Raw genomic sequence first — 288,358 nt, forward strand, 5'->3', positions numbered from 1 at the left:
GTAGAAGTGATGAGAGATAACATAGTACCTTAAGAACAACAATCATTAATTATATGGCTTATGTTTACATCATATTTTAAATGACAAGTTTAACAAACAATTGTTCAAGGAGGGAATCTCTAATTACATTCTCTGGGACTTAGTCTTTAGAACTTAATCAAAATTAGGCTAATGGTTTGTATGTCAGAGAAACATCAGTTTATGAAATAAAACATTATAATTATAGAGTCATAGGTTTTTTTGTCTGTATAGTTATGTTTGTGTTTCCATTACCATGTCCATTTCTTTGGGTATGCAGTTATTGAGTCCTTGCTCTTGTACACTTTGGATTTAATAACCGCATATTAAGGATACCATGCGCCTTTTGTTCCTTAGGTCTTGACTTGTCTCACTCAGCATGATTTGCTCTAGATTCATCCACTTCCCTGCGAATGCCATTATTTTATCTTGTCTGTTGGCTATGTAGAATTCCATGGTGTATATACACCACATTTTCTGTATCCATTCATCTGCAGTAGGGCATCTGGATTGTTTCCATCGCCTGGCTATTGTGAATAGTGCAGAGATGAACATAGCTGAGCAAGTGTCTTTATAATATCCTGGGTCATGCTGTTCAGGATAGATGACCAGAAGTGGTATGGCGGGATCACAGGGAAGGTCTATTTTCAGTTCTTTAAGGAACCTCCACACTGCTTTCCAGAGTGGCTGAACTAGTTTACAATCCCACCAGCAGTGCAGTAGGGTTCCTTTTTCTCCACAACCCCGCCAGCTGTATTTCTTTTTAAAAACAGATTTCTTGAGTTTTAGTTTCTTACTGCTTAAGTTGAAATTCTATTTCTATTAATTTTATTTCTATTGTGGGCCATTTTTCAAAAACTAGCCCCACTCTTTGTTTTCTTAGTAACAGAAAGAAAGTTACATGATTCAATAGATGTATGTTGTTCAGGAATACCAGGTAAATTCAGGATGTAATTCTTTTTTTCCATATATTTTTACTGTAATAATAGAAGGGTTACATTATATTCACCAGATAGGAAGGTGCATTACTTCACAAACATTGATACCCTTTCTCATGTCTTGGTCCCCATTTCCCTTCCCCAACCCCCGCCCCTCATCTTGTTTTTCCCCCTTCCCTATCCTATTTCAAATAAACAAATAAGCATATATACAACATACCAGATAACAAGGCAAAATACTGTAACAATATGAGATAACTAAGGGACAGCAAAAGAGATGAGAAATAACATAGTACATTAAGGACAAGAATCACTCATTAGATGACTTTTGTTTCTATATCCTGGAGGTCCTTTCATTTAGCTCATATGTATCTAGGTTTTGCACTATTGTAAATCTCTGTTAGGAGAGCCCAAGGTTTCTTGCTGATTATGACAAATGAGCCTTTGTTCCTTTGAATCTGGCTTACTTCACTTAATATGATTTTTTCTAAGTCTTTCCATTTCCTTACAAATGGGGCGATGTCCTTCTTTCTGACATCAGCATAGAATTCCATTGTATATAAATACCATATCTTGTAGATCCATAATTCTTGATGATTATTTGACAAAGGTAAGTGTGAGAGTCCTGGAAGCAGCTGGCACAATAGAGCCACTGCTCCACTTCTATTAGAGATAAAAGTCTCATGGGGACCGGGAGTTTGGCCTAGGTGGTAGCATGCTTGCTAGCATGCACAAAGCCCTGGGTTTGATTCCCGTAACCACATGCATAGACAAAGCCAGAATTGGTGCTGTGGCACAAGTGGCAGAGTACTAGCCTTGAGCAAAAAGTGTGCAATGACATACTGAAGCCCTGAGTTCAAGCCCCAGGATTGGCAAAAAAAAAAATTGTCTCATGGACTTTCCTGCCATGGCTGGTTTAGAGCTGTGATCCTCAGATCTCAGCCTACTGAGTAGGTAGGATTACAGACATGAGTCACCAATACCTGGCTTGCCACTTCACTTTTGTTGTATAGGTCTCCATTCTTTAAATTTCCTCCTCGTTGAAAGAAAATAATATATTTTACATGACAAGTGGTAATTATAACAGGAGTAGTATTTTAAATCACATGTAATAGATAAAAGATAAAATGATATGTATACTAAATTTTATGGAAGGAAATAGGTTAATTAATCTGAAAATTATATTTGATAGATTATGGATAGGTCATCAGTTTGTCCTAATTTATGGTCTTTATGCTGAAAATGTTTTAAAGTATTACTTTAAAATGATTTTATTTCCCATGTAAGTACTCTGGTTACTTGTGACCACCAATATTTGTGTATTTCTTCAATGTCATATGTGGGTCTGGAGTCTTAATAACATTTTGAACCCCTTGCAAAGTAAGTGGTTTTCAGTAACTGTTTGCTAAATTGAATCTCTTCTATTGTAGCCATGTCTTATAGCTGCTAGTAAATATTGAGTACTATCAGAAGTATTTCCAAATCTAGAATAAATCTTAAAATAGTTATGATTGAGAAAGAAAACTTTGCTATGAAGAAGACTTAAACTAGAAGTGTGGTTGATCACGAAGGCCAGAGTGATGGTTCTCCAAATTTCAGATTTCCAAAAGAAAGTTGAGTTTTCCATATAACCTTATGTATACACAAAAGTCTGGTCACACTAAGCCATTTTTATCAAAAAAATCTTCAAAAGTTCCTAGATGCCAGTTAAAAGTCAATCTAGGGCTAAGAGTTTGGCCTCGTGGTTGAGTGCTTGCCTAGCATGCACGAAGACGCAGGTTCAATTCCTCGGTACCACATACATAGAAAAAAACATCCATAAGTGGTGCTGCGGCTCAAGTGGTAGTGCTCTAGCCTTGAGAAAGTCCAAGGACAGTGCTCAGGCCTGAGCTCAAGCCCAGGACTGGCAAAAAAAACCAAAAACAAAAACAAAAAAAAGTCAGTCTAAGTCAATCTTATAATCAGCCCAGATGCCTCTCAATAGATGAATGGATAAAGAAAATGAACACCATGGAATTGTACTCCTTCATTAGAAAGAACAATATTGTACCATTTGTAAAGACATGGAGAGACCTGGGAATAATTATCATATGTGAAATAAATCAGGCTTGGAGAAGCAAAGATTGCATATTTCCTCTCAGATATGGAAGATAGAATTAGCTTATGCGCTAGTAAGTAAACACATAAGATGGTGCTCAAGTATATACAAATATATTGACTAAAATATGATAGATTCAAGGGAGAATTCAAGTAATATAACCTCATAGAAAAGCAAAGTCAAAGTTCACTGAAATGAATACCAAGAAACAGGTATTTTTAAAGTGATAGGGTGGTGCCAAGAGGGGAGGGGAAGACAAATGAAGAGAAGAATGAAGAATACAGTCAAGAATTAAATGTATATACTACAAAATTAAAAACAGTGAGGAAACATGGAGAGGAGGAAAGAGAATAGATGAAGGCGAATGTTGAAAGGGGTTGACATTGAACAAGATGCACTGTATTCTCAAACTGCCTTGTTAAATAGTAACTCCTTTCTAAAACTACTTAAAGATAGTATAATAATAAAAATCAGCCTTGTAAGCAGGCCTTTCATTTCTTTTTAAAAAGTCAATGGCAGGTTAATATTTTTTTCTGTGTACAAGTATACACGCAAATTCTCTTAAACATATGACATACCTTCAAATAATTCTAATCCAGGAAAATTTTCATATGTCAATCAGTCAAACTAATATTCTCAATTCTTGAGGTAGAAGAAAAAAGAAAAGGTATAAGTGAGGCAGAAAAATTAAGATGGGAACGTATCTGTTTACTACAGAAATGCCCTCTAAGTTAGATCAATACCAGTGAGAAATAAATAACAAAGCTATCACACAGAATTCCTTCCCTGTTAGCATACCCACAAAAAAGTAGGTCTCATCAAGATTCATTATTCATAGATTTCCTGTTTGTAAATCACTGTGTGACTAAAATATTTTGTAACTCACAAATCACTTTTCATCGTCATTTTTAATATATGTGGAACAGTTAAATATTTGAGTTTCTCAAGGCCCATGTTGAAGGTCAAGTTCTGCCTTCTTATTTCTGTTTTCATACTGTAAATAGATATTTAAGAAGCACAGAGGTTCTTGTGGTCTATTTACTACCAGTGGTGTGTGTGTGTGTGTGTGTGCGCACACACGTGTTTAATAATTTAGTGGTTTTGGGGCTGGGAGTTTGGCCTAGTGGTAGAGTGCTTGCCTAGCATGTACAAAGACCCAGGTTTGATTCCTCAGTACCATATACATATAAAAAGCAGGAAATGGTTCTATGGCTCAAGTGGTACAGCTCTAGCCTTAACAAAGCCCAAGGGCAGTGCTCAGGCCCTGAGGTCAAGCCCCAGGACTGGCAAAAAAAAAAAATAATTTTGTAGCTTTCCTTGGAAAAATGCCCTCCATGTGTACTGAACTGCTGCTTATTATTCCAAAGGTCAAGAAGTTCATCTTCATACATGAAGTTGAAGGAATTTATAAATATGCTAATCTTTGTTGAGATATGAGCTATATTGCTGTTAGTCACAAGTTTAGTGTTAAAGAATAAAGACACATATTAAATAAGATATCTTTAAATTTAAAAAACCACAAAGTTTTGCATTTAATGCTTAATGAAAAAATGATCAAAGGTTTATAAGAACCTAACCAGGAGCCAATGGTTTACTGTCAATAAAATTAGATCTATTGAAGTGGTGATTTTACAACAAAAGTTCCATGAACAGCATCATGGGGCTTAGACTCTGGGCCTGGGCGCTTCAGTTCAAGACTATTGCCCTACCCCTTGAGACACAGCCCCACTCCTGGTTTTCTAGTGGTTAATTGGAAATAAGAGTCTCAATGGTCTCTAATGCTCTGGCTGGCTTTGAACCTCGATCCTTAGATCTCAGCCACCTGAGTAGCTAGGATTACAGGCATGAGCTCCACGCCCGGCCTACCATTTCTTTTCTTGAAAAAATTTATGGTAAAGTTGATGTACAGAGGGGTTACAGTTACATAAGTAAGGTACTGAGTACATTTTGTTGCATGGGGCTTGAACTCTGGGTCTGAGCCCTAGCCCTGAACTCTTCAGTTCAAGGCTAGTACTCTACCACTTTAAGCTACAATGCCACTTCCAGTTTTCTGGTGGTTAATTGAAGAGTCTCACAGACTTTGGTACTTGGCCTTTGAATCCATGATCCTCAGATCTCAGCCTCCTAAATAACTAGGACTACAGGTGTGAGCTACCAGCACCCAGCAGTACATTTCTTTTTGAACAGTGTCACTCCTCCCACTCTCCCTCTCCTCCAGACTCCCCTCCTCCCCAAGTTGTAAACATTTCCAGCATAGTGTCTATTATGTAAACACGCTCTGCCATAATAATTCCGTAACACCATGTGTGATGTTGTTGGATTATGCCTAGTCAGGACAGTGAACAGTGAATGGGTCACTCTGCTAAGTCCTAAAACATAGAAACTCAGAGTCAAGCATACTTGTTAATTCCTAAATGGTGAACAGATCAGCAGAGTTTAGGTTAACTCATATCACATGTGGCATTGGACTTGTGATCTGAAGATTTATTATTAGGAAACAATAGTGAAAAATATGCCTGATCATTTTGATGCAAGACTCAATGTTAAAATATATTCTGAGGATACATGGTGAAAAGAGTTAGTATTAGACAACTGAGAAGTAGTCACAGTTTTGATCTTAGCTCACTAGATATGATCTCAAAGCTACCTGCCTGCATTATGATTTGAATCACCATTCCCATTAGAGACAGATAAAGCTTGAAGAATAGAGGCAAATTACCTTCAAAATGGAAGGCACAGCAATGTTTACACACCTGTATTGCATTGCTAGTTTTTGTTTTTTCAAACTGTTTTGGAAGATCAGTACTCAGCCCCACTAAGTAGTTTATTAAACACTTTAAATATATAAATAAACAATGAGGTTTTTCTTTGTATTTTTATTGAGAAGCTGATGAGCAGGGGATTTACAGTTTCATAGCTAAGATAATGAGTACATTTGTTTTTGTTCATTGTTACCTTCTTTCACATTTTCTCCCGCTTACCTCTCCCTATTCCTCTCTCTCCCAAGTCATATCCAACACAGAGTCAAGTGAAAATCAATGTTGCATTGCTTCATCCTTTGTCCTGCTGTTTCTGTGATTCCCTTTCCCTTCCACGTGTCTAATAATCTTATATACAAGACACAAGGTACAGAAAGTTAAGAGAAATGGAAAACAAAGATAAAAGAACCACATACAGGACATAATAAGAACCTCCCATTTCCATATGTTGGAGTTCATGTTGTATACACTTCATTATATATGGTACTATGCACTAAGCATTTGGGTTATGGAATTGTTAAGAATATTTTGGGCATATTCTAGTCATATTCCAAATGAAGAAAATGATGTAGTCTACTTTTCTTAGGGTCCGGCTTACTTAGCTTAATAAATTTTTTTCTAAGTCATTCTATTTCCTAATGAACAGGGTAATGTCATTGCATACAACTCCATTGTGTATATATACCACTTCTTGATACCTTCATTTACTGAGGGACGTCTGGGTTGGTCCCATATCTTAGCTATGGTAAATAATGCTACAATGAACATGGTTGTAATAGTGGCTTTAGTACGGGCTTGTTTGTGGTCATTTGGGTGAATGCACAGGAGTGGGATTGCTGGATCATAGGGATGCTCTATGTTTTTAGTCTTTGAAGGAACCTCCATACTGCTTTTCAGTGGCTGGACAAGCTACATTCCCACAAACACTGTAGTAATGTTCACCTTTGGTCACATCTTTGACAGCAACTGCTGTTATTAGATGTTTCGATAATGGCATACTCTCTGATGTAAGGTGAATCTCAAGATTGTTTCCATATGCATGTCTTTCTTTTTATTGTTGAGGTAATGTATAGAGGGATTACAGTTACCTTAATCAGATAGTTGGCACATTAGCTATGGGGCTTGTACTCTGGGCCTGGGTGCTGTCCCTAAGCTCTTCAGATCAGGGCTACCACCCTACTCTTTGAGCCACAGCACTCCTTCCAGTTTTTCTGGTTGTTAATTGGAGATAAGAATCTCTCGGACTTTAGTGCCCGGGCTGGCTTTGAACCGTGATCCTTGGATCTCAGCCTCCTGAGTTGCTAGGATTATGGGCATGAGCCACCACAGCCAGCTGAGAAGTCTCCCCTAAAGACTGTAGCCCACTTTCAATGGGGTGGCTGTTTCCTTGACAATATGTTTTGGAGGAATTTAATTTTTTTTTTTGCCAGTCCTGGGCTTAAGCTCAGGGCCTGAGCACTGTCCTTGGACTTTCTCAAGGCTAACACTTGAGCCTCAGCACCACTTCCAGCTTTTTTTGTATGTATGTGGTACCAAGGAATCGAACCCATGTCTTCGTGCATGCTAGGCAAGCACTTTAACCACTAGACCAAACTCCCGGCTCTGGAGGAATTTAATTTTTTGAGCCGTAGAAATATTTTAGGTATGAGACCCTTGTCTGTTGTATGGCTAGTGAAGATCTTCTCCCAGTCAGCATGCTTTCTGTTTATCTTGCTGTTTATGTCCTCTGCCATACAGAAGCTCTGCAGTTTAATGCAGTCCCATTTTTCCAACCTTTCTTTGATTTGTTGTGTTTCCAGGTCCTTATTAAGAAAGTTTCGACCTAGTGATAATCAATTGTGGAAAAAAATTTTAAAAAAGAAAGTTTTGACTTGTACCAAGGAGCCTGTGTTTCTCCTGTAACATTTTCAGGTATCTGCTTTACCTCAAGGTCTTTGATCCATTTAGAGTAAAGCAGTTTTTACTACCATGATAAAACTCAAGGTACACAAAATAAACATCTTGAAATATGAATTTTTCATTGATCAAATCACCTACCAAAGTCTTTTGTCAGAATAGACTACAAATTAATTTCAGAAATCACTTTTTTTTGGGTGCCAGTCCTGGGGCTTAAACTGAGGGCCTGAGCACTGTCCTTGCGCATTTTCCTCAAAGCTAGCAATCTGCCACTTGAGCCACAGCACCACTTCTGGCTTTTTCTATGTGTGTGGTACCGAGGAATTGAACCCGGGTCTTTGTGCATGCTAGGCAAGCACTCTACCACTAGGCCAAACTCCCAGCCCAGGAAATGTGTCATAATTAATAGCCATTCTGAGTCAAAAATTTTGTTATGCTGTACTTTGAGTCTATATTCTAGGTCTGGAATATATGTTTACATGTCACCAACAAATCTGGAGAACATGGTTTCTGCAATTCAAATGACTTGAAAAGCTTCCTTACAGATGTCATTGCCTAATAAAATGTCAAGCAAGAAATGTTTACTGTCATACATTTTAATATTTTTGAACTTCAGTAAACACATTTCTGACAACCATCAATATGAATAAGTATTTGTAAGAAACTAAATCTCAGACATGAGATTTGTGTAACAGTCTCCTTGGTTTGTTCCCTTTAAACCAAAAAAAAAATCATGTTTTTTTCCTAGTTATTTTTTGTGTTCTTCCTTTGTAGATGATTTGGCTGAGTAATTTTATAGCACTAATGTTATTAAAGCTTACATTCATGACCTCATTGTGACACAAAGTCCATAAATGCACATGAGGAATGCAAGCAATCAACTGATGATCTGGCCTTCTAAATTCATTTAACTCTTCATTATGGAAAGTATGACAGTTGTGTGGAAAAATATGGGGGCAGAACACCATCTCAGGAAAATAAATTTTTTGAAAATACATCATTTGAAAGATTGTGACAGGGTAATAATTGATTGAGAAAAATTCACTAACATAATGAAGTAACCTACTTAAACCCTACAAATAAGTCATTAAAAACAAGACCTCTAACAACTGGAGTATTGTGGCTTTTGACTTGATTCACACATGATGTATAGTTTGGAGAAAATGAGACATAATGTAAAACAAAGAACTTGCATTTAGAAACATAGATAAAACATTCTCAAACAGATTTCATCTCATCTATTCAAGAATACTGTGATATTATGGTGACTACAGTTGCATGTACTGAAGCCTGTCCACTCTAAAATAGGTTCTCCTGAAATCCACAGCCAATGTAGAAACATGAAATATAAAGCTCTTACCTATGAGTAAATAAATTTTCAGAAGGCTTTAAAATATGAGTTGTTAGGACAGAATTTATCATAAATGTCTCTTATTCCATTTGCATAAATGTCAGATAAACCACAGATTTGCTCTGTATTTCTTCATTCCATATAACTCACAGATTTCTGTACAAGATATTGATGCACTGAAAAAACACTACAAAAATACTTGTAAGCAGTGGTTACATGGATTTAACTATATGCAATTTACCAAATATTTTTGCAAAATTTAAGTCTTCAGTGATCAAATATAAAATTCTTTTGAATCTCTTATTGAACATATTTTATTAATTTTCTATTCAGAAGATATATAATTATAACATTACAAAACTATATAGTTAACATTTTAATATTAGTGGGCACAATCATGAAAATTGCAAAGAGTGAGAGAGAGAGAGAGAGAGAGAGAGAGAGAGAGAGAGAGAGAGAGAGAGAGAGAGAACCATTAAACTTACAGATTGGAATTCTGTAACTCCAAGTTACATATTATACAGAAGGGGAAATTACAATGAGATTGAAAATTAGACCATTCTGTAAGGATTCCGAAGAAACAATTCTTAAACATTACTTGCTATCTTTTATTATTTGGAACTTTGTTTTATTTAAATGTGTCCTCCATGCTATAATGCGACTCTTTAAATTCAAACACAAAGCATTTTAATGCTTTCTGATGTATGTGATCAGTTGGATCATTGGGTTTTCATTAGGATGAAAACAATACTATCCTGTTCTTAAAATCCCAGGGAAAAGTACACCAAAAGTGTTTGATTCATGTACAGTGAAAGGAGGTAGGTATACATTTGATCAACATATTTTTGCTTAGTTTATAAACAATATGTCATGTCCCAAAATACTAATGTCATTTGTAAATATACTATGATTTTACAGCAGTGTGTGTGTGTGTGTGTGTGTGTGTGTGTGTGTGTGTGTGTGTGTCCTACTAAATTTGGTTACATGCTTTTTCTTCAGAACTACATGATCTCAAACTTCCTCCTCACTAGACAGGGATGAAATGCTCACTTTTCCATTGGAAGTCTACACTTTTAGTTGCAAACTTGCCACTATTGAATGCTAGGAAGGTCAAAAATGTGTGGTAGCACTTAATTTTCATTAAAGCACACATTTCTTACAATTTATCTTAATGATGCATAGGTACAATTTAAATATTAAAGCCTACACAATAATGTGAGCTTTGGTGTTAGAAAACCATAGTGAGTGTTTACTTTCTCTTTTGTAGACTAATTTTAAATCTTTTTTTTTTTTTTTTTTTTTTTTTTTTGCTGTCAGACCTGGAGTTTAAAGTCAGGTCCTCAGCATTGTCTTTGGGCTTTCTCAAAGCCAGAGCTCTTCCACTTGAGACACAGCACCATTTCTGGCTTTTTCTGTGCATGTGATACTCAGGAATCAAACCTGCATCTTCATGCATGCTAGGCAAGCGTTCTACCACTAGGCCAAACCTCAAGATTAATTTTAATTCTAAGACCTAGGTTTCAGTTCACCTACTTCTCTATTAAATCTGAAATAAGCTAGATACCTTAAATCACTTTCTAGCAGTTTGTAATTTTCACAACTTAATTCTAGACCCAGAACCATGAAATATGATGAAAATTAGCTAAGAAGAGAGATGAGATAGAGAGCACACTCGACATATGAGACTACTTTTGTTTATAGGAATTTAACATAGACAGTGGTACTGATTTGTTTGTCATTACTCACTGTGCCCACAAAACAAAGTTAAACTGACTGCTCAACTTTTCAGTAATGATAAGAAAAGCTTAAGCTTGCTTTCTTAGAACAATGTTTTGCTTTTGTTCTTATAAAAAAAAATACCTACTGGGCCCAGTGCATGGCCTAGTGTTAAAGTGCATGCCTAGGACGCACAAAGCCCTGGGTTCAATTTCTCGGTACCACATACACAGAAAAAAGCCTGAATTAGTGCTGTGGTTGTAGTGGTAGAGTGTTAGCTCTGAGAAAACCCCAGGATAGTGCCTAGGCTCTGAGTTTAAGCACCAGGACTGACAAAAATATATACCTAAAAAAGCTCTGCCCAATAAACTTAATTCTGTCCCAGTCCACATTCTCCCACACTGGATGGCATCAGATATCTTTTCTATTTTTATGTGTTTCAATGCATTTCAGAAAAGAAGGTTCCCCAAGTCTCTGAATCTTACCCAGGACAGAATTCCCTCAACAATTGCATAGGCCTGACACTCGCAAAGTGTCTAAGAACCATATTGTCACCTGTTGTGCTTGGCTTAAAGAAATCTCTACTGTTTCCATCACTGACGGTAGACATTTCTTCCCAATGCATTTTGGAAGCAGATTATCTTTTTACAGTTCCTAGAAAGCTGCCAACACCTGTCCTGGGGCTTGAACTCTGGGTCTAAGCCCTGTCCTTGGGCTCATTTTGCTCAACACTAGTGCTCTACCACTTGAGTCACAGCTCCGTTTTTGGCTTTTTCCTCGGATAAATTAGAGATAATGGCATTTCCTGCTGGGCCTAACTTCGAACTGGGATCCTTAGAATCTCAGCCTCATGAATAACTAACAGACAAAGTGGATTCAAGATCAGATATATATTTTCTTAAACCAAACAGTGCCTAGGAATCTGGATAGTATCACATGGAGTACTAGAGTAGAATTCAAGTTCAGCCTAGGTTATACACCAACACATAGACTCCTGATATTCCTGTATGTCTCACCTGGAAAGGAAAAGTTGGAACTCCTTTTTCCTTAGCCAACACATTGCCTAAAGTATATTTTCGAGCAGAAAACAAAGACTTCTACATCCTGTGGTGATGTCTCACAACTGAAGTGAATTATGGAGTCACGCTTACTTGATAACCAATTTTAAATGGATGTGCTTCTCAGGCAAACAGACTGTTGATATAATAGAATGTGCTTTGCACTGCCTGTATTTCTGTTAAGAAGGATTTCATTCCAGGGACAGAGTAATAGCCATGAAATATGACCTTGCAATGACAATTTTTAATGTGTGGTCTCAGCAACTGAAACAATGCATGGCACCCCCTCCCTTCATTGTCTTGAATAATGGAGTATTTACGTTGTGCTGGTATGTGTCTAAATGTTGAGGTTGTCTGTAGGTTAAAGCTGATTCTTAAGGAGGCCAGCTATAATTCTGTTTAATTCTAGTGTCAGTGGAAATGAGGAAGGTTTCCTTCAAGTTATCTAAGTACCCAGAATATTTCTCAGTTTTCAAAAAACCTAAATAATCAGTGGTTTTAACACCCCCTTGAACACTTTGAGATACAAATAAATATTTTAGTTTTTCTTTTTACTTCTCCTTTTACTTCTTCTTTTGCTCCTATGAGAAGGTTATTGTCCATATTGATTCTTAATTACATAGTTTGGCATCCTGCATTGAAATTACTAGTATTTGCTTTAAAGTGACATCATTTAATTCCTGCTAATTTTAAAAGACTCACTAAGCCTCTTTTGGTCTTCTCTTTCAACGCTCTCTTGTTTGATATTTATTGTAAATCTTCTGTTTCTTTCCTCTGACAAACATGGAACTACTCTTTGCAATGTTATCCTTTGGACTGAGGTGGGAGAGATGAGGGAGGATGGCGAAAGGAGTGACATTAATCAGGATTCATTATACAGACATGCTGATGTGTTGAGTTAAACCGCTCTTCTTGTTGAGTTGAAACTCCTTTTTACAACTACTTAAGGATAATAAAATAAATAATACAGGCTGGCAAACAGAAGTTAGGGAAGCACAGTGCATTGCAGAGAAGTAGAGATTATCATTGTCTTGCTGTGGTTGAAGTAAGGGCAAGGTTCTGGTCTTTCATTTCACTATTGTCTGTTTCACTGGTTGACAAAGACAGACTCTTCTCCTGGGTTACAGCAAATTATGACCATATGAATAGTGAACAAGAATTGCTTAATAGCCATTTTCCTCTTTGTTATGACTTCTATCTGTGAACTTCAGTTTCAAACTGTGTGATTTATTAGCATTCCCCACAGAGATGATTGCCATGTTCATCTCCTAAACTAAAGAAACTTGTGCTTCTGCAATAATATCAAATTTGAGAGATGGTACCTGGAAATAGGTTCTCATAAGCAAAGCATATAAATAACTCATCTAGAGACAGAAGAGGCATGGGAAGAATGTGATTCTCTCTATTTACCTTTAAAAGTATGACAGTACCTTTATCTTCTACCTATCTCTAAACATAGAATATTTATAGGAGACTCAAACCAATACAAATAGATACTTTACAAGATTTCTATTTCTCATTGGGGTACAAAGAACTTTTCTGCAGCAGAGATTTTGAAAGTTACATACCAGGTGAGGCTTGGTGACACATGTCTATAATACTAGTTACTTGGGAGGCAAAGACATCTGGATATTGCTGGCTCATGACTGTAAGCCTACCTACTCAGGAGGCTGAGATGCAAGGCTGGAAGCAAGCTTGGCAGAAAAAGTGCACTAGTCTCTTAGTTCCAATTACCAAACTAAAAGATACAGGTGGACCTGTGTTTCAGGTGGTAAAGAATTAGCCTTGAGAGAAAAAGCGAAGGTATAATACGCAGGTCCTGAGCTCTAGAACCAGTACGGGCACCAGAACAACAAGATTGGGAGTTCAAAGCCAAAGCTTTGAGGAAATTTTATTTTTGTCTGAAAAACAAAATACAAATAAAAGAGCTGGAGCCAGAGTGTCAAGTGGTAGAAGGCTTGCCTAGCAAGTATGAAAGTTGAATAGAAGTCAACTCAGTTTCTCTTTTTAGTATAATGAACATTCCTAAGTACCAATATTATCTCAAGAGAACAAGCCCTTTAATCTGTAGCAAGCTCTTTAACAAAGTCCTGTAATTTAAGTCTAAGTCTGTTCCCTGCTCTAAGTGCTCCCAGTAAGCCTGATATGGGGGCAAGATCATAGATAACACAGCTGTCTAGATAAAAAGCACCAGCTTATGGCTTATCTACATAGTTTTCCTCCGTTGTTTTTTTTTTTATTAAAGTGCCTGTGCATTATAGTACACTGGTGATATTTTTCAAGTCACTACATAATGAATTACTTAGCACTTTTTCATTTGAAATTGCTTTTTGAAAAGTTATGAAAGTTCCAGTATATGCATGTTCATATAAATACATATATAGGAACCTGAACTGTTCTTGTAACATTATTTAAAATGTTAAATCCTAGCCTCTATTTTGCACCAATAAGGACAAACAGGAACATTAAAAGTTGATGGAAGGTACCACTGACTTTTTTGACTTGGGGCATAGAAAGAGAATTTTGTCTATAGAATTTGTTACTATGAGTCCCTAAAATACCAAAGTAAAGAAATCTATAGGTGGAAATAATTGTATGAATGTTCTTAAATGTATATTTTTGCTATTAGAGATTACTTGTGATACCCTAAGTTATATGGATGGTATTCTACAGTACACATAGCAGTACATTTAGGTAATGAATAATTTCCTCTATATTAGAAATGAACTGTACTTCATTTCCAGCTTGAGGGGAGGGGAAAAACTGGGAGAAAAATGAGGGAAAGGATAACATTCTTCAAGAATGTACACCCTATCTGAGATAAACTGTAACCCCTCTTTACATCACTTTTACGATTAAAAATAATTTCTTAACAAGTCCAATGTGAGAAGTCATAAGCAGTAGTAAGCATTGGGCTGTTATGTTCCTATCACCAGAACTCAAATTCCATAAGCAGTCATGCAATGTGTATTCACATGCTAAGTCCTGGCTAGGTCTTCCCACTTCAACTGCCTTGTGATCCATCATTGTGGCTTTATTTGTTGCAAAGGTAAGTTGGGCTTTTATAAATTTCAAGGACACCATTTTTATTTTAATATTTATGGCCACTGAAATTCATGATTTAAGATATGTATGACAAGAATTTTTCCCATAGAATCATTCAAAACCAAATAAAACCCTCTTAAATATTCCTGATGAAATCTTTCTTTTCTATCCAGAGAAACAAAAATTAATTCAGTTGGACACTTCAATGTTTGAAAAGATACTGAAATTTAGAATACACAAGGGACCCCATCTAGCAGAGCTAACTGGCTCTGAATTATCAGCATTCTTTTGGAACCTCTTCTGTCTTATTGCAATTAGATGCTTTAACATAATTACATAAATAAATTGTGATAGTAAGGAAATCAGAATTGCACACAAAGCCTAGATCAGCTCAACTTGCTTTTTTCTTCTTTCTTTTTTTTGGTCAGTTGTGGGGCCTGAATTCTGGGCCTGGCCTCTATCCTTTTGCTCTTCAGCTCAAGGCTACTGCTCTACCACTTGAGCTTTCACTTCCAGCTTTCTGGTGGTTAACTAGAGATATGAGTCTCTGGGATTTTTGTGCCCAAGCTGGCTTTGAACTTTGATCATCAGATCTCAGCCTCCTGAAATAGCTAGGATTATAAGAGTGAGCTACTGGCACCTGGCTCAACTTTCTTTTTTGCTAGTACATTTTGTTCTGTGTTTCTGATGAAAATTCTTTTTTAATCTAGAATGTATTGCCAAGATGTACTACTTATTAAATATGCTTTTAAAGCTCAGTCTGTAAAAGCATTGCACATTTCCCATCCTTTTTTTCCAAGTCATCTTTGAAAGAATAATTCAAAGGAAATGAAGAAATATTTACAAGTACATATGCTTATGATCATTAAGTGTTGGATGGTTGAGCATGCATGATGGATGAATCACAGCAAATAAATGACAGTAGCATCTACCATATTATGTGTAATGTGCAAATGTTTAACAAAGGCAAGATTGGTGAAACTGCTGAGCTCAGTAATGTGTTATATTTAATAACTATTGTTATATGTCTACTAAATAACATGATTAAACTGTATGGATGCCTTTGTTCTTTTAAGGTGGTAATGTAGACTTTTCAGGTGAGTTAAGAATGTACCAGCCAGGGACCACAGAGGGAAATGATCAAACTACATGGTGTGAACATTCACTTAAAAACCCCGTAATTCATCAGAATACCAAACTGTAAAACAGCAATGTTCTTAAATCTACACTTAAATGGAAATAACTAGCAATATACACCTACTTTCATCTCAACTGAAGCAGTAAGTCCCTTTTCAGGAATACAGCCACATTTTCAAAATCACCATCATCAACTACTGTGGAACAAAAGAATGAGGTCGTATATTTCAGAATCTGCTGCATTAAGTGATCCTTTCAGATTTCATGTGCAAATTAAACAAGGCCATTTTAGAGGCTACACACTAAGACAAGGTTTTTCTGTGAAAATTAGGTCAAAATGCTTAAAAGATGAGTTATTAGCATATGTGCTCCTTTGTAAATTACAATAGTGCCATTTCATTTCTATCAATAATAGTAGATTAAGTAAACTGGAGATCGAAAGGACCTCTTAAACCATTATATCTAAAGTTTGCGACAAAGGCAGATTTCCCTAGACCAAAGACAGAGACAGAAATATATATAAAAGCTTCAGTTAGCATACAGTCTGGAAACATCAAATAGAGGTATTATATCAGTAGTGAGGAAAATTAGATATTGTCACAAAGTACCCGTATCAATAACAAATCCTGTTTTATATTTTCAAATATCAGATACAGTTTCCAGCAACTTTTCCAAATTTAAACTACTCTGTTGATACACAATGTAGAAAACAATCTAAGTTTCAATGCATTTTTAATTTTATTCAATCTTGCATTTGTTCAAGCAAAAACAATTTAAGGAGGACCACAGCTATCAGCTTTCGATTATGTCCAGCTTCTCACTAGGGTGCCCTTGAATCTGCCATAAAAATCAATAGTGTGCATCTAATCGTGTTCTTTTAATTTGAGTATTGAAAAGGGGATCATCTCCTCTAATATTCTTCAGGGCCTCTGGTTTCCAGATTAAACACGAAATATGACCTGTCATTTTGACATGTTCTCTGCATTTTCATTTTAAATTATCATAAATAAGAAAAATAAACACAGCCTTGCTAATCTTTGGCATACACAGCTGTTTGATTCAGCTTAGTTTCCAAGTCTTAGACATTGCACACTTTCCTTCTTTTCAGTCCTCCGGCTTCACCTCCAAGTTTTTCAGCTGAAAGATTCTTTATTGTATTCAAATTTGGTGCCATAGGAATTGTTCTGGTTACTCAATCTGTGAAGAGTCTTGGAAATTGAACTGGGTCCACAGCAGAAAACACCAACTGTTTTCCTGGAAAGAGAAAGGAGGAGAAGGAAAATCAGGTAGAGAATTAAGAAGTGACATGATGTGTGCTTTACAAGCAAGAATGCAAGATATTATCTTGTGTACTGGAAACTATTTTCCAGTGATTTCTATCATCAATGACCACCAGAAAAATGTATCTCATTTATCTTGTGCTTTTCATACTGGAATTCAAGCCATTTCAGAAAAGGTAAATATGGGTACGAATTTGCTCATGATCAAAGATTGAGCAGTGTGTCTTAGGATTGTTTTCATTTCATGTTATTTGTCAAACTAAACGGTATATTAAGAAAAATAATCCAAATAATCCATAGGTGTCATCAGCTAAAAACATTTTAGTTTGCTGACATTTTTAAATTTATTTTTTGGTGCTGGTATAGAAGCTTGAACTGGGACTCACACTAGGCTTTTTTTCACACAAGGTTGTTGTTTTACCACTTGAGTCACACTTCTATTCCCAGCATTTTTGCTGGTTCATGGGGATAAGTGTTTTACAGACTTGCATGCACAGACTGGTTTTGAATCATGATTCTCAGCCTGAGTAGCTGCAATTATAGCACTGGTTTGCTAATTCTTTCTTAATTAGCCACTTGACACAGACTTTGATCTAATGTTTCCAAGTGAATACAATGAAAGAAGGAATATTACCAATTTTTGAGAAGATAATTTTAAGTGGTTAATTTATATCCATATGGAATACAACATATGAATAGGGGTATATTCTTTGTTATGAAAGCACAACAATAAATGTAACAAATATCACGTTATAACAGATGCTTCACTTCCTAATATAAAATTTCAGTAATTAAGTAATACACATCTCTAAAAAACAATAAATAGGGAAGGAAGAGTATGGCAGGTTGATCTTCCTCCGAAGTGTCTTGATTTGTATTTGTTTCTTGCTGGGATATCAATGTGATTAACATTTCTATCACATCTTGAACAAATAGAGTAGTTCCTGATTACCGTAGAGGAATACTTAAATGCATACTAAAACTTTATTCCATTAAAATTTTTTACCTTGAAAAATTATATGAAGAACTAGGAAAAGTACAAAAAGATGGAAGTGGTTTGGCTCAAGAGGCAGAGCACCAGTCACGAGTGAAAAAGCCAAACAACAGCACAAGGCCTAGAGTTTACATTCCAGTACTGATACACAAAAAATTCAAAATATTGAAAAAAGGACTACTGAGGTTTCTTGTGGCAGTGTACAGTCTAGCATGTGTGAGGTGTGAGGCCCTTGGTTTGAGCTGTGATATTGCAAGGACAACAGCAACAAAAGCAACAAATGTTTTCAGACACTGAGCATAGAGAAAAGATCTCTGAGAAAAAAAGACAACACAAGCAAGCAAAGTCTAGCACTTGTCTCTTCTCACTTCCAAACAGGCAGTCTACCGGCTGTACCAGTGACAGAATGGCAAGCACTCATTCGATTGACTACACAAAGAATAGAGTTCATGGAAAGCAAAGAAATGGAAAGCTGTGGAGGAGCAGAGCATGGAAGGGAAAAGACAAACTCAACAAGAGAATCTAGTGTCTGACAGAGAAGAATCCTCAATGAGTAATCTGCCCATATGTGAGAGGAGGCTGAGTATGAAATTAGCTGCAGAAATGTCCAGGGATCCACCGTCCAAACAATTCTTTGAGCTGATGCAAGGCTCTGAGCAAGTCAGTAACTGAGGTAATCACAGTTGCAGAGCAGTAGACAGGGTTCGCAGAAAAGCATCACCTTATTTGCCAAGGTTGTTCAGAAAATTGGCTTTACATTGCAGGCTAGTCCATATCTGTACTACTGAATCTTAACGTAGCTTTGAAAACAAAATAATAAATGACCTTCCTGAGCAAGTCCAATAAAAGTGAAAAGAATAAGTCAAATCTAGCATCTAAAATGAGTAGCATCAGATAATAATAGGAAGGATTGGGTGTATGTAGCTGCAACCATTCCTAACAACACACACACACACACACACACACACACACACACACACACACACACTTCAAAAGAAAAGCAAACATGAACTATAATAAAAATTCTTACAGGCTGGTTAAGTTCCTTTAAAAATTGATCGGGGGGGGGTAAACGGGAGAGGGAAATGGGGACCATGTCATGAGAAAGGGTATCAATGTTTGTGAAGTAATGTACCTTCCATCTGGTGAATATAATGTAACCCTTCTATTAATTACAATAAAAAAAATCTTTAAAAAAGAAAAAAAAATTGATCCATGGAAGCTGTAACTAGAGTGTCTCAGAATGTGGTTTTCTTTTATTGGAGACCTGACTTTAAAGATGTGATGAATTCATGAGATCATCCCTGTGGACCTCAGCAAAATCTTACTGGCATGTGTATAAGCCAATGAGACACTAGGATTGTACATGGAGATGTTATAGGAAGGCAGAGAGACAGCTATATGCAAGACAAAAAGAGTCCCTAGGGAAATTAAGATTAATGACACTTTGAACTTGAACTTTTAGCTTCCAGAATGTGGAGAAAGTTTCTTTTATTTAATATACCACAGTTGTAATTTTTAAAAAATAACTTTTGTAGAGCAATGTAAAGAGAAAGATCATTCAATAGAAATAAGCCTATAAAAATAAAACATATAATTATCACATATTGATAATACTTACATTTCTTATGTTCAAAGAAAGGATTCATGGAGTAGAAGAGTGATGGAGGATGAGTTTAAAGTCCCAAATAAAAATTTTAGAAATAAAATCTAATTTTTGTAATAATAAATACTGAGTAAATGAATAGAATAAAAAGCATAGAAGAAATACTACACACAAAAGTGAAGTGAATACACTTAAAAACTGAGCTTTATAATCAATACAAACTGTATTCTACAAAGAGAAAGCAGAGCAGAAGTGAAGAGTATCTTGTAAGACAATAGCAGCTTGTGGAACATAAATGTAATGGTGGCCCAGCACGAGGGGGTGGAGAGAGGAATTATCAAAAGCATCTCCAGATTTGATACCAACAAATTCACAAGTGAATTTTACAAGTGAAATCCCAAGTCACAAAACCAGTATGAAGAAAACCAAGTCAACTGATAATGAAATGCTGAAAATGAATCCTGAAGAGAAAAAATTTTCAAGTAATGAAAACGAAGAAACTCACCGAATACTATACAAAGAGGGTATGTTCATAGGTTTTTGTCATAAATGGTGCATGTCAGGCAACACCGAGATGCCACTGCCAAAATGTTTAGAAGATAAACCAAAATATTTGATGTGCTATACCAAGCAGTTAGTGTGCAAAAAAGAAATGTGTTCGAAATGGAAATGGAAGAAAAACTTCTCAGAATAAGACAATTCAAATAAATATATTTCTTGCAAAATAGCTGCACTGACAAAAATCTCCTCCCCCCAAAAAAGGTAACTGAAATCAAGTGGAAATTCAAATGTACACAGAGAAATAAAAAGCCCCAAAGTCATAAATCTGTGACTAAATATAAGGTAGTTTTTCTGCCCTAATTTCTAGTCTTCTCTTTAACACAAGACTTCCTTTTCAAGCAAAAATGTCAAAACAGGGTTTACAGTCTATGTAGAGATCAGATGAATGCAACAATGGCTGAATGGAAATACAGAAAGAGGTATGGAATGATTTCAAGTGGCTCTCAATAAACTAATGATGTGCATACATTGTATATGTACAATAGCATTGCTTCAATTTTAGCTCAATCAGAATTAACTTAAGGCCTTCTGACAAAAAAAAAGTTGGATCCCAGAAGGTTTTAGAAAGAGCTATAATAGTCAATGTACACAGGTGAAAATGAATATAGATTGAAAGAGGCTTTGAATTGGCATTTGAAGAGATAACAGAGAATGAGGAAGGGGTGACATTGAACAAGAATCATTGTACTCACAAACTCACCTGATGAATCATAACTTCTTTGTGCAACTATTTAAGGATAATAAAAAAGCTATCGGGGCTGAGGTCTGAGTATTGCAGTTCAAAGCCAGCCTGGTCAATAAATTCCATGAGACTCTTACCTACAATTAATTACTATAAAATGAGATGTGGGGATGTAGCTCAAGGAGTAGGGCGGGTAGCCTTGAGCTGAAGAGCTCAGAGACAATGCCCAGGCCCAGAGTTCAAGCCCCATGCACGTCAAAAAAAAAAAAGCTATTGGGAAAAAAGTCATACTTTTCTAAGAAGTTCGCAATTGATATTAGGGGGCAGAAAGCTGTGGAAATCCGTGATGTAGGGCAGATAACAAAAGAAAAAAAACAAATATCCAAGGGTGGCTACCATGTCAATATGGTAGAAAAGTACCATTATAAAAATTTCAATTAATTCATTTACCAATAATACATCAGACAAATGCTTAATATCCAGTATCTGCAGAGAACTCAAGAACCCAATCCCCTCCAAACCCAACAAACCATTCACTAAATAGAACTAAAAAGAGACTTATCAAAAGAAGAGGTTAAAATGGCAGAAAAACATGTGAAAATGCTAATCATCCATGGTTATAAAGGAAATGCAAATAAAAACAACCCTAAGATGTCACTTTACACCAATTAGAATGACAAATATTCTGAACTCAGGCAATGACAGATGCTGGCCGGGTTGTGGAGAAAGAGGAACCCTGCTACACTGTTGGTGGGAATGTAAACTAGTTCAGCCAGTCTGGAAAGCAGTGTGGAGATTTCTTAAAGAACTGAAAATTTACCTTCTCTACGATCCTGCCATACCACTCCTGGGCATCTACCCTGAACAACATAACCCAGGATATGATAAGGACACCTGCTCAGCTATGTTCATCTCTGCACTATTCACAATAGCCAAGTGCTAGAAACAACCCAGAGGCCCTACTGCAGATGAATGGATACAAAAAAATGTGGCATTGTATACACACACACACACACACACACACACACACACACACTGGAATTCTATATAGCCAACAGACAAGATAAAATAATGGTATTTGTGGGGAAGTAGATGAAATTAGAGCAAATCATGTTGAGGAGATAAGTCAAGACCAAAGGAACAAAAGGCACATGGTATCCTTAATATGTGGATATTAGATCCAAACAGTACAAGAGCCAATGACTCAATATTTGGGTAACCAAGTTTATAGATATGGTATTGGAGATATAAAGATAACTACATATACATAAAAATTTATGACTCTATAGACATAATGTTTTATTTCTTAAATTAATATGTTTCTATGACATACAAACCCTCAGTCTAATTTTAATTATGTTCTAAAATCTATGTGCCAGTGATTATATAGATTCCTTTCTTGAATTCTTGTTTGTTAAACATGACATCTGAAATATGATGAAAAACTCAATATTAATAAATTCTTTCATAAAAAAGAAAATTTCAATTAATTCAATAAAATCTGAATAGAAAGATAAATTTAGAATGAGCAAATACTTAAAACCAACATTAAGCCACTGTTTAAATCTAATGTTATTTTATATTAAATTAAATGTATAGTTTAAACACTATAATGTAAAGGTTCAATGCACATAAAGCAAAAATGGACAAAAAGGCAAAAATACAAATCCAGAATTAGAGTTGACAATATCAATATTCCTGTCTTAGTAATTGCTAAAAATGGACAGAAAATCAGTAACTGCATTCAAAACTTGAAAAAAACATTACCTACCAATTAGAACTAATTGACATTTACAAAACGTTCTATCCAACAGTGAAGAAAGAAACAAATTGTTTCTGAGAATTCACACAGATAGAGCAGCAAAATATGCCTGGGCAACAAAATATGTCTCAAGAAATCAACATGAGTATATTTTTATGTTAAATCTCCATTAACCTACAAAGAACTTAAAAAATAACTGAAAAATCACCACACATTTGGAAAATGAGCACTACACATTTTTTTTTTTGTGGTTTATGGGGCTTGAACTACTCATCCTGGGCACTATCCCTGAGCTCTTCAGCTCAAGGCTACCCCCTTCCCTCAATCCAAGCCCCACTTCCCGTTTTCTAGAGGTTAATTTGAGATTAGAGTCTCAGATCCTTTTGTGCCCACTGGCTTTGAACCTTGATCCTCAGATCTCAGCCTCCAGAGTAGCTAGGATTACAGTTGTGAGCTACTATGCTGGTGAGCAGTACACTTCTAAATAACAGAAAAGTCAAAGATAAACACCCAATGTAAAGTTTAAAGCATTTTAAAATAGATGAAAATAGAAATAAGTCTTACTGATTATAATTCTAGCTACTTAATCTGAAGGATCATGGTTCAAGGCTAGCCCCAACAACAAAAGCTAACAATAAATAAAACCCTCTCAGCCTAATGTGGCATGTGTGCCTGCAGGCCCAAGTAAGGAACTAGTAGGAGGATTAAACTGAGACTGATTTGGAGCAAAAATATGAGCCCCTATCCAAAAATAACTAAGGTGAAGAAAAGAGCTGGAGGTGTGGCTCCCTCAAGAGGTAGGGTATTGGGTACTGAGTTCAAAATCCATATCATAAACAAACAAATTTCTTCCCCACAGTGAAAAGAAGTTGGGGAAGTAAGAAAGATGATGGTGGGGTGTATGTAATGAGAATAAATTATATATCATGAAAATAGCAATGGTAATTCTAGTTTTTTAATACAGGTTACAAATCTATATTGCTACCCTTTGCCAGCACTTCTTGTTTTCTTAATTACAGTCATTCTGCCTGGGGATAGATGTAATGTAGATTAATGTAATGTGGAATTACATTTCCCTTATGGCTGAAGATGCCAAACAATTTTTCATGTATTTGTTTCTATATGTACTTTTTTGAAGAGTGTTCAGTTCACTTGTCCAGTTTTTGACTGGATTACACGTTCATTGGTGTTTATTTTTTTAAGACTCTTCGTAGATTCAGGGTATTCATCTGTTGAATGAACAGCTGGCATGTACTTTTTCTTGTTCTTCAAACTGTACTCTTACATTGTTGACTGCCTACATTAGTGTGAAAAAGCATTTTAGTTTGATGCAATATCATTTGTCAATTCTTGATATCACTCATTGAGTGCTATTTTACAACTTATTATGTATTTAGTGGTTGTGTGTATATATGATTTTGTGTGTGGATGCTGGTACTGGAGCTTGAACTTAGGGCCTGCTTTACAGCAGCTCCTCTTTTGGTAATTAGAGACATGAGTCTCACACATTTTCCTGTTGTGTTTGGCTCTGAACTAAGATCCTCAGAGTTTAGCTTCCTGACTAGCTACAATTATAGGCCTGAACCACCAGTTCCTAGATATGCAGATATATTGAAATATTTCCACTATGCTTTCCTATAACAGTTTTAGAGTTTCAAGTCTTATATTAGGCTGTTGTACATATTTTGAGTTGAATATATATACCTATAGGTCTATATCTATATAGATAAAGTGATCTGATTTCATTCTCCCAGCAACATTTGTAAACACAATTTGCCCAATATATATCCTTGTTCCTTCGTTGAGACCCAAGGGGTTGTGAATGCTTGGGATTTTGCTGGGGCCTCCACTGTTTTATTTGCCTAGTTTTCTTATCCTGTGGTAATACCATGCTCTTTTTGTTGACATGGCTCTATAGTATTATTGAAATTGGGCTTTGGGATACATCCATCATTGCTTAGGATATTTTGGCTAAGCATGGTCTTCTGTGTTTCTACACATATTTCAGGATTATTTATTCCAAGTCTATGAAGAATGTCATTGGTATTTTGATGGTGATGCCATTCTGAGAATCATATTTTGTAATATAGCCATTTAAACAAAATTAAGTGCTAGGTCCTCAATGGGGAAGGGATTTTCATCTTCTATTCTTCTTCAATTTCTTTTTTCAGTGTTTTAATCATTTTCAAGGTAGATGTGTTTTACATTTTGACTTATGCTTTATTCCTTAGACATTTTGTTCTTTTGTGAGGCTATTCTAACTGGGATTGTTTTCCTAATTTCTTTCTCAGAAGGTAAATTATTAATGCATGAAAACTTCTTTACTTGTACATTGTTTTTAATTCAGCTACTTTGTTGAATTTGCTTATCAGATCTAAAAGTCATGTTGGAGTATATGGGTTTGTTCATATATAAAGGGTTGTCATCTGCAGATAATGGCAATTTTACTTCTCCACTGTCTTAGGTCTATTTCACTTCATTGCTCTGCTGTATTAACTAAAATTTCAAGTACTATATTAAATGAGTAGTGAACATGGATAGCATCTTATTCCTGATGTTAGAGGAACTGCTTTGACAATGTAAAAATACAATTTAATATAACTTGGATATAGATTTGTGATATACAGATTTTATTAGGTTTTGATATAATCTTTCAATTTCTAGTTTCCTGAGGACTTTTATGAAAAGATGCTGAGTTTGCGTATGCTAGTTGGAGCGCTAGAATCAAACCAACTTGATTATGGTGTACGTATGATCTTTTAGTATGTGATTTAATTTGGTTTGTAAAATTTTTATTGAGAATTTTTATTTTATGTTGCTATTTTCATTTGTTTCTAAGTTTTAAAACAAATTCGCATCCCAAATTTCTTCAAAAGCCCACTGATTCTTGAAAAGTGTACTCTTCAGTGTCCATGTATTTTAATATTCTTGTAGTTTCTCTTATTGACTTCTAATTTTGTTCCACTATGATATGATAAAATGCCAGAAAGTATTTCAACTTTTGGTATTTGTTATAACTTACTTTGTGACCTAAAATATCTTATAGAGAAAGTTCCATAATCTGCAAAAAAATGAGCATGTAGGGGCCGGGAGTTGGCCTAGTGGTTAAATTGCTTGCCTAGCATGCATGAAGACCCGGGTTCGATTCCTCGGTACCACATACACAGGGAAAAAAAAGCCGGAAGTGGTGCTAAGGCTCAAGTGGTAGAGCTCTAGCCTTGAGAAAGTCCAAGGACAGTGCTCAGGCCCTGAGGTAAAGCCCAGGACTGGCAAAAAAAAAAAAAAAAAAGATCATGTATTCTGCAGTTGCTGGAAAGACTATTCTGTAAATACCTTAAATCCCTTTGATTAACAATGTGCATATATACTTAATCTCTTAGTATCTTCATTATGTGTTGCTTCCCTTACCAGCATGCAGTGATTGTCTTTATCTTTTTCATTTTAGTTTAATGTGTGCTTAGTGAGATAGGAGTATAGATATTCCTGCTTGTTTGTATATGTCACTTTCTTGGAATATATTTGCACTGTTTTAAAAACAATATGGTAAAGCAAAAAACAAATATTTGGTTTCAAATATTCCATCCAAAATGAATCATTTATTCTCCTTTTGCAAACGGTACTCATGCAACAAATTATTTTTTCTTTTTCATTGCCACTCTTGGGGCTTGAACTCAGGGCCTGACCACTGTCCTTGGGCTTTCTCAAGGCCAGTGCGCTGTCACTTAAGCCATAGCACCATTTCCAGCTATTTCTGTGTATGTGGTATCGAGGAATCAAACCCAAGGCTTTGTGCATGCTAGGCAAGCACTCTTCCATTAGGCCTCTTGCTCCCGTCCATGAAGTATTTCTTATTTTAAACAGTAGGAGAGGTAGAAGCTTTGTTCAACCAGACTGAGATCAGGCTCTTAGTTATACTCCAGCATTGCTTAAAAGAAAATGAATTAAGTATTTAAAGAAAACCATGTATGAGGGTCTTGGGCATAGGGTGATTTGGAAAATCACTTGAGAGGCTAAGATCTGTCCTCAGCAGTGGAAAGAACAAAAGAAGGGATAACAAAACAGAAATTTACTGATTATTGAAGACTGTTTTTTCCTGTCCAGAGAAAAGAAACACAATCAGAACAATTCATTTTCTGTTTTCATTTAAAACAGAGGCAAGGCAGATCAGAAAGATGAAGTATGGAAAGCAGCTGCCAGGAATTTAGAGTCATAGTCTTAATGCACAGCTTGATTCAAAGTATAAAAGCACTATTCTCTTTGTATTTATATTTACATTCCTCATAAGCTATAGTATTTAATAAACAGAGAGAAATGAAAAAGGTAAAAATGAAAAGCAGTTCTCTTTCTCTGACCTTGTCTGATTGCCCAAATAATTAATATACTCTGAGAACTGAGCAAAGATATGCTGGCATGCCGGGGACAAACACAAACAATAGCAAACAGAATTAGGTTAGACACAATAAATATTTTTCTGACATTATTAAATACTAAGCACTTTACAAAGAAATAGAATAGTTTTGTATGTTTTGGGAGAATGAGTTATCAAACGTTTTACTGTAGTATAGTTAACAATGTGCTGCACTGTACATATCAGATGTGGGAGTTTCTTTGAATACTAATGCTGCATCCTTCCGGGAGACATGTTCAGATATAAATCTGGGCTCATCTTTGGGCTCTGACACATTAGCAAAAGGTTTTAATGTCTTGATCTGTTGGGACTGAGTTTCATTTGTAAAATAATGATGATGACTGAATAATTTCAATTTCATAGTTATATATAAAAATCACACATTATGTTCTGTTTCTAAAAGCCACAGAAGGAAAAAAAAATTCTCAAGTACAAATGGAAAGTAAGTGTACTCAGCTTTTAAAATTCTGTATCTGAGACCAGTACTGATAGCTCAAGCAGGAGGGTGAGATGTGAGAATCACAGTTCAAAGACAGACCAGAGAAGATAGACTGTGAGATTCTTATCTCCAACTAATCACCAAAGCAACCACAAGTATGACTCAAATAGTAGAGTGCCAGCATCAAACAAAAAAACTCAAGGACAATGCAAAGGCCCCAAGTTCAAGCCCCAGTACTGGCACAAAAAAAGAAAAAAATATATATGATACTTTCTGATCTAACAATTTCAGACCCTAGTCTATTGTAAAATTTTCATATGAGAATATATGTACAGATGGAACTATGGTAAGAAATATAGTAAGAAACTCTTGACATGATAACAAATTAGAGGTGATCTAAATACCCTAACTCATAGTTGGGGTGGCAATAAACAAATTATCCATATTCTATAATATTATGAGGTAAAGTTACATGGATATTATCTATGCTGGGGATATGAATCACTAAATAGTGATTTGGTACCTGATATACGGTATATATGTTAATTTGTTTTTTGAAATAGGGAAGGGTAAAACAAGATGATTGAGAGGGGGTGTGGGGAAACTGGAATAAAAACATGGAAAGGGGTATTAATGTTCAAGAAGTAATATACCTACTACCTGATAAATGCAACTGTAACCCCTTGTAATCACCTCAACAATAAAATACAATATAAATAAATAAATAGTGATTTGGAAAATAGTTTTTTTTTACTGTAGATTCATTCAATAACATTCAAAACCCAAGATTTAAATGAACACATATATGGAGATTTATATTTGCTCACACATATACTTCTTAAGAATTGATAACAAGCTGGGTGGTGGTAGCTCATGCCTATAATTCTAGCTATTCAGGTGGCTGAGATTGGAGGACTGCCGTTCAAAGCCAGCCTGGAAAGTAAAGTCTGTAAGACTATTATCTTCATTTAATCACCTAAAAACAAGAAGTGGAACTCAAACTGCTAGCATGCCAGACATGAGCACACAGGCTCCCTGACAGCTCCCTGTCCCTGAGTTCACCAACATCAGACAAATAGAATTGATTTTAAAAAGAGTCACCAGGTATTACCTTTGTACTTAGGAGTGTCTAACCTAACTTAAATGTGTATCAACATAGTATATTAAGTAGATGATTGCTAGCTTAATAATAATCCTTTCCTGAAAAATTAAAATTTTGCCCAATGTAGAGTATTTAAAATTTTAATCTGTGTTCCTCTCATCCCTTTGCTTATCTCTTCTGTATATGTGTTTCTTTACTAATTTAGAAGCAAGAAGCTACCCAAAATATATCTCGAGTGACACCTTTCACTTCTAAGTGTGCTTTATAAAATATCCTTTAAAGATAATTATTTTCAGGTCCCTGCCCCAGATCAAATACACACAACTTAAAGAGTTGTACACAGTGTCAAAAGTAGATGGTGCACATTTACTCTACTTTAATCAACTTTGTTTGAAGCAAAAGAAAAAAACTATAAAACATAGAAAGTCATTCTAACACACGAACTTCAAAATTAATGAGAATTCTTATGAGCCCAAAAAATCCAATTATTCCAATTTAATTTGCTGTAAATGATCCTCTACTGTGTTGGGGTTTGTTTTCTGAATTGAAATAAGAAACTTAACAAGGTTTTCAGCAAAAGCTTATGATAATAATAAAAGAATGCTCATAAAGGCCTGTGAATGCCAACAGAGAGAAATGGTTCTATGGCTCATAGCAAGTGCCAGGCAAGTTTGGAATATCATCAAATTAAGGTGGTTTAAATTGGAAGAAGATGGGAAAACAATATAGCCAAACTCAAGTTGACTATTTTTTCTCGTGTTCTCTCTAGAGCCCTAAACACTACCAACAATGTAAAAAGCATACTAATTTTGATAGAATTTATTGGACAGATAAAGTAAAAATACAAGCTCAATGGGAAAAAAAATTGTGTGCAATGTCCAAGTGTGAATGGAGAGCTTTGTATTTAGCATTACAACTAATGAGGTTACTATCAAGAGGCTATGGTACTCATCTTCCAATGACTATGTCTAAATGAACTACTGTATTGTAAAATGTTAACATTTGGAATGTTAAAAATTACATCTACTTTGTCTTTATTAGCTTTTGAAGAGACATGATGGGTCTAACCTTTAGATAGAAATTTTAAAAAGTGTGAGTGTGCCAGGCACGGTGGCTCATGCCTGTAATCTTAGCTACTCAGGAGGCTGAGATGATCTATGGATAGAGGTTCAACACTGGCAAGAAAATCTGTGAAACTCTTCAAAGCGTCCTCAAATCAGAGCTGTGACTCAAGAGGTAGAGTGCTAGCCTTGAGCAAAAAGCTCAGGGACATTGTCTAGTCTCTGAGTTCAAGTCCCAGAACCAGCAAAAATAAAAGAAAGAAGAAAGGGAAGAAAGAAAGACAGAGAGAGTGAGAGAAAAGGAGGAAGGAAGGAAGGAAGGAAGGAAGGAAGGAAGGAAGGAAGGAAGGAAGGAAGGAAGGAAGGAAGGAGAAAGAAAAAGAGAAGGAAGGAAGGAGAAAGAAAAAGAGAAGGAAGGAAGGAAAGAAAAAGAAAGAAAGAAAGAAAGAAAGAAAGAAAGAAGGAAAGAAAGAAAGAAGGAAAGAAAGAAAGAAGAAAAAGATAAAGAGGAAATAAAGAGAGGGAGGGAGAGAGGAAGGGAGGCAGGTACACAAAAACTTTTATGGATTTCTGCTCTGCCCCGTGGTGCTTTCAAAGGAGGCAAATAGTCAGGATAGTTTGTGACTCAAAATAAATGTTCTCCTTTCATACTGATTCCTTCAGAAAAAGTGTTTCTGGTTTCCAAGAAGAAAATTATATTTAGAACTAGTTCCAGTTCTGACCCAAATGCCAGTGGCTCATACCTACAATCCTAGCTACTCAGGGGCCTGAGGTTTGAGGACAGTGGTTCAAAGCCAGCTCAGACAGGAAAGTCCATAAGACTCTTACACACACACACACACACACACACACACACACACACACACACACACACACACACACACACACATACAGAGTGAACTGTGGCTCAAGTTGTAGAGTGCTAGCCTTGAGCAGTAAAGCTTAGGAACACAGGAGCAACACCCAGGCCCTAAAGCCAGCATAAGATAAAAAAGGAAAAAAGACAAATACGTCTCATCAGTTACTTCATATTACAATGAAAAGCTTTGAACCACAAAACAAAGCAATTCACTCTGATAAATAAAAAAGCTAAGACATTAAATATTTCAATACATTAACTCTTAGGCCTATTGGCCAAGTATCTTGTTTGCCAAAATTATAATGGAAAACTTTTCCCATGATCTCTTGATATGTTCTGTGAGAATAAATGTACATGTTAAAATGAATCTCAAATGGCAGTGCAGGGAGTTAAGTATAGTTCATACATATTTGGCTTATTTCTGAACATTTTTTTTCTTTTATGCCAGCACAGGGCTTGAACCTCGGCTAATCCTCAGCTAAGATTAAAGGCAGGGACCACCTGTGCTGTCTCTAAGCTAAATGTTGACAATTTGATATGACATCTATGTAGGATGGTATCTGCTTTGCTTCATCCTGTGCAGCAATGAGATGAATTAGGGATTTGTACTCAGATTGTCAGTTCATCTTCAAACATTTCCTATGATGAAACTGAGTTATTTTAATTTGTTCCCTAGCCACCTGTCAAAAATTCTGAGTAATGATTACTTACCCTCTGTTACATTTCGCTACCTCATCAAGCAAAATCTCCCATCTAGGACGCCCAACCGAAAGTCTTGAATTTAGTGCATGGTATTTTTCGCCAATTATCTTCTGCCAAAAAAAAAGCATTACAACTCATGTAAGTCACAGATTAAGATAAATAGTTTAATTCTCTAACATCAATTCTATCTGTGCTGTGATATAAAGAGTCTAAGTACCAATCTAAAACCTGTTAAGTACAGTCATTTTGAAGTATCATTTCTTTCTCCTTTCCTTTTAAAACCCATTATCTTCTTGAATGCCATTTTTACAAATGGCTGATTTTCCTAGACATCAGTTCTTTGCTTTACTTTTTCAAAATGAAGATATAAGACAAAGAATATATCCTACCTCCTCACTCTCAAAACATCTCAAAACATCAATAAGGTATAAGAATTGTCATATTTGCCTCGTGTGAAGAAATTACTACAAATTATCATGGCAAATTTTGAGAAATAATCTTAGACAAAAGGGTTTAAATCTTGACCCTATCAACAAATGAATGTTAATTAACTAGTTTTTGCAAAACATACATCAAACAACACTGAAGAGTCAGAATGAAGTAAAGTATCTGAGTTTCACAAAGGCAGTCCTAGAAATAAGTATCATTTTCTGCTATACCTTACAATGACACTAGGTTAAAAATGACATTGATATACTTCATGAAAGTGGTGAGATTATTCATTTTTTTCCAATACTGGGACATAGATGCCTTAGCTTTTTCACTAAAGGTTAGAACTCTACTACTTGAACCATTGCTCTGTTTCTGGCTTTGGCTGGTACTTGAAGACGAGAGGTTCATTGACTTTCTAATCAGGGCTGGATTAGAACAGCCATTTTCCAATTGTAGCCTCTCAAGTAGCTAAGATTACAAGCATGAGCCATCACCGCCCCATCAAGTTGGCAAGAAAGCTGAGTGAAACAGTTTTGAGGTGATTGACAAACATTCATATTGTGCATTCATATTGTGCATGTGAGAAACATGTCTGATATAATTAACTCTGTAATAAAACCCTGGAGAGTATGCACACCCAGACTCATCAACCCTTGCAACCCTGTTGTCTCTAAACACTTGTTCCTTTATCTGCAAACTGCGGATCCTAATATTGTCTACTTCTCAAATCTGTTGCAATGACATAAGATAAATATGACATTCTTAGCTTGGTGCCCAGCATAGCAAATACACAATGCATGAGCTGGCAGATACCTTTGGAATGAACTAATCTTGATAATATAAAACTTTATCTTCTTTCTCCACAAAAACAACAACCAGATAAAAACAGCAAGGGCAAAGCCTTCTCAAAGAACGGACACACTGCTGGTTCACATGCCTTGATGTCTATAGATAACAAAATGGAAGCAAATACTGGAGTGGAAAGATAAATCAAAAGGTCTACTAGAGCCTGCAGTGAGGAGGACAATTGAAAGGCATACTATGGTTAACTTCAAGGACAAGCCATGTGTTCTTTGGAAATTTTCCAAAGGAGGCCTTCCTCTTGAAATCTTCTGTTCAAACCACCTGCAGAAATTGTCCTCCAGCACAGCTCCTACAGTAAATCTTCTATTATCAAGAGGATTGTTTAATTAACAATAACATCCAACCCCATACCTGTATCCCATCTGTTTGACTGAGGTACAGCTGGATATTGATGTAATCAGGTCTATTTTCCTGCCAAAACTGAAAGGGCATAAAGATTAAATACTGAAATTCTTTCGAAATGCTCAAATTTTCTTATTCTAACATATGACTCCATAATTCAGACAACAACATGGCTTATCACAGATGAAATATCAACAGACAGATAGCTAGGTGAATAAGTAGACAGATTCCAGCATTCATAACATGACTTGTGCTTCAGGCAAAATGTAGGTCTGGTAGTGGTGGGGAAGGAAACAATTCTTTCCTCAAAGATACAAAATCGACCATAGTAAACATTACATGAATAGTCTCCTATGTCAACCCCAAATAATTCTTATTTTGTTTCATGAATTCACTTGTCACAAATATAACTTTCATTTTAGAATGGCAGGCTAAGAAACACAAGGTTTAGACATGTTAGGAAATAAAAGACAATTAAAAATGGACACTTTTTCCTTGTTTCTCTTTTCTACCTACTCAACACTGATTTTGTTTGTATAACAATATCTATGGTAAAACATATATTTAACTGGAAAAATTGTCTAGGAAAAATGTGGAATCACTTTCCATTTCAGGCTCAAACCACCACTCATCTTAATGCAGCTGTTCTAGACACAATATATATATATATATATATATATATATATATATATATATATATATATTGTGTGTGTGTGTCTGTGTCTGTGTCTGTGTCTGTGTGTATGTCTGTGTGTATGTATATATACATATATAAGCATGAGAAAAGATGTGACCTTTTGTATCTGCCTTATTTTACTCTACATATTATCTCGAAAGCTCACTCATGCATGTATCACAACTTCCTGTGTGTGTGTGTGTGTGTGTGTGTGTGTGTGTGTGTGTGATTGGTTCGTTGGTTCTGGGCATTTAGCTCAAGGCCTTAAGATCTCTGGTCAGGTGCTTTACCATTTGAACCATATCTCTAGTCCTGGAAGTTCCTTTTCAAAGCTAAATAATTCCACTGCATGCATATGCCATATTTTGTATCTTCATTGATTACTTGGTCAAATACTTGAGTTTTAGGTTCCTCTACTTTCGTTCTTTCCTACAGGATGCTTCTTTAGTCTGGGTGCACATTTCATTCGCATCTCTATTCCCAAACAGTATGTTCAGTGGGCATTCCTCAACACAACCCAAAATGAAAGACACCCTTTACTGATAAGTCCGCTTTCCCTCTACTTTCCCTTTCTTTGCCCTGACTGAAATCTCAGAAATACATATCCTACCAATTAATTGGAATCTACTTGGCTCATAAATCACATCAGCTCAAACATTTAGTTTTCTTGTGTTACCTGATATATCTCCAGCTCCTGAAACAGTTCTTGATTCATGATAGGGAGTCACTAAATACTTACTAAATGAGAAAATGACTGAATGAATGAATGTCCAAAAAGACACATTTAAAGATGGCTAGTGCAGCACTCTTTGTAATAAGAACATAACATTTACTACAGGGAATTAATCAATTCCATGCCATAGAATTTTCTACGGCACTCAAAAGAATGAAATAACTTGGTTTGCTAATGCAAAGACAATAATCAAGATGCGGCAGTAAGTTTTAAAAAGACAATTAGGAAAAAAAGTAATAGTATTATTTCTCATTTTAATAAATGAATGAATGAAATATTAAAAGTAAGGTTCATGAATGACTTCTTTTCTCCTTCTCCCCTCCTCTCTCTGGACCTGTGGCTTGAACTCAGAGTCGTGCATTGTCACATGGCATTCTGCACTCATGGTTGGTGCTCTACCAACTGGGTGTCCAGTTCCAACTTTTGCTGGTTATAGAAATAAGAGTCTTAATTTTTCTGCTTGGCCAGTTTCTAACCTCATTCCTCACATCTCAGCCTATGAGTAGCTAGTATTAAAAGGCCTGAGACATTAATGCCCAGCCTTTTATCTCTTAGTATAAGTTAGAATTCTGAGTCTTTGAGATTCTTCATTTTAAATTAGAAAGTACAATACTGTTTTGAAATATTACAGGTGGAGATGAGGGATAAGTGATGTGAGAACAAAGGTTAAAAGATATTTTGGGGACATCTGCTGACATTCCTTTCCAATGCAACTTACTCCACCACCAGCCATACGTCAATGTTGAACATCTTATATTAAAACATAGAAATGAAACAAGATGAGGGGCAGGGGTGGTGGGAGGGAAATGGGCATCAAGACATGAGAAAGGGTATCAATGTTTGTGAAGTAATGCACCTTCTATTTGGTGAATGTAATGTAATCCTTCTATTAATTACATTAAAAAATATAAAAAACATAGAAATGTGTATTTCTGTGTTAAAATTATGTCATGAGAAAGTATATACAAAGGAATATTTATATCTGAAAAAGGGTTTTCAAGGCATAATCAAATGTTACCTCTTCTTTCAAATTGAAGGCGTTTTATTTATTCTCTAGAAAGCAGTTATTAGTTTTACAATACAAAAGAAAACTAAATTTTAAATGAAGATTGTGCAACTAAAAAAAATACTATTGTTACCTTGTTATGCAAAGTACAGATTAAGTCTGCAAACCAGGAGAAGGACTTGATGTCTCTGCATACCCAAATGAAGTACAGTCTTCTAAGCTTGTATGATTTCCAGTCATCCCTTTAAATTTAAATACCATGATAGTTATGATTACAAAAAAACCCCAAAACAGAATAATTTGTTACTCAAGTTTTGTTAGTAAGTAGCCAACAGAAATAGCCTTTCACATGCTAACAACCCATGTAGCACTTATTACTGTCAAATGAACGTCACAGGAGCCAGACTAATTCCAAGACATAAAGACATAATGCTTTCCAAGTGTTCACATGTTGTAGATCTTATATGCACGTTACCTGCTTTTATTGGATGGTCACAAACTGATCTTTTAGGTCAAAATAACATTGTTCCTTGAACCACAGAAAAACAAATTGTCTGTTTTCAGTGAATTCTATCATTGCACTGGGCTTCAAAGGTCATTTGGTCTTGCCCTTGCCTCTAGGCAAAAGGAGCCAAAACCACCCCCAGAATCTTGGCTGTTTGTCCCTTTCTTAATCATTAAGGAAAGGAATTTCACAATCATATACTATGTAATGCATTCCAGCCACACTTAATTCCAAGTCTGGGTTCCTATTTATAACTATGAAGTAGTCTGAGGTTAAGAAAATGTTCCTCCTTTTCATATTAGGTAACCAAATAGCATGTTATGTGCTGTCAGAAACCATTGCTTTTTGGCTTAAAATATGGCTATTCTTTCTTGTAAGAATTGCCTGAAATTACATCTAGTATTTAAACACAAAAATAAAGTAAGACTCAAAATAATTTTTTGCTCGTTATTTAAGCCTTGATATGCAGCCCAAGTTGGCCTCAAACTCATGATCCTCCTACCTCAGCCTAAGTACTTTTCTGTTCTGGTATCTTATAAAATATTTTGTATACATTGTGTCTGCATTAACAGTGCATGGAAGAAAATGGAGAGTTATTTCTTTCTTGCTGTCACTCTCCTTTTGTTTTGAAGGTGACGAAGAGAAAATACTGAATCAATTTTTCCCTTTGGGCAATCTCCCTTTAGATTTGGGGTAAATTTGTTAGTAGATTTTTCTGTTTTGTTGTAAATGTAATAATAAACGAAGGAATGATGCATCATTTGTCATATTTTCATAAAATCTTTCCCTGATCATACTTCTGCAGTAACTCCAGCATTTTGTGTTCCATTAATCTGTCTCCTTTTCTTAAGTTTCTATATTTTTCTAAAAGTCATCCTTTTCATGAATTTCTTATGGATTTATTTCTAACCAGCCCTACTTGAATATAAGCTTTTAAGGGAAGAGACTAAGTTTTCTTGTGCTGCTTTATTCCCAATATCTGTAAGATTAAGTAACTCAGAACCCTGAGAAACATTTGCTGATTACTGTTAAAGAAGTAGGAATAGAAAGGATGGTTATGAGTGACTTTTTATGTTATCTTTAAATAATTATACAAAAGATTTTCAATTTAATGTGTCACTTTATGAAGGCAATACAACTTGATCAATGCCACCATTCCTATTATTCTCCCATCTCTCCCAATCCCATTTCCCACTTTCAAGTTATCTGATTCCTTTACACACCACACACACACAGAGAGCTATATCTATATAATATTATGACTGTATTTGCATACCATTCTTCTATCCATTCATCTCCTCCCCTTACACTTCCCTCCTTTTCCCCATGAGAATACCAGCTTGCTGCTATTCATTTTGTTAAAATGTAAGTTAGTTGCTCAAAGGAATTACACCATTGGAATCCTTTCCTGTATGTCTGGTAGTTTAGTCAATCCATTTGCATATCTGTGTACAATAACTTTTCATGGAAGCCAAGGATAGAAGGCACGACTATCACATTGACTTATCTTAACAAGGAGCACACTAAAAGCCACAGACTCTTTGTTGAGAATCACTGTATTAGTCCCTTCTTTAATTAGTAAATAGAATGTATTCCTAGAACCATGAGGAGATAGTGTAAGGAAATACTTCATGCTAACAGGACAAATATCTAAAATACTGGCAGTTCTCTGTTCATAGATAGAATGAATCAAAAGACATACATGAGAGTGTTGAGTATTGATGCAAACGGAGTCACTCCAATACCTCCAGCCACACAGAAGCTGACCTCGTAGTTCAGTGATTCCTCGAAGGGACTACCAAAGGGACCATCAATGTACAGCCTGTAGGAGGGCAGAGAAAGTTTGAAAATGAAAATAATTATAATTTCCATAACAGGCACCAAGCATGCTGAATCCAGTTTCTAGGCATTAGGGCCTCATTTTATTGTTTCTGATAATGATAAAGTATAATGGATCAAAAATAGTTTTATGTACAATTGATATTAAAGTGAGTAGACCTACTATAAGCATGAAGAACACAGTAATTACAAATAGTGCCATGCTGAATAAGTAAGGACAACCGGTAATGACATAGAACATTATTTGAACATATATGGATATAGTGTGTATGTATGAGGGAAAATTCTAAATGTCCACTTAATATCCACATTCCATTGCTTAGTAACAGACCATTAATTTTATTCAGGGAAGCAAAATGTCCAGTGGAAAACACTACATTTCTCAGATTCCATTCATCTGTTTGGGCTCCGTGGCAATGTTTTGTCTGCTGTGGTATAATTGGAACTGCAAATGGAACAATTGGGAAGGTTCCCTTCAGGAAACTCCTCAGAAAGTTGCATCTCTCTTTCCTTTTCTTCCTTCCTCTAGCCACCTCATTCCAGGCATTTTTATATGCAAGAGAAACAAACACTATGTGTATATGACATAGCCATTTTATAGCTCATTCGATTCTAAAAGATCTTTACGAAAATTAGTAACTATTCAAAAAGGTACATTAGTAAAACAAGCCTTAAGGTGTGCACATTGTTTATGGCTATAAATCATGGTAACAGTAGGCCAGCCAAGGCTGTACATCTCTGCTTAAGAATCCAATGAGAACTACGTAATGTAACATTTGCAGATACTAATAATTAAATGTAGACCATTGAATTAGTAATTAAAAACATATTCAATGAGAGCTAAGTGTATATTAAATGAATTATCAAACAAACATTTTTGTTTAATTAGTTCCATTTAAGTAGTTATTACAGCAGGACTTAGATTTTTATGTCTAGTCGATGTACAATGTATCTTTAAATATTAATACAGGAACACATGAAACCTCATTAAAATGCTATATCTAATGAAAATGACAATTGTTATATCTGAAAGAAAGATAATTAAATTTGATAAGAAGAATGTAGCGTTCTTAACATAGCACAAATTCAGGAAATGCTGATAGATCACATAATTACAATATGAACAATTCTTATTACATATATTTAATTCATATTTTATAACATTAATAAATGTATCCTTCATACTATTTTTGAATCAAAAATAAAAATTATATCTCATCAACGCTAAGGAAATTTTTGTGTTCATGAACACATTAAATGAAGGACAAAGGAATTCATACAATGCACTGACCATTACAAATATACAAATTTCTTTACAAATTTCAGTGATAAAACTGATATACTATTTGTCCAATGAAGAGTCATGAAAAACATTTCTTTCTTGTCATCATTCCAATCAACACACCCACCCCGTGTGCCACATGGCTTTTTTTTTTTTTTGGTCTTTTGAAATCTCTTTGAATAAGAATACTAGAACATGGAGTTCTACCCATTTACTACAAGTGAGATCACAGACAGGTCATTTGTCTTCTCTAAAACTGATTTCCTTCATCATAGAAAAAAGAATCAACAAAACGCAATGGCACAAATAATGCCTGCTAAGATGACAGAAGGCCACATAAACATCAGGGAATGTTTTGTTAATGACCTCATATCTACAGTGCACCAAGACGACTTTGAAAGGCCCAGTATGAACACAACAGGCTCAAGGTGTCTTTGGAAACAGACATGAGATATTGACTTGATGGGTTTTGGAAAGTCTGATGCTTTGTATTTGAAATGTTTTATACATATAATACTTTATGATATTATTATTATTAATTTTATTTTATGTTTTTACTGGCCACAGGGCTAAACTCAGGAGCTGGGTGCTGTCCCTCAGCCTCTGTACAAAAGGCTAGTGTTCTACCACTTGAGCCATAGCACCACTTCTGGTTTTCTGGTGGTTCATTGGAGACAAGAGTCTCACTGACTTTTATGCCCTTTCTGGCTTTGAACAGTAATCCTCAGGTCTCAGTCTCCTGAGTAGTTAGGATTACAGGTGTGAGCCACCTGTGTCTGGCTGTATCGTGATATTTTGATACATGTTCACAATTGTGTAATGTTTAAATCACATTCATCACATTTATTTCCTCAAATATTCACATTTCATTATGGTGAATGAATCCTTCATTCTAGCTTTTGAAATATACAACACAAAATTGTTATCTGTGGTCAATCAACCCTGGAACATTTTTGCTCTTATCTTATTGTAACTTGGTGCCTACTGGTCAATTTCCCTATCTCATTATTTCTTACTACTGTTCTCAAGTGGTAAATGCTATTTTATTCTTTTTTCACAAGGTAAAGCAAGACTGAAGTTTTCTTTTCTTGGAAAAGGAATTAAGAAAAAATATTAGTAACTGATGAGTTGGAAAAATTTAGGTTTTTTGAGAAAGGATATAAAGAGAAAGAAAAATGGCAAATTATTTTGTGCTGATTTTACTAGATTAATATGAAAATAGGAAATACATTTCCTATTTGAGAAAGTACTTTGTGTGATACATGATGTTTACTTGTCCCATATATATTTAATAATACAGAAATTGGCTGGGTGTCAATGGCTCATGCCTATATTTCTAGCTACTCAGGAGGCTGAAATCTGAGGATCACGGTTCATAGCCAGCCCTGGCATGGAAGCCCATGAGACTCACATCTCCAATTAACCATCAGAAAACTGGAAGTGGCTCTGTGGTAGAGCAGTAGCCTTGAGTTGCAGAGCTCAGGGACAGCACCCAGGCCCAGAGTTCAAGTCCCATGAATGACATCATCGACATTATCATTATCATCATCATCATCATCATCATCACAATAATAATAATACAGAAATTAAACATATATTTTTCTCTCTTTTCTTCATTCCGTCCCTCCCTCCTTCCTCTCCCCTTCCTTTCTTCCTTCCTTCTTTCAGTCTTTCAAGTACATACTTAAAATGAGAGCAAAAGCCATATAATGAGTGACTGTTGTTTTTAAGGTACTATGTTATCTCTCATCTCTTTTGCCATCCCTTGGTTATCTCATATTGTTACAATATTTCACCTTGTTATCTGATAAATTTTATATATGCTTAATTGGTTATTTGAAATTGGAGAGGGAAGGGGGGAAATCAAGATAAGCGGGGGGAGGGTGGGAGGGAAATGTGGACCATGTCATGAGAAAGGGTATCAATGTTTGTGAAGTTATTCACCTTCTATCTGGTGAATATAATGTAACCCTTCTATTAATCACAGTAAAAAATTATATAACATGAGATAAGTCAGATACTGTAACAATGTGAGATTAACCAAAGGGCAACAAAAGAGAAATAACACAGTACATTCAGAACAAAACTCATACAAGATAAAGCCCTTGTTCCCATATCCTGGAGATCCTTTTACTTAGCCTCATTCTATATGATCTTATGTATCTAGGTTTGGAGCTATTATAATCCTCTTGAGCAGAATCTTAACAATGTTTATTGTACCTAAGTTTGGTAAAAGTGTTTGATTTTATCAGTCTGATTTCCAGTGGTGCCTGAAGATTCTCCTGGTTCCATAGTAAATCTAATTATCTTTCTTCTTTGCACAAACCTGTTACCGTTCTCCATCGTCACTACAGGAAAGTAAGTGTGTGTGTGTGTGTGTGTGTGTGTGTGTGTGTGTGTGTGTGTGTTTGGGTTCTGCTGTTTGAACTGAGTGCCTGGGCCCTATTTCTGAGCTTTCGTCCTCAAGGCTAACACCCTGTCATTTGAGCCACATCTTTACTTCCAGTGTTTTGGTGATTGATTGGAGATAAGAGTCTCTTGGACTTTCTTTCCTGGGCTGCTGTCAAACTGAGATCTAACTTAGCCTCCCAAATAGCTAGGGTTACATGTGTGAGCCACTGGCACTCAGGTTCAAGTCCAAGCTTTGTAAGTGGCACACAGTTTAGTGTGCACTCCATATGGTTTCAGACACTTGCATGTGATGCATCAAGATTTTCACAGTTCCAAAGTCCATCATGCTTTTGTCTTTGCCTCAGAAACCACTTCATCTGGTCAGTTTTACTTTATGAGAAAACCCAGGTTTATGCACAAAAGATTATACACAAATTCTATCTCATTGACTCTGCCATATGGTATGTAGCATGATGATATAATTCATCCAATAAACTAATTATAGGCATTCTCTACTTGATCCTATGTCCCTCAAAGTCATTTACTGTGATTTCTTCATTTTCTTATTCTCAGTAATTATGACTGCTTCTGATGTATAGTAATAAATCAATAAATATTTGATGAATGGATGGGTGGAATGATTAATGACTGAATGCGATGAAGTATAATTTTGGGGCAAAATATATCTGAATTTGAGATGTAGCTATAGCACACTACTTTGGGAAAAACATTTACTGTATGAAGGTATAATATCTGTCATGCAGAGAGTATTCAATTTGTGCTATTATTGTCTTCATATTATGAATAAAAATAGTTTGCATAATATACACTAAAAAAGAATGGGAGGAAAGTTAACACAGATTGTGATGAAGACTGACATCAGAAGAAGTAATGCAGGAAAAGATGACTGAAGCATTTTATATGCATTTATGAAAACATTCTCAACATTCACAACAATGAAACGTGCACAGAATACTTTGAATAAGTATGGAAAATGAGGAGAGCTATGGAAGGAAAAGTTTGATTTGAATACATTGTTTATACTTATGAGTGTGTCATAAGCTATCATCTCATCTGTAATTCATATATGTTACTAAAGAACCACTTTAAAATTTGCATACTCTGAAGACAGAGTAGAGGTTTCTGGAAGAGAAACTCAAAATTTGGTTAGGCAAGGAACAAGAAGATGAAGTAAAGAAGAGATAAACTGTGGAAAGGTCATCTTTGGCCTTGCCATTAAGGATATTATCCAATTTCACCACTTGCAGGCATTTTTAAGAATCCGATGGGAGTGAGATTGGGTTGGGACACTGTTTTATGGTCCAAACAAGGTTGTTCTTTGGCAGTAAACCAATCCAAATAATAGTTCTGAATCTTGTCATAAATAGTATTTCTCTCTGTTTAGAAACAGTTCTGAGATTAGGCAGCTTGGAGAACTTGATCTTTATGCGATCAAAAAAATATGTTATTCTTTTCAGGGTTTTATAGGTATATGGATTAAATCTTGTAGAACTATCAGATCTTTTTGGCTGGCTTAATCACTGATAAAGTTGAATATATTTCATAAATAATATTATCTTAAATGATCTTCATAATTTTGCATATCAAAGTGCCATTTATAAAGAGTAAATATAAGTCTAAATATTATTTAAATGGATTATAATCCTAAACCCTTCAGATTTAATGACAATAATCCAAATAAAAAATAAGCAATAAAACTTAGTACATTATCTCCATTTTTTCTCCCAATCAATAAAGCAGCAACATGCCTTTTGTATTAAGTATATATTCCTTGTTAAAATATTTTCCATTCATCTGGCACTTCCTGAAAACTGTTATACACTTACACATGTTTCTGAAAATGTATGCAATTACATCTTGTCCCTCCCTGGCTTTGGTCATTGGGTGAAATATTAATTGATAAATATAAGTCTATAATTAATGAACATCATTAATTTATAAATATATCTATAAAAATGAACATTGTTTTAGATATGAGGCTTTGGTCCATTTTGTGGTTAGTGAAAATCTTCTCCAACTCTGTAGGCTTTCCAGTTAATTTGCTAGCTATGTCCTTTCCCATACAGAAGCTCTGTAGTTTAATGCAGTCCCACTTATCCAGACTGTCTATGATTTGTTGTGTTTCTTAGTACTTATTAAGAGAGTTTTGACTTGTGCTAAGGAGACCTAGTGTATCTCCTATTCTTTCTTGTAAAGTTTTCAGTGTATTTGCTTTTACCTCGAGGTCTTTGATCCATTTGGTCTTAATCCTGGTTCAGGGTGACAAAGAAGAATCCAACTTTAGTTTTCTGCAGGTGCTTAACCAGTTCTGCCAGCACCAGTTGTTGAAGAGGCTGTCTTTCTTCTATTCTATTTTTTTGGCTCCCTTATCAAAGATTAGGTGGTCATAGGTCTGTGGGTCAACAGCTCAAAAAATTGAATCACTTCAAAACTAATCTCCAAAGAAACAACCATCCCATTAAAAGATGGACCAAAGACTTAAAGAGAGTCTTCTCTTTAGAAGTAAGAATGGCCTATAGACACATGAAGAAATGCTCAACATCTCTGGCCATAAAAGAAATGCAAATCAAAATATCTCTAAGATTCCACCTCAGTCCAGTTAGAATGGCCATGATCAAGAAATCTAATAAAAATAGATGCTGTAGGGGATGTGGCCAGCAGGTGGGAGTGCAAACTTGTTCAACCACTATGGAAAGCAGTATGGCAGTTCCTCAAAAGACTAAACATAGAGCTCCCCTATGATCCAGCAATTCCACTACTTGGTATTTACCCAGTAGTCCAAAAACAAGGACATACTAAATCCACTAGCACAATGATGTTCATTGCAGCACTATTTATCATAGCAAAGATATGGAACCAACCCAGATGCCCCTCAGTTGATGTGTGGATCAACAAGATGTGGTATTTCTGCACAATGAAATTCTATGCACAAAAATTGTATTCCTCAAATATATGTGCTGAAACTCTAATGTGACAGAATTTTAAAATAGTGTCATTGCAAGGCTATGAATGTAGAGGTCTTATGGCAGGATTGTTTTTTTCTGCTAGGAAAAGAGAGGAGAGAGCTGGCTTCCTTTGTCTTTCTTAACCATGTGAAGTCACAATGATAAGGCAATCAACTGTCCTCCAAGAAGTATCTGTTCTGTCAATATCTTCATCTTAGATTTCTAATTTCCACAACTATAAGGGGAAAAAAATCCAGACTATCAATTTATAATACCAGCTCAAACAGGACCATGACATTATCAGAAAGTAATCTAAGGACAAGAACACATGTAAGATTGTAGAGCTAAGTATTTTTTTCGAGACTTCCATTCTGACTTAGGTGAGATAGAATATTAGTGTAGCTTTGACTTGCATTTACTTTATGGCTATGAATATTGCACATATGTTTATTAGCCATTTGCATTTCTTCTTTTGTGAAGTCTCAATTCAATTCATTTGACTATTAATTGGATTGTCTAACCTTTAGATGTTTATTTTATGTGCGTGCTTAACTGTATATGCTGCATAATCGTCTTTTCATCTGTTGGATAGCTAATAAAATTTTAGAAAAGGAAGCCATATACACTGAAGGAGGGAATAATAAACTAGCACAACATGATGGAATCCCTTAAAACTAGAAACAGATGTGCCTTTTTATACCACTATACCACTCTTGCACATATATTTGGAAAGTAAAAGAACATACTAGGAAGATAATATTCATGCCATATATATTACACCTGAATCCACAATAGTCAAAGTGTGGAATCAGAAGAGCCCAACTAACTAAACAAACTATGGGACATGGACACCATAGAACCATAAGGAAAATGAAACTAGTTCCTTTTTAATAAAAATAGATGGAGGAGAGGATTCTGGGAAGATGGCAGAGGTTCACGGTAAGCCTAACTGAGCTCTCCTTAAGATCCCAGTTTTAGCACTCTAGTGGAGAGTTTATAGCTAAAGTATGATACCAAGTAAGCTGTAGTAGCACAGAGATCTCAGTCAGAGAGGAAAAAATCAGGCAGCTTCCTTAAGAAGACAGTTTTGAGGCCGGGAGTTTGGCCTAGTGGTTAAAGTGCTTGCCTAGCATGAAGACCCAGGTTCGATTCCTCAGTACCACATACATAGAAAAAAGCCGGAAGTGGTGCTGAGGCTCAAGTGGTGGAGCTCTAACCTTGAGAAAGTCCAAGGACAGTGCTCAGGCCCTGAGCTCAAGCCCAGGGCTGGCAAAAAAAAAAAAAAAAAAAAAGAAGACAGTTTTGAGTCCACATCAGCAGCAGTGGTGGTGGCAGTGGCAGAGATCAAAATAGCAGCTGTGTCAAGACAAAGGCACCAGAGCCTGAGTGCTCAGAACCTCACTGACCTATAGCACAGACCGGGTGACTACAAGTGGAAACCTTCATCCTGCCAGATACACACAGATGCAGATACCCTAGGGGAAGTGTGAGAACCTCACTAAAGATATTCTCACTGCTGCTTGCACAGCAGCATTGGGAAGGTAGCCCCTCATCCACCAGCCTACAGAAGTGCCATCTTGGCTACTGGCAAAGACCCTGCCAGACCAAATAGCAAATCACTGGAAACTGACAAGTGCTGTCTGCAGCATCTCTCTAAGTGAAAACTATCTGGATCTGACCAGTGTCAGCTTAGTCAGGCAATGGGTTCCCTGCCCTGGAGGAAGCAATTAGAGGCGGTTCCACCCCAAGGCTTTCTGCTGAGCTGACAAAAACAACAGGGCCCCAGGCTGGATCAAAGTTCTGAAGCTGGATAGAATACAATCCAGACAGAATAAAATCCATCCACATTCAAGCTACCAAAAGCAGCCAACTTTCTCCTGTAGGACACATAAAGTTCATGGCCCTGTCAGTAAATTAACCTGGGTGGGCAGTCACAAAGACCCCAAGTCTGTAAGGCAGAACTTTTTCTGCCCACTGAAGCAAACTGATTAGAAAAACCAACTAAGCCAAAGGAAAATGAATCATCACAGGTGGTAAGAGACTTCATAAAGAGACTACCCCAAATTCAGTGGAGACACAAATTTTTCCCTCCAAAATGAATAATATTGTTTTTCATTTATTTACCCTTTCTCTCACTTTAGGTCATAGTAATCTTCATTCTATTTCTTTCTTTCCCTATATTACTCTTCTCTTATTTCCCCATCTTGCATTTCATAATACATTTCTAACTCTGGTTCTTTGCTCCTTTTTTGAATTCCATACTTCGTGAATCTACAGTTGATTGTTGTTGACCCAACTGTATATGTATTTGTTGAATTATACTGCAGGTCTAGAGTGATTTAAATCTCATAGGAAATGGATTTTTTTATCATAAGACTGTGATCGGTGGTGGTATTGGATTTGTTTGTAAGTACACAAAAGGAGAGAAAGAGTGAAAATACTAGTCCAGGATTGTGATCTACTATAGTCATATAGTGTGCAGCTATAGAGCATTGGGTTGGTTGTTATCTTAAAATTGTAATCTTGTGTGGTATTAGTCTTGCTTCAAATTCCAAATGTGCAGAACAAGAAACTCAAGAAAAATGGCAAGTCAGGGAACTGCATCTCCCACTCAAAATAAACAGGAAACAGAAAAGTCAATGGAGAACCTAGGGAAGAGTCCTCTAAATACTCTACAAATGCTACTGATAAACATGATCAATGAAAATTTTGAAAAGCGTGAAGGATATAGGTGAATATGAAAGTGAATGTGATGAAGCTACTAAAAGAATAATGGAGGAGTTTATAGAATTCGCAAACTGCAAGCTGAACGAGAGTAAAGCCTCTGAGCTAAAGAACTTCAAAGGGAGTACTCAATTGAAATCAAGGGGATAAAAAAGTCCATACAAGATCTAAAACAAGAGATGCAAGCCATCAAAAATGATCAACTAGAAGGCAGAGGAATGAACAAGAAAGTAGAAAGAATTGATAACAGGTTAGATGATGCAGAAGATAGAATATCTGGAGTTGAAGACAGTCAGAATTTATAGAGAAATACTAGAAAATGATTCAAACCAAGTCCAGGAAATATGACAGATCGCTTCAGAAGCTCCCAGATACAATTAGGAAGCCTAATTTAAGGCTAATTGGTATTGAGGAGGGCCTGGAGAAGGTGGTTAATGGAATTGGAAATATACTCCAGGAAATCATCTCAGAGAACTTTCCAAATGTCCAGAAGGACAGGCCCATCCAGATACAAGAAGCTTTTAGAACCCCAAACAGGCCTGACCAGAACAGAACATCCCACTGCCATATTATAAACTGTACAAAATGAATAAAGACCAAGGAAAGGATCCTTAAAGCTGCCAGGGGGAAGAGAGAAATCAACTACAAAGGAAAACCAATCAGAATAACACAGATTTCCCAGCAAGGACCTTGCAAGTAAGAAGAGTTTGGAATGATGTATGCCATGCCCTAATGACAATAAAAATACCAACCATGAATACTGTACCCAGCTAAGCTGTCATTCATAGCTGAAGGAAAAATAAAAATTTCCACAGCAAGGAAAAATTGGAACACTATATGTCAATCAATCCAGCACTACAGAAAATTCTCAGAGATGTTCTACACATTGAAAATCATCACAAACAAGATACCGACAGAGAAATGACACCTAAAAAGTATACCAGGTAATGACAACAAGAACTGAAAAATCAAAGCCCTAATGAAATAGAAATATGGTCAGAACTAAGAAACATTTGTCAATCCTAACCCTCAACATTAATGGACGTAACTCTCCAGTGAAAAAACATAGACTGACTAATTGAATCAAAAAGCAATACCCAGCTTTCTGCTGTCCTCAAGAGACAAGAATCACATGATTTCTCAATATAATCATAATAGATAATTACAGAGCTATAGTAATCAAAACAGCTTGGTACTGACAAGGCCTCAGGACCTATGGAATAGAACTGAAGACCAAGAAATCAACCCACAGACCTCTGGCCACCTAATCTTTGATAAGAAAGTCAAAAACATAACAGGGAAGAAAGAAATCTCTTTCACAAATGATGCTGGCAGAATTGGTTAAGTACTTGTAGAGAACTAAAGTTGGATCCTTCTATGTCACCCTGCACCAGAATTAATTCCAAATGGATCAAAGACCTTGAGGCAAAGGCAAATACACTGAAAACGTTACAAGAAGTAATAGGAGATACAATACGTTTCCTTGGCACAGATCAAAACTTTCTTAATAAAGACCCAGAAACACAACAAATTAAAGTAAGTTTGGACAAATGGGGCTGCATTAAACTGCAGAGCTTCAGTATGGCAAAGGACATCGAAATAGCCCATCAAGTGGGAGAAGACCTTCACAAACCATAGAACAGACAAGGGCCTCATATCTAAAATATATCTACAGCTCAAAAAAATTGAATCTCTCAAAAATGAATCCTCAAAGAAACAACCATCCCATTAAAAGGTGGGCCAAAGACTTAAAGAGATCATCTTCTCTGAGAGAAAATACAACTTTCCTATAGACACATGAAGAAATGCTCAACATTTCTAACTGTACAAGAAATGCAAATCAAAACAACTTTGAGATTCTACCTCAGTCCAGTTAGAATGGCCATTATCAAGAAATCTAATAGCAACAGATGCTCGTGGGGATGTGACCAGGAGGGATCTTTACTGTACTGTTGGTGAGAATGTAAACTCGTTCAACCACTACAGAAAGCAAAAGACTAAACATAGAGTTCCCCTATGACCCAGCAATCCTACTCCTTGGCATTTACCAAAAAGTCCAGAAATAAGAACATACTAAAGGTACTAGCACAATGATGTTCATATGTTTGTTATTTACGATAACAAATATATGGAACTAACCCATACTCCCCTCAGTAGATGATTGGATCAAGAAGATGTGGTATTTATACACAATGGAATTCTATGCTGCCATCAAAAAGAATGGCATGGCCCATTCATAAGGAAATGAATAGACTTGGAAAAAATCATGTGAAATAATGTAAGCCAGATCCAAAGGAACATAGGCTCCATGGTTTTCCTCATTTGTAATAATTAGTACACATCTGGGACTCTCCTAGCAGAGGATTACAATAGCTCAAATCCTAGGTACATAAGGTCAGACAGGAAGAGACTAAATGAAATAAACTCTAGATAAGGAAACAAGAGCTTTATCTTTGTGATCATTGTTTTTAATGTACTATGTTATTTCTCTTCTCTTTTTTCCCCTTATGATTAATCTCTTGTGATTATTGTATCTGACTTTGTTACCTGGTATATTGTATATACATTTATTTGTCTATTTGAAAGCGGGATGGGAAGGGCAAAAAGAAGATGATTAGAAAGGGGTGTGAGGAGGGACTGGGGACAAAAACATGAGAAGGGATATCAATATGTGAGAAGTAATGTACCTACTATCTGATGAATATAACTGTAACCCCTCTATACATTATCCCAACAATAAAAAATTAAATTAAAATGAAAACAGATGTAACTGGAGATCATCGTGTTGAGCAAAGTAAGCCATGCTTGAAAAGCAATCCTGCATGTTCTCATTCTTTCTGGGATACTGACTTAGATGATGATGATGATGATGATGATGATGATGATGACGACGACGTTTATGATCATGACAATATTAGTGGTAATGAGTCAGGAGTTCAAACATGTGATTGGCTAAGAAGGGACCTATAAGACAGGGAAGAGAGAAAGTAAAAGATACTGAGGAGCAAACAAGATGGAAGAAGGTACAAGAGTGTGTATATGAGTGCATGAAAGACAAAGAGAGTACATGTGGGTATGTGCATCACAAAAACATAAGAGGGGTTGGGAGTTTGGCCTAGTGGTAGAGTGCTAGCATGCACAAAGACTCAGGTTTGATTCCTTGGTACCACACATGTAGAAAAAGCTGGAAGTGATGCTATGGCTCAAGTTGCACAGCTCTCGCCTTGAGAAAGACTGAGGACAGTGCTCATGTCCTGAGTTCCAGCGCCGGGACTGTCAACAACAACAAAAATAAACCGATCAAATACTTCAAGGAAAAAAGGAAAGGAGGATATGGAAGCATGAGAAATGCAGTAACATTTTGAATTGTACTGTGGTCATTTATGGAAATAGCTCATTTATAATAACTGTATACTAAGTCAAAACACAAAATCAAAGACAATATAATACAGAAACCAAGGAAAATAGTGACAAACAGATAAAGATGTCCAGTGAACACTGAGTCAAATAGAAAGGGAAGTAGCTCCATCAGCCTGTTCTCACACTAGTCACAACACAGTCCCTTCAGATAAATCAACAATTCCCAAACACACAGCCAAAGAGCAAGACAGACATGCAAGGCCATCCAGACACATGGCCATCCCTGTGTACATTAGGAGGCCCTAGAAAATAGTTGCTAATGACTAAACTTGAACTTATATCTGAAAAGCTAAAAAAAGAAACTTCTGTCATCAGTAGTAGTGTTATCAAAGGTAAGTGTTAAGGGAAAGTAAAGTTCTATGAATACTTAAGTAACCAGTAAAGCAATCAAATAACAAGTCATTTAGCCCAGTGATTAGTTTGGGTTAAATATTTGTAAACCAAATGCAAATTCTTTATCCAGGTGACCTTCCTCTTTGAATAGAAGGTTTTTCTTTAGTTCACTGCATACTAGTTAAGAAAGAGAATGAGACACTCACAAGGGGTGCTCCGAGACTCCACAGGAAGATCAAGATCCCAGAATCCAGTAGCCTTTAGGGAAGAGGATATGTAAGATATGACATCCGCTCACCCTCCAGACAATGAAGGCATATCACTTCAACCATGCTCAGTTACATTTATGGCAACTAAGAGAAGAAAAGCACTGTTCCCTGTGTGAAAGATGTCAGCGATTTCACTTCCTCAGGTATCAATGGTAAAGAGTAATAAACAGAAATGTTGAAGAAATATACCTAGCATGTTATTTTGACCATCTGTTTCTAAAGTATGGATACATGCTTGCATTTCAAGGGCAGAAAATAAAAAAACATATGAGAAATCATGCACATCATATGTCCCTCCTGACACAACATTATATAAGAAGCACTACAAAGAGACACATGCAGAGGCTTATCTTCTACGCTGGCTCTATGGTGCCAGCATAGCTGGGTTGCAGTTAGTAGCAGGTACCATCTGTGAACAACCCAATATGCTGAATTGTAGAAAATGCCCTAGTTGGGTAGATTAATACACATTCTGAAGAAGATTACATTTTTGTCTTTGCCTCCAACTCTCTCTTCTAGTACTCTGCCCCTTCTGCATCTCAAGACACAATAAACTCCTTTTACTTACTTGGGGTAATTTCTAGATTGAATGAAGGGCAGAATCTCAGAATCTTGACTGGGTGGAGGCAGTAGTAAATCACGCAATCGTTCTGTCAAAAGAAAAATAAATACCAAAATATGAAAGAGTAAAAGTCATGAAAATCATTCCAAAACAATTGATGATCTATTTTTTCTTATGACTCTGCCCATTGTTTGTATTTCCCATCATTGTGTTTCCTTAAGGGCTACATATATTTTATGATTAAAAATAGTAGTTTCTCCCTGGATTTGATTCCTTGGTTACATATACAGTAAAAGCTGGAAGTGGTGCTGTGGCACAAGTGGTAGAGCACAAGCCTTGAGAAAACCCAAGGATAGTGCTCGGGCCCTGAGTTCAATCCCTAGAACTAGAGGGAAAAAAAGTTTATTGTTATTATAAAGGTATTGTACAGAGAGGTTACAGTTACATAAATTAAGTAAAGAGAATTTTTTCTTTTGGGCAATGTCACCCTTCCTCACTATCTTCCAATTTTCCCTCCCATCCACATAGATGTATAGCTCATTTTTAATACAGTATCCAGTGAGTCACACTGCTGTATTTATTCACCTTTTATACCTCCTTTTCTGCATCTCCTTATCCCATCCAGATAGATAAACAAACAAGACAAAAAAAGAGAACAACGGCAAAGAAAAAGATATAATTTCTAACAATAGCAAATAGTATTTAGGACTGACTGATAAAATCATATAACTGAAAGATTAGAAATAATACTTATTTCCAACAAATCAATACAAAGATGCACAATCTCATTATTGACCATCAACAGTGGGAAGTAAAGCCACACAACATGAGTGTGATCAGGGGTGGATAAGCATAGGGCATATCTGTCGTCTCAGCTACTTGGGAGAAGACAACAGCATCTCTCAAGGTCAGCCCTGACTAAAAAGGGCTTGTCCCCCCTCCAGCCTCTTAGCTGAGTGTGCCAGGAAGCATTGTTAAGAATTACAACCAGAGACAAGCTCGGGGCACAAAATTTGAAACCCTCAATGAAAGTTCATGAAAAGCTGAAAAGGGTACGGACAGGACTCAATAATCAAGCAGCAGCCTTGAAAGACAAAATTCTGAATACAAATCCCAATAAGGGTACTATTAATAATTCCAATTTTAATTTTTTAAAGAAATCATTTACAAATCTACCTAAACTATGAAGATATAAATTCATATTCTTTCATTTGAAATACCTTTTAACCTAAGTATGATAAGTGCATCAATACTAAGTGAATATGAATGAAAGCTATTGTGTATTAAATTTGTCAAAAAAGTTGACATATACAAAAAATGCACAGTATTTTATATTGATGAATTGTAAAATGCAAACAATCTGTTTTATTCCATAAAGGCACATGGGTCATTTTATTCCTTAGGAAAATAAAGATAAATGATCAAATTATCTATAATCCAACTAGTTAGAAAATTATGGTTTATCCAGTAGTTGTTCTTTAATATTATACCTTAGTGATTTAAACATTTGATTTTCCCTCTGTTAAAAAATCAAGGGCTCATGCCTGTAGTCATAGTTACTCAGGAGGCTGAGATCTGAGCATCATGATTCCAAGCCAACCCAAGCACGAAAGTCCAGGAGACTTTTATCTCCAATTAACCACCAGAACACAGGAAGTGGTGCTGTGCTTAACTGATAGAAATCTAGGCTTGAGCTGAGGAGCTCAGGGACAGCACCCAGGCCCACAGTTCAAACCTCATGATGGAGACATGGACACACATACACACACACACACACACACACACACACACACACACACACAATTAAAATTGAAGTGTTAATTTTCTTGGAGCAAAATTAAATCATGTGTGTTGCTTTGGCAATAAGCCCAAATTATTTCTTCAGGAAACAGCACCACTATCCAATCCTAGAGCTCAGACTCATGGGGTTTAGGAGAGCCATTTCCTTAAAGCCACTGAGAAGAACCAGAGGATTTTCAACATAGTGATACAATGATGAGCAGACTAATGACATAGTAATGTCTGAACAAGATTTTCTGCCAGTGGGGGATATGGCTTAATTAGTAAAGCTTTTGTATACCTTCATTCACTCCTCCTTCCTTTTACCTAATCAACAGAGATATTCAAAGGCTACAAAATAGATGTCTTACTACTCACAAACTTAGTAATCTGGGTGCTCTTTCCAATTCTATCTGAAAATTACCAGTACATTTACTCTGATCCAATTTCATTTCCCTCTTTAAGGAAAATAGCCTTCTTCCACCAAGCGCAAAATAAGGATTTGCAAAGCATCAAAAATGTGCAAATATATTCTATTGTCATAAGAAACTACAGTCTTCGTCATACATTGCAAAAAAAGGGGGGAAATAATTTAAGGACAAAATAATTTAAGAGGAAAAGAGCAATGCCAATTAATACTGTTTTTTATAACCTAAAATTCTTTGCATATAAAATCATGATTACAGGCACTTGATTAGTTTCCTTCTAGTATCCTATAAAAAAATAGCTTTCTGGAAGGATTCTGTCAGACAGGTTTTACAAAGTTACTGTTTTCCTGCAGGAAAGTTCTTATTTCTACTCATTGTTTTGTGTTCTGGTCTTGGGGCTTGAACTCAAAGACTAGGCACTGTCTCTGGGCTTTTTGTGCTGAAGACTAAGTGCTAAGTGCTCTGCTACTGAAACTACAACTCTACTTCCATACAGGTTTTTTTGTTGTTTTTTTTTTGGTGGCCAATTGGAAATCAGAATCTCAGGGACTTTTTTCTCTGAGCTGGCTTCAAACTGTGTTTTCAAGTTCCTGGAAATCTAGGGTTACAGGCACAAGCCAACACACAGACACACATAACTCTGATCCTCCTTATTTTATCTGCCTCTCTGTTGACTCCATTCAGAAAATAACTATTTCCTGGAAAGACTCAGAAAAGATCATATTAAGTGAAGTAAGCCAGACTCAAAGGAACTTAGGATCAATGGTTTCTCTCATTTGTCATAATCAGTAGAAACCTTGGGCTCTGCTAGCAGAGATTTACAATAGAGCAAAACCTTGATACAAAAGGCCATATAGTATGACACTAAATGAAAGGATCTCTAGGATATAGAAATATAAGCCATATAATGAATGATTGTTGTTCTTAAGGTATTATGTTATCTCTCATCTCTTTTGCTGTCCCTTGGTTATCTCATATTGTTACAGTATCTCACTTTGTTACCTGATATATCAAATATATTTGTATTTGGCTTTTTGAAATTGGATAGGGAACGGGGGAAAACAAGATGAGGGATGGGGGTAGGGGGGAGGGAAATGGGGACCAAGACATGTGAAAGGCTATCAATGTATGGCAAATATCATGTAACCCTTCTAGTAATTACAATAAAAATATATGAAAAAAATAAAAATTCAACCTTAATAGTACAGAAAAGAAAAAAAAAGAAAATAACTATTTCCTTAAATACGCTGAGTAGTAAACTATCATGGACAAAGAAAAAGAATCAGGTCAAACATCACTCAAGTGTATAGCATTACCACTAAGAACAACGAGATTTTGTTTCCTTTTTCTTCAATTTTGTTGTTGCTGTTGTTGGTTATGGGGCTTGAACTCTGGGCCTGGGCACCGTCCCTGAGCTCTTTAGCTCAAGGCTAGCACTCTATCACTTTGAGCCACAGCACCACTTCCTCCTTTATGTTAATAGATAAAAATATACTTCTCTGTCTTTTAATGCTCATATTGCACTACTCAATTTACTTGTCTTTTTTCTTTACTTTTTCTTTTCAAAACAAAATCCTTCAAAGCATTAAAAAGCTTCACAAAAGATTCAACATACATTTTATAATAAATGGAAAGCCAGGTACTACTGGCTCACTCTGTAATCCTAGTTACTCAGAAGGGTAAAATCTGGATCATGGTTCAAAGCCATCTCGAGCAAGAAAGCTCCTGAGACTCTTCTCAAATTAACTACCAAAAATTTGGGAAGCAGAGCTATAACTCGAGTGATAAAGAACTAGCCTTGAGCACAAAAGCTTAGGGACAATGCCCAGGCCCTGAGTTCAAGGCTCAAGACTGGCAGCAAATATAGTAAAGTAAATAATAAATAAATAAATATAAATAAGTGGAATAATCTGAGCATAGTGAAATACAAGAGAAATTTCAACACTTGGGAGGCTGAAGCAGGGAAATAAAAAAAATAGATATGCTTTGGCTATGTGGTGAGTCTATCTCTAAATAAACAAACAATGCTTATAAGATAAAAATAACTGAAATAATGTAACCTGAAATATTAGAAGTTCTGCTGCAGTGAAATAGACTCTAGTCCTATAAAATAAAATGAAATTGTAATACAAGTGCATCATTGGCATTACATTTATTTTGCAATCAAAACTCGGTTAGATTATTAGAAAGAGTTGTATAAGGGCTGGGAATTTGGCCTAGTGGTAGAGTGTTTGCCTAGCATGCACAAAGACCCAGGTTTGATTCCTCAGTAACACATACATAAAAAAGAAAGCCAGAGTGATACTGTGGTTCAAGTGGTAGAGCCTTGAGAAAGCCCAGGCCCTGAGTTCAAGCCCCACAATTGGCATTAAAAAAAGCATATTATCCCAGTGAATGTAATTAGAGATTCCCTCCTTGAACAATTGTTTGTTAAACTTGTCATTTAAAATATGATGTAAACTTAAGCCATATAATTAATGATTGTTGTTCTTAAGGTACTATGTTATCTCTCATCACTTCTACTGTCCCTTGGTTATTTAATATTGTTACACTATCTCACTTTGTTACCTGATATATCGGATATATTTGTATTTGGTTATCTGAAATTGGATAGGGAACAGGGGAAAACAAGATGAGGGGTGGAAGAGGGGGGAAGGGAAATGGGGACCAAGACATGTGAAAGGGTATCAATGTATGGGAATTAATGCACCATTTATCTGGCAAATATCATGTAACCCTTCTACTAATTACAATAAAAATATATTTAAAAAGCATCTTAATGTGAAGATACTACAATGAAAAATTGCCCTAACTCATAGTAGGAACACATGAAAGTTGATAAAAAGAAAATAGACCATCCATTATGCCTATCCATATTCCTATTGCTACAATATGCACAAGTAATCCACACACAGCTTTTATTTATTAATTTTACCTTGTAATGGAAGTTCCCTGAAACAGGAATAAATTGAAGACCTTGCACAATGATTGGCAAGAATTTGGGGATGGTGGGAAGATGGAATGTCAGAGATAGAAAGAATTAATCTTGTCTTATTTAGTTTTTTGTTTGTGTGTTTTGTGTTTGGTCTTGCCTGGAGCTTGAACTCTGGGCCTGGGCAATGTCTTTGAGCTCAAGGCTGGTGTTCTACCACTTTGACCCACAACACCACTTCCAGTTTTCTTGTGGTTAATTAGAGATAAGAGTTTCACAGACTTTTATGCCAGGCTATCTTTGAGCCATAATCCTCAGATCTCAGCCTCCTGAGTAGCTAGGATTACAGGTGTGAGCCACCAGCTCCCAGTTTGTATTTAGTCTTCTTAATGGTCAGTTATTACTAAATTCCATATCCTTAACTGTAATTTTTGTGACAAGGATGTTATATTTTCACAATGCAGACCATTTTCACATATAGTGGACCATTCACTTCTACCAACCATACAGCTAAGGATATTACAACATCTGAAACTTCTAGATTTCCTCACCCTGCTATAAGCTACCTATCTGCTGTCCCCACCAATGTATTCAGTAAACTAAACATAGCAATCTTATGACTTTCTTTTGTTCTGTGACTATAAAAGTTCAAAGTTCATAAAAGCCCTTCCACAGAGGAATAGGTCATTCAGAGTAACTTGGTTATAATTGCTCCAGCTTAATATGGCTTAGAGTCAATTATCTTTGTTCTCTTTGGAACAACAGCTGGGTTTTGCATTAACAACCTAAATAAAGAAGAGAAAATTCTTGTACAATGAATTAAAGAAGATCCTAATCTCACTGGAAAGCCTGAGACTTTAGCCTTCTTCCATTAGCCTTCTCACGTGACAGTGAGCCAGATGGGTTTGGTAATCTTTGACCCTGAGACTCAAAAAATGTATCCTTAGGGAAAAAGTCACATTTATTTGAATCATGTATTTGGGGACTGGGGAAATAAGCATGGGAAAGATTCAGAATTGACAGGGTAATAGGTGACAATGAAATAATCCAAAACTCAATTTTCCATAAGCCACTATTGGGAAAGTATAATAATGCTTTGCTTTCTCAAAAAAATAACATCACTTTAGAGACAATGTCAAATTTTCTGCAAATGGTATTTCTTTCTATGCAGAGTTGGCCTGGAGGCCTAGAGAAAGGGTAAAAGGTTTTCCAGTTATCACCTAAATCTGCTTTTCTCAAGATAGCTTTCATTAAAGGGCTCTGAATCCTTTTGTTCTATGAATTTGGATAAAGTGAATATTTTTACTAATATTTTCCCCATTTGAAATCAAAATCTCTATTAGAAGAAAATTAGTATTCTAAAGTAAAATTGGTCTTTTAGGGAAAGTGGAAAGTTTATCACATTTCATTAATTTTGTTCTATCACTTAAGAAAGCCTTCATCATAATCAAGTACAGCTCTTATTACTCACAAACTATGAATAAAATAATTTTTTCCAGACTGTTCTGCTTATGAAACAGCAAAAGACATGGAATGCTATACAATCAATTACAAAAATAATTTAAAATATAAGGAAAACAAACCAGACATAAGAAAACAAATGTTCTGATGTCATTCTTTCTGATGGCAGCATAAAATTTCATTGTATATAAATACTACATCTTGTTGAACCAATCATCAACTGAGGGGCATCTGGGTTGGTTCCATATCTTTGCTCCATTTGTAAGGAAATGGAAAGACTTAGAAAAAAAATCATATTAAGTGAAGTAAGCCAGACTCAAAGGAACACAGGCTCAATAGTTTCCCTCATTTGTCATAATTAGCACAAACCTTAGACTCTCCTAGCAGAGGTTTACAATAGGGAAAAACCTAGAAACATAAGGCCATATAGGATGAGACTAAATGAACGTACCTCCAAGATGTAGAAACAAGAGCCATATAAGGGGTGACTATTGTTCCTTTTTTCATGTATTTTTATTGTAATTAATAAAAGGGTTACATTATATTCACCAGATAGAAGGTGCATTAATTCACATACATTAATACCCTTTCTCATGTCTTAGTCCCCTTTTCCCGCCTCCCCATGCCCACCCCTCATCTTGTTTTCTCCCCTTCCCTATCCAATTTCAAATAACCAAATACAAATATATCCAATATATCAGATAACAAAGTGAGATACTGTAACAATATAAGATAACCACTGTTGGTGGGAGTGCAAACTCATTCAACCACTATGGAAAGCATTATGGCAGTTCCTCAAAAGACTAAACATAGAGCTCCCCTATGACCCAGCAAATCCATTTCTAGGCATTTACCCTATTGTCCAGGAACAAGGACATACTAAATCCACTAGCACAATGACGTTCATTGCAGCACTATTTACCATAGCAAAGATATGGAACCAACCCAGATGTCCCTCGGTTGATGAGTGGATCAACAAGATGTGTTATTTGTACACAATGGAATTCTACGCTGTTGTCACAAAGAATGACATCGCCCCATTTTTAGGAAATGGAAAGACTTAGTAAAAATCATATTAAGTGACGTAAACCAGACTCAAAGGAACATAGGCTGAATGGTTTCCCTCAGCTGTCATAATCAGTAGAAACCTTGGGCTCTCATAGCAGAGATTTGCAATAGAGCAAAACCTAGATACATAAGGCCATATAGTATGACACTAAATGAAAGGACCTCTAGGGTATAGAAACAAAAGCCATATAATGAGTGATTGTTGTCCTTAAGGTACTATGTTATCTCTCATCTCTTTTGCTGTCCCTTGGTGACTATTGTTCTTAATGTACTATGTTATTTCTCATCTCTTTTGTTGTCTATTGGTTATCTCCTATTGTTACAGTATCTTACCTTTTATCTGGTATATTGTATATATGTTAATTTGTTTATTTGAAATAGGATAGGAAAGGGGGAAACAAGATGAGGGGCGGGGTGAGGGGAGGGAAATGGGAACAAAAACATGAGAACAGGTATCAATGTTTTTGAAGTAATGCACCTTCTATTTGGTGAATATAATGTAACCCTTCTATTAATTACAATAAAAGAGGGAAAAAAGAAAACAAATATTGCATGTTTTCTCTCCTATGAGGAATCTACATTTAAGGGAGAGACAGACAGGAAGAAAAAAAAAAAACAACAGATACAGGGCAGATGAAGTGACCAGAAAGAGGGAAGGAGGTAAAGGGATAATTATGATCAAAGTGTATTAAATACACGTATGAAGAGGAGTGCAGCCTAGTGGAAGAGTACTCACCTAGCATTCAAGAAGCCCTGGGTTCAATTCCTCAGTACCACATACTCAGAAAAAGCCAGAAGTGGTGCTGTGGCTCAAGTGGCAGAGCACTAAACCTTGAGCAAAAAGTATCCAAGGACAGTGTCCCAACCCTGAGTTCAAGCCCCAGGACTGGTAATAAAAAAATGTACATGGATGAAAATTCTATAATTAAACCCACAATCTACAATTAATGTGCACTAATTTAAAAAAGAGGGCTCAGCAGCAAAGCTAATGCAATGTCCTGTTTGATCACCAGTACCAAAAGACAAAAAAAATACAATTTAACAAAAACAAACAAACAAACAAAAAACAGAAAAAAAAGAAGGCAAAGAGGAAGTGGAAGATGGAAAAGAAAAACATAATTAGAAAATTACTTAAACAATGAAAGAAGTATACTACTCTAAGGAATCAAAAATAATGGTTGGTCAATTGTTTATGTTTTGTGTTTTCCTTAGGATAAGAAAAATGCCCATTAGTAGAAGAAAAACCAATTATTTGAAACAATTTGAATTACAGGGCAAACAGCATCCAGAACAACTAAAATATATAGAATATCTATTTCCTTTTCTCAAAGGTTTTTTTTTAACTTATTTGTTATCATACTAGGTAAGCATTAAATGACAATAGTAGCAACTATTCAAACTATTTCCTTCACGTTACACTATTTGCTATTTACACTATTCCAGGCTTTCAAGATATACTATTTTAGATAGATCAACAAATCTAGTGGCAGAGCAAGAATTTTTTTAAATTAAATTGTATTGAATATTCTGTGATAGAACTCAAAAGGAAACAGTTTACATTTCAAAAGGAAAAAGAATCAGCTGCAATGTTTTGATTTTGCACAAATTTAAAGACTAACATAAAGGTACTACATTAAAAAAAAAATACCCACAGCTCTCTGGCCCTCACTCCCAAGATGACGAAAAAGAGGAGGCACAATGGTGGGGCCAAAAAGGGCCGCGGGCATGTGCAGCCTGTTCGCTGTACATACTGCGCCCGATGCGTGCCCAAGGACTAGGCCATTGAGAAGCTCATCACTCGGAGCATGGTAGAGGCCGCGGCGGGACATTTCCGAAGCGAGTGTCTTCGACGCTTATGTGCTTGCTCTCCAAGCTCTACACAAAGCTCCATTACTGTGTACGTTGCGCCATTCACAGCAAGGTGGTCAGGAACCGATCTGGAGAAGCCCGTAAAGACAGAAGACCCCCACCCGATTTAGACCTGCTGGAGCTGCTCCACGACCTCCAGCAAAACCCATGTAAGGAGCTGGATACTAAAGGCCTGAAGAAGAGCTGTCTTTGGGGGGAAAATAAATACAATGGAAATTATACTTAAAAAAAAAAAAGATACCCACAATCATCTTGAAAGGGAAAAACACTCATTTTTTACATGAGAGTATGGAACAGGATGATTGTACAACCTGAAGGATAACGAAAGTCCTGCACTTGTGGTAAATCCTTCCACAACATTCTCCTGGGACATTCTCTTGAAACATGTCTATTATCATTCCCACTTTAGGAACTAGAAAATTATCCATAGTCAAGAATATATTACCCTGAATATACCCTGAAGATTATCATAAGCTGAGAGGTGATGGTAAAAACAAATACCCTCAATTTAACATATTGAATATTGAGGAAACTAAAATCAGCTAATAATAGACATCTCTATCACAGTCCTGGGGTCACATGGCTAGCCAGAGGCAATGAGATTACTATGCCAAGCAAAGCAAAAACAAGACAAAGCCTTGGGTCATGTTTCTACCCACTGCTTCATACTCCCTTATTCCATAGAGAGAAAGCACTCTGCTCCTTTATCTCACCTCTCTACTTTCTTTCTTAAATTTGATGCAGAAAGAGAATAGTAGAGCTAGAACACACACACACACACACACACACACACACACACAACCCTGCAAGCCACAACACTTGATAATTTGAACTCCACAAGGTTTGAAAGATACAGAATTACACAAAGAAAGATTACTTAATGTCCCTATGTATTTTCAAGAGAAGTATTATGATAAAAGGTCTATTCCACTGTCACTCATTCGTCTGCTTCTTAGTTGTTAAATATACCACCAAAAAGAAACTCAAAGCAGCTTTTCAAAACCCTACAAACAGACTTTGTTGGTCTCTGAATACATCGATGAATCAAAATGTCTATAACTGGCTTTCTTACAAAACAAATTCTTTTATTGTGATACAGGCTAAGCTATAACAGAAATTGACAGAAATGGGGAGGAAAAGAGGTTCAGGAAAAATAAAAGCAAGTAAGAGGGCGTTTTGGGATAAACACATTATTGTTACTAAGCTTTTCCCAACATAATTCACCCTTGAAGGAAACCGCTATACTTTCATTTTGTCACAGCAAATGTATTTCCTAAACTGTGTTGACTTTTAACAGAAGAAATATCTCAAAGTGAGCAAGGCTCAGCTTGATACTAAGCCAGCTCTTGCTTTCTGCACAAACCCTGAAACTCCCCTACGTGCATATTTAAGAAAGGATTGGGTCATTTTATATAACACCCAAAGAAAATGAACTTCTAACCTAAAATACTGGGCAAAGAAAATAAATGCCAAGTGATATATAGTCCCTTGAAACCCATCAAGACCCATGCTGACATCCTGAACACACTGTGCTATGGAAGTGTGAACCAGAGTAGGGCAATAGGCAAAGAATGAATCTACTCCCTTTGCTAGACTGTTTCACTGGACAAAACTTGACTCCTCTGATTTCATTTTGCCTATCTTTTCCTGGTGCCAGGACCACTTGTCCTTTATGAAATCAAACCCTGCCGAAGATTTAAGCACCAACTCAGATCCTGGTTCCTTAAGAAAGGTCTTCAGAGATTGTTCCACACTGTAAGGGTCTTTGTTTTCAAGGAACTCTTGCTAAGGGTTAATAGGGATCTCCATGTTTAGCCTTTGTAGACTATAAAGTGAAGTCCAATTTCTTCGGCTTAATATTTGAATTTTTTCCAATCTCTTATGTATCACTGAAGTCTTATCTATTAATACTTCCTGCTATGAATTCTGTATTGAGCCACATTAACATAGTATTGTTTCCCCATAAACATCATGCTTTTACCTTTATCATTACATTTTTCTTTTCTTAAGATCCTCTGTTTACATCATTCCTCTGTCCATGAAGTTGCTGGAGTTAAGATCTGATATATTCAAAGCACGTTATTTTCTGATGAACATTTTTCCTACTGGCTGATTTTATCAAGACTAGAATGATATGGAATTTAAAAAAAAATAGCTCCCTTTTTTCTCTACATACAATAAAAAATGCCCAAGGAATTTATTTAGTTCTTTCTTTTTTTGCCAGTCCTGGGCTTGAGTTCATGGTCTGAACACTGTCCTTGAACTTTCTCAAGGGTAGAGCTCTACCACTTGAGTTTCAGCATCACTTCAGGCTTTTTTCTATGTACATGGTACCGAGGAATCAAACCCAAGTCTTCGTGCATGCTAGGGAAGCACTCTACCACTAGGTAAAACTCCTGGCCCTTTAGTTTTTTCTTTTTACCCTCTTTATGTCTGTCTGTCTTTCTTTATTTCTTTTTTCCTTTCTTTCTTTCTTCCTTCCTTCCTTCTTTCTCTCCTTCCTTCCTTCCTTCCTTCTTTGTTTCATCCTTCCTTCCTTTCTTTCTTGCAAGTTCTGGGGCTTGAACTTAGAGCCTGAGCACTGTCCTTGGATGTTCTCAAGGCTAGAGTTCTACCACTTGACCCACAGAACCAATTCTGTCTTTTTCTGCATATGTGGTATGAAAAAATCAAAGCCAGGTCTTCATGCATGCTAGGCAAGCACTCTACCACTAGGCCAAACTCACAGCCCTGTCCAAGGAATTTCCTTTCATGACTTTCATCATGAAGACCTTGTAGAGTTCCTGTACACACATTTTATACACACAAGAGTTTCTGAGAGAGTTTTTCCCCTAGTTTCCATGGAATTCCTGTTCCAGTAAGTCAGCCCACTCCTGGCCTACCAGCTATGGCCGAGTGGAGGTAGCCATGTACTCTGTGACCAAATCTTCTAACTAATCTAGAGTTTTCAGTTTTGTCAGCTATTTACTTGTTGTTAAGATGGGAGAAAAGATTTTTCAGGTCTATCTGAAAGTCTATTAAGAACAAACAACTAGCTAGTGAATCCACAGAAGATAATTTCCTTCCATTGATTTTAATAAAGTTAACGACTTAGGCATGTTCATTTAGATGACAGTTCAAATCTCACCTGGATTTTCATGCTTGCTCTAACTTTGCTTGAAATATTATAATCTGTTTGGAAAAGAATTATACTTCTTTAGCTTTCTTCATAGATCAGTAGGAAGGTACATTAAGAAAATTAGAGTAGGGAGCTGGTACTCCACATCTGTAATCCTAGTTCATCAGGAGGCTAAGATCTAAGATTAGGGTTTGAAGTCAGTCCAGGTAGTTAAGCCCAAGAAACTTATTGCCAATTAACTAAAATCTTGGGAGGTTAGAAATGGAGTTGTGGCTCAAATAGTAAAGCCCCAACCTTGGGCAAAAATGCTAATGGTTTGCCCTCCCAACCTGAGTTCAAGCCCTAGTACTGCACACATGTGCAAAAATAATACTTAAATGATGTTTCATGATGATAATGATGATGTTTCATGATGATAATGATGATAATGATAATGATGATGATAACACAAATCCTAGCCTTTTTTCCTTCTTTAAAATTATTTACATAACTTACCCAAGACTGAGAGTTTAAAGTGAAATATGCTTTCTTGGTTATTTGATACATTACTATCATGGTTTTTATATTCAGTAAGAAATTATATTGCCAAGAAAGTTCCTCATAATTCTTACTTTTCTTCATATTCTGTAGAATAACAAATTTAAAATAGTAGATAACAGAGAATATAATTTTCTCTGAGGAAAAGAACAATGGAAATAGAAAATTAAATCCAGAACAATCCATGTAAACACATTATTTCACTGTAATACTCCAGAAACAGCTGGTTTTAAATCTAGCATTTTATTGAATTAAAAATATATATTTTCCCTTGTTTGTAAGTTTAAAAATAGCAACTAGAGTAAAACTTACTGAGTAATAAATTCCTATCATTTACACAGTAGTCTTTACATGTCTGTAGCATTATAAATGAGCTGTCATCTACTAAAAAATGTTAGTACCAATTTCATGTTCTGAAATAAGGAAACAACAGAAAAGCAATTCTTCCTCTCTGAAGAACAGATGGCCATTTAAATTATGATACATATACGGGTAGTTTCTCATTTCTTGGATAGAAAAATTTCTTGGATTTGTAAGGCTATGAGATATAGACATTAAGCCCATGTATTTTCATTGAATCAACTCCAACATTCTGATAGCAAATGAGCTTTTCTTATTTCATTAAATTAGCTACTCAGTGTCTTCTATAATTTTCTCATAGATTCATGAGAAGCTAGAATTCATGTTTCATGATACAAATCAGTTACTTCACAAAATGGTACTTTAATCTGCATCCGATTGATGGAAATATACACATAGGTGGCTGAATCTGTATTTTTTTCACTTATTTCTACTCCTAATCACAGGTCAGGTAAGTATAAATTCATTCACTTGCAGAATTCTGGGGAGATTCAGAAATAAGAATTCAGAAATAGGCTTATTTACTATAAATCTCTTTTTGTAGGCTCACTCTCTCTTCTTACTGCTATTTAAATTATTTAGGAATTGACAGTGATTTGTAACATCCCTGAATCTCTTTCATCTTTCCATTAACAAGAACTTTATAAGGTTAGTAGCAATTCCTAGAAACTGTTCTATCCTTTTCTATTTCATTGGAGACCAGAGATAATCCTTTCCTCAGACCTCAAGAGATAAACCCCTTGCTTTCAGTGATCGAGGAAGTAGTAGTGGTAGTGGTAGTGGTGGTGATTGTGTGTGTGTGTGTGTGTGTGTGGTAGGTAACCTAATCTTCTCTTTTCCATTCTATAGAATATTGACAGGATGATCTTCATAATGTACAAATTTGACTTTTACTCCAAATTAATATTGTTCAATATTTTACTAATATCTTTAGAAGAAAGACTGCATTAATAGTTTGATATGGCCTTATCTCTAGATACTAACACTGCCTGGCTTCCCGACAACATACTATTTGCCTGACATTCTATACATAATTCTTCACTAACTGAGTAGACTAAGCCATTTTTTCTCAGCAGAACAAGCTACTATTCTAGTAGAGTTTTATTTATATCTAGCACTTAGTTTAACCCAGCAAATCTCCCAGAACCTCATACTCTCTCCCAAAACTTCATCCTCTGTTTTGATGGGTAGTTATTGCATTTGTTGATATCCAAATTCACTTCTGTTGCTCTGGGAATTTTCATGAAGCCTAGGAAAGTCTCATCTCCCTTCTTTCCTACCTCTCTTTCCCATTCTTCTTTTCCACAATAAATATTTGAATTTACTAGAAGCTTTACCAGTCCTCTAAGTCTTATGATGGGCAAAAGGCCACATGGTTCTCTAATATCGCTGTGTTTAAGATTTATTGTAGAACACTAGATACAGTAACGATCAACCATTAATTATATAGTGGTGAGCCAGGAGTAACTTACACAAAACACCACTTACATTGAGTGTATTAAAGCCTTCCCAGAGGAGCTGACCTGCAATCTGTGATCTAATAGATTAAATGTACATGTGAGTAGAATGGGCAGAAGTAATGTGATTGCTTCTCTGTGGACATATGCAGAGTGTGAGGAAATGAGAAAAATGAAAAAAAAATCATAGAGCAGTATTGTTGTTGGATGTATGAGAAATTAAGTGGGGGGTGGGTGCCTAATGAAATGTAGTAATGGCCAGAGAATAGAGAGGCCCTTTCTTGGTCATGGTGAAAATTTTTGTCTTTATCCTAAAGAAGCAGTGGAAAACTATTAAAGTACTAAACTATTAAAGAATCAATGCGATTTGATTCATAGTTTGGAGATTCCATTGTTATACTATGGAGAATGGATTTTTTTAATTGTCTAGGTAACGTTTTGAGGGATTATAATTACATTCCTCAAGTAGTGGGTACAGTACTTCTTGAACATTGATACCCCTTCTCATGTTTTTCTCCAACTTTCCCTCCCTCCACCCCTTCTGATCTTCTTGTTTTTCCCCTTCCCTAAGTCAAATAGGCAAATAAACTATACATAATATATATCAGACAACAAAGTCAGATATGAGGAATGGATTTGAGGTGACAGCTATAGTAGATTTAATCAGAAGTGGAGCAATACTAACAAAAATCTAGTTCCCTGGCCGCGAGTGTGGCTTAGTAGTAGAGTGTGTGTCTAGCATGCATGAAGACCTGTGTTCAAGTCCTTGGTACCACTTACATAGAAAAAGCCAGAAGTGGTGCTATGGCTCAAGTGGTAGAGCTCTAGCCATGAGAAATCCCAAGTACAGTGCTCAGGTTCTGAGTTCAAGGCCTAGGACTGTAAAAAAAAAAATCTAGTCCCCTCCTATGCACTTGCTAATGTGGAATACGGACCATAGCTGGAAAATATAATGTTGATTCTGAATTTTCTCACTTTAAGTTTAGAAGCACATACCTGAGAAGGTCACCAGACACAATTAAATAGGACTACCATGCTTCATTCATCAAATTACTATTTAAATGATAGCTTTCACCTTCTCCTCAAACTTTGAACTCATATCCTTGTACTCATATCAATGATTACCTTGCAATTTATTTCAGTGTGAACCAGGAGGAGCCATAATAAATATCTTATATCTCTCAATCCAAATGCATCAACCAATCTGCAACTGATTTCTATAAATACATAAAAGCATCTTCTCTTTTCCAATTCTTCCAGAATTCATTAGGAGGCATTTGTGGACTTTGGGGGAAGTTTTGAAGATTTATAAAAGTGATTTTTATGTTCACAATGACAACAATAATTTGCTAAAATTGAGAGAATAAGGATTAAGAACAATAATCATCCAGTCATGTTATGCAATAAACACTTGTCTGAAGTCCTATACATTTTACATGATTTACTGAATATATTTGTAAATGAATAATTTATGACTACAAAAATGTAATTTTTTATATTGTTTTAGTATGTTAATAGAATTTTCAAGAATACAGCTACTTTTTAAGCTGAAGGAAGATTATACCTTATTTTATCACAACTAAAACAAAAGATATATATCATTATAGAGAATCACATGGTAAGTCCTGTGAATTTTGTCCCCACAAAATTTATATACTGAAACTGTAATCTCCAGTGGGCCTACTTTTAGAGACAAGTCGTTCCTGAATATAGTTAACTTTACGTGAACTTACAGCAGTAGGGACCCAATATGAAAGGAAGAAAAGAGAGGAAGCAGCGTTTGCGCCCTCCCCCCCCCTCTCTCTCCCATCTATCTTCTTATGTTTTTAATTATTATAGTTATTGAAATACTTGCACTAAAGAATGGTATATATTGACTATTCCAAGATGGAATTTATAATGTCTGCAAATGTAATTCTCTCTTTTAAATTAAACTTTAAGGGGGCATAAGAAATATGAAAAAAATAAGGTGTAAGTTCTCACAAAGGATGATTTGTTTTGGCTTTTGAGACAAGGTTTAACCATGGAACCCAGGTGACCTCAAAACCATTTCTCCCGTTCCATCCCGTGAATGCTGGAAGGCAGGCATGAACGTCCCCCATGGCTTCTATTGGGACTGAGAATTACTCTGTGTGTGACTCAGTCTAGCTCCAAGACTACACCTGTTGATAACAATTACTCATAATTTCCCAGGACAGACCCTTAGCTCAAACCTCTCACCAATGACAAGGCCCTCACATTTTTTCATTGTCATTAAATAATTCCTTTACTGTTTTGCTTTATAACAAATGGAAGGCTTGGCAAAGCTGTATTGAGCAACTCTGTGGGTAATATTTCTCTGCTAACTTTATGTATCAATATCATATTTTCTTGTAAGAGTCACACTTTTTGCTATTTTTCTATGATAACATATTTTTCAATGATAACACCATAACAGGTGACCTTACTATAGTACTTTCTTTTGGTTATTTTTCTGTGTTATGGTGATTGCTAAACCAAAAGCCACACTCATGAAATAAATGCTGTATGTGTTCTATCTGCCCTACAAACTTCCCTTTCATTAACACTGTGTTCTGCTTCTTCCTGGTAGTCCTATTCCCTAAGCAAAAATATTGAAATTAGACTAATTAATAACCTTACCATGGCCTCTAAGTGTTGAAGTGAAGGAAAGAATCCAAGCAAAGCCTGGATGACTGCACAAATCTTCTTTACAGCAAACTTTGCTGAGTATATTTTCACTATGTTGGTTCTCCCTAGCCATGAGCATGGGATGTCTTGCTTGTGTTTTTCAAATTCAGTCTTAATTTCGTTATTCATTTCCAAAATCATTTCCTTGATTTGAGTCATATTTCATGGCTCTTCAGGCGTCATTTCTTGGGATGGTGACATCTCTCTCGTCCCTTCGCTCTTGTTTCCTTTTGGGCTTTGTGTGGGACTTTGATTATTTATGTATGTCGTAATTCGTCTTTGTGCTCTCGTAGGCATTGAGAACTGTTGTGGTAGATTCGCTACTGTGGTCAGTACTGTGGCGGTCTTTACTTGGATTGGGACCGGTGGTTCTGGGAATCTCTGTATACCTGTGTTCTAGGCCCAATTGATTCCGCTGCTGATCAGATCAGAGTTTGCAGTTTTTTGCAGGTGTTCGGCTTGTTCCCAGAGGCTGTGTGCTGCTACAAGACTAGCCCTCAGCCCAACCAGTGGCCTCACAGTGGGCCGTGGGATGGATCTGCATGCTTCAGTCTCAGCGCGCTGGGCAGATGGTTGGTTTTCCTGTGCTGCTTCCAGGGGCGGGCCCCGGGTCCTGGCCAAGGGTCTGGAGTTTGGGAGTTTCCAGGGGCTCTCTGCTAGACCAGCTGGTGTCTTCTCTGTTCCCAGGAGCGGGGCCCAGCTGAGGATGTGGGCTTCAAGGGTGGAGCCACGCCTTTCTGATTCTCAGAAGGTGAGCTTGGCCCTTTAGTTTCCTGCTGTGTTTCCGCAGATTTGGACGAGAGTCTGTGACTGTGTAGGACCCCTTAGTGCTGTCTTCCTGGAGAGTCCCAGCAAGAGGATGCCCAGCTCAAGATTTGAGTGGGACAGATGCTGGCTCCTAGACTCCCGCACACCCCACCCGCTGTTGGAAGGCAGGGTCTCAGCGCCCCCCAGTTTCCAGATCCAGTGGCCTGGGAGAGAAACCTGTTGGGCGGGTGAGCTGGGACACCTCTGCCCCCTTTGGTGGGGTGTTGGGTCTTAGCGCCCGACTGCCTGTCTGTCTCAGGTCAATGGCCTGGGAGAGGATCCTAATGGGCAGGTGGTAGCAGGGACACCTCTGCTCCCTTTGGTGGGGTGCTGGGTTTTAGAGCCCACCTGCCTGTCAGTTTCCAGTCAGAGGCCTGGGGGAGGAGGCTGTTGGGAGAGTGGGGGCTGGGACACCTCCGCCTCCCTTGGTGGGGTGCTGGATATTAGCGCCCATCCACCTGTCTGTCTCCAGTCAATGGCCTGGGGGAGGGGGCTGTTGAGAGAAGGGACAGGATTCTAAATTCCTTGCCCCCCTGCACTTGCCAGTCTTTCTCAGGTGGGGTGGAGGGGTCTGAGTTAAGTTCTATAGCTCGCCACCAGCTCTGCTTTCCTGATGGGTTTGGGGACCCCACTGGGCTAAATGCTGGGCTCCTCTGCATTTGGCTGTGAGCTGTTTCATGGTGTTGGAGAATCATTAACTCCCCTCTGATCTCAGCCGCCACCTGTCCTCAGTGTCTGGGTTCTGCTGCTTGCTGGTCTGGTCGGTGCTGGTTCCTGCGTTTGGCTTCTGTCACTTGCTGGCAGGGTCTATGCTGGTTTCGGCGGCGGTTGGGGCTGCCTGGCTTGGAGCCTTCAGCCCCGGCTTTCCTGGCTTGGAGCCAGCAGCAAGGGGTGGGGGAGGGGTCCTCGTGTTTGGAATACTTTGAGAAAGTTTGATGTAAGCTGTATCTGGATTTATTTTCCGGTTTGAGTCCTTCTATGTTGCTTCTTGAGTTTGTTGTTGTGATTTTCTTAAGGTAGTTGGCTCGTGGGATACCCTGGTTCTCTCTTTTTGTGGGAGAGAGCTAGGCAGTGTCCCTATTGTCTTGGCACCATCTTCCTCCCTCTCAAATCAACTTATTTAAGAAACATTTTTGGGAGTCTGAAGCTTCCACAGATACTGAATCTTCTGATAGGACTAGACAAATTCAGTTTGACATCTTACAGGAAGAATGCACCATTCCACATGCCCTTAAACAATGTAGGATCCATAAGAAATATTAAAATATCAACAATACCCAAAATTCAGATAAAGTCCATTCCAGCCAGTGGAGGAAAAAAAATATATAGATGGATGTGGTACAGAGAAGAGAATCAAAATGAAAAGTGATGCCTAAAGATGTGAGTAAATCACTCCATCCTTGTGACAAAGGTGCTTTTCATCGATCAACAAAGCAAACATCTGTTTGTTTTTAAATGAAAAGATTGCACTGACTTATGGTAAAAATGCTATGGATGCTGTGGCATGACCACAAAATATGTAGCATATTACATAAACTTGGTCAACATGATTTGTGAGAGCTCACTTCAGTCTTCAGAGATGTTCTAGTTGTGGCTTAATGGTACCACACAGCGCCAAAAGCTACAGCGAAATCTTTCGAGAAAGATTCATTGATGCGAAGTAGTGGAATTGCTGGGACATAGGGGAGCTCTATGTTTAGCCTTTTGAGGAACTGCCATACTGCTTTCCATAGTGGTTGAACGAGTTTCACTCCCACCAGCAGTGTAGTAGTGATCCCTCCTGGCCACATCCCCTCCAGCATTTGTTGTTATTAGTTTTCTTGATCCTGGCCATTCTAACTGGAGTGAGGTGGAATCTTAGAGTTGTTTTGATTTGCATTTCTTTTATTACTAGAGATGTTGAGCATTTCTTCATGTGTCTATAGGCCATTTTTGTTTCTTCTTCAGAGAAGACTCTCTTTAAGTCTTTAGCCCATCTTTTAATAGGATGTTTGTTACTTTGGAGATTAGTTTGGGATTGATTCAATTTTTTGAGCTGTTAATATATTTTAGATATGAGGCCTTTGTCTGTTGTATGGTTGGTGAACATCTTCTCCCACTCTGTAGGCTTCCTAATTAGTTTACTAGCTATGTCCTTTGCCATACAAAAGCTCTGCAGTTTAATGCAGTCCCACTTATCCAGCCTTTCTTTGATTTGTTGTGATTCTTGGTCATTATTAAGAAAGGAAAAACTACCATTTTGATCAAATGCAATCACCAACATCAAGGTCACCACCTCCAATCAGCAAAAAGAAGAAAGAAAGAAAAAGAAAGAAAGAAAGAAAGAAAGAAAGAAAGAAAGAAAGGAAGGAAGGAAAGAAAAAAGAAAAGAAAAGAAAAGAAAAGAAAAGAGAAAAAGATTACTACTTGCTGGGGCTTAGATTACTTTTGTGTTTTTAAGAATAAGGCATTATTAACTTTTTTACCTGTCAATAGTTGTATGGAGGAGTTTTATTTCAATATAATAATGTCGTAGTACAACAGTTAGGTATCTTTAAGTTAAACTATGTATGTTTTGTCAAATGCAATGCTAGTGCACATTTAATTACAGTGTAAACAAACCTGTATACGTATACTGAGAAACCCAAATTTATGAGACTTTATTACAGTATATGCATTATAACAACTGCATAGAACCAAACCTTCTATGATTCAAAGGTGAGCTTCTTTATACAAATGCATATGTAATTAACCTTTGGAAATCTGAGACATCTCAAATTTAAGATGCATAAGCTGAATCTTGACTTTCCACTCATGTCCTTACAACACGCTGAGTTATTTCCCATAGCAATAAGTGGCAGCAGTGTCCACTTAATCAAAGCTACAACCTACACTTTCTTAACTCCATGGAATATAAGATATGCATCCACAGGATTTACCACAAATATCTATGAAATCCATCTACTTCTCACCTCTCTAATTTATAGTCAATATTATTCTAAACCAAGCTAGCATTTTCTCTCATCTGTCAATACAGAGGAGAGATGACCTTTTCAAATCTAATCACTAAAGCTATACAGATTATGTTGACTAGTCGATCTCCTATAATACCAATGCATACAATATTCTGTAAAGCTATTCCTTTCAAGTTGTTTCTCTGAGTTCTTTACTTCAAGCAAGTAACAATGGACAATATGAAAACGTTATACCGAATGAAGAGCTGGCATGTGATACATTCATAGCACCTTCCTCTGTTGGGTATCTCTTGATTTTTGTATGATTCAATGGAAAAAGCTGGCAATAATTATATGTATTATGCATCTTTGAAATAAGATGCTAGAGTACTAAAATTAGTGAAAGGATAGCATTATTCAGCTATTACCCTAATTAATAACATCTGATTAATTCTCAATAGAATGAGAACTAAGCCAATAAGCAAGATTTTTAAAGTTAAAAATTGTGAAGATAGATAATATTAATTTAATTCCAGTAGAAATGTACTTGAGTAATCTACTTCATCTTCTCATTTTAGGCAAAATATATCTCATATTTAAGGAGTTTTAAGAGTGTCCTAAACTGAATGGGTATCTTGTACATATAAGAGATGCAACCAGAGAACTTTGAAAATAAAAATATGCATAATAATCCTGGCACAGTGGCTCATGCCTGTAATCTTAGCTACTCAGGAGACTGAGGTCTGAGGATCATGGTTCAAAGCCAGCCCAGGAACTAAAGTCCGTGAGACTCTTGTCTCCAGTTAACCATCAGAAAACTGGAAGTGGTACTGTGGCTTAAGGGGTAGAGCAGTAGCCTTGAGTTGACAGGGACAATGCCCAGGCCCACATTTCAAGCCCCATGACTGCCAAAATAAAATATTGTCCCTGTTATTATCATTAACATGCATAATATACTATAATATGCAGCATTTCTGGAGTGTTTGTCATGTGACAGGCACTGAGTTAAGTGATTGAAAATGATTTACTTATTTATTTTATTTATTTATTTTTATTGTTGGGGTAATGTATAGAGGTGTTACAGTTACATTAGTCAGATAATGGGTTCATTACTTTTTAAATGATTTCTTTATGAGTTTCTTAATTAAATTATTTTTATTTTGTTATTCTACTGTTATTTGTTTGCTTCTTTAGTAGTGCTAGGGATCAGACTCAGGGTCTTATTCAGGGTAGACAAGGGTTCTGCCTCAGAATTTAGTGTTTATGAGACAGTCTCACTGTTTTAGAACAACTGTTGAATTTGCTGTGCTAAGGCTGACTTCACAGTTTTTATCTTCCTACTTCTGTTTCATAAGTGTGGCAATTATAGGTTTGCACCACTATGACAGGAAAAAATTTTCCTTACCAGTGAGGTATTTCTTTGTTCCTGGTCCTAGACCTTGAATTTGCCCTGGGTGCTGTTCCTGAGCTTTTGGTTTTTGCTCAAGGCTAGTACTATATCACATGAACCACAGCTCCCCTTTTGGCTTTTTCTGCTGCTAAATTGGAGATCAAGAGGCATAGACTTTCTTGCCTAGGATGCCTTCAAATCCCAATCTTCAGATCTCAGCCTCCTGAGTAGCTAAGATTGCAGGCATAAGCCACAGGCACTCAGGTGAGGGAAATTTTTTAAATAACTGGAACAGTAACTGTGATGTAGAAATAGCTTATATTTAGCAAAAACAAACCTCTAATGCACAAACTCTAAATACTTCCTAGATATTTCTATACATGCTAATCCTAGTGTTGAGTTTCAACCAAGTGCTGCACAATAAAAACCAGTGATTCTTGATCTCAGGAGTTAAATGTTCCATTTTCCCTGTAATGATTATAATCCCTTATTTATTTATTTATTTATTTATTTATTTATTTATTTATTTATTTTTGTCCATAATAGGACATGAACTCTGGGCTAGGCATTGCTCCTGAGCTCTTCAGCTCAAGGCTACCACACTACACTTTGACCCACAGTACCACTTCCACTTTTCTGGTGGTTAATTGAATATAAGAGTCTCAAAGACTTTAGTAACTTTAGTGGGGTGACTTTGTACCTGATCCTCAGATCTCAGCCTCCTTAGTAGCTAGGATTAAAGGCATGAGCAACCTTGCCCAGCCCTGTAATCCCTTCTTTTAAATTAAGTTTTTTTTTTAAGCTAAAGTGACAGAATTATTTAGGAGTTGTCTGCATGAATTCTTGCCATTTTGTTTCCCAAGAAAATAAATATTTCAAGCCTACAATAAAGGGCAATTAATTGAAAGGCATCTGACTAGAACTTTATTCTGAAGAGCATGATCATGTTTCTCTCTCATTGACACAGTACATTAAAAGAGGAAGATAAAATTATCTTTATCATGTGTTCTTAACAGAGGTGATTAAAGTAAATGTTAAGATAATCATTCATGTTAATGAGCTATCAGTGATAGAAAATAACTGAAAAATATTGAAAATTACTACTAATAAAAATCATCATGAAGTTTCTACTAACCAATATGAATTAAATTATGTTTTTATTCTATTTTTCCTTGAGGTATAGACTTCTATCCTTGCCATTCACCAATAAACTTAATTCTTTCTTTGTTTTTTTTTAACTTAATTCTTTCTATGTCAGGAATTCCCATCATTTTTTGTTTCCTACAAATTGTCAAAACAATGAAACCTGTGCTATTGTAGTAATACCTATTTGCACACTATACCAGTATTTTTCTGAGTGGATTTCAGTGTTGTTTTTGGTTTTGTTTTCTTTTGTTTTCGTGTCAGTTCTGGGGCTTCATCTCAGGGTTTGTGCAATGGCCCTGAGCTTCTTTTGCTCAATTCTAGCTAACACTCTAGCACTTGAGACACAGCTCCATTTTTGGTTTGAGCTCAGGGCCTGAGCACTGTCTTTGGACTTTCTCAGGCTAGAGCTCTAGCACTTGAGCTTTAGCACCACTTCTGGCTTTTTTTTTCTATGTATGTGGTACCAAGGAATTGAATCCAGGTCTTCGTGCATGCTAGGCAAGCACTTTACCACCAGGCCAAACTCCCAGTTCCCCCCACCTTTTTTTTTTCTTTAATGGATATAAGAGTCTTACAAAGTTTCCTGCCTGGTCTGGGTTCAGGGTTCAGTCCTTAATCCTCAGGTCTCACTCTGCTAGGTAGCTATGATTTTAAGTGTAAGCCAAGAGAGCCCAGTTTACTATGCAGTCTTTTACAAATGCTACCTCATGGACATGAACTTTATATATATATATATATATATATATATATATATATATATATATATATATATCAGGCTACTTTTTGTAATACTAAATAGTTCATTGTTGCACAGAGATTTCTTTCATTAATTTAACTTCCAATTAAAATAATTTAACTTCTAATTTAACTTTAATCCTAGGTTGGATATTTTTCCCATTTTATTTGAATTTCTCATGGAAGGTGAGTCCATTTTAAACACATAAAATTTATACACACAGCTATAATTTTTAACCTTGTAATACAATACTCATCTACTTTTGTACTTCTCTTGTTATCCCTTGTTATCGAGCATCAGAATATATAGGTTATAACGATATTTTTAGAGGTATGTCGCATGAGCAACAAAGATTTCAATCCCACTTGCAAAACACAGTTATTTTGTTGACTTGTTTTATTTTAGTTGTTGGTTTGGGGTTGATTGATTTTGTCTTCATTTTACTGATAGAACGCTGATTGACCCAACCTTGCAAAATATATTACCATTGCTTTTATCCATTCTTAACAATGATGCAGATTTTAATTTTTTGCCCACATCAGTTTTCATTTTCCTCATTTCTAGGATCCCAAATGTTTACCTTGTATAGTCCTAGTGGACAATGAATCTCCATTTTCTGATTCCCTATATTTTATAAAGTAATATGTGTTTTGTTTTGAATTGTAAAATACCTTAATCTGTACTTTTTTTCTTTTTATACTTTCATTCTCTCATTTAAACAATATTGTAAACAGCAAACCCACATATCCACATGTCCTTAGCACTTTCTTATTAATCATTCTACTGGGTCAGAATTCTTAATACAAAGCATGTCTCAGAAAATGAAATATGTTTGGTGAATAAAGTGTTATCAATAGACTTGCTACTAAAATGACTATTTCCTAAAACTTCTGTGGAATTCTTACAGGCTTCGATATTCATAAACGGTCATGAGAGAACTGGAAGATGTGTGTGATCTCAATACATGTGTTGACTATATTCAAAGTCAAACTAACCATGAATTTTAAATATATGTTTTCTAAGAAATACATCTCAGCATTCTCACTCTTTCATTGTATCTGACAAGTAGGCAGAAACCTACAACATTTCAAACACAGTAAATAATACATTACTAGTAAGTATTTATAGATCTATAGCATCCTGTTTCCAAAAATGCACCTCACAAGAAAACTAAAAATCTCAAAATTTTAACAGCAGAGGGAAAAAAGCAGAAAAACAGCATGGAACACATACACAATTGTGTACATGTTAGGGCTAATACTACTTAACCCATTCAAGATATTCTGCATTATGTTCAAACCATGTATGTGAAAACTTTATATTCTACATACCTGTCCAGTCTCCTACAATTTTAAGATGGACCCCAAATGTTGCTTTGGTTTTAGTTGGACACTGAAAAAAATATTAGTATCAATTCTGATTAATAATTACATGATATCACATTAAGATTCAATTATAACATATAATTCTTAAGAATAAATAGATGGAATATAAAAACAAAATACAGATATATAGATCATTTATTACACAAAACAGTGATGACAACTAAGTAGAATTTTCAATCAGACAATCTATAGTTCTCTAAAAATTTATATAAATATATGTATGAAATGATAAAACACACATAAATTGCCTGTCAATTTTTTGCCAGTCCTGGGCTGAGCTCAGGGCCTGTCCTTGGACTTTCTCAAGGCTAGAGCTCTACCACTTGAGCCTCAGCACCACTTCTGGCTTTTTTCTATGTATGTGGTACCAAGGACTCAAACCTGGGTCTTTGTGCATGCTAGGCAAGCAAACCTGGGTCTTTGTGCATGCTAGGCAAGCAAACCTGGGTCTTTGTGCATGCTAGGCAAGCAAATTAGCTGCCCCATCTGTCAATTTTATTATTACATTATATTTATTATGTCAATTTTATTATTACATTATATTTAACTAAAAGTCTACATAAATCATGCTCTATGTAAAAATATTTTAGAGGAACCAATTCCTACACACAAAAAAAAAAGAAATGAAGACTGATGATTTGTGTGTCTTTTTCTCCCTGGGTATTATTATTTACTTGAAACCTTAACAAATTACAGTTAAAAAAGTATATCTCATTGTGACATATATTTTCCATGTCTAGTTAAGCTATATATCCCTTTTTCTCTTTATTGTCAGGCTAAATCTGAAGGAGACAGAGGAGAATGAGATTTAGTAGAGAAAGTAATGCAAAGTGTCTGTTGTTCCATATGAAGAATTCCTTTATCTATAATCAGTTTCAATAGTGGATATTCTATAATTTATTTTAGTATACCTAACCTTAACTGAAGGTAGACTAATGATATGATGCTAATATTTCTGCATAATATTTATACAAAATTCCTGTTCAGTAATTTTTTTTCCAATCCTAGAGCTTGAACTCAGGGTGTGGGCCCTGTCCCTGAAGTTTTCTGCTCAAGGTTACCTCTTGAACCACAGCTCAGCTTCCAGTTTTATTTTTCAAGAGAAAAATTGAACTGTGGCTCAAACGGTACAGAGCTATCCTTGAATAAAAGAGATCAGAGACACACTTCAGGCCCTGAGTTCAGGTTAGTACAGGCAGAAATAAAAAGAGTCACATGGGACTTTTCTGCCTGAGCTAGCTTTGAATCAAGATCCTCAGATCTCAGCCTTCTGAGTACCTAGGATTACAGACATAAGCCATCAGTACCCAGCCTTATTTTTCTTCTTAATCAGTTACAGAGATGCTTAGAAAGAATATTGACTTGCAGCCTATTGGAGATATTATTTACATATTACTTATTACATTACTCCATAAAATTCCAGTTCTGAAATCAGAGAAGGTCTGGATAAGTGGGACTGCATTAAACTGCAGAGCTTCTGTATGGCAAAGGACATAGCCACAAACTAACTAGAAAGCCTACAGAGCAGGAGAAGATCTTCATTAACCATACAACAGACAAAGGCCTCATATCTAAAATATGTAAACAGCTCAAAAAATTGAATCAATCCAAAACTAATCTCCAAAGAAACAACCATCCCATTAAAAGATGGGCCAAAGACTTAGAGTTTTCTCTGAAGAAGAAATATGAATGGCCTATAGACACATGAAGAAATGCTCAACATCTCTGGCCATAAAAGAAATGCAAATCAAAACAACTCTAAGATTCCACCTCACTCCAGTTAGAGTGGCCATGATCAATAAATCCAATAAAAACAGATGCTGGAGGAGATGTGTCCAGGAGGGATCACTACTACACTGTTGGTGGGGGTACAAACTCGTTCAACCACTATGGAAAGCAGTATGGCAGTTCCTCAAAAGACTAAACATAGAACTCCCCTATGACCCAGCAATTCTACTACTTGGCATTTATTCAATTATCCAGAAACAAGGACATACTAAATCCACTAGCACAATGATGTTCATTGCAGCACTATTTACCATAGCAAAGATATGGAACCAACCTAGATGCCCCTCAGTTGATGAGTGGATCAACAAGATATGGTACTTATACACAATGGAATTCTATGCTGCTGTCAGAAAGAATGACATCGCCCCATTTGTTAGGAAATGGAAAGACTTAGAAAAAATCATATTAAGTGAAGTAAGCCAGACTCAAAGGAACACAGGCTCAATGGTGTCCCTCAGTTGTCATAATCAGTAGAAACCTTGAGCTCTCCTAGCAGAGATTTACAATAGAACAAAACATAAGGCCATATAGGATGATGCTAAATGAAAGGACCTCCAGGATATAGAATCAAAAGCCATATAATGAGTGATTTTTGTCTTTAATGTACTATGTTATCTCTCATCTCTTTTGCTGTCTCTTGATTATCTCATACTGTTACAGTATTTTACCTTGTTATCTGATATATTTTATATATGCATATTTGGTTATTCGAAATCTGATAGGGAAGGGGGGAAAACAAGATGAGGGGCAGGGGTTGGAAGAGGGAAATGGGGACCAAGACATAAGAAAGGGTATCAATGTATATGAAGTAATGCACTCTCTATCTGGTGAATAAAATGTAACCCTTCTATTAATTACAATAAAAAATATATGGAAAAAAGCAGTCTGAATAAAAACTACCAACATCAAAAAAAAATCTGGGTTCTGAAAATCCAGTCTATAAATTACATTTTTTGTTTTTTAACGAAATACCACTTGCCAAGAACAGTACTATTTTATTTCCAAAAATTTTACAAGAATTATATAGACCTATCTTTTATAAGTAAGGAAACTGAGTAACTGAGACAAAAATATTAACTTACCACAGTCATAACACTAGCAAAAAGACAAAACAAATTGTGTACTGCAACTATTAAACTACATAGACCCTAACCAGAGCAGCTGTTGCCTTCATAAAAGAGGAACAGATAAGAAACCAAAAGAGTAGGAAGAAAAGAAAATGTATTGAAAATTACTGGACTCTATGTAGAGCTGTTTGATTTGTAGAGGATGGGAGTAGAGGTTAAGGCATAGATGAAAGAAAATAGCAGTGTTTATGAGGACCTTCTGTTTAGAGACTATAACATACACGTGATTTGGTTAATGTAGGAATACTCTAAGGAGAATCAACAAAAAGATTCCATGAAGCTGTGATAACAGCTCACCAAACAGGGTGGGAAAGTATATAGATAAACTGGCACGTGTGGCTCATGCCTATAATCCTAGCTACTCTGAATGTTAAGGCTTGGCTCATTTAAAGTCAGATATGGCAGAAAAATCTTTTAGACACTATTTCTAATTTACAAACAAAATGCTGGACTATATAGGTTTAGCTCAAGTGGTACAGAATGAGCTTCAAGGAAGAAAGCCGACCAAAAGTCTTAAATTCAAGCCCAGAATGCTCCCACCCCCAAAAAATAGCTAGGTAATAGTCATCTGCTTAATATCATAGAATCTTCCATACAAACTAAAAGTACATGAACTATATTGAGGGATGAAAATTGTTGTAACAGAATTTTTTAATCCACATTTCTGAGATTATTTATTATTGGAAAGAGTAGGAGATCTTAAAATAATTGAATTTTAATGATATACTAACTAGTATATATTACTATATAATTGTTTAAAATTATGATTTTATATTTATGTTGTTTACATTCTGGGTTTTAAAAACTCTGAGAGAATCTGAGCTTTTTCATTAGTAACTTTCCAAATAAGATGATGTCATCTGCGTAAACCACCACTGATTTCAGGACATGCTACTGAAGGCCAGCCAAGCTCCTATGTAAAAGAAGCTCCAGCTGTCAGGAAAAGCAAGAAGCACAACCAGGTTCCAAGAAATCATGTTCCAAATGCTGCCAAATGTTATGTTCTGTAACAGAAACTAGATAGTAGATAAGTCGGTGACCTGCACAAAGCGAGACACAGCTATTTAATCTCTTGCCAGACAATGCCCTTCTCAGTGAGATGCTGTACAGGTCTCTGTAAAATATCCTTGCTGTCTCAGCAGTCAATCAACATATAGCTTATTTTTTTCTGGGTTTTTGTTTTGTTTTTTCTTTCTAATAGAGGTGTAAAAAAGTTCTTTCAGTTAAAGTTCCTAACAAAGAAACACAACTGAGATTTTTTCTGTGATAAAATCTGCATATTTGTATTTCAACAATGTAGCTAAAACTTGATGTAAATTCCCCCCCCCTTTTTTTTTACCTTTTTTGGCTTAATGAATATCATTTATTCAGTATGAAATCTTTATATGTCCCACATGTTAAGAATAAATGTACATTAAACCTTAAAAAAAAACTAGATAGTAGGTTATGAAAAATATATGCAGAAGCCAGTAAGGCATCAGCATTGGAAACAAAAATGTTCCCTGTCTGCTGGAGTCTGAATTTGTCTTGACTTAATTTCATAACATATTCAATAACACTTCCAATACGTTTTCCAAATATTCACCTATATGCTCCTTGCTTGCAAAGCAGAAGTTGCAAAAGGTAATTTTACAGGTTTAACCTCACCCTTGGGTCTCATAGGAGATTGCAAACTTCACTCTTGAATTCTAACTGTATCAGTGTAGCGGCAATGACTGATTTGGTTTTGAAGGATAAACACACTATTGCTCTTTTCAACTTCTTAGAGATGAGGTTTTATAAGTGACTGATATGTCTAAAAACCAGGTAGCTTTTAAAATAGGCTGTAACACTGAATGTGCTGGTATCTTATGCCTATAATCCTGGCTACTCAGGAGGCTGACATCTGTGGATCATAGTTCAAAGTTAGCCCAGGCAGGATAGTCTGTAAAACTCTTATCTCCAATTAAATAACAGAAAAAGCTACAAGTGGCACAATAGCTCAAGAGTTAAATGCTAGCCTTAAACAAAGGAGCTCAGGGACAGCTCCCAGGCCTCAGAACAGGCAAAAAATGGGTATAACCTAATTTTTACTTGAGCAAGTCAAGTCATACTGCAAGAGGATCTTCATAGAAAAAAGATTCAGGATGACTTTGTCTAATGTATGTGAAAAATGAGTGATGATTTTAAGATTATAATATAATATATTTGAATGAATATTGAGATTCACTAATACTGTCAGTTACTTTAGTGGTTTTTAGTATTTTTTTTACTGATTCTTTTGAAGTTTCAGAAAACCTCTTAAAGGGAAAAGGTAAAAAGAAGTACTGATATCTGCAATTTCTTCTAGAGTATATAAAAAATGCATCAGAAAATATATCAGTTGAAAAAGTAACAGGAAACTATGTGTCATTAAGGTCACATAACACATATGTACAATAGGAAGAGGCTGGGTTGGGGACACCCTCTAATCAGCTAATATCTGTGGAAACAGACTGGGAGCAGCCGGATAAATGGCACCTTTCCAGGTCTAGGATGGCAGGAAGACACTGAGTTTCAGTGTCAGACATCCATCTTTTAAAATGATAGAAAATTCTGGAAGCAAAACACAGTGTAAGAAAAAATGGCACCATAAATTGGAGTGACCACTGTGTGGTACAGAGTATGCAAAGAAAAGAAAGAGGGAATCTCAGAAAACAGTTGGTATAGTTCAGTTGTGAACAAACAAACCCTTATTTAAAATAGAGGAGGAAGGATAAAAGGAATGAACAGAGGAGAGAGAGAGAAGAGAGATAACTTATTCAGTCAAATCACTAGGCAAAAGTGTCAGTAGAGGAAAAGGAAAGAGACCAAAGAATGAGAAACTCAGAAAGCAGAATTACGACTGGACTCAAGAACTAGCAAATGTAAGAGAAAGACAAAAAAGGCATCCAAATAGGGAAAGAAAAGTTAAACAATCCTAGAGACTCTGCCTCCAAGGTCCTAGAGCTGATTAATAACTTAGAAAAAAATCATATTAAGTGAAGTAAGCCAGACTCAAAGGAACATAGGCTCAATGGTTTCCCTCATTTGTCATTATCAGTAGAAACCTTGGGCTCTCCTAGCAGAGGTTTACAATAGAGCAAAACCTAGATACATAAGGCCATATAGGATGATGCTAAGTGACAGGACCTCCAGGATATAGAAACAAAAACCATATAATGAGTGATGGTTGTCCTTAAGGTACTATGTTATCTCTCATCTCTTTTGCTGTCCCTTGGTTATCTCATATTGTTACAGTATTTTACCTTGTTATCTGATATATTGTATATATTCACATTTGGTTATTTGAAATCTGATAGGGAAGGGGGGAAAACAGGGGTTTGGAGCAGCAGGGGTTGGAGGAGGGAAATGGGGACCAAGACATAAGAAAGGGTATCAATGTTTGTGAAGTAATGCACATTCCATTTGGTGAATATAATGTAACTAATGTAACACTTCTAATAATTAGAATAAAAAAGAATTACAAAAAAAGAATTAATCATCACAGAACCTTCAATTAGTTTCCAGGATAGTTGTTACTTAAAAAAAAATGAGTTCTCTTGTTTTCCTGTCTAGTCAAGTGATGTCTTACTTGTGATTCTGCTATGATGCTTCCATTATGATACAACAAGACCTAGACTGTGGTCGTGGAAGAGGTAGCACCATTCCTGCAACTGGGGGAGGGTTTGGGGGGGTGTTCATACCTATAATCCTATCTACTCAGAAGGCTGAGATCTAAGAAACAGGCCAAGGCAGACAAATTTTGAAAAAGACTCTTATTTCCTTATAAACCAGCAAAAAGCTGAAACAGGTGGTAGAGTACAGGGATGTGTGTAAAAAATCTAGGCATGTATATGAGGCCTGGACTTTGTCATTTTGGCCTCTAACATTGTAAGATAAATAAACTTCCTTCATTAGTACATTTAAAAAAAATTTTAATAGGGACTTTATTTTAGTCTAACATGATAAAATAGTCTGCAATGAGTGAAGAGGAAGAAACTCTCTTATTCCCCATACAGGAAGTAAAAAAAAGAACTCTCGTACAAATGAGTAATAACTTTACAATCATGTTACAAAATTATAAAAACGTGCTATATAATGTATGTTAATGCAATTAATGTGAAATTATGTCATAATATAAAGGTTTACAACAGAGAAAAAAGCTGTAAAATATTTTTTTGCTTTTTTTCTTTTAAATGAAGAGCCTTGTAATAATAAATGCGACTGAAAATTATGTTGTGGAAATTTTCAATATAAACATGCCTTATAAATCACAGTAAATGATCACAGAACATGATAGTCTTTAATCTCTATTTTTTTGGTTCTTTTAAATCTTTTTTTAACCTTTTGTCTCCAAGCTCTAGTTCTACATTTTCTACTCTCTGACAGATATTTCTATCTGAATTTCACTCTAAATTTAACTTATCTAAAATTGCTCTTATCTTAGTTCCAAAATTATCTTTTCCTTTTGATTTCCCTTTATCTGGAAATGGAACCTCCTTCCTTTTCAGAACAGAAATTCAGAAAAGATTTTAAAATATCACTTATTTCACTTGCTGCCAACATTCAATTTTCAAGTCACATGGAAAATCTTGCCCCCTCCAATACCTGATCAGATGAATCTCATAGATTAATATTTCATCACTTCTTATGGAAAACATTAAGTGTATTTGAATATGAAATAAAAATGTACTGGAGGCTAGCTAAGTCCCTAGCTGGTGAAGCTGTTGAGGTTATCAGACAAACTAACATCCTTGAGAGCTCAATTCAATGAAATATTACTAAGTAGGCTTAGTTAGAAAGCAGTTAACTGGAGATATGTATTTAAAGGGTATTTATTGCCCTTCGATCCACCTCTCAGCCATCTCTGCTTCTCACATCCTCTTTGCTTCAAAATGTCATTTAGCCATGTTGTTCTGATTCGCCAAGCTCTAGAAAAAATGGAGCCAACTATGGACTGAAATCTCTGGAAACTGAGCCCAAATGAATCCTTGCTACAGTAACTTGTTTTCTTGCAACTAACTATGACTCCATCCTATTTTTTCATGTCTGTGGACAGTGTCCAGTCCCATATGTTCTAAATTATTTCCAGTTTTTATTTTGAGTTTCACTTCATCCCCTTCAATCTAGCTATGCCAACTCTTAACATCAAATATATTTCCCTCTACCTTCCTCTTTTCACTTACAGTCTACTTATTTATAATAACTTCACTTCCATATTCCATGTTGACCCCAGAAAATTATTTTAACACTTATATGAAAATAAAATTATTTCATTAAAACTTCCTAAATTCCCCAGTTTAAAAAAGTTCTCCAGCTCTGCAAACTTTTAAATTACTTATACAATTTATGCCCCTTTATTATAATCTACTTATTTTTCTACTTTTTCTGTATTGTCTAAAAATATGTGCACCATTTTAGATAACATATTATAATATTTATATTACCATATTCTGATTTCCATTATTTTTATAATACCTTACATATAAAGGGTGTCAGGTGGAAAATGTCAGTTGAATAAGTAAATACTAGTTGAATAAAATATTGGAGGACTAACCTGACTTCAAGTAGGGAATTTTAATATAATTTATTCATGTACTAATGAGACATTTATTGGGTGTACAAAATTTTCCAGAGACTGCACTAGAAAATAATTTAACTTCAGAAATGAATGTTCTAAAGCTGTGTAGTGGCTCATGTTTGTAATCCTAGCTACCCAGGCTGACATCTGAGGATCATGGTTCAAAGCCAGCCCAGACAGTAAAGTCCATGAGACCCCTTTTTTTGTGGGTCATGGGGCTTGAACTCAGCCTGGGTGCTGTCCCTGAGTTCTTCAGCTCAAGGCTACCCCCTACCCTTAAGCCAAGCCCCACTTCCCATTTTCTAGAGGTCAATTAGAGATAAGAGTCTCAGGTCCTTTGTGCCCAAGCTGGCTTTGAACCCTGATCCTCAGATCTCAGCATCCTGAGTAGCTAGGATTATAGGTGTGAGCCACTGGCAACTGGGCTGGTGAGACTCTTATCTCCAATTAACCACCAGAAAACTGGAAGTGGCTCTGTGGCTCAAGGATTAGGACAGTAGCCTTTAGCTGAAGAGTTCAGGGACAACATGCAGGCCCAGAGGTCAAGCCCCACGACAGTCAAAAAAAAGAAATGAATGTTCTAAAACTACTTAAATATATACAGGAAACATGTAAATGGCAACTTTCATATTTGCATATCTGAAGGAAAATCTTTACTCCCAATTAAACATATACTAGCTATATAAGTAGAACTTTTGTTAACTCAAATGAAATGTGTGTGTTTATCTAAAGTTGCTCAAGAAAACAGAAGATTAAAATAAAAACAGCCTAATTATATAAAAATATAAACTACAATAACAGATGTGTGCAATGTTAAGAAAAACTGAAACATGACTAACAACTTTTTGACAAGTGAGTTGTGGGTAGGTGGTGGTTTAACAACTAATGTACTTTAACCAGGTGTGTTAGACCTGAACTTGAACTCTGACTTCAAGAATGGAAAGTCAGGAGAATTGAACCATCTTTCCATCATGAGATTGGAAAAGTTCAGGTCTCAGAGAAAGCAGGAGAAAGCTGAAATTGGAGCTCATTTATTTAAAATGTGTTCAAACTTTTACTTTGGGTAAGTTAGCTTGCAGATTACCAAATCAATGAACAAATATTTTATAATCTTAAAGTGAAGGAGAAAATGTCACTAGACTCTCAAGACAGGCATTACTAATACACTAGGTGGTAGAGTTAAGATGCCAGTGATTGACTAAGCAGATATATAACACAAACACACTAAACACCACAATCGTATAGCACAATCCAAATATTATCTTCTATAGATGTCTATTAACCTCACTTCCTGTGCTAGAAGTGTGGTGTATGTGGTATAGAACTTGCCTAGAAAGTGCAAAGCCCTAAGTTCAACCCTTATTATCACAAAAAATAAAGCAAGTGAGCAATCAAAAAACAAATCCCTGCTTCCCATGTCTGGACCAGTTACACATACTTGAAAAGGTACAGCTGGAGGCTTGCTGCTTCAGGCCACACAGGGCAGAAAAGTCTGTGGCACTCCATCTCCTCAGAAGTAGCTAAACATGGTGCTATGCACCTTTCATCCCTGAAAATATGGGTTGAAATAGAAATACCACAGACCAGGCACATGTCTGTGCAGAAAGCAAGACTATCTCACAATTAAGAGCAGAAGATAGGACTGGAGGCATAACTTGTGCTTAGTAAGTGTGACACATGAAGTTCAAACCCCAGTACTACCCTCAAAAAAAAAAAAAGTCTTAAAACCCTGGCTTATCAGCCTCACTCTTTGCTATTTTAATTCATGGAGCTGCACTTGCTCAAACCAACAATTTGGGAGTCTGTTTTTGACTCCTCTTTCTTTCACATTTCACATCCAATCTACAGATAAGATCCTTTTGTACTATAGTTTTTAAATATATTCTGATTCTGATCACTTTCACCTCACTATGCTACCTCAATTATCACCACTACTTGGGGGAAGCTGTCACACTACCTTAACAGGATAGCACAACAATCTAGACCTGCCTTCCTCGCTTTTGCACTCTTCCTTCTACTCATAACACAGAAGTTAAGAGTGCTGTTGTTAAAGAAGTTTGTCATAAGACCCTTTCCTTTCTTTTCTCGGGCTCCTGTATTCTTTATTAATCACAGTAATGAAAATGCCTTCATTTTCTACTCAGGACAAAGTTAGAATTAGAGTAAGAATCTGAGTTGGTGATGCAAGGTACATTTTTTTGCTTCTATAGCCATGTCAAAATAAAACCCAACAACTGATTAATGCCAATAAAAATGTAAAAAGATAAAATGTCAAAAACTAGAAGAATGGAGAGGTGGAGATAAACTGGAGACTTCATATTCAATAAAGACAGTTTCAGTTTGGAAAATGAAATGGTAGTGGTGGTGGTGATAGGCAATAAGAACTTAAATTGATGCTAGTGAAATTTATGATCTAAATGGTTAAAAAGGCAACTTTTTACACGCACGCACGCACACACACACACACACACATATACAACACATGCACACATCTGGATATATAACCAAAATGTAAAAGCAAACATATGTACAAAAACATACATAGATGAGAATGAGACCAGAGATCAAAATAGGTGATGTAGACTTCCTATTTATATTTAAACTCAGGAGATTTAATAAGTAATAGCAATAAAATTTTGTTGCTCTTTGAGATGGCTATTCTTGTCTGGTTTTTATGGAAAACTAGTCAAAGTATTTGGAAAGTGACTGGCTGAGAGATTAAAAACACAAAACAGGAAACTGATGGCAAATACACACTACCAGCTAGACTTATTCTGACTCATGGAAAAATATGTGAACTCAGGTTATCCAAGCCTAACAAATAATGAATCATACACTTCCACTACAGATGTCCGAGAAGCTCATTCATTTCTGAATAAAAATAACAATGGAAGGATGTAGAGGTATTTATGTGAGCTTTGATAATTACTACAATTACAAAGGTAGATTCTGCAAAATTTCTATAATTGAGAATTCGTGCAATATATTAGGGGACATCATATTTACCCAGTTAAATATGAAGAAATGTGACTTTTTTAAGCATTAGGTTCAGGCTCCCTTAAGTGTGTGCTTTTTACAAATCATCTCTGATTTGTATCTTCAAATTCAGTTAAAAGCAACCTTGAATGGAAAATGTGCTTTGGTAGAAGATGTGTTTTGCAATAATCAAATTTGATCATTTAAGAGCACAGCTGGAAAACACTTGGGGAGATCAACTTCATGGTGGAGGAACAAAATGTAAAATTCTACACAGATTATAAATCCACAAAGTTCTAGAGACACAGAAGAGTAAGAACTGGGATTCTAGTTCCCACTTTGTAGTCAAGTATATTATTGGATTACTTTTGTTCATAAAAAAAATCTATGTTTTAGATGTCTCCAATGCAATGTGATTTGCACTACAGATTTGATTTTAACTTTGAAGAAATTAAAATAACCAGGATGCATATGTCCATCAAACTCAAAAGTCATCATCCCCCTGTTGTCATCATTTTTTATTTCAGTACACTTTGTATTGTATATAGAGGTTTATCTGATTTGGGGATGGGAAGGGGAATCACAGAAATGATAAGACAAAGGACAAAGAGTGAACAAATGCAACTGTGATACCCATAAAACACAATGTTGGAAAGGAACTTTACAACTGGGGGAGGAGAGAAAGCAGAGGAAAATGAGAAAGAGAGGAAACAATGTTGGGCAAGAAATGTAATCATTTCCTGACTTATGTAAATGTAATCCCTTTGTACATCACATTTACAAAAAAAAAGTTAAAGAATTTCACACAAGTAAGGAAATGGAAAGACTTGGAAAAAAAATCCTATTAAGTGAAGTAAGCGGACTCAAAAGAACATAGGCTCAATGTTTTCCCTCATTTGTAATAATTAGTTGTACTAATTATTAGTTGGACTCTCCTAGCAGAGGATTACGATAGCTCAAAACCTACATACGTAAGGCCATATAGGATGAGGCTAAATGAAAGGACCTCCAGGATAGGAAATAAGAGCCATATAATGTGTGATTGTTGTTCTTAATATACTATGTTGTCTCTTGGTTATTCTCATAATGTTACCCCTTTTTATCTGGTATATTGTATATATATTTATTTGTTTATTTGAAATAGCAAAGGGAAGAGGGAAAACAAGATGAGGGGAGGGATGGGGGAAGGAAATGGGGACAAAAACATGAGAAGGGCTATCAATGTTTGTGAAGTAATGTACCTTCTGTCTGGAGAATATAACTGACCCTTCTATTAATTATAATAAAAATAAATGAATTTTTAAAAAGCAAAAAAACCACACAAGGATTCTCATTTGCAAATGACATTTTAATGGCACTGCACGGTACTGCTGGGTTTCTTCCCCATAACTTCCAGGAGGAAATCACTCATTCATCATTTTTCCAGCTGTTCAAAGTACTGCGTTGCTGGGGATTTCTTAAAAGAGGCTCTTGCCAGAAAGTGTGGTTCAGAAAGGAAAGCTGCCTTACCAAAATCTAAGCTCCTTTCCCTGAAAGCATCTCAAACACAAAGATCAGTCAACTGTGGGGAGGAGTAATTAACTCTAGCCCCATGATATCAAGTTTAGGATAGCTCTGCACCTCATTCCACTGGCAGAGCAGAATCTTCTGACTCAACAGATTAACTCATGTGCTATTAACTCATCTGGTATTCCTTTATCATAGAGTTCAAGTTGCGCTTGCTTTCCTTGGATGGGTCCTATGTTCATCTGGACAGTCCCTAAAGCATGCTGTATGCAGTATCACCACAAGTCTGTTTCCCAGGAAACCCTATGTTAATCATCTGACACCCAAAGGAGAGGGAACTGTTTCTGAGGCCAGAGCTTAGCCAATTAATTGTTACTTATTCTCTAGAATGATCCAAAAATGATTTCATGCTATGAGTTTTTAGTCACTCCCTAAAACTACAACTATACCTGTATCCACTAACTAGATCTTACCGTATGTACTTGATTAGACCTTTCCAACTAAGATTTAGTGAAACTCCAGAGATGTTGTTATAACTAATTACATCTTCTGAGGAGTTGGACTGAAGACTGAATATGTTAATTCTCATGTTCAAGGATGTAACAATAATAATTGGTGGATCCAAGACCCAATGTATGGTAAAGGATTCTAAACTATATGATATAACATATCACATTGACCTCTGATTTCTCTCAATGTGGGATGTTGGTACTGAAGCTAGAGCTTTGGGCTCTTTCCCTTGGTTTTGTGCTCAAAGCTGCCATTCCTACTACTTAAGCTATGTCTCTACTTCAGGCACTGTGTTGGTAAATGAGAGCTAGAGGGTCATAGATTTTCTGGCCAGGCAGATGTCTAAACACAGTCCTCATTATCTCAGCTCCCTGAGGATCTATAGGCCTGAGTCACTAGTTCTGTGTTCATATCTCATTCCTAACCCACATTTCCTGCACCATACAGAGTTACCAGTATATGAGGTATAGAAATATTGTAATTACAAAAATAATATTCATAAAGGCTATGAAAGAATATCTTAGGAACCTAATTAATAAGGATAATTATCCTTGACAAACACAGGAGGATACATTTAGTGGTATATTTACCATATGTGAAGTTATTTTGTTTTATTTTAAAGAAATCCCAAAGGATTTATATAGACGACCTATAGAGGTATAAAGAACAAGTCTTAATTTTGCCAAGGGCTAGCTACAAATTCAACGCAATACCCATCAATATTCCAATGTCATTCTTTAAAGAATTAGAAGAGGCAACCCAAAATTTCATATGGAATAATAAAAGACGCCATATAACAAAAACACTTCTTAGCAGAAAGAATAGCACAAGAGGAATTTCAATACCAAACTTTAGACTCTATTACAGAGATATAATTATCAAAACAGCTTGGTACTGGCACAAGAACAGTCCTGAACACCAATGGAATAGGACTGAGGACCCAGATATTAAACCACAGACCTATGGCCACCTAATCTTTGACAAGGGAGCCAAAAAAAAAATAGAATGGAAGAAAGACGGCCTCTTCAACAAGTGGTACTGGCAGAACTGGTTAAGCACCTGCAGAAAACTAAAGTTGGATCCTTCTTTGTCACCATGCATTAGAATTAACTCCAAATGGATCAAAGATCTCGAGGTAAAAGCTGACACACTGAAAACTTTACAAGAAGGAATAGGAGATACACTAGGCCTCTGTGGTACAGGTCAAAACTTTCTTAATAAGGACCAAGAATCACAACAAATCAGAGAAAGGCTGGATAAGTGGGACTTCATTAAACTGCAGAGCTTTTGTATGGCAAAGGACATAGCTAGTAAATTAATTAGGAAGGCTACAGAATGGGAGAAGAGCTTCACCAACCATACAACAGACAAAGGCCTCATATCTAAAAATATATAAACAGCTCAAAAAATTGAATCACTCCAAAACTAATCTCCAAAGAAACAACCATCCCATTAAAAGATGGGCCAAAGACTTAAAGAGAGTCTTCTCTGAAGAAGAAATAAAAATGGCCAATAGACACATGAAGAAATGCTCAACATCTCTAGTAATAAAAGAAATGCAAATCAAAACAACTCTAAGATTCCACCTCACTCCAGTTAGAATGGCCAGGATCAAGAAAACTAATAACAACAGATGCTGGAGGGGATGTGGCCAGGAGGGATCACTAAACTAAACATAGAGCTCCCCTATGACCCAGCAATTCCACTACTAGACATGTACGCATTTGTCCAGAAACAAGGACATACTAAATCCACTAGCACAATGATGTTCGTTGCAGCACTATTTATCATAGCAAAGATATGGAATCAACCCAGATGTCCCTCAGTTGATCAGTGGATCAATAAGATGTGGTATTTATACACAGTGGAATTCTATGCTGCTGTCAGAAGGAAAGACATAGCCCCATTTGTTAGGAAATGGAAAGACTTAGAAAAAATCATATTAAGTGAAGTAAGCCAGACTCAAAGGAACATAGGCTCAATGGTTTCCCTCATTTGTCATAATCAGTAGAAACCTTGGGCTCTCATAGCAGAGATTTGCAATTGAGCAAAACCTAGATACATAAGGCCATATAGCATGATGCTAAATGAAAGGGCCTTTAGGATATAGAAACAAAAGCCATATAAAGAGTGATTGTTGTCTTTAACATACTGTTATCTCTCATCTCTTTTGCTGTCCCTTGGTTATCTCATATTGTTACAGTATCTCACTTTGTTATCTGATATATTGGATATATTTGTATTTGGTTATTTGAAATTAGATAGGAAGGGGGGAAAGCAAGATGAGGGGTGGGGTTGCGGGGGAGGGAAATGGGGACCAAGACATGAGAAAGGGTATCAATGTATGTGAATTAATGCACCTTCTATCTGGCGAATATAATGTAACCCTTCTATTAATTACAATAAAAAATATAATGGCATTCGCAGGGAAGTGGATGAATCTAGAGCGAATCATGTTGAGTGAGACAAGTCAAGACCTAAGGATCAAAAGGCGCATGGTATCCTTAATATGTGGCTATTAAATCCAAAGTGTACAAGAGCGAGGACTCAATAACTGCATACCCAAAGCTATGGACACAGTAATGGAAATACAAACATAACTATATAGACATAAAAACCTATGACTCTATAGACATAATGTTTTATTTCATAAATTAATGTTTCTATGACATACAAACCCTTAGCCTAATTGTGATTAAGTTCTAAATACTAAGTCCCAGGGATTGTAAATAGAGATTCCCTCCTTGAACACTTGTATGTTAAACTTGTCATTTAAAATATGATGTAAAAATTAATGTTAATAAATTCTTTAAATATATATATATATATGAAAAAAGAACAAGTCTTTAGGAGCTCTAATAGCAATGGAAATATGAAAAAGCAACCTAGGGTCTGGGTGTTTGGCCTAGTGGTAGAGTGCTTACCTAGCATGCATGAAGACCTAGGTTTAATTCCTCAGTACCACATACACAGAAAAAGCCAGAAGTGCTGCTGTGGCTCTAGTAGTAGAGCACTAGCCTTGAGAAAAGCCCAAGAATAGTATTCAGGCCCTGGGTCCATGCCCTAGGACTGGCAAAAAAAAAAAGCAGCCTGTTACACATTATATGTGTCAAATAGATGTAACTGAACAACAAAAAAGAAGGAAATGGCAGGTAAATTAACATATGGTAAAGTGTATCTGAGAAATGTTTGTACTACTCAAGTTCCTCTCTGAACAAAAGAGAGACTGTCCTGTTTTCTATTTTATAAAAACAAAAATTCTCCTGGGATTAAAGAGAAGGAACTAACCAACTCCTAGCCCCACTCCACATCCGGCTAGGCTATAAACCATTTCCCGTGGTCATCATAGTACATGATGAACAGATGGTCTGACAATATTTCTTTTGCCTTAAAACTTCTATTAGAAGCCAACTACTTTAACAATTCAATTTAATTACTTTTACAATTCAGATATTATATTGTTTTGCAAAAATATCATTTATATTTTGGATTAAAGTTTAATAAAAAATGAACAAAATACAAAGAATCATCTAAAATATATATAAATATAAATAGAAAACCCAAACTTACAGAGTCAAATTCTATTTAAATCTACATATCTCTAGGCAAACCAAAGAAATATTGACAGCGTTTGTCAGAAAAGCATAGAAATTAGGAAGAAATAATTTTCCATTCTTTCATTTTGAGAATGAAACAATGGGAGTTTCTCTGAGCTCTTCAGCTCAAGGCTACTGCCCTACCCCTTAAGCGACAGTGCCACTTCTGGTTTTCTAGTGGTTAATTGGAGATAAAGTTTCATGGACTTTAGTGCACGGGCTGGCTTTGAACCGAGATCCTCAGATCTCAGTCTCCTGAGGAGCCACCACACCTGGCTAGATAAATATCTTTATGTCAGACTGTGTATAACATAAAAATTCAGAAAGCTTTCTTTTTTTTTTTTTTTTGCCAGTCCTGGGCTTGAGCTCAGGGCCTGAGCACTGTCCTTGGACTTTCTCAAGGCTAGAGCTCTACCACTTGAGTCTCTGGCTTTTTTCTATATATGTGGTACCAAGGAATCAAACCCAGGTCTTCATGCATGCTAGGCAAGCACTCTACCACTAGACCAAACTTCTGGTCTTCATATAGCTTTCTTTAGTGGATACAATCACCTCTGTGAACACATTATTCTCTCTAACTTTCGATTATAAAGGAATTCATATTCTAACTCCAAACATTAGAGTTATAATTTGACTGGCCACTAAGCAAACTTTAACAATAAGCACTATTCCTTTCTCCTTTATTCCTCTATAAACCTTTTCTTTTCTCTGCCTTCACCTACCAAAAAGTGTGCTAGAAAGACATGAGAAGATATGGGTTCTCCTTACAAAGCATTACCAATATTCAGATACCAATACCAAACACCAATATTCAGATATCAAAATAATCTAATATCTGAGCAATCAGAGTAAACAGGCAGTTTTCAAAAGAAGTGCACGTGATTGCAATATGCATGAAGAAATATTAAAGGTCTTTAGTGGTAAAGATAATGCAAATGACAGTAAGATTCTATCTCACCCCCTTCAGCATGTCAGTCATCAAGAAACAACAAGAAATTCTTTAGAAGATTTGGAGAGGGACAGCACTATTTATGGTTAGTCAGGGTACAGAATCAGCCTCATTGTCCAAGAAGCATTGGATAGAAAAAATGTGGTACACATATATAATATATTTTTAGCCATAAAAAACATGAAATTACGTTGTTTGCATGACTATGAGTGGAACTATATTGACAGCATCCCTACAAGATAAGTATCATTAGCACTATTTTGTACATAATACATCTGAGACTTAGAAAGCATAATAAGACACACACACAGATAATAGGAATTAGTAGCAAATCTGAGACTATATTTGAAAATTCACTGTCTATATTTCACATGCAAATTGCTTCTTAATTCTTCAATTCTCAACCTATTTTTTTTTCTGTCTCTTCTTCCCCTTAGTTTTCCCTCATTTGCCTCAAGCCAGCTTCAGAGATATCACAATTCTTCCATAATCAAGATCAAAACTAGATCAGAATCAATGTCAATGGCTCAGGCCTTTAATCCAAGTTATACAGGAGGTTGAAATCTGAGTATCAGAGCTCAAAGCCAATCCAGATAAGAAAGTCCATAGGTTCAACTAGCCTCAGGGCTCAAGTGATAAAATGTTATTTTGGAAATAAAAGTTAGGAAGGAAGGAAGGAAGGAAGGAAGGAAGGAAGGAAGGAAGGAAGGAAGGAAGGAAGGAAGGAAGGAAGGGGAGGGGAGGAAAGTCAGGCCATGTGAAGTACTTCCTGAAATCTTTCCTTTATTTATACTCTTGTTTCCTTGTATATTTCCTCTTGCCCTAAGAAAAGAGTCCAGGACAACAGAAGGGGATTACATCTAGAGTGTGTATACTTCACCATAGGCAAGTGTTTGGTAGTCTAGTTTGTCTTCTTGCTTGTTTGTTCATTTTGAGAACACAAAAATGTTTTGAGCAACATGAATATGTACTAATATGTACTGAGTTTCAGTTGAAGTTGCCTGATATGTATACATGGCTTATCATACAATTCTAATTTTGAGTATGATAGAAAACATTTCTTAATTTTAAATTTTATTTTTGTGTCAGAGTAATAATGTTCAGAGGGGTTACAGTTATATATGTAAGGTAGTGTATACATTTCTTGTCAAACATTGTTACCCCTCAAATGTTTTTCTCCCACTTTTCTTCCACCCTAGACCCTTAAAAACACTTTTTAAAATATTAAAAAAATATTTTAATTTCTCTGTACTTGACTCTCAATTCAAACTGTTTTTTAAATTCTATATTACCTATTTAGTGCCATGGGAAATAATTTTCAAAATAAAATTTCAAATAGAAGAAAAGGCTAATTTCTGAAAAAGTTTTCTTAGGACTAAGATTAGACCAAATCACTTAAAAGACTTTCATAAAAACAAATTTGCTTGTATAGTTTCTCGATTTTCAATTTTTTTCTTTCATGATATAAATTTTAAGTTTATGGGATAGATGAATACAGAGAAACAGAAAAAGGTTTTAGAATGGTCAATATAAAATAATAACTCCAAGCCCAAAGAATGATTGTTTAATATTCATGAGGATTCTTGCTCTTCACTTGGGGCAAGGGTGACCTTGGAAAGTAACTACAGTTACCAAGGACACCTGTGTCCCAAGGATTCTGAGCCCCAAGTTGTATATTCCATGCAAGCAACCAAGTTGTCGTATATCATGAGAAATTAGCTATGATCCATTATTCAGTGGGGAGAGCCAATGGCAGAACCATATGATCCGGCAAACAAACGTCACACTCCTACCAATGTCCATTCAGGAAAACATTTAGAAAGATATCTGTCAAATTCTGAAGAAAATGAAAACTATCAAGAAAAGTGTCCATTTGAGCCAGGTACTAGTGGCTCATACATGTTAATCCTAGCTGTTTAAGAGACTAACATCTGGAAGATCATGGTTCAAAGCCAACAGGGCAGAAAAACCCATGAGATTCTATGTCTAAAATAACCAGAAAAGCTATGCTAGAGATATGGCTTAATGATATTTAGCCAACTAAACGAGTTGAGATAGCACAAGACCATGAGTTGAGACCAGTATACTGTCAGGAAGGAAGAAACAAAGGAAAGAAGGAAGGAAGGAAGGAAGGAAGGAAGGGAGGGAGGGAGGGAGGGAGGGAGGGAGGGAGGGAGGGAGGGAGGGAGGGAGGGAGAGAGGGAAAAATTTTTCCCTCTGTGTGTGGGGGAGGTGGGGGTAGGGGTCGTATGTTTGTGTATGAGTTATTTGAAAGTTAAGCTAAGCATGGTTGTATATACTTGAAATTTCAGTGCTCAGAAGACACAGGCTTAAGTCCAACTATTATAATAAAACCCCATGTAAAACTGAAATATAATAAATAAGGGGAATGGGCCAGGAGTTTGGCCTAGTGGTAGATTGCTTGCCTAGTATGCGGATGAAGACCCAGGTTCAATTCCTTGGTACCACATACATAGAAAAAGCCGGAAGTGATGCTGAGGCAAAAGTGGTAGAGCTCTAGCTTTGAGAAAGTCCAAGGACAGGGCTCAGGCCCTGAGCTCAAGCCCAGGACTGGCAAAATAAATAAATAAATAAATAAATAAATAAAGAAAGAAAGAAAGAAAGAAAGAAAGAAAGAAAGAGAGAGAGAGAAGGGAGAGGTTGGATTGAGAGACACAGGAAAGAATGATTAAGGTGGTGATATTAATCATGATTTGTTATACTTATAAACTAAAAGGTAGTAAAAAATATAATTTAAAATAGTTATAAATAATAACTATAAAAATAATGACATATCTTGAATGTTAAAATAGTAAATATGTTGATAGCCTAACCATATCCGGTATCTAGAATTTCCCCATTGTGTTTATTATTCTATTTTCTCCAGTTTGGCGCTCCTAATACATACCTTAAGTGCCATGACATGAGATTGATCTTTTCTAAACAGTGCCTAGATTTTTTTCTAACATATCCACTCTAACCAGAGTGTCTTCTTTGCATTTAGTTCTATCTCTTTAAGAAAACTACATAGATATTACATTCTCATACATACTTCATAAAAGAATAAGCAATCATACTTAAGAAATTTTCTGCATTTTGGATCCACAAAAGTGCTAATAAATCTTAAATAAATGCATTCCTGAATTATAAGGTGTTAGAAAATGTAAGGAATGAGTAGCAATGAAGCTTCTGGACAGATATTCATTTATTTGCAAAAATATGACTTAAACATTAAGGCAATTGTGAGAACACTTAACGTTTTTTTAATAAAATAAAGCACATACACAAACAAATTTATCGCACTCTTAAGACTTTTAAAAGTGAAAGAAACAAGTATCTTACCATTGTGAGCGTAAATGGATGGTTTTCTAATGCAGACACACTGGGACAATGCAGAATAATGTACTGAAAAAGCAATAAACATCATTTTAAAAGGCCAAAAGAAAATACTCAACCATTCCAACAAGACAATGCCTACTTACTTTACACAAAGATACTGCCTGACTCACCTGGCCAGGTCTTGCTTTAAAATTTTCTTTGACCATTCGAATTTCCATGACATCTGAGGGATGACTAATGACAGAGATGATGGTTACAGGCTTGTTGCTCCGGATACACCTGTAAAGTCTTTCAGCGCAGTACAGGCAGAGAGGTCCAGATATCCAAAGCCACGTCTAAGGGGTAAATGTTGCAATAACTCTTTAAAGAATACCTGGATTGTTGAAAACATATTTTCTGTTTGATGGCTTGTTTTCCTCATTTTCAGTAACAACAATTTAAGTTTTATTTTCATAGTAAACCATAAACATGAGTAAGAGAGAGTAGATACCTGCAATTCAGGTAGTAGGAATTAAAGTAGAATAAAAGAGGACTGTTGAGACTCAAGTCAACTCTCCAATTAAGTACCTTTAATAGCAAAGTATTCTTTTTAGAATTTCGTAATAGCAAAGTAGTTTTGAGTGTGTGCCCATAGTGGGGCTTGAACTCATGGCCTAGGTACCATCCCTTAGTATTTTATCTTACAGCTGGAGCCCTACCACTTGAGCCACAGCTCCAATCTCTGCTTTGTGCTTAGTTATTTAGACATAGGAAAGTATTCATCTTTCCATTCTCCCTTCTTACACACAAATATGAGGTGCATGTCCATAATACCTTCCTTTATAAGACAATTTTTTCAAAGCCAAACCATGTATTTATCTGAAGATGGCTTTAGAGCAAAAAGTATGAGTTGAAAGTTCAGTAAGAAAAATAATAATAATGCTCTAGGCATTTTGTGTGTGTGTATGTGGTTTGCCAGTCCTGGGGCTTTAACTCAGAACCTGGGCTCTGTCTTTGAACTTTTTTTATTCAAGGGTAACATTCTAGCACTTAAGTCATAGCTCTAACTTCTGGTTTCTGGTGGTTATTTGTAGATAATCATCAGAATTTTCTAAGGAAATTCTAAGAAATTTCCTGCTTGGGTTGGCTTTGAACCACAAGTCTCAGATCTCAGCTTCCTGTGTAGCTAGGATTACAGGCATGAGCAACTGGTTGCCTGGCTCTTCTAGGTATTTTAATTCATCTAGAATATATGTATATACATAACATACATTGTACAAACTATAGAAATATGTACCTATGAACATTTTATAAACTAGAATATTGTAGGAACTTTTTTTTTTTCACTCAAGGTTGGCACTCTAGCTCTTTTTTTTTTTTTTTTTTTTTTTTTGCCAGTCCTGGGAGCTCAGGGCCTGAGCACTGTCTTTGGAATTTCTCAAGGCTAGAGCTCTACCACTTGAGCCTCAGCTTTTTTCTATGTATGTGGTACGGAGGAATCAAACCTGGGTCTTCATGCATGCTAGGCAAGCACTTTAACCACTAGGCCAAACTCCCCGCCCCTGTAGGAACTTTTTTATACTATGGACTAAAACTATATTCAAGTAAACAATGTGACAATTGCCAACTAGGAAGAAGAATTCTACTTCCATGGAAGTAAATAGTACTGGTGTCTCCTTTGTCACTTTGAGTCTCTAAATTAAACTGTATTTTAATAGTCACTTCTTAAAAATCTTATTTGCATAGCTTCAGGCTTTCTTCCTTTGTTGTGGAGAGAGTATGTTTCTCTGCACAGTGACATTTAGCCTGGCATTAGATGAAGGGAAGGCAGGAGAGGGAAAGCCTGTAGGACAGTATCCATGTAATCTTGCAAAATCATATCTAAATTCATCATGCAAGACTCTTCATACTTGCCTTATTAATATTCAGCACTAGTTGAAGCTCATAAGTTTTGAAAATAGCAAGGTCTAATAGATAACCCAATGATGTTTTTTCTAGTCCTGCGGCTTGAACTCGGGGCCTGAGAACTATTCTTAGGTTTTTCTCAAGGCTAAAGCCCTAATGCTTGGGCCATAGCACCACTTCTCACTTTTTCTATATATGTGGTACTGAGGAATTGAACCCAGGTCTTCATGCATGCTTAGGCAAGCACTCTACCACAAGGCCAAACTCCCAGCCCCAGGATTATTATTAATAGCAGACAATTAGCACACCTCTTCAAAAATCACCAACAAGCCAGGAGCTGGTGGCTCATGCCTATAATTCTAGCTGCATAGGAGGCTGAGCTCTAAAAATCATGGTTTCAAGCCAGTTGGGAAAGGAAAGTCCATGAGATGCTTATCTCTAATTAATTATCCAAAAGCCAGAGTGGAGCTGTGGCTCAGGTGGTAGAATGCTAGTCTTGAGCACAAAGCCCAGGAACAGCATGCTGACCCTAAGTTCAATCCCTACGACCAGCACACACACACACACACACACACACACACACACACACACACCCCACACACATGTCATCAACATTTCACTCCCATCTTTCATTTCTTCCCTTATAAAGCAAAATTTGACTCATGCATCAGTGCCTGGTGTAATACACACAGTACATCCTGTGACTCATACGTGGATGCATAAGGAAGATAAAAAACTTTATAGAAATCAGCGGAGTCCTTGTGGCTTTTTGACAGTGAGAACATTTTAAAAATATAAATTTGTAGGAAACTTCTACTTACTGCCTTGGAAACCTCAGTCAAGATATTTTATGCACTGAAGCTCAATTTCTTCATCAGTAAAATAAGCATAATAGTCATTGCCTCAAAAAATCATTGTGAATATTGAAAGAAATTATGCCTACAGAAAATTTCAGCATGGTTCCTAGCAGATGATATTAAATAATAAAATTCATTTTACAATTTATTATTTATAATATATATTGTATAAGCAGTTTTCATATTGCTTTTATTTAACTGCTTTACTCAGTGAATTGGGAAGATGTATTTGTTATCTATCTCATAGAAATCTCTAATAACATAGTATACAAAGATTATATAATGAGGCAAAAGTGCTGTACATGTTCAAATATCAAAAGTTTTTTATATTGAATTATCAAACGCCTACCATGGAATTACAAGTAGGTACTTGACATCAAAACAGCTGAAGCAATCTTCAAGGTATGAAAACACGCCTTTAACAATATATTTTAAATGGATTTTATTTAACTATATGAAACCACAGGGTTTGTAAAGACAGAATACAACAGGAGGAATCTGACCTGTGGAAAGTTAGCTTGGAATCTTGGCTCTTCCACACAAATCTTCACAAGCATGTTCTGATTAGGCTCTTCTGGTGAGGAAAACCCTCCAGATGAAGAGTCAGAAAAATGTGGAGGGAGGTTCCCCAGTAAGACTTCCTGGAATCGAGTTTGGTTGAGATTAATACAGCCAGGAGGGTGGGTATCTAAATTAGTCTGGTACTTCAACAGTCCTCTACAAAAACAAACAAACAACAATTTTAAAAGGAGTTTTCTCAAGGTTAGCACTCTATCACTTGAGCCACAGCATTGCTTCCAATTTTTCGTATGTATGTGGTACCGAGACATCAAACCCAGGGCTTCATGCATACTAGACGAGTACTCTACCACGAGGCCACACTCCTAGCCCCTAGATGGCTATTGTGTGTGTGTGTGTGTGTGTGTGTGTGTGCGTGTGTGTGTGTGTGTGTGTGTGTGTGTGTGTGCCAGTCCTGGGCTTGAGCTCAGGGCCTGAGCACTGTCCTTGGACTTTCTCAAGGCTAGAGCTCTACCACTTGAGCCACAGCACTACCTCTGGCTTTTTTCTATGTATGTGGTACCGAAGAATCTAACCCAGGTCTTCGTGCATGCTGGGTAAACACTCTACCACTAGGCCAAACTCCTGGCCCTAGCTGGCTATTTTTAAACTGTTACTTTTAAACTGTGCTTCCTAGTCCCAAATACTTGAATTTTTGGTCCTACACAATGTAAAGCTTTAAGCATGTCACACATGTCACCCGGTCATGACCTTATGAGAACTTACAATCTGAATAAAAAAGCCAACAGCTAGAATACATGAGAGGTCAACGGTTATAGCCCAGGTGCTCTGTACTGGGGTTTATCTTCGCTTCAGCTCTCACATCCTCCTTTTCCTTATTTCCTTTTATCAGCACTGGGGTTTGACATTGAGGCCTCAGACTTTCTAGGCACCTGCTGAACAGCTTGAGCCTTGTCCCCAGCTTTCCCACACTCATTTCCAGTTCTCTTCCTCTCTATTTTGTTCCTTGGCATGAGTCACAATGAGATCACTGAGAGCCACGCAGTACATGGCCGGAAGCACTAAGTACTGGACTTTAGTACAGAACATTCACTTTAGATCACCTTAGCTTCAAAGACTCCATGTCAACCAAGGTCTAGAAGCAGTGGTGTGTGTCTGTCATCCCTAACAAGGAGGAAGAAAGTAACACTACAGTTCAATGCTGGCCTAAATTACAACCCTTCCCCATAAATAAGGGGGCTGGAGGTGGGACTCAGTAGAGTTCCTTCCCAGTATGCAACAGGGTCTGAGTTACATCCCTAATATTTCAAGAGAAAGAAAGACCTTTGGGAGAAGCTCCACATAGGTCAGACTGTGGCTAATAACTGCAATGTGCTATTTTAGTAATAGATTACTGTGATATGTGTTCAATATCAGGACAACAGTCCCTTAAGTGTAATTTGCATTATCTTTTCAAACATTTCCTAAATTAAGAATTATTCTTCTCAATTACCAACTTGGAATTGTTGTAAGACCCTGCGCAATACTCTAGGGCTCACAGCTGTATGACTCATGGCACATCTCTCTCAAATTACATTCTTCACTTCTCATTACATAACACATTTGTTTGCTAGACCCTCTTAACATACTTCTGAAAAAGATGAGGAAGGAGAAGGAATTTAGTAAGTCCATATTTTTCAGATAAACTTCAAAGTTATCATATTAGTGAAGCAATTTTATTCCCATTGTAAATGCCAAACTTTTTGAGGGGGTTTGAACTCAGAGATTTGTACTTCCTAGGTAAACACTCTACCAAATAGCCCATTTTTTGCTTTAGTTGATTTTTGGATAGATTCTCTCAAGTATTCACAGGACCATCATCAGACCATGATCCTCTTAATTGTTTATCCGGAGAGGCTGGGTGTCACTGTGCCCAACTTACTTCTTGAGCTCAGGGTTTCAAAAAATGTTGTGGAGCCTTGCCTGTGAATTTTGCCCATTGCACAAATGGGATTATAAGCAGGAGGTAATATACCAAGCTTAAGAAATTTAAGGTTTGGCCAGGAGTTTGGCCTAGTGGTGGAGTGCTTGCCTAGCATGCATAAAGCCTTTGATTTGACTCCATGGTATGAGGGACACAGAAAAAGCCAGAAGTGATACTGTAGTTCAAGTGACAGAGTGCTAAACTTGAGAAAGTTCAAGGATAGTGTTCAGGTCCTGAGTTCAAGCCCCAGGACTGGCAAAAAAGAGAGAGAGAGAGAAAGAGAGAAAGAAAAAGAAACTGAAAGTTTATCCTGGGAAAAAAATCTAAGTGGGAATTAAAGCATGACCTTTTGCAACCTGATCACTCAGGACAAACACCTTCATCCTCCAGTCTTAAAGTAAGACAGCTAGTTAAGAACTTACAAAGCAGCTAGTTAAAAAAAAGAGGCCAACGACATCTCTGGTCATAAAAGAAATGCAAATCAAAACAACTCTAAGATTCCACCTCACTCCAGTTATCATGGCCAGGATCAACCTTCTATCTGGCAAATATCATGTAACCCTTCTATTAATTACAATAAAAATATACAAAAAAAAGAAATCTAATAACAACAGATGCTGGAGGGGATATGGACAGGAAGGATCACTACTATACTGTTGGTGGGAGTGCAAACTCGTTCAACCACTATGGAAAGCAGTATGGCAGTGCCTCAAAAGGCTAAACATAGAACTCCCCTATGACCCAGCAATTCCACTACTTGGCATTTACCCAATCATCCAGAAACAAGGACATACTAAATCCACTAGCATAACGATGTTCATTGCAGCTGTATTCACCATAGCAAAGATATGGAACCAACCCAGATGTCCCTCAGTTGATGAATGGATCAACAAAATGTGGTGTTTATACACAATGGAATTCTATGATGTTGTCAGAAAGAATGCTATTGCCCCATTTGTAAGGAAATGGAAAGACTTAGAAAAAAAATCATATTAAGTGAAGTAAGCCAGACTCAAAGGAACATAGGATCAATGGTTTTCCTCATTTGCATTAATCAGTAGAAACCTTGGGTTCTCCTAGCAGAGATTCACAATAGAACAAAATCTAAATACATAAGGCCATATAGTATGTCACTAAATGTAAAGACCTCCAGGATATAGAAACAAAAACCATACAATGAGTGATTGTTGTCCTTAATGTACTATGTTATCTCTCATCTCTTTTGCTGTCCCTTGGTTATCTCATATTGTTACAATATTTCACTTTGCTATCTGATATATTTTATATATGTTTAATTGGTTATTTGAAATAGGAGAGAGAAGGGGGGAAATCAAGATGAGCAGGGAAGGGGGGAGGGAAATGGGGACCATGACATGAGAAAGGGTATCAATATTGGTGGAGTAATGTACCTTCTATCTGGTGAATATAATGTAACCCTTCTATTAATTACGACAAAAAATATATGAAAAAAGGAGCCAAAGTAAGCAAAAGCCTAGAAATAAGGTGCAATATGTCTGTGTGCTAGTGTTCTACCATTTGAGTAGTTCACTTCTGATATTTTGCTGGTAAATTATAGATAAGAGTCTTACGGACTTTTCTGCTCAGGCTGGCTTTGAACCTGGATACTCAGATCTCAGGCTCCTCAGTAGACAGGGTGACAGTCGTGAGCCATCAGCTCTCAGCTAACACACTCAATATTTTGTTTTATTTCATTTTCCTTAATTTACAATGAACATACATGATAGATCTAAAAGTATATACAAACATGTCATCCAGACATATAATGCACTGTACAGTTGGGTAATGAACTTCAATTATGCCATTCTGGGAAGTCCTTTTTAGAGAAAGAAGCAAGTGAAGCAAGCTGAGATCCATTGAGTCCAGAATAGGGGAATGAATTCGGCATAATGGGAACAAGCTGAGCCACAGCACAGTTGATTCCATTGCTGGTTGAAGGAAACACATCCAATGCATTCCTACCTCACCTCTCTGTTCCCACTGGATAGTACCCACTCATGGGTAGAGTGTTAGCCTTCAGCACAAAAGCTCCAAGCCCTAAGTGCAACCCCAGTGCATTATTATTGTCATAAGTAACTGACTAGCATTTTGAAGTAAAAACATAAGGGGAAAATGATACTAGTGGTTACAAATACTAGATCTTGCATAAACACGTGGACTTTGGGGAGTTAGAAATGCTTATTGTTAATTCTGAGCATCATTATATTTCCAAGGAGAGAGACTTTTAACAGATGCCTTTGGCATTCTACATTTCAAAACTATTGCTTTGGAACTTACTTTCTTTGTTTTGCTTTTAAGTGCCTTTTAGGTATCCTACTGTTGGCATTCTGTTTGTATGATTTTTATAGCGCTCGCCTGTGACAATGTAATGGAAAATAATACAGTACTTTGGATCATGTATACTAGGTTAAAACATATAAATAATAAATTGTAAAACATACAAATTCTGATCATTTTACATCTTAAAATTAATAACCATAAGTCTCCAGCTCCACTAAAATCTACTAGGATACCTTCTCCTCAAGATCTGTCATGCTCCATTGCTATTTTCTGGCACCACAAGCAGAGTCTATAACCCATATCAAGTGATGGGTAAGTGTTCTTTGAATTAATAAGTCATACAAGTGTCTAATGAATGAAAAGCTATTTTAACACACAATTGTTGTGTAATTGAAGAACTACTTGGTCTTAACAAACTTGGATTTTTGATACATTTTTCAATCTTCACAACTATGCCTAAATATTAATACATGATTTTCAGTCAAAATAAGTTACATAAGTACATTCACATTTGCAAAAGGTATCACTCAACAGATCTGTTATTTAGGTCATTAGCCCTCACCAGTAAATACCACTCAATGCAACTCTCCAATATTAGCTGTGCACTGAGCAAGCCAATGTTTCCCTAAGCAGACAGTTATCTCAGCTATCAGGATACCTGCTAGGAGCAGCTGAGAGCAGAGTGCTTTCCTGAGCCAGGGATGTCAAATTCCTCAGGGAAATCCTGATTATCAATGTGTCTCCACCTCCCCACAGTATTTGTCTAGCCCAGCAGAAGCTGGGGTCTTGCTTTTGACATCTGAGTCTTCTATTCATGCAATTTATCCAGAACAGGAATTGTGCTTAATTATTCATGGCAGTAGGTGCTCAAACACAAGCCACAGCTGGCATGGGGAGTTTGGGAGTTAAAAGTCCCTCCTCTCTGAAAGGCCATACTATTGGATCAATATTCTGTTATCACCATTCTAAATAGCTGATAAGTTTCAATAAAGAAGTTCTGCATTTTCCTGGTCCCAAGGGAGCTTTGAAATCAAGTAGACCCAATTTGTACATGGCCAACAGATCAAAGCACCAGAGTACAAAGAATTAGGATCAAGTCTCTAAGTAAAATATACCATTTCACTGCTTCATTAATTAATAAGAACATATATCACTGGTCCTCACTACTTCACACACATAAAGGAAAAGGATTTGACTTCCTGTAAAGAACAAAACATCTAAGCATCCTAATCTTCCTCCTCCTCCTTTTCTTCCTCCTCCTCCAGGACTGGGACTTGAACTCAGGATCTAGGCACTATTTCCAAGCTTCTTTTGCTCAAGGCTATCACCCTACCACTTGAGCCACAGTGCCACTTCTGGTTTTCCTGTTTATGTAATAGTGAAGAATTGAACCCGGGATTTCATATATGCTAGGCAAGCAGTCTACCACTCTGCCACATTCCCATCCAAAATAAGCATTCTTTATATCTTAATATCTTCTCTGCTTGCAAGCCTAAGGGGGGAAAAAAGCAGCAGGATAAAGGAATTATCCCACATTTCATTTTAACAACCCTACTAGTTTTCAGAAATAATTCTTCAAATAAATGCAACCTGTGTTCCTTTTTCCTTCTTCCACATCTTTTTTTTTTTTTTTTGCCAGTCCTGGGCTTGAGCTCAGGGCCTGAGCACTGTCCTTGGATTTTCTCAAGGCTCATGTGCTACCACTTGAGCCACAGCACCACTTCTAGCTTTTTTCTATGTATGTGGTACCGAGGCAAGCAAGCACTCTACCACTAGGCCAAACTCCCAACCCCCGTCCTTCTTCTTTTTTACTCTGTTATTCCTGCAGAATCATTTGTTCATGTTAAAAAAAAAACTCTCAGGAAAAATAATTAAGATGAAAATTGTGTGAGAGAAGATTTGGTCTACAACTTGATATTTCTGTCCTCAAAATTTGGAAAACAAACTTGTAATTGGTAAGATTTAAAACTTGATGTAGGGATTTAAAACTGGTGTAGGGATTATAGTTAAGATATCTAGTTCCTTTAAATTTTCATTCATGCTATGCAAGAATAATAACACTAGATGGTAGAGTTTGGGCCTACCATAAGTGAGGGTCTGTGTTTGACTCTTAATATGAAAAAAGAAGGAAAACCAGAAAGTGTCATAAAACAAAAAGTGGTAGGCACTGGTAGTGCTTGCCTATAATCTTATCTACTTCGGAGGCTTATATCTAAGGATTAAGGCAAGAAGCCAATGAAGGTTAAAAAAAATTCTAAGAGACACTTTAACCAATTTAGCCACTGGAAGACTAGAAATGAAGCTTTAGTTTGAGTGGAACAGTGCCAGCCTTGACTGAAAAATGCCAAATAAGAGCATGACGCCCTGAGTACAGGTACCAAAATTATTTGTAAAGAATATTTCTTTTCCTTTTCAGGTTCAATATTATTTTCTTCCTAGTCACAAAGATTCATAACAAAATATGCCAAAATATAACCAAAACAATGAAGACTTAGAACCTAATTTCTCTACAGGAAATAAATGTATTCATTGCCATTACCTAAATGATAATATGATAGCAATAGTAGTATTGCCTAAATAAGCCTAAATACTAGTGCTAGTCACAAAATAGAAATTTAGTTATGCCTCTATAAATACAAAGATTATTGTCATATGTAGGCATTGATGGTTAGAGAAGAGCAGTTAATCCAGAAGACTCTGAGTGATAAAGTATGAGAAGGATATCAAAGAAGAAAATGGCTAAGAAACACTGTACTTTCTAAGACACCACCTTTGTCTCAGCATGTACCACTCTGCTTTCCTTTCTCGCACTAGACCTCACAGATGCTCAAGGGAACAAGAAGCAGAAGACACTGACCATTTGGCAACTCTAATCTCTGATTACTGACTCCCAATTGCTTCATGTAGTGCACAGTATTCTACACTTCTAGATAAATAGTGTGATTGTGAATGTCCCTTCACATAGAATATTTTTAAGAAGCTTATATGAACCTTCTTCATTTGCTTTTACTTTTTCTCTGTTAAATTCTCATTCCCCTTAATCTATGTCTCCTCCTTTGGCACATACTATTTTGAGACTGATTTAAAAAAAAAACTTGCGAAGTATACACAGCCCTATTTGTGAAAATGAAGATGACCTAAGAATGTCTTACTCATTAATTTCTCATATAAAAGTTAGAAGAGAATAAAACAAATGAATATTCTCTAGGTTTCTGAGTAGCTATCTGAGAGTTACAGTTAATCTCATCAGGAAACACAAAGTACTCCAGTATTAATTATATTAGCCTACTTTCCTGATAAAAATAGAAAGACTTATATGGGTAATAAACACATACATATATAGTGTCATTTTCATATATATTACTTAATTTTTATCTCACTTCAGTTTTGGTATTATTTCTCTGTTTCTAAACCAGGGTGATTCATATAAAAATTGCTCATAATCATGCTACTGAGTCTTTAACAATCTATCCTATTTCCTCTCCTTTCAAATCCAAGGCATTTTAAAGGAAAAATATAACATCATTTTTAGAGATGTCATTTATTATAAAGTTTTATATTTTGTTGTCAGATAACAAGGTCATGTATATTAAGAAACTTGATAAATAAGTCTCCTAACCCTGCTTTTTGAGAGCACTAGAATTTGTTCTCAAAATTTTAGAATCTATGTTAACATGTAGCAAAATTAATTTTCTTACAAAAAGCATTACAAAGATATATACACACATTTACAAAGATAAGTTGATGAGCTGTCCTAGATTTTTTACATGACATGATAGTATTTCACTCGGAGGCAAGAGCACCTTTCAAACTGAATAAATGATGGAATATCTCATGGAAATCTTAAAGGATAAATGCATAGACTCTGGGGTCAGACTTCAGAGGCTCAGTCTTGGATAGTTCATTTTTCAGTACTAGCTAAGCGACTTAGGGAAGTCACTTAATTCAGTCTTCCAGACTCATTTCCCTATCAGCAAATTAGGTTGAAAATACAACTTTCATTAATCATATGCATATCAGAAAACAAGCAAAAGAACGTGTTTGTACCTGTGTGTCAGAAGGAAAGAGATACATACACATATGGAGGGAACAGTCTAGTGGCTTGCCTAGCATGCATGAAGCCCTGGGCACAAGTCCTCAGTACCACCTACACAGAAAAATCCAGAAGTGGTGCTGTGGTTCTAGCGGTAGAGTGTTAGCCTTGAGCAAGCTCAAGAGAAGTGCCCTGTCCCTGAGTTCAAGCCCCCGGACTGGCAGAGAGAGAATGGAGGGTGGGGTAGGGGTTCAATCCACGTTCTGGCTTACCACATGCATACTCTTAATCATTAATAGTATTCCCTTTCAGGACCTCCAGGATATTGAAACAAAAGCCATATAATGAATGATTGTTGTCCTTAATGTGCTATGTTGTCTCTCATCTCCTTTGCTGTCCCTTGGTTATCTCATATTGGTATAGTATCTCACTTTGTTATCTGATATATTGAATTTATTTGTATTTGGATATTTGAAATTTGATAGGGAAGGGGGGAAAACCAAGACGGGTGGGGGGTATGGAGGGGGGAGGGAAATAGGTACCAAGACATGTGAAAGGGTATCAATGTATGTGAATTAATGCACCTTCTATCTGGCAAATATCATGTAATCCTTTTACTAATTGAAATAAAAAAAATTTAAAAAAACTAGTATTCCCTTTCAATCTCAGCTGTCTAATTTGGACAATACATTGTATGATACTGCTATACAAACCAGAAAGATAGTGTAATGAAGTAGAGATTTTTCTCCCCCAGGGATACAGTGTGATTGATAAGCTTGCAAACTTTGGGTTTGCTGTTACCTGGGCCCCACTCAAGCTCCCATCCAACTTTCTAAGCAGCACAAGTGCCACCTACCAACAAAAAGATTGTCAGACTCTTTGACCTGCCACATCAGCGGTAGTGAAAAGAGACAGCAGATAAAAGTGGCTTTTAAAATATGATACAGAGGAAGGGCTGAGAGTTTGGCCTAGTGGTAGAGTGCTTGCCACATACATAGAAAAAAAACAGAAGTGGTGCTGAGGCTCAAGTCCAAAGACAGTGCTCACGCCCTGAGCTCAAGCCCAGGACTAGCAAAAAAAAATATGATATAGAGGAAATCAGCAAATTTTAGAAGTATATTGTTCAAATACTGAAAATAACTGTGTATCATTAATGTCGTACTCCTGATGGCAAATGGAACAGGGGGCTGCTGGTTCAAAGCATCTCAATAAACTGCCTCACAAATAATTTTCTAACCTTAGTTAACTTCTTAAGCCAAATCTATAAAGCCAACATTGCTGGTGTTTCATCAATGTCCATTCAATTGTCCCTGGTTCAATCACACACATAGAAAACCATTCTTTTAAATGCCCTAGAAAACATGACTCAAGTAGACCAGAAATCAATCTATGATCGATTCTTGCCAACAGATGGCATCTAGTGGCCGAGAACTCTATTTTCAAAACTAAGTCAGACTTGCACATCCATGTTCCTAGCTGTGCTATTGACAACAGCCAAGCTGTGGAACAAAATTTATCAGTCTAACGGCCCACATAAGCAGGCTGAAAATGCCATCCTCATATCAAATAAAATAGACTTCAAACTAAAATTAGTGAGAAAAGACAAAGAAGGTTATTACACACTACTAAAGGGATCTCTCCTCCAGGAGGACATAACCATCCTAAATATCTACACACCTAATCCCGGAGCACCGAACTTCATCAAGCAAACTTTTCATTCTTTGAAACCATACATAGATCAAAACACAATGATTGTTGGTGACTTTAATACACCACTCTCACCTATGGACAGATCAACCAGGCAAAAACTCAACAGAGAAACCCTAGAATTGAACAACTGTATAGATCAACTACATCTAACAGATATCTGCAGATAATTTCACCCATTAACAACACAATATATGTTTTTTTTCAGCAGCACATGGAACATTTTACAAAATACACCACATTTTAGGGCATAAAACAAACCTGGGCAGATTCAGAAACACTGAAATCATTCCCTGCACTCTCTCACACCACAAGGGCATCAAATTGGAATTGAACACCAGTCTCCACCAACGAAAACCCTGTAACTCATGGAGATTGAACAACACACTGTTGAATCAACAATGAGTCATCGAAGAGATCAGAACAGAAATCCAACAGTTCATGAAATTTAACAAAAAGGAGCACACAAAATACCAACTCCTTTGGGACACAGCAAAGGCAGTATTCAGAGGAAAATTTATACCTCTGAGTGCCTACAATAACAAATTGGAAAAATTGCAAACCAACAATTTAACGTGTCACCTTAAGCGCCTGGAAGAAGAGCAACAAAACAACCCTAATCCCAGTAGAAGGAAGCAAATTATTAAGATGAACGGAGAATTAAATGAATTGGAGTCCAAAAAAACTATAGAAAGAATCAACAAAACAAGGAGTTGGTTCTTTGAAAGAATTAACAAAATTCTGGCCCGTAGCAAATCTTAGCAAAAAAAGAAAGGAGCATATCGAAATAAACAAAATCACAGATGAGAATGGTAATATCATGACAGAAATTACCAAAATCCAGAGGAGTATGAGAGAATATTTTTCAAACCTTCATGCCAACAAATTGGGGAATCTAGAAGAAATGGATGAATTTTTAGCCAATATTAACATATACACACTGAACCAAGACCTAAACCAAATAAACAGTCCTATTTCTGAAATAGAAATGGGAATAAGAGAATTTCCACCTAAGAAAAGCCCAGGGCCAGATGGATTCACAGCTGAATTCCATAAAGTCTTCAAAACAGAGCTCACACCAATACTCCTCAAGCTCTTCAACGAAATTGAAAATGAAGACTCTTTGCCAAACTCATTCTACAAAGCCTATATAACGCTCCTCCCAAACCAGACAGAGCTGCATCAAAAAAAGAGCAATACAGACCCATTTCCTTGGTGATATTGATGCAAAACTTCTCAACAAAATACTGGCCAGCCGTCTACAACAACTCATCAAAAAAATTATACACTATGATCAAACAGGATTCATCACAGGGAGGCAAAGCTGGTTCAACATACGCAAATCAATTAATATAATTCAACACATCAGCAGAAACAAGGACAAAAATCACATGATTGTCTCAATAGATGCAGAAAAGGCATTTGACAAGATCCACCACCCCTTTATGCTAAAAGCTCTGGAGAAACTAGGAATCTATAGAACATTCCTCAGTATAATAAAAGCAATCTATGACAAACCCACAGCTAGTATTAGTAAAAAACTAAAGCCATTCCTTCTAAAATCAGGAAAGAGACAAGGATGCCCACTCTCTCCACTCCTCTTTCACATAGTATTAGAATTCCTAGCCAGAGCAATAAGGCAAGAAGCAAACATAAAGGGGGTCCAAATAGGAAACAAGGAAATGAAACTTTCCCTCTTTGCAGATGACATGATTCTGTATGTAAAGAACCATATAGACTCCAGTCCCAAGCTCCTTGAGCTGATTCAAAACTTTGGAAAGGTAGCAGGGTATAAAATTAACCTTCAAAAATCAACTGCCTTCCTCTATGCCAACAGTGAGAGGAACGAGGCAACAATCAGGAAAGCAACTCCTTTTGCAATAGCCTCAAAGAAAATAAAGTACCTAGGAATTAACTTAACTAAGAATGTAGAGGACCTTTTTGATGAAAACTTTAAAACCCTGAAAAAGGAAATTAAAGCAGAACTAAGGAAATGGAGAAACCTCCCATGCTCCTGGATTGGAAGAATCAACATTGTGAAAATCTTGCCAAGGGCTATCTACAAATTCAGCGCAATACCCATCGATACCCCAATGTCATTCTTTAAAGAAATAGAAGAGGCAATCCAAAATTTCATATGGAATAATAAAAGACCCCATATAGCAAAAACACTTCTTAGCAGAAAGAACAGCGCAGGAGGAATTTCAATTCCAAACTTTAGACTCTATTACAGAGCTATAATTATCAAAACAGCTCGGTACTGGCACAAGAACAGGCCTGAACACCAATGGAATAGGACTGAGGACCCATATATTGAACCACAGACCTATGGCCACCTAATCTTTGACAAGGGAGCCAAAAAAATAGAATGGAAGAAAGACAGCCTCTTCAACAAGTTGTGCTGGCAGAACTGGTTAAGCACCTGCAGAAAACTAAGGTTGGATCCTTCTTTGTCATCCTGCACTAGAATTAACTCCAAATGGATCAAAGACCTGGAGGTAAAAGCTGACACACTGAAAACTTTACAGGAAGGAATAGGAGACACACTGGGCCTCCTTGGCACAGGTCGAAACTTTCTTAATAAGGACCAAGAATCACAACAAATCAGAGAAAGGCTGGATAAGTGGGACTGCATTACACTGCAGAGCTTCTGTATGGTAAAGGACATAGCCAGCAAACTAACTAGAAAACCTACAGAGTAGGAGAAGATCTTCACTAAACATGCAACAGACAAAGGCCTCATATCTAAAATATATAAACAGCTCAAAAAATTGAATCACTCCAAAACTGATCTCTAAAGAAACAACTATCCCATCAAAAGATGGGCCAAAGACTTAGAGAGTCTTCTCTGAAGAAGAAATAAGAATGGCCTATAGACACATGAAGAAATGCTCAACATCTCTGGTCATAAAAGAAATGCAAATCAAAACAACTCTAAGATTCCACCTCACTCCAGTTAGAATAGGGAGGATCAGGAAAACGAATAACAACAGATGCTGGAGGGGATGTGGCCAGGAGGGATCACTACTACACTGTTGGTGGGAGTGCAAACTCGTTCAACCACTATGGAAAGCAGTATGGCAGTGCCTCAAAAGACTAAACATAGAGCTCCCCTATGACCCAGCAATTCCACTACTTGGCATTTACCCAACCATCCAGAAACAAGGACATACTAAATCCACTAGCACAATGATGTTCATTGCAGCACTATTTACCATAGCAAAGATATGGAACCAACCCAGATGTCCCTCAGTTGATAAGTGGTATTTGTACACAGTGGAATTCTATGATGCTGTCAGAAAATATGATAATGCCCCATTTGTAAGGAAATGGAAAGACTTAGAAAAAAATCATATTAAGTGAAGTAAGCCAGACTCAAAGGAACATAGGCTCAATGGTTTCCCTCATTTGCCATAATCAGTAGAAACCTTGGACTCTTCTAGCAGAGATTTGCAATAGAGCAAAACCTAGATACATAAGGCCATACAGTATGACACTAAATGAAAGTACCTCTAGGATATAGAAACAAAAGCCATATAATGAGTGATTGTTGTCCTTAATGTACTATGTTATCTCTCATCTCTTTTGCTGTCCCTTGGTTATCTCATATTGTTACAGTATTTCACTTTGTTACCTGATATATGGGATATATGTGTATTTGGTTATTTGAAATTGGATAGGAAAGGGGGGAAAACAAGATGAGGGGTGGGGTTGCAGGGGAGGGAAATGGGGACCAAGACATGAGAAAGGGTATCAATGTATGTGAAGTAATGCACCTTCCATCTGGCGAATGTGATATATCCCTTCTATTAATTACAATAAAAAATATATGGAAAAAAAGCTCAAGAACAATGCCCAGGACACACACACACACACACACACACACACACACACACACACACACACACCACAATTACTACATTTTCGGGAGAAAGGAAGGAAAATAGATCTGTCAAAACCCAGAAAATTCCAGATAATAACTTTTTCAAACTTCTTAAGAGGAAATTCTCAGAACTACCCTTCAAAACATATAGTCTAGAAGTGAAACCAAAGTTTTCACAGCAGAGACCCTGGATTTAAATCTAGTCTCCATCAGTAAGTATATTTCACCATGTTTCTGTTTTTCACACATATGTAAGGGTAATAACAATATTATTTATCCTCCAAAAATTCTGAACATTGAAAGACATAATAAAGTCGAGGTGTATTGAATTCATATTTGGTATGTAGAGTGCATTATATTATTTCATTTTAAATTACAGAAAGCCCAGGCTAGCATATAGCTCAGAGGCAAAGTAAGCACCAAGTAGGTATAATACTCAGGTTCAATACCCAGTACTATTGAAAAAAAATAGAGAGACCATATTTGTAGATTTGTTTATATGCAGCATTGAATTGTGATTAAAAATAAGAAAAATAATAAATTAAACACAAAAAGAAGTTTCAAAAATAAAAATGTGACTCTCACTGGCGTATTACACAGCTCAGCTGATCCTGAACAAGCTCTCAGGATCTCATATTGCTAGCTGTGCTTGCATCCTGTCATCTGCTGCCTCCCTGTTATCATTTTGTGGAAATCTGCCTTGCAAAAAGCCAAGTAAGGGCTGGGAGTGTGGCCTATTAGTTGAGGGCTTGTTTTACATGCACAAAGCCCTGGGTTCCACAGTACCATATACACAGAAAAAGGCCGTAAGTGCGTGGCTCAAGTGGTAGAGGCCTATCCTTGAGGAAAAACCCAACGACAGGGCCCAAGCCCTGAGTTCAAGTCCCAGGACTGGGGGAAAAAATGCAAAGTAAAAGATAAGGTGCTTAACGCAATGAGGTAAAGATTTCAGGGTTGTGGAAAGGCAGCCAGTGTTTAGTTTAAGAGTTTGAGATAGAAAAAATGAAATATGGTCCACTTTTTGGCAAGTAATATTAATATTTACAACAGTTATTTTGTGACAATTTAGCCTACTCTATGGAATTTCAATTATATTGTGCATATGAAGGGTTAAATTGGAGAAATTTTAAACTATAGAACTTTATATCTTGAGGATCCATGATTTTTCTCAAAGGCAGTCTCCTTAAAAGTACATTCCTGTGCATACCAAGAGTATTGTCCTAAGCAAAATCTTCTTACTAATCCATCTTATTAGCACAGGACAAATGAATTATATTGCAAAGCCTGCTGATGAAAAAACTAGCAGGGCACTGGTGGCTCAAGCCTGTAATTCTAACCCCTCTGAAGGTGGAGCTCTTGAGCCAGGAGTGTGGCCCAGTGGTACAGTGCTTGCCTAGCATGCATGGAGCCCTGGATTCAATTCCTTGGTACTACAAACACAGAAAAGACTGGAAATGGTGCTATGGCTCAAGTGGTAGTGCGCTAGCCTCAAGAACGCCCAAGGACAATGCCCAGGCACTGAATTCAAAACTCAGGACTGGCCAAAAGAAAAATGAAGATCCAGCCTGGGCAGGAAAACCCATGAGACTCATATCTCCATTTAACCACTAAAAAGCCTGAAGCAAAGCTGGACTCAAGGGCTAAAAGCCAAGCCTTAAGCACAAAAGCTCAGAGACAGGACCCAGGCCCTGAGTTCAAGCTGCAGGATTAGAAAAGAGGGAAAACAAAGAAAAAGAACTAACAATGGTCAAAAAAAAGTGGGGGGGGGGATGCCCAGTCACGCTCCAACATATCCTTGTTACTCCTGGTAAATAGAATGCTGTGACTCACGCCTTGGATGTGAGTCCTATAACTGGAAGGAAGCCCTCAGAGGACCTAGGCTGTCACCAAGACTCAGATTCCTGAGAAGCACACAGCTTGCCCAAGGTGAGGTAAACAGAGCCTTCCTAACAAATCCTCTCATTCTAATACTCAGTTGCTATGTGCTGAGTGAGAATATAGAAGAAAGACCCTCAACACCTAGAGTGACCAGCACTGAAAAAAGCATTAATTTCCAAGTACTCTGTTTTCTGCCCTGGGCCTTTATGCTGGATCTAAGGCCAGTTAACCACATATTATTTGTCCAGTTTAGTGTAAAAGTCAAGCCAAACCTCCATAGCCACTGCTGGAGGTTAAGGAAATAAAAATATATAAAATGTACCTTAGTTGGGACCATGACCCCTTGTTTATTTTTATCAACATAATTTTGAATACATTTCCAGGGCACAAATGCTTCTCAGAATATTTGAGGAATATATTTTGTATTTAAAAAAAAAGGGCCGGGAGTTTGGCCTAGTGGTAGAGTGCTTGCCTAGCATGCACGAAGACCCGGGTTCAATTCCTCGGCACCACATACATAGAAAAAGGCCAGAACTGGTGCTGAGGCTCAAGTGGTAGAGCTCTAACCTTGAGAAAAAGACCAAGGACAGTGCTCAAGGCCTGAGTCCAAGCCCAGGACCGGCAAAACAACAACAACAACAAAGAAAAGCAGCATGTAGCCAGGCACAGTGGCTCATGCCTATAATCCTAGCTACTCAGGAGGCTGAGATTTGAGGATTAAGGTTCAAAGCCATCGGACACAAAATGACCTGATCTTATCTCCAATTAGCCTCTAGAAAACAAGAAGTTGGGCTATGGCTCAAGGGTAAGGTGGTAGCCTTACGCTGAAGAGCTCAAGGACAGCGCCCACCCCAAGTTCAAGCCACATGACCCCCCCCACACACACACATACATACACACAAAAAAGAATCTCAGCATGTTTCCTTTTTTAAGAAAAAATGTTGACAGGTAATTGTCTTAATTCTTTGTAAATTTTTGCTTTTCCTTACAATTACTGCCTCTAGACATTTCTGTAAACCCCAAACTGGTAATGTCTTTGTTTCATAGTGGCAAGACAGTTTCAAAAAAAAAAACAAAACAAAACAACAACAATAATAGCTTTGTGGCTCACGTGGCAGAGCACCAGGTTTGAGCAAAATGTTAAGGGACAGCACCCAGTCCCTGAGTACAGGCCCAAATACCATTTTTTTTTAAATATCTCTTATTTTCTTTTAGAAAATATTATGATACTACATGGGACTTTAAAAACAATGGCACAGTGAGAAAAGCAATTCTTCTGTTCAATTTACTCCTGTTTAATATATTTTCATATTGCTTTCATTAAACTATGTGATGCTAAATATAATTTCAGTCTTGACAGAATTAACTTCAAGACACCGAATTCTTTTACTATTTCCCATGGAAATTCTTCTAGAAGCTTCTTTCAATAATCTGTGCTTAAGCACATACAGTTTTGAAATTTTAAAGAAGTCTTTTTCATAACTTACCCTGAAACATGCAACACCAGCAGCATGTAGAAGATAAAGAAGAGGTTGTGTGTATACCAGAAGATGTCATAGCTGGAAACTCTGCAAACAAGTCGGATAATTTCAATCCTATTTACCTTTCATCTCATTGAAAAAAGTGTCATTTGTTGCAAACATATCCCAACTTTAAAAACTGAAGTAAGTATTCATTCAAGATTCATCTATCAATACCAAAGGATAAACCCACCATACAAACCTAATTTACAGAAACTGTAAGAAGCGTTTTTGTCATTGAGGAAAATTGGTATGTTTAACATAAATTTAGACACATTGTGGTAGAGTGCTTGCCTCGCATACACAAAGCCCCTAGGTTTGATTTCCCAGTACCACATAAACAGAAGCCAGAAGTGGGGCTGTGGCTCAAGCAGAAGAACACTAGTCTTGAGAAAGCTCAATGACAGTGCTCAGGCCCTGAGTTCAAACCCCAGGACTGGGCAAAAAAAAAAAGACACATTGAAAAAAATCAAAATTAAAGCTATTATGCAGTTCAGTGATGCTGATTCATGCCTGTAATCCTAGCTACGGAGGGGGCTGAAATTTGAGGGTCAAGGTTCAAAGCCACAGTGGGCAGATAAAGCTTAGAGATTCTTATCTCCAATTAAACAGACAAAAAATTCAGCAAAAATTGGATGTGTCACTCAAGTTGTGAACACAAGATTTGGTGGAAAAAAATCTAAGCAAGGAAGGCTGTATAATAAAAGATTAATTTCTTTCAGTACAATATCTCAGGCATGTTGGACAGCTCATCTGCTTATTGAAGTGATTTCTGAAATTCATCTGTGGGAACATCCAGGTGCATGTTGTAAAAGAGGAATAAAGAGAAAGTTGTGCCTTCATTATTTTTAAATGGCAGTTATTATATATTACCTTCTGATCTCTACATATTTCTATCACTCAACTTACAGGGACTTTTTTCTATCATTTTCCCATGGTTGTTAGATGTCTGTGCTTTGTTTTAACTAGGAATAGTATATTTTCATCTTGTTCAATTTTTCAAACTATTTACTTAGTATAAAAAGGTTTTCATATTTATTTAATGTTTTATTGTCATTTTCAAAAATATTATTGGCTCATAATAGTAATTTTTTTCATTCTCTTATAAATGCTAAAGAGATAATTATGTCTTCTTTTCTGGAATTAGCTCTATTTCCCAATAATTTCATGTTTCATTTCTGAATGCATGTAAATAATATCAGAATTAAAAGTAACACCTAGAATTTTTTTCTGATTCTTAAAGAAATATTTCTATTCTTTTATTATGAATTGTGCTCTCAATTCCGCTTTATTTTTCTTAAGTATGTAAAGAACTTAATTCAATTCCTGTATTATATACCATAATTATCCTCACATATAAAGGTAATATTTAATAATTGTCATTTAAAAATCTGTTAAAATGAGAAATGTTTATACTCCTATTATCTGTGAATAAGACTATTATTTATTTTAATAAATTGGCCCACTTGGAATTATTGTCTACTCTATCCCATGATCAGTAATCAAATACTGAAGTATTCACTTAACTTTTTAAATGTGTTACTTCTTCAGTGGTAAAAGGGAAAAGTAGATTATCTCTATGATTCATTTTTAAAAAGAAGATTCTTACAATAAAGCTTAGAGAAAAGCAAAGGAGGGGCTCGGTGCAATGACTATGAGAACAAATGCCATGGCTTAGTTGTGAACAGTGGCTGATCTTCACATCCCACCAACTCTCAACTAAGAATATTTCTTTGATTGTCTCTCAACGGCTTATCTTAATTCCATGGCTGTCTCTCAACTTCTTATTGTCAGGCCTGTCCATCAATGTATCAAATTTTTCTTCAAGAACTTCAGAAACTGCAAGGCAAACTTTCCATAACATGAAACTCTCAAGTGTTCATAACATTTTTCAGTGAGGCAATTTCTAATGCCAAATAAAAGTTTTAGAGGATAAGTTTACCATTTAATCTGGCTATTCTATATCTAGAAAGTTTTCCTTAGGAAATAGGGATGGGGATTCATATTTCATTATTTTGAAAAAATGGAAATGCCCAATATAATGGACCTAGAAAACTACTGTCTGTCTATGTGATATGTGTACAAAAGTATTAATATTGAAAGAAAGTTCAGAGCATATTTAAATATAATCAGACTAAAGTAATACTATAATGTAATCTTGTTTATATGGACAAGAGTATTAAGGATGTGAAAGTGTGATTTTGGAGGATGTATCTGGTGGGGAACTAGTAAGAAAGCATACAATAAGATTACGTCTATACAAGTAAACACAAGAATCTTGGCACAGTGATGCAGTTCTTTTTTTAATTTTTATTTTTATTGTAAAGGTAGGTTGCACTTACATAAATCAGGCATTAAGTATATTTCTTTTTTGTATTGTAGTTCTTTAAGTCTAAATATTTAGTACCTGGAGATCGAGATCAAAGTTTGAGGCCAGCTTAAAAGAGTAAGTTAGTAAGATTCCCAAGCCAACCAATAGCTAAGCATGATGAAAAAGCTTATTATCCAGCTACACTGAAAGCGTATATAGGATAATTATGGTCCAAACTAACTAGACAAAGTCCTAAGATTCCTTTTAAAAAGTATCCAAAGTCAAAAAGGCTCAAAGTGAGACTCAAGTGGTAAGAAACTGGCTAACAAGGATAGGGCAGTTTAAATCTCAGTACTTCCAGAAAAAATAAAGATTAAAAAATCAACACTAGAAAAGAATATTTCTGATCTATGAATTTACTTGTGAGATTTTTAAAGGGGCATGAATAGGGCAGTAGAACTGTTTAGAAGTATATAGGTTCACAGGGCCGGGAGTTTGGCCTGGTGGTAGAGTGTTTGCCTTGCATGCACGAAGATCTGGGTTCAATTCCTCGGTACCACATACACAGAAAAAAGCCAGAAATGGTGCCAAGGTTCAAGTGGTAGAGCTCTAGCTTTGAGAAAGTCCAAAGACCGTGCTTGGCCCCTGAGCTCAAGCCCAAGAGTGGCAAAAAAAAAGAAGTATATAGGCTCACTTGCATATATTATTAGAAAATTATTTTCAGAACAAACATTTGCTTATGTTTTCATCAAATTCTACATCCTAGCAAATAGAATGCTTTAAGATGTTTTGAAAGTTATAAGGAATATGTTGGTTTTTTTCCTTAATAAAACTTTGAAAAGCTAGGATATTATAAAAACTCTGAAACAGGTATTTACCCAGAAGAGCACATGAAAGCACTCTAATAAGGTATGGCTGAAATTTCTCATAATACTCTAATTAGAAAATTAATATGAATACAGGTATTATCCAAATTTTTTACTCAACACAAACTTGTTCTCTGTATGAAAATGAAGGTAATCTGAAAAAAGAAAATATCTAAGTTATGTGGACTGGTAAATAACATAACCATAACTGGGTCTTACCTTATTGCATAGGTAGAAGCTGTAACCATCAGAAACAGCACAAGTACCATGCAGACTCCTGTCAAGCCAGGAACTATAGAGAAAAGAAAGAGTACGCAAGTTCACTAGAAGTTAAATCATACTCTTAAAATCTACAAAAATCACCTTAAAATCATAAAAAAACAATGATGCTATGCCTCAGAAGCAAGATTCAAATTACATATCCCCCAACCAAATTACAAATCACATGTCCCCTCCAGATAGGCCTTCTTTAGAAATCAGCACAGTTTCAAAATACTTAGTCTCTTTTTTCCTTTTAGTAGAAGAGTCTATTCCTACATTCCAAAATACAATACTCAGAATAGTAAATGTATAAGTAAGTAATATACTTACTTCTACAGATACAGATTATACCCAGTATCAGTGAATATTGCCAGGAGAAAGGCAGCATCCTTTCTGAATTTTCCCCCATCCTGTACTCAATCCCCCATATTCTTCCCTCTCACCTTTTTCCAAACTACTAGTTTCAACAGTTTCTGGTTCAGATAACTTAAATTGGACTTTACTATATGAAATAATTTGGAAAAAAAATGTTTCTTGTAGACAAAAGCTTTTTTCCAAAACCAAACATGCAAAGAAGAATTATATATTTGACAAAGAAAGCAACAAAAAGGACCATTCTGAACAAAACACATTATATTTCATAGATGAAATACCATGACAAAGACAAAGAATGAGAAAAAGAGAGAGAGCAAAGGAAGACGGAGGGAGGAAGGGAGAAGGGAGGGAGGGAAGAAGGGAAGGAGAAAGGGAAGGAGAGAGGAGGAAAGAAAGAAAGAAAGAAAGAAGGAAAGAAAGAAGGAAAGAAAGAAAGAAGAGGGAGGGAGAGAGAGAAGGAATAAAGGAGAGAGAGAGGGAGGAAGCGAGAGAGAGGGAGGGAGGAAGGGAGGGAAGGAGGGAGGGAGGAAGGAAGGAAAGAGGAAAGAAAGAAAAATGAAACAATAGTTAATTAAAACACCATGGGGTAAATGTGGACCACCAGTGATGGAGGGATGGGTGAACAAGAGGGAATGAGGATAAATATTACCATGTTTTTCCATGTATAAAAATAGGACAAGAAAACCTGTTGAAACTATTTAAAGAAACTGCGATGAGGAAGAGTGAAACAGAGGAGGGAACTGACTGGAATTTATATAGACATATACACTTATGTATGTATGTATATGTGTTCATTTTAATGGATGTTGGGAGCTGAGTGCAGGGTCAGGCTGGCACATGAGCTGGCATGTATGAACACCATGCCTAACTTTGAGCTATATCGTCGGTATTGTGAATCACTTTCAGCTGAAACTTGATTACCATTGGGTAGGAATGTGCTATTGCTTTAGCACTCTCTGCTGAGACCTATAGTGAGAATAAACACATGAACCTCCTCTGCCCTGCCCACCTTTGTGCTGATAGGCTCCTGCATCCTATATTAGCTGAATGTACTTCCTCAATACACGAGTTTCTGCCTTGATGGGTCTCCCTGATGCATCTGATTGTCCTCAGGCGAGGGAGGGCTGGGTGCGGGTGGTAGTTGGCACTCTCCTTTCTTGGCTCATCCTGGTCGGGGTGTGTTCTCCCTATCCCTCCTGCGGGTCGGGAGGGACCAAGGACTAAAAACCCCGACAAATGTATATATGCATATATATATATATTTATATCAAAGTATATGTTTATTCCCATGTGTATAAATATATGTAACATTCATGCTAAAATACACCTACATACATTGTATATGTGTATGGAAATGTTACATATAATCTGCTTTTTCTAGCTAATATGTGCTAACATAAAAAGAATTGTAGATTTGAAGAAAAACTACTGCATTGATATCTTAACATTTGCAGACATATTTCTTTTAAGTGTGGAAAAATATACTCTACCATAATTAAAAAGTAGAAAATGTGAAAACAACTGGTCAAACTTAATAACATGATCCCTATAAATTTAGTGTTAGATTATATAGTGTGTCTCAGAAGAATCACTGCTAAAACCACAAATTGCAGGTAAAATTTTAATAGGCTCTTTTTTACTATATTTTCATTATGAAATTTAATATCCTATCTAGGTTGTACTTTTTCACTCTTCAAAGCACATAAACAACTGAAAGTTCTAAAGCTCTGAGAGACTCTTAAATTGGGACACAAAGTAAGACTGCTGAAATAGTTCTGTCGGGACAGATACACACAGCCCTTCACTTATCTTCTAGGTAAGGCACTGCCTGTTGTAAAGAAGGGCTGCCAGGACTGGGAGAAACAGAAAGAGAAAAACTGGTTACAATCTAATAACAGTATGGACATGTATTGTTTGGATCCCAGAGGTTTTAGAATCATTGAAAAATAACATTGAAAACTGATTACAAGAGAAGGGGGTGGAGGGAGGGAAATGGGGACAAAAACATAAGAAGGCGTATCAATGTGTGTGAAGTAATGTTCCTTCTATCTGGCAAATATGACTGTAAACCCTCTATTAATTACAATTAAAAAAGACTGATTACAAGAGACAAATATTCCACACAAAGAGACACAGGAATGACAAAAGATTCAATCTTTCAATTGTTAACTCTTGAGTGTTTTCTTCTACTCACTTTTCCCATAAACCTCGATTTAGAACCCTTAGGAAATGTGTTTCCTGATGTACCTAAACTAAGCCATATCTTCCTAGGTTATTTTCTTTCCCATTATTTTTTCCATTTTCTCCACATAAATACACACTTCCTGGGGATAAGAGAAGAAAATAATCTAGTTTACACTAAAAGATAAAAGGTGCAAAAAAGAATCACTGTTTAAAACAAAAATAGCATTTCCTTAAGCTGGACTCTGTGGCTCACTTCTATAAACATGATTATGTGAGATGCAGCAATTGCTAAGTCCAGCGCCAGCTGGGACAAAAGATTAGTAACATTCCATCTTACTAACCACCAGGAATGAAAAGGCACATATGTAATTCCAACTATGCTGGAGGCAAAGTAGGATCATAGTTCTAAGCCAGCCTGGTGAAAGTATTTGAGACTGTCTAGAAAAAACACTAAAGCATAAAATGTAAGGATTGTGCAAGTGATGGAACCATCTGTCTAGCAAGCTTCAGGTCTTGAGTTCAAACCCCAGTATTGTTGATGGAAAGCAAATGGCCTGAGAATGACCTAGCTGCTACACTGCCAAGAGTTTGCAAAAACAAATGCTTAGCCACATAAAGACTTACTTAATATTGTGCATAGCTGTTTATTTTTAATAGTCAGGCTACGGTTAACTCAGTCCTCAACATCTGAAAGGAGAAGGACTTGTGAAATTACCTTTACCAGGAAAGTTCATCAGTAATAAATACCCTGTAACTGTTGACATATTAAGCAACCACATTAGACTGAATAAAAGAAGCCAGTTTGCTTCACTCCATAAAAAAATTATAGAAAATCCACAGCATTCTGTGATGACAAAAAGCAGGTCTATTTTGACAGGGGTAGAGGACAGAATATTCAGAAGCATAGAACTTTGGCAGGCACTAATGGACACCTTGAAGTTCCTGATAGTTTTCTATGATATATAATATGTGTATGTATGTATATTAAAGCTAATGAAATTGTATACTTCACATGTATATGTAAATTAGTAAACCTCAACTTTAAATCAATAAATTTCAAGAAGAATGAAAGAAGATTGTTCCCTCTGATTTTAAGTAACTAAAAAATAGACTGCAACTTAACTTAATCATTAACCAATTCTTTGACTCCAAAATGGCCACACAGCATGAATTTTGGCCTGTGCTAACATTATATAAAGATTTTAGCTGGTACCAGTGGCTCACGTCAGTAATGCTAGCTACTCAGGAGGCTGAGTTGTGAGGATCACGGTTCAAAGCCAGCCCAGGCACAAAAGTCCATGAGACTCATCTCCAATTGACCACCAAAAAAAACAGAAGTAGCACTTTGGCTCAAGAGGTAGAGCGGTAGCCTTGAGCTGAAAAGTTCAAGGACATGGCTCAGGCCCAAGGGTAGGGTGGTAGCCTTGAGCTGAAGAGTTCAAGGACAGTGCCCAGGTCCCAGAGGTCAAGCCCTATAACCAACCAAAAAAGAAAACAAAGAAAAAAATTCTATGTAGTTCTTTATGTAATTAAGAATATACAGTTAAGATTAGACAGAGAATGTCTATAAATCACGTCATTAGAAGGTGATAAAAGCGGATGCCAAAGTGTATTGTTGAACATGAATTCTTGGAGATGTGAACCTATATATTATTCTAAAATGACACCTCACACGGTGGTTTGTGACTGAAATCCCAATTATATACAAGATGAGAAGTGAGTATTCTAGTTGGAAACATTAGCAAGCCCCTACCTCAAAAGCAGGCTGGACACAGTAGTATGTAGCTGTAACTCCATTATAAGAAATACAACAATAGCAGGATCATGGTTCAAGATTAACCTAGACAAAAGCACAATGCCCTGGCGCAAGTGGTAAAGCACGTGCCTAGTAAGCACAATTAATACCCTGAGCTTAAACAAAACAGAGCTATAACAAAATAGAGCGATAACAAAACAAAAAGAAAACTAGAAAATCATAATCGTCCCTTGAAGGGAGGTAAGGCATGCTAGTGTATCAAAGTCTTTTAGAAATACTAACTTCAAAACTTCTAGCTAAACTGAAGTCTTTCCTCAAATGTGGGCTTTTTTTTTTTTTATTTGTCAGTCCTGGGCTTGAGCCCAGAGCCTGAGCACTGACCTTGGGCTTTGTCAAGGTTACCACTTTACCACTTGAGCCACAGCACCACTTCTGGTTTTTTCTATGTATGTGGTAACAAGGAATCTAACCCAGGTCTTTGTGCATGCTAGGCAAGCACTCTACCACTAGGCCAAACTCCTAGCCTCAAATATGAATTCCTTTTAGAGGAGAATGTGAGAATTATATTGAGAAACACAGGGGTATGAAATGATTCACTTCAGTCATTTGAATATGAAATAAAACCAGATAAGCCAGTGGTATATAGATGTTGTTTTGATGCTCTTATAACTGTTCCTAGGCAAAACTCTAATCTTGCAGACTAAGAGAAATGATCACAACAACTGTGTGTGTGTGTGTGTGTGTGTGTGTGTGTGTGTGTGTGTGTGTGTGTGTGTGATGGGGCTTGGACTCTGGACCTGGGTGCTGTCCCTGGGCTTTTCAGCTCAAGGCTACTGTTCTACCCTCGAGCCACAGTGTCACTTCCGATTTTTCTAAGGGTTAATTGGAGATAAGAATCCTATGGTCTTTAGTGCATGGGCTGTCTTTGATTACAGGCATGAGCCACCACACCAGGCTTGAACAGTAGTCTTTAAAATGAAGAATTATAGCAGGGTGGCTTACATCTGTAATAATAGCTACCTAGGAGGCAATTCAAAGCCAGCCTGAGCAGGAAAGTCTGTCATACACTTATCCCCAGTTAGCCATCTAAAGGCTGGAAGAAGGGCTGTACCTTAAGACTTAAAAAGTAGTCATGTACAAACCTTAAGCAAAAAGAAAAAAAAAATTCAGGGGACAGTGCCCAGGCCTTAGTTCACACCTCAAAACTGGAAAAAGAGGAGGAAAAAAAAAGAAGAGGAGAAGATAGAGGAGAAGGAGGAGGAGGATGTGAAAGAGGAGGATGAGAAAGAAGTATACTGCACTATCATTTTTAGATGAACCTAAATTTCATTTTCAAAATTCCCAATGTGATCAGAAATAGGCAATCTTCTACTTACTAGCCTCTATTTCACATCTTCTAACACAACTAGAAACAAGTGTACTGGCTTTTGCAAGCTTTTCTAATTGAAGTTGAATGTTTAGTATTTTATTGTCACCATAAAGTAATATCTAGTTTAGATATGTAACATCTAAGTATTTAAATGATGCTGATGTAATCTGACCGACTAAACTTATTTCAATTTATAAATTGCTCATTTAAATACACTTTTTGCCACAAACTTTTTGCTACAACCATTTTCTCTCTTGTTCTACAGTAGATTTCATATTTTAGAAAATAAGGTTAGTGTTTTTACTCTTAAATTACAGTGAAAAAATTTGAACCCAAAGAGAGAAAACTATACAATAAGCACACTAAAATCTGAGAAACCTATTCACTAATTAAAAAATAACCTTCACCACCTGGATAGCCTCAAAATATGTATATACATACATATATATATTCCTTCACATGAACTTAATTTTTCCTAGAAACAGCACCTAAGAATACTCAGTTGGTAGTAATAATCTAAAAGTGAAATTCAATCTCAAATTCTACTCAAAGTCTAAGATCCATGTCTATCATTAAACTTAGTAATAATATAAAACTCTATTTGTAGAAATTAGCATCTCATTCTCCTGCCATCCATACATTCTACTGTGCTCTCACCTCCTACTACTCAGTGGGGTCAACCAGATGACCTGGGAGCACCTGACTCCTCCTCAGAAAGCCATGTGTCTGAGTTTCAGTGTAGGTGAGTAACTCTGAAATCCACAGCTCTCACTGGTCAATCCAATATTTCTTTCACGAGATTACATACCACCATGCCACCAAAATAGTGCCCACTTGCCCATGTAAGGTGACTCAAATGATATATTGGTAGAAGTCACAAAAATGATTTATTTTAGTCCCTGTGTTCTCAAAAACATCTACCCATATACTGAAATTCACTTTTCTATAGAAAAGATAATATATATTGGTAAAGCAATCTACACCAGAATAGAGGCAAAAGTTATCTGCAGACATTTTAAGATTAGTAGTCCATGAACAACTGAAAAAAGGTTGCCTATATCAGGCAAAAGGCAAGAAGATATGATGAGACATTCAGTGGAGATGGGTAGAATGTATGGTCATGTGTTTTCCAGGAACTTCCTAAGATGAAGACAGGAAATTTGCACTTTCAAGTATCTTTTCTTGGCAACCTCTGGAAATAATGTAAAATGATGGTGTACATGACAAGTAAAGGGATATCCTGCTTATCAGAATTATTACTTATGTCAATTCATCTTAATGTAATACCTTGTCATGTTAAGAAAAAAATAATGGCCTTAGAGAACCTACTTCTTGAAGTATTTATAACTTACCTCAATTCTTTGATTTAACTTTCTGTAGAAGAATACAAAGGTTTTTTTTAATGCCTGTTAAATTAATACATATCAACCAGGTGCCAGTGGCTCATGCCTGTAATCCTAGCTACTCAGGAGACTGAGATCTGAGAAGCACAGTTCAAATCCAGCCCGGGAAGTAAAACCTATGAGACTTATCTCCAATTAATTACCAAAAGCCAGAAGACCAGCACCAAAAATAAATCATATTGACCAAATATACACACTTGTCTACACAAGGGGTTTGGGATTTATTTTACTTTCCCCTCCTGATTGTCATCCAATTTTTGATGCATAAATAAGCTACATTTTGATAAGAAAATTGTAAGCAAAACTTATTTGTGTTCCTTGAGAAAAAGGTGAAATACTTTATAAATGGCAAATGTCAAAAATCCACTGGCAGAAAGAAAATGTAATTTATATACCTAAAAGCAGAACTGTGACATGCAGGGAGGAATATACATAGAAGTTTTATTCCTGTTCATCATTAAACTGGTTCCAAAGAAAAATGCTGTATTTGGCAGGATAATGAGACCTAGCCCCTTACATAGTTCTGAGTGTAATGTGGCAATCACAGGCAGTTGATAGGCCATCAACTTTCCTCTCCCTGAAATATGGTTGTAAGACCTCATGGTGCCTTTTATCCTTATCAACAAATGTCAAAATGAGAAAAAGTAATAGGAGTCATTCAAATGCCAAGGATACTTTTGAGATGTACAAATGTGCTTTTAAAAAATTATCAATTTAGGGCCGGGACTGTGGCGTCATGGTAGAGTGTTTGCCTACATGCATGAATCCATGGGTTCAATTCCTTGGTACCATATACACAGAAAAAGGCAGAAGTTGTGCTGTGGCTCAGTGGTGGAGCAGTAGCCTTGAAAAAGCCCAAGATAATGCTCAGGCCCTGAGTACCAGCAAAAATTAATTAATTAATTAATTAAGCAAAACTTAAAATGAGTAATTTATGGTGATATTTGTGGACAATGTGATAGAAAAAGAACAATTGCAAATGAAAAGGAAGCATACTTGAGAAATTACTGATTGTAATGACTTTTTTGTTGTTTTTTTTGTTGGTTGTGGGACTTGAACTCTGGGCCTCGGCGCTATCCCTGACCTCTTCAGCTCAAATCTACTGCCCTACCTCTTGAGCCACAGTGACACATTCCAGTTTTCTGGGAGTTAAGAGTCTCATGGACTTTAGTGCTAGGGCTTGCTTTGAATCGAGATCCTCCTCAGATCTCAGCCTGTTGAGTAGCTAGAATTACAGGCATGAGTCACATGCCTGGCTTCTCCTCTTTCTTACAGGAGTTTTTGGTGGTGCTGTTTTTTTGTTTTGTTTTGTTTTTTGAGGGGGTCTTGCCAGTTCTGGGCCTTGAACTCAGGGCCTGGACACTGTCCTTGGGTTTTCTCAAGGCTAGCACTCTACCACTTGAGCCACAGTACCATTTCTGGCTTTTTTCTATGTATGTGACATTGAAGAATCAAACCCGGGTCTTCATGCATGCTAGGCAAGTACTCTACCACTAGGCCAAACTCCCAGCCCTCTTACAGGTCTTTCATTGCTGTTGTTTCCAGTATTAGGGCCTGAACTCAAAGAATGGATTCTCTCACAATTTTTGGTCAAGTGTGGCGCTCTACCACTTGATGGTTAATTGTGAACTAATTATCTCACAGGATTTCCTGCCAGGGCTAGCTTCAAATCATGGTCCTTAGATCTCAGCCTTCCAAATAGCTACAGGAATGAGCTAGCAGGGCCTGACTCTTGTGGACTGTAAGATCACAGGCAGTCTTTCTGCAACGCTGAGTTACATTAGTACCCAAAAGGCTTGGTGGATCTTTCCAGCACCTGGAGACTAGGCCTGCTTACTTTTTCTTTACTCATTGAAGAACTAACTCCTTTCTGTAACCCTCTGTGATCACTGTAAATTTATGCCTGAATTCTTAATAGTCACTCTGATATGCAAATTCACATACATGTACATGCTAACTTGCATCTGATTGCCAGGCAATTTGTCAGTGCTTATTGTCAAAGCTATTCTCCAAAGATAAACAAAGGTAATAATAATAACTTACCAGTTGTGAAGAGAAGTTTTCTAGGATCCTGGAGAAAAGAAAAAAGATATTTGATTGAAAAATAAAATGCTATAGATAGGAGCAAGATATTAGATCTGTGTATATGAGCATTTCAAAACTTCTTCCAGTTTAAACGAGAATCATGTTTCAGAACATGTTTACAAAGAAAAATCAACACAAACAGAAAGACAGAGAGCATGAAAACCCTAACATTAATGTTATTAAGGACTAGTAATAATGGCCTTAAGATGACTATTCAACCATTTTGAGACTCATTATCTTAAGCTACAATGCTAGGTTTTACTATGGTGCCTGGGTCGGTATTGAGTTAATAGGCTCAGATGATCCTTCTGTCTCAACCTCGAAGACACTTCATTAGTCTTTTGTTTGTTTTTGTTTGTTTGTTTGTGTGGATCATGGGGCTTGAACTTGGCCTGGGCACTGTCCCTGAGCTCTTCAGCTCAAAGCTACCGCCCTACCCTAGAGCCAAGCCCCACTTCCCAGTTTTCTAGAGGTTAATTGGACATAAGAGGCTCAGGTCCTATTGTGCCCAGGCTGGCTTTGAACCTTGATCCTCAGATTTCAGCCTTCTGAGTAGCTAGGATTATAGGCATGAGCCACCAAGCCTGGCTCGCATCAGTCTTAAATTTATTAATATATGCCTACCTACTGCAATTGTCAAACAGTATCTGACAAGGCACTAAGAATAAAAAGCAATGAAGTATGTTGAGGACTGCACACTGTAAACTCAGAACAAAAACCATTAACTGACAATGTATTGGGTTTCAGATGCTAACAAAAATAATGAAGGTACTCCAATAAGTTTCTGATACTTGGAAATTCAAAACATTAGTATTGTCTGTAATATTGCCTTTAAGAAACATCTGTCCTGACTCTAGGATATAGAAATAAGAGCTTTATCTTGTGATTGTTGTTCTTAATGTACTATGTCATTTCTCTTCTCTTTTTTTGCCCTTATGGTTAATCTCATATTGCTACTGTATCTGACTTGGTTACCTGGTATACTGTATATATATTTATTTGCTTATTTGAAATAAGAAAGGGCAGGGGGAAAACAAGATGATTGGGAGGGGGTGGGGTGAGAGAAATGGGGACAAAAACATGAGACGGGGTATCAGTATGTGAGAAGTAATGCATCTACTACCTGATGAATGTAACCGTAACGTTATCCTGACAATAAAAAAAGAAAGAAAAGAAACATCTGTCTTGCTGTTAGGGATTATAGTTAACTTTTTCTATCGCTGGAAAATGTAGGTCAGTCCTCAATAGTTCTGTGCGTTTAATTTTCACCTTTATGATACTTCCTATTGTAGGGCTATTGAATTTATCTCCTTTTGCTTCCACTTAATCTGAGGGCAGGCAAGACTAGATAATATAAAACGCAAGTAGGGAGTTATTTATATAGTATAATTCAGATGCCTTGATTAATTAAGGACTTCACACCTAGAAATAGCTCTTCACCCAACTTAGGTCAAATGATTCCCCTTTTCAAAATGTGGATATTAGATGATCAAGAAGAAGGCAATGTGATCCCACACACACAAAAAAAAGAATTTATTGGCAGAGGGGCAGGAGGAGGGCATGGGGTATGGGGAGAATCAGCCATACAGTCTGGAATCATTATACATGGAGAGCTGTCACTAACATGTTAATAAAGCCCAGTGCTAAGTACATTGTAATCATCTGGTTAAAACTATTAAAACTATTCATGTAAGCCAGATGTTGATGACTCACATCTGTAATCCTAGCTACTCAGAAGGCAAGATCTGAGGAGAGAGGTTCAAAGCCAGCCTGGGCACAAAAGAACATAAGACTCTTGTCTCCAGTTAACCACCAGGAAACCAGAGTGGCGCTGTGACTCAAGTGGTAAGGCACTAGCCTTGAGCTGAAGAGCTCAGGAATAGCCCCCGAGTCCCGAGTTCAAGCCCCATGACTGAACAAAAAGAAAAAAACCTATCCATGAATAGACCTAACCTAGACCATGTAAACTATGCTGCTTGAACAACATTAGTAGAGGCAAGGTAGTTATCAAAAGTTACTACTTTCTAGGCAAGTAGCAGTGCCTCACACATGGAATCCCAGTTACTTGAGAGGCAAGGATTAATCAGGAGGATAGATATCTGTCCAGGCTAGCCTCGTAAAAACTGTAAGACTACATTTCAAAAACATGAGCTGAGCAGGGCATGGTAGCTCACTCCTGTAATCCTAGCTACTCAGGAGGCTGAGATCTGAGAATCAAGGTTCAAAGCCAGCCCTGGCACAAAAGGACCTTAGACTCTTATCTGCAAATAATCTCTAGAAAATGGGAAGTAGGGCTTGGCTCAAGGGTAGGGTGGTAGCTTTGATCTGAAGAACTCAGAGACAGTGTCCAGGCTGAGTTCAAGCTCCATGCTCCCCACCCCACACACACAAGAGCTGGGCATGGTTTTGTACACTTGTGATCCCAGTTAGAAAGTTAAGCAAATATTACAGTGGTATTAACCTTGCAAAGATGATAAGTGAGAGAGAGAGAAAAAAAAAGGAGTTGGAGAGATGAAGGGCTACTGTGCTAAATCACCACAACTTCACAGGGTTGGGTTCTGACTGAAGGAGGCAAAACAGAGTGATTCTCGCCCAGCTTTGGCATCACAAAGCAAGGGTGGGCTGTAGACACAACAAGAAAGTTACCAAGCTACACAAATCTCATCCATGGTAGGACTGGAGCCAGGTGAAGGGTACTGACCAAGCACCTGGCTAATATACAACATCTAAATTCATATCTAATGTAAGTTGTGGCGGCTTCACATAGTAAAATCATCTTAGGACAGATAGTGCCAGCAGCAGAGTTCAGCTGAAGTTTTTCTGTTTCAAAGATTAAGAACAAAATGAACAGCATGAAACTCACTAATACTTTTAAATCAAATAAATGATCGTTGAAGATCCACAAACAATAACCTGCTTTTCTCCCCTTCTCCTTCAGCACATTGTGTGAGTTATTCAGGTACTTTTACCTATAATGGCACTGCTGACACTCTCGGCTGAATGACTGCAATTAGTCAGAACCCAGTAGGAGTCAGAGATTAGATGGGAATGACAAGCATCTGACCATGGCAGAATATAAATGGTGGATACTGAAAACTGCCATTTTCAGCAGGAGAGACTGTGCAATAGTAATTACCCATATTTTCTATTGAAAGGGAAGAGAACTCAACTTGACAACTGCATTTCAAAAAGGGTCAGCAAGGAATCAATGTGCTGTGAAAAAGGAATAATCTCAGAGCCTCATTAGTCATTAGTCAATAATGAAGGGAAGCTGGAGAGAGAGATCACCAACCTCATGTCGGTATCTCGCTGCATTCAGTTCAACAAAATCTTCGCTGTAGTTCACTGAGAAGTTGAGGGCATTGATGAGATGGGCAGCCACATGCACACCTAGGGAACCACACCAGGCGCAGGTCAGAGAGCTTTCAAACACTCAATGCCCAGGAGCCAGTAAGGGTCAATGAGGGTCAGAACTTTGACAGCAATAGAAGTAATGAAATATTAAATAAAAGTGCATCAAATACAAACAAATAAATCATCTGAATAACAACAATCCATTGGATTTTCAAAGACTATAATGACATAGTTATGGGAAAAAAAGACAGACAAGTATACCCCCATCATACACACATACATTATATGTGTCTAATAATATAGGAATGTATTTATTTTTTACTAAGTGACTCCTGGTATTCCACATCTTTCATCTCTGCCTTATGTCCCAGTCTTCTATACATTATACTTCACTGACACACAAATTAAATATAGGCCTACTGAAAGGCTTTTAACCACTTCACAACACCTTTCACAATCCCTACATACAATCTTAAGCCAGTAGCATAACTTTAGGAACCACTTCCTGGGACAAAGCTCATCTATTTTCCTTTTTTAACTTTTTTCTGCCAGTCTTGGAGCTTGAACTCAGGGCCTGGGCACTGTTCTTGGACACTTTTTGTTCAAGGCTAGTGTTCTGCCACAGCACCACTTCCAACTGTTTCTGTGTATGTGGTACTGAGGAATCGAACTCAGGGCTTCATGCATGCTAGGGGAACACTCCACCACTAGGCTACGCTCCTGGCCCTCGTCTATTTTCTTTAAAAGGAACTTGTCTGCAATGATACAGCAGTGTCAGTCAACATAGAACGCATATAAAATTATTTTACAAAAGAAAGCAAAGGTAAACACAAAGTTAGAAATGGATTAACTAATAAGGATAATGTCCCAAATAAAAGATGTGATATGATTCAGTTATACCACAAGCCAAAAAAAACCCCACAAATTATATTTAAACAAAATGCTCTGTATCTTACAGTTTTATCAATACTGAAATTTCAAAGAAATCTTATCATAGGAAATTAAAGGTCTGTATTTTTGACTATACATTGTACAGCTAAACATGGTTGTATAAACCTATAATCCAGCAATTAGGAAGTGATAGGCAAGAGCATGTCTAGCTCAAAGCCATTCAATAAAAGCTGTCAAGACTATCTCTCCGGTCACAGTGGCTCATACCTGTAATCCTAGCTATTCAGGAGGCTGGGATCTCAGGATCAAGGTTCAAAGCCAGCCTGAATACTAAAGTCCAAGAGACTCTTGTCTCCAATTAACCACTAGAAAACCAGAAGTAGTGCCGTGGCTCAAGGGGTTGGATGGTAGCTTTGAGCTAAAGAGCTCAAGGACAGCTCCCAGGCCCAGAGTTCGAGCCGCACAACCGACAAAAAAAATAAAAGAAAAAGAAAAGACTATCTCAAAAACAAAATACTGTAACAAACCAAAGAGCAGAGAGTGTGGTTCAGAAATGTTTACTGTGAATTACCCTTATCAAGAAAAATTCTCAAATAACAACTATGCAAGGTAGCATATATCCACATTTATACTTTTGTGAAAAGAATACAAAGCTTATAGTTTAAGGCAGCTAGGAGGTAAGTTCTGCCAAGTTCCTTGCAAAGAGTGTCTTGTTCAGTTCTTACAACAATAAGAAAGCTGAGATAAAAAAATAATTCAGCCATAGTAAGACCACTAATAAATGGTGGATTGCAAACCCAGTGGCAGGCAAGCCTGTGTATAATGGTATTCTTGAGTAATACAGACTCTTGCTTGTCCAACTGAACCAGAATATGCGACAAAGTTACAATTTAGAACTAATCAAGCAATAAATATTGCAAAGTTTTCAGGTCTCCTCAATTTCTGATCCTCCATCTTCCCTAGCTTTAATGTGTCCTTAAACTATTACAGTTTTGCTTGCTCATCGACTCTACCTCCCATCTGGCACTGTACTGGATCACAGCCCATGCCATTCTTTGTGGCTCTCTCCTGCGGAGTATGATCAGGGGAAAAGTGTTCAGGAATAAAATACTGAAGATGCCATTCCAACAATAGTTAGGAATTTGATAAATGCTTAGATTTAACCATTTCTTGTTAAGAGCTGTCTCAAAACATTCCTGAGTCAATATGGTCACACATAAATGTCCAGTCAAAATGACATTAATATCAGAGTTGGGTGCTAATGATTCAATCCTAGATCCCTAGTTACTCAGAAGGCTGGCATGTAAGGAACTCAAGAAAAAGCCAGCCCTAGCACACAAGCTCTCCAAATTCTGATCTCCAATTCACCAGAAAAACAACAAAAACAAACAGAAGTGGAGGTGTAGCTCAAGTGATAGAACACTCTACCTTGAGTAAAAAGATAAAAGTGAGACTAAGAGCAGGAAAAGAAGAAAAAGAAGTATTTAGCACATAGAGTTTTGGATGAAATCTTATTTTTTTTTTGAACTCTAGTCCTGAAAGCCGTCCCTGAGCTCTTCAGCTCAAGGCTAACACGTTACCACAGAGCCACTTCCGGTTTTCTAGTGGTTGACTGGAGATAAGCGTTTCGGACTGTCATGCCTGGGCTGCCTTTGAACCGTGGTCCTCAGATCTCAGTCTGTTCAGTAGCTAGGATAACAGGCATGAGCCACTGGTACCTGGCTTGAAGTCACATTATATAAATGAAAATTGCAAATAATTAAGTTCATCCTTTATGATTACTTGTGAAGCTTGAAAACTTGTGGTCTAGTTCTTCTAATCTCTAAAAACACAATGATTTATATTCAGGAAATAGTTTCTACCTGTGAGGAGGCCAACTTTTGAACATGATAATGTCAAAAGTCATATGACAATTCTAGCCAAAGTCATGAAAGACCATGTAGTAAGAAAAAATTCAACTTCATAACAGATGACAAATGTAAAAAATCCAACTATTCGTTTACAGTTTAGAAAGTATGAAATGTTCACAAAGTATTTATGATCTTTGGCTTTCTCACCTGAGAAAATACAGATGGTAACCCCACAGGTGATGTGAAATGTCCTGCTTTTGTCCAGCATTCTTCTAGTCCTCCTGCTTGGAATCTAAACACAAATTGTTCCATATGTTAAAACAATTCATCCAGTAAGGTATTTGTACTAAGTTTTAAGCAGTTTTGTTTTGAATATCAAGATTTGGAAAACAGAGCAAAAATAGTGAGATGAATTCACATCTGAACCCTAGCTACTCAGGAAGCTGAGGACTGAGGTTCAAAGCCAGGCTGGGAGGAAAATCCGTAGGACTCTGATTTTCCACTGACCACAAAAAAGCCAGAAGTAGAGCTGTGGCTTGAGGGATAAGGTGCTAGCCTTGGGCAAAAAAACCTCAGGAACAATGCAGAGGGTCCCAATTCAAGCCTCAGGACCAGGAAAGGGAGGGACACACACAACCACACACACACACACCTTACTAAAATGAATTATGGAATATGTGATCAACAGAACACTCAAAACATCCAAAGGAATATAAAAAGGTTATATAATTGATTTGAATAATTTTCAAGATGTATCGTTGAGATCGTTCTCTCCTGTTCAAAATTAATATATTGTATGTTAATGTCTCCACAGGCATTTATCCTAAATTGCTATCAGTAGATGTTCTGGAACAGTAAGAGCAAAGAAAATGTTTTCTGATAATTTTGCATATTTTTGGAAGGTTTGAACTGCACAGTATATATGATTTCCTTTTGTAGTAAAAAAATAACCCACTTATTTTTAAATGGTGCAACTCATGTATGATTTTGAAGACTTGCTCGATGTAGAAATATAAATGTCAAGCATCTTTGAATATCTGTATTTCACACTGGGCAACAATTCTTTAAAACTTATTAAATACTGAGAGACCATGGTGGGAACTTTGCACTTCCTGCCACTTATCTCCTTTTGCTTCATGCCAAGCCAAAGGCCAGCCACAGGAATCAAAACTTAGCATTTAACAATAGTAGGTTACCTAGGGGAAGTTATTTCCACAAATTACTGCATTAAAATAGATTCCAAATATAAGTACATAAAAGAGTTGAGAAGTTTGGCTACAGTAAATCTTTATATCTGAAATTCATAGAACTTCAAAGTAAGTTCATGCTAACGACCTTTTTTTGAAAAAAAAATATTAATACAATATCACCTTACTACCTTAGTGAAGAAAAAAATGAATGTATACACATATGCTTATTTACAAATTCACAGGTATACACAAGATAAAGACAAAAAACAATTTCAGGGCCTGGAGTTTGGCCTAGTGGTAAGAGGGCTTGCCTACATGCACGAAGACCCAGGTTCAATTCCTCAGTACCACATCTATAGAAAAGTCTGAAAACAGTTCCGTGGCTCTAGTGGTAGAGCTCTAGCCTTGAAAAAGCCCAAGGACAGTGCTCAGACCCTGAGTTCAAGGCCAGGACTGGCAAAAAAAAAAAAAAAAAAAAAAAAAGCAATTTCATTGGAGCTTTAGTAAAAAAAGTATTTTGTCATCACCTCCTTTATTTAACAATTCTAAATATTTATCACACAGGACAATAGCTATTTTATCAATTTATCTTTTTGAACCTATTCTACAGCTAGAAGTGAGTAGGCATGTTAAGCAGAAATGAGTTGCCAATGCTAGCAGACTTTCTATTCAGTTCTCAAAGACCACAAGTCTAGTTTGCTTACCTGAATTCAGGAAAGTGAAAATGTAAGGTGCCAGTGAACATGGTATTACTGGAAAGAGCTCAGAATTTGGACTGGCTTCTAGTCATTTAACGTTTTCTATGCCTCATTTTTCTAGGGTATAAAATGGACTGCTGATTCCTGATTACAGAATCACTGTGAGGTGTCACAGTCATGCCTACAAAGAGCCGAACATCATTCCTGAACACATTATGAATAATATCTCTGCTATTTTCTGCCCCAGTCAAAGCTCACTGATCACCTCAGCATGGCTCTTTCCATCACCGGTAAGACAGTTCTCTAGACAAACCATACAAAGTAAGCAGGATGATCATGTGACTGATTCACCTGATTGATTTGCTGAAAGTTGTGACTTACCTTGTGTGATCCTCGCAGATAAGCCAGGAGTGTCCGGCACATGGGTAGAAGAATAAGACTGCAGTTGAAGTTAAGAACAGATGCAGAGGCTCTGCTTAGACACAATCCTAGCTGAACAAACAAGACAAGGGTCAAGATATAGTCAAGAACAAATCAAAACAGCCCTAACCTGTATATATTAGGTCTCACCTTATCCCTCCTTAAACATCATGACAAACACCAACTCTCTCAAGGGTCCTAAAACAAAGTCTTATTAGAAACACTCATTTCTTTCTGTTGTGAATGGCTATAAAACTCAGTTCCTCACTCATTTCTGCTACTGTCATAAACACTTGAGCACATCTCTTTCCCATTATGTACCAGTCTCAGAACTGTGTTTTCTGTGCCTCTGCAGTCAGGATATACTGGAATCTTCATTCACTAGTAAGTCTCTAAGAGCTTTAAATGACACTTTTTTCATTTGTATTCACTCTCTCAAGTTCTCTCCATCCCCACACAAATCTACTCCTGTACTACAAACTCACTTCCAAATGCTTTACCTCAGTAGCTAGATTTCATCTACAGCTCTTCTGTCTCAAGACCTACTCTAAACTGAAAACAGGTGACATCCTACTGCTATAAATCTCTCATTATTTTTGTCCTTTCCTTCTTTAAAAAGTCTTTTTTAATATTCTTTACAATTGTCCTATTGCATGTTTTCATTTACTGTTAATTAAAAAGTAAGTGTTGCACATACCCTGGGGTACAATCTGATGTTTAAATGGACCAACAATTGAGAATGACAACGATATGGTAATACAGGCATGAATCATCTCAATTATGTACCACTTCTTTGTAATAAGAACATTTAAAAAAATCCATCTTTTCCATTATTTTGAAGCAAGCATGCATCATTACAAACTATCACGTGGTTTAATAGCTCATCGAAACCTATCTCTATTGCCTAACTGCAGCAGCTAGTAACATCTCCACATTCCAGACTCCTCCATCCTGTACTGTCTTGTTACGTCTGTAAACTCAAATTCTACTTGTTATGTCTGTAAACTCAAATTCTTTAGATTCTAAATACAATATCATAATGTTTCTCCTTGTTTGTCTTACATAATTAACTCTAAGTGGATCCATGCTGACGCAAATCACCAAATTTAAATAAGACAGTTCCTAAGAAAAGTGATCCATGAGTTTAAGATTGTTAAGGGAGCAGGACAGATCAGACTTTCATCTGTTTGTTTATAGTTCCATTTTTCATTTGGTCACAGTGAATTGAAAGCATCATCTTATATTAAAATAAATGAAAAACATTATGAAATGGAACCCCAAAACACCCTCAGCCATTCAGTTTGTCCACATTATACTAACATATTAAGCCTCCTCTGCAGTTTCAGGAAGTAGTTAATATTATAAGTTCTTAATTCTCAACACAGAAGAATTATGATCACAGAGATGTCAGTATCAGACCTGAAACTGTAAAAACCACTAAGCAAAAACATATTCTTAATTTTATTTTCTGAATCAAATACCAGAAGCTCAGAAAATAAGGATGGATGAATAGAATTGCATCAAATTTTAGCTTTCTGTATACTAAGAATCTAATCAAAATAATTGCAATTGTCATTTACCTAAGTGACAACAAATAAGGCCATACTAAACCTGCCATCTCAATTCATGTTCATTGCAGTATTATTTACTATAGCTAAGATATGGAACCAGTCCAGATACCCCTCAGTACATGAATGGATCAAGAAGATGTATACACAATAGATTTCTATGATTCCACCAAAAAGAATGGCATTGCTCCATTTGTAAGGAAATTGAAGGCTTGTAAAAATTTATATTAAGTGAATACGCTAGACCCAAAGAAAAGTAGGTTGCATGATTTCCCTCATTTGTAAGAACTAGAATGAATATGTCTATGATATTCTTAATGGGGAATCTCAATTACCAGGTTGTTTAATACACAGGATCATATATAATGAAGCATATCAACATGAATTCCAAGAATGGAAAAAAGAGGTTCTTATTATGTCCTATGTAGTTTTTTTTTTGGGGGGGGGGATTTGTTTTTTGTTTTTCATTTATCTTGGTTTTCTGTACCTTGTGTCTCGTATCTAAGATTATTTAATATGTGGTAGGGAAAGGGAACCACAGAAACAGCAGGACAAAGAATGAACTAATGCAACATTGATTCCTACTGTGACTATGTTGGATATGAACAGTTGTGGGGGAAGGGGAGTGACAAGGGGTAAACAGGAGAAAATAAGGGATGGGGTAACAGTGTTTAAAAACAAATGTACTGTGGTCAGGAGTTTGGCCTAGTGGTAGAGTGCATGCCTAGCATGAACAAAAATCTGGGTTCGATACCTCTGTACCACATACATAGAAAATAGCCAGAAGTGGTACTGTGACTCAAGTGGTAGAGCTCTAGCCTTGAGAAAAGCCCAAGGACAGTGCCCAGGCCCTGAGTTCAAGCCTCAGGACTGGCAAACAAAAAAAAAAATGTGCTCATTACTTTTATGTAACTGTAACCCTCCTGCTCATCACCTTTTCAACAAATATATACAGTGGCAATTTTTTAAAAAGTAAAAAAAATAAAATGTCACCATTCTAAATGATTTAAGAGCTCCTTACATTTTATTTGCATTTCTACTGTATCAATTACAATGATAAAAAAAAATCTGACGAAGAGTTTTAATGCAATCTTCAGGTAAACTCTGTGAAACAGACTTAGTAGATGTTATCATTGGCCCTTCAGGTATTAAGAATTGTTTTAAAATGAAAATAATTGGGTTCATAATCAGAAATTCTGTTTCATAGCTTCGGGTGATCTGTGCATATAAATGTGTCTGAAATTTTTCAAGATTATTCTGATATGCAAAACTGGGTTGAATCTTAAACTGGGTTGCTTCATAACTCTTTGGAAATTATGAGAAATGACAACCATTAAATTAGAATAAATATAATTGTATACTTCCAAATTCACTGTCTTAGTTTAATTTTAAAATTTGATTAATTATTACATCAAAATATAAAAGTAATTCATTTAAAAGGTATAAATTTAAAAAGTGCTAGAACAGATTTTATCTACAGAAGGCTGTCAGAGAAAAGAAAAACAAACCAAATGCTTACTATTAACTTAATAGAGAAAAGGCAATGTGCCAACTGTCTTACTGAGTCACAGAAAAGATTTTCAGGACACACATAGTGGTTCACACCTATAATCCCAGCTACACAGATCTGTGAGTTTCAGTTCAGAGTTCTCACATAGAAAAACCCAAGATGTTTATTTCCAATTAACCAGCCGAAAGCCAGAATTGGAGATATGGCTCAGGCAGTAAAATGCTAGCATTAATTTTAAAAAGCCAAGTTGTCCTGGAACATAAGGCCCTGAGTTCAAGGCACAGTGTTAGCACACAAAAAAGAAAACACTTTCAAAATCTTGCAGGTAAAAGTTATTTAATTAAATTCATTTACACGAGTTACATAAGAATCTGAGGTGAGCCTATTGCCCAGTATCAAACCAGTAGCAAGAAATGGATTCTGTACCCTGTGCTAATCTTTTTCATCTCAGGCTAAAACCACAGCAAAACTTTAGTAACAGAGGTTACAGGAAGAAAAATAATAAATTCACAAAAGTGGAGAAAGCCTACTACCCAAATTCCCATGGGTCACAAGCATTGTGACTTAGTTGCCCGCAGAGTGTAATAATCAAGCCAAGGTCTTGAGTTTCATCTCCCATCACGCCTAATTGCTTCACTTCATTCCTTGGTTATGAGCTACCTCTGGATTCCCTAGCCAGAATTCTTACTTTTCACTTGTACACTCATAAACATGTGTGTATGTGGATAGGCTTCCAGCTTCTCTGAGCATCTCCATATTGCCTTACCACTCACAATGCCCATCCCTAGACAGGCATATCTCCTAAAGGGACGTCTGCCTCTCAACAATAAAACGTGACACAATGGAGTTGGCTCCTTCTTTACTATTCCTTCTTAAAACTCAGCTTCTCAAATGCTAGCTCATATTTTCACAGAAAAGCATTATGGGAGCTGAAAGTTCCCAGTGCTACATTAAATAAGTGAATAAGTGAATATATTAAAAATATTTAAGTCAATAAATTCAGATAACTATATTTGATGTATATAAACACCTAAATGCTTATACTAACAGATTTTTTAATATCAAGACTTAGTCTATGCCAGATGCTGATGACTCACCTCTGTAAGCCTAGCTACTCAGGAGACTGAGATCTGAGGATCATGGTTTAAAACCGGCCTAGCACTATGGAAATCAGTGTGGCAGTGCCTCAAAAGGCTAAACATAGAGCTCCCCTATGACCCAGCAATCCCACTACTTGGCATTTACCCAACCATCCAGAAACAAGGACATACTAAACCCACTAGCACAACAATGTTCATTGCAGCACTATTCACCATAGCAAAGATAGGGAACCAACCTAGATGTCCCTCAGTTGATGAGTGGATCAACAAGTTGTGGTATTTTACACAATGGAATTCTACACTGCTGTCAGAAAGAATGACATCACCCCATTTGTTAGGAAATGGAAAGACTTAGAAAAAATCCTATTAAGTGAAGTAAGCCAGACTCAAAGGAACTTAGGCTCAATGGTTTCCCTCATTCGTCATAATCAGTAGAAACCTTGGGCTCTACTAGCAGAGATCTGCAATAGAGCAAAATCTTGATACATAAGGCCATATAATGTGAAGCTAATTGAAAGGACCTCCAGGATATTGAAACAAAAGCCATATAATGAATGATTGTTGTCCTTAATGTACTATGTTGTCTCTTATCTCCTTTGCTGTCCCTTGGTTATCTCATATTGGTATAGTATCTCACTTTGTTATCTGATATATTGAATTTATTTGTATTTGGATATTTGAAATTTGATAGGGAAGGGGGGAAAACCAAGACGGGTGGGGGGTGTGGGGGGGGAGGGAAACGGGTACCAAGACATGTGAAAGGGTATCAATGTATGTGAATTAATGCACCTTCTATCTGGCAAATATCATGTAACCCTTTTACTAATTACAATAAAAATAAATAAATAAAATAAAACCGGCCTAGGCAGGAAATTCCACGAAACCCTTCTCTCCAATTAACCACTAAACATGCTGGAAATAGTTGTTTTCTTTTTTTTTTTTTCCTTAAGGCTAACTACCACTTGAGCCACAGGTCTGTTTCCAGCATTTTGGTGACTAATTGGAGAGAAGGGTTTCATGGAATTTCCTGCCTAGGCTGGTTTTGAAACATGATCCTCAGAACAGTGTCACCTCTTCATTTTCTTTTTCCAGATCTTCTCATCTATTCTCAATCTGCCATTTCTGTCTCCTCAGTGCAGAGATGGGTTTTCTGTCCACTTATAATCCTTTAATTAGGCTGGATCATTACCAAATTAATATACTAGTAGTGTGATTATTTTGAAATATCAAAGAAATAAGCATAATAGGTTAAAAAGCTCTATATACATACACACAAATGACCATGTTAATCCTTGGAATTGATAAATGTTTGCATTATTTACGAAAAGAATCTTCATGGATATGATTAAGGTTGCTGACCAGGGATTAACCTAAATTACCAGGTGAATTCAATTCAAACACATGAATGCTTAAAAATAGAGAACTTGGGGCCAGGAGTTTGGCCTAGTGGTAGAGTGCTTGCCTAGCATACATGAAGACCCGGGTTCAATTCCTCGGTACACATATATAGAAAAAAGTCAGAAGTGGTGCTGGGGCTCAAGTGGTAGAGCTCCATCCTTGATAAAAAAGTCCAGGGACAGTGCTCAGGCCCTGAGTTCAAGCCCAGAACTGGAGACAGAGAGAAAGAGAGAGAGAGAGAGAGAGAGAGAGAGAGAGAGAGAGAGAGAGGGAGGGAGGGAGGGAGGGAGGGAGGGAGGGAGGGAGGGGGGGAGGGAGGGAGGGAGGGGGGGAGGGAGGGAAAGAGAGAGAACTTTACTTTCTCTTGAGGGATTAGAGATTGTGCAGAAAAAGACGGCAGAGAGACATACAAGATTTGCTCACTCTTACATGGAGGGGGCCTGGTTTTGGTGGTAACCATAGCCTCTGGAGTTAACAGTGGTCCTGATCCGTTACTTAGCAAGAATAATGACTATTCAGTTCTACAACAGTGAGAGATTACATTCTATTCCCAACACAAGCAATCTCAAAAGCAGATTCTTCCAAAACCCCAGCAATGAACTGTGAGTTTCACAGTAGCTACAAAACTCCTAACCTACAAAACTATAGTAAACTCTGGATCCAAACAAGTCTTTTAACATTCAGCTAATTATGTAATTTTTAACTAATTGTAACCAAAATAAAATTAGCAGCATTAATATTTCAAAATTTGACTGTCACATAATTCATATTCTTACCTGAGGAATAAACTTAGATATTAGGAACAAAAGATAATTGAAATTCTACTACTTAATAATTTTTTTAAATTACCACTTTTGAAGTTGATATGCCTATATTAGAACTACTGAACCAACATTTTAACTCAGAAGTACAAACTAGCACTAAGATTCACCTAAATAAAACTGCAAGGGTAATACACAGAAAAGTAATTCCAACACCTTCTCAAAAAACTGATAAAACTCACTTGAGAATATATTCCACTGGTAGAATATCAAGTAAATATAAATAAATCTAACTCTATTGCTACAAACAATAAATATTTTAAATTAAATTTAAGTATTTTATTGGAGCAATAAAATATTTTAAATTATCTAGGAATATATCTAACCAAAGAGTATAAGAATCTGATTTAAAAATCAATAAAGACTAAAAAGTCTTAATGAAAACCTAATTAGGTATAGGATATATCATGTTTCACATGGAAATATTTAATATCACGAAGATGCCAATCTCTCAAAACTCTAATCAAAACCCAATGGGAATTTTTCTTACTGAAACAGGAAGCTAACTTTAAAATATATGCAAAAAAGCAAACCACAAAATCTAATTGAAACTCAGAGAGATGGAAGAAGAACTTGGCATCCATAAAACAGGATTTGTACAACTGAAAGTTAAAGCAATTGAGCTCTTATATTGATAGAGAAATGAAAAAATACTGTAAATACTAAACTATGTCATATGAAACAAAGAAGGCAGATCTGTGGGGAATAAAAAGCCTGTTCACTGAAGTGGAAAACTTGCTTTTACATATGGAAAAAAACAACAATTACACCCTTGTTCCTAACAAGAAAAAAGCAACATTATGCCTCTATTTCTAAGCACTTCAAACTACTAATGCTTAAAGGCTTGGAAACCTAAAGATAACAAAGCAAATTCACACTTTTCAGAATGTAGATATGAGTCTTTTACACAGTAGTATTAGTTGAAGATTTTTGATAACATCAAAAGCTCAAAATCTTTCAAAATACCAAGTCATTAAGCATTTATGAGAAAATGTCAACTGTTTTTCAATAACAGAGAAATGAGGAATTCAAAGTTTAGAACAATGACAATCACTGATCAGACAGATATAGATAAAGGGAGGAATAATATACAAAAACAAATTAGTCATAATGTTTTAATTCTAGATGCATCGATGTATAAAATGTATTTGGGATGTATATTTTATCATAAGAAAATATTTGTATCCAGGTGCTGGTGGCTCATACCTGTAATCCTAGCCACTCAGGTGGCTGAGCTCTGAAGATCCCAATTTAAAGCCAGCCCAGGAACCAAAGTCTGTGAGATTCTTATCTCCAATTAGCCACCAGAAAGCCAGAAGTGGTGCTATGGCTCAAGTGGTAGAGAGCTAGCCATTGACTGAAAAGCTCAGGGACATGGCTAGGCCCAGAGTTCAAGCCCCATGACAAACAGGGGAAAAAAGTAAAAGAAAAAAGAAAAGAAAGAAAATATTTGTAAAACAAAATTTAAAAATTTAAATCATTCTGGGTATCTACCCTAAACATCATGACCCAAGATATTATAAGGACACCTGCTCAGCTATGTTCATCTCTGCACTATTCACAATAGCCAGGTGATGGAAACAATCCAGATGCCCTGTTGTAGATGAATGGATACAGAAAATGTTGTATATATACACAATGGAATTCTACATAGCCAACAGACAAGATAAAATAATGGCATTCACAGGGAAGTGGATGAATCTAGAGCGAATCATGATGAGTGAGACAAGTCAAGACCTAAGGATCAAAAAGCGCATGGTATCCTTCATATGTGGCTATTAAATCCAAAGAGTACAAGAGCGAGGACTCAATAACTGCATACCCAAAGCTATGGACATGGTAATGGAAATATAAGCATAACTATATAGACATAAAAACCTATGACTCTATAGACATAATGTTTAATTCATAAATTAATATGTTTCTATTACATACAAACCCTTAGCCTAATGTTGATTAAGTTGTCAATACTAAGTCCCAGTGATTGTAAATAGAGATTCCCTCCTTGAACACTCGTTTGGTAAACTTGTCATTTAAAATACGATGTAAAAATCAACATTATTAAATTCTTTAATAAAAAAAATTCAAATCATGACTCAATCCATTAGGAAATAAGGAGCAAAAGTAATTTGATTCTGTTCATTTATTTTTTTGTTTTGTTTTATTTTTGTTTTTGTTTTTTGCCAGTCCGTGGCTTGAGCTCAGGGCTTGAGCACTGTCCTTGGACTTTCTCAAGGCTAGAGCTCTACCACTTGAGCCTCAGCACCACTTTCGGCTTTTTTCTATGTATGTGGTACCAAGGAATCGAACCCAGGTCTTCGTGCATGCTAGGCAAGCACTTTAACCACTAGGCCAAACTCCCGGCCGATTCTGTTCATTTAAAATAAACAAACAGGACCTGGGCTCTGACTGGTGGCTTCTAGCTACACCACAGGCTTGAGATCTCAGAAAAGAGTCATGAAGCCAGGACAGCAGAAAACAAGTGATGATGCTATCTCTAAATAATCAGTAAAAGCCACACCAAAGATGTGGATCAAGTTGTAGTACAGCAATCATGAGCAAGCAAGTGAGGGAGAATACAAAGCCATGAGTTCAAGAGCAATGGTACTGACACACTCCCCACACACACAGATTATAAAAAGAAAAATGAAACAAAAAATAGTAATTCAGCCAGACACAATGGCTCACGCCTGTAAACCTAGCTACTCAGGAAGCTGAGACCCGAGGATCACGGCCCAAAGCCAGCCGGGGCACTAAAGTCCGTGAGACTCTTATCTCCAATTAACCACTAGAAAATCAGAAGTGGTCCTGTGACTCAAGGGGTAGGGTGATAGCCTTGAGCTGAAGAGCTCAGGCACAGCACCCAGGCCCAGAGTTCAAGTCCCACCACCGACAAAAAAAAAAGAATAATAATAATACCACCGCCAACAAAAAGAATAATAATAATAACAATAACAAACTACGGTCTTTCTCACAACTTAAGTTATTTCTAAATAACAGTTATGTTTTTTAAAAATTCCCTCAACTGAGTGTCTGTGGCTCATGCCTACAATCTTAGCTACTCTGAAGACTGGGATTTGAAGGCATCCTAGGCAAGAAAGTCTATGAGACTCTTGATCTCCAATTTAGCAGCAGAAAAAGCCAAAAGGGGAGCTATGGTTCATGTGATAGAGTACTAGCCTTGAGCAAAAACCAAAAGCTCAGGAACAGCACCCAGGGCAAATTCAAGCACCAGAAGCAGCAAACAAAAACAACAGAAAAATACCTCACTGGTGAGGAAAAAATTTTTCCTGTCATAGTGGTACAAACCTGTAATTGTCACACTTATCAAATAGAAACAGGAAAATAAAGACTGTGAGGTCAGCCTTAGCACAGCAAATTCAACAGCTGTCCTGAAATAGTGAGACTCTGTCTCAGAAACACTAAATTCTGAGGCAGAACCCTTGTCTACCCTGAGCAAGACCCTGAGTCTGAGCCCTAGCACTACTAAAGAAGCAAATAACAATAGAATAACAAAATAAAAATAATGTAATTAATAAACTCATAAAGAAATCATTTTTCAAGTACTTAACTCAGTGCCAGTCACACAGCAAACTCTCCAGAAATGTTACATATTATAGCATATTATAGATACTAATGATAATAAGAGGAAGATTTTTTTAATCGGTCATGGGACATGGGTGCTGTCCCTCAGCTCTTCAGTTCAAAACTAGCACTCTACCGCTTGAGCCACAGCACCACTTCCAGTTTTCTGGTGGTTAATTGGAGATAAGAGTTTCATTGACTTTAACGTCCAGACTAGCTTTGACTCACCATGCTTAGATCTCAGCCTCCTGAGTAGCTAGAATTACAGGTGTGAGCCACCAATGCCTGGCAGAACAATATCTTCTGAGTCATCTGAACTCTACTTCCCAGATCATGTGTGCTACACAAGTTAATCACAACCACATTGCATACTTATTTTTAAAAAGAATCAGGAAACTTGGCATTCATATAATTGCTTGACATAGCTAATTTTAAAATCAAGCTCTTTCCAGATTGTTAAACCAAGCTCTTTCCAGATTGTTAAACTATTGTCTGTTAGTACCTCAAATGGTGTATCATAAGAAAAAGTGCCACAGGGAATAAATTAAAGGAAGGTAAGGAGGAAAAAGACAGTAAATAGTACACACACACACACATACACACACACACACACACACACACACACACAAACACACATGTGTTTCTATTTCTTGGACTTCAAGCATCATTTTATCATTTCATATGATCATAACACACATAGCTATTGAGCTCTTGTGATCCTCTGCTGAGAATGTTCCAGACATATTCTAGTTGTTCCACTGAGGGAAACCATAGAGACTATGTTTCTTTGGGTCTGATTTGTTTCGCTTAATATAATTTTTTCCAGCTCTTTCCATTTCCTTACAAATGGGGCAATGTCCTTCTAATGGAAGCCTAGAATTCAATTGTGTATGTACACCACATCTTCTTGATTCATTACCTACCAAGGGGCATCTTGCTTCACTCTATATCTGGGCTATGGTAAATAATGCTGCAATGAACATAGTTATCCTAGCAGCCTTAGGATACATAGAATACACAAGCCACAGCCTTGTGTGTGATCTTTCGGGTAACTGCCCAGAAGTGGGATTGCTGGGTCGTAGGGAAGCTCTATTTTTAGTGTTTTGAGGAACCTTCCCTAGTTCTTTCCAGATTGGTTGAACAAGTTTACATTTCTATCAACAGTGTAGGAGTGTTCCCTTTTGGCCTGCTAGCATCTGTTATTATTAGTTTTCTGATAGTCATATGTCTTGTATATGTTTATCTGATTTGGGGAGGAGAAGGGGATCACAGAAATAGCAGTTCCAAGGTTGAACCAATGAATGGAACAGGGATACTCACTATACACCATCTTAGAAATGAACTTCACAATTTGGGAGAGGAGAAAGGCGGGAGGGGTAGCACTGCTCATGCCTGTAATCCTAGCTATTCAGGAAGCTGAGATCTGAGGATTGAGATTCAAAGCCAACACAGGCACTAAAGAATGTAAGACTCTTATCTCCAATTAATCACTAGAAAATGGAAAGTGGAGTTTTGGCTCAGGGATAGGGTGGTAGCATTGAGCTGAAGAGCTCAGGGCCAATGCCCTGGCCCAGAGTTCAAGCACCATGGCCAAAAATAAAAGATATGTACCCATTACCTTACTTCTGTAACTCTAAACCTCTCTATATCTCCTGTACAAAAAAATTTTAAATAAAAAATAACTGAATGAGGGGCCGGGAGTTTGGCCTAGTGGTAGAGTGCTTGCCTAGCATGCACGAAGACCCAGGTTCAATTCCTCGGTACCACATACATCCACAAAAGCTGGAAGTGGTGCTGAAGCTCATGTGGTAGAGCTCTAGCCTTGAGAAAGACCAAGGACAGTGCTCAGGCCCCGGAATGGGCAATAATAATAATAATAATAATAATTGAATTAATTAATTTTTAAAAGGGCCACATTCATGCATTTGACCTAACCTAAATTAGATACAAAACATGTCTCTTTCAAAGAAACTAAGAAATAACAGAGCTGCTACCCTCATGTTGAATTTATATATATACCCCTGATAGATTCAGATAGCATAATTCCAACTTTGTCATGCAGTATTTTTTTTGCCAGCATATGAAATGCTGTTCCCAAAGTGTTTGTCAAGAAAGTGATCATTCTCACTGAAAGATAAAAAGTGATTGATATGGTTCAGTTAGGCTATTTCTAAGCCACGTTAGAACAGCTTTTGGAACAATTCAGTGATTGGAAAGATCAGCTCAATTTTCTCTAGACAATCTAGAAACGATGCTAAATATAATTTTCTTACCTCGACCAGCAAAGTTATGATCATTTGATTATCATTTTTTGCCAGTCCTAAGACTTGAACTCAGGGCCTGAGCACTGTCCTTGAACACTTTTTGCTCAAGCCTAACACTCTGCCACTTGAATCACAGCAGCACTTCCAGCTTTTTCTGTGTATGTGGTACCAAGGAATCAAACCCAGGGCTTCATGCATGCTAGGCAAGCACTCTTACCACTAGGCTATGCTCCTGGCCCTGTTATGAGCTTTTGAAAGTGATGAGTTTTTGTTAGTTACCCAGGCCTCTGGAGAAATAAAATAATTGCTACTTCTTTTGATCTAGCAATTGCATTACCAGAAAAAAAATTTCAACTCAAACCATTTTAGATGATGTTTATTTGTAATTTTAATATAATTTTAAAATACATCAGCTAAAATCTAACACAAAAGTCAACTGTAGATAAACTAAAATCTTATCCTAAAAAAAGTTCCAAATACATGGAAATTCATAAGTTAAGCAATACAAATAAATTACCTGAATTTCCACGAGTTAAGCAAATACAAATAAATTATCTGTATATCCTCTGGGGTTTAACGCTTTGAAGCAAATTCACATATTACTTCAGTTTCTGTTTGTTGCATGTGTAGAAGTATTTGATTGTTGTTTTTATGTTAAGTCACTTGGTAATTTAATTCAAAGTGGCTTTAAGAGATCCCTTGGGGAAGATCGTGTTTATTTTAGCATCATACTTCTCAAAGTTGTAACAAGGTTTCCTTTTTCTCCCATTTGTCTGTTCCTGAATATATTTAATTATTATACTCAAAGCCAAAGTTTTTCCTTCTATGTACTAAGAAATAGCACAGAAGGAAAAAAAATTTACATCTATATTCAGTGGCATGATTATAAGCAAACAATGTACCTACCAACTCATCAAATGATATACTACTAGCTAAAGATGTTCACCTTGTTTAGTCCCTATTAATCTATGACTGTCATAAATATCAGCTACTTGAAGTGTCCACTAAAGCCAAATCCTGCCATAAGCTATCTATTCAGCATAAGTTGTCTACCCAACATGCTCTGATGGTTAATTTTACTTCACCTGCTTTCACTAATGTTTTCCAATTTCATGGTCACTAGATGGCAGTGTTATTTTCCTGTCAAGTCTTTCCCATAAGGTCTTTGAGATACATAATTAACTGGATTAATTTTTAGCAGTATAAATATTCCTCAAGTTAACAGGCATAAAGCACAGTTTAGCCATGTGTGATGGCTCACACATGTAATCCTAGCTACTTAGCAAGCTGAGATCTGAGGTTCATGGTTCAAGGCCAACCCGGGCACTGAAGTCCATGAGACTCTTATCTCCAATTAACCACCAGAAAACTAGAAATGATGCTATAGGTCAAGGGGTTGGGCAGTAGCCTTGAGCTGAAGAGCTCAGGGACAGCACCCAGGCCCTGAGTTCAAGTCCCACAACTGACAAAAATAAATAAAAATAAAAATAAGCACAGCTCTCTCCTTACAATGGACTTCATCTGTCTTATCTATATTTGGAAGAAAATTTGGCGCAGCCCTTATCCCAAAAGAGAAGTAGAGTATTAGTGATAGAATTTCATTTTGTTTCGGGAATAAGGATGGAGCCCCCATAGTAGGAACACTCTTAAAAAAGGGAAAGAGGGATTGAGTTTTTCTGATGGAATAAATGCTTAACATACACAAGGCCCTGGCTTCTATCCCCAGGACTGTAAACAAGGAAAGCTTAGAGCATATTCATTCTCTTCCTTTAGCTCTAACTCTCACTCTCTTGTTCTGTCTCCATTTCTCTCCCTCACCACTTCTCCTTCTCTCCCTCTTTAGAAGTAAACATCATAAGCCTTCCTTGATTAGGTAAAGAATAAGCTGGGGACAAGGAGTGTGGCCTATTGGTAGAGTACTTGACTAGCATGTAGGAACCCTGGGTTTGATTCTTCCATACCACATGCACAGAAAAACCCAAAAGTGGTGCTCTGGCTCAAGTTGTAGAGTGCTATCCTTGAGAAAGCTCAAGACAGTGCCCAGGCCTTGAGTTCAAGCCCCAGGACTGGCAAAAAAAAAAAAAGAATAATCTGGGTTTAGGGTCTGGGAAAGGACCTCTATGCAGGAACAAGAGGGAAAATGAAGCCAGAGGTAGGTTGAGAGGATGTTGTTTGACTTGATAGATTTTGTTAAGAATGTATCTTCATCCCAAAGTCAGTACATGATCTTAGCCTGTCTCAATTGTTACTGTAACAATTGTTGTAGTCACCTAGGTATTCAGCAAAACTTCAAAAGATCTGGAATCATAACAAATCAGAGAAAGACTGTATAAATGGGCTTGCATCAAATTGAAGAGTTTCTGCATGGCAAAGGACATAGCTAGCAAAATATATAGAAAGCCCACAGAGGGCCCAGAAGTTCGGTCTAGCATTCACAAAGACCCAGGTTCAATTCCTCAGTACCACATACATAGAAAAAGCCAAAAGTAGTCTTGTGGCTCAGGTGGCAGAACTCTAGCCTTGAGAAAGCCCAAGGACAGTCAGTGCTCAGGCCCTAATTTCAAGCCCTAGAACAACAAAAAAAAGAAAACAAAAAAAGAAAGCCCACAGAATGGAAAATCTTTACTAGCTATGCATCAAACAAGGGCCTCATATTTAAAATATACTTAGAGTTCAAAAATTAAAAGTTCCAACAATATGCCCTCAAAGAAACATCAACACCATTATTGGATGGGCTAAAGATTTAAAGAGAGATTTCTCAGAAGAAGTAAAAGTGGACAATGGACACATGAAGAGATGTTCACTATCTCTGTCCATAAAGAAATGTAAATCAAAACAAGGTTGACATTCCACCTCACCCTAGTTAGAAGAGCCATTATCAAGAAATCTAACAATAATAGATGCTGATGGGGATGTGACCAAAAGGTAATGCTATTGCACTGTTACTGTAGCAACCATTGTGGAAAGCAATATGGGGGTTCCACAAAAGACTTCCCTATGATTTGGCAATCCCATTCCTGGGCATTTATTCAAGAGACCACAAACAAAGCCTCCAACACAATGGGTGTTCATGGCAGCATTGTTTTTTCACTAGCCAAGACATGGAATCTACTCAGATACCCATTAGTGGCTGAAGAAATCAAGAAAATGTTATATATACAGTTGGAATTCTATGCTTCCATCAGAAAGAATGATAGAAAAATATAGGTTGCATAGTTTCCTTCATTTGTAGTAACTATAATATGTCTATAAATGTACAAATGAACACACTTGATGGTAAAAGACAAAAAAGTACAGTTGGTCATGATAAATTATACATGTGTCTAAACATTCACACAGTGAGAGCCAGGAGTTTAGCCTAGTGGTAGAGTTCTTGCCTAGCAAGCACGAAGACCGGGTTCCATTCTTCGGTAACACATACCTTGAAAAAAAAAAATGCTGAAAGTGGTGCTGTGGCTCAAGTGGTAGAGCTCTAGTCTTGAGAAAAGTCCAAGGACAGTGCTCAGGCCCTGAGTTCAAGCCCCAGAACTGGCAAAAAAAATTCACAAGGTGAAACTGAAGGAAGATATTCTTACAATAGGATCACAAGGGCTCAAAGCTCTACGCACATGATCACATAAAATGTTTATCAAAATGAAATCCAACAGAAAGGAAATGAGAGGGTTTTTGTTGTTGTTTTGAGGTTTTCTTGGGCGTGTTGCTTTCATTTGTTGCTATTTTTGATCTTCATATATAAGTTTATCTCTTTGGAGGAGGGTAAAGGGGTAGTACGGAAATGGTGGGATGGAGGAAGGGAAAGAAAAGCTGAAAGAAAACTAGGGAAGTGGTAACACTTCAAAAAAATGTACTCATCACCTGACTTATGTAACTGTATGTAATAAACCCCTTGACCAAAAAAAAGGAAAGGAAAAGTTGTACCTTAATGAGTGGTAGCTGAGAAGTCTAACATCAAGTTAGACCCTGTGTCTTGTGAGGCTCACTTCCATATCACCTGTCTAGTCCTCCTGACACAATAGCTACTTAACACTCTGAAGGTTCATTTCTATGGGCACAGATTCAAAACAAGCAGGTCCTACAGAGACCACACCTGCTAGTGGGGGTCAGGATTCCAGACATATGAATTTGAAGGTATACAAGCATTCATGCCATAGCACAAGACTCTTTAAGCAGAGAACTGATATGAAATCATCACTATGTATTAATGCGTATTCTCAATGATGTATGGGGAATAGATTCGAAGAAAGCAATTTTGATAATCGTAATACTTTGTGGAGGTGATCATCACCCATTGAAATTTTGTTAGAAATAAAACCCAAATTTAAGCGAATTAGATAAGTTTTATGCAGACAATGGCTGAGTTTTGACCATATATTTTAGTTAAAATATATTCACTTTGCTAAACACTTGAGAACATTAATTCTTTTCTGAGGGACTAAATATTTTAATTAGACAGACAACAATAAAGAACAAAGATATATACCTTAAATACACATAAAAGTAAATAAACAAAAATTGTGAATATTAGCTCCCTGACCTTCAATAAAGTTGGAAAATGCCAGTGTTGGTTTCTAATTCTAGTTTCTTTAAAAGTAGGTGGTCATGGCTGGGAGTTTGGCCTAGTGGCAAGAGTGCTTGCCTAGCATTCACAAAGACCCAGGTTCGATTCCTCAGTACCACATATATAGAAAAAAAAGCTGGAAATGGTGCGGTGGCTCCAGTGGTAGAGCTCTAGCCTTGAGAAAGCCCAAGGACAGTGCTCAGGGCCTGAATTCAAGGCCCAGGACTGGCAAAAAAAAAAAATGAGTGGTCATCATATCTGGCTGAATTCAGATCATTCTTAAATATTCTATTTTAGTCAGGACACTAAGTATTCTGTATGTATGCATTAACTTTTATTTATATTTATATTACATCTCATTGCCTGTTTAAATAACCATATTGTTGCCTTCTATTATTGGACATTTAGATTGCTTCTAATATTCAGATAGTTTAACCACAATTGAAACAAACATCCCAAGTATAAATCTTCTCTACATCTTTGATCACTTTTATAAGATAGAGCTCTAAAGGCCAAACTGTAAAGGTACAGAACCTTTAAAAATAAGATGCTATGGCTATACTGGTGGATTACACCTATAATCCTAGCAACTTAGAAGACTAAGATTCAGAGGATCATGCATTTAAAACAAGTTCAGGCAGGAAAGTCAATAAGACTCTGTCTCCAAAATAACCAACACAAAACAGGCCTGGAGGCATGATTCAAGAGATAGAGTACCAGGCAAGCAAGCAAGCAAGTTGAGCAAACTCAAGGACTTGAGCCAAAACTCCCATATTCGCAAAATCTAATATATGTTTTAACATATAATCATACTTGGAAAAGCCTCTATTAATTTTCATGTGTTATTCTTGCTTTACTCTTTGTTGTCAGTTTACAGTTCCCTGGAAATCCATCCATACACTCGTGAACATGAAGTTCCCTCATTATTTTTCTTTCTTTCTTTCTTTTTCGTTCTTTCTTTCTTTCCTTGTTTTACATATACTTTCTCCTATTGTAAAGGTGATGTACAAAGGATGATAGTTATATAAGTCATGTAATGAGTACATTTCTTTTTGAACAATGTCACCCCTTCCCCTGCTCTGTTTTTCCCTCTCATCCCACCCACAATTGTATAGCTCATTTTCCAGATAGTATCTAGTGAGTATCACACTGCTGCATTTGTTCAGCCTTTGTCCTACCTTTTCTCTGTCCCCCCCTTACCCTCCTAAAGACAAATAAACTAACACAAAAACAGCAACAATAACAAAAATCTTGGTTCCATTTCTTGGAGTTCATTTCCTAAAATACTATTTTCCATGGCCATCTGAACATAGCTTATTGAGACTTTCTGACCTGTTCCTCAGAATATCTTCTCTGGTCTCACTGTGTGACTATTCTGAGATCTATATAATTTATTATATCCCACTGACTATTTCTTATTAGCATATACAGGGTGTACAAAGCAATCATTGTGACATTTCCATACATACATATACTGTCTCCCAACTATTCTTTCCTCTTCCCTATCACTACTACTTCTACTTTCATGTCTTTTTTGTTTTGACATTAGATTGTATGTAGGAGAAGAAAAAAATTAAAAGGAAGTCCTTGTCCTTCTGAATCTGGCTTATTTCACTTAACATGATGTTCCAGTTCCATCCATTTTTCTGCATGTTGACATTACTTCATTCATTTCTTTGTGGCTAAATCATATTCCACTGAGCATATACCATATCTTTTATGCATTCGTGAACTGACAAGCACCTAGCCTGTTTCTATTAGTATTCACCACTGAGAATGGAGTCTGCCCATACATTCCCACCAGCAGACACACAGACACAGTCACAGACACACACACACACACACACACACACACACACACACACACATGCACGCACACCATATCCCTGTCATGTGTTGCAAGAATAATGCTAAGCTTAAAAACAGAAAGGGCCTGATTCATCACTACTGCTTGCTCAGTAGCTAAATTTCATATTATAAGCTCCCTGTAAAAAGGAAACACAGCCTTTGAATTCTGCTAGAGAAAACAGACTATCCCAAAGACAGAAGGTGATCCCAGTATCAGAAAATTCTCTTTAATTTCATTGGTTTTGCTTGTTTTTGTTTTGTCGGTCCTGGGGCTTGAATTCAGGGCCTAATCACTATCCCTGAGCTTTTTTAGCCCAAAGCTAGTGTACTACCACTTGAGTCATTACTCCATTTCCGGATTTTTTTTTTTTTTTGGTGGTGGGGGGTTGATTGTGGGGCTTGAACTCAGGGCCTGGAAGCTGTCCCTGGACATTTTCACTCAAGGCTAGCACTCTACTACTATGAGCCACAGAGCCACTTCTGGTTTTCTAGTGGTTAGTTGGAGATAAGAGTCTCCTGGACATTCTACCCTGGGCTGGCTTTGAACGTTGATCCTCAGATCTCAGCTTCCTGAGTAGCTATGATTACAGGAGTGAGCCACCAGCACCTGGCTTACTTAAGGATTTTTTTTATTCATTGTTTTATGGTTAATTGGAAATAGTCTCATAGACTTTCTTGCCTGAGATGGCTTTGAATCAAGATCCTCAGATTTCAGCCTCCTGATTAGCTAGGATTCCAGGTCTGAGCCACAGGCAATCTTTAGTTTTTTAACACATCCCAAAGGACAGCTATGACTGTAACTTTTACCAACAGATCTGTTCTGAATAATAATCTTCCTAAAATAGACATCTATGCCAAAGACAAAGGGAGTATGGTTTCCTACCCCAATCATGGTTTCACCACATTCCACAATGATTGATACAATTTAAAGATTCCTTCAGCATCTGTAACCTGTTCCAATGATGTATACTAAACATCTCTTCAATCAAGCCAGCAGTTCAGAGCAGCACTGGACACTCTCTCTCTCTCTCTCTCTCTCTCTCTCTCTCTCTCTCTCTCTCTCTCTCTCTCTCTCTCTCTCTCTCTTTCTCCCTCTCTCTCCTTCTCTCTCCCTCTCCCTCTCCCCCCTCTCTTTCTTTCTTTCTTTCTAGCATGCCATGTGCTTACACTAGGACTGCTGTAAGTCAATTCTCAAAACAATGTCTCCTCCTGAGTTTGATGTAATAGACTTTGTGCATGTGACTGCTGTCAAGTAATGATGCATCTTTACTACATTAGAAAAGAAAACATGGGGCTGGGAGAAAATAGGTGCAGAAGTTTATTCAATTCTGACTCAGGGAAACATTTACATTCCTTCTTCCCACATCCTCATCCTAGTTCTTCCATAAGCCACTAGAATGGGACAAAGCTCACAAAAATAGCTCAACTTAGAACTTACAAACCAATTTTACTGGTAAATTAGTTTTCAAATAAATATTTGGCTCTCAACTGGGAATTTTTTTAATTTGGGGAACTATATGACATTTTACATATAAATATTTACATATAATAATTGTTCAGAGACTGGAAAAGAACAGAGAAGTATTAATAGTAAGTTTGAACACTCTGTCAACTTACTAGCTTCCTCCTTGCGAGTCAGCAATTAGTCATTTTCAGGAAAAATATAAAAATAGCTAGAAATGTATAAAATAATTTTGCATTGTAATTTGGTATTTGTGTACGAATGTGTTATATATATATATTCATTAAGGTCCATTTTATTGACTGTTCTGTCACAGGGACATATTTTTAGTCAAACTAAATAAAGTCTATGCAATACTGAATTGGTACATGTTATAGAGTCACAGGCCTGTAGTCTTCCAGGGACTTAGACATAATAGTCTATATCTTCCTGTTTACCATTGCTTACAATGACAACTAAGAAAGCAGCAAAGGAGGGAACCCAACCCTCCCGCACATCTGTTTCCTGAACCCAGACCAAAAGTATGAAGTCAGGAACCTGAATTCGTACTTTTTCCAGCTGCTTATATTTCTATCCCAACAGTACATTTTCTTGTCATTCTATTTAAAATTTCACAGAGGCTTCCTAAATTTCTGTCTAGAATAGCTATGACCTAATGATGACTGGACATGTGCTCACACTTTTATTCTCAACCACATAGATGGTAGAGACTGGAAAGATTAGAGCCATCTGGGGGAAAAGTAATTTCAAACCCATCTCAACCAGTAAGCTTCAAAGTGGCCTGCATCTGTGGTGCCAGCTATGCTACTTTTAAACAGGGGGATCATAGTCCAGGTTAATCTAGAAGAAAATACAAACTCTAATTCAAAACATAACTAATGCAACAAGTGCTTGGAAAGTGTGGCTCATGTGGTAGAATGCTGGCCTAGCAAATGCAAGGCTCTGAGTTCAAACTCCATTACCACACGCAAATATTACTGCAAGAAAATAAAAACTGATGTGCTATTTGAAAACAAAGATATGTTCCACTTTGCTTCATGAAATACTGGTTTCTTTGGTCTAGGGCAGTATGTCAGGACTCTAGGCCATACTGATCTAGAATCTATTTTGAAGTCAGATAAACCAAAGTTTGAAGGCTCTTTATTAGCTATGTGGTCTTAGGTAATGTTTCTTACTAAAAGAGTTTTCTTCACTTGCAAAATGTAAAATAACATATCTAAAACAAAGAGTTATACTGAGTATTAGGTGAGAAGACACAGATCACCATATAGAACCTGGTATTCAGGTGAAGAATCAACAGATATTATTGTCATCATTCTAAATCATTTACCCTCCAAAACCCTGGGCTAGCTCAGAATCTGAATGGTCTTCTGTCCACTGTCTTTACATCGCCAGCTATGGATGGTGGCATCAACGTTCCCATTAGAGTTGCTATTCATCCACACACATCTCAAGAATTCAACCAAGTGTACGCTTCATGTGGATGAAGGAAGGAGTCTGCATAATGATCCTGCCATGGCCTTATTAGAAAAAAAGAAACTAAAAATCATCACCAAATGTAGCTAGTTCTGGTTCAAATGGAGCATCAAAAATGGGGCCCAGCCGAAGTCTACCTCCACTTACACCTCCAAATTTCCTTATTTTTTCACCTATTCTAAAAGGAGGGAGTGGGAATGAACAAATGGATGGTGCTATTTAGTATATGCTATGTGTGAAAATGACTCATGTAACCTGTAGGCAGGGCTAAGGTATGGAGAGGGGCAATGAGGAGAAATTAAAGGAAGGGTGGGGAAAAGAAAGAAATGTATTCATTACCTGCCTTATGAAATGGCAGACTCTCTGTATAATACCTTAATAGTAACAATAAAACTATTTTTAAACGCATTATTTTCAATAATTACTGTTGGGGGAAAACATGTGGAGCTAAGGGTCTAGTAGCAGAATGCTAGCCTGCGTAAAGCTCAGAGACAGGGTCCAAGCCCTGAGTTCAAGTCCCAGGACCAGCACAAAAATAAATAAACAACAACAATAAAGACCATCTAACTAATTTGATGAGGTACCATATAGAAATAATACATAAACTATAAACAATAATATATATAATATATTATAATATGTGTTATAATATGTATTATATATAAACTATATATAAACTATAAACAATAACCAGAAAATAATTAGCTATATGTTTATTAAGCAACTCTCTTTTTAATTATCTTAAAATAATAATTCAGTACTCTTTGAGTAGAACTAAAGCTTCATTGACTGCCATATCATGCCAAAATAAACTGCAAGTCATTCAACTTCTTGAAACTAGTTTCTGAATATTAGCTCTCTTGAGAGACTTTTTTCTTCTTCTTCTTCTTCTTCTTCTTCTTCTTATTATTATTATTATTATTATTATTATCATTATTTCTACCAGTCCTGGGACTTGATCTCAGGGCCTGGGCACTGGCCCTGAGCTTCTTTTGCTCAGGGCTAGCACTTCACCACTTCAGCCACAGCAATATTTCTGGCTTTTTCTGTTTATGTGGTATTGAGGAATCAAACCCAGGACTTCATTCATGTTAGGCAAGCATTCTACCACTAAGCCACATTCCCAGCCAATGATGTAATTCTTTTGACTCAAGATGATCTCACTTTCCTTCTAAAACCTATATCCAAATAAACTATTACTTCTGAAGAAACAGCTGTTGTTGTTTTTTTTCTATGAAAACAAAGTTGTCATCAAAAACATAGTTTTTCCTGACTATATCCAGATTTCCTCATACTTAACTCAAAAATTCCCTGTTGGTTATATGCTTTTGTCTTTCTACTAGTCTTATCCAAATAGAAAGCTCTACTTTCAGTAGAAAGGTGCTTATGTCTTACCAAAGTCTATTAAAACTTGGAGGCAAAAGGCAGCAATTGACTAAGTTAGTCAGACTAAATTATAATATAGATATGAATGTGTGAACAACCATTGTAAAACACCTAGTCTGTGTGTGTGTGTGTGTGTGTGTGTGTGTGTGTATGTGTGTGTCCCATTACTGGACTCGAATTAAGGCCTGGTGCTTTTACTTTTTTCACTTAAAACTGGCCCTCTATGGCTGGGAGTTTGGCCTAGTGGTAGAGTGCTTGCCTAGCATGCACGAAGACCCGGATTCGATTGCTTGGTACCATATACTTAAAAAAAGCCAGAAGTGGTGCTGAGGCTCAAGTGGTAGAGTTCTAGCCTTGAGAAAGTACAAGGACAGTCCTCAGGCCCTGAGCTTAAGCCCAGGACTGGCCAAAAAAAAAAAAAAAACTGGCCCTCTAAGCCAGACATTGGTACCCCATGCCTGTAGTCTCAGGAGGCTGAGATCAGAGGATCATGGTTCAAAGCCAGCCCAGGCAGCAAAACCTGTGAGACTTATACCTCCAGTTAACCACCAGACAACCAGAAGTGGCACTGTGCCTCTAAGTCATAGTGTGCTAGCCCTAAGCAAAGGAGCTCAAAGACAGTTGCAGCCCAGGCCCTAAGTTCAAGTCCATGACTAATTAAAAAAAAACAAAAAACAAAACCAAAAAAAGAGCTGGTCTTCTACAACTTGAACCACCTGCCTACTTCTACCATTTTGCTCGTTAATTGGAGAGTCTTGCAGACTTCACTGCCCCTGCTGGATTTGGACGACAATCCTCAGATCTCAGCCTCTTGACTAGCTCAGGTTATAAGCATGAGATACTGGTGCCCACCCAGGATGAAAACCTGTTGTAGAAGTTGTGCACACTAAAACATGAAAATGAATCACAGACAAGTAAAACAAGTTCTGCTAGGAAGTTGGGTACCAATGGGAAAGGGAGAGTGAACAGAGAGTGAACATAATGGAAATATAGTGGAAATATACAGTTCAAAGCCAGCCTCCAGCAGAAAAGCTCATGAGACTCTTATTTCTAATAAACTACTCAGAAAAAGGTGGAAGTAGAGCTCTGGCTCAAGTAGTAGAGCACAAATCTTGAACCCAAGAGGCTCAAGGACAGCACCCAGGCCCTTAGTTCAAGCCATACAACTGGAAGACAAAACATAATTTTAACAAAGATGTATATATAGCTATAATAATAGAATATACTGTAAAAGGGCATATAATTTCTCTCTCCTTAGAGAGAAAAGACAATGTTATAACTTGGTAGTTCTGCCTCTGTTTCTGTCTTCTTTATTTTTTTCTTCTAGTCTACATGACTATCTGGCAAAGTTAAAGTTTAACATAAATGACACTCAGGATTATATATGAACTTGGGCATGAGCTTCTACAGTCAGTATTGGTGAGTAGACATGTTGTGAAATGGAAAGCAGTGAAATTTCACACTACATATACCAGTGACCTCAACTAAAGTCACTGATATAAAAAAAGAATTAAAAGCTATGAAACAATAACAAAGATTGCCTTCTCTTTTGCTCAGAGTAAAAGGACATATATGAATGTAGCTTGACTACTTCGCTGGAAATATTATTGAAATGCAAATATTTTACATTACATTCATCCATTAGGTGCCTGTCATTTATGCCCCTTCCTCATGCTCCTTTCCGAGGCACAGTGAAGTTTCCAGAGTGACTGAAGACTTTCAACGAAATACAGAAGCCAAGCTGACTGCAGGGCATGCTTGACTGACAGGAGTCACTGTTATACTTCTGATCACAATCACCCACCCTACGTCAGCTACTTCTCATCAGACACATTCACGCTTCCATATCCTCTTTTATATTTCTCCAAACCAGTCTTGATATGCTTCCCTGCTCCATTGTCACATGTGTGCACGAAGAACTCTGGCCACATTCAACCTCCTCCACTCTCTCCCTTCACCCTCCTTCTCGCTTCATTCCCTAGCATAAACACGACATAGTTTACATTCCTGACCACTTGTTTTCAGGTATGCCAACTGTTCAAAGGGGTTTCACCATCACATTGCACACATAAAGCTACAGTGTTATAATCAGATTTACTCTCTCACTCCCGCTTAATCCATCCCTACCACCTACAATTATGCAGCAGCTTTCAGTAACTTTAATTTAGAGGAACATTTAACTCTCAAGCTGACTAAAACTAGATATTTTTACCATAGAAGAAAGTGCACTGGGCTTCACTTTTAAGAATATTTTGTAGGTAAAAGCTTACATTGTTACCAACAAGTTATCATTATGTTTCAGTTACATACTTTCAGTTTATGGTCTTGTCATTTGAACTAACAGGATATAAGAAATGATCTATGTGACGTATGTGGCCTAGTGGTAGAGTACTTGCCTAGCATGCACGAAGACCCAGGTTTGTTTCCTCAGTACCACATACATAGAAAAAGCCGAAGGTAGTTCTGTGAATCAAGTGGTAGAGCTCTAGACTTAAGAAAGCACAAGAACAGTGCTGAGGCCCTGAGTTCAAGCCTCAGGACTGGCAGAAGAAGGAGAAGGAGAAGGAGAAAGAGAAGGAGAGGAAGAAGAGGAGGGAAAGGAAGGGGAAGGGAGGGGGAAATAATCTATGTGTTCTCATCTAGAAGTATGGATAAATGAGAAGTAGTCCATGTAAACTGAAATACAAGACCAGAGCTAGGAGCACCTCAACAAAGAAAACACAAAGCTGTATAGACAGACTAAAACAACATTATATGGGAAGACATAAGAAAATGAAAGTACTATAGAAAAATACCACATTTGTGAATTAAAACAAAAATACATATAAAATACAAGTAAAACATCAGAGGTTGATATTGTACAGAGGAGAATTGAATGGGAGAATCAGGAGGAATTAAACTAAGTAATTAAGACAAAATGAATAATGAAGAAAGGAAAAGAACTCTTGCATAGATTCATGAAGACAACGTGTTCTAAACTAAGACAGATATTGAATTCATTATCCTGTACCTGACATGAAATCTTATTTAATCCTTTATTTATAACAAATTAATTTATGAAAATGTCTTTTTCATGTGTTCCTAAATTTGTGAGTCACTTCAAATGAGGTTTTAAAGAAATTCCTCCAGGAATTTGGAATCAAAGTTTTGAAACAGAGCCAACTGAAAATCAATTAACTATGATCTTAAATTGTTTTCAAATTATAGCCAAGGAAAGAAAATACATATTGCCATTTATAAAATATGCTTTCAAAAATATTTCAGATTTTGGGGTCAGGAGTTTGGCCTAGTGGTAGAGTGCTTGCCTAGCATGCACGAAGACCCGGTTCCATTCCTCGGTACCCCACATACATAGAAAAAAAAAAAGCCAGAAGTGGTGCTGAGGCTCAAGTGGTAGAGTGCTAGCCTTGAGAAAGTCCAAGGACAGTGCTCAAGCTCTGAGCTCAAGCCCAGAACTGGCAAAAAAAAAATTCAGATTTCTTAGAAAAGGGAAGTGGGGGGAACAAGATGAGGGGAGGGGTGGGGAAGGAAAATGAGGACAAAACATGACAAGGGGTATCAATATATGTAGAGTAATGCACGTTCTATCTGGGGAATATAACTAAGTCTTCTATTAATTACAATAAAAATATTTCAGATTTCTTGTCTTGCAGGAAATTGACTTCTCTTAGCTGTAGGAAAATTTCAGTGTCATTAGCAAATATTTGCAAGTAGAACACAATGTCCAGACATGATAATTTCAGCCCTTGAGACACTGAGACAAGCAGCTCTAGATACAGGAGTCAGCCTAGAGCACATACTGAGAGCTTTAAAAAACAATCTCCAAATTTCTAAATATTTTCTCAAATAATTAGTAAGGAGTCTTAGTGTCATAAATGAATTTATCTGTAATTCACCACTGGAAAGAAGGAAACACTTTTTAAAAGCCTGAGATTTATTTAATTTATCTTAAATCATAAATTCCTTTGTCCTACTGAACGAAAAAAGAAAAATAAACTTATAATAGTGATCTCAAATTCAAGTTTACAAAAATTAAATGTAGCTGAAACTAAATGACCGTTTTGATGAATCCAAATGTTGCAACATTGAGATATTCATATAATTCAATTTAATATAATGTCCAATCTCAAACCAAGGAAATAGGCTATCAAGCTTTAAATAAATGATTTGAAGGTAAATTTGATAAAGAGGTATAGTAAATTTTCAAGTTAGAACAATTATTGACAAAAAATACCATGTGATGGCAGAGCAGTGGTGGATCACACCTGTACTCTTTACTACTCAGGAAGCTAAGATATGAGGACTGTGATTCAAAACCAACCTGAGCAATAAAGTCCTTGATATTCTTATGTCCAATTAAACAACAAAAAGCCAAAGTAGAACTGTGGATCAAATATTAAAGACTCAATCTTGTACAACAAAAAAAAGATAAGGCCCTGATTTCAAGCTTCATTTCTAGCATATGCCTAAAAAGAAAATCACGTTTTGTTCACGTCAGAGATATTACTATCTTTTGAAACTGAGCTAATGCTCAGTCCATGCTCAGAAAAAGTGACACTAAATGCTGATTTTTATACTTAATGGTGAAAAGTTAAAGCCATTTAGTCTAAAATCAAGAACGAGACAAGGATGCCCAGTCTCTTCACTCCTCTTTAATATAGTATTAGAATTCCTAGCCAGATCAATAAAGCAAACATAAAGGGGATCCAAATAGGGTATGAGGAAGTGAAACTGTCCCTCTTTGCAGATGGCATGATTCTGTATTTAAATAACCCTGTAGACTCTACTTCCATGTTGCTTGAGCTGATTTGGCAAAGTAGCAGGGTATAAAAGTCACCGTCAAAAATCAACTGCCTTCCTATATGCCAAAAACAAGAGGATCAAAGAAGCAATCAGGAAAGCAACTCCTTTTGCAATAGCCTCAAAGAAAATAAAGTAATTAGGAATTAACTAAGAATGTAAAGGACCATTATGATGAAAACTTTAAAATCCTGAAAAAGGAAATTAAAGCAAAATAGAGGAAGTGGAAAACCCCCCATGCTCCTGGACTGGAAGAATTAACATCATGAAAATGGCAATCCTGCCAAGAGCTATCTACAAATTCAACGCAATGCCAATCAATATACCAATATTATTCTTTAAGGAAATAGAAGAAGCAATCCAAAATTTCATATAGAATAATAAAAGACACTGTATAGCAAAAACAATTCTTAGCAGAAAGAATAGCACAAGGGGAATATCAATACCAAACTTTAGACTCTAATACAGAGCTATAATAATCAAAACAGCTTGGTACTGGCACAAGAACAGGCCTGAGGACCAATGGAATGGAACTAAGGTCCCAGAAATCAACCCACAGACCTATGGCCACTTAATCTCTGATAAAGGAGCCAAAAATAAATTGAATGGAAGAAAGACAGCCTCTTCTACAAGTGGTGCTGGCAGAACTGGTTAAGCACCTGCAGAAAACTAAAAGTTGGGACCTTCTACGTCACCCTGCACCAGGATTAATTCCAAATGGATCAAAGACTTTGAGGTAAAAGCAGATACACTGAAAACTTTACAAGAAGGAATAGGAGATACATTGTCTCCATGACACAGGTTAAAACTTTCTGAATAAAGACCCATAAACACAACAAATTAAAGAAAGTTTGGACAAACAGGACTGCATTAAACTGTAGAGCTTCTGTATGGCAAAGGACATAGCTAGCAAGTTAAATAGAAATTCCAGAGTGGGAGAAGATCTTCACTAGCTATACAAAAGACAGGGGCCTCATACCTAAAATATATCAATACCTCAAAAAATTGAATCACTCCAACACAAATCTTCAAAGAAACAACCATCCAATTAATAGATGGGCTAAAGACTTAAAGTGAGACTTCCATGAAGAGGAAATAAGAATAGCCTATAGACACATGAAGAAATGACTAATAGCTCCAGTCAGAAAAGAAATGCAAATCAAAACAACTCTAAGATTCTACCTCATTCCAGTTAGAATTGCCAGGATCAAGAAATCTAGTAACAACAGATGCTGGAGGGGATGTGGCCAAGAGAGATCACTACTACACTGTTGGTGGGAGTGTAAACTCGTCCAACCACTGTGGAAAGCAGTATGGTGATTCCTCAAAAGACTAAACATAGTGCTCCCCTATGACCCAGCAATTCCACTACTTCACATTTACCCAAAAATCCTGAAATAAGGACATACTAAAGCCACTAACACAACGATATTCATTGCAGCATTATTTACCATAGCAAAGATATGGAACCAACCCAGATTCCTCTCAGTAGATGATTGGACCAAGAAGATGGGGTGCTTATACACAATGGAATTCTATTCTGCCATCAGTAAGAATGACATTGCCCCATTTGGAAGGAAATGGAAAAACTTGGGGAAAAAAATAACATACTAAGTTAAAGTAAGCCAGACTCAATGGAACATAGGCTCAATGGTTTCCCTCATTTGTAATATTAGTACACACCTATGACTCTCCTAGCTGAGGATTACAATAGCACAAAATCTAAATACATAAGGTCATATAGGATGAGAGTAAATGAAAGGATCTCCAGGATATGGAAACAAGAGCTTTATCTTGTGTGATTGTTGTTCTTAATGTATTACGTTATTTCTCTTCTCTTTTGTTGCCTTCTGGTTAATCTCATATTGTTACTATATCTGACTTTGTTGCCTGGTATATTGTATATACCTTTGAAATAGGAAAGGGAAGTGTGAAAATAGGATGATTGGGAGGGGGTGAGGAGGGAAATGTGGACAAAAACATGAGAAGGGGTATCAATGTGTGATAGTGATGCATTTTCTACCTGGAGAATGTAACTGTAACCCCACTATACATTACTCTGACAGTAAAAAGTACTGATTTTACCAAGAATCAAAATGAACAATGAAAACAATTTTCATAAATTTAATTTTACACATCTAAGTTTTGTCAATTAAAGTTTTACTTTGTCTTCAGATATGGCACAGTCAAGATCTGAAACTAGTTCAGCTCTAAGAGTATTTTTTTTCTTTAAGCAAATAAATCAAATTTAAAGAAATCTGTTAATCAGTTCTTAACCAGCAAAGTAATGTTCTAGATCTAGATAGCTACACAGTCCAGTGAAAGATTCTATGTATTCCAAGCCAATCCTCAACCTTACAGAAACATCACAGAACAGAAGGAATGGAGCACAGATGATTCCTAACAGCAAATGCCTTTCTCAAGTAAAGAACACTCAGGATGAAGTTCTACATTCTTGTGGTTTCATGAGTCATGATCTTCTCCAGTTGGAATCCATTAATGGAGACCAATGGATGGTGTTTGTCTGATTTTCCTTTTAGATATCCTGAGCAATTGGTGTGGGAAACAGAAGAAAATCAAGGGAAGAAAAGCATTTTCCCAACTTTTTATTTGCATAACTCAGCACATCTCACCCATGTGTTTTGTCTCACACTTTTAAAAACCAAGAGATTGGAAAGATACTAACTAACAAAGGAATATGACCAGGAGGGAAAAATCAGTGAGATGTAACAGCTTATCTCCACACCTTATGTTACCAATTATCAGTGTTCTCGGTGGGTCATCTGGTGCTTTTTAATTTCTCATTCTGTAACCCTCCCTCATCCACTTGCCTTTCAAGCCATGTCCCCATAGGAAAAGCACAAAAGTTACTCAGGATAGAAGGTTTATGAAAGACAAGTAAGACAAAGTATACTGGGGGAACAGGAATTTAGAAAGGATCCCAAAAAGAATATCACACCAAAAAACCCATAAAACTTGTTTTGGTAACAGCCACTCACATTCTTTTAACAGACGTAAGCTGTCACTACGCATGATTACATGTGATTTCAAATCACCATTTGAAAATCTTATCCTGGGGGAAAAAGGTAGGCAAAGAGGAGCCCATCCTGCATGATGGGTTTTTTTTGTTTTTTTTTTTTTGTTTTTGCCAGTCCTGGGGCTTGAACTCAGGCCTTGAGCACTGTTCTTGGGCTTTCTCAAGGCTAGAGCTCTACCACTTGAGCCACAGCACCACTTCTGACTTTTTTCTATATATATATATGGTACCAAGGAATCAAACCCAGGTCTTTGTGCATGCTAGACAAGTATTCTACCACTAGGCCAAACTCCTGGCCTGCATGATATCATTTAATATTAAATGCATTTTAAAATATGTATCTTTGACTTTTTATCCCAGATATGGAAGATGGATTGACTTTTAGTATTATCACTCATTTCTTTCTACCTTTAATTATATCAACCTCTTGACAGATGTCTTGATAGATGTCTATAAATTGTTAACATCTTCTAAATCTATGGAATCCATTAGACCATATGTACAACTTTCCCATACAAACAATTTGCTAGGTTTGTTTGTGCAACCATAGGAGCCATAGCCAAATTAACCTTTCCATTTTCTAAAAATGTACATGGAGAACCTAGATTAAAATCCAGCCTTTTCTAAATCCATCTATTTAATTTTTAGGTTCTTTGACAAAACTGAAAACTCTTTCACACCACTTGAACTTCTTCAGATCACAAAGTTGCCCTGGATGCAAAACTAAGAAGTGAAGCAGGTGTTAGGAGATGGGAAGTTCTTCCCTTGGTAATTGGCTCTTAAATAAGAGTGTCACTATTAGGGCCGGGAGTTTGGCCTAGTGGTTAAAGTGCTTGCCTAGCATGCATGAAGACCCGGGTTCGATTCCACGGTACCACACATAGAAAAAAAGCCGGAAGTGGTGCTGAGGCTCAAGTGGTAGAACTCTAGCCTTGAGAAAGTCCAAGGACAGTGCTCAGGCCCTGAGCTCAAGCCCAGGACTGGCAAAAAAAAAAAAAAAAAAAAAAAGAGTGTCACTATTAATTATAATATGTCAGAATTCTTGGCCACATTTTAATAGTTAACAAAATGGAAAATATCTTAAATATAAAGGTTAACTGTATTTTTTTAAAAAATAACATCATTAACTAAAATTTTCTCATGAGCCTGACATAGGGTTAAGTTGCTGATGTGGTCTATATAATAGCCTTTATTATTCTTTGAGTTCAAATTTGTGAATAACTTTTTTCTTTTCTTTTTTGTTTTTTGACTAGTCCTGGGTCTTGAACTCAAGACCTGGGCACTGTCTTGAGCTTTCTCAAAGATAGCACTCTATGACTTGAGCCACAGCATCACTTCTGGCTTTTTCTGTGTATGTGGTACCAAGGAATCAAACCCAGGGCTTTGTGTGTGCTAGGCAAGCACTCTCCCACTAGGCCACACTCCCAGGGCAATAACTTTTACACTGATAAAAGTACCTCATGGCTGGGAGCATGGTCTAGTAGCACGAAGCCCTGGGTTTGATTCCTCAGTACCACATATTCAGAAAAAGGAAGAAATGGTGCTGTGGCTCAACTGGTAGAACACTAGCCATGAGAAAGCCCAAGGACAGTGCCCAGACCCTGAATTCAAGCCCCAGAAATAGAAAACAAAACATGTACCCCACATGGAGCATATTAAATAAAAATGACTTGAACTCACTAACTATGTTGAAAATGAGCTATATAACTTCTGGGTGGAGACAGGAGGGAAAATTGGAGAGAGACCAAAGGGACGGGTGACATTGTCCAAAAAGATATGCAGTCATTTGCTGACTTATGAAACTGTAACCCCTCTATACCACAACTTCATGATAACAAAAAAAAATTAAGTAACAGAAGAGATAGAAAATAATCACTTGAAAGTGTCAGGTTTATTTTCTTTAAGTGTGAAGGTTTTTTTTTCCTTTGTTTTTCTCTTTTCTCATCCTTTACAATATTGTACAATAATACATTTTCTTATTTCCTAATCCAGGAGCACATGACAAAAGTATGACATATACTTGCTTCTAAAATATAAAATAATCTCATGAAATGAACCCTATTTCCCTTGCTTAACTCTTGAAATCCCCAAACTTTTGTTATGATTAATAAAAAGTATTCATATTTTTAACCAAATGTGTTCTGCCTCAAACTGAAATTCCACCCAGTAATCACAGTTGTCATTCTGTGCCAATGAAAAATAGCAGCACCTACCCCTCCCACCCCATTTCATGAAGGATGAGGGTGGCAGCCAGAGGCCAACCACAAGACTGAAATGAATATTCTAGCACAATTGTAAATATATGACATCACTATTAGACAGCTAATTCTAAAGCATTCTTATAATTACTAATTTAATGGAATACAACATAAATCTTCCTGCCTAACATCTCTGCCATCCATCTCTATCTCAGAATTCTTCATATGTATACTTACAGACATAAAATGCATAATGCTGTTACTTCTAATATTTATAATACTAATGCATAATTCTGTTACTATTTATGGTGATAGTTATATTTACATTGCTAAGTACTAACTAAGCATTTCATCAACATATTTTCAGGTAACCCTCATAAGTAGTGAGTAAGGTTTAAACTCTATTTCAAAGGCCAGTTAGACCTCAGCTTAGGGAATTCGTGTGTAGCTTCTGCTTGTAATCCCTGCTACTGGGGAAACAGATATTGGAAAGATGGTCATTCAAGATCAGCCATAGGAAAACTTGCAAAACTGTACTTGAAAAATAGCTAAAGAAAAGAAGAGCTAGAATTGTGGCTCAAATGATAGAGCTTGCCTAACAACCAAGAGGGCCTGAGTTCAAAGCAAGAATGTCAGGAAGAAGAAAGGAAGGAAGGAAGAGAGGGAGGGAGGGAGGGAGGGAGGGAGGGAGGGAGGGAGGGAGGGAGGGAGGGAGGGAGGGAAGGAGACTAAACTTTGAACATCCATTAGCTGAGATAAATGGACAAGAACAATCCCTCATGTCTCTGTAAAATACGAGAGCTCTACAGGCTCCTCCCTACCAGGCTGAGTGCTCCCCTGAGGAAAGCGTCTGTGACAACTATAATCACACCCATGCCTGTTATTACCATGCCTAGCAGTGAGCAAGACTAAATAACTCCTCATTATATTCATCCTCCAGGACTCAATGTCAGTTCCCTGAAGTCATACTCTGAAAGCCAAGACTGAAGCAATCACAATGAAATATTGGTGCTATTCCTCATGGGGTATTAAGTTATCTGCTTTTTCCTGAGGGCATGGAGCAAAGTATTATGTAAGAGCAATGTTCAAAATGGTTGCAGGGTAACACTGAGACTAAAGTTCTGCAAATAACTGAGCTGGAACATCAAAACACCTTCCTAAATGGGCCTGGCTTGAGCTCTTGTGCAATATCATTCTGGAAGGCAAGTGACTGGCTAGGATTCTTTGGTTAAGCAGAATACAATCCTGCTAATTTCATACTCATTCCCGAAACTCAGGCTCAATTTTCAGGAAAGGTTAAGAAACCTGGCAGATGTTACACACCAACTTTCACACACACACACAAAGTGCATATGCTGAAGTACGATCATTCAGTTCCTCAAAACATGACTTGTCTGTCCAGAGAGACAGACTCTTTAAGGAGGTAATTAAAGTTAAGTGACATCAGTGGAATGGCCTCTAATCCTGTAATTGGTGTCCTTACAAGAAGAAGACATGAGGAAAAATAAAACCGTGTGACAATACTTGAAGAGCCAGCACGAATCAAGGAGAGAAGCCTTAAGCAGCAACCTATCCTATCTCACCTTCATCCTTGACCTTGACCAGCCAAACTTTTGAAGAAACGTTTTATTGCTTCTATAGTTGAAGCCACTACATCTGATTGATAAATGGTAATAGCAATTATTAAGCCATATGAACTTTAATATTTGATTGTCTTTGGTGCTTCCTAATGGCTACTCCATGAGGTATCAGTGGATCATGTCTGTAATACTAGTTCCCAAGAAGGGTGAGACCTGAGGATCCAAGTTCGAAGCCAGCCTGGGCAGAAAATTTTACCTCCACTTAACCAGCAAAAGTGTTTGACTGGAAAGTGGATCCAGTAGTATAGCACCAGTTGTGAGTGCAAAAGATGAACAAGAATGCTAAGCCCTGAGTTCAAGGAGGGAGGGGGACATTTGATTGGCTCTCCTAGAATTAACATGGGCACAGCAACACATAAGCTTCTGAGCAATGGGTTAAATATAAAGTCTTTCCACAGATGAGTGGATTTGAAAACATCATTGATTAACATATAAGGAATCATATTCTACATGAGAAATTAAGATTCTCCTCCATGTAACACCATGAGTGAATCTGGAGGACACACATTGAATCCAATAAGCCAAGCACAATTGCAAATAGCCCATTACCTCACATGCATGTGAACTTTTACAAAGCTGACTTCAAAGAAGTAGTAAACAAAATGGTAGAAGTTAGATTTGCCAGGGTTAGAAGGGGTAGGATGAGGTTATAGAATTTTAGTGAAAAAGGATAATTCAACTGGGCATCACTGCCCTATAATCATCGCTATTCAGGAGGCTGAGATCTGAGGATCATAGTTCAAAGCCAGCCCAGACACAAAAGTCCATGAGACACTTATCTCCAATTAACCATCAGAAAACTGTAAATGCCTCAAGTGGTAGAGGGCTAGCCTTGAGCTGAAGAGCTCAGGGACAATGCCCAGGCCTAGAATCCAAGCCCCATAACTGACTAAAGGGAAAAAAAAATAAAAGAGGATAAATCAAGCTCAAGAGATTCATCTCATGGTGGCTAGAGTTAACAACAATGTATTATAGTCTTGAAAAGTGTTCAAAAATAGATTTTAAATGTTCTCACTATGAAAAACTGAGGGAATTGTGTAAGATAACAAATATGATCTGACTATGTAAGATAGCAATTATGTAATATAATACATGTGATAATTAACTCTATTTAGCAATTTCATAATATATACATTTTCAAAGTACTATGTTGTATATAAGTTTGCATTTGTTAACTGATTTTAAATATAATGTTTAATATAAATACAGACTATAGTCCCTGTTTTAGTCACTAACTAGCAAATTATATACTAATTCAGTCACTCAGCTGCAAAGCAAAAAGCTGAAAAATATTTCTTCCACAGAATTAGTGAATAAACAAATGAATGAATCAGTACACAGCTCTCAGTCTAATATACTATCTAACCGGACTCACTGACACAATCCGCTGTTTATATTAATATTATCCAGACCAAAATATAGGAGGTACATTTGAAAATATCTAAAATTCATTCCAACTTCCAACTAGTCAGTAGGAATATAACAGAGATGTTAAGTATTAAACCCTAGAACTTTGAGCTAGCAGATGAGTAATAAATAAACTAAAACCATATCATTTCAATCTGAAGAATATAATGTAACCCTTCTATTAATTACAATAAAAAATAAAAATAAAAATAAACCATACTATATCTTCTAAATTCCTTAACAACTTAGCTAACAATTATTAAAAAGGGAAGTGGGGCTGCGGCTTAAGGGGTAGGGCAGTAGCCTTGAGCTGAAGAGCTCAGGGACAACACCCAGGCCCAGAGTTCAAGTCCCATGACAAACAAACAAACAAAACAAACAAAAATAAACTTTTCATTATGAGAGGCCAGGAGTGTGGCCTAGTGGTAGAGTGCTTGCCTAGCATGCATGAAGACCCAGATTCAATTCCTCAGTACCACGTAGCAGAAAAGGCCAGAAGTGGTGCTGTGGCTCAAGTGGTAGAGCATTAGCCTTGAGGAATGCCAAGGGACAGTACTCAGGCCCTGAGTCCAAGCTCCAGGACTGGCAAAAAATATATATGTATAATATATTATATATATATATACATTAGAAAAAACTATTCTATTTGAAATAGAGTTAGTTTATTTTGAGCATAAGTCAATGATTTTCTTAATTGCTAGACCTTTCAAAAAAATCTTTTCACATAAAATAAAAATAAATCTTAACATGTGGACCACACAGAGTGGAACTAGTTTAATGTACTTTTCCTCATGTTTCTGGTTCTTCATTTTGGAGGCTGATATTGGATGAAGAGAACCAACAGATCAACTAAGGAAAAGAAAATCTACTCATTCAGTGGGTATAGTTAACAAGTCTCTCAAGTTTATTTTTCTATTTTGGAAAATGTAAATAGATCAAAACTCCTTATTCTAAAACTGTGTATTGCTATCTCTTGTAAAAGGATGAAGAATTAAATGATTTCATCAAAGTAATGTCAAGTTAGCTGTCAGTAAACAGGAAAAAAACTTAATTAGCTGAATGTTAAGAAGAAAAACAAAAAATAACACTTTGCTAAAAATAACACCCACATTAAAACAACAATGCATGCCTGTATAATTATAGTTAGTGACCTTTATACTCTGTATAATAAAAAGAAAGAGTTAATAGTTAAGTCCTCTTTGAAATTCACAAGAAGCATATATTCAAGATCAAAGATGCCCAGGCTAGCTGAGAAACTAAAACTGACTTAAAATCCTAGGTCCATTCATCCAGAGACCAAATTCTGACCATAAACAGTTCAAATGACATCAGACTTCTGTCTCTGTAAAATGTTATGGTGAAATGCCTATGACTTATGAACGCATAACTAGATTTATTAATGTTTCTAATGGGTACTGATTAATAAGAGACATCAAATTTAGAAGAACCTAACTGCTTGCAACTTTCTTCCAAATAACAAGTATCTCAATAATAGTTTCCACATTACCCTGAAAATAAAAATAAATTTCTATTCATTGCAGCACTATTTGCCATAGTGAAGATATGGAACCAACCCAGATGCCCCTCAGTAGATGAATGGATCAACAAGATGTGGTATTTATACACAATGGAATTCTATGCTGCCATCAAAGAGTGGCATCACCCCATTTGTAAGGAAATGGAAGGAATAGAAAAATAGCATATTAAGTGAAGTAAGCCAGACCCAAAGGAACATAGGCTCAATGGTTTCCCTCATTTGTAATAATTAGCACACATCTAGGACTCTCCTAGAGGAGGATTACAATAGCTCAAAACTTAGGTACATAAGGTCATCTAGGATGAGACTAAATGAAAGGATCTCTAAGATATGGAAACAAGAGCTTTATCTTGTGTGATTGTTGTTCTTAATGTATTATGTTATTTCTCTTTTTTGTTGCCCTTATGGTCAATCTCATATTGTTACTGTATCTGACTTTGTTATCTGGTCTATTGTATATATGTTTATTTGTTTATTTAAAATAGGAAAGGAAAGAGGGGGAAACAAGATGATTAGGTGTGGGGGGGGAGGGAAATGGGGACAAAATCATGAGAAGGGATATCAATGTGTGATAAGTAATGCCTTTTCTACCTGGAGAATGGAACTGTAATCCCTCTATATATTACCCGACAACAAAAATAAAATAGAAAAGATAAAATTAAAAATAAATAAAAATAATAGTTTCCACAGGAAAATATAATCACACCAATGCAACAAATCTAATACAGTTCATGAGAAAAGGTGAAGAAGAAGGCGGAGGAGAAGGAGGAGGAGGAGGAGGAAGGGGAGATGGGAGAAAGAGGAAGAAGAGGAAGAAGACAAGGAGGAACAGGAGGAGAAATGAGGAGGAGGAGGAATGAGGAGGAGGAAAAATGAGGAGGAGGAGAAAGAAAAAGGAGAAGAAAGAAGAGAAGGGGAAAGGAAGAGGGTAGGAGAAGAAAAAAGGGAAAAAGAAACAAAAGAAAAAGAATTCTCATCATGAGAAAAAAAATAGGTTGAAATTTTAAATGTTAGACACCAGAATTAGTTTGGGGAGAAAAAAAGGGATAAAATGAAGACATTGAATCAAGTACTATAAATATATTCTCTTCCTATGTTAAAATGCTTCTGTTAAATATCCTCTTATTTAAATGTCAAAATACATCTCAAAATGGACAATCATAACAATGAGGATTTCCTAAGTGGGACTTAGAATTAAACTGCCTAAATACTTTTCTTCTTTTTCAATGATGGAGACAAAGGTTCTCATTCATGCCAGTGAAATGCTTTACCACCCAGTTATACTCCTAGCTCATTACCTCAATTTGTTTTTGAAGGGCATTAAATTTCTCTGGGTTGCTTATAACACAATTATGGTTCCCATCAAAGTAGCTGTATCTTCCATCCCTAAAAATGTAAATTAATCAAAACAGATTTCATCCAAAATAACAAAAGAGATCCTTTATTTAAAAGATTGTTACGGGAGCTGGGTGTGGTGGCTCACACCGATAATCCTAGCTACTCAGGAGGCTGAGATCTGAGGATCACAGTTCAATGCCAGACGTGAATCTCATCTCCAATTAACCACTAGAAAACCAGAAATGGCATTGTGGCTCCAGGGGTAGGGTGGTAGCCTTGAGCTGAAGACCCAGGCCCAGAGTTCAAGTACCATGTCATGGGAGAGTAGATGAGATTATTGTGTATATTTGTTTGTTTGAGTGTATATTTTGACTTTCCCTCAGGACTTCGTCCTCTTAGTCAATTTTAAAAGGCTACAAAAGTCACAACACAGTATAAACAAACATATTTGAAATGTACAATGTGATTAGTACATTAACCTAGATATAAACCAGCCATGATAGCACTGCCTTCTTGCCTGTAAAAGCCCAGGAACAATCATGAGAAAAACATATTCATCCTTTACTTAATATTCTGCCACTACGAAATTATTTTCCCTGCAAATAATTGTATGTAATTAAATTGTAATTTGAACCCCCATTCTAGTATAAATCAGGTAGAATGAAAAGTGGACATTCGTTCCAGTATTGAGTACTAAATATGTTCCCCTCAATTTCAAAAGTTTCTGCCAACAGAAAGCTCAATAGATGTGCAGAAGAAGTCTGAGCAATGCTTATAGTTTATGCCAGTTAATTAGAGCACATAACTTCTCATCCAATATCTGGAGGAAGAGGATAATTACCAATAACCAGCTGTGTTTTTTTTATTAGTTTGGCTCATTGACTAGTTATCCCTTTTAAGGCACATTAAGAAGTTCATATGGCAATCAAACATTAGATTTTCCCTCTAAAATATCTGTAAACAATCCAAACTGGAAATCACTAGATACACATGGCCATTCACCATACAAAATATATCTATGATTATTAAGAGACATACATTTTAGGTTTATCAAGTGTGTGTGTGTGTGTGTGTGTGTGTGTGTGTGTGTGTGTGTGTGTGTATTGTAGTATGCTTTGAACTCAGGGCCTGGGGCATGCTAGGCTGATAGTCTACCATTTGAGGCATTTGTTTAACCCTATTTAATTTTGCTTGTTACTTTACTAGTGAATTCATTTAGCAGGGCTGGCCTTGAACTATTCCTACAGATCTCAGCCTACTGAGGAGGTAGGATTACCAACATGAGCCACAAGTGGCCAGCTACTTTTAATTGCATTTTTGTTATTTTGTTTTGTTTTGTTGCCATAATTGTTCAGAATGGCCTGAAACTCTTGAGCTTAAAAGATCCTCCTGCCTCAGCATCCCTTGCAGCCAGGTCTACAAAGGTACACTACCACATGGGACTCCTAATTTAAATTTCAAAGGTATTATTAGATAATCTTGAAGCACCTTTGGAAAAATGGGTATGTGGAACTATGTTTTTGCTTACAAAGTTACAAAATGTAACAGATTGGGTATTTCTGCTAAAAAAGTGAGTGAACTGTAATATGCATAAGCATTAAATGTATATTGTATTTCAAATATTAGCTTAAAATAATAATGTAAAATACACTTAAAAATAATGATTATATGTCAAAATATTTGGATATATTAGCTTAATTAATTTTCACTTAATGCCTCTCGATTCTTTTTACTTTTTGTTTTACATTATATTTTGGGGGGTTTTTTGGGGGGTTGGGTTTTGGGTTTTTTGCCAGTCGTGGACTTAGGCTCAGGGTCAGAGCACTGTCCTTGGGCTTTCTCAAGGCTAGCACTCTACTGCTTGAGCCATGGCACCATTTCTGTTTTTTTCTATGTATGTGGTACCAAGGAATTGAACCTGGGTCTTTGTGCATGCTAGGCAAGCACTTTACCACTAGGCCAAACTCCTGGCCCCCTGTTTTTTATTTTCTATTTCATTTGGATGGCACAAGGACTAAAACTCAGAGCCTCAAACTTGATGGCTTGCTTGCTCAGTGCTCTACCATATAGCCATGCCTCCTGCATGGATTTTCAATAGTTATTTTGGAGATTGAGTTTTATAGCCTTTTATGTCCAGCTTAACTTCAAAGCTCAGTGCTCCAGATCTTATCATCATGTGTAGCTAGGGTGATAGGTCACCAGAGTCCAGCTCTTGCTTTACATTTCTGTATAGTAACCATGGTAAGAGATGAGATGTGAGGATTAGGATTCAAAGCCAGCCTGGCCAAGAAAGACAGTGAGACAAATGACTCCAATTAACCAGTAAAAAGACAGAAGTAGAGCTGTGGGGGCTGGGGTCAAGGCCTAGTGGTAGAGTGCTTGTCTGGCATGCCTGAAGCCCCTGGGTTCATTCCTCGGTACCACAAACACAAAAAAGCTAGATGTGGTGCTCTGGCTCAAGTGGTAGAGCGCTAGCCTTGCGAAAGCCCAAGGTCAGTGCCGAGACCTGTAGTGCAAGCCCCAGTATCAATACTAAAGAAAAAGACTCTAGGGATCCTTCTAGCCATAATTAAGGATAGGTTCAACAGGTGAATGACAGCAACCTTTATATCTAATGGTCTTACCCAAAGTCCAAAAATGAATTTCCATTTATATTCAAAATGGTACGATCAGACTGACTTCCAAAACCGTCATGATTTTTATGACCCTAAAACTCATTTAAAATCTACTTCTAACTTAGGATTTTTATATGTCTGTAACTTGAAAATCATGACAAGTTCTTATTCTATGCAACTACGCTACAATCAGTATAAGTTTAGGAAAGGTAAACCTAAAACAAATGACATTATATATCCCTCCTTAAAGCCAATAGGAAACCTATGGGAAGCATTCTTTTATCGTTATCATGTGTCATTAGTATTTATTGAAATACCTATGTCACACTTGTTCAGATGCACAAATAACCAGAAAATCCATGACCAAATTCCTGGAAAGCAAGAAGTTTAGAATATCTTTTCAAAGTGAAGTAAAGAAGAAAAACCAGTCCTCTCTACAAGGAGACTTGTTAAAAAAAAAAAAAAACTGTTGAATACAAGGAGGCAAGGGCTTGGCAGGAAAGGAGATTTCAGTCCAACCCAGGAATAAAGTTCAACTGATTCTGTCTTAATTAATGGCTGGACACAGGCACATGCTTGTTATCCTCTGTGACTTAAGGAAGCACAAGTAGGAAGATTAAAGTATCCGCTGATATGAGTATAGAATGAGATTCTACCTCACAAATAATGACAAAATAAGGTCTGGAGGCATGGCTCAAATGTAGAGAACCTGTTTAGCAAGCACTGTGGTACCATTTATGGCGTCCAGTACCATCAGAACCACTTTGGAATCTTGACTGTCTAGCTTGCAAGTCCATTCACTATGAATAGTCCTACATTTTCTTAGTAGAAAGTAACTTTGGAAGGCCAGCCTCTTGGTCAGTCTACTTGTTTCCCATTCTACTATTGTCCATCTAGTTAACTCTTCTGTCATTTGTGTACACATGTGTACATATGACTATGTGGAATCTTAATATTACCTAATTTGTTATTGAGGTCAAACTACCCTTCATACAAAATAACTTGTTAGTTTCCATCATAACTTTGTATAAATAAAATAATTATCAACTAGGTGCCTGTGGCTTACACCAGTAATCCTAGCTACTGAGGAGGCTGAGATCTGAGGATCTCAGTTTGAAACTAGCCTGGGCAGAAAAGTCCATGAGACTCTTATCTCTAATTAACCACCAGAAAGCTAGAAGTGGAGCTATAATTCAAGTGGTACTATACTAGCCTTGAGCAAAAGAGTTCAGTAACAGTGACCAGCCTCTGAGTTCAAACCCCAGAACTGGCACCAAAAAGAAAAATATATTTTTTTTACATTGTATTGTGTGACAGAGCTAAAATCCAATGTTTAAAATGTTTACTTACAGCTTACTACACTATTGCAATAACTTTCATTTTAAAGTAATGCAAACACCTCTTAATCCTGAACACATTTTGCCACTATAATTTCCAAAAATTTTCTTCAAGTTATCCATCAGTCTGTGTAATAAATCAGATATGAAATAACTCAAAAAAATCCCTCACCAAAAGTCCTTGACCTGTAATAACCTATCAGGATTAGCTGTCTAATTCTGATTTTTTTTTTTTAATGGTGGGTCATGCGGCTTGAACTCGGACTGAGCACTGTCCCTGAGCTCCTCAGCTCAAAGCTATCACCCTACCCTTGAGCCAAGGCCCACTTCCCATTTTCTAGAGGTTAATTAGAGATAAGAGTCTCAGGTCCTTTGGTACCTGGGCTAGCTTTGAACCTTGATCCTCAGATGTCAGCCTCCTGTGTAGCTAGGATTAGAGGTGTGAGCCACCATGCCCAGCTCCCTGATTTTGGTTTTTGGATTTTTTTTTTTAATTCTTAAACTGCTTGACCACCTACCTACATGTGGTGTTTTCCTGGTGAGCAGGATCACCTATGTGTGGGACTCTCCTTTGAAAGCTCAGCCCCACGGAAGGTCAGGGCTGCTCTCTATCAGCCCGAAGGTGGGGAGTAGCCTCTGTGCTGCTATTAAACTGACTCCTAGCTCCATTTGCTGAGTGCTGATGACTCTATCGTGGGGGGTTTGGGGGCCCCCAAATGGATGGGATATTCCAGAACTTATTAGCTCTCACTAAATGTGAATTTCTAGGAAACAAGAGTGCTAGATTAGCAGATCTTATGAGTTAATTGGGGAAAGTTTTCTTAACCTGATTTGCAAATTACAATTGACTTGTTGGTTTTTCCATTCAATTTTAAGCAGCCTGAGGACAGGGGAGATATTACTCTGTATGATTTTACACTGATAAAATGATTTATTGAAGTTTATACATATGATATGCCAGGGACATTACAACTATACTGCTTTGGTAGGCTTAGGTTTCATAATAGCCTAAATAGCTTTAGGAAGGAAGGAAGGAAGGAAGGAAGGAAGGAAGGAAGGAAGGAAGGAAGGAAGGAAGGCAGGCAGGCAGGAAGGAAGGCAGAAAGGAAGGAAGGAAGAAAGGAAGGAAGGAAGGAAGGAAGGAAGGAAGGAAGGAAGGAAGGAAGGAAGGAAAGGAGGGAGGGAGGGAGGGAGGGAGAGAGGAAGGGAGGGAGGGAGGGAGGGAAGGAAAAGATGTGTGATTTCCAAATACCCAATACATGTGTTTTCCCCCCTCTGTCTAGTAACTATAAATACAGATGGTAAGCTTTAAAGAGATAGAGCAACCAATTGGTAGTGAAAATAGTACTTCACTGCATAAATGTTAACTAATTAACTCAGTTGCAACTTATTTCAGGCTTAATATGGGCCACTCACTACTCATGGTGCTGAGTTTCAAAGATGTCTGTACTGTCTCTATAAGGGATAAGAGGGAAGGATGGTTACAATGACTTCAATTGATTCAATTGTAGTCACCAATCTATGAAAAGCAAAGTCTTTGGAATGTGTTTTCCTCCCTAGTGAGGACAAATCTATTTGCTCAGGTATCCTAACATTTCACAAAATGTTTTATATTTTTTTTGCTTGCTGCTTGGAAAATTCAATTTCCTCTACAAAGTGGGATATCCTCAGAAACACTGTCATGAGGTGAGAATAAGAAAACTTTACAATAAGGAATAGAAGATACACTAGTCTCCTTGGCATAGGACGAAACTTTCTTAATAAAGACCCAGAAACACAACAAATTAAAGAAAGTTTGGACAAATAGGACTGCATTAAACTGCAGAGCTTCTGTATGGCAAAGAACATAACTAGCAAGTTAAACAGAAAATTCACAGAGTGGGAGAAGATCTTCACTAACCATACAACAGACAAACGCCTCATATTTAAAAATATATCTACAGCTAAAACAATTGAATCCCTCCAAAACAAATCTTCAAAGAAACAACCATCCCATTAAAAAAGGGCCAAAGACTTAAGGAGAGATTTCTCTGAAGAGGAAATAAAAATGGCCTATAGACACATGAAGAAATGACTAATATCTCTGGTCAGAAAAGAAATGCAAATCAAAACAACTTTGAGATTCCACCTCACTCCAGTTAGAATAGCCAGGATCAAGAAATCTAATAACAACAGATGCTGGAGGGGATGTGGCCAAGAGAGATCACTACTACACTGTTGGTGGGAGTGTAAACTCATCCAACCACTGTGGAAAGCAGTATGGTGATTCCTCAAAAGACTAAACATAGTGCTCCCCTATGACCCAGCAATTCCACTACTTCACAGTTACCCAAAAATCCTGAAATAAGGACATACTAAAGCCACTAGCACAACAATGTTCATTGCAGCATTATTTACCATAGAGAAGATATGGAACTAATGCAGATTCCCCTCAGTAGATAACTGGATCAAGAAGATGTGGTGCTTATACACAATGGAATTCTATGCTGCCATCAGTAAGAATGATATTGCCCCATTTAGAAGGAAATGGAAAGACTTGGGGGAAAAAAAAAACCATACTATGTGAGGTAAGCCAGACCATAGGTTTCCCTCATTTGTAATAATTAGTACATACCCAGGACTCTCCTATCTGAGGATTACAATGGCACAAAAAAAGGTCATATAGGATGAGACTAAATGAAAGGATCCCTAGGATATGGAAACAAGAGCTCTATCTTGTGTGATTGTTGTTCTTAATGTACTATGTTATTTCTCTTCTCTTTTGTTACCCTTTGGTTAATCTCATATTGTTACTATATCTGACTGTGTTACCTGGTACAATGTATATACGTTTGATTATTTGAAATAGGAAAGGGAAGGGGAGAAACAAGATGATTGGGAGGGGATGGGGGGGAATTGGGAGAAAACATGAGAAGCAATATCAATGTGTGAGAAGTAATGAACCTGCTATGTGGAGAATGTAACTGTAACCCTTCTATACATTACAATAAAAATTTAAGAAAAACACAGAAAGGAAGAAACAGGATAGAGAAAAGAGATTACAACGTGAACTATAGGAGTGAAGTTTTGCATAGTATCAATTATTCTCAAATCAGAACATTAGAAACAAAATTAGCCACTAATCTAGACAAGCAACTGAGAATCACCCCAAGCAAATTACCCTGTGAGTCCAGGTCTATGTATTCATGAAAACCGGAACAGTGAGTGAAAAGAGAACTTTGCAGACATATGCGAAAATCTTGGCAGCACACCGAAGGGCTTGGCAGTGCCCACTAAAAGCCTTCATCTGCTGTCCTCCTGAGAGAAATACTTCTGGGTACTCTGCATCTCCCCAAAAGTAGCAACATTTTTCAGGTACTGCATACCCTCACTCTGGCAGAAATGACCTCTAGCAGCTGAGATCTAAGGATTGAGGTTCAAAGCCGGACCACTGCAGTCCATGAGACTCTCCTCTTCAATTAACCAGCAAAATACCGGAAGTCAAATTGGCTCAAGTAGTAGAGAACCAGCCTTCAGGGAATAAAGCTAAGGGACAGTATCCAGACCCTGACTTCAATCACTGGTCCTGGGACAGACATACGGACAGGGAGATAAAGAGAGACAGCTAGAAATTACCTTTGGTTCTTAGAAGCAAGAGAGGTGTAAAAATGTTTCATCAAGACAACTGGACCCCTTTTGAGACCAACCAATGTGTCTTGGTTGCATAGCATAACTAAGTCTTTCTTCCTCCCACCCATTCCACCGAATCACCTAGTTCACTTACGCCCAGCATCTGGTGGAGATAGTGATACTCTGGCCCTTGGTTGTACAGCAGGAAGGTTTTCCAGAAGATCAAGACATTCAAGGACAGCCAGATGAGCTGAGGCAGACAAAAAAAAAGGAGAAAATTCAGTTTTACATAGAGAAATCACCTGATGGGTACAACCACAAGGCAGTCTTTTTTGGACTTGGTGTTTTACAAAGCAATCCCCATTAGCAACTGCGAAAGAGCCTTCTCAGAAAGCAGAGAACCTGAGAGAGGAAGACTCCCTGGCCTGACCCAGCCTTTCCGGAATGATGCCTTGGGGTGCAAACAGGTGAATCAAGTGCTTTCAGCAGCACAAAGCAAGTCTAAACAGAAAGGAGAGGCATCACCTTTGTCCAATGCAGAAGGGGAGAAGAGCAAAGCAAGCAACCAGGTCTAAAGAGTCAAGAGGAAAACAGTTCCCCAAAGTAAGCCCCTCTCGCCGCCCCCCACCCCCACCCCCTGCACATCCGCCCTCTCGCCCCAGTGTGAAAAAGTTCCCAGGCGTGCAAGAGCAAGGAGTCTTGAGATTCAACCGCATGCCAAGTTTGTGCCTGGAGACCAAACTTCCAAAACCCAAGCTTCCCACCCCGCGAACCAGCAGAGAAGGAATCAGAGCTCGGCGGGGCCGACCCATGACACCCCTACCAGACAGAGGTGTTTCACCCCCTCGTTAGCCAGCCAGCTCTTCCAGGACACAGCCATGTCGCCCTTCCGCGGGGACGCCCGCGCTGCCTCCGACTGCGCCGTCGCTGCTGCCGCTGCGCCCCGGGGCCGGCGGGGACCGCGCTTCCAGCCCGCGGCCTGCGGGAGGGGCGGGGGGCCGGGTCAAAGACTGAGCGGCCGCGCCGGGGAGCCAGTGCAGAGAGCCGGGCGGGCGGGCCGGGCCGGGGCGGGCGGGTGAGCGGCCCCTCCTGCGCCGCGCGCTCCGAGCCACCCGGCCGCCTCCGCCCGCCCCGCCTCGCCGGCCCCTTTGTCTGAGGCAAGCCTGTGGTGGCTGTAATGGTTGTAGTTCGGGTGTCCAGCTCCCCACCGCCCCCCTCAAGATCGATCCGACGACCAGGTGACACACTCGGCGCCTTCCCCCGTCCCGCGCCCCGCGCGCACACACCCGGGGCTTTTCAACCCAGAGAGACTTGGTAAAGAAATTGGAGCCGGAAGTGGTCGTTTGTGGATTCGCGTCCCCCTTTTCCAGCCCCCCACCTCCGTCAGCTCCCAGTTCCCACCTCCAGACCCAAGCCTCCCCAGCCGGCCCCTCCGACGGCGCCCACCCCACCCACGCCAGCCTCCCCACAGCCCAGAAGTTTGCAGAGAAACGAAGCCAGGAGGGAGGTAAATGGTTAAATAGTTGACGTCAGGCAAGGGAGTTTTTAGGAAGACTCGGATTTGCTCGAGGAACTTGGGTCGAACTTTTTCTCAGAGTTTAGTTGGTTAAAAAGAAAACAAGCCGGTGGAGAGGTCCAAGGAAGGATGAGGATACCCTATCCTACAGTAAGAGACAGAACTCATGCAGAGAAGAGCGGTGCAAGTCAATATTCAATAAAGTTAATCAAAGAACCAACTTCCTACTCTTAAAAAACTAACAAGTGATAAGGGGGTAAGAAAGGTTACCAGGCCTGATGGAATCCTGCGACCAGCTAGAATCTTGGGTTTGGGTTTTGTTTTGTTTTTTTTTTAAGCTACCCCCCCCCCTTTTCCTCCTCAAGGATATAATTAAAAGTAAAGTTTCATAGCCAGCAGGGCTCTGGTGGCTTCTGGCTATATAATTCCAGCTACTCTGGAGGCTGAGATTTGAGGATCAAAGTTTGAAGACAGCCCAGGGCAAGGGGAGGGTGCGGGGGGGGGGGGGGGGGAATGGCGGGAAACAACCATGCATGGGACTCTTGCCAATTATCCACCAAATGAATGGAAATGGAGGTGTGACTCAAGTGAGAATGTCAGTCAGCCCTGAGCTAGAAAAGCCAGGCAAGAGTGTGAAGCCCTGAGTGCAACCACATCTAGCAATTAAGAAAAAAAGAAGATGCTTTATAAAGTCATTCTGCCCTTACTCAACAACGGAGTGCGTCCAATTAATTTAATGACCCGATTAACGATTGCATTAATCTTTTCGAATAACTGGAACGCATGACTTTCAAGTTCATTTCACACAATTTTCTTATCAATAGTCTGTTATCTGATTTTACTAGATGATCTTCCTGTTTCCTGCATGGTCAAATCCTGAAAATAACTCCAAATCTTAACAGAGGAATGATTATTTATAAAGAATACTGGGATTTCATTGGCTATGTGATAATCAAAGAAGCAGGAACAGGATACCTGGAGAACTTGAAGAGTCACCAATCAGAAAAGATCGAATTCTCTTTACCCCAGTGCTTCTGAAACTATAATTTCAGTAGATGGCACACGAGGGGTATTGATTGACAAGGAATCATTGTTTCCTGCAATGTATGGAGAAATGGCAAGCCTTTTATAGTAGAATACAAGACAATTGTCAAATGTTCTGCTACTTGACTTTGGTACCTGGTATATTAAATATACATTTATTTGCTTATTTGCAGTAGAGAAGGGAAGGGGGAAAACCAGATGATTGGGAGGAAGTGAGGGAGGGAAATTCAGCGAAAAACATGTGAAGGCGTATCAGTGTTCAAGAAGTAACAAACACACTACCTGAGGAATGTAACTGTAACCCCTCTTTACATCACCCTGACAATAAAATACAATTGAAAAAACAACAACGACAACAAAGGCAAAGAGCAAAACTAATAGCTCCAATTCTAAATACATACCAGCCATGAGTCAAACACAGATCTTGCTATTTAGTATAGATATAAATTCAGGCCCGAGGGCACAACTCAAATGGCAGAGCACCTGCCCTCAAAGCACTAGGTACTGAGTCCAAATCCCAGTACTGGCCAAGAAAAAAAATCAAAAACTTTTTTCAAAAGTGGAGGTGTGGCTCATGTGAGAGAGTGTGCACCTTGAGGGAGAAAAATAAATAAATAAAATCCAGTTGAGATCACCAGGCCCTCAGTTTAAGACCTAGGACAGACACTAGGGAAAAAAAAATCAAGCTAGAAAAAGAAAAAAAGTGATAAAATAGGAAACTCTGACTTAACACTCATAGCAGATCTCCAGATAGGGAAACTAAGCCTGAAAGAAATTTAAAATTTTTGTAGTAGGTGGTTTACAGCTTGACCACCCGTATCAGACACTTTTTGAAGTCTTTTAGTAAAATAATAAAAGAGTATATGAATATTGATCATTGTATTCACCACATTGAAAGGACCCCAACCTGTTCATATTGATTCACAAAGATATTACCACTGTATGTCATCTCCAAGAATAGAGCTATGATGATTTCATAGAAGAGCACTTATCAATGTTCTTTACAATAGCATTTTCTCTAAGTCACACTGTATAATAGAAGTAGTTGCTATCTTTCACAAGCCAAAAAGGGATACCTTCAAAAATAGCAAGGAGAGCTTTTGTAACTGCACTCGCAATAATTTCAATGATCATAAATCTTAATTGATAAATAGCTTTGCTCTTGCCTGAAACAATGCTAAGCTTGCAATAAAATTAACCTTATATATACCATTAGAAGGTATTTCACAGAGATATTCTTGATATATTACGTACTAAATACAAGGTAGACATTGTCCTTCAAAATGTGAATTGCACTGTTTGCTTTATTAATAATTCCTTTCTGTTTCTTCTCGAGTGGATAAGGCTCTTACTAACCCACTTCCTCTCATGCTCACACAGATTCATCCTGGCAAGGTGCAATTTCCATGTGATAACTTAATTTTTTTATAATAAACAAACATTCTTAAAGCCCAGCATCCTGGTTTACTTGGTTTTTATTTCACGCCTAGCAGCAACCTTTATACACAGAAGAATATCTAGTGTTTATTAACTGAACAATTCACTATTAAGCACATCAAATTTTTGCTGTTGTTGTTGGTTGTGGGTCTTGAACTCTGGGCGAGAGCACAGTCCCAAAGCTCTTCAGCTCAAGGCTGGCACCCTAGCACTTTGAGCCACAGCACCACTTCCGGTTTTTATGTTGGTTAATTTGAGATGAGAATCTTACAGACTTTTGTTGCCTAGGCTGGCTTTGAACCATAATCCTCAGAACTCAGCCTCCTGAGTAGCTAGGATTACAGGAATGAGCCATTAGCATCTGACACATCAACTTTCTGTACCTTTCTCAGCTTGATAGCCAAATAGCAGAAAGGGATGAAGGAGACAAGCTTCCCTCAACATAGTGTCACCAGCCTCACAGATCAAATGGCACCCATCTGTACCAACTGATCACTTGGATTTGTTTCCTGTGGCTGCAGTGACAAGTTACCACAGAACTTATGGTTTGAAGCAACAAAAATTGATTGATTCTCTCAGTGTTACTAGCCTCAGATTATGATATCTGGAGAACTACCAACAGATGTACAAAGGGCAATTCTCCAGCCACACTGCCTTCTCCTCTGCCAGTCTCCCTTTATCCCTGTTCTAGACACAGTATTTAGGGCTTCATAGTATATTCTCATTTCAAGATTCTTGAAGAGAATGCAGTCAAAAATTCAAAACAGAGTTTAGAAAATTAAGAAAAATGAGGGAGCCAGGCGCTGGTGGCTAATGCCTGTAATCCTAGCTACTCAGGAGGCTGAGATCTGAAGATTGCGGTTCATAGCCAGCCCAGGCACAAAAATTTGTGACTTTTATCTCCAGTTAAACACCAGAAAACAGAAGTGGCACTGTTGCTCAATGTGATAGAGCACTAGCCTTGAGCTGAAGAGATCAAGGACAACACCCAGACCAAGTTCAAGCCCCACGACTGACAAGACAGAGAGAGAGAGAGAGAGAGAGAGAGAGAGAGAGAGAGAGACAGACAGACAGACAGACAGACAGACAGACAGACAGACAGATAGAAAAGATTATACACTTGAGCTACATCACCCCTTCCAGCTTTTTCTGAGTATGTGGTACTAGGGAATCAAACCTAGGGCTTTGTGTATACTGGGTAAGCACTCTACCACTAGACTATACTCCCAGCCCTGTAAAATCTTTTTAGACATTTTTACAGTCCCTGAGATGAATATTTGACTTGGGGGCGACTGTTACTCAGTATATTATCGTGCCAAAATTTTCTTTTTCTTATAGAGCATCACAGGTTTATCCTAAAACTTTTGAAGAAATTCTCCTTGCATAATCAAACTTTGAGCCAGTGCCAGTGGTTCACGTCTATAGTGCTAACCACTCAGCGAGCTGAGATCTGACAGTTTGAAACCAGCTCAGGCAGGAAAGTCTGTGAGACTCTTTTTTTTTTTTTTCCAATATATCAGATAACAAAGTGAAATACTGTAACAATAGGAGATAACCAAGGGACAGCAAAAGAGATGAGAGATAACATAGTACATTAAGGACAACAATCATTCATTATATGGCTTTTGTTTCTATATCCTAGAGGTCCTGAACTCTTATCTCCAATTAATCACTAGATAGACAGAAGTGGAGTTATGGCTCAATTGTTAAAATGTGGTGACAAAATAACAGCATTGACTTATCTCTCATCTCTTTTGCTGTCCCTTGGCTATCTCATATTGTTACAGTATCTCACTTTGTTATCTGATAAATCAGATAAATGCGTATTTGGTTATTTGAAATTGGATAGGGAAGGGGGGAAAACAAGATGAGGGGTGGGGGTGGGGGGGAGGGAAATGGGGACCAAGACATGAGAAAGGGTATCAATGTATGTGAAGTGATGCACCTTCTATCTGGTGAATATAATGTAACCCTTCTATTAATTACAATAAAAAAACAGCATTGATACAATGATCAGTATCCATATAGTATTTTATTATTTTACTAAAAGTCTTCAAAAAGTGTCTGATATGGGTGGTCAAGCTGTAAACCACCTAATACAAAAATTTTAAATTTCCTTCAGGCTTAGTTTCCCTATCTGGAGATCTGCTATGTATATTAAGTCAGAGTTTCCCATACTACCACTTTTTTTTTCTTTTTCCAGCTTGCTCTTTTTTTTCTAGTGTCTGTCCTAGATCTTAAACTCAGGGCTTGGTGTCTGGTGATCCCAACTGGCTTTTATTTATTTATTTGCCTTGAGCAAAAAAATCTCAGTGACAGTGCCCGGGCCTTGAGTTCAAGTCTTAGAACTAGCACAAAACAAATGAAATTGAGACCTTTCTTTGAGTGGGCATAAACATAAATTTAGGGCTTGGGCACTGTCTCAGCTGATGCTTTCCCACTGAGTTACAACTCTATTTCCAGGTTTTTGCTATACCTAAGCATGTCATGGGCTTTCCTGCCCATACTGGCTTCCAACCATGATCCTCAGATCTCAGCTTCCTGACTAGCTAGAGCTAGGAGTACTTGGGTACTCCTAAATACCATTCCTGTCAGGAAATGGGAAAATTATATATCAAGAAATTTCACTTCTTTTTTCTCCTCTCATACTATGCTTTGAACTCTAGGACTCAGCTTGTTTGCTCACAGCTGGCACTCTATTAATCAAGCCACATCTCCACCCTCTGCTGTTTAGTTAGCTAATTAGAGATAGAAACTTGAGGAGTTACTCTTCCCTTGTTGGCTTCAAACTAAAATTCTCTAAGTCTCATTTTCCTGAGTAACTTGGTTATAAGCATGTGCTACAGGTGCCCAGTGAGAACTCAATTTCTTAACCTTTGGAAATTGAATTTATCCCTTTTTCTAACCCATATCTGATTCCCAGGAGATAGTAGTATTAAACTCACAACGAAGACACAATGAGTGTCTCATAGGACCAGAAAGGAGAAATACCAAAAACTCACCTTTCCAGCCTACTGCATAACTGGTACGGAATCCTAGAGGTTTAAGTATGGAGACAAGGAAGAGACTAGGAAATTGACCTTCCCTTGGGCCCTCTGAAAGGTAGCAAGCTCAGCCCAGAAACAGTGAAGCATGCAAATCTGGGGACAAATTCCAAGTAGTGGCTCGTAGTCATTTCTATACACAGCACATGTGGGCTGACCTCTGAATCAGCCTTCGGAAATGATATCGTGTGTAGGAATGTTTGGTGATGCACTCACATGTTTTCAGTGCAGTCCTTTAGGAGATGCTGGAAACTGGATAGGGAGACTTTCTATCCTCCTGAATTGGCATTGTTAGAAAAGAAAGATAACATGAAGACAGCTATGGACTCCAGAGAAAACAAGAGGGTCTGCTAAAGCTTCAGACAAAAGCTCAGAAATAATGCACTTTTCCTTAGAGTTTTCTTAAATAAAAACTGTTCCATGCTTCTGGATATCCCAGACTAATACCATTTCAAACAAAAAAAAGTTTATTATGTATACCTTATAGTACACATAATCTATATATAGTTTTATGCATATGTACATACATGTACAAAACACTCCACACATCAAGCATACTTCTTTCATATATTCAATTTCCATACAGCAACATCTCAGTAAAGCTGTTATGAAATAACAAAATACAAGTCACTGGACTAGGAAAACTTTTATTGCTATTTGGGCAAACTTTTGAAATGTAACCACAAGAAAGATATCATCCACAAAGAAAAATTCTTGAAATATTAGAAATATTTACTTTCCATAGTAACTTATATTAATTCTCTGTCTTTCTGCCTCTCTTTCTCTAGCAGATCCCCAGATGTGACCCTTAAATATCTTCACCACAATAAATGTCTTCTATATAATGGAAGCACCATTCTTATCTTCATTCTCATTTCTCAGAAAGAATCACAGCACATAGACAATAAGTAACTTGCCCCAAGAACTAATGGCCATGTGGGAAATTCAAAAAAGCCACTATTCTTGTTCTTTTCTTTACACCAGACAGATATCCAAAACCCCAATGCTACAGATCTCAAGTGCAACTCTGGTTGACAAGTTTCTTCTCATCTCAGTTGTACAAGACACATGCCAAAAGCTATGACCTTACAGACAGTCTGTACTCTCAAATGGGCCACCCTTTATTATTATAAAGTTATTTGTATTTTTTCTTGGATGATATTTCTTTAGCAAAATAATTCCTAAATGCCTGAATAATTTTATTATATAATGTTCTTATGATCTGATTCCATGTTGCTATTATATATATCCTCAAAAAGTTTCTGAAATGCTGGAGAAATAAGATTGTAATGATTCTCTAGTTTTACTTCCCTATCTCTTCCCTGTCTCATGAAAATAAGAAGCCCCAACTATTAACTATTATAATCCATGTTAAACAACAAGAGTTTTAGAATCATAAAACCATCAAAATCCAAAGAGGCTTTGTTTATAACATAACTTTTTGAGCACATTCTGTTTCTTCAGGTTTTCCCCTATGTGAGCTTGATGCTTTACTTAGTTACATCATCGCCATATCCTGTGGTATTTGCCTGATCTTCTCACTCAATACAATGTGTCTTCTTCTGAGAGGATCCACCAGCACCCTTCAGCTAGGTCAGAAGCCTGTCCTTTGTAAGTCTGTAAGCACAGGGATGCACTACTGTCCATAATACTATATTGCTGATGGTTTCCCAGCATGCTTCTCCATCTGGACTGAGAGTGTTAGAAAGACATTATTTTCTGCTTTTCCTAGAAGCTTGTACATAATGAATGCCCAAGACATGCTTCATAAATCAATGAATGCATATCTAGTCTATGTAAAGGTTGTGAATATTTTCAGAATAAAAACTGAGCCCTCTGTAACTCATATAATTATTTGCCACAGGTGTCCGAAATTTTTGGTTAGAATATACTCAAGAAGAAGCTCAAGGGACAGGAAGTTTGGCCTAGTGGTAGAGTGCTTGCCTAGCATGCACAAAGACCCTGTTCAATTCCTCAGTACCACATACATCGAAAAAAGTAGGAAGTGGTGCCATGGCTCAAGTGGTAGAGTTCTAGCCTTGAGAAAGCCCAAGGACAGTTCTCAGGCCCTGAGCTCAAGCCCAGAAGAGGAAGGAGGAGGGGGAGGGGGAGGAGGAGAAGGAAGAGGGGAAAGGAGGGGAGGGGGAAGAGGGGGAGGAGAGGGAAGAGGGGAAGGGGGAGAGGAGGAGGGGAAGAAGAAGAAGGAGGAGGGGAAGAGAAGAAGGAGGAGAGGGGGGCTGGGAGTTTGGCCTAGTGGTTAAAGTGCTTGCCTTAATTCTAGATACTCAGGAGATTGAGAACAAGGCCAGCTGGACCAGAAAGTCTTATAGACACTGGCCTGCAATAAAAACTACCAAAAAGGCCGGGCATGGTGGCTCACGCCTGTAAATCCTACCTTCTCATAAGGCTGATATCTGAGGATTGCCATTCTAAGCCATCCAAGCCATCCAGGGCACTAAAGTTCACTAAAGTCGGTGAGCCTCTTATCTCCAATTAACCACCAGAAACGTAGAAGTGACAAGATGATTGGGAGGGGGTGAGAGGAGGGAAATGGGGACAAAAACATGAGAAGGGGTACCAATATGTGAGAAGCAATGCACCTACTACTTGGTGAATGTAATCGTAACCCCTCTATACATTACGCCGACAATAAAAAAATTTTTTCTAAGAAAACTAGAAGTGGCACCGTGGCACAAGGGGTAGGGTGGTATCCTTGAGCTGAGAGCTCAGGGATAACACCCAGGCCCAGAGGTCAACCCCACAACAGAGAGAAAAAAAAAAAAACTACCAAAAAGCCATAAGGACAATGGTAGGCCCTGGGTTCAATCCCAAGAGGGACACACACACACACACACACACACACACACACACACACACACACAAATAAAACTAAACAAGATAAAAACATAGCACTAGTTTAGCACCTAGTAGTAGCACTAGTTTAGTTTAGGTGTTGGGCAAATAAGACAATACCAAATAACACAAGGCAGAAAATGGAGTCTTGATAACTCCATTTCATAGCACATATCAACCTGCAAATATATCACAATACCCACAAGAACACTATTATTTTAAGTATCATTTTATTGGTATTATGAGGATGCTCTACGGAGGAGTTACCATTTCATAATGGGTTCAATTCTGTTTGCACAATGTCACCCAAGGACACAATTTTTAAATGCAATACTTTGATACAGGTTGGATGCTACTGGGAATATTCAACCAAGTGCTGTAAAATATTCCAAAGATCGTTATATAAAATTGACCCTTAGAGATGATGCAAGGCTAAAATCAGTAGTACTGAATGAAATTCAGGGAAAGAAATGAGCTGATAAATAGAAGGTAATAAAAAGGGAGTCTCTGAAGGTCCTAAATATATGTATTTGCCAGTCCTAGGGCTTGAACTCAGGGTATAGGCACTGTCCTTGAGCTTTCTCAAGGCTATCCCTCTACCATGTAAGCGACAGCATCACTTCCAGCTTTTCCTGTGAATATGGTACCAAGGAATGGAACTCAGAGCTTTGTCTACCAGCAAGTAACACTCTAGGCCTAATATTTTTGTATTCTATTATCAGGGTTGTGGGGCAGGTCACATCAGGGAAATGGAAACCTATGCTTTAAAAGGAGGCCTAACCCAGTGCTCATTCCCTGATCTTGGGAGGGCACCTGGCTGGGATGGTGCCTGCTGCCCGGTTGGAAGGCATGGCTGTGGTTTATGAAAGTAAGGCCACCTCTGGGATCGAACCCTTCCACCCTCTCTGACAGCACATGCATCCTACTTCCTCAATGAGAGTACTTCCCAGGCTCCTGCATCCTATGTTAGCTGAATGGACTTCCTCAATAAATGAGTTTCTGCCTTCATGGTCTCCCGGATGTGTCTGATTGTCCTCCGGGGAGGGAGGCCTGGATCAGTAGGCCCTCTCCTTTCTCGGCTCTTCCAGGTCGGAGCGTGTTCTCCCTATCCTCCTGCAGGTCAGGAGGGACCGAGGACTAAAAACCCCCGACAGGGGTGATGTATAGAGGGGTTATAGCTACATTCATTAGGCTTTATGAACATTGATACCCCTTCCAATGTGTTTCTCCCAGTTTTTCTCCCCCCCCTACTCCTTCCCAAACATCTTGATTATCTCCTTCTCTTCCCTATTTCAAATGAACAGGTACCAAAGTCAGAGACAGTAACAATATGAGATAAACCATAGGAGAGAAAAAAGAAAGAAGGGAGGGGAGAAATCACACAGTAGATTAAGAATGACAAACACAAAAAATAAAACTAAAGATACCTTTGAGTGCGATTTTTCATGTGGAATTGGTAAGAGACAAATGAGGAGAAATCCTACTAATAAGAGTTTGTTGTTGGTTTTGTGCCTGTTACTTCAGCTTCTTGACAAGTACCTTCTTGCTTGGCTTTGTCATTCAAATTTGAGCCATATCTCCACTTCTGGCTTTTTGCTGTGTTAATTGGAAATTAGGGCATCATAGACTTTTCTGCCCAGGATGGCTTCAAACAAGGAAAGATCCTCAAATCTCAGCCTAGAGAGAACATCTCGGGGCTATGATTATAGGCATAAGACACCAGTGGTTGGTAAAGGGTTTGCCTTTTATACAGTTCTAAAATAGGTGGTTTTGTTGCAGTTATCTTGTCCCTTCTCCAGGATATGGCTGCTGACAGACCCAAGTTCAGCTGATAAATCCCAAGAATAACTATCTTTTTTGGATTATTATTATTTTAATTGTAATAATAGAAGGGTTGTAGTTATATTCGCCAGATAGAAGGTGCATTACCTCACATACATTGATACCTCTTCTCATGTTTTGTCCCCTTCTCCCTCCTCCCACCCCTCCCCTCATCCTGTTTCCCCTCTACCCTTTCCTATTTCAAATAAACAAATAAACAAATGTAAAATATACCAAATAACAAAGTAAGATACTGTAACAATATGAGAATAACCAAGGGATGGCAAAAGAGATGAGTGGTAACATAGTACATTAAGAAGAACAATCACACATTATATAGCTCTTGTTTCCATATCCTGGAGGTCCTTTCATTTAACCTCATCCTATATGGCCTTACATATCTAGGTTGAGCTATTGTAATCCTCTACTAGGAGAGTCCAAGGTTTGTACTGATTATTACAAATGAGGGAAACCATTGAGTCTATGTTCCTTTGGATCTGGCTTATTTCGCTTAATATGATTTTTCCCAAGTCTTTCCATTTCCTTACAAATGGGGTGATGTCATTCTTTCTGATGGCAGCATAGAATTCCATTGTGTACAAATACCACATCTTGTTGATCCACTCATCAACTGAGGGACATCTGGGTTGGTTCCATATCTTTGCTATGGTAAATAGTGCTGCAATGAACATCATTGTGCTAGTGGATTTACTATGTCCCTGTTTCTGGAAGATTGGGTAAATGCCAAGTAGTGGAATTACTGGGTCACATGGGAGCACTATGTTTAGTCTTTTGAGGAAATGCCATACTGAAGAAAGCCTACCTTTAACTCCACTCCTAGATTCTCCATTATAGTAGCTATTTATTGTGCTTTTTTGTGATGCCTATAAAAATCGTATTATCTCTGTGAGGAAAAAGGATATCTGAGAATTAGAAAGCAAATGACAGACTATGATCATTACTTATAGCAGTTTACTTTCTTCTCTAGTGTATATTTTTCTCAGAAGCTTATGCGAGCATAACACGTCTCCATGCTACATTTCTGTACTCTCTTGCAGGTAAGTGTGGATATGGGAGATAGTTTTAACCATCTGATATTGGCAGAAATAACACATTAGACCTTCTGTTCATACCCACTAGAAAAAGGAATTGCTTACATTTCCTCTTTCCCTTTCATGGGACTGGAACAAAATTGTGCTGATATACACTGTTTGACTAGGAGAAAGTTATTTGACTCAGTAGGTTACAAAATTCTGTCTCCTCAGAGATTTCTTAAAAGAGTGACTATACTGGCCAGGACTAGATGTCTTCTACAGGAGAGATTTAAAAAAATGCTACCTACATAAATCTACTATGATTTTTTTGTGAGAGGATTGAGAGAACTTTAATGTCAAGAGTAACTTAATCCATATGGTAAAGATTAAAATTAGATAATGAAAATAGAAATTGACAATGGAGCAGTTGCCATCACAGTTGCCAATATAAGCGTTTCCATTGTGTCTTAAATTATTTTCATGACAAAAACTATTTTGCATTCATACTTGGGTTTGTTAAGCCTGCTTGGAGGGACCTTTACACTTGAGACAAAACTCAATCCCTTTTTGCTGATTAATTGGAAATGAAATCTAGCTGACCTTTGAGTTCAGGCTGATTTCAATTCTTTTTTATTTTCTTTCCTTCTTCTTCTTCTTCTTTTTTTTTTTTTTTTTTTTTTTTTTTGCAAATCCTGGAGTTTGAACTCAGGGCCTTAGCCCTGTCCTTGGGCTTCTTCAAGGCCTAGTGCTCTGCCACTTGAGCCACTGAACCACTTCCAGGTTTTACTGTTTGTGTGGTACTGAGGAATCAAACCCAGGGCTTTGTGTACACTAGACAAGCACTCTACCACTATGCCACACTCCTGGCCCCCAGACTTCAATTCTTGATCCTTGAGATCATGATGCTTGACCAGAGTAGCTAGAATTACAGGGGTGAGGTGACAGTGCCAAGTACATCACATTAATACACACATATTAATCTTTGTATTTCCAGCATGTATCTACTCACTAATTAGTCAAATAATTTTATGACAATAGTAAATAATGACGGTGGACTTTAAATCATTTTAAATTAATTTGATTCTGCCTCCTCTGTCTATTCACTATAGTTGCATCCTAGTGTCTTTGTGTTTTGTCTAGGTTCTGAATGAATGATTACTCACCTCTACTCAAGGGTTTGTTAAATGTACTGGAAATCATTTTTTAGCAGGTGATTTTTTTTTGTGGCTTGAACTCTGGCCCTGGGCCCTGTCCCTGAGCTCTTCAGCTCAAGGCTACTACCCTACTCTTGAGCCAAGCCCCATTTCCCGCTTTCTAGAGGTTAATTGGAGATAAGAGTGTCAGGTCCTTTTGTGCCTGGCCTGGCTTTGAACTTTGATCCTCAGATCTCAGCCTCCTGAGTAGCTAGGATTACAGGCATAAGCCACCCTACCTAGCTAGCAGGTGATGTTTTTTTTAACTTTATTGTAAGGGTGATGTGTAGAGGGGTTACAGTTACATAAGTCGGATAAAGAGTAAATTTCCTTTTGTGCCAATTCATCTCCTCTTTCACTCTCCCTTAGTTTTTATATAGCTCAATAACTGTGCATATAATCATATAAAATGATGCTTATCAAGATGAACTCCAAGAAATAGAAGCAAGAACTTTTTTTAATTTTTATTTTCTTGTTGAGGTAATGTGCTAAGGAAAGGGGTTTCAGTTACATTCATCAGGCAGTGAGAACGTTATAGTACTGTTTGCAGTTCTTTTTTTTCTTCCTCTTCCCCTTTCACTTTGTTTTAGCCTCTTCTGTGGATATTTGTGATTTCTGTCCCTTTTATCTTGTTTGTAAGTTTATCTCATTTGGGTAAGGGAAATGGAGAAATGGTGAGACAAAGGGTGAACAAATTCAGCAGTGAAACCCACATATGACTTTTAAAAAATTATTTTTGTTGGTATATTTAGAGTTCCATAGTCAAATTTTCATTGGCAAATTATATATTACAGTCTGTTACCCTCAAATATTATGTGGTCACATAGAAATGAGTCCGCAAGCCTTGTAACACAGAGTTAATTTAAGCAAGAGAAAATATTCAATCTATTTGAGATAATTATCTGAGTGGAGATATTCATTAATGAATTCTGCAGCAGAATATAAACTTAGGCTATGCATGGAGAGTAACCGTGTAATGAAACTATGCCATGATATCCAGTGCAATGAAAGGAAAATAAAACTCATTAATTTTCCTGTTGATTATGAAATTACAGTACTAGGCATTGCACTGTATTATTCAGTTTAAAAACTCAGGCTGTGAGATTGGAAATGCCATCTATAAAGTGTATAGACAGAGACTGAGCAAGGCTCAGTAAGAACTGGGTGCTAGAAGAATCAGATTCCAGGCCAGGAGTTTGGCCTAGTGGTAGAGTGCTTGCCTAGCATGCACGAAGACCCAGGTTCAATTCCTTGGTACCCCACATACATAGCAAAAAGCTGGAAGTGGTGCTGAGGCTTAAGTGGTAGAGTTCTAGCCTTGAGAAAAGTCCAAGGACAGTGCTCAAGCCCTGAGCATAAGCCCAGGACTGGCAAAAAAAAAAAAAAGAATCAGATTCCACTGAACTCTGATACTGACACATTTTTTATTAAGTATAGACAAGAATTGTGCTGTATAGTTTATATTAATATATAGTAAACATAAGTTGTTCTCTCCCCCATGTTTGCTTAAGCATAAATATTCTCATACAGTCACATTGTGTTATTGCTGTAGTTTAGTTATTTTTTAAAGATGCCAAAGGAAACAAGACTTTTCTTTATTTATTTGAAATAGCTTATACCTTATACTGTTCTTCATACTTTGCAAGGGTGGGATGTGTGAAACAGACATTTTTATTCTATTATTGGTGGAGAATAATTTAAAGGGCGATTTTTTTAATATTAGTAAAGTTTGAATTTAAACAAATATCAAACACATTTATCCAGCTCATTGTTTGCCCATATTTTCGGGGTATATTCAAGGAAAGAGAAAATTCAAAGGATACTAAAGTCAAACATGGCAAACTTCGTTCTTAGAGGCAGCTTTGATTTTTTGCACACATTTGCCCATGTTGGCACATGCTTTAGCTACTCATCTGACTACATTTCAGCACCCTGTGCCCGGGAAACTGGAAATAAACCTCAATGTAACAGGATTATAATGGATTCTTGACTGGTACTGAGGCTGATGATTCTAGTATTTGTGGTAGAAAGGTAGGTGATACAAGGATACAAGGTGAAGCCCTTCCAACCCTCCTCACTAACCCCAAAATTAAAAAGAAAAAAGGGTCTTAATTTTTATTTAATGTGATAGAACTTTTCAGTAGCACACCCATTGTCCTTCCTGTCCTTTTTTTTTTTTTTTTTTTTTTTTTTACTTCTGTACTAGTGGACTTGGTTGGCCAAACAGAGATCCTAAGGCAAGTAATTGCTTTTTCCGCTGGTATTAAATGCATTTGTGAAGACAAAAAAAAAGAAGAAGAAGAATTGGAATTGGATAAGCCTTTACTTCTAAATAAGTAAGATTAACAGCATAAGCTGTTTTAGAGTTAGGTTAGGAAATTTGTATGATCACCAATCACATAGTATCAGAATTACACCCAACACAATGAGCAGAGGAGTAAGCCTTTTGTGAGATATCCTGTTGGATTGACATTCAGGTGAACAATGGTGGGACAGTCATCATTCCAGTCCAGTCCCCCTAACAGAGAGACAGCCCCCAAAATGATGGTCTACATGATTTACTGCACTTACCAGCAATGCTGTAATGCATGAAGTAAAACTTTCCTAATCTAGGGTGATAGGGAATCTCCTCGGATTAAATTGAGTCCAGAATATCCAGGGACAAAAAAGAGACTGATAGACAAAGAAAATAACATGAGCAAATACATGGTGATAGATAAAAGATTTAAACCCATTTTTGTTGTTGGAAGTAAACTAGCATTGCTAGACTATACCAACAGAGGGTGGGACCAGAAAGATAGGCAAGGCCAACTCTTCTGGAGCCGTAGAAGACAATATCTTGTGGTCTTTGGACTCTAGACAAAGCTATCTGGCAAGAGATAGAAGTATCTGAAGTAAGTGTATAAGAATGTTTTGTCTCTAATACAAGAATCTATCACCAGTGGATTCACTGGAGGTTACAAATGTGTACATGAGAGCATTGAAAGAGTCAACAGGTAGGTGAATGACAAAGGACAAACTCAGCAGAGTATTTCTGCCCATTCAGAAACCTGTGAATAATTGGGACATCCCAATTATTGGTCTAAGTCATTTTGTGGATTCACCTGGTAAAGTAGAGCCATAAAAAAGGCCACAGCTTCACTTCTGGTCTTTTCAGAGATGATTAATTGGAGCTAAGAGTGTCATGGGCTATTCTGCCTTGGATGGCTTCAAACCACAATCCTTGCATCTCAGCTTGCTAAGTATCTAGGATTATAGGATTACAGATTTAGGATTACAGAATTACAGCTTCATTTTTACCTTTCAGTTGTTTCTCTCAGCTATATATCACAGCATCAAAAAACCTTACTAATATAAATATTAATATGACTAATTTCTACATGATGTGGCAAACCATTCGAATAGATTAAGAAATGTAAACTCTGCTTCTGTATGAATCTTGGTCCCATGTCTGCCTTTCTTCCTCGTGGCTGTATAGTGAGTTCCACTGTATTTCTTTTAGTCACTGTCGGCTGTTACTTGTCTCCCAGGTCTCAGTGTAAGCTTCCCTCTGTGGGGAAGCCTCACCCAGGAAAATTAGATCCCCTCATTGTAAACTGTCTCAGTATTTTAATTTTCTCCTTCAGCACCCATAGAAATCATCACTGTTTTCCCTGTTAGACAAAAGGCACATTAGGAGAATTGTTCCACAACAAGAAAGACAAACAAAAGCAGTGAACATATAGATTCTAATCGAAACAAATAGACTTTTTTTAAGCAAGTAAACAAATAAAGGCAGAATTTGAAAAAGGATAAATTTATAATAAACTGAGGAGAAGTGCAGAGGGATATACTTTCAATGAGAATGTGAGGGTTGGAATATTTAGGCAGAGATTCAAGGGAGTAAGCAGTTCATCAGTTAAGAGGAGTTTCATTAGGTGAGACCAGATAAGAATCTTGCATGTGAAGGTCTATGACAAATATTTCGTGAAGATAACAAGAGATTCATCACTGAACAGACTGAAGGAAGTTGACTTCATTCAAGACTGAGCAGAGTGTGTTATTTGACACGAATGGAATATTGGGAACATGTACAATCTTCAGGCTGGATGGATAACTCTGTCCAAAGGTAAAGACATTGATATCAGTTTTATACTGCGGTCAACAATATAAAACTTGGAGCAGACTTTTGAGCCTAGTGGAAATAATGGTGCAACCAGCAACATGTTTAGTTTTCCTACCACGTTATTGTTAAGAACTGACAATGTCTATAGTATATGGACAAGAAGCTCTAAGGGACAGCAACCCCATAGAACGGAGAAGTGGAATGCTCACCCAGCCACTCCACTGGGAGTGTCTGTTTTGAGGCGGCATGCTCCTACATTTGAGCAAATATAGTTTAAAAAATATTTAGGGAATAATTACATGCCAAAAGGAAGGAGGAAGAATAAAGGAGGGAGGCAATACATTTATTCATATCTTATACCCTACACAAATATGAATCTAAAATAGGTCATTGTGAAATTTATAACTTCAAAAAGTCTAGTAGTAAACATAGAACAAATTATTTTCATTATCTTAGTTTAGGTAAAGCTTTCTTAAGTAGTAACCAAAAACATAATCTACAAAAAAATAAAAATAAAGTTCATTTAAATATAACATTTTACACTTAGAGAAAATAAATGTTTTTGTTATCTGGTATATTGTACATCATTTATTTGTTTATTTGAAATAGGAAAGGAAAGGGGGAAAACAAGATGATTGGGAGGAGGTAGGGGAAGGAAAATGGGGACAAAAACATGAGAATGTGTGATAAGTAATACACCTACTATCTGGCGAATGTAACTGTAACCCTTCTATACATTACCCCGACAATAAAAATCAAAAAAGAAAATCCCATATCTGAGAAGGACGTAAATAAAAATATGTAAAAGGCCCTCGAAACTTAATGGTAAGGAAATTCATTTACCAAAGAATATACAGGTACCTTAGCAGAAAGATATATGGATGATGGATGATAATCATAAAAACATGTATTGTACATTTAAGTTTTGACAAATACCTGAAAAATAAAGCTAAACTGTATCTTTCCTTCAAAAAAAGTGTTTTAATAAGTCACTGTGGAAACCATGACTTGGAGAGAAAGAGATCAAGGAAATACTACAAAGACTACTGGACATATCCCTTTAGCAGAGAGCATCTCTTTGTCTGAATAGTATTAATGGTTCCCTGATATCTCCTTGTCAAGAGTTATCAGATCGGACTCTTTCATTCATTGTAGTTGGTGCTTTCATTTTATGCTAGCTATACCTCAATCAAAGTTATGTGAATCCTGTATGTATATATCTATATGGCACTATATAATACAACATATGCACACACATAAATATAAAGCATATGCTTAATGAAAGGATTTATCATATTATGTAAAATATACTTTAAGTAAGGCAAACAAGGCTAAAACCAATTCTCAACTTCAGCATCCAGAATTCAAACCCTTCATTAGTTGTGAAGTGTGATGTTCTGCTTTGTTATAAGTACTTCAGTTGTTCTCTTGCCCTGATACTCTGAAGTGCCCAGGTTAGTATTTAGCACATGGTGATATTAACAAGCTTGTAGTTGAGTTCACAAGAGGTAAACTTCTAGAGGGAATTATTTATCTGCTAGGCAAGCACTCTACTACTAGGCTCAACTTCTGGCCCAGTCACTGTTGAAAGCCTTACAAAAGCAACCATTGAGGCATAAAGTGGCTTGATATGGTTGAATAACTTACTTCTCTAAGAACACACAACAGGTGGAGAGACTGAACACTAGCAGCCATGGTTTTATCCAATAAAGAGCTTTGTCCTAACCTATTGAGTTCTATTGAAAACTTAACTTTAAATTTCACTAAAAAGCAAGTGAAAACCCCAAATCCAAAACACTGGAGAAGGAATTATCTAGCCAGAAATAATTTTTAATGGCACACTCAGAAATTAAAGGATCTGTTTATAATTTTTCAAACATAAGCAAAATAATTTTCATGATACAGTCAGCTGAAACAAAACTTAGGCTCTAGAAGAAATGTAATTTAAAAGCTCTGTTTATATTCTGGATGGTCACATATCAATGTGCTAGTAGACTTAAGAATGTAGAGTGAAAATTATGTCCAAATAAGGGAAGATTTGGGGAGAAAATAAGGCCTAAATTCCTCAATATAAGGATTTCTTAGCAAAGTAGATGCTTCAGTTCTGTACACCTATAACTTTTTAAGTAAATTGTCTAGAAACACTGTCTAAGGTTTTCTTGTTTCAGTCTCTAAGTGCCTTCATCAAGTCTAAGAACCATGTACAGGCATGGTTACCTGCCACAGACTGAATGATACTTCTCAGGTTATTTGTTGCTTACTTCCAGAGGCACCAAGATCTTCCATTATTCCATGCAGATGAATGTTGGGATGCCAAGACACAGGTGGTATCAAGTATTAATTCTTTACTTACAAGATCCTTGTGAGATGTTTCTCTTTTAGGTTCTTATCCAAGAAGCAGCTAAGTACCTTCACAAATACTGCAATGTAATATCCTGTATCCATGGAATTTCCACTTCACTATGATACTTCAGTGTGGATTTTTCATGAAAAAATTCAAAATCAGCATATGGTGGTTCACAGTTGTCATTCAAGCCACTCTGAAAAATCTAAGTAGAAGGATCAAAATGGTTAGAAACTATCCCTGAAAAATAAAATAGCAAATCCCCATCTCAGTCAACAAGCTTGGTATGGTGGCATATAGGTCACAGACCTCTGAATGCCAGATACATGGTAAGTATTGTAATACAAAAGTCATTTTGGGGGCCCTGAACCCCCCAGCAATAGAATCACCAGCACTTAGCGAACCGAGCTAGGAGTCATTTTATTAGGAGTGCAGCTGCTTCTTGCCACCTTCAGACTGATAGAGAGCAACCCAGACCTTCAGTGGGGCTGAGCTTTTAAAGGTAAACACCACAGGCAGGTGGTGGTCACCTTAAGATGTCACCTTATGATGCCCATAGTCAATAAATACAAGGATGAAACCACATGCAGTGATTGAGCAGATTAAGCATTTTTACAAAAACAAAATCAATTTGGCAGCTAAGCCTGCCAGGTTATTACAGGTATAGATACAGGCCAGAATATGCAAAAGACATGAGACACTATAAAAAGAAATAACCAAACAAAAAGTGCTAGAGACATGGCTTAAATGGAAGAATATCTTCCTGGTAATCACAAGTCCCTAAATTCAAATCCTAGCACCAAAAATAATTTTTTAAGAGAAAAAAATCATTAGTCACCACATATGGACAATAGACAGATTTCATAGTAAGAAAAATCAGCATACAAGCATATTAAAGGGCTAGGAGCATTGCCTAGTGGTGGGGTGAGGGTGGAGGAGGAGGAGGAGGAGGAAGAGGAGGGGGAGGAGGAGAAAGAGGGGGAGGAGGGGAAGATATTAAAGATATTAACATAATTATAGTAGCTTACTTACATGTTATCTCACAAATATAGTATTTTGAGGGAAAACAGAGAATGTCCATACATTTTTTTAATATTTTTATTGTAATTAATAAAAGGGTTACATGATATTGGCCAGAAAGAAGGTGCATTAATTCACATACATTGATACCCTTTCACATGTCTTGATCCCCATTACCCTCCCCCCACCCCCCCATCTTGGTTTTCCCCCCTTCCCTAGCCAATTTCAAATAACCAAATACAAATATATCCAATATATCAGATAACAAAGTGAGATACTGTAACAATATGATATAACCAAGGGACAGCAAAAGAGATGAGAGATAACATAGTATATTAAGGACAACAATCATTAATTATATGACTTATGTTTTTATGTCCTGGAGGTCCTTTCAATTAGCTTCATACTATATGGCCTTATGTATCAAGGTTTTGCTCTATTACAAATCTCTGGTAGTAGCGCCAAAGGTTTCTACTGATTATGACAAATGAGGGAAACCATTGAGCCTATGTTCCTTTGAGTCTGGCTTACTTCACTTAATAGGATTTTTTCTAAGTCTTTCCATTTCCTAACAAATGGGGCAATGTCATTCTTTCTGACAGCAGCATAGAATTCCATTGTGTACAAATACCACATCTTCTGGATCCACTCATCAACTGAGGGACATCTAGGTTGGTTCCATATCTTTGCTATGGTGAATAATGCTGCAATGAACATTGTTGTGCTAGTGGATTTAGTATGCCCTAGTTTCTGGATGGTTGGGTAAATGCCAAGTAGTGGAATTGCTGGGTCATAGGGGAGCTCTATGTTTAGCCTTTTGAGGCACTGCCATACTGCTTTCCATAGTGGTTGAATGAGTTTGCACTCCCACCAACAGTGTAGTAGTGATCCCTCCTGGCCACATCCCCTCCAGCATCTGTTGTTATTAGTTTTCCTGATCCTGGCCATTCTAACTGGAGTGAGGTGGAATATTAGCATTGTTTTGATTTGCATTTCTTTTATGACCACTAAAATTAACCCTCAAAAATCAACTGCCTTCCTCTATCTATGCCAAAAGTGAGAGGAACGAGGCAACAATCAGGAAAGCAACTCCTTTTGCAATAGCCCCAAAGAAAATAAAGTACCTAGGAATTACCTTAACTAAGAATGTAAAGGACCTTTTTGATGAAAACTTTAAAACCCTGAAAAAGGAAATTAAAGCAGAACTAAGGAAATGGAAAAACCTCCCATGCTCCTGGATTGGAAGAATCAACATCGTGAAAATGGCATCTTGCCAAGGGCTATCTACAAATTCAACGCAATACCCATCAACATCCCAATGGCATTCTTTAAAGAAATAGAAGAGGCAATTCAAAATTTCATATGGAATAATAAAAGACCCCGTATAGCAAAAACACTTCTTAGCAGAAAGAACAGCACAGGAGGAATTTCAATACCAAACTTTAGACTCTATTACAGAGCAATAAGTATCAAAATGGCTTGGTACTGGCACAAGAACAGGCCTGAAGACCAATGGAATAGAACTGAAGACCCAGATATTAAACCACAGACCTATGGCCACCTAATCTTTGACAAGGGAGCCAAAAAAATAGAATGGAAGAAAGACAGCCTCTTCAACAAGTTGTGCTGTCAGAACTGGTTAAGCACCTGCAGAAAACTAAAGTTGGATCCTTCTTTGTCATCCTGCACTAGAATTAACTCCAAATGGATCAAAGACCTGGAGGTAAAAGCTGACACACTGAAAACTTTACAAGAAGGAATAGGAGATACACTAGGCCTCCTTGGCACAGGTCAAAACTTTCTTAATAAGGACCAAGAATCACAACAAATCAGAGAAAGGCTGGATAAGTGAGACTGCATTAAACTGCGGAGCTTTTGTATGGCAAAGGACATAGCTAGTAAACTAATCAGGAAGCCTACAGAGTGGGAGAAGATCTTCACCAACCAAACAACGGACAAAGGCCTCATATCTAAAATATATCAACAACTCAAAAAATTGAACCACTCCAAAACTAATCTCCAAAGTAACAACCATCCCATTAAAAAATGGGCCAAAGACTTAAAGAGAGTCTTCTCTGAAGAAGAAACAAAAATGGCCTATAGGCACATGAAGAAATGTCCGTACATTTTTAATTAGTGCAGTTCAAATTCAAATCTCTGACTAGAAACTTTAATGTTTTTAATTATTTGGGTGCTTGTTAGAACTAAATTACTCTCAAATATAAAATACCCATAGAAAAAAACATTTATTGTGTTTTGAATTTATTCTATACCAACTTTGTTCACACAATAAAGAAAGACACTTTATGAGAAACTTGTTGGAAATTTTATAGTGAGAGAAGCACAGAGTGTGAAAGAGGAGTGAGATTGATTTATTTGATTGCAGTATAAAAATGTATGGAGATGTAACCAGAAATCCCCTTCTGTATAACTAATATATTCCAGTAGGAACTTTTATTTCATTAATTCTGAGGACAAATCTGTGATGTCCATGTAATTGTTGCCATTTTGCAGAAAACAAGGGCAGTATGATTAAGTAATTTATAATCTATAATTACCAAATAAATCTATGAATAAATGTGCCAGATCATCATAACTCCACATCTTTGCAAACATACTCATTTTACCTGCTCCTGACATTACTTTAAAAAAATAGCGTTTATGTGGTATAATATTTGGTCACTATGCTTCCCTAAATACAACTGAATGAATTTTGATTAAGTATGTCCACCAATAGAATCACTATCACCTGGGAAGATTTGTCAGGATATTCGTATTGCCTGCACGAATATTTTTTTCTTTGCAGTAAATCCTCCCTCTGTCTCAGCTTCAAGAAATCATGAGTTATTTCTCTCTTATTTCTACATTTTTTTGCCTTTAGTAAATACAATTTCCATCCAGTAAAGTCCAAGAGTTTTAAATGCATAATGTAATGTTTTCAGTGTGTTTAAAAAAGTGCACAGTAATTACCATATTCTAATTTCAATAATTCATCACAATTTCCTCACCTTCAATGGCAGTTTTTTTGAATTTTTGTATACCTCTTTCTCTTTGTAAGCAAATCCTTGTCTTCTCTTTACACATTCTGCATCTCTCATGTAATTGGAATGGCACAACATTTGGTATGTAGAACCTGGGTGTTTCACTTGGAATATGGAGGCGGGTATCTGCATTACAGTATGTGGCCTCTATTAGTCCTTTTCCGATCAAATATTCCACAGTGTAGACACATTTTATCTAATGATCTGTTAATGATGGAAGTTTGAGCGTTTCTCACTTTTATTTCACTACTGGGGATTGACTCAAATTCTATTACGTGTTTTAGAGCATTCATTGTCCATGCTTACACATAATCTTCTTTTACATTTTTATTTTTTATTGTTATAATAACATTGAAGTATAGGCGAGTTATAGTTGCATAGGTCAGGTGATTTATTTCTTTAGAATAGTGTTGTTCCTTCTCTCTCCCCCCCCAGTTTTTCCATCCTGTCCCACCCACAAATTGTACAGTTCCTTTCCATCACAGTGTTTAATAACCACTGACTGCTGCATCTGTATATTCTTTGCCCCACCATTTCTGTGCCCCAGCCTTATGCCCCCCAAGAAATGAACAAAAAAGACAAAAAGGGGCCTAAGAGTTTGGCCTAGTGGTAGAGTGCTTGCCTAGCATACACTAAGACCTCGGTACCACATACATAGAAAAAAGGTGGAAGTGGTGCATTGGCTCAAGTGGTAGAGTTCTGGCCTTGAGAAAAGTCCAAGTGTTGGGGCCTGACCTCCATCTCTGAGGCCTGATTCTGGCTCAGCAGCAATTAAAGGGCTTTGACCAGGCATTCAGTCCTTTTGCATACCTCTCTTAAGGCATCTCTGTGTACGTGACTCGATTGAACCCCCCGCAATTTTGCGGGTCTGGCAGCAGCGAAAGTCTCGCGAACTTTCCTGCACCTGTCCTGCCCAGTACCTGAAAGCCCCACCCAGACCCTTAGTGGTAGCACAGAGGCCCTCTTCCTATTGGCTAGCGTCCCAGTGCCCACCTTCTCCTACCCTAACAGTATATAACTAATTGTCTGACGCAATAAAGGAATGAGAGCATCTGAGAGCATCGGAGAACAAGAGATCAGCAGAGATCAGCAGAGAGATCTGATGCGCTTTCATGGTTAACACTGCTTCTGACTCAGCGTGTTTTTTTTCTTCCCTGGTAATTGGGGGAGGGCTGGGTCTTCGACACTTACCATCTGGCTAGGCTCCCGGGGGACTACAGGCTGGCCCTGTGTGTCCCTCCCCGTTCCCGTGTTGCTGTCCCAGAGAGGAGCAACATCCAAGGACAGTGCTCAGGCCCTGAGTTCAAGGCCCACAACTGGCAAAAAAAAAAAAGACAAAAAGGAGAGCAAATAAAAACATGAAAGTAAAAACCTCTTGCTTCTATTTCCTGAAGGTCATTCTAAGAACTATTATTTTTATATGATCAGCCTTTGTGATCATCTCCTAAGATTATTAAGAATATCCTCCTTTGTTTTCACTCTGTATGAATGCCTAGAGGTCCATATAGTTTATCATGTCCCTATGAATTTTTTCCTTCATGTTTACTTGTAGATTTATAGAAATATATCACCAAGAAAACCTTACAAACTACATTTTGGGGACTATTATTACTAATTTACCCATTAATAGCCACATTGAAGATTTTTTAACTCATTAAAGAATAAATGTGACTTATTTAGACAATATATATATATATACATACACCTGAGTGTACATATACAATTCAGTATAAACATGCAATAAATAGGCATTATGTCTGAAGATCAAAAGAAAATAATGCAAAATGGAAATCAAGTAATGTATTTGAAGAGTGGGATTGCATTGTGATAAATTTTTGTGCTCTTGAAATCCCATTAATGTTATAGTTTTATATTAACATTTAAAGCTTTTTTTGTGTGTGTGTGTCTGTTCTGGGACTTGAACTCTGAGCCTGGGCACTGTCCTTGAGCTCTTCAGCTCAAGGCTACTGCTCTACTTGTGGAGCCACAGCACCATTTCAGATTTTTCTAGTGGTTAATTGGAGATAAGTATCTCATTCTCTTTGGTGCCTGGACTGGCTTTGAACCACAAAGCCTCCTGAGTAGCTAGGATTACAGGCATGATCCACCTCACCTGGCCAGATCCTTTCATCTAGTCTCATCCTATATGACCTTATGTATCTAGATTTTGTGCTATTGTAATCCTCTGCTCGGAGAGTCCTAGATATGTATTAATTATTACAAATGAGGGAAACCATTGAGCCTATGTTCTTTTGGGTCTGGCTTACTTCACTTAATATGATGTCTTCCAAGTCTTTCCATTTCCTTATGAATGGGGCAATGTCACTTTCTGATGGCAGCATAGAAGTCCATTGTGTATAAATACCACACCTTCTTGATCCAATCATTTACTGAGGTTGGTTCCATATCTTCACTATGGCAGACAGCCACAAAAATGTTTTTTATGTCTTCAGAACATACCTAGAGTGATACTTGGGTTTTCAGGCCATCACTTCCCTCTTCACGTAGTATGAAAGACTAAACAACCAAAACAAATTCTTAGGTCTGTCAGAGAACTAGGATCACAGAGCAGAGCAATATCGCCAAAATTGGAGAGACCTGACAGGAAGATACAGAGAACGACAACTAAGTAGAGTAGAAAACATGGCTGATTAACCCAGGTAAGGACAAAAATGGCTATTTTGAAATGTACCCAGAGCATTATTTCCTCTTGACAGATCTACATCCCCCCCCAAAAAAAAAACAATTCACCTTAGTCAAATCACCTGGGGATAAAGAAAATATCTAGCAGCCTATGCTAGCCTTCAGAAGAAGGAAGATTCAACCTCAATTTTTTTCCTCTATAGAGAACAAAACAAAACAAGACAAAACAAGAGCACTTGTGAAAGTCGGAGCTCATAGACACAGACCATAAACCACATTATATGGCTATAAATCCCTCTCCCTTCTTCCTACATGTCCCTATACTAACATGATTCTATATAGAAATAGAGAAATATATCTGAGAGAACTGCCTGCCCCAGATCTTACTTAAGAACAGAAAACAACCACTGGAAGCTGAGACTCTCACATCCAGAGTTACAGCACACAGCCCAAGCCTGAGAATATGTCACAAATGTATTAGAAATAGGTCTTCTCACACTGAAGTCTATGTACCAGATATTGATGATAGCTTAGTCCTGTAATCCAGCTACTGAAGAAGAAGCTGAGACCTACAGAATTCAGAAGTCTGACAGACTTCATCTCCAGTTGATCAGCAAAAAGCCGGGCAGGATACATGGCTAAGGTGGTAGAACAATAGCTAACAACAAACAAGTGATTTAAAATATGATGTAAAACTCAATGTTAATAAAATCTTTTTAAAAAGAATTCATTTTCTGTGTAATGCCTTTTCTTAAGGAATATAATGCTACAATATTTTAAATAAATTTTTGTCTACTAAAAAAAAAAAAACAAGTGAGTGGAATGAGCTCAAGCCTAGTGCCAGCCAGCAAAAAAAATTCCATTTACATTAGTTCCTTTAGACTAATAAATAAGTCATGCCTCACTTTTAACTAAAATGCTATGAAGCATGTGAAAAGACAAAAACTAAAACAAAACCAACAACAAGAAATAACAAGAGTGTGAAAAGACAGAACAAGAATCAGAAGCAGAGAAAGATGTGACAGAGGTGTTGGAATGATCAGATACGGAGTAATTTGTTTTAAAAATGTTGTTAATGTATGAGAAGCTATCATGGAAAACATGGAGAATATACAAGAATCAAAAAAAATCAGACAAGGAGTTGAGCCTTGCCTAGCATGCACAAAGATCTGGGTTTGATTCTTCTGTACCACATACATAGAAAAGCTGGAAGTGGTGCTGTGGATCAAGTGGTAGAGCTCTAGCCTTGAGAAAGCCCAAGGACAGTGCTCAGGTCCTATGTTCAAGGCCCACGCCAGGAAAAAACAAATAAAAGAAAAGCATGACCAGAGATGGAAACTCTACAAAAATATTGTTAAATATAAATACAATGGAATATGCATGGGCCAAGAAAAGAATTGAATGAGAGCTTGAAGAACTGCCATCAGTGACAATTATGAGTGTGATGCAAAAAGGAAAAAAGGAAAAATCAAAACAATAGTCATTGTTTAAAAATACAAAAATACACAGTGACAAATACCAGATGATGAGGAAAGACAGAGAGGAAGGAGCAAAATAATGACTAGATTCCTCAAACTTTCTGATTTGTTTATTATGAGAATTCTAACCTGTATAAGGTGGTATAATTTTTGTATTTCTCTAAGATATTCATAACATTGAACATCTTTCCATGTGATTATTGGCCATTTTCAGGGTTCTCCAGTAAGGTCAGCCTTAGAAAATGTTATTTAAATCTTTTGCCCATTTTTATTTTTAAATGGAAGTAGTTATATTTATTATTACTCATTTGTGAAAGGCATGTTTGGGATATGAAAGCCTCATAATTTCTGTGACTTGCTAATGTTTCTGCAAGATATATTTTTACTTTGTTTTTCCATGCCAGTCCTCAGGCTTGGGACTCAGGGCCTGGGCTCTGTCTTGCACACAGCTGCCTTTGCTCAAGATTATAGCTCTGCCACTTGAACCATAGTGCCACTTTTGGCTTTTTATTGGAGGTAAGAGTCACACAGACTTTTCTGCCAGAGTGATTTCAAATCACGCTCCTCAGATCTCAGCCTCCTGAGTTTCAGAGGCTTGAGTTCCTGGATATTTTTTACATTTTTTTAAATGGAATCAGTTTTAACACATTTACAAAAAGATCAAGGAGGAGAATGATGGAAGGATGAAGTTGATCAAGAGCATTGTATTCATAAACTGACATGTTTAATAAACTTCTTTGTACAACTACTTGAAGACAATATTTTTAAAAAATTATTAAAAAAATCAGTGCAGTGAAATGTATGTATTTGTGATAAAGTAACCCCTACTTTTTATTTATTTTACGTGCTTCAAAAATGTGTCCCTGAGTCAGGCATTAGTGGCTCATGCCGGTAATTCTAGTTATTCAGAAAGCTGAGATCTGAGGATTGCAGTTTGAATTCAGTCTGGGAGGGAATGTCCATGAGGCTCTTATCTTCATTTAAATAACAGAAAGCTACAAGTGGAAATGTGGATCCAGTGCTAAAGCACTAGCCTTGAGCAAAATGGCTCAAAGACAGCACCTAAGCTTTGAGTTCAAGCTCAAGTACTGGCACACACACACACACACACACACACACACACACACACACACACACACACATCCTATGTCCTCTTTGGTACTTTTCTCCTTTATAAGACACCATAAGGAATATCCCAGTTTTGCCCTGTTTACTATTGTTAAAATCCCATATTACAGGCTGAGTAATTTATAAGCTAGTTAACTGAGCTCAGGCTGGTGGAGTCTGGGGAGCTCCAGGGTAGCACCAGAATCCGGTGAGGGCCTCTTATTATAGCACAATACTGCAGAGGGTGCTGCCTTGTGTGATCCAGCAAGTATAAGGCCCAGATTTCTATTTGGTAAATTACCACCATCAACATGCTGTTCGTCTCACAGAACCATGACTACTCCCACTAGTTAAAGAGAGACAGACAGACACAGACAGAAAACAGACATACACACACACACACACACACACACACACACACACACACCTGCCAAATACCTACTGGTATGAAGTTGGGGATTAAGTTCCTAATCTATGAACTTTTGGTAGACACACTGAAATTACAACAAGATCTTTATGATCTGTAGGCACCTTGGAATTAGTGAAATGACAGGTGTTTATTAAATGAATAAAGTGAATGAATTGTAATACCCTTTATTAAAATCATGTCTAGTCTTAATGAAGCAACTACAACAAATCAATGGTGGTATAAAAACTTTAAATATTCTTTGAGAAAAGATTAAGTGATCTAGTTAATTAAGGAATACTTTATAAAGCCCTTTAAAAAATCACATGGTGGCCGGGTACAGTGTCTCACACCTGTAATCCTACCTACTCAGGAGGCTGAGATCTGAGGACCAAGGTTCAAAGCCAGGCCGGGCACAAAAGGACCTGAGACTCTTATCTCCAATTAAGCTCTAGAAAACAGGAAGTGGGGCTTAGATCAAGGGCAGGGCAATAGCCTTGAGCTGAAGAGCTCAGAGAGAGTGCCCAGGCTGAGTTCAAGACCCATGACCCACATGTGGTATATATACCACATTTTCTGGATCCATTCATCTACTGAAGGTCATTTGGGTTGATTCCAAATCACAGCTATGGTAAATAATTTTTCAGTAAACATAATTGTGCTAGTAGCTTTAGTGTGGCCTTGTTTCTGATCATTTGGGTAAATGCTCTATATATTGCCTTTCCAATAAAGTAAAAAAATTTTAAAGTCACATGGAATTTAATAAATGCTTGGAATTCGAACTTAAGAATAAGTGCAAAAAGGAAATAAGAAGATAAATAATATGAAACTTTGGAAGACATAAGTGTTTAACAAGAACAAACTTCTTATACTTTAGCAGGAACAGGCTATAATTCATACCAGCAAAATTTTAGTTGTTTCTTAGACAACTGTTAAAAACAATCACGATGACTGGCAAGGGGTTGGGGGAGAGGGAGGGAAAAGGGGACAGAGACATGGGAAGGGATATCAATGTTGGAGAAGTAACGAACCTACTACCTGACAAATATAACTCTATACCCGACAATAAAATACAATAAAAAAAATCTTAGAAAGAAAAAAATAATTGTAGGAATTTGGTGATCAAACTTCTTTTTAAAAAATCAGAAGAAACAAAAATGGCCTATAGACACATGAAGAAATGCTCAACATCTCTGGTCATAAAAGAAATGCAAATCAAAACAACACTAGATTTCACCTCACTCCAGTTAGAATGGCCAGGATCAGGAAAACTAATAACAACAGGTGCTGGAGGGGATGTGGCCAGGAGGGATCACTACTACACTGTTGGTGGGAGTGCAAACTCATTCAACCACTATGGAAAGCAGTATGGCAGTGCCTCAAAAGGCTAAACATAGAGCTCCCCTATGACCCAGCAATTCCACTACTTGGCATTTACCCAACCATCCAGAAACTAGGGCATACTAAATCCACTAGCACAACAATGTTCACTGCAGCATTACTCATCATAGCAAAGATATGGAACCAACCTAGATGTCCCTCAGTTGATGAGTGGATCCAGAAGATGTGGTATTTGTACACAATGGAATTCTATGCTGCTGTCAGAAAGAATGACATTGCCCCATTTGTTAGGAAATGGAAAGACTTAGAAAAAATCCTATTAAGTGAAGTAAGCCAGACTCAAAGGAACATAGGCTCAATGGTCTCCCTCATTTGTCATAATCAGTAGAAACCTTGGGCTCTACTAGCAGAGATTTGCAATAGAGCAAAACCTTCCGACGAAAGGCCATATAGTATGATGCTAAAAGAAAGGATCTCTAGGATATAGAAACATAAGCCGTATAATGAATGATTGTTGTCCTTACGGTACTATGTTATCTCTCATCTCTTTTGCTGTCACTTGGTTATCTCATATTGTTACAGTAGCTCACTTTGTTACCTGATTTATCGGATATATTTGTATTTGGTTATTTGAAATTGGCTAGGGAAGGGGGGAAAACCAAGATGGGGGGGTGGGGGGGGTAATGGGTATCAAGACATGTGAAAGGATATCAATGTATGTGAATTAATGCACCATCTATCTGGCAAATATCCTGTAATCCTTTTATTAATAAAAATATTAAAAATAAATAAAAAATTTACTGTAGGGCAGGGAGTTTTTCCTAGTGGCAGAGTGTTTGCCAAGCATGCACGAAGACCTGGGTTCGACTCCTCGGTACCACATACCTTAGTAAAAGCTGGAAGTGCTGCTGAAGCTCAAGTGGTAGAGCTAGTGTTGGGAAAACCCAAGGACAGTGCTCAGGCCCTGAGCTTCAAGCCACGGATTGGCAAAAAAAAAAACAAAAATTATTGTAAAGTGATATACAGAGGGGTCAAAATTACAAAAGTCAGTTATTGAATACATTCTTTTTGAACAGTGTTACTGTCTCCCTCATTTTCTTGAGGTTTTTCTCCTTCCAACATGCCTCCTGTATATTGGGGGGTTTTTTGTTTTGGTTTGGTTCTTTTTATATTTTTTTATTGTAATTAGTAAAAGGGTTACATGATATTTGCCAGATAGAAGGTGCATTAATTCACATACATTGATACCCTTTCACATGTCTTGGTCCCCATTACCCTCCCCCCCACCCCCCAATCTTGTTTTCCCCCCTTCCCTAGCCAATTTCAAATAACCAAATACAAATATATCCGATAAATCAGGTAACAAAGTGAGCTACTGTAACAATATGAGATAACCAAGTGACAGCAAAAGAGATGAGAGATAACATAGTACCGTAAGGACAACAATCATTCATTATACGGCTTATGTTTCTATATCCTAGAGATCCTTTCTTTTAGCGTCATACTATATGGCCTTTCGTAGGAAGGTTTTGCTCTATTGCAAATCTCTGCTAGTAGAGCCCAAGGTTTCTACTGATTATGACAAATGAGGGAAACCATTGAGCTTAAGTTCCTTTGAGTCTGGCTTACTTCACTTAATATGATCTTTTCTAAGTCTTTCCATTTCCTAACAAATGGGGCGATGTCATTCTTTCTGACAGCAGCATAGAATTCCATTGTGTACAAATACCACAACTTGTTGATCCACTCATCAACTGAGGGACATCTAGGTTGGTTCCATATCTTTGCTATGGTGAATAGTGCTGCAATGAACATTGTTGTGCTGGTGGATTTAGTATGTCCTATAGCTCATTTCTAACATAGTGACTACAATTTATACACAAGACAGAGAGTACAGAAATCAAAACCAGTGACAAAAGGGCATCGACCAAGGATAAAAAAGAACTGTAAACAGTACAATAAAAATCAGTGCTGGAGTCTGGCCTAGTGATAGAGTGCTTGCCTAGCATGCAGGAAGACCCAGCTTCAATTCCTCAGTACCACATGCAGAGAAAAAAGCTAGAAGTGGCATGAAAAGAGACACCTTCCCTTATCTCTTTGGAAGAAAGCATTCAGTACTTTAATCTTGTGCATGATGAAAGTACTGGTTTATTTTAGATGTCTTTTATCATTGGAATGAGTCCTTCTTAATCATAATTGTCTGAAGAGAATTTTTTTTGTTCGTCGTGGAGCTTGAACTCTGGGCCTGGGTGCTGTCTCTGAGAATTTCAGCTCATGCTACTCTACCCCTGAGCCACTTCCAAGAATTTTTTTTTAAACTTGAGTGGATATTGACTTTTCTCAGTTTGTCTTTCAACATTTATTAGTACAATTTGTATTTTTACTGTTCTGTTATTGTGGTGAATTATATTGCTCTACTTTAAATGTTAAATCAACCTTGCACATGAATCTAGTTGACTTTTTATGTAGCTTTTGATACATTTAATTAAATATTCATGTCTTTAAAATCAGGAATTGTAAGATATATTAAAAACCCCTTGAGCCCCTATAATTTTCTCTTATTATCCATCTGACTAAGGCAACATTGAGTTGAAGATTCATTTGTTTTAGATATAATCATTAAATGGTGTGATATTTTATGTTTCATTTTTCTTTTCATTCACACTATTTTTACCTTTCTTGAAGTTGGGTTTATATCTATTGGCCCAACCCTACTAGCTGACCTAAAGCATAGGCCAAAAGTCTCTGGTAAGATACCATGTGTGTTAACTAAAGTATGGTGATTAATAACAAAGTTTTGGCTCACGCAGACATAAATTTGGATGCTATCTTGTTATATTCTAATATGAATTGGAACATAGCTTTTATGAGCTGTGTCTTCCTTTTATAAAATACAGCATTATCAATTCCTTAAATTTCCTATAAAGAATAACCATCGATCTGTTCTTTATCACTTTCATCATGGCACTTTGCATTATGCTGGCTATTATTATTACATGATAGAAGAAATATTAAAGTATAATTATGTCCTCTCTGCTATCTGCTTTCTCTCGTGTAGTATCTAATAAGATACTATGAAAGATAAGGTTACAGGCAAAGGAAATCAAATTCAAGAAAGAATAGAAAGTTTCAGAGAAACAGTTTAAAAACAAAGGAGAGAATGTTCATGGGTGAATGAAATACAAATTTAAGACATTGATGATGGATAACTAGAGTTCATGGAAAGTTTTATGTTTGATGTGCTACTAAATCTCTTTCATAAGTGTCCTCAAGAGAATACCAGCAAGGATTTAAACTGATTTTTAGGGGTTTTAGAGATTCATTTGTGTTTATTTATAATATGACTTTTTGATGAGACTGGTTTAAGTCAGGAACAAAAAAAGTACAAATGTACCTAAAATCAAATTATGCGCGCATGCATGAGAAAATATGGGCATGTGTTTGGGAGCCAATGATGAAAACCCTGATTGCAACATTTTTTCAAGGACTAAATAACCAGTTATTATTAGGGGTTAAGCTAGCAGGTAAAAAACCTGGGAACAGATTCTTGGCAGTTATGATACCAAAGGTTCTTAGTTTAAAGCCACAAGTATGTTTAAATCAGTTGTTTCAATTTCAGGGTGTAGCATGAGATGTTTATAAAAGTAAGATTTTTGATGAAACTATCGAAAGGACAAAAGACACTACTAATCACTTTAAAAATAAGCTAAACTATGGCCGCAAGGAAGACACAAACTGAAAAATTCTGACTCCAAACAGCCTAAAGCTTTTATTTTTTCCAGTGACATGCGGGAAAGCCTTCACTAGTAAATACGTCCAAGAATGGAAAAGAAATCAGAGTTATTGTCCTAACTGGACACAATGTACAAGGACTGGATTTGATTAAGAGATGTTTGTAGTTAATAACACAAATCTTCCATGCCACAGACCACTGAAGCTCTTGTGGTGCTTGCATGGTGTTTTCAAAAGGAGGCTTGTTTGCACATAAATAGAAAGCACAATAGAAATAAAAATAGGAGAAAACTAACTGTGGCAAGTACTAATTTTGAGAACTTTTTGAGTTCTGGTTGTTTTGTCTAGTCTGTTGCCAAGTACCACTGTGATGGCTAAGAATAAAAATTGTAGTACTAATACACTATTCCAAATAGGAATAATAAACAAGGATTTGTTTTGAATTCAAGTTAATTGATTAGTGCCAAGATCGAAGGGTTGATGAGGCAAAAATCAGACCAGTTCTGCATGGCTCCAAATTCATGCTGTCTTCATCTATGGCTTGCGGTACTATCAATGTAGTGAGCTTTCTTCAAAATATTTGTCTAGGCCACAAAGACCTTTAACCTACTCCTTTCCACATTCGTGTGTGTGTGTGTGTGTGTGTGTGTGTGTGTGTGTGTGTGTACCAATACTGGAATGTGAACAATTCTGAGGAGGAACATGAGATACTTCTCAATTTGAGTGCCTTCAACTTAGTTTAATTGATAAAACTGAACAGTGATTTCAATGTAAAAACCTTATCTTTGCTTCTTAGAGTATTTGTAAAGGTTTTTTTGAATTTTTTAACCTAATAATATAGATGAGATGCATTCTAAAGCTAATCAGGGAAGAAAAATAAAACCTTCAATATCCGTCCCCTAAGAAACATTACAGATTTTTATAGTCTCCCAGGCATTTTTTGAACAAAACTGTCACAGATACAACTATGATAACTCTGTATTTTTCCTAAACTGAATTGTAACTACTTTACTTTTCCTCTTAGGGATTTGATTATTTGTTCTTCAGGTGGCCTTCACCTTGATCTGACAGTCAAGCGATCCTTTCAGGATCTTCAGGATCCTTTCTGGTTTTTCAAGGCCAAATTATTGTACAAGAAACAAAGTTCAAATTGAGTGCTGCTGACTCACACCTGTAATCCTAGCTACTCAGAAGGCTGAGATCTGAGGACCGAGTATGAAGCTGGCCCATGCTATGAATAAACTATTCAGAAAAATTTGGAAGTGGTACTGGGGCTCAAGTGGTAGAGTTCTAGCCCTGAGCACAAAGAGGCTCAGGGACAGCCCCAAGGCCCTGAGTTCAAGCTTCAGGATCAGCAAAAAAGAAAGGAAAGAAGGAAGGGAGGGAGGGAGGAAGGGAGGGAGAGAGGGAGGAAGGATTCTCTGAGTCACTAAGGGAGTGGAGAGTTATCTTCCCTACCTCCCTGATAAAAGTCTGAATAATCAGACACCATCTGTTAATTGAGTTAATGCAATTAATTACTACCATCAACCTTCCTCCTTTCCTTGAACATTTTTTCTCTTCTCACCCTGCCCTTCTTTGTCTCTTCTCCTTTGAGAACAGGTATTGTGCTGTTTTCTGAGGGAACCAAGATAAATAAGACAGAGGATTTGTACATTTTTAATTAAGTAGTAAAATATTAAAGCAGATTCCATGTTAATAATTATAAGCAAAATTTTTGAGAAGCCAGAGGTCAAGAATATAAATTATAGCCTTAGTAAGTTGTAAGATGTCACAGAATAATTATTTCTCCATAAAATGCCATTACATAAAAATCAATAAGAAAAAAATAGTATATTTATTTCAGCTCTAGAGGAAGATAAAGAAAACCTCTCCAGTATCTGTCTGATTTCCAACCTAAAGTTTCTCTTCTCAGAGAACATGTATGAACCCTTGTGGCTCAGTAACCTCAGGGTTATGCTCCTCTTCCATTGCATTCCAACTTAATAACTTCTGCCAGATCTCTGTCACACAACCCGTGTGCAGCTCAGTGCCCTTAGCAGTCTATCTCGATCTGTCCCTTCTCTGCCTCTGTACTTCTATAACAATTTGTCATAGCTGCCTCTTTTTCTTAGTCCCATTTTAGTTAATTAAAGCCCTAGGGTAAGTGCATGGACTAAATTAATTTAAACAGTCTACTTCTTCAAATGATGCCTGTGTGGCTACTGATGTAACTCAGTGGAGACCCAGTCTTGCACACCCTTACCTAGCACTAAACTATGTATTTGATCAAAAGAAAGGAAAAGAAGGAAGGAAGGAAGAAAGGAAGGGAGGGAGGGAGGGAGGGAAATAAGTCAGTCTTTTTTATAATGTTTTAATTGTCATATTTTATTATAATGAAAAATTGGCATGCCCAGTAACATGGATGAGTAGACAAGAAAATAATGATTATACAATTCAATACTATATAGTGATTAAAACAAAATGATATACTCAGGAGGCTGAGATCTGAGGATTACAGTTTAAGCCAGCCCAGGCAGGAAAGGCTGTGAGCCTCTTATCTCCAATTATCCACCAGAAAACTAGAAGTAGCTCTGTGGGTGAAAGTGGTAGAACACTAGTCTTCAGTGAGTGCCCAGGCCTTGAGTTCAAGCTTGACAATGGACAAAAAAATAAAAGATAGAATGATGTATTTTCCTGGAAAATATATAAATCATGTTTGTTGTTAAGAGAAAAAATTAAGTTATTCATTAATTTATAATACCATACTAGATGTTTTGAAATGTTAGTCTCCTGAAGTGTTATATATACATATACATATAATACATGTACACATTGTGTATATATATATATTCTTTTACAATACTAGGAAAGCCATGAAAATAATAGTTTTATCTTTTCTACAGGGGATAACATTGACATAAAGATGAGTAAAGATCAAAATGGTGTATCAAGCAGAACCTTTACTTTATTTGTATTGTTTGAAAACTACATATTTCTGTATAATTGGCGAAATCAACAAAGGCATTTGATAAAGAAATATGAGTGTGTTGTGGTTTCTGTAATTTAAAAAAATCAATGAGTTCTTGTGACACTGTGAGCCCTTGTAAATACTATTAGCATTGTAGTGCTTTGACATCACCACAAATGTTCCTTCCAAAAGGGACATGCTCCTCTTTCTCTTTGTTATTATGATTGTGATGCTCATAAGAATTATGTAACAAATTTAGCTACCGTAGAGTGCATATTATCCATCACATAGGAAAAGTTGAATTGATTGCTAGAGATCAAAGCCAGGGCCTTCCTTTGTGTGAATCTTCTTTGGAAATCAAGGTGCATGGAATATCTACAGAAATGGAAGCGTACACATATCTGAAACACCCTAAGGAACATGAACTAGCATCATGGACTTGACCGATGTAAAAAGTACCCACAGCTGGGGCTGGGAGTTTGGCCTAGTGGTACAGTGCCTGACTAGCATGCACTAAGATCCGGTTCAATTCTTCAGTACCATAGACATAGAAAAAAGCTGAAATGGTGCTGTGGCTCAGGTGGTAGAGCACTAGCCTTGAGAAAAATCCAAGGACAGTGCTCAGGCCCTGAGTTCAAGCTCATGAATGGCAAAAAAAAATAAAAAAAAATTACCCAGTGCCAACAAGAACAGCTTGGCTCTTCAAATTCTGAATTTTTGCCATTGTTTAAAATTATAAAGACAGAATGTAGCATGCTGCAAATAAAATGCCCGACAATGTACTCAGGCAAAACTGGCAATTACTTTAAAAAAAAGTCATCAAAAATGATGTGATATAAACATTATGACCTACTAACTATGTGCTTTTAGTATTACATATTGGTTATTAAACTATGTAATGAGGGATTTTAATTTTAAAATACAGCCCTGTCTGAAAAAAATCCTGAATAATGATTTTATAATGCTTGAAAATATGTATGCTGTGTAAGAAATTGTACTAAAAACAGACATTTTTCATTTGTTTCCTAGAAGATACTTGAATTTTCATTGTATGTTCTCAGAACAACAAAGCATAAACCATGGGCGCGGTGGCCCATGCCTGTAACCCTAGCTACTCAGAAGGCTGAGATCTGAGGATCATGGTTCAAACCAGTCCCAGCACTAAAAACACCATGAGACTCTTACCTCCAGTTAACCATAGAAAAAGCAGAAGTGGTGCTGTGGCTCAAGGTACAGGGCAGTAGCCTTGAGCTGAAGAGCTCAGGGACAACACTCAGGCCCAGAGGTCAAGTCTCATGACTGACAAAAACAAACAAACAGAAAAAAAAAAGGCATACTCTATCTCCTCAAGGCTAACCTACCCTTTGTTACATCCAATCATGACATTGTCTCACATTTATCTACACTATGAAAATTAAAAACAATCCTACATCCTGACTTTTATATTCTAAACTGAATTCTCAATCCTGAAGTTGAATGTTACAATATTAAGTTGTTCTCTGCTACAGTCAGCTCTGTCCAGATTATTTTTTTTCTTTTCTTACAATTATCTTTAAGAAGTTGGATGAAGGGATTTCTCTTCACCATGACCATTCATAGGCACGAAGCATCTTGGTCAATGCCACACCATCTATCATTCTCCACATCTCTTTTAATCCCACACATCCCTTCCAGTTATCTCATTTCATGCTCAAATATGTACGCTAAATATTATGACTGTTTTTGTATACCCTTTTTCTCTGCTTCATCCTGCCTTCTCCCCTTGAATCTTCTCTCTTACCAACAAAACATGAGTCAATTTCCTAGTATTTATCTCCTAAAGTGTAAGCTAGTTATTCAAAGGAATTTCATCATTAGAATCCTCCCCTGCATATACATACTTTAATCAATATATTTATTTATATATGCAGACCTACATATGTTTCACATATTTTTAAATTTAGATCTGACTTTCACATATGAGAGAAAACATGATTATCTAAAAGCCTAAGTTTTCATTTAACCATATATACTGTGTGTAAATACACACATTTGTATGTATGTGTGTATATGTATGTGTATATATATATATATATTCACATTTTCTTGATTTTCTACAGCCATTGTAGGTCATCTGGGTTCTTCCCGTGACATAGCTATGGTGAACCATAAGGCATGAACACGGTAGACAGGTGCCATTACTGTATTTTGACCTTTAATCGTTTGGATAAATGTCCAAGAGTGATCTCATTAGTCATAGGGTAGTTCTATGAAGAATCTACAAAATGCCTTCTATCATAATTGCACTAGCTTACATGTGCAACGACTCTGTAGTAAGGCTCCATTCCATGCTACATCATTCCTCTTCTTGATGGTAACTAATCTCACTGGAGGGAGATGGAATGTCAGTACTGTCTACATTCTTACTAAAGGAACAAGTAGCTTCAGATAACACAGCATTTGGGACATGGGGGAGGCCATTTATACTTCTGCTTGTCATCACTAGCTTGGGCCCAAATCCTTTCCAATGTGACTTTCCCCGGACTCCCTATCAACTTTGAGAGCATCTGCTTTAATTTCCCCATCCAATTCTAAACAAGAACAGAGCTGCTTCAGTTTTCAACATGATTGTTTTCTATTCCTCTAGCCCCTCTGCTAGTTATCCTTACAAAAGCAGCACCTGCTCAGGAGCTTATTCTTATTCTAAACTCCATGAACATGGGAAATCACGTACTAGCAGATTCCTTCATTGTATGTTAAACTACATCTGAAATTTCCCTTTCTTTTTGCTCTCCATAGATTTGATATCGTGCAAATATTTTAGTCCAATGTTATTAACTCTCCTCTCCAGTTATGAGCTAATTTCCATGTCCTGAAAAGAAGTTCCCTTCATGTTATGGTTTTAATATTTTTAATATTCATTTCTGCTCTCATTAACTTTTTGACAATATTCTTCAAATTTTCAAACCATTGACTGAATTACCAGCTTTTCGAAGCATAAGATGGCACCAACTAAAACTATTTGGGAAATTATACTTCTGGAACTGGAGCCCCATGTGATAAAACTAGTGTTTCACTTGTCATATGTGCCCAGCAGAATCTTACATGGAAATTTAATTACTTTGGAACATTCATTTGTTCTAACGTGAAAAGGAGGCTTCACAGAGAGATGCATAAAATTTCTATATCTTCTACTCTTGGTTGATTATATATTTACTGTGTAATAAATTGCTACAAAACTTACTACTTTATGGCTTAAAACAACTTGGTTTCTCTTTGCTTATTTTGTTTGCACCATTTTCTGGCTAGTGAGTTAAGTATAAACATGACAGGGACAATTTATTTTTGTTTTATAATGTATGGAGTCTGGCATCGAGAACTGAATGAATGTACTCTTCTAGTTTCTCTACTGAAACACGAATCCCCATCATGTGCTAAGGTCTAGCCACTGGGCCATAATTCAGACGAGGCACAAGCATCACAGGGTGTGGTCCTCAGGTTGGAATATAGCCCTTGTCTTGTCTCTTCCTCTCCTTTCTTTTCTTCCTCTACCAGCTCCAGTATGTGAGAACACAGAAGTTTGCCATTTGCCTCCTGGATGAAAGAACTGACCAGAAATTTCAGTGGTTAGTTCCAAGCAAGGACTTAGTCTTCCAACCTTTCCAAATGTGAAATAACTTCCTGTTGTTTAAGTTACTCAGCTGTGCTATGCTGTTATGACAAAACATAATAGCTAAGGCATAAACTCGTCTATCTCATCTATCTATCATCTATCATATTTCAGTCTCTCTTCTTCGTCTCCCCTCACTTTCTTCCTTCCTCTCCCCTTCCTCCTTGTCCAATTCTCATTCCTTCTTCCATGTTTTCTTTTATATTTCTGACAGCATAAGCCTGATTTTTACAAGATGAGTCAGGGGTTGAAAAAATATTATTTTGCTTGGAGCCAGTGGCTCATTGCTGTAATCCTAGCTACCCAAGAGACTGAGATCTGAGCATTGATGTTTAAAGCTGCTCTGGCAAAGTCCTGGAGACTCTTAACCTCCATTTAACCAGCAAAAAGGCACAAATGAAGGTAAGCTCTGTAGTAGAGCACCAGCTGTGAACATAAAGGCTGAGCAAGCTCAAGGATCTGAGTTCAGATCCTGGTACTATCAAATATAATGTAAGAGAGCTGTAGACAATCAGTTATCTAGTGCTAATATTTTAATTTTCCTTTGGAAAGTAAACCCACACTTTCTGAATCTGATTCCTTAACAAGTAGGATTAGGCATATCTTGTGGATGATCAATTAGTAGGATGATTTGAAGACTGAAAATGTTCATAAACCATTTCAGAAAGATAAGATTGGGAAGAAAAGGAAAGTAACAGTCTATTTTCATGTGTGTATGCTGGGCTTTTTCTATCTATATATTTTATTGTGTGTACCCATATTATATTTCAAAAACATAACGTATAGGAGCTATTTTCCTAGTACTAAAGTCTATTTAGGAATATTTAGAGATATGGTCCTAAATTTCAGTTTCATGAGTAGGCAATTAGTAGTTGAATTTATCTAAAGGCATTTCCAAAAGTATTTGTTGAAATAGTTTATTTCTGTGTCCCTCCTTCCCTCCCTTCCATCCCTTCTTCCTTCCTTCTTCCTTCTTTCCTGCCTTCCCTCCTTCCTTCCTTCTGACCTTCTTTCTTTCCTTTCTTTGTGTCAACACTGGAGCTTGAATTCAGGACTTAGGTACTGTCTCTTAGCTGTTTTGCTGAAGACTGGTGTTCTCCTACTTGAACCACAGGTCCATGTCTGGTTTTATTTTAGTGGCTAGTTGGAGACGAGTCTTACAGACTTTTTGGCCTGGGCTAGATTTGAAGCTCAGTTCTTAGATCTCAGCTTATTGAGTAGCTAGGATTATAGGCATGAGTCAACAGTGCCAAGCACCCACATTTCTTACAACAATGCTGTTAGAAATGTTTACTCCAATTTTGGAGTAAAAGTATATGGGGTTAGGAGATGTTCTCTAATTTTTTCTTTGATCACAACTTGGGAAAGACTTAGTCTGAATTTAAATTTCAACTCTAAATAGTACTCAATTTCTTTTTTTTGTTTTTAATGGACCCACAGAATCATGAAGGTTGAACACAGCATTTTGTGTACTATAGAATGTTCAATACATGTACACTTTACACAATGTTTCAATGAAGCTAAACATATACATCTCCAAAAACATTTATCAGTGTTTTGTGGCAAAAACTTTCAAAATCCTTTTTTTCTAGTTTAAAACATGTGAAGTAATATATATAACTATTATTATTATTATTATTATTATGCCTTTTGAATACTGTGCAATAATGCCCCAGCAGTACTCAGCTCTATCGCACTGTGAGTGATACGCATTGATCAACTCTCCTCACCCCACTCTGTCTCTTCTGGCATCTGGGTAATATTTCATTCTATCTATGAAAAGTTTTCCTTCTTTGTTTTTCAGTGAATGGACATGCAGTTGTTTCCATTTCTTGACTAGAGTAAATACAGAAGTGCAAATCTCTTTCTTGTGTATGACAGAACTGGTATTTGAACTCAGGATCTCCTACTTCAAAGGCAATTGTTCTACCACTTGAGCCTTTTGTTAAAGTTATTGTTATGTTTTTTGCCAGTCCTGGCTTGAACTCAGGGCCTGAGCACTGTCCTTGGGCTTGGGCTTCCTCAAGGCTAGTGCTCTACAACTTGAGCCACAGAACCATTTCCAGCTTTTTTCTGTGTATGTGGTACTGAGGAATCAGTCCTAGGTCTTCTTGCATGCTACACAAGCACTCCACCACTAGGCCAAACTCCTGTCCCCTTGCTTAAGTTACTTTTCATATAGGGTCTTTGTAAGTGACATGTATTTGTTTCCACTCTGAAAGTTGTTTATGTTTCCATTCAGTTTCCTTTGCCATGTACAAGGTTGTAGTTCCATGTAATCTCATTTGTCAATTTTAGCTTTTGTTTCCTGTGTTTTGGGATCTTGTCCAAAATCCACTTTCTCATCTACTTGCAAAATCTACTTTGCTCCATCCTGAATTGCTTCCATTCTTCTCTGTTGTAGGAGTTATATTCACCAGATAGAAGGAGCATTACTTCACATAAATTGATACCCCTTCTCATGTTTTTGTTCCAAATAACATTTTAATAAGAAGTCTTCATTGGTGCTAAGTGTTTTGTTCTCTGCTTATAGAACAACTGTGGAACTAAGGTTATTTCAATCCAGTAAAAATCTTTCAAGCATTGTGTTGTGTCTAAATATAGCAATATAGCTATTGAAATACTAAAAATTACTTTCTGATTTTTAATTTATTAACTTTCAATTTATTAACTTTTTCAATATTTATAATAATATATCTATAATAACCTTCAACTTCAGTGTTAGTAATAGAGAAATTGGGAGCTGGGAATAGACTAGTATATGTAAAACTTTGGGTTTCATACCCAGATGCAGAAAAAAAGGAAAAAGAAAACGAGTGAACTACAATAGGGAAATTTACAGATGATACTATCGCACCTCAAATCTTGTGGAGATACAGTAACTCTGTGGCTGAATCAGCTCGAGCAGTACTTAGCTTTGGATGGCAAAAGGTTTTAAAGATATTCTTACCATTATTGAGTCACCTCTTTCCTATGATCGTACAGCACCTTCTCGGTGAAAGAGCAGAGGGCCAGCGCTTTAATAAACATTACATTCCTACTTTTGCAAAGGAAGTCTAAAAGGAGCCTTCATATTTCTCAAAAAGAACTTGGCACAGCATTTTCTAATCTGTCTTACAGAGGTGATACCATTTATGGATTCTGCATGATACGATTTACGGATTTTCTGTACCATGATTTGAATGGAGCATGAGTTTTGCCAGGTTGTCTTGTGAATAAACTATAGATTGCCTTATTCAGTATCCTAGACACGATGTTAAGTCATGGTAACAGGAAGATAAAAAGACACTTTTCCAGGTTCTAAGTGGAAGTGATAAGCCTATGAAATTCTAGCAACTGAGAATTGGCCATATCTTCACTCTTGTCCTGTACTATCTTGTATGCTGGAGGGTCTTTCTGAAACAAATGTGTGTGTGTGTGTGTGTGTGTGAGAGAGAGAGAGAGAGAGAGAGAGAGAGAGAGAGAGAGAGAGAGAGAGAGAGAGAGAGAGAGAGAGAGAGAGAGAGAGAGGCTGAGAACTAAGGCTTGAACGTGGAGCCTTGCTGCTCACCTTTACCACAGCTACATGTCCAGCTTTTTGTGGTTAACTATAGGTAAGAGTCACATGGACTTTTCTTCCTAGGCTGGAAGTAGCTACCATTGCTGGATTGCTGGTGTGATCCACTGCTACATGACTTAGACAGACATTTTAATCATCATTGTTAGGTTTGGAAAGTTTGATTTTGCCTGCATTGAAGCTGGAAGCATGGAGGAGAGCAGGCATGGAGACAGCTATTTAGGCCTACCACTTATCAGCTACAGGGCCTCAGTCAAGTTCCCAACCTTGTCACCTCCAACCTTCCACACCTACCTCATGTAGACCTGATGAGGGCTCCGTTTCATCTGTATAGAAGCATATAGTAATGAGTTGGAGAGATAACAAGCAAGTAATAGATGTTGAACATTCCTGTCTCTTAATGATCTGGCTTATTTCTGAGATATTATCCACTAAGCTCTCCTGGAACGGTCTTGCAGTCTGCCACATTGAATGAGTCAGCAGCTGCCCTCATAGCAACTCTCCCTTCCAGGGGTGGGCTTCACTCTCACCTCTTACTCCAAGTCCCAGGTCTCCTCATCCTTAATGAATCTCCTCTGCTAGAGCTCCTCTTTCATCTCCTGGGATGGGCTTTGAAGCCTCACTCTGCTACTGAAAAAAATGGTAAAAAGGAAAAAAATTATAAAGGCCAAATGCTTAGTCCAAAAATCACTCCACAGATCTAAGTATGAAATCTGAATGTCTAGGTTGTTCCATTTGATCTGTCTGTCTTCTGTGGAACACATGTAAATATTTTCCTGTTCACTGTGTATAACCAAAGGGAAGTAATATGTGCTACTGACGTGAGGTGTCCTGAAATAATAAGATGGTCTTTATTTTTCTGGATTTAAAACTAGAATAGAATAATGACTCCTTGTGCTTAAGATGTTAGGAAGCCATGCTTTAGAAGACAATCATGTAAAAGATCTACTAAGTTTCACATATTCCAGATAAATTGGTAGACACAAGGTCTGTGCATAAACAACCAGCCCAATCGCTTGAGTGCTTTCCAGAGATGCACAATCTCATGTCTCATACCACACCTAATAAGTCAGAATATGCTACCAAATATAATCTTCAGGCCTTTGCAAACAATTTTAGGGACAATAGTTAGACATATACAGAAATAGACATAGACATAGACATAAACATAGACATGGACAGTATGTGTTTTAAAACAAAATGACCAGCCAGATGCCAGTGGCTCACAACTGCAATCCTAGCCACTTTAGAAGGCTGAGATCTGAGGACTGCAGTTCAAAATCAGCCTGAACAGAGAGGTCTATGAGACTCTTATCTCCAATTAAACAGCAACAAAAGAGGGAGAGGGAGAAAGGGAGAGGGGGAGAGGAGGAGGAAAGACAAAAAGAAAGTGAGGAAGAGAAGAAGTAAAGGAGAGAAGAGAAGGGGAGGGATGGGGAGGGGAAGAGAGGGGAGGGAAAAGGAGAGAAGAGGGGAGGGGAAGGGAGGGGAGGGAAAGGGAGAGGAGAGGAGGGAAGGGGAGGGGAGAGGAGAACAGAGCAGAGGAGAGGAAAGGAGAGAAGAGGAGAGGAGAGAAAGGAGAGGAGAAAAGAGAAGAGAAGAGAAGAGGAGAGGAGAGGAGAGAAGAGAAGAGAAGCTACAGATGGAGCAGTGGAGCTATGTCTCAAATAGTAGAATCCCAGCCTTGCAAAAGAACCAAGCAAGAGTATGAGGTCTGAGTTCAATACCCAGTACAGACATGGAAGGAAGGAAGGAAGGAAGGAAGGAAGGAAGGAAGGAAGGAAGGAAGGAAGGAAGGAAAAACAAAAGAAAACAAAAAAAAGCACAAGCTGTTGAGGACCCATGAGGCTGTGATTTCATTGAGATGTGTTTAGCCATAGCTTATGTGTCAGGTTTCCTAAGTAATTTTTCATGGTTGAAAATCAAGCTGGCAGAACACAGACATGCACAGCAAAATACCTTCAGTATTTACTCACACTTTTACCTGCCAAGGCCAAGAATGGCTGGCCTCTTCTTTCCATGTGCTCTCTCCAGGGTAAAAGTAACATTAAGAGGATGAATCAGTGACCATAATGTTGAAAACCATTAAATGAGATGGAAGGAGAGTATTATGAATAATTTCTGTCAGAGAAAATGTGTAATTATAAAGAAGATCTGTGGGAGGAAGAGGATGTTACTTACTAAGGCCGGTGTGTGCCTTTCTACTCCTAACTCATGTGGAAACCCCAAAACCAGAATAATAACACATGGAAGTGCAGAATTGAGATATTTGGACATGTGATTAGGAAAAGAAACTAAAGATGAAACATCCAAACAGGGAGTGGGTCTGAAAGTCATGACCAGAATCCTTGATATGATTGGGTTGTGCTCTTTTCCCACCCTTTCGGCATCTTACGGCTAAATGACTGAGCAGGGTAGGCCTCATGACAAACTTTCTTTTGAATGACAAGGATAATGAATGTAATTCGTTAAGCAGAGAGTTTTACAGAGGAGTTGGTGTGCCTTGAAATTGCAAATGGGAACCGTTTTGGAGACCTTGTAACCAGAATGACCTGCTAAGGAGTGCTACACATAGAGCAGCGTTCGGCTGGTGGGGTTAGGATCTGTCCTTCTTGTTCTCTTCTTTGGGTGGGGACAGAAATTTTGCCCTTGTTTCTGGTTTCACTATGACTTCCAGGGAATGGGCTGCGATTTGAAGAGACTGGCCCTGAGGCTGATTTTCAAGATTTGGGGTGATCAGTTGCCAAAAGTTGTAGTTCAAAGCAGTGTTTCTAGAGCCAAGTCCTACTTACTTGGTTTGATAATAAAAGAAATTTTTTTAAACAAAGGATTAACTTCCAAGAGTCAGGATAATTTTAAAACAAATGAATACAACCAAAAATCCTATGGGGGGAGGAAGGATGTCACACCAGCTTAAATTCCCCACATGTGGCAAAAATGAGGGTACTGCTTATCCCTGCTTGCAGATCACCTCTTCAACTCCTGACAATCAGTCTTCCCATTTTTGCAAAGTGGTGGGATGTCTTGCAAAGTGCCTAACCATCTTTTTATGACTCCCCACTCCACCTGAAACCTGGCCTCTATTGCTCAACAACCAGGAGACCTTCAATCCTGCTTGGCCAACTACCAGAGGAATTAACATTCCCCACCCTAAAGCACATTTAACACTCCTTGGCTCCCTCAATAGTTATTAGGCAGTTCTATTCAATTCTGGTCTTTGTAGGTAGAAAAAAAAATGAATCCCCCAAGCAGTAAAGGCTCTTGGTATCTTCCTATCTGTTGAAAGAGTGTCTTTGAACTTGTCCTATTTTAATCTTAGGTTTCTTTTTTTTATCCCACCCTTGGTGATTTTTGAGACTATTAATCAAGAATGAGGATATAGTAGCTGTGACAAAACTTGGGTTGTAGCCTTTAATCCCTCAACTTCAGCCATGGGCAGACACTGAGTTTGAAGAGAATTTAGTTTATATGGCAGAAGCCATGGCCAGTACCTGAAATTCCTCAAACTGCTTTGGGCAATAAATTTTCTGCTGCTCAAATAAAAAGAAGAAACTAAAGATTAGAAGGTGTAACCCTGGCATTGGTGGCATTTGCCTGCAATTCTAGCTACTCAGAAGGCTAAGAGCAGTAAGACTGTTGTTCAAGGCTAGTCAAGGGAGAGAAGTTTGAGAAATCCCATGTTCAATTAACCACCAAAAGAGCCAAGTGGTAGCACACCAACTGAGCATGCAAGCTCAAAGGAGCATAAGGTCTATATTCACACCCTGGAACTGGCTGGAAAAACAAAAAACACAAAAAAGCCAGTTTGCCAGTGGCTCATGTCAGTAATCCTAGTGATTCAAGAGGCTGAGATCTGAGGATTCGTTTTCAATTCCAGCCTTGACAGAAAAGCCTAGGATACTTATATCTATAATAACCTACAAAAATAAATAAATAAAAGCCAGCAGCGGAGCTGTGGCTTAAGTGGTAGAATGCTAGTCTTGAGCATAAAAATGCTCAGAGATAGTACTCAGGGGCTGAGTTTAAGACCCAAGACTGACTCTGTCTCTTTGTCTCTCTGTCTCTCTGTCTCTGTCTTTCTCTGTGTATCTCTCTATCTGACACACACACACACACACACACACACACACACACACACACACACGCACACACATGCACACACACACACAGAAATTAGATGGTATAGAAAAGAGACAAGAGGACCTGGAGGAGGAAGGTATACGAGGACCTTATTAGTGAGAAAAGGGCCTGAATCTAATGGGACAAAAGATTCATCTGTCTACCTGTTGGGTTCCTCCTTTCTTCATTTTTCCATGCCTCACCTTGCAGACATGGGGACAATTACATAACACCTTAAGAGCCTTGCTACCATTATAAGTTCAGTGAAACCATGGCAGAAGGAATGTGAACCTGAGAAGAATGTGTCTCCTTTCAGACCAAAACACAACTTGCTGCTGCATTCAGAGAGTGCTGGAGCCCCAGCAAGATTGCAGGCAAATACCATTAATGTCAGGGTAACACCCTCTAACCTTTAGTTTCTTTTCTCAATTACATCTCCAAATGTCTCCCAATATTTGTTGGGAGGAGAAGAGGAAGAGGAAGAGGAGGAGGAGGAGGAGGAGGAGGAGGAGGAGGAGGAGGAGGAGAAGAAGCAGGAGAAGCAGAAGCAGAAGCAGAAGCAGAAGCAGAAGAAGCAGAAGAAGCAGAAGAAGCAGAAGAAGCAGAAGCAGAAGCAGAAGAAGAAGAAGAAGAAGAAGAAGAAGAAGAAGAAGAAGAAGAAGAAGAAGAAGAAGAAGAAGAAGAAGTTGAGGAGGGGGAAGAGGAGGAAAAGAAGAGAAAAAAGAAGAAGAGGAGGAGGAAGGAGGACAAGAAGGAGGAGGAGAAGGAGGAGAAGAAGAGAAGGAGGAAGAAGAGGGAGAAGAAAGAAAATGAAATGCAAAATATTTTACCTTCTCTAGAGCAAATTCAAAGCACTAGAGCCACGTTTCACTGTCTCTTGAAATGTCTGTGTGGAAGTCATCTTTGAGTGTTTAGTTTCATGATTAGCTTTTTAATATGTATTAGGATCCGTTGACATTACACAGCAATGCCACTACATAGATTATGAATACTAAGCAATTCCAGATCAAGACAACCTTTTTTGTAGGTCACCTCTTATTTTCTGCGCATTAATTATCTGCCAAATCATTAAGTGTCCCTTAGACTTTATCTCCTTTGGTCTCTAATATATTTTGTTTTTCATATTTCCTACCCAGACTTTTGCGACAAACCTGGCTCTTTTCCTTTTTGGTGGTATCTTGGGATATATTTACAATGTGTTATAAAAATGCCACATTTTCAAACATGTTTTAAAATAATCTACAGTGTCAAATACATTTCAGATCACAAACACACTCACAAAGTCAAGGCAATAAAATAGTATGGAAAAACCAGTTCTTTCTATATATTATGTATTCGTTTTTTTATTCCAATAATTCTTTTTTAAAGAAATGTTTGGTTGATATTGACTTCACAATGAATAAGTCCAAATTGATAGCTTATGATAAATATTTGATTGCTATTAGTTCAACCATACAAGGAAATAAAACCTAAAAGAAATAGTTACATAACTCCAAAATCTGGAAAATAGCATGCTTGGGAATTGAATTCTTGAATGTGTGTGTGTGTGTGTGTGTGTGTGTGTGTGTGTTTTCCAGTACTAGGACTTGAACTCAGAACCTGGGCACTGTCCCTTAGCTTTTTGCTGGTAAATTGGTGATAAAAGTCTCTCTTACAGATTTCCTTGCCAGGCTCGCTTTGAACTGCAATCTTCAGAACACAGCCTTCTGAATAGCTAGGATTACAGACTTTAGCTACTACTGCTGGCTGAATTCATGATTTTTTTAAGAGCTAGATACTCATACATTAGAAAGAGTGATATTGTACCATTTGTAAAGAAATAGAAAGACCTAGAAAATTATGTTAAGTGAAATGTTAGGCCCTGAGAGACCAAAGATGAATACTTTCCCTTATTCCATTCAATCTTTGGAGCAACATCTGCAGAATCAATTTATCTTGAGTGAATGAGGACGTATCTAATCGCTGATTACACAGCAACAATTCTGATGAGAGGAGAGCAGGTAAAAGGAAAGATACTCTCTTCAAGTGGTGGGCTCTGTATCAACCTCACTAAAGAAATGGAATTCTCAGGATTTAAGCAGTTTGTTTTTTTATAGATTTTATAATAATCCAATGCCAACTAGTCCTGCAAACCACCATTATTAACAATATGAAAGCACCAGTTGAGAATACCAGTAAGAAATTCCAAAACAATTCTTACACAATGTGATGTATAATGCAACAGGGTCCCTTGTAAATTGTCAAATGTCATAAGTGGTATTAAAGAAAAAAATATGAAAGAAAAAGAGAAAAGGATGGAAGGAAGGTGAGAGGGATGGAGGGAGGGAGAGAGGGAGGGAGGAAAATGAAATTCCAGAATCAACCTGTTTGGTTTTAATCCTAATTGACAGATGTTTCCAATTCATTCAGGTCAAATCAGAGTTCATTGGGGTTTACTTTGCACAGGACAGGGGTTCCACTCAGAATCCAGCCCAAGCAAGGGAACTAATATTCAAGAAGTGCTGTTTAAAACAAAATAATTTGTTAGAAATGTTAGCAAAATAAAATTAAAGACAAAAGTATTCCCCAATATAAATATATTTACCACAAGGTAATAAAACTTTTAGTAGTTAGGAGTATATAAAATAAGAAAAATATCTGAAAAAAGCAAGGCGAACTGGTGCTACATATACATATATATATATATATATTTAAAGGGGAGAAAGTATATTTACCATTTTTCTAAAGTAAATAATATAAATATCCCTTTAACACAGGTATTTAAAGTTTATTGTTAATCATCAGTTTACAACAACTTTTCATTTATTTTATTTTATTTTTATTGTCGAGGTAATGTATAGAGAGAGGGGTTACAGTTACATTCACTAGATGGTAGGTTTACCTCTCACACATTGATGCACCTTTTCATGATTTTGTACCCATTTCCCTCCTCCCACCTTCTCACAACCATCTTATTTCCCCCCTTCCCTTTCCTCTTTCAAATAAACATATACAATATACCACATAACAAAGTCAGATACAGTAACAATATGAGATTAACCAAAGGACAACAAAGGAGAAGAGAAATAACATAGTACATTAAGAACAAAATCTCATAAGATAAACCTCTTGCTTCCATATCCTAGAGTTCCATTTAGTCTCATCCTGGATGACCTTTTGTTCATTAATCACTACAAATGAGGGAAATCATTGAGCCTATGTTCCTTTGGGTCTGGCTTACTTCACTTAATATGATTTTTTTTCGAAGTCTCCATTTCCTTACAAATGGGGCGATTGTCATTCTTTCTGACAGCAGCATAGAATTCCATTGTGTATAAATACCACATCTGGTTGATTCACTCATCAACTGAGGGGCATCTGGGTTGGTTCCACACCTTTGCTATGGTAAATAGTGCTACAATGAACATCGCTGTGCTAGTGGATTTAATATGTCCTTGTTTGTGGACGATTGGGTAAATGCCAAGCAGTGGAATTGCTGGGTAATAGGGGAGCTCTATGTTTAGTCTTTTGCAGAATACTGCTTTCCTTAGTAGTTGAACGAGCTTGCACTCCAACCAACAGTGTAGTAGTGATCCCTCCTGGCCACATCCCCGCCAGCATCTGTTTCTTGATAATGGCCATTCTAACTGGAGTGCAGTGGAATCTCAGAGTTGTTTTGATTTGCATTTCTTTTATGGCCAGAGATGTTGAGCATTCCTTCATGTGTCTATAGGCCATTCTTATTTCTTCTTCAGAGAAGACTCTCTTTAAGTCTTTAGCTCATCTTTTAATGGGATGGTTGTTTCTTTGAAGATTTGTTTTGGAAAGATTCAACTTTTTTAGCTGTAGATATATTTTGATATGAGGCCTTTCTCTGTTGTATGGTTAACGATTTATAATTTTGCAAAATAAGTGGAGAAACTTCATTGAGATATTTGGGGAGAAATATATGTGTTTATATATGTAATAAGTTCTCTGTGTTTCTTGCCTTTTTCCGTGTGTGTGTGTGTGTGTGTGTGTGTGTACATGAATGTATGCATGCATGTGCCTGTCCTGGGTCTTGAACTCAGGACCTTGAACTCTTGCTTGACAATTTCCTCTGAAGGCTGGCACTCTACCACTTGAGCTACATCTCTACTTCCAACTGTTGATGATTAATTAGAGATTATGAGTCTCTTGGACTTGTCTGACTTGGCTAACTTTGAACTGCACCCCTCAGATCTCAGCCCTGCGAGTAGCTAGAATTACAATCTGAACCAACAGCACTGGCTGTGTCTGGCTCTTATTTACTGAAAAACTCACCTTGAACCTTGATCCTCCAAGCTTAAGCCTCCTGAGTAGCCAGGACTTCACACAGGAAGCAACTATTTGCCACTAGGGCTTTTCAGTTTGACATTATTAAGTTAAAAAAATTAATGTAGCAGGGAGTTTGGCCTAGTGGTAGAGTGCTTGCCTAGCATGCATGAAGACCCGGGTTTGATTCCTTGGTACCACATACATAGAAAAAAAGCTGGAAATGCTGCTGAGGCTCAGTGGTAGAACTCTAGCCTTGAGAAAGTCCAAGGACAGTGGTCAGGCCCTAAGCTTAAGCCCAGGACTGGCTCATATACATATAGCTTTATACACATAGGACTGTTCATATACACATAGCTTTTGGCCCATTGTGATCCTCTGCTAAGAATATCCTAGACACAATCTAGTTATTAAAAATGAGTGAAACTCTGAAGCCCATGTTTCCTTGGGTTGGCTTACTTCACTTAATATAATTGTTTTCAAGCCTTTCCATTTCCTTATGAATGGAGGAATGTCATTCCATTGCTACATTTTCTTGATCTATCATGAATGGTCTAGTTTTATTTCCTACTATTGTTCCATAAAACTCAGAAGAAGAAATAGTACTTAGGTAGAATTTCGACAAAGGAATACTAGGTATTCATAGGAATTTATATAGGATAAATATGGCTGGAATAAAGAAGAGCACAAACCGAGCCATGGAAAAAGTATACAAACTTAGATTTGCTCTGTGGTCTCCAAATGAACTCGTGTGTGTGTGTGTGTGTGTGTGTGTGTGTGTGTGTGTGTTTCAGTCTTGAGGCTTAAAACTCAGGATCTGGTTCTGTGCCTAGCTGCCACAGCTCTACTTCCAGGTAGTTAATGGGAGATAAGAGTCTCACAGAATTTCCTTGTCACGCTGGCTTTAAACCATGATCTTTACATGTCTGCCTCTTGAGTAGCTAGGATTACAGGCAGGAATCACAGTACTACTTTGCAAATCTACTCTTACCTACTGTTTACTCTCAAGAATTGTTTCTTAGTATGTGTGTATGTGTATTGAATCAGAGCAGATGATCTGTATTAGTTTATATTTAATAATCATTATAATCTACAGATTAACTGTTCTGGCACTTCATAGTGTGTTTATTTATGACAAAAGATGTTTAAGCGGTGATATGCAAGGAAAAAATAAAGCCATGTTATTTGTTATTATGCAAGACTGGACAAAGAACTTGTGCACTGCAAATCTTTGTGAAGGAAGCTGCTGTCCTAGAAATAGAGAGCCCTCTATCTACAATACAGCAGTAAGCCAGGACATGTATTTCCAATCAATAAATCATTGCCCTTCAAGATCTGAGGCCCAGCACCCATCTGTCTGCTCTGCAGATGTGTAATATATTTCTTACAACAGAATCTTGCCACGTAGTCTACACTGATCTCCAATAGGCAAAAATCTCCATCTTCCTGTCTCAGCCTCCCAAATGCTAGGACTACAGACATGCATCACGCCTCAGTACAGCTATTAAGACTTTTTATCAAGAGGGGAAAAATGAAGGCAAAGAAAATGACAGAAAAAAAAAACGCCATGTCTCTAAGAGCAAGGTTCACCCTTCAAATCTTAGGGGATATACTTTCAGGGTATTTTGCAAGTAAGGGGAACAAGGGGAAATATTAAATCTATTCATCAGAATAAATCAGAGGAATACCTCAGACCAGGAGAGGAGTAATTGGCAGTGTTTATCATACAGCTGTATAGCCAGCTCTCCACTCATCTATGTTAAACTTTGAATATGGATCAGCTTCCAACAGTGGCAGATCAATATTATGAGTGCCAGCAAGGTTGTCTCTGAAATGCGAAATCCCTTAACACTATTGTAGGATGTGGTGATCTAGGCAGAAAAGTTCATGCAAATGTGCATGGTGTTTTAATGGAAATGCAACGTGGCTAATGCTAAATTTCCCATGTGCAGTCACATCACCATGACAACCAGCAGCACTTTGGAGTTTACAATAGAATAATGACTTGCTTATGCCTGGACATTTAACTTAATAGTTTTGCGTGCTGCTAACAAAGATTAAATTGGAAAAGAGCCAAATCAGATAAGGGAAAACTCATTTCTGAAAATAAATATCTAAAATAATTGCTGATTGCATTTTCTTTCTCTTTCTGAGCCTCAATCCCAAGGTGTGTGACACATATGGATTTTTTTGGCTGTGGGTGCTAGAATTCTTTTTTTTCATATATTTTTTATTATAATTAATAGAACGGTTACATGATATTTGACAGATAGAAGGTGCATTAATTCACATACATTGATACCCTTTCCCATGTCTTGGTCCCCATTTCCCTCCCCCCCACCCCTACCCCCACCTCCACCCCCACCCCTCATTTGTTTTTCCCCCTTCCCTATCCAATTTCAAATAACCAAATACAAATATATCCGATAAGTACTAGAATTCTTATGTGCAGATGACTTTTGCAGTGTGAACTTGAACCACAATAGTGCTAGGAGCAGCTCACTGATAACTCTTCTCTGGAAAAAGGAGGAACCAAACCAGGTCAATTAATTCCAACTCCAAAGAAGTCTTTTTCTTTGGGGAAGAATGTGTGTGTTGGTGTGGGTGTGTGGGTGTGTATCTGTGTGTGTGTGTGTTTTGCCGGTCCTGGGCTTGAGCTCAGGGCCTGAGCATTGTCCTGAGGCTTTCTCAAGGCTAGAGCTCTACCACTTGAGCCTCAGCACCACTTCCAACTTTTTTCTATGTGGTACTGAGGAATTGAACTCATGCATGCTAGGCAAGCACTCTACCACTAGGCCAAACTCCCGGCCCCAGTTCTTGGTAGCAAATCACATCCTTTAAACACTTATTGTTTCCTGGTTCCTCATCTGTTTCCTGTTTACTCTAAACATAAACAACTGCCAAATTTGAACATAGTTTAAAAGAAAAGAAAAAGCAGATTTTCCTAGCTGAGACTGAGCACCTTGGTTAGTACATGAAGAAAGGTAGCTGCTTTTCCTTCTCCGTGCATTTGGTCTTCCTCAGTGTGGGGAAAGGAACCAGGATGCTGAGGGGACCTACTTGTTAACAGCATGGGGAAGTTGGAAGATGGATCAAAGAAAGGACGTTTAAGGATAGAGACTATAATTTGTGGTGTTTCTCTTCTTTAAAAGATATGTAGATTTAATAAGAAATATTTTTCTTATCTTAGACTCAGCTCCAAGCCTCACAAGAGTTATGCAGTCTGTTTGTCACTCTTGCTAGGAGGAAAGGAGTTTTGTACCATAATTATGAACCATAAAGAAAAGAAGACATTTCTTCATACATATTGGTCACTTCTTATCCAAGGCTCAAGTTATGGGACTTCCTTGGGTCAGAGTGGGTCTACTTCACTAGTACACACACACACACACACCCACACACACACACCACAAATAATTTCTAATTAAAGATTAGAGCAGCCCTGGTTGTACCAAAAATTTATGTAAATTTGTGTGTGCGTGTGTGCGCAGGCACGCATGTACCTCCTGAGGCTAAACTCTGGACCTGTGCACTGACCCTGAGCTACTTTTGCTCAAGACTAGCCTTCTACCACTTGAGCCACAGCTCCATTTCCAGCTTTTGGTCATTTATTAGAGATAAGAGGCTCATACACTTCCCTGTTTGGAATAGATTCAAACTGTGATCCTCAGATCTCACCTTCCTGAGTAGCTAGGATTACAGATATGAGCCACCAGTGTCTGGCCCATATTAATACTTTAAAGAAAAAGGGAAAGTAAACTGTGGAGAGATTAAATACATCCTTGAATGGCATTTAATAGAGGGTTAAAAGGACATCAATGTATGTGAATTAATGCACCTCCTATCTGGCAAATATAATGTAACCCTTCTATTAATTACAATAAGAAATATATGAAAGAAAAAAATAAATAGAGGGTTAATTTCTATATGTTATCATATCGTTAAGATTTTGGCTTGCTCTTTACTTTCTGTGTTTGGCCCTTTCAAAGTTTGGAATTGGAACTAATTGCCTTCTAATCTCAGATGATATGAGTAGAAGTAGATAAATAGCGTAGTCACTAAGAACGCCTACTCCCTAAACTGTCCCATTTGGTTTTAGTAGTACTCTAGAAGAACTCAGGTATGTGGACCTATATTTGGAAAGATATTTAATGTTTAAATGTCTATGGCAAACCTGTCTTGACCTCATGCAGCTCCTTACCTGAAGGTCACCCAAAGATTCCCAGAGACACTTAGTAATTGAGTATTACTGTGGTAGGCTAATTTGCATTTCATTCTTTAATTACCAGGGTCTCTAATTAGAATAAATCTACATTATAGAAACTTTTCAGTGTTCATACATGCATTTATATACACACATATGTACATAAGTAAATGTGTACACACGTATACATATTTATATAAATATATATATATACAAATTTGTATAGTTATAAATGTTACATATGGAATATATACACATATCTAGTTCAGTTGTCTCAGGAAGCTGATTGAATCATAAATAATTATCACAAATCATAAGAGTGAAAATTGCTGTAAAGAGATTAACTCTCAGTTTTGCCAAAATGTAGCATCTTAACATATAATATGAAACTCCTTGGCTATGGTTATTTCTTAACACTGTCCCATCATAAAGCTGAATTAGATGACTGGTTCTTTTTTTATTTAAAAATGTTTTTAAAAAATGTTTATTGTGCTAGGAGTGTGGCCTAGCAGTAGAGTGTTTACCTAGTAAGCACAAAGCCCGGATTCAATTCCTTGGTGGCACATTCACATAAAAAGCCAGGAACAGTGCTGAGGCCCAAGTGGTAGAGCGATAGCCTAGAGAAAAGCTCAAAGCTTTTCATGCACTGTGTTCAAGTCCCAGGACAGGCAAAAAATATACATACACATTGTAAAGGGGTATACAGAGGAGTTAGTTACACAAGCCAGGTAATGAGTGCATTTCTTTTTGAACAGCATCATCTCTTCCATCAGTTTATCCCAGTTTTTTCCTCCCAACGCTGCTCTCCCACAAGCTGTATACTTCGTTTTTAACATAATCTAGTGAGTATCACTGCTGCATTTGTTCACCCTATGTCCCACCATTTCTGTGTTCCCTTACCGTACCCCAAACAGATAAACTCACATACAAGACAGAAAATACAGAAATCAGTAACAGTGAAAAAAGAGGAGAAAGTAAAATAACAAAAAAACCTTTCTTGTTCCTATTTCTTGAACCTCATTTTGATAAGCACTATTTAATATGATCAGATGCATAAAGCTATTGAGCCCCTGTGATCTCCTCCTAAGAATATCCTCCTTTAGTCTCACTGTGTGAATGCTTAGAGTCCTGTTTATCATGACCAAGTATAATTGCTTGTCTTTTACCAGCTATTGTGTTAACTTGTAGATTTATAGGCACCTTCTCATTACTACAAATGAGGAAAACCATGTAACCTATGTTTCTTTAGATCTGGCTTACTTCATTTAATGTATTTTTTCCAATTGTTTATGAATGGGGCAATATCATTCTTTTTGATGGAAACATAAAGTTTCATTGTGTACATATACCACATTTTCTTGATCCATTCATCTACAGAAGGGGACCTGGTCTTATTTCATAGCTTTGCTGTGGCAAACCATGATGCAATAAACATGGTTGTGCTCGTAGCTTCAGTATGGCCTAGTCTGTGGTCAATTGGATAAATGCCCTGAAGTGGAATTGTTGGGTCATAGGGACTATGTTTAATCCTTTGTGGACATTCCATACTGCTATCCAGAGTGGATAATAACTTCACATTTGCAACAGTGGTGGGAATTTCTTTTTTTGTTATTTTTATTGTAATTAATAGAAGGGTTACATTATATTCACCAGATAGAAGGGGCATTGCTTAACAATCATTGCTACCCCTTCTCATGTTATTGTCCTCATTTCCCTCCCCCACCCCTTCCCCTCATCTTGTTTTCCCCCTTCCCTATCCTATTTCAAATAAACATATATACAATATACCAATAACAAGGTCAGATACTGTAACAATATGAGATAACCAAGGGACAACATAAGAGATGAGAAATAACATAGTACATTAAGAACAACAGTCACACATTATATGGCTCTTGTTTCTACATCTTGGAGGTCCTTTCATTTAGCCTCATCCAATATGGCTTTATGTATCTAGGTTTTGCCCTGTTGTAAACCTCTGCTAGGAGGGTCCAAGGTTTATACTAATTATGACAAATAAGGGAAACCATTGAGCCTATGTTCCTTTTAGTCTAGTTTACTTCACCCTTTTTCTAAGTCTTTCTATTTCCTTACTAATGTGGCAATGTCATTTTTTCTATGATAGCAGCATAGAATTCCATTCTGCATATATACCACATCTTCTTTGATCCACACATCTACTGAGGGGCATCTAGGTTGGTCCCATATCTTAGCTATGGCAAATAATACTTCAATGAGCATAGTTCTGCTGATGGAATTAGTTCAGGCTGGATTGTGGTCATTTGGGAAAATGTCCCAGAGTTGGATTGCTAGGTCTCTAGGGAAGTTTTATGTTTAGTCTTTTGAGGAAGCTCCATTCTGCTTTCTAGAGTGGTTGAACAATTTTACATTCCCACCAACAGTGCAGTAGCATTCCCTTTTGGCCACATTTCCACCAGCATCTGTTGGTCTTTCTTTTCTTCATAATGGCCATTCTAACTGGGGTGAAGTGGAATCTCAGTATTGTTTTGTTTTGCATTTCTTTTATGGCCAGAAATGTTGAACTTTTGTTAGTATGTCTATGTCCATTCTTATTTCTTCTTCAGAGAAATCTCTCTTTAGCCTGCTTATTAATGGGGTAGTTGTTTTTTTGAGGATTTGTTTTTTGTGGGTTTAATTTTTGTTCTCTAAGTATATTTTAGGTGGGACCCTTGTATGATGCATAGCCAGTCTGTGGGCTTTCTAGTTATCTTGCTACATATGTTCTTTGCCATGCAAAAGGTCTTCAGTATGTTGCACTTCCACTTACCCAACCTTTCTTTAATGTGTTGTGTTTCTGGGTCTTTATTAAGAAAGTTTCAACTTGTGCCAAGGAGCCCTAGTGTATCTCATAATCCTTTGTGTAATATTTTCAGGGTATCTGCCTTTACCTTCAGGTCTTTTATCCATTTGGAATTGATTCTGGTACAGGGAGATATATAGGAATCCATTTCAGTTATCTGCATAGCTAATTCTGCTAGCAGAAAGACAGGATCTGACTGATTGCAAACATGTATCCTTGGATTCATTTCTTGTTCTTATAGAAACTAATCAGTGACAAAATGGCCTGTTGTCTTTATCTGCAATACATTTATGGATACAGGGGGTTATGAGCATATAATTCTGTAATTATAATTTTATATGGAAATCCTCTCATTATTAGTTCCTAGTTTGATCTGTGGAGATTTTTGCCTAATACTAGGTATTTTTGCTACTAGGTAGCAGTGCTACTATAAATAATATCTTTTAGGTGGGATTTGGTGGCTCATGCCTGTAATCCTAGCTAGAAGGTTGATATTTGAGAATTTTAGTTCAGAAGCCAACTGGAGAGAAAAACTTGGGAGACTCTTATGTTCAGTTGACTGGAAAAAGGCTGGAAGTAGAGATGTGACTCAAGTGGTTGAGTGGAAAAGCCAAGCAAGAATATTAGGCTTTGTGTTTACTCTTCACAAACAGCACATGGGGAAACATTTTACCTGTTGTGCTTTTCAGACATGAATAAATAGTGGCTTTTATTCTTTGTTTCTAATCTCAAGACAAATTATTTTATCATTTTAAATGTCATTAGCTATAAGTTGTTGCACAAATCTCTATTAAAATATTTTTTAATCTATTCCTGCTTTGCAAAGAGGACTTTCTCATAAATTCTTGTTGAATTTTATCAATGACTTTTCCTCTACATTATTTTTCCTATTATTCCAACAAAGATGTAAATCACAGTAATTGGTTTTCTATTATTAAATCAACTTCCTATTCAAATTGTAGATCTCAACTTCCTATTCAAATGGTAGACTCAAATAGTAGATCTCTAGGCTTGAGAAAGCCCAAAGACAGTGCCTAGGCCCTGAGTTCAAGCCCCAGGACTGGAAAAGAAAAAGAAAAAGTGTGTTCAAGCTGGTTGCTGGTACCTCACTTGTGCAATTCTGTCTGGTCAGCAGCCTGTAGATCTGTACTTGGATGATGGGAAAGATGAATGAAAAGCCAAAAGGAAGAAACATACCTCACACAAAAGGGAGAGAACTTTAGCAAAAATAATTTGACATTTTTCCGACAAATACAAATATTTATTGATTCTGCTTGATATTTATGCCTGAGTCTTTATTGCCTGTAGAGACATGAGAGACTGATAGGCAGAGGAGGCATCGTTTCTCAATCCCACCCATTTTTAGCATCACTGCCTCTCTTATTCATCCCTGCAGTATGACTACAGTAGGTCCTTTCCCTCCCCTTCCTTATCTCCCCTCTCCTACTCTCTTCTCCCTTCTTTTATTCTCTTCCCTTTCCCCTTCCTTTGTCTGCCCCTCCCCCTTTCTCTTCCTTCCTCTTTTCTCCCTCTCCCCTTCCTGTTTCCTTCTTTTTCCTCCCCTCCTTTCCTTTCTTTTCCTCTTTTCTTCTCAGAACTCCTTTCCCTTCCTCTTGTTTCCTTCCCTTCCTCTCTCTTTCTCTTCTCTTCTCTCCTCCTCTTTCCCTACTTCTCCCTTTTCACCTCCTTTCGCCTTCATTTCTTCACCTTTCTCTCCTCCATTTCCTTCTTTTTCTTTCTTTCAACCATCTTCCATATCTTCTCTCATTCTCCTTCTCTTCCTCTACTCTTTCCTTTCCATTTACTTCTTTCCCTTTTCTTCCTCTTCAAATATTTTCATTGTCCTATTATCCTATTATCCTTACATATTATCAAAAAAAAGAATCCCTATTCCAATTCCCCTGTTGTTGCTTGGACAAATTTCTGAACATTGGCTGTCAATGTTGAACAATGTATAAAATAATTAGAAGAGTAACTGTAAAGGGTCTTCTAGTTTCAAGCAGTGTATAGATCAGGAATTCTCCATGGTCTAAGTGACTCTGTCTCTCTGGGCATAGTCTGTGGTCTTATTTGGGTCAGGCTCCAAAATATTTGAGCTTAGAATGAGAGAAAGCAGCTGTTATTAACTCTTTCTAGCTCAAGGAAGAATATCTACTTGAGAAGAAAAGGAAAAAAAAGAAGTAAACTTCCAAGAAGATATGGGGATGGAGTTACAAGGCCCTGGACATAGGCAGCCTGAGCCTCTGGATTCCCATTGGTTCCATGTGCAGCCCTGGTTGTGATCTGCTTTAATTACCATAATGCAGTCTTGATATTATTAAACTGTGGTTTCCATTCATTTAAACCTAAAAGGTCTTAAAGGTAATAAAATAGCAAGATATTTTAGTTGTGGCAGCTACATGTTTGCACGGCATTTTATTAAATTCATATTTCACCTATACTTCATGTCACTTTCTGATGGTTGCCTAATATTAAATTCATATTGCTAGAATCATGAAAATATAATGAAGCTCCTCAATAAAATTCTAGCCAACAAATATTAAAAATTATACACTATGACCAAGTAGGTTTCATTCCACAGATACAAGGCTGGTTTAACATTTGCAGATCAGTCAATGTAATCAACCATATTAATAGAGCTAAGATCAAGAATCAATGATTATTTCTCTGGATGCCAAGAAAGCATTTGACATAGTACAGCATCCATTCATGTTCAAAGCATGAAAGAAAATAGGCATAGGAGGACATTCTTTAAAATAAATAAAGCCACCTCCAGGGTATGGAAACAAGAGCCATATGTGTGATTGTTGTTCTTAATGTACTATGTGATTTCTCATCTCTATTTTGTCCCTTGGTTATTCTTATATTGTTACAGTATCTTACCTTGTTATCTGGTATATTGTATATACAAATTTTTCTTTATTTGAAATAGGAAAGGAAAGGAAAGAGGGGAAAACAAGATGAGGAGAAGGGATGGGGGAGGGAAATGGGGACAAAAACATAAGAAGGGGTATCAACGTTTGTGAAGTAATGCACCTTCTATCTGGTGAATATAACTGTACCCCTTCTATTAATTAAAAGAAAAAAGAAAAAATAATAATTAAAGCCATATATGACAGACCAATAGCCAATATCATACTAAATGGAGAAAAGCTAAAAACCATTTACCTTAAAATCAAAAATAAGACAGGGATGCCCAGTCTCTCTACTTCTCTTCAACATAGTTTTAGAATCCTTGGCCAGAGCAATAGGCAAGAAAGGGACATCAAAGACATCCACATAAGGAAAGAGAAAATTAAACTATCCCTATTTGCAGATGACATGATCCTATACCTGAACCACCCAATAAATTCCACTTCCAAACTCTTAGAATTAATAAATCACTTTGGCAAAGTGGCAGGATATAACAACCTTCAAAAATCAGAATCCTTTCTGTACACCAACAATATACAAACAGAAGGAGAAATCAAGAAAATTATCCCATTTGCAATAGCTCAAAAGGAATAAAATATTTAGGAATTAGCCTAACAAAAGATGTAAAGGAATTATTTAATGAAAGCTATAGAAATCCAACGAAAGAAATTAAAGAGGATACCAGGAAATGGAAAGACCTCCTGTGTTGATGAATAGGAAGAACTGATACAGTGAGCATGATCATTCTGCCAAAGCTGATATACAGTTTCAATGCAATCCCCATCAAAATCCAAAGGATATTCTTTATTAAGTAGAGGAAATAATCCAAAAATTCATATGGAACAACAAAACATTTAGAATAACCAAAGCAATTCTGGGGAAAAAGAGGAATGTATGTGAAATTACCAGACTTCAGACTTTACTATAGAGCTGTAACAACAAAAACAGCATGGTATTGGCACAAAAAATAGACCAGAAGATAAATGGAAGAGAATAGAAGATCCAGAAATAAAACCACATAAACAAAGCCTCTTCAATTGTTGGTGCTGGGAAAACAGAGTGGATACATGCAGAAAACCAGAAGTTGATCCCAGCTTGTCGCCATGCATGAACATTAACTCAAAATGGATCAAAGACTTCCATATCAGACCTGGCATTCTGTGGGAAGTGGATGGAACTAAATCATGTTGAGTGAAATAAGCCAAGACCAAAGGAACAAAAAGCATATGATCTCCCTTATAGGTGGGTATCAGATCTAAACATCACAAGAGCAACGGCTTAATACTCAGGTATTAATGCTCAAGTCATTGACATAAATTTGGAGATAAAAATATAACTATATGGGGTTGGAAGATGGCACCGAGACAATAGGGACCCAGGCTAGCTCTCTCCCACAAAAAGAGCCAACTACCTTAAGAAATTCTCAACAGCAAATTCAAGAAGCAACAGAGAAATGCTCAAACTGGAAAATAAATCCAGATGAAGCTTATATCCAACCTTCTCAAAGAATCTGAAATGTGAGGACCCCTCCCCCACCCCCAAGCCTCGAAAGCCAAGGAGGAGGGCGCCTGGCCTAGAAGCCCCAACCTCCAGCTATGCCAGCAAGTGGTGGAACCCAGACTCAGAAACCAGCACACGAGGTGTGGACAGCACAGAGAGCCGCAGAGACCAGAGGGGAGTGAACGACCCTCCAACACCTCAGAGCAGTTTACAGCCAAACGCCAAGCAGTAAGTTCCCCAAACTCATCGGGAAAGCAGAGCTGGTGGCAAACTACAGAACTTAACCCAGACCCCACAACCTCGCCCGAGAAAAACTGGCAAGTGCATGAGGGGCAAGGAATTCAAAATCCTGTCCCTTCCCCAAACAGTCGCCTCCCCCAGGCCATTGACGGGAGACTGACAGGTGGGCAGGTGCTAAGTCCCAGCACCCCACCAAAAGGGGCGGAGGTTTCCCTACTCCCACCTGCCCAATAGCCTCCTCTCCCAGGCCACTGAAACTGGAGACTGAGGGGAGCTGAGACCCTGCCTTCCAACAGTGGGTAGGGGTGTGCAGGAATCTGGGAGCCAGCATCTGTCTCACCCAAACCTGAACTCTGAGCCAAGCACCCTCCTGCTGGGAGTCTTCAGCAAGACAGCACCCAGGAGCCCCCCACAGAGTCACACACAGACTCTCACACAGAATCTCAGCCAAAGCCACGGAAACACAGCAGGGAACTGAAGGGCAGACCGGCAGGGGCCAAGATTGCCCTCTGAGAGTCAGAAAGTCCTGGCTCCGCCCTCACAGCCCATGTCCTCCCGCTAAGCCCCGCCCCATAAACAGGGTGGAAACCAGTCAGCCTTGTCTAGCTGAGAGTACTCAAAAACCCCCAAATCCCAGGCCCTTAACTGGGCCCCCACCCAGGAACAGGCCAGGAAAAACAGCCCTCCACCAGGCTAGCTGAGACTGAAGTGCACATCTCCATCCTATGGCCCACTGTGGGGCCACTGGTTGGGCTGAGAGCTAGCCGTGCAGCAGCACACAGACTCTGGGAACAGGCCGAACACAGGCAAAAGCTGCAAAATCTGACCTAGTCAGCAGCGGAACCAATTTGGCTGAGAACCACAGATATGCACAGATTCCCAGAACCACCAGTCCCAAACCAAGTAAAGACTGCCATCTACAGACCACAGAGCTAATCTACAAGAACAGTTCTCAATGCCTCGGAAAGCACAAAAACAAATTACCACATATATAAATAATCAAAGTCCCACACAAAGCCCAAAAGGAAACAAGAGTGAAGGAATGAGAGAGATGTCACCATCCCAAGAAATGACACCTGAAGAGACACGAAATATGACTCTATTCAAAGAGATGTTTTTGGAAATGACCAATGAATTTAAAGCAGAATTCCAAAAACAAAAGCAAGAAATTACCAAGGAGCAATTTGAATTCAAAAGAGAAGTAGAAGAAAAGTTTAATACCCTCTCAGCAGACATGATCAGCCCAGTGTCCACAAATCAAGCAAAAATGGAGGCATTAAGCAGCAGATTGACTGAGATGGAGAATAGGACATCAGGAATGGAACATAAAACACAAGAGCTGGAACAGAGAATCATCAGCCTGGAAAGATCAGTCAGAACCCACCAGAAAGAGCTCCAGGAACTGGCAGATGCAGCAAAGAAGTCTAATCTTCGTATAATAGGGATTGACGAGGGGGCCGAATTTCAGGACAAAGGTATGCAACCTTTATTCACCAAAATCATACCAGAGAACTTCCCCAACTTCAAAAGGGAAAATACTCACATTATTGAGGGTTTCAGGACTCCAAACAGGCAAGATCCTAGAAGGAACTTATCTAGACACATCATAGTAAAGACACTAGACCCGAATACCAAGGAATTGATCTTAAATGCTGCAAAAACAAAGAGCTATACTACAATGGGAAAAAATTAGAAGTACAGCAGACCTCTCGATGCAAACCCTAAATGCAAAAAAGCTTGGAAGAACATCATTGATGTCCTGATGACCAACAACTGCCAACCCCGACTGATATATCCAGCAAAACTAGCATTTACATTTGAGGGAGAAACAAGAATATTTCACTCTAAAGAGAAGATATATGGCTATGTGCACACTAAATAAGCGATAAAAAATATTAATTAATGGAGAATAAATTGTAGAACATCAAGAACCCCCATCAAGAAGCAATTGCCTATAATTCACTAAAAACAAAAGGAGAAACGAAAGAAAGCAACTTAGAAGTAAAAATAAATAATGACAATGGACACTGACCACTTCTCCATAATTTCCCTAAATGTGAATGGGCTGAACAATCCAATCAAAAGACATAGAGCAGCAGACTGGAATAAGAAACACCACCCATTTATATGTTGCCTCCAAGAGACCCACTCACTGTCAATGACACAAACAAATTCCAAGTGAAAGGATGGAAACGAATTTTCCACTCCAATGCACCATGTAAAAAAGCAGGAGTAGAATCTTAATCTCCGACAAAATTAACTTCTCAGTAAAATCAGTGCATGAAGATATAGATGGCCACTACACATTAGTAAAGGGTACAATCCATACCCACAATATTACAGTTATAAACATTTACTCCCCCAACACGGGAGCACCCAAATTCGTCAGACAAACTCTCTTAGAATTATAGAACAAGATAGACTCAAACACAATCACAGTGGGAGACCTCAATACACCACTCTCAACAAATGACAAGTCAACTCGACAAAAGTTAAGCAAAGACATCATCGAAATTAAAGCACAGCTGGCCTTAACAGATATACACAGGGTCTTCCACCCAACAACGAAACTTTTCACATTTTTCTCAGCAGCACAAGGAAGACACTCCAAAATAGATCATATAATAGTTCACACAGAAAACTTAAGCAGATACAAGAGGACTGATATAATCCCATGCATTCTATATGACCACAGTGGAGTCAGACTAATTCTGAAGAATGCAGTCAAAGTCAAAAAACATTCACACGTTTAGAAGCAGAACAACACACTTCTGAACAACTCCTGGGTTACAGATCAGATCAGAAATGAAATTAATAACTTCCTTGAATATAATGACAATCAAGAGACATCACAAAGGAACTTATGGGACACAGCAAAGTTCTAAGAGGAAAATTTATTGCACTAGGAGAGCATATTAAAAAGACAGAAGAAGAGCATGTAAATAACCTAAATAGAAAGTGAGACAACTAGAGGAGCAAGAAAAAGTTAATTCTAAAACAATTAGAAGGACAGAAATTACAAAAATAAAATCAGAAATATCAGAGACTGAAGTAAGATCTACTATACACAAAATTAATAAATCAAAAAGTTGGTTCTTTGAAAGAGTCAACAAAATAGATAGTCCCCTGGCAAGATTAATCAAAAGAAGGAGAGGGGAGACTCAAATAAACAAGATTAGAGACCCCACAGGAACAATTACAAGTGATGCCCAAGAAATTCACTCCATAATGAGTAAGTACTAACAGGCCCTATATTCAAAGAAACAAGAAAATGTAGTAGAAATGGATGATTTCTTAAATAAATATAGGCTACTCACACTGAACAACGATGAGGTAAACAAATTGAACAAACCAATCTCTTTTTCATATATTTTTATTGTAATTAATAGAAGGGTTACATGATATTTGCCAGATAGATGGTGCATTAATTCCCATACATTGATACCCTTTCTCATGTCTTGGTCCCCATTTCCCTTCCCCCCACCCCACCCCTCATCTTGTTTTCCCCCCTTCCCTATCCAATTTCAAATAACCAAATAAAAATATACCCGATATATCAGGTAACAAAGTGAGATACTGTAACAATATGAGATAACCAAGGGACAGCAAAAGAGATGAGAGATACTACCTTAAGAACAACAATCATTCATTATATGGCTTATGACAAACAAATCTCTTACAATGAACTTTTGGAAGCAATCAGGGAAATGCCAACCAAAAACAGCCCAGGTCTAGATAGTTTCACTGTGGAATTCTACAAGAGGTTTAAAGATGAAGTAACACCTATACTCTTGAAACTCTTCTGAGAAATAGAAGCAGAAGGAGCAATACCAAACTCATTTTATGAAGCTAATATTACTTTATCCCCAAACCAGGGAAAGACCCAACAAAAAAAGAAAAGTATGGACCTATCTCTCTAATGTACACAGACACAAAACTCCTCAATAAAATACTAGCCAACAGAATCCAGAAACAAATTTTAAAAAATCATGCATGATGATCAAATAGGCTTCATCCCACAGATGCAAGGCTGGTTTAACATTCTCAAATCAATCAATGTAATACATCACATCAATAGAGCTAAGGATAAGAATCATATGATAATTTCTCTGGACGTGGAGAAGGCATTTGACAAAATACAACATCTATTCATGTTGAAAGCACTAGAAAAAATAGGAATAAGAGGTACATTCCTCAAAATAGTGAAAGCCATATATGAAAAACCTACAGCCAGTATTATACTAACTGGTGAAAGACTGGAACCATTCCCCTTAAAATCAGGAACTAAGCAGGGATGCCCACTCTCTCCACTTCTCTTCAGTATAGTGCTGGAACCAGAATTATTTAATGAAAACTATAAAAGCCTAATGAAAGAAATTAAAGAGGACACTAGGAAATGGATAGACATCCCATGTTCATGGCTAGGGAGAACCAATATAGTGAAAATGGTTATACTGCCAAAATTGATATACAAATTCAATGCAATTCCCATCAAAATCCCAAAGACATTCTTTACTAAAATAGGAGATACAATCCAAAGATTCATATGGAAAAAGAAAAGACCTAGAATAGCCAAAACAATTCTAGGCAAAAAGGGCAATGCAGGTGGTATTGCAATACCAGACTTCAAACTCTACTATATAGCCATAATAACAAAAACCGCTTGGTATTGGCACAAAGATAAACCAGAAGATCAGTGGAACAGAATAGAAGATCCAGAAATAGGTGCACATACCTATAGTCAGCTTGTATTTGATAAAGGAGCCAAAGATATACAGTGGAACAAACACAGTCTATTCAATTATTGTGCTGGCAAAACTGGGCAGCCACATGCAGAAAACTAAAAATTGACCCTAGCCTTTTGCCATGCACAAGCATTAACTCAAAATGGATCAAAGACCTCAATGCCAGACCAGAAACCATGAAACTGCTACAGGATAGAGTAGTAGAGGCACTGGAACTCAAAGGCACAGGCAAAAGATTCCTGAACAGAATCCCAGGGTCACAACAGATTGGAGACTCAATAAATGGGACTACCTAAAAATAAAACGTTTCTGCACAGATAAAAGCACAGTCACAAAAGTAGAGAGACAGCCAACCAACTGGGAAAAGATATTCACCAACAATACATTTGACAAATGCTTAATATCCAGTATCTACAGGGAACTTAAGAAACTAATCCCCCGAAAACCCAATAAACCATTCACTAAATGGGCAAGGGAACTAGAGAGACATATCAAAAGAAGAGATTAAAATGGCAGAAAAGCATATGAGAAAATGTTCATCATCTATGGTCATAAAGGAAATGCAAATAAAAACAACCCTAAGATACTATCTTACCCCAACAAGAATGGCCAAGATTTTGAACTCAAACAATGACAGATGGTGGTGGGGTTGTGAAGAAAAAGGAACCCTACTACACTGCTGGTGGGAATGTAGACTAGTTCAGCCAATCCGGAAAGCACTGTGGAGGTTTCTTAAGGAACTAAAAATTGACCTTCCCTACGATCCTGCCATACCTATTCTAGGCATCTACCCTGAACATCATAACTCAAGATATGATAAGGACAGCTGCTCAGCTATGTTCATCTCTCCGCTATTCACAATAGCCGGGTGATGGAAACAATCCAGATGCCCTACTGCAGATGAATGGATGCAGAAAATGTGGTATATATACACAATGGAATTCTACATAGCCAACAGACAAGATAAAATAATGGCATTTGCAGGGAAGTGAATGCATCTAGAGGGAATCATGTTGAGTGAGACAAGTCAAGACCAAAGGAACAGAAGACGGATAGTATCCTTAATTTGTGGCTATTAGATCCAAACAGTACAAGAGCGAGGACTCAATAGTTGCATACCCAATGCTATGGACATGGTATTCAAAATATAAACACAACTACATAGACATAAAAACCTATGACTCTACAGATATAACGTTTTATTTCATAAATCCACTAGCACAATGATGTTCATTGCAGCACTATTTACCATAGCAAAGATATGGAACTAACCCAGATGCCCCTCAGATGATTGGATCAACAAGACGTGGTATTTAGACACAATGGAATTTTATGCTGCCATCAGAAAGAACAACATCGCCCCATTTGTAAGGACCATATGGAAAGATTAGGAAAAAAAATCACATTAAGTGAAGTAAGCCAGACCCAAAGGAACATAGACTCAATAATTTCCCTCATTTGTAATAATACATGTCTAGAACTCTCCTAGCAGAGGATTACATTAGGTCAAAATCTAGATACTTTAGGCAAAATAGGATGAGGCTAAATGAAAGGATCTCCAGGATATAGAAATAAGAGCTCTATAATAAGTGATTGGTGTTCTTAATATACTATGTTATTTCTCATATCTTTTGTTGTCCCATGGTTATTCTCGCATTGTCACTGTATCTTACCTTGTTATCTGATATATTGTATATTTGTTTCTTTATTTGAAATAGGAAAGGGAAGGGTGGAAAACAAGTTGAGGGGATGGAGTGGGGAAGGGAGATGGGGACAGAAACATGAGAAGGGGTATCAATGTATGTGAAGTAATGCACCTTCTATTTGGTAAATAGAACTGTAATCTGTCTATTAATTGCAATAAAAATTATATGAGAAAAAATTTTAATCAAAGAAGCCAGGAGCTGGTGACTCGTGTCTATAATCCTACCTATGCAGGAGTCTGAAAACTAAGGGTCCTGGTTTGAGCCAATCTGATTAGTAAAAGCTTTGAGACTCTTACCTCCAAACTATGAGAAAATAGACTGAATGAAAAGGCTAAAGAAATTGCCCTGACCATGACTTCAGGCCTCTGATATGCTAAAAATATCATAAATCTGAGTTAATACTAATAATCATTGCTATCCCTGTCAAATCTTTGTCAGACTTCTAGAAAAAGGGAAGGAATTACAAAGCCATGGTCCATAAAAAGATGAATGCCCTCAACTATTATGTTACTGCTTTACCTTTTATTTTGTTTTAAGAAATCCTTTATATAGACTTGATTGCCATATAGAAAAACATGTGCTTTCAATATATTCAACTTAATGAATTTGAACTTAAAGTATATGTATGAAAATAAAGCATACTATAAACTAGGACATAAACTTATCATCTCTTGGATTTGTGCCTTTTTGTTAAAAACTATTTTTCTTTTGTGGTGAGATCATTTACCATAAGAGCGATACTCTTAGACAAAATTTATGGATATAATACAATATCGCTAACCATAAACCTATGCCACTATCTATGTAGTACAACTGTTGCACATAAGCCCCTGCTATAACTGATACTATAAATAACATTTAACTGATAGTTCCTAAATTTCACCTCCCGCCAACTCCTAAGAACCACTCGGTTCTCTCTGCTCCTTTTGCAACTGTTTTAGAATTTCCATTGAAATAGGATCATGTAGTGTTTTTTATTTTACTTAGAAGAACATACTTTAGATTCACCTATGTTGTGAATATCAAATATCCTTTTCAAGGTTGACTAAGATTACATTTTATGTATAAAACAAATTTCTTTATCCAGTCATCATTGATGTACTGTTAAGTCAGTGTGGGATTTCAGATTCAAATGATAATTCTATTTTTAATTATTTTAAGAAATCTCCAGGGCCTGGAGTTTGGCCTAGTGGTTAAAGTGCTTGCCTAGCATGCATGAAGACCTGGGTTCGATTCCTCGGTACCACATACATAGAAAAAAGCCGGAAGGGGTGCTGAGGCTCAAGTGGTAGAGTGCTAGCCTTGAGAAAGTCCAAGGACAGTGCTCAGGCCCTGAGCTCAAGCCCAGGACTGGCCAAAAAAAAAGAAATCTCTATTGCCAATTTTTTTTTGGTCTGTTGTGGGGCTTGAACTCTTGGACTAGGTGTTGTCTCTGAGCTCTTCAACTGAAGGCTACAGCCCTACCCCTTGGGCCACTTACCATTTTCTAGTGGTTAAGTAGAGATAAGAGTCTCAGGTCCTTTTTTGCCCAGGCTGGCTTTGAACCTTGATCCTCAGATCTCAGCCTCCTGACTAGCTAGGATTATAGGTGAAAGCCACTGTGCCTGGCTATTGCCAATTTTTTTTAACTTTGAACTACCTTGTTTTGTAGGATGCCTTTTCAGCATCCTTCCAGTCCATTAGACCAGGCAAATCACTGAGGTTTTGTTTGTTTGTTTTTCGGTGTGGGACTTGAACTGTGGATGTAGGGGCTGTCTCTGGGCTCTTCAGCTCAAAGATTATGCTCTACCATTTTAAGCCACAGTGCCATTCCATTTTCTAGTGATTAATTGGAGATAAGAGTCTCTCCTGCCTGGGCTAGCTTTGAACTAAGATCCTCAGATCTCAGTCTCCTGAGAAGCAAGGATTATAGGCGTGAGTTACCAGCCCCTGACTATTGGGTTATTTCTTATGTTTAAACATTGCCACATGTCTCTGTTCTAAGCTTTTCCGTGGCTTATTTTGTTCCTTTAGATTTGCTGTTGGGAGTTAAAGTTCAACCTTGAAACATAGCGAATGCCTGGACTCTGGAAAGCTATGTGCTGACAAATGCCTCTCTCCAGTGTTTCTCCTGAATTCTGCTACTGCTAGAAATTTTCTCTATGCCTTCCCCACATCCACTGTCTAGGCACTTCATCCTCTGCCCTTTCGCTCTGCACCTGCCTCCGACTTTCCATACACAGGGATTCTCTTTTCTTATAGAGAAAAGCTCCATTTAGGTCCTCATTCAGCCCGCTGAAAGGAACTAAGTTCCAGCCAACAAACAACTTTAAACACATTACTGAACACAATGTCAAAATAATCCATCTCTTTTAAATCTAAAACTGCAAAAGGCAACCAACATAGTACTTTTCTACCTTATTAAACTAGCTTAGCAGTATTTCTCTTATGTACAGTATGAGTTAATTACCTTCACATTAGCAGATAATATGGAGCTGGATCTAAATATTTTTTAAAATATGATAAAGTGTCTTGGAAATATCAGAAAAGGTTTTCTGACATAATACATTGTGATGTATGGGGGGAAAATATTACCCTGAGCATGTGGAAATACGGTTTATTTTTAACATTCCCTATGGTTATTAACTAACAGACTCTCCCATAGAAGAGACTTCAGAGATCAGCAATTTCCTTTTTGAATGGGATAAGGGCAGTAATCTCATGACCTTTTTAAAATAAAACTGATTAGCTAAACTAATTCCTTTTCCACACTAATGTGTTATACAATCTGCTTGAAAAATCCTTCCTACTTCCATTTCTGTACAAGGAAGCAAAAAGTTTTCCTTGTCTTCACTTACTGTTAGCCTTGTTACTGCCAAATATTTAATCCTAAAGGGAACATCTAGTATTTTCTAACAAAAATATTTTTTCATCTAGATACCAGTGGCTCATTCCTGCAATTCTAGCTACTCTGAAGATTGACATCTAAGAATTGCAGTTCAAAGCCAATCTAACCAGGAAAGGAAAGTCTGTGAGCCTCTTATCTGCCCTAAACTATCAAAACAAAAAGTGGAGCATGGCTCAAGTAGAGTACTAGCCCCTGAGCAAAGTAGTACAGAGATCAGGACATACACACACACACACACACACACACACACACACACACACACACACATACACACTTATATTTTCATGAATCTGCTATAAAATTACTTGTGTTAGTAAAAGGGTTACATGATATTTGCCAGATAGAAGGTGCATTAATTCACATACATTGATACCCTTTCACATGTCTTAGTACCCATTACCCTCCCCCCCACCCCCCCACCCATCTTGGTTTTCCCCCCTTCCCTATCAAATTTCAAATAACCAAATACAAACAAATTCAATATATCAGATAACAAAGTGAGATACTGTAACAATATGAGATAACCAAGGGATAGCAAAGGAGATGAGAGACAACATAGTACATTAAGGACAACAATCATTCGTTATATGGCTTATGTTTCAATATCCTGGAGGTCCTTTCAATTAGCTTCATACTATATGGCCTTATATATCAAGATTTTTTACCCTTGTAAAAATGCTGGGAAATGAACCAGAAATTCTGTCCTTAATAAACACTGGCCTTCTGAGCAATACTAATGGCTCCATCACCAATGGCTCTGTCTGTGCCTATTCCTGCAATCCCATGGGATAGCTCTGACCTAGCCATCTGTCCTTCCTCACCAGTGAACATTCTAAGAGCAATTTCTTTGTCCAGTTGAATCTAGCACTGTTCTCTGCATGTGACAAGGCTCAGTAACTAAATAAAATGTATATATACATACACACACATATATATATGTATATACATAAATGCATGTATTTATTATGTATTATCTTTAAGTAGTTGTATAAAGGAGTTGCCACTTAAGTATCCTAAAATTAAGTAACTATTTTAAAAGACAAGATAAAGAAATGAATAAGCAAATGGAAAGGTAAGTGACAGCTATATATGTCAATGACCAACTGGGTATATATCTGAAATTGAGTGACAGAGAAAAGTTAGCAGTCACCTCCTGATTTTCCCTCTGGTATTATCATGTCATAAGAAAGGTGACCAAACTCCATCTCTCTTCTGAAGTAGAATAGTAATGCCAACTAACTCTCTTTTCTAGAGGAATGACACCTTATTTGTTCTTAATACAAAATGTTGACACTTTGTGAAGTCTTTCCCACTCCTTTAGGTGAAAATGTATTTTATGTTTCTGTTATTACTCTTTTTTTTTGCCTGTCCTGGGCCTTGAACTCAGAACCTGAGCATTGTCCTTGGGCTTTTTTAAGACTAGAGCTCTGCCACAGCACCACTTCCAGCTTTTTCCTATGTATGTGGTACTGAGGAAGTGAACCCAGGTCTTTTGAGCATGCTAAGGAAGCAGCCATACCACTAGGCCAAACTTCCGGCCCTATTCCTATTATTACTGGTCACATTTTAATAGTATCTTATCCTCTAAAGTTATGTAGGCCATCAATCAAAAGTAAGGACGAGTATGCATAAATATAAGTTTATGTGCTATGTTCTTTACCTCTGGATGTAAATTTTCTGCCCTTGAAACATTCTCTCTATTCATAGATATATTTGGTGATATTTATTTTTTTATCACTGTCAACATCACCTGGTAGGTAAATAACCCCTTTTATGTTTATTTTGTAACATCAACAACCATCATTGCTAGGTAGTGACAGAGGACTGATTAATGCCAAATAGATAAATTCATGTGTTTATTCACAGATAATAAATATGTGATGAGTCTTGATAGTTGAATTCACACAAGATCTAAACAATTTGAGTATCCCTAACAACAGACAGATGTAACCAGGCTAGAGTGGTCACTTACAGCTAAACAGTAGGTATTTTTATATTTTAAAGACTACAGTCTTATTTTTCCTTCATTCTAAATAACAGTGATTACATATGATTTAACATTTAAATTTCTCAAATAAAATCCTTTATCCCCTAAAACTTCACTAAAATTATATTGAAAGTAAACAGATACATTGATATATAATTTTCTATACAAATATACAGTGATAATTGTAGCCACACTCTAGCCATCTAGAATACTACACTGAAATAGAGAAGAATCTTATTCATACATAATAAGTTTTTTCAACAAGGCCTGTAACCTAGAAATTTTAAACTTTTCTGGTTGACTCACTTGGAGTCACAAGGCTTGTAAGCCAGCTAGGGATTCATCCATGTTGTCTAGTAAATTCTTTCATCTCAATTCTGTTGAAATATCTAAGGATTTCAGATAAAACTGATTTTAAGATATTTTCTCAGACCATTAGGCAATGGTCCTATTCAGACAGCTTTTTGTTGAAATTCTGCACATACTATGTTCAATTTAAATTTTATTTTATTACGGGTGATGTACAGAGGAGTTAACAGTTACATAAGTAAGGAAATGAGTACATTACTTGTTGAACATTACTCTCTCCTTTGTTTTTCACCCACTTTCCTTCCCTCCCTGACTCCCCTTTCCCAGAAAGTTATAAAGTTCGTTCCCAACCTACTGTATCTAGTCTGCCATTAATGGGGTGGTTGTTTATTGTGGGGGTGTAATTTTTTGAACTCAGGGTATACTTTTGATATGAGGCCTTGTGTATTGTTTTTTGTTTTGTCTTGGTTTGTTTGGGAATTTTTTGTTTGGTTGGTTTGGTTTGGTTTTGGTTTTGGTTTTTTTTGGTGGGTCATGTGGCTTGATCTTGCCCCGGAGCTCCTGTCCCTGAGCTCTTCAGTTCAAGGCTACCACCCTACCCTTGAGCCAAGGCCCACTTCCCATTTTCTAGAGGTTAATCGGAGATGAGAGTCTCAGATCCATTTGTGCCCAGACTGGCTTTGAACCTTGATCCTAGGATCTAGGCCTCCTGACTAGCTAGGATTACAGGCGTGAGCCACCTGGCCTGGCTGGCCCTGTTTATTTTATAGCTAGTGAAGATCTTCCATGCAGAAGCTCTGCAATTGAATGCAATCCCATTTATCCAGCCTTTCTTTGATGTATCCATCCAGACTTTTTAGGCCTATTTATATTTTTCCGCCCAGAGATATGTCTCTCCCTTCAACTATCTTCGTTCATGGCTGCCTCCCCTGGATTCATTTGAAGGTTCTCCTGGCTTTGTTTCCTATTCTTCTCAGTGTTCACCATTCTTTCTGAAACCTGTCATTCATGTAAACCATCTTCACAATGCGTTTTCACCTCGACACTAACAGCTCTCCAACACCTGACATTAAGTTCAGAACTACACAAGACCACCTGGAGTGCTTGCAAACCTCCAGGCCATGAGTTAGGAAGCTTTCTCTTGAAAGGGCTTTGGAGGTGATACATAGACTATTTGTGCTATAGGGCTTCTCCTGCCGTTCATCAACTCTCTCACACACACACAGCCATGAAAAAGACATAAACAAATGAGTGGAGCATTGTGTCAGCACTGTTTCAATGACAAGCACTGTAGGCTTGTTTGGGAACTGTAGTTTGTCATCTCCTGATCTAAAATACAGGGTTCTCATCCTCCTCTGCCTTTGTTTCATAAGATCAAATGTTAGGGGAGGAGCTTTGTAATATTGAAGTTAATTTTCTCCCATATCTTGTGGAAATCATGCTTTAACCTACTCTCAAAACTAGTCTTGACCAATTGATTGGTCACTCCAGAACATATTTTAAATAATCTCATGAATCACACAATTCTTTTAAATCCAAGACCTATCAGATGTCTGACATTTCCATGGTAACCATTCAGCATCTTAATATCAGAATATTTGGTAAATTCTTGTTCATTGTAAGTTATCTTATATTCCATTTCATTTACCACTTAGCATAATTGGGCCTTTTATTTTTAAATCAAAGTCAAATACTCCTACAGTATATTAAACTCCTGATATAGAAGGTCACTTTTCTCTCTTCCTACAACCTTCTTCTATTCCAAATATCTTAGTATTTTGTTTCTAACAAAGCTATCAAGCCTGCATTGTCTTAACTCTTCAGTTTTCTCTGAAACACTGACACTAATCAATCTCCACCTTCTTTCCTATTCAATCCAACCCCTAAATTCATAGTAGGCAAAACTCATGGAGTATTTAGTGTTGGTCATTGAGCTAAGTATTTCAGATGCATTATGCCATGCCAATTCTCAAAACCACTCTTTCAGAGCAATAGCATCGTCAGATGAAAAGAGTAGGGATAGTGAGAGATGAAGCTGTGAAAAGTTATACCATGGCATCAGAGTGAGATTTTGGTGCTGGCTGGTCAAATCCCTAGGAACACAGCTGGATCCATCACAATAAACAGAGTTGATCCTTGTATCTTTATTTTGCAATATATATATATATATATTTAAATATAGGCCTTTTCTTGAAGAAACTGGCATTTGATTGCATTCATATAATCCAATAAAGAAATGCAACATAATAAATAATATTTGGACGCAGTAGGTGGCAAAAGGTTACTTTCTTGAGACATTTTTGCAAGTAAAGCAACATTTCATTGGGTCTTAAAATTTACAAAATAGGAATAAAATATAGAAGAGAAAACACCACTTTCACAGATGTGGAGACAGCAGCTTTCAGAGTTGCTTCCCCAATGCAGGAAACAGAAGCAAAAGAGGCCAAACCATGGTAATACTTATTACTCAGAAGACTGAGATGGAGGTTCAAAGACAGCATAGGCAGGAATGTCTGTGGAACTCATCTCCTGTTAACCACTGGAGGCTGGAAGTGGAGGGTGTGACTCAAGTAGTAGAGTACCAGCTCTGAGCAAAAACACCAAGACAGAATTCCCAGACCCTGAGTCCAAGCCTAAATACTTGTGCACACACACACACACATACACACACACACACACACACACACACACACACACACACACACACACACCACACTCTGAGGGAGTCAGAAGATAAATAGAGGGAGTGAGAGATTGAGATAGAGGTACAAAGTTTTTTTCTGATACAGTTATTTTCTCTTTTTATTGTAATTAATAGAGGGGTTACAGTTATATTTGCCATATTGAAGATGAATTATTTCTCACACACTGATACCCCTTCTCATGTTTTTGTCCCTATTTCCCTCCCCCACACCCTCCTCTCATCTTGTTTTCCCCCTTCCCATTCCTATTTCAAATAAACATATATACAATATACCAGCTAACAAAGTCAGTAACAATATGAGTAACAGTAACAATATGAGATTAACCAAAAGGCAACAATAGAGAAGAGAAATAACATAATACATTAAGAACAACAATCACACAAGATGAACCTCTTGTTTCCATATCCTGGAGATTCTTTCATTTAGCCTCATCCTATATGACCTTATGTATCTAGGTTTTTTGCTATTGTAATCCTCTACTAGGAAAGTCTTAGGTGTGTACTAATTATTACCAGTGAGGAAAACCATGGAGCCTATGTTCTTTGGGTCTGGCTTACTTCACTTAATATGATTTTTCCAAGTCTTTCCAATTCCTTATGAATGGGACGATGTCATTCTTTCTGATGGCAGCATAGAATTTCATTGTGTATAAATACCACATCTTGTTGATCCACTCATCAACTGAGGGACATCTGGGTTGGTTCCATATCTTTGCTATGGTAAATAGTGCTGCAATAAACATAGTTGCGCTAGTGGATTTAATATCATTTGTTTCTGGATAATTGGGTAAATGCCAAGTAGTGGAATTGCTGGGTCAATGGGGAGCTCTTTTGAGGAATCGCCATATTGCTTTCCATAGTGGTTAAACGAGTTTGCGCTCCCGTAATGGTAAAAAGTTTAAAACAAATTAGAAAATGGTCAGAGAGAAGAAAAATAACAAGACATCAGAAATGCTTCCTTCACAAAAGGAGAGGAGGATGAGAGCCATGTAAGAGAAAGGGGAAAAGCAAGATAATTGTGAAGGGGGGGAGGGGAGCTGGGAGAAAACATGAGAAGGGGTATCAATTTTTAAGAAGTAATATACCCACTATCTGACTAGTGTAACTATCCCCTCTATACATCACCCCACAATAAAATACGATTAAAAAGAAAGAAAGAAAATTAAACAGAGCAAAAATCTTTTTTCTTATTTCTTATAATGTTGTCTTTAATTTTTTTTAATTATCTTTAAATAGTTGTACAAAGGAGGTGCATTTGAGCAAAACAGTTTATGAATACAATGCATGCTGGCCAGTGACACCTCCCTTCAATATTCTCTTTCCTCTCTTGAGCCAACTCCTTCCTTTATTTTTGTTAATTTTTCATAATGAATTTTTCTTAATGAATTCATGGCTTCCTTCTCTCTTTCTACTTCCCTTTTCATTTGTCTGGCCCTCCTCCCTTGAGCTCTGCAAGTACCCAGATCCTGGTGCTTACTTTGTTTAGCTTTGACTAGTCTTTATAAAAGAAATACTATTTGAACTTTCCATGGAGTCCATTAATACTTCAATTAATTCATTTGTAACCACTTGAATACTACCCAAAGTGTTGAGTTATAGATTTCTAGGCACATTCTATCTACCACAAATGAAGAAATCTATGCAATCTTTGTTTCTCTAGCTCTAGCTTACTTCACTTCATACTTTTTTCTCAAATCTTCCCTTACAAATGGTAGCTTTATATTCCCTGTAAAATAGTCCCTTATGCTTCTGATTAGTTATATAATTAGTTATTTTCTCAGTAGTAATGAAGTGCTCATTTGCTTTTCTTTACTCTGATAAAAATGTAATCTGCCATGCTGAACAATAGTTATCTTATTTTTACATTATGACTTTAACCTTTATTGTGCTTTTCTGATAAATTTTTTTCAAATAATTTTATGTTTATAGTAAAGAAGAAAATGTCAATCATATAATAAAAGACATATACTGCTAATTATATAATCAATAGTAGAGAAAAATGCTTTAGGCTAAAGCGGGGTTTTCAAGGTTGGATTTGAAACAATATTTTAAGCGAAGAGACATATCTTGAAATACAATCAGGAAATCAGACACTTTAAATTTAAATTGTTTCAGACTCTGAAAAGCAGATAATATTGATGATTCTGTCCATTTGCTGTCATGACAGGTCACAGAGTTTCTTTGCAGTCATGCAATAATGAATTACTAGTGAATAACAAGAACCTGCTTCCTCAGCAAGTACCCCCTGCCCCTGAGACCGATCACTGTAGAAGAAAACTTTTCACCCAATGTTCTCTGCAAAGTTCTTCATTGCCTCTGCCTAAAATGCTATTTCTTGACATTAATAGACAGTAAATTTGTAAAATAAAAGTAATCTTTATTGACAGCTTATACTTTGTTTAGAAAGTTACCAAGCTATTTAGAGAAACCCACTTTCTTTTTTTCTCATATATTTGTTATTGTAATTAATAGAAGGGTTACCAGATAGCATCATTTAGCATCATTCTATGTGACCTTGTGTATCTAGGTTTTGTTCTATTGTAAATCTCTGCTAGGAGAACCCAAGGTTTCTACTGCTTATGACAAATGAGGGAAACCATTGAGCCTATGTTCCTTTGAGTCTGGCTTACTTCACTTAATATGACTTTTTCCAAGTCTTTGCATTTCCCTACAAATGGGGCAATGTCATTCTTTCTGACAGCAGCATAGAATTCCATTGTGTATAAATACCACATCTTGTTGATCCACTCATCAACTAAGGGTAGAGCAACCCACTTTCTAATCAGCATTTAGTTTGTAACCTAAAGAATAAATGGAATGACTGAATGAGTGAATGAAACCTTATAAATGAATTTGAATTTATGGGCAAATCAATAACATTAATTACTGTGCTATAAAACAGGAGCAAATAAATGAAAGGACCTCTAGGATATAGAAACAAAAGCCATGTAATGAGTGAGTGTTGGCCTTAATGTACTATGTTATCTCTCATCTCTTTTGCTTTCCTTTGATTATCTCATATTGTTACAGTATTTCACCTTGTTATCTGATGTATTAGATAAATGCATATTTGCTTATTTAAAATCGGATAGGGAAGGGGGGGAACACAAGATGAGAGGTGGGGGTGAGGGGAGGGAAATGGGGACCAAGACATGAGAAAGGGTATCAATGTATGTGAAATAATGCACCTTCTATCTGGTGAATATAATGTAACCCTTCTATTAATCGTAATAACAAAAATATACGGAAAAAAAAACAGGAGGGGCTGGGAGTTTGACCTAGTGATAAGAGTACTTGCCTAGCATGCACAAAGACCTGGGTTCAATTCCTGAGTACCGCATATATAGAAAAAACCAAAAGTGGTGCTGTGGCTCAAGTGATAGACAGCCAGCCTTGAGAAAGCCTGAGGACAGTGCCCAGGCCCGGAGTTCAAGCCCTACGACTGGGGAGAAAAAAAATAAGAGCAGAACATCTTCCCAAGGCAAAGATTTTAGCACCAATGGGCAAATATCTACATATGAAGTTAACAAATGTGTTCTACTATGGTTTAAATATATCACTTCAAATTCAACCAAAGTTTTGCCAGTATTTGAAGATATCCTCATTGGGAGGTAATTAGGATTAGATAAGGCCATGAGTATAAGCCTCCTTGATGGCATTAGTGGCTTTATAAGAGTGACCCAAAGTAATTTCTTGTCCAACTCACCATATGATGGATGCCAGATAATTAACAGATGGTCATACAAACCACCCTGACTAGGAGTCAAATAAACTCCTATCATTTAGTTTCTTAACCTTAGACATTTTTTTCTTTTCTTTTCTTTTCTTTTTAGTAGGTGGTGGGGCTTGAACTGAGGGTCTAAGAGCTGTCCTTGGGCTCTTTTGGTCAAAGCTAGTGCTCTGTCAGTGGAACCACAGCTCCACTTCCAGTTTTTGAATAGCTAACTGAAGAGTTTCATGGGGCTTTTCTTCCCAGGCTGGCTTTGAACGATGAGCCTCATATCTCATCCTCCTGAGTACCTAAGATTAGAGACTTGAGCCACCAGCACCCAGAAAGGCATGTTTTAATGGTAACAGAAAATCTAATGGGCCAACAAACACATCTTCCTAGTATTATGACTATCAGCACCAGTTTTATTCCTTCCTACCATTTATGGGTATGGATTGAATGAATACATAATGAAGAAATAAACGATCAGATACCATCTGTAAACCTAGCCACAGGCAAGCTGAGGATCACAGTTTACAGCCAAGAAGGATAGAAAATATCTGTAAGATTTTTACCTCCCATTCACCAGCAAAAGCTGGAAATAGAGATGTTCATCAAAGGGTAGAGTACCAGCCTTGAGCAAACAAATCCAAGCAAGGCCAAAAGACTGTGAGTTCAAACCCAATACTAGTCTAATAATAATAATAATAATAATAATAATAATAATAGTAATAAAGTAAATGTGCCTAGGTAACAAGATATTAGAATAATCTTGTACCTAAATTAGACTTTATATTTATAAATGTTTATCTAAATTGTTTGTAATCACTAAGAAATTTTCCTGTTTCTCTCTCCATCTGGAGTATCTGTTTAGAAAAACAGGATCATGCCCTTAGCACTCTGAGGATGCTGTGTACAGGTTTCCTTCTGACCTTTTCCATTTCTGGCCTGTATCCCCTCCCTTCCCTTTCATCACAGGCAGAGTGGCTAAATATTGAGTAAAAATTGCCCCATATCGCCTTGCTAGTCATTCCTTGAGAAATGTGCTTGCCTTCTCTGACCCTTTAGTTAGCCTCGCAGATTGCTTTCCCCCAATAAAATATGGCAGTAGAAATCCTATGCAAACATCAAGGCTGAATTTGAAGAGAGCTATACCTTATGCTTTTAAACACTTGAATAGTCTCTCTTGGAATCCACTTGCTATGCTGCAGGAAACAAATGATGTGATGTGGTCATTTGGAATACAACCAAAGCATCCTGTTTAGCCTCTCATCTAGCACAGATGGTTCTACCAATCGCATCCTTTTGAGTGGGCCATCTTAAGTGTAGACAGCTACAGAGCCAGAAGACATGTGCTTCAATGTGGCAGAAGAGCCACCTGGGGTAGCTCAGTGCACACAGAATCAGCAGAGATGTTTAGCAGTTGTTATTTAAGCCAGTTGTCAATGGTTCACACTTGTAATAGCAGCTACTCATTAGGCTAAAATCTGAGGATCATAGTTCAAAGCCAACCCAGGAAAGAAAGTTTGTGAGTCTCTTATCTCCAGTTAACTAGCAACAAGCCCGAAGTAGAGCTATAGCTCAAGTGGTACAGCGCTAGCCTCAAGAGAAAAGATAATTCAAGGATGATACCAGAACCAGCACATTATGTTCTTTTAGCCATCAAATATCACATATCAATATAAATTCATAAGTGAAAATATAAGTAATGGCCCAAGTAGTTTGTTTATTAAATTTTCTGTTAAAATTTGCTCACAGTGAAGTTTTAAGCTTCTGCTTGATGAAATTCATTTCATGAGAAAGTATGAATTTAACAAAAAGTGAGAACTGGGGCTGGGAGTTTGGCCTAGTGGTAGAGTGCTTGCCTAGCATGCACAAAGACCCGGGTTCAATTTCTTGGTACCACATAATAGAAAAAAGCCGGAAGTGGTGCTGAGGCTCAAGTGGTAGAGCTCTAGCCTTGAGAAAGTCCAAGGACAGTGCTCAGGCCCCGAGCTCAAGCCCAGGACTGGCAAAAAAAAAAGTGAGAACTGGATAAAACAGTTTTTTTCTGTAGTAACTATAACTTGAGCCAGGTATCAAAATACCCTAAGCAGGGCCTGGAGGTTGGCCTAGTGCTAGCATGTACGAAGGCCTGGGTTCGATTCCTCGGTACCACATACATAGAAAAAAGCTAGAAATGGTGCTGTGGCTCAAGTGGTAGAGTCCTATCCTTGAGAAAAATCCAAGGACAGTGCTCAGGCCCTGAGTTCAAGTCCCATGACTGGAAAAAAGAAAAAAACGTCCTAAGCTGTAGCTTCCATGCTCTCCAAGTACTGCCTGTATCTAACAGTTAGCATAAGGATTAAGATAAATCACCTGTAAAAAAAATACTTTACTACCATCTCCCATCACCTCAAATACTTTAAAATATCACTCTGCTTCCTATTTACCATATCCACATAGTAGAAAATGTATTCTTTCTCTCCTCAATTTAATCTAAATACTTCCCTTCTTACTGCCTCTGAAAAGACTGAAATGATCCGGTTTGAAACAACAAAAATGATGGTGAAGCCAATAGGCAATTCTCCTTGATGTTTGTATATTGTCAGGGTATCCTTCCAAATTCTATTTCAGAATGTATCTCTTACAGCAGGCATCAGCCATCCTAGTAGAAAAACTATTAGTTATAAGGCTTTTCCTTATAACATCCACTGGGTCATGGAGGCAAATAATTAATTGAATCCCTATTACCTGTCTTGGTTTTCTTAACACTGACAAACTATAATTTTTTGTCAGTCCTGGGGCTTGAACTCTGGGCCCGGGTGCTGTCCCTCAGCTCTTCAGCTCAAGGCTATTACCCTACCCCTTGAGCCACAGCGCCACTTCTGGTTTTCTAGTAGTTTGGAGATAAGAGTCTCAGAGACTTCAGTGCTTGGGAGAGTTTTGAACTGCAATCCTCAGATCTCAGCCTCCTGAGTAGCCGGATTACGGCTGTGAGCCAACACACCCAGCCTGACTAGCTGTTCTTTTGTCATTTCTCCTTCAAAACAATCTCTTATTCATGGCCTCACTGGCAACTAAAAATGGTCTTGATAAGTTAATAATTCAAAACATTGTTCATTGTTTTCCCTTCCAAGATGTATTGAACCTTTGCTGTCTGAAATCCCTTATGTACAACAAAAGAAAGAAGAAAGAAGCCAGGCACTGATAGATCATGCCTGTAATTCTAGCTACTCAAGAGTCTTAAACCTGAAGATTGAGGTTCAAAGCCAGAGAGAGCAGGAAAGTCTGTGAGGCTACTTTGTAATTTTTAAGACATGAAGTTGTTTTAGCTTTGAAAGATCTAACAGTGTCAGGGAAGTTAACCAAAGGAAAACTATTTTGTGTATTTGCCAAAGTACATCGCTAAATACTTGGCTCTTATTCAGAGTCGCCTATATAAACCACTAAACAGTTGGTCTTGTTTCAGTTTTTTAATCTTTGGAGTATATAACAAAAGAGAGGGTATGAGATATATAAGTTGGGTAATTAAGATTGAGAGATGGGGCCAGGAGTTTGACCTAGTGGTAAAGTGCTTGCCTAGCATGCATGAAGACCTGGGTTCAATTTCTTGGTACCACATACATAGAAAAAAGCCAAAAGTGGTGCTGTGAATCAAGTGGTAGAGTTCTAGCTTTGAGAAAGCCCAAGGACAGTGCTCAGCCCTGAGCTCAAGCCCAGGACTGAGGGAAAAAAAAGAGATTGAGAGAGAGATGAAGAAAGGGGAGAGTAAAGAGGGAAGGGGAAGGGAGGGGAGGGGAGGGTAGAGGAAGAAGGAGGGGGAGGGGAGAGGGAGAGGGAGAAGGGGATTGGCTAATGCTTGTTTGGTGAGAGAACACTAACACAATATTGTGTATTTGTTTTATAGATTCTGCAGAACCAGTCTTTGCCAACACGTGGTTTTAATGAACCCTAGATAAACATAATGTCTGTGATGAGCATTGAGTTTGAACAAGAGTAAATCCATGGTCTTTATCTCTTTTCAGATGCTTATTCATTGTCTAATAGGAAGAGACAAATATTATATTCCTAGATATAACTATTTAAATTTTAAGACCAAAGAATATAGCATATTATGATGCACAGTCTGGAATGCAATGTCATTGTGCATGAATGGCCTAATCACCTATAAGAATCACAAGAATATGCTGGTTACACAACACAAAGCTTAGGCTGATTGAGCAAGAAATCACACATTTCTGTAGTACTGAAAGAGAGAACTCAGAGAAGGTACTTATAGGGGTTTTTTGTGGGGAGGGAGGAGGTAAAATGCTCTTGTGGGAGCCAGGAGTTTGTTCTAATGGTGGAGTGCTTGCCTAGCATGCACGAAGTCTTGGGTTCGATTCCTTAGTACAGAAAAAACTGGAAGTGGTGCTCAAGTGGCTCAAGTGATAGAGCTCTAGCCTTGAGAAGACAGTACTAAGGCCCTGAGTTCAAGCCCCAGGACTGGAAAAAAAAAACCTCATTTTTTGAGTAAAAAGGATTAGGGTAGTCTGGAGAAGGGCAGAGTGATAAGGTGACAGTAGGCAAGTCATAGCCTCTAAAACACAAGGATTCAGAGTCACATTAAACTAACTTGTTAGTAATGTTATCTTGCGACACCTGAGGTTGAATGAAATGATCACTAGTTTGTTCCTTTTATACTTTTTGCACACCAGGGTTTTCAGTAGAGTTTACTTCTTTTCTTTAATTTTATTTTTTATTATCAGGGTAATGAATAGAGGGGATACAGTTATATTGACGAGATAGAAGGTGCATTTCTTCTCACACATTGATATCCCCTCTCATGTTTTTGTCCCCAATTCCCTCCCCACCCCCTCCCAATCATCTTGGTTTCCCCCTTCCCTTTCCTATTTCAAATAAACGTATATACAATATATCTAACAAAGTCAGATACAGTAACAATATAAGATTAACCAAAGGGCAAAAAAGAGAAGAGAAATAACATAGTACATTAAGAACAACAATCACACAAAATAAAGCTCTTGTTTCCATATCCTAGAGATCCTTTCATTTAGTCTCATCCTATATGACCTTATTTCAGTATAGTTTACTTCTTATCTAAATCACAATATTGTTTGGTAAGTTATTGTTTCTAATTTATCTTCTTCAAATGTATGTAACAAGCTTTTAAAGGAGACCTCCTGCCTCACTGACTGGTAGATTTCTAACAAGAGAAAATGAGAAGGAAAATGTGTTTCTGTTTGAAACCTTTTTTCAAAGTTCTTTGTGAAAAATCAATGCTGTTATTACTTACTCATTCTTTGCAGGTAGCTTACTAAGGAAATACGTGGGGGAAAATAGGACATATACAGAGACTGTGTTTCCAGAACACACTGGATACATTTTCGCATAAGAATTGTTGCCAGGAACATCTGGCCTTGAAATGATTCCATCATAATTTATCAGCCAGTTACCTAACAGTGCTGTCGGCACGGCTAAAAGTGACAATATTTTTGCTAACAAAGATCCCACAAGCTTCCAAGAATACAGTTCAAATCAAGGATACATGCTTTAAAGAATAGTTAAGTCTTCTTATTACTGATGTACCTGCTAAGAGAACTTGAAATATTATAGCAACCAGGCAAAATAGTAAGTAAGTATAGCAAGTACTCTGCAGTTTCAGCGAATACTCTGATATGTACCAAAGAACATAAGCAGGAAGCACAGGGATTCAGTTTGCAATCAGACCATCATAAACTTCAATGGAAGCTTAACTGTGAAAAACGTATCTCCAGCTTGATTATTACAGTCATATGGAAGAAAAATAATTCTCAAGGCTATTAAGAACTCATTATTTGATAACATATTTTTCCTAAGTAATTAACTATACTTGGATCTATGCACTTGAATAAACAAATTACTTGATTTCAAACACACATAAAAACAAAGGACAGTCTTTAACATTGAGCTCAACACAAAGGAAATCAGTTAATATTTAAAAGCATAGCATACGCAGAAAACATCCTACTACAGTAGTGTATTTCATGAAGCAAGTAACTTGCTATTTGGTAAGAGTAGTTGTCTTTATTAATGGACTTTTCAAAAGCCCAATAATGACTTTATAGCCCAATAACTTTGTGAACAGACAAAATCACCTCTGTGTTAATCAAGAATATTTTAGTATCAAGCAATTCAATTCAAACTACTTCAAGAAAAGGGAGAAGATAATTGTTTCAGAGAAGCCTACTGGGTAGCAGAGGCTTGAGGTATAGACAGATGCAGAGACCTATATAGACACACTTTCTTTTCTTGCTTTTTGAATGTTTTGCTTTGTGTGCTGGCCTTGGTTCTTAGCCACGGGTAGGCAATACAGTGCATGGAACACTCTTAACATATAAACAGACTCCTTACAAAAGGTCCAAAATTATCTCCTATTATTACAGTATCTTAACTTGTTATCTGATATATGGTATATATGTTTATTTGTTTATTTGAAATAGTATAGGGAAGGGGAAAACAAGATGAGGGGAGGGGTTAGGAGATGGAAATGAGGACAAAATCATGAGAAAGGGTATCAATGTTTGTGAAGTAATGCACCTTCTATCTGGTGAATATAATGTAACCCTTCTATTAATTACAATTAAAAATAATGATTAAAAAAGAAAAAGGTTCAGAATTCCCTTTCTCTGACATTCTCTGGGGGGATTTGCGTGGGTCATGTTCTCATCTTTGAACACTGAACAGTGGCCAAGGGATGAAGCATGCTGACTGTGAAGAAGAACTGTAAGTAGAATGGAAAAGACTCAGTCTTTAAACACACCCACACCCACACACCCACACACACACACACACACACACACACACACACACACACACACTGTTATGAACTCATGACCTCACATTTGTTAAGCAAGTGAGACACACTTCCAATCCTTTTTTTTTTTTTTGCATGTTATTTTCAAACTTTTTTCCTTCACTGACCTACGACTGAAAAGTTGTACTTCTACCTCCTGTGTTGCTAGGAATAAAGACATGCATCACCACACTAACTATACTACTTATTTTTTTGGCCAGTCCTGGGGCTTGAACTTAAGTCCTGGCCACTGTCCTTGGACTTTCTCAAGGCTGGAACTCTACCACTTGAGCCACAGCACCATTTCTGGCCTTTTCTGTATTTGTGGTACCAAGGAATCAAACCTAGGGCTTCATTCTACCACTAGGCCATACTCCCAGTCCTAGCTGCATTTCTTTTTAAAGTTTTTATTTGATTAAATCATTTATTTGATTAAATCATCTTTTAGAAATGCCTGTTTAGCTTAACGTCAAAATTACCTGAGAAATTTGTGAAAACAGCATCCTGAATGCTTGTTTTTGATCACAGATGATGCAAGTATTTGCCAACTATTCATTGACACCTAAATTAATGACTTTTCCTAGTGTTTTCTCGTTTACTAACCTGTATGAGGGAGACATATTATATATTGTCTATCCATCGTCTTTCCTTTCTAAAATGCTAGTAGACCCATATGCATGTTATATTACTTTTTAAAAAAAATATGCTTATTCTTAAGGTGTGAAAAATTTTTGTATGGAGAGGAGAGTCATGGGGCTTGAACTCAGCCTTGATGCTGTCCCTGAGCTCTTCAGCTCAAGGCTACCACCCTACCCTTGAGCCAAGCCCCACTTTCCATTTTCTAGAGGTTAATTGGAGATAAGAGCCTCAGGTCCTTTTGTGCCTGGGCTGGCTTTGAACCTTGATCCTCAGATCCCAGTCTCCTGAGTAGTTATGAATGCAGGCATGAGCCAATAGCCTTATTATAATATAATTTATATAAAATCCATCTTGACAGTTTGAAGAGTACAATTTTAAGATTTTTTTTTGTTTTGGTTCATAGTAGGGTTTGGACTTTGGGCCTGGGCCCTGTCCCTGAGTTTTCAGCTCAAGGCTACCGCCCTACCCCTTGAGCCATAGTACCACTTCTGGTTTTCTAGTGGTTAGTTGGAGATAAGAGTCTCATGGTCTTTAGTACCCAGGCTGGCCTTGAACCATGTGATCCTCAGATCTCAGCTTCCTGAGCAGCTAGGATTACAAGTGTGAGCTACTGCGCCCGGCTCATTCTCAGATTTTTGCAAAATTTATAAAATTATGTATCTGCCATCAGAATCCTGATATTTAACATTTTCAACTTACCAAAAGCTCTTTGTGGTCAGTCTCCTCCTATCTCTGCGTATCAATTGTCACTGCTGTTTTATTATTTACAAATTTATGTAGTATAGATGTATTTTATTCTTTCTTTTTTTCTGGCCAGTCCTGGAGCTTGAATTCCATGTTCAAGGCTAGTGTTCTACCACTGGAAACACAGCACCACTTCTGACGTTTTTGAGTATTTTATTGGTAATAAAACTATCACAGACTTTTCGGACCAGGCTGGCTTCAAACTGCAGATCTCTGCATCCTGGATAGCTTGTGTTACAGTCATGAGCCACCAGTACCTGGATGTTTTATTCTTTCAATCTGGCTTCTTTCACATACTATGATTTTTTTTAAATCACTTCACTTGTATTTCTATATCAGTATTTCCTTCACACAGTTTTCTCTCTTTTTTCTTTATTTCTTTCTTTTTTATTTCTTTTGGCTAGTTCCAGGGGCTTTCACTCTGGGTCTTGGCATTGTCCTTGAGCTTTCCCAAGGCTAGCACTCTTAGCACTTGATATGTAGCACCACTTCTGGCTTTTTCTGTATATATAGTATTGAAGAATTGAACCCAGGGCTTCATGCATGCTCGACAAGCACTCTCCCATTAGGCCACACTCCTGGCCCATTCACATACTTTTTTAATCTCTGTAGTTTCATCTGACTCTGTGACATAGATTCCGATTTTTTTTATTTTTTTATTTTTTTCATATATTTTTATTGTAATTAATAGAAGGGTTACATTTTATTCACTAGATAGAGGGTGCATTACTTCACATACATTGATACCCTTTCTCATGTCTTGGTCCCCATTTCCCTCACCTTACCCCCACCCCTCATCTTGTTTTCCTCCCTTCCCTATGCGATTTCAAATAATCAAATATGCTTATATACAATATATCAGATAACAAGCTAAAATACTGTAACAATATGAGATAACTAAGGGACAGCAAAAGAGATGAGAGATAACATAGTACATTAAGGACAACAATCACTCACTATATGGCTTTTGATTCTATATCCTGGAGGTCCTTTCATTTAGCGTCATACTATATGGCCTTATGTATCTAGGTTTTGTTCTACTGTAAATCTTTGCTAGGAGAACCCAAGGTTTCTACTGATTATGACAAATGAGGGAAATCATTGAGCCTATGTTCCTTGGAGTCTGGCTTACTTCACTTAATATGATTTTTTTTCTAAGTCTTTCCATTTCCTTACAAATGAGGTGATGTCATTCTTTCTGACAGTTGCATAGAAATTCCATTGCATATAAATAACATATCTTGTTGATCCACTCATCAATTGAGGGGCATCTGGGTTGGTTCCATATCTTTGCTATGGTAAATAGTGCTGCAATGAACACCGTTGTGCTACTGGATTTAGTATGTCCTTGTTTGTGGACAATTGAGTAAATGCCAAGTAGTGGAATTGCTGGTTCATAGGGGAGCTCTATGTTTATAGCCATACTGCTTTCCACAGTGGTTGAACAAGTTTGCACTCCCACCAACAGTGTAGTAGTGATCCCTGCTGGCCACATTCCCTCCAGCATCTGTTTTTATTAGATTTCTTGATCATGGCCATTCTAACTGGAGTGAGGCGGAATCTTAGAATTGTTTTGATTTGCATTTCTTTTATGGCCAGAGATGTCGAGCATTTTTCATGTGTCTATATGCCATTCTTATTTCTTCTTCAGAGAAGACTCGCTTTAAGTCTTTGGTCCATCTTTTAATAGGATTGTTGTTTCTTTGGAGATTAGTTTTGGAGTGATTCAATGTTTTGAGCTGTTGATATCTTTTAGATATGAGGCCTTTGTCCATTGTATGGTTAGAGAAGATCTTCTCTCACTCTATAGGCTTTCTAATTAATTTGCTAGCTATGTCATTGCCATACAGAAGCTCTGCAGTTTAATGCAGTCCCATTTATCCAGACTTTCTATGATTTGTTGTGTTTCCTGGTCCTTATTGAGAAAGTTTCGACCTGTGCCAAGGAGACCTAGAGTATCTCCTATTCCTTCTTGTAAAGTTTTCAGTGTATCAGCTTTTACCTTGAAGACTTTGATCCATTTGGGGTTAATCCTGGGTGACACAGAAGGATCCAACTTTAGTTTTCTGCAGGTGCTTAACCAGTTCTGCCAGCACCACTTGTTGAAGAGGCTGTCTTTATTCCATTCTATTTTTTGGCTCCCTAATCAAAGATTAGGTGGCCATAGGTCTGTGGGCTAATATGTAGGTCCTCAGTTCTATTCCATGGGTCTTCAGGCCTGTTCTTGTGCCAGCACCAAACTGTTTTTGTCACTATAGTATTGATATCCCCCTTGTGCTGTTCTTTCTGCTAAGAATTGTTTTTGCTATACAGAGTCTTTTATTATTCCCTATGAAATTTTGGATTGCCTTTTCTGTTTCTTTAAAGAATGACATTGGGAATACTGATGGGTATTGCATTGAATTTGTAGATAACCCTTGGCAGGATTGCCATTTTCACGGTGTTAATTCTTCCAATCCAGGAGCATAGGGAGTTTTCCACCTCCTCTATACTGCTTTAATATCCTTTTTGTGAACATCAGTGCTGTTATTATTTTACTCATTCTTTTCAGGTAGCTTACTGAGGAAATATCTGGGAGAAAATATCAGATATACAGAGACTGTGCTTCCAGAACACACTGGATACATTTTCACATAAGAATTATTGTCAGACACAGAGATTTACCACAGCACTGGCGATCAACCCACAGCCATCCCCAGGATCGGTAAATACCCTGGCAGGGACTTCTCATGGGGGACCAGCATTGCTGTTGACCCAAAGAGCTTGGCTTGGACCCCTACCTCCTGGCCAACAAGCAGCACCACACTTGAAGAGACCGAAGAGGCTAGATGCCTTTCTCACTCCCTCTCATATCATCCCAGCCCCCACTGCAGATGGCCCCAAGTCCCTTTCAGCAGGCCTTCGGCCAAGTGCATGCACAAGCACCTGCTGTCTTGAGGATCCAGCATGGGCTACCCTTCCCAGTGTGAGCTAGCCTGGGCCAACCACAGGCCACCACTTGCAGGGAACAAACATGGACCTGAAATCCCTGAATGAAACATGGATAAATCACTCTGGCCATAAAAAAAATGCAAATCAAAACAACTCTGAGATTCCACCTCACTCCAGTTAGAGTGGCCAGGATCAAGAAATAATAACGACAGATGCTGGTGGGGCTGTGTCCAGGAGGGATCACTACTACACTGTTGGTGGGAGTGTAAACTCGTTCAACCACTATGGAAAGCAGTATGGCAGTTCCTCAAAAGACTAAACATAGAACTCCCCTATGACCCAGCAATTCCACTACTTGGAATTTGCCCAGTTGTCCAGAAACAAGAACATACTAAATCCAGTAGCACAACGATGTTCATTGCAGCACTATTTACAATAGCAAAGATATGGAACCAACCTAGATGCCCCTCAGTACATGATTGAATCAACAAGATGTGGTATGTATACACAATGGAATTCTATGCTCCCATCAGAAAGAACAACATTGCCCCATTTGTAAGGAAATGGAAAGACTTAGAAGAAATCATAGTAAGTGAAGTAAGCCAGACCCAAAGGAAATGGGAAGACATCCCATGCTCATGGGTAGAGAGAACCAACATAGTGAAAATGGTTATACTGCCAAAATTGATATACAAATTCAATGCAATCCCCATCAAAATCCCAAAGACATTCTTTACTGAAATAGAAGATACAATCCAAATGTTCATATGGAACAAGAAAAGACCTAGAATAGCCAAAACAATTCTAGGCAAAAAGAGCGATGCAGGTGGTATTATAATACCAGACTTCAAACTCTACTATAGAGCCATAATAACAAAAACCGCTTGGTATTGGCACAAAAATAAACACATTCGATTCCTCGGTACCACATACACAGAAAAATCAGGAAGTGGTGCTAGAGCTCAAGTGGAAGATCTCTAGCCTTGAGAAAGCCCAAGAACAGTACTCAAGCCCTGAATTCAAGCCCTAGTGTCAGTTCAAAATGTGAAATCAAACAAAACAAATGGCCAAAAAAAAATGAATATGTTTGAATGTGACTGCTTGTGTTGGATTGCTTTTGAAATACATCCTTAATGATACAGGTTGGCCAAAGATGAGATTTAAAAAAAAAAAACATAAAATTTAGTCTACTGGGATGCACTCCAATAGGAAAAACAGAGGTGTTTTTAGGATATTATGATGGTGATTTATGGTCCTAATTGTGCTGTGACTCTGAAAACACAAAGGCAACCACTTTGCCCCTGAAAATACACTTATTTTCATAGCATAGCATAGGAATTTACAAGGATAACAGGTGACTCCAATTCCCTAGAAAATGTGCATTCACTGCAAAACAACTATTATGGGATGCATTTTGTTCAAAGGGCAAAGATATTCACATGCATCCTAGGAATCTCAGACTTTGACTAGAATTCTGCAGACTCTCTCCTCATTGCACAAAGAGAAACGTGCTTACCACTGAATTGATGATGTCGGTGTTATCAAAGTTCTACTCCATATTCTTTAAGGCTACCAACTACCACAAAGCTAACCTACAGTTCCCACAATTCCAAGCAGAATTGGGATGGCTAACTCTGCGACAGAAACAGTGATAAACACAGGAAAACCAAACACCAACAGAAATTGAATACAATCCAACATAGTGTGAAAATGCAAGACTCCTTAGGAAAACTTACAAAAGATATCTCTGAAGTAGTAGCATAGAAAGAAGAGATTCTGGGCTGCGAGTTTGGCCCAGTGGTAAGAGTGCTTGCCTAGCATGCACAAAGACCCATGTTCAATTCCTCGGTACCATATACAGACAAAAAAAATCTAGAAATGGTGCTGTGGCTCAAGTGGTAGAGCTCTAGCCTTGAGAAAGCCCAAGGACAATGCTCAGGCCCTAAGTTCAGTCCCCAGGACTGGCAAGAAAAAAGAAAAAGAAAAAAGAAAAATGAAAAAAGAAAATAAAGAAGAAATTCATGGTAAGTTAATGAAGAGATGCTATGTTGAACAAAATAACCAAAGCTCAACAAGTCAACTTTGAACTGCTTCCACTTATATGTTCATCTAAATGATTATTATCAAAATGTTATTTTATTACCATATCGGTATATATATGGTAATATACATCTATATAGGATAAATATATCCTATATACTTATATATAAGGTACCATATATGCCTGTGTGTGTATATATAGATATCCTCTCTACTATACATGTCCTCTATCTACCTATATAAATACAGTGAGATATATATATATATATATATACATAGAGAGAAAGAGAGAGAGAGATCTCCACCATCTATATATAATGATAGCTTGAAGAATCCACAAAATATTGTTTGAATCATGAAGTAGGAATGATGTTAAAGGAATATAATAGTATGTGTGAATATGTTCAAACTTTACTAAATACATCTACAGAACTATCACAATGGCACCTTCCTAAGTTATTTATGTATGCTAATATAAAAAGAAGTTTTGGGGGGCCGGGAGTTTGGCCTAGTAGTAGAGTGCTTGCCTAGCATGCACGATTCCTTGGTACTACATACTTAGAAAAAGCCAGAAGTGGTGCTGAGGCTCAAGTGGTAGAGTTCTAGCCTTGAGAAAAATCCAAGGACAATGCTCAGGCCCTGAGCTTAAACCCAGGACTGGCAAAAAAAAAAAAAAAAGTTTTGTGCCTGTGATCATCAGGAAGAAAATGTCCCCTAAGGAAGTGAAGAGTATCCTTTTTATTTAAAGTAAAAATAAAGTAATGGAGAGATGATTACAGCAATGAAAACAACTGTTATCTAACCTCTCGAGATACTTGAGTGTTAGGCTCATCCATGGCTAACTTCGAGAGCATGTAAGGTCACTGGGAAAGTGCAGAAGGCTACTGGTGGCCTGTGAATTTCTGGAAAGTGAGAGACAAATACAGAGGAGTAAGATATCACTTATCAGGAAGATGACCTCAGGGACCTCAACAGAGAAAATAAAAATAAATAGGAGGGCCGGGAATTTGACCTAATGGTATGCATGAAGATCTGAGTTCGATTCCTCAGTACCATACAGATAGGAAAAGCCAGAAGTAGTGCTGTGGCTCAAGTGGTAGAGCTCTAGCCTTGAGAAAGCACAAGGACAGTGCTCAGAGCCTGAGTTCAAGCCCCAGGACTGCCAAAAAAAAAAAAAAGGAACTGGCTGGATGTGGTAGCTCATGCCTCTAATCCTACCTACTACAAAGGCTGAGATCTGAGGATCATGATTCAAAGCCAGCCCAGTCACTGAAAAGTCCATGAGATTCTTAACTCCAATTAACCACCAGAAAACTGGAAGTGGCACTGTGGCTCAAGGTGTAGGACGGTAGCCTTGAGCTAAAGAGCTCAGAGACAATGTCAAGGCCCAGAGTTCAAGTCCAACAACCGAAAAGTCCTAAGCATAATTCAAATACTCACTCCGCACACTCAAGAAATTTGTGAAAATGATCTTGCATTTTACTGAAATTACCAGGTTAAAAAATTCATTTGATATGTCAGTGAGCTAACTCAATATTCCAGTGAGCTAATTAATGAAAGGTGTTTGTTAGATGCTGTGAATTCTTCCTTACCTTCCTTCCCCTCCCGTTCCTCCTCCTCCTACTCCTCCTCCTCCTCTTCCTCCTGCTCCATTTTCTTCTTGTGGGGCTTGAACTCAAGCATCGGGAATTGTCCCTGCCTGAGCTTTCTCATTCAAGGCTAGCCCTCTATCTCTTTGAGCCAAAGCACCACTTCCAGTTTTCTGGTGATTCATTGGTGATAAAAGTCTCATATACCTGGGCTCCGGTGGCTCACACCTGTAATCCTAGCTGAGATCTGTTGATCGTGGTTCAAAGCCAGCACAGGCACAAAAGTCCATGAGACTTATCTCCAATTAACCACCAGAAAACTGGAAGTGGTGCTATGGCGCAAGTGGTAGAGTGATAATCTTGAGCTAAAGAGCTCAGGGACAGCATCCAGGCCCAGAGTTCAAGCCCTACGACTGAAAAATAGAAAAGTGTCATGGACTTTCCTGCCCAGGCTCTCTTTGTCCCGGATATCAGCCTTTGGAGTCGCTGGGATTACAGCTGTAAGCCACAAGCACACAGCTTGAATTGGGTTTCTTGATAAGCAGATTCTATAAGCAACTTAGCTGGTAAGAGCTTTCTAAAGCCTTCCCAATGTGCGTGCGCACGCGCACACACACAGGATTAAATGCTTAAGGGAACAGATTTTATCCTGATTTAAACGTAAAATGTACACATGTGCTGAACCATTGCATAATATCCTGCTGCCGTGCATGTAAAATATTCTGGTTTGGGCTGGGAGTTTGGCCTAGTGGTAGAGTGCTTGCCTAGCATGCACGAAGACCCGGGTTCCATTCCTCAGTATCACATACATAGAAAATAAAATATTCTGGTTTGTAACATTTAAATTAAAAAGGCATATTACAAAGTACCCATGGGATCCACACTTGTTAAAGGAAGGTGAAGGAAGCAGGATTCAGCAAAGGTTTGTTCTGCAAAGTCAAGTCAGCAAGGTCGTCAGTCAATCATATGCAGAGCTTCAGAGCTCTAACTTGGTCCAGCACAACAAGGCCTTTCCCCCTGATGTATGTCAGAATTTTGGGTGGTCCACCCTTGAATGAGTCTGGGCTTAGCCTAGGGAGACATACATTGGAACAATCTATGAAAAGTCAGAGCACAACTTCCACCCACTAGAATATCAAGTCCAGGCCTTTCATTGATAGAGAATCTGGAAATTACATTAAATGTTCTACTCCCTGTGATGTGTGTGTGCACATGCGCATATGTGCAAGACTAAAGCAAATAATATGGAGGAGATAGATGAGTGATATTTTAGAATAGTTCTCTATCAATTAAGAGAATGAATTAAGAGAATGAAAGACTATGTAATGCAGAACAATCTAGAGGAAGTAAAGTGTGTCTGACGGCATGTTTGAACATCTGCAAAAGTACAACTTAGCACCTGTATGACTCCATCATTTGGAAGTTAGACAACAACTGAATTAGTTTGAGATGAATACAGATTAGCATAAGTTCAGTAGCTTAAAACAACACAGATTTATTATCTCATAGTTTATCTCATACGCATCAAAAGTATTTATTGGTTTCTCTGCTTCAAGCTCTACAAGCTGTAAGATGAATGAGGATGTGGGGACCCAGAGGGTTGAATTTCCCTTTGAAAGCTCCATGGAAGGATTTGCATCCATGCCCATTTAGAATTTTTCCCGAACTCAAATTCCTTGCAGCTATAGAATTGAGTTTGCTGTGTGCTTGCTGGTTTCCACTCGAAGGCCATTTCTAGTTCAAGTCCACTAACATTCCTTGGGTTTTGGCCCCTTCTTTTATCTTTTTTTTTTTTTTTGGCCAGTTCTGGGGCTTGTACTCAGGACCTGAGCACTGTCCTTGGGCTTTCTCAAGGCTAGAGCTCTACCACTTGAGCCACAGCACCACTTCCGGCTTTTTCTATGTATGTGGTACCAAGGAATCAAACCCAAGTCTTCGTGCATGCTAGGCAAGCACTCTGTCATTAGGCCAAACTCCAGGTCCCCATCCTTTATCTTTAAAGCCACTAAACTGAATCCTTCCATGCTTTGCTTCTTCTTTATTCTTCTTTATTTGGTACATCTCAAACTGTCTTTTCTCTTCTTCTTGTCTCTTATCAAGGAATCTTGTGAGTATATTGAACCCATGGCAGTAGACTAAGCTTCCTCTTTTAAGATCCTTCAATTTAAAATTTTTCTTTTGCCATTTAATGTAACTTCAAATTCCAGGAAGTAGGATGTGAATAGTTTTGGGAGCCATTATTCTGTGTATCATAACAATTCATAGTGTTGTATCAAGAGATAATATTAACTGTCTATTCAGTTGGCACAGAATAAATGTTCAATAAACAAATCTCATGCCAGGAGTCTGGAGAAAGACACTGATTAATAGTCACTGATGTCATCAGTAAAAGCTTCATGGAACAGAAAAACAGAATCAAAGGGAGATTTGGATTAAAAAAAAAAGACAGAATGAATGACCATGCTATAAGAAGTAAAAGTGCAGCTAGGCGCATTGGCCCATGCCTGTAATTCTAGGTACTCAGGAGGCTGAGATCTGAGGATCTTGGTTCAAAACCATCCGGGGAACTAAAAACACAGTGGGACTCTTATATCCAATTAATCACCAGAAAACAAGAAGTGGCACTGTTGCTCAAGGATTAAGGTTATAGCCTTGAACTGAAGAGCTCAGGGACAGTGGCTAGGCCCAGAGTTCAAGTCCTACAACTGACAAAATAGAAGAAGAAAAAGGAGAAGAAGGAGGAGGAGGAGGAGAGGAGGAAGAGGAGAAGGAGAGGAAGAGGAAGAGGAAGAGGAAGAAGAAGAAGAAGAAGAAGAAGAAGAAGAAGAAGAAGAAGA

At 37.4% G+C, this 288,358-nt stretch overlaps 1 protein-coding gene and 1 pseudogene across 1 annotated transcript; one reads left to right on the forward strand and one right to left on the reverse strand.

Moving 5' to 3' along the window:
• Positions 1 to 16,772: 16,772 nt before the first annotated feature.
• Nox4 (NADPH oxidase 4) lies at positions 16,773 to 188,291 on the reverse strand. The gene is made up of 18 exons (XM_090349138.1): positions 188,155 to 188,291; positions 187,486 to 187,581; positions 140,799 to 140,909; positions 138,737 to 138,821; positions 135,727 to 135,824; positions 132,393 to 132,420; positions 123,221 to 123,293; positions 119,792 to 119,872; positions 102,527 to 102,740; positions 99,453 to 99,617; positions 99,286 to 99,348; positions 77,857 to 77,917; positions 51,823 to 51,904; positions 37,733 to 37,852; positions 35,659 to 35,767; positions 33,120 to 33,188; positions 31,482 to 31,582; positions 16,773 to 17,270 (listed from the first exon to the last, which is right to left on the reverse strand). The coding sequence occupies exons 1-18, from the start codon at positions 188,209 to 188,211 to the stop codon at positions 17,150 to 17,152; spliced, it is 1,734 nt and encodes a 577-aa protein (XP_090205264.1). The 5' UTR covers positions 188,212 to 188,291; the 3' UTR covers positions 16,773 to 17,149.
• On the forward strand, positions 61,161 to 61,506 carry LOC150053631 (small ribosomal subunit protein eS26 pseudogene; annotated as a pseudogene).
• Positions 188,292 to 288,358: the final 100,067 nt, after the last annotated feature.

The sequence above is a fragment of the Megascapheus bottae genome, chromosome 16, assembly GCF_031878675.1.
Source record: "Megascapheus bottae isolate mThoBot1 chromosome 16, mThoBot2.hap1, whole genome shotgun sequence".
Classification (NCBI taxonomy): domain Eukaryota; kingdom Metazoa; phylum Chordata; class Mammalia; order Rodentia; family Geomyidae; genus Megascapheus; species Megascapheus bottae.

What these genes read in the sequence shown, in the direction of transcription:
- Nox4 (XM_090349138.1), bottom strand. Translation starts at nt 188,211, where the DNA reads ATGGCTGTGTCCTGGAAGAGCTGGCTGGCTAACGAGGGGGTGAAACAC. An exon ending in ATCCATTTACGCTCACAATG is followed by an intron (nt 77,918 to 99,285) that starts GTAAGATACTTG and finishes TATTTTTTTCAG; the next exon opens with TGTCCAACTAAAACCAAAGC. An exon ending in GTAGCGAAATGTAACAGAGG is followed by an intron (nt 17,271 to 31,481) that starts GTAAGTAATCAT and finishes TTCTCTTTCCAG; the next exon opens with GAAAACAGTTGGTGTTTTCT.